General features: G+C 39.8%; 10 protein-coding genes, 1 long non-coding RNA gene and 1 other non-coding gene across 20 annotated transcripts in view; 9 read left to right on the top strand and 3 right to left on the bottom strand.

Annotated features, from left to right (window-relative positions):
* Positions 1-29,312, top strand: part of LOC133550306 (spermatid perinuclear RNA-binding protein-like) — a 56,547-nt gene extending 27,235 nt beyond the window's left edge. For both annotated transcript variants that reach the window (XM_061896411.1, XM_061896410.1), the window contains exons 8-18: positions 952-1,063; positions 7,015-7,112; positions 16,062-16,155; positions 16,221-16,295; positions 20,257-20,465; positions 20,528-20,650; positions 21,795-21,929; positions 21,990-22,130; positions 22,820-22,943; positions 23,003-23,053; positions 27,725-29,312. In XM_061896411.1, coding sequence (XP_061752395.1) covers positions 952-1,063; positions 7,015-7,112; positions 16,062-16,155; positions 16,221-16,295; positions 20,257-20,465; positions 20,528-20,650; positions 21,795-21,929; positions 21,990-22,130; positions 22,820-22,943; positions 23,003-23,053; positions 27,725-27,813 — 1,251 coding nt within the window. In that variant the 3' untranslated portion in view covers positions 27,814-29,312. The remainder of the gene's footprint in view (positions 1-951; positions 1,064-7,014; positions 7,113-16,061; positions 16,156-16,220; positions 16,296-20,256; positions 20,466-20,527; positions 20,651-21,794; positions 21,930-21,989; positions 22,131-22,819; positions 22,944-23,002; positions 23,054-27,724) is intronic.
* An 8,138-nt stretch (positions 29,313-37,450) lies between these two features.
* slc25a25a (solute carrier family 25 member 25a) lies at positions 37,451-49,967 on the top strand. The gene is made up of 10 exons (XM_061896409.1): positions 37,451-37,721; positions 40,742-40,868; positions 42,508-42,595; positions 42,664-42,775; positions 43,891-44,049; positions 45,639-45,791; positions 45,916-46,023; positions 46,096-46,263; positions 48,979-49,123; positions 49,193-49,967. The coding sequence occupies exons 1-10, from the start codon at positions 37,560-37,562 to the stop codon at positions 49,375-49,377; spliced, it is 1,407 nt and encodes a 468-aa protein (XP_061752393.1). The 5' UTR covers positions 37,451-37,559; the 3' UTR covers positions 49,378-49,967.
* Positions 49,968-52,986: 3,019 nt separating this feature from the next.
* LOC133550263 (palmitoyltransferase ZDHHC12-B-like) lies at positions 52,987-63,169 on the top strand. The gene is made up of 5 exons (XM_061896408.1): positions 52,987-53,432; positions 58,302-58,435; positions 59,509-59,589; positions 60,533-60,699; positions 60,760-63,169. The coding sequence occupies exons 1-5, from the start codon at positions 53,336-53,338 to the stop codon at positions 61,073-61,075; spliced, it is 795 nt and encodes a 264-aa protein (XP_061752392.1). The 5' UTR covers positions 52,987-53,335; the 3' UTR covers positions 61,076-63,169.
* On the bottom strand, positions 61,173-117,831 carry LOC133550232 (serine/threonine-protein kinase N2-like). Of its 2 annotated transcripts, XM_061896403.1 has the most exons (19): positions 117,438-117,791; positions 96,108-96,607; positions 90,639-90,781; positions 90,436-90,577; positions 90,275-90,376; positions 90,118-90,218; positions 82,411-82,557; positions 82,264-82,339; positions 82,049-82,196; positions 81,890-81,974; positions 78,646-78,689; positions 78,514-78,571; positions 78,143-78,411; positions 78,025-78,087; positions 77,882-77,958; positions 77,677-77,819; positions 77,508-77,615; positions 77,361-77,441; positions 61,173-66,844 (listed from the first exon to the last, which is right to left on the bottom strand). In XM_061896403.1, exons 2-19 carry the CDS (start codon positions 96,232-96,234, stop codon positions 66,641-66,643), a joined length of 2,118 nt encoding a protein of 705 aa, XP_061752387.1. In that variant the 5' UTR covers positions 96,235-96,607; positions 117,438-117,791; the 3' UTR covers positions 61,173-66,640. The 2 variants fall into 2 exon arrangements, with proteins under 2 accessions (XP_061752387.1, XP_061752378.1); XM_061896394.1 differs by having other exon boundaries at positions 77,508-77,819; positions 78,143-78,571; positions 81,890-81,965; positions 117,438-117,831.
* On the top strand, positions 76,639-79,098 carry LOC133550279 (uncharacterized). The gene is made up of 2 exons (XR_009806275.1): positions 76,639-78,594; positions 78,653-79,098. It is a non-coding gene; the product is annotated as an uncharacterized LOC133550279 (long non-coding RNA).
* Positions 83,944-84,016, top strand: trnaw-cca (transfer RNA tryptophan (anticodon CCA)). The gene has a single exon. It is a non-coding gene; the product is annotated as a tRNA-Trp (tRNA).
* LOC133550247 (protein SET) lies at positions 117,390-127,625 on the top strand. The gene is made up of 8 exons (XM_061896407.1): positions 117,390-117,703; positions 118,566-118,623; positions 120,357-120,499; positions 122,520-122,623; positions 122,692-122,805; positions 122,867-123,037; positions 123,119-123,250; positions 126,860-127,625. Exons 1-8 carry the CDS (start codon positions 117,631-117,633, stop codon positions 126,881-126,883), a joined length of 819 nt encoding a protein of 272 aa, XP_061752391.1. The 5' UTR covers positions 117,390-117,630; the 3' UTR covers positions 126,884-127,625.
* Positions 127,626-136,553: 8,928 nt separating this feature from the next.
* Positions 136,554-165,115, top strand: LOC133550225 (outer dense fiber protein 2-like). The gene is made up of 15 exons (XM_061896380.1): positions 136,554-136,830; positions 136,899-136,997; positions 137,065-137,183; positions 143,533-143,656; positions 143,719-143,850; positions 149,082-149,159; positions 149,227-149,415; positions 149,544-149,669; positions 151,643-151,752; positions 155,452-155,587; positions 156,833-156,943; positions 158,928-159,179; positions 159,236-159,336; positions 164,038-164,326; positions 164,394-165,115. Exons 1-15 carry the CDS (start codon positions 136,732-136,734, stop codon positions 164,541-164,543), a joined length of 2,115 nt encoding a protein of 704 aa, XP_061752364.1. The 5' UTR covers positions 136,554-136,731; the 3' UTR covers positions 164,544-165,115.
* A 6,781-nt stretch (positions 165,116-171,896) lies between these two features.
* On the bottom strand, positions 171,897-184,783 carry ptgesl (prostaglandin E synthase 2-like). Its single transcript, XM_061896369.1, has 7 exons — positions 184,504-184,783; positions 179,336-179,524; positions 179,203-179,258; positions 174,573-174,725; positions 174,204-174,404; positions 174,006-174,123; positions 171,897-172,371 (listed from the first exon to the last, which is right to left on the bottom strand). The coding sequence occupies exons 1-7, from the start codon at positions 184,738-184,740 to the stop codon at positions 172,243-172,245; spliced, it is 1,083 nt and encodes a 360-aa protein (XP_061752353.1). The 5' UTR covers positions 184,741-184,783; the 3' UTR covers positions 171,897-172,242.
* A 6,588-nt stretch (positions 184,784-191,371) lies between these two features.
* Positions 191,372-262,871, top strand: LOC133550197 (ral guanine nucleotide dissociation stimulator-like). 4 transcript variants are annotated; one of them, XM_061896348.1, is made up of 19 exons: positions 214,776-215,004; positions 215,080-215,265; positions 240,944-241,248; positions 244,008-244,082; positions 244,291-244,484; positions 246,657-246,781; positions 246,855-247,070; positions 247,154-247,257; positions 248,311-248,395; positions 249,724-249,801; positions 253,667-253,753; positions 256,802-256,834; positions 256,905-257,026; positions 257,094-257,189; positions 259,648-259,852; positions 261,442-261,516; positions 261,601-261,861; positions 261,925-262,039; positions 262,100-262,871. In XM_061896348.1, the coding sequence occupies exons 2-19, from the start codon at positions 215,188-215,190 to the stop codon at positions 262,273-262,275; spliced, it is 2,430 nt and encodes an 809-aa protein (XP_061752332.1). In that variant the 5' UTR covers positions 214,776-215,004; positions 215,080-215,187; the 3' UTR covers positions 262,276-262,871. The 4 variants fall into 4 exon arrangements, with proteins under 4 accessions (XP_061752341.1, XP_061752323.1, XP_061752332.1 ...); XM_061896357.1 differs by lacking the exons at positions 214,776-215,004; positions 215,080-215,265 and adding an exon at positions 191,372-191,963; XM_061896339.1 differs by lacking the exons at positions 214,776-215,004; positions 215,080-215,265 and adding an exon at positions 207,532-207,657.
* A 7,478-nt stretch (positions 262,872-270,349) lies between these two features.
* On the top strand, positions 270,350-279,484 carry smarcb1a (SWI/SNF related, matrix associated, actin dependent regulator of chromatin, subfamily b, member 1a). Its single transcript, XM_061896317.1, has 9 exons — positions 270,350-270,503; positions 270,990-271,101; positions 273,691-273,820; positions 273,907-274,044; positions 274,115-274,242; positions 277,092-277,258; positions 277,320-277,510; positions 277,570-277,701; positions 279,274-279,484. The coding sequence occupies exons 1-9, from the start codon at positions 270,420-270,422 to the stop codon at positions 279,311-279,313; spliced, it is 1,122 nt and encodes a 373-aa protein (XP_061752301.1). The 5' UTR covers positions 270,350-270,419; the 3' UTR covers positions 279,314-279,484.
* Positions 279,485-281,536: 2,052 nt separating this feature from the next.
* Positions 281,537-288,358, bottom strand: part of mmp11a (matrix metallopeptidase 11a) — a 36,601-nt gene continuing 29,779 nt past the window's right edge. For 3 of the 4 annotated variants that reach the window (XM_061896282.1, XM_061896294.1, XM_061896304.1), the window contains exon 8: positions 281,537-284,031. In XM_061896282.1, the coding sequence (XP_061752266.1) occupies positions 283,913-284,031 (119 nt within the window). In that variant the 3' untranslated portion in view covers positions 281,537-283,912. The remainder of the gene's footprint in view (positions 284,032-288,358) is intronic. The other variant, XR_009806254.1, reaches the window with a different exon arrangement.

Here is a 288,358-nt window from a genome sequence, read left to right as displayed (position 1 = left end):
ATGTCGTGTTTTTGCCATAAAAAAGTTTTCTGTGACAAAATAATAATAATAAAAACGTGTAATTAATGCATAGATTTGAAATTGATCTCAAGCTTTAAGCGTTAAAAGCAAAATTATATATATAAAAAAAAATGCATGAGTTATTTTTACATTTTTATGAGTGGGACCCTTTTGGGTCCCTGATCATTTTAGTGTGATTTAATTTTTACTGTCTTTGCTTAAAAAAAATATTGAATCAAAATCAAAGTTCATACAAATTATTGACATAATTAAGTCTACAATTACTTCACATTAAAATATTTTTGAGGGAACATTGCAGTTTGGGATTTTTCCAAAAATAAATGGATTTTTTTTTTTAAATTATAAAATAAATGATTAAAAAAATATTTTGACTTTTTTAAGTTGATTTAAAGATTTAAGTGTTAAAAGTAAAAAATAAATACAAAATTGTGTCACTTATTTTCAGCACCTTTATGAGTGGGACCCTTTTGGGTCCCTGAGAGTTTTAGTGTTTTTGGGTTTTTTTTAAACTGTCTTTAACTTGTCTCAACATAAAATAATGAATTAAAATACATGTTATGAATTATTGACATATTTAAGGCTCCAATTACTCCACATTAAATGTTTCCCATTGCAAATTTTACGGAGGGAAAATATTGCATAGTTTGTGTTTTTGCATTAAAAGCAGGCTTCTCTTTAATTAAAAAAATATATTTTTACTTTACATCGATAAATTTCAAGTTGATCTAGATTTATGCGTTGACAGTAAAAAAAAATAAAAAAATATGACTGAGATCCTTTCTGGTCCCCAGGACCAAAAATGAGGGTTTAAAAAAAATCTATAAATTGTATTGGTTTTAAAAAATGGCCTCCATGTTTTGACACAAAACCCAGGTTCAAATGTTGCTAACAACAAATATAAAATAAGATCATCATTTCTGCGTCCTGCAGCCTCTGGAGCTCATCTGTGAGATGGCCGTGGCCACCTGCAGTGACCCCGCGGGGCCAGCGGAGGCGCTGCGACGCGTTTTGGAGTACATCGCCTCGGGGATTCTCCTCCCAGGTAGCAGCTCCTCCTTTTCCTTTTTTAAAGCATATCTGATGTCCTTGATTAAAGTACAGTGTTTTATTTTCCTACATTCAAACACAGTGTTACTGTTCAAACTGCGTGTCATGTTACAGCGGACAAAATAAACTTGGTTTTCATACTTAGGCCTACTACGCTACTGTATTGTCATGGTGGTACTTGATGAATACTTAAGCCTACTACGCTACTGTATTTTCATGGTGGTACTTGATGAATACTTTAGCCTACTACGCTAGTGTATTTTCATGGTGGCACTTGATGAATACTTAGGCCTACTACGCTACTGTATTTTCATGGTGATACTTGATGAATGCTTAGGCCTACTACGCTACTGTATTTTCATTGTGGTATTTGATGAATACTTATGCCGACTACGCTACTGTATTTTAATGGCGGTCATTATGGTGGTACTTGATAAATACTAAGGCCTGCTACGCTACTGTATTTTCGTGGTGGTACTTGATGAATACTTAGTCCTGCTACGCTACTGTATTATCATGGTGGTACTTGATGAATAATTAGGCCTAACACGCTACTGTGTTTTCATGGCGGTCATTATGGTGGTACTTGATGAATACATAGGCCCACTACGCTACTGTATTTTCATGGTGGTGCCTGATGAATACTTAGGCCTACTACGCTACTGTATTTTTAATTTCATTTCGGTCAGTATGGTGGTACTTGATGAATACTTAGGCCTACTACGCTACTGTATTTTTTTTTATTTTATTTTGGTCATAATGGTCGTACTTGATGAATACTTAGGCCTACTACGCTACTGTATTTTCATGGTGGTACTTGATGAATACGTAGGCCTGCTATGCTACTGTATTTTCATGGTGGTGCCTGATGAATACTTATTCCTACTATGCTACTGTATTTTCATGGTGGTACCTGATGAATACTTATTCCTACTACGCTACGTTTTTTTTATGGTTGTACCTGATGAATACATAGGCCTACTACGCTACTGTATTTTCATGGTGGTGCCTGATGAATACTTAGGCCACCTACGCTACTGTATTTTTTATTTTATTTTGGTCGTACTTGATGAATACTTAGGCCTACTACGCTACTGTATTTTCATGGTGGTACTTGATGAATACGTAGGCCTACTATGCTACTGTATTTTCATGGTGGTGCCAGATGAATACTTATTCCTACTACGCTACGTTTTTTTTATGGTGGTACCTGATGAATACTTAGGCCTACTACGCTACTGTATTTTTTATTTTATTTCGGTCATTATGGTGGTACTTGATGAATACTTAGGCCTACTACACTACTGTATTTTCATGGTGGTACTTGGAGAACCACGTTTTTTCTGAGTTGGTACTGACCTATTTATTATAAACCTCCTTGAATGGACTTATGCTGTCTTTAAGGTGAAGTGGAGTAGTTATTGTGGCCAAAATAATACATGACGCAGCAAGTTGAATGATGCGGACACATTTGTTACAGGATACTTTCTAATGCGCTTGTTCTTGGATACTTTGTATGTGTAAATGACATGCAACTGTAATTATTTGATACTTGTTGATTTTGACGTGTGCCGTTTCATTTTTTAATCGTCATTACGTATGGCGAGCTTGTGTGCTATTGTGTGCTTGGCTGTTGTGTAGCTGCTAGCTCCTAGTAGCCTATAGCCTAGCATGTTTAACTTTTGTAAATGACTTGACCATAATAGAAAAAAAAATGTGCTTATCGGTAAACACGCTGCAAAAATGCTCGTTTCGCACATGATATCACACACAAGTAAACACGTTGCAGGACTGCTTGTATCGTACATGGTATCACACACAAATAAACACGTTAGAGGACGCTTTATATCGCACATGATATCCCACACAAATAAACACACCGCAGGACTGCTTGTATCGCACATGATGTCACACACAAGTAAACACGCCATAGGACAGCTTGTATCACACATGATATCACACACAAGTGAAATCGCTGCGAAACTGCTTGTATCACACATGATATCACACACAAGTAACCACATTGCAGGACTGCTGGTATCGCACGTGATATCACACACAAGTAAACACACTGCAAGACTGCTTGTATCGTACATGGTATCACACACAAATAAACACATTGCAAGACTGCTTGTATCACTCATGATATCACACACAAGTAAACACATTGCAGGACTGCTTGTATCACATGATATCACACACAAGTAAACACACTGCAGGACTACCTGTATCACACATGATATCACAAACAAGTCAACAGGTTGCGAGACTGCTTGTATCGCTCATGATATAACACACAAATAAACATGTTTCAGGACTGTTTGTATCGCACATGATATCACACACAAGTAAACACATTGCAGGACTGCTTGTATCGCACATAATATCTCACACACAAGTAAACACACTGCAGGACTGCCTGTATCGCACATGATATCACACACAAGTCAACACATTGCGAGACTGCTATTATCGCACATGATATCACACACAAGTCAACACATTGCGAGACTGCTTGTATCACACATGATATCACACACAAGTCAACACAATTGCGAGACTGCTATTATCGCACATGATATCACACACAAGTCAACACATTGCGAGACTGCTTGTATCGCACATGATATCACATACAAGTAAACCTCGCTTGTATCGCTGCTTCCATTGTGACAAAGTGAAACTTTTAAAGTGTAAAAAGAAGTTGTATTAGAAGTCATTTGTTGTCAGTGCAAGGAAGTACAAAGTAATAAGATAACTGCAGTATCATAAAAACTTGCTGGTTTCAAAGCAAAGAAATACTTTCGTCTGGATGATTGTGTCAGGTGTGTTGGAGTGGGGAGAAGAGAACATCACAGATGGTGTTCACAGAGATTCTATTTTCACCAAGCAGATGGAGCAGCTGCCATCAAATTTGGCGGATTTTCAAAATAGAGCATCCTGGCCTTGCACTGATGAAAAGATATATCCTCCTTGACAGTGTTGGGTTAGTTACTGAAAACCAGGTACTATTTACGTTATTTCAAAAGTAACTCAGTTACTTACACCAACAGTAATGCGTTATTGCGAAACGTTACTGTTTAGTTACTTCTTTTTTTTAAATTTTTTTATTTAAGGCTTCCATTAATGCACTTTTAGCCTTCATTTCAGTACTGTTATTGCACTGGAGAATAATAGAATCTGTTGATCAACTTGACATGCATTTGCACCACAGCAATGTATTCTACTTACAACACTCAAAGACAAAAATATGTTTCAAAGTGCCAATTTATTTTGGGCCAGAACACACTGACAAAACTATTTTAAATAGCTGCAACATAACAAAAGTAGGTACCAAACCACATAATAAAAACATGTCACAACATAGCTGTAAACCTGGCTTCACCCAAGGAAGGCACACATGATCTGTGGTGATGTTGCGTTCTCTCGTGGGTGTTGCTGAGATGGAGCACAGCGTGAAGGTAAAGATAATGATTTATTTACACACTATAAAACAGACTAAGAACCAAAACACTTGCACGAAGGCACTAACAAAGAAAACAAACTGAACTAGCATGGGAGCTAGACACAACTAGGGACGCTAGCATGTGAGCTAGGACAATAAACATACAAAATAGCATGGAAGCTAATCGAATACAAAAGAGTTACCACAATGCGGGATAGCGACAAACTAGAGTCCGAGAAGGAATGGCAAGCAAAGGCAGGCTTACATAAAGAGCTAAATCAGGGGTGTCAAACTCAAATACAGAGTGGGCCAAAATTTAAAACTGAACAAAGCCGCGGGCCGAGGTTGAAGAAGTTAACCTTTTAATAGGGACCCAAACAAGTTTTGCAATAAATATTGAACAAGCAAGGCTTAAATAGGGCAGCATGGTGGTACAGGGGTTAGTGCATATGCCTCACAATACGAAGGTCCTGAGTAATCCTGGTTCAACCCCGGGCTCGGGATCTTTCTGTGTGGAGTTTGCATGTTCTCCCCGTGACTGCGTGGGTTCCCTCCGGGTACTCCGGCTTCCTCCCATGGAACAGGCAGAGAACAGGACGAAAACCACACCGCTCCTCCCGAATCCGAGGCCCGACCATCCGGCGCAGCCTCATCTCCAGTACACCTGAATAAACCTTACCGGGAAGGCTGAGGAGTGTGATCTCACGATAGTTGGAACACACCCTCCGGTCCCCCTTCTTAAAGAGAGGGACCACCACCCCGGTCTGCCAATCCAGAGGTACCGCCCCCGATGTCCACGCGATGCTGCAGAGTCTTGTCAACCAAGACAGCCCCACAGCATCCAGAGCCTTAAGGAACTCCGGGCGGATCTCATCCACCCCTGGGGCCTTGCCACCGAGGAGCTTTTTAACTACCTCAGCAACCTCAGCCCCAGAAATAGGAGAGTCCACCCCAGATTCCCCAGGCACTGCTTCCTCATAGGAAGACGTGTTGGTGGGATTGAGGAGGTCTTCAAAGTATTCCTTCCACCTATCCACAACATCCGCAGTTGAGGTCAGCAGAACACCATCCGCACCATACACGGTGTTGACAGTGCACTGCTTCCCCTTCCTGAGGCGGCGGATGGTTGTCCAGAATCGCTTCGAAGCCATCCGGAAGTCGTTTTCCATGGCTTCCCCAAACTCTTCCCATGACCGAGTTTTTGCCTCTGTGACCGCTGAAGCTGCACACCGCTTGGCCTGTCGGTACCTGTCCACTGCCTCTGGAGTCCTATGGCCGACTGCAAATTTCCTATCTTCACAATAAAAGCCCTGCTTCATGCTGCCTGCGCTAACAAAATAAGAGTCTTGGAAAGCTGGCGTGCACAAGTGATGTGCACGCCAGCTTTCTGAGGGATCGCTTGTGCACGCCAGTTTTCCGAACCTCTGTATTTAGTTAGCGCAGGCAGCATGAAGCAGGGCTTTTATTGTGAAGATAGGAAATGTGCAGTCGGCCTTTAGAGTTTAGACGGAAGGTACGGCGCGAGAGTCTGTTGAAATAAAAAGTGTTTCTCGCCTTCCTCTCGGTCATATTTTCATAATAATGATCTTGCAGCAGCCAGCGTCATCTCACAAGACCCTCCGGTACCGTGAATGTCATTTAAGTGACGTCTTGGTGAAGATTGATGATCATTAATTTTTAGGTCTATTTTTTTTAAAAGCCTGGCTGGAGATCGACTGACACACCCCCCGCGGTCGACTGGTTGCTCGCGATCGACGTAATGGGCACCCCTGCTCTAGAAGACTAGAATGAAATATATAAGAGTATATAAGAGAATTGACATAGTGTGTATCTTCAGTGCTGAATGATGAGCAGAGGCAGTTTTGAGTCTTTTCTTTAGCTTGCTTTCCATGTTTATGTACTCACTGTCCACTGTGTCCAGCTGCCTGAAATCGGGTGACTCCACTGTAGAAATAGCCTGCATGTCTTCTAGCACATATGCTGCAATGTTTCTATCAATGTTGTCCTGGCCAGCAGTCCCTCCGTTAAAATCCAGCCGGTGGTGAAGGTGAAGTGTGTCTCTTTTCACTAGATTCGTCGAAGCACGTTGCTCTTGAAGCTGTTTCCGCGGATTTGAATTTCTGTTTTGGGCAGTAGATTGGATCTTTGATCCGAGACACAACTTACATTGAACTGAAACGTTCTTTTCTTTGTGCTCGACAAAAGAAAAGTAGTGACAATATCTCCATGTTAAGAAACTCGGCTTTGGCTCCGGAATGATGTCTTGCTGGTAAACACAGACACGATCTTCTCAGTTTCTAGCCGATACTATTTAAAAAATAACGTAGTAACGCATCATGGAGTAACGGTAACTGAGTTACTAAATTTGAAAAAATAACGCGTTAGACTACTAGTTACCGCCGGAAATAACGGCGTTTGAACAGTAACACTATGTTGGAATATTGGCTGAGGTGATTTATTTTGGTGTAAAGAGAACACTGCTGTGACGTGTCCTGGTCTAGGAGGTCCAGGAGTCCAGGACCCCTGTGAGAAGGAGCCCACTGACACTGTAGGTCACCTCAGCGGCCAGCAGGCTGACGCCGTCACGCACAGTGCACAGGTGAGTGCGCCCCCCCCTGTAGAAGTAAGTCATACAGCAAGCATGGCGCTACGAGGGCCGCTTACGCGACGTAAACAATTGGAGGAAGTGGACGCCATTTTGATTCAGTTTGTGCCATCTTTGTCCTTCAATTACAAACTGCGGACTCGTCAGACTACAGAACACTTTTACACTTTGCATCAGTCCATCTTTGATGAGCTCGGGCCCATCGAAGCCAGCGGCGTTTCTGGGTGTTGTTGACAAATGGCGTTCTCTTTGCATATAAGAGTTTTAACTTGCAACCAACTGTAGTTACTGACAGCGGTTTTCTGAAGTGTTCTTGAGGCCATGTAGTGATATCCTTTACACACTGATGTCGCTCTTTGATGTAGTACCGCCTGAGGGATCCGAGGTCCGTAATATCATGGCTTATGTGCAGTGATTTCTCCAGATTCTCTTGACCTTTTGATGATATTACGGAGAGTAGATGGTGAAATCTCTAAATTCCTTGCAACAGCTGGTTGAGAACTGTTCTTAAACAGTCGGACAATTTTCTTACACATTAGAGGACAAAGTGCTGACCCTTTTTTGTGAATGGCTGAGCATTCCATGGAAGCTGCTTTTATACCAAATCATGGCACTCACCTGTTCCCAATCAAGTGTTCCATTTTGGTTTCATCTGACCACATGACATTCTCCCAATCCTCTGCTGTATCATCCATGTATCCGTTTTGGTATAAACTCAACTCGTCGTGTTCGGAGGAAGAAGAATACTGAGTTGCATCCCAAGAACACCATACCTACTGTGAAGCATGGGGGTGGAAACATCATGCTTTGGGGCGGTTTTTCTGCTAAGGGGACAGGACGATTGATCCGTGTTAAGGAAAGAATGAATGGGGCCATGTATCGTGAGATTTTGAGCCATCAGTGAGAGCTTTGAATGGTTGACCAAATACTTATTTTCCACCATCATTTACAAATAAATTCTTTAAAATTCCTACAATGTGAATTCCTGGCTTTTTTTTTTCACATTCTGTCTCTCACAGTTGAAGTGTACCTATGATGAAAATGACAGACCTCTGTCATCATTTTAAGTGGGAGAACTTGCACAATCGGTGGCCGACTTAATACTTTTTTGCTCCACTGTATATTTACTACACCTAAGCACTCTTCCAGTGTACACACCTAACTAGTACTGATTATTTACCAGTATTACTAGATGTACTACATCAGTACCTTAACAATATCAAAGGTTTTAACGATGGGGGCGCACTGATCCGGCCTCATTAGCACTTCCTCTGCATGGCCATGAACTTTCAATCAGGGGGCACTTGCTGGTCCAGAGTCAGCGTTTCTCGCCGGGAAGGTAGTCCCCCCGCCGACTGAGGGGGCGTGACGTAAACACTAACGCCGCACAGCCTAATTAAGCGCCTAATTAGCGTGGGAACGCCGCCGCCCCCGACGCTCGTAAAACAACAAAGTGCACCCCCGAGGCGTGAGAACGTCTTCGCCGCCTTTTGGGGGACATGCGAGCTCTGCTTCCTGTGTGCATGCTTCTCGTTAACGCCACACAGAGTGGAGGTCTCAAGAAGGTCATGAATACAAGAATGTGTGTTCTTGTATTTCTACCCTCCTTGAGACATCAAGAAGGAAAAGTATCTTCCATATGAGGAGGTGTGAATAAGTGATGGTCCCAATAACATTGCATCTAATAGAGAATGTCTCATTTGCACCCCTGCTGGTGAAATCTATCAAAATGAGAGTAGTCCCAAAAAGGAGGAGTTTGTCAAATTGACTGTGTGTCAGCTTTAAAAGTGCAACATATGAAATAACAAGTGTGTGTGAAAATGTGAAGTGCTCCCCATCTAGCCAACATATGTAATAACTGTGTGTAAGAGATTCAAATGCGCCCCCTTTGGCCAAAACTAATAAAAATAAATAAATAAATATGTACAGTGAGGCAAAAAAGTATTTAGTCAGCCACCGATTGTGCAAGTTCTCCCACTTAAAATGATGACAGAGGTCTGTAATTTTTATCATAGGTACACTTCAACTGTGAGAGACAGAATGTGGAAAAGAAATACAGGAATTCACATTGTAGGAATTTTAAATGATTTATTTGTAAAAAAAATTATGGTGGAAAAAAGGTATTTGGTCAACAATTCAAAGCTCTCACTGATGGAAGGAGGTTTTGGCTCAAAATCTCACGATACACGGCCCCATTTGTTCTTTCCTTAACACGGATCACGAAAAACAGCCCCAAAGCATGATGTTTCCACCCCCATGCTTCACAGTAGGTATGGTGTTCTTGGGATGCAACTCAGTATTCTTCTTCCTCCAAACACGGCGAGTTGAGTTGATACCAAAATGGATACACGGATGATACAACAGAGGATTGTGAGAATGTCATGTGGTCAGATGAAACAAAATAGAACTTTTTGGTATAAACTCAACTCGTCGTGTTTGGAGGAAGAAGAATACCTAAATGAGCTGATTTGGTTGGTGTTGGAATTGTTTAAATCGGTCCAGAAATGTTGAATTAGTAACAGTTATTAATTGAGAAATTTCTGATATTTCAGGAAAAACAGGATTTTTTTTCTAGTTCCTTAACCAACTTGTTTTTTGTCCTGAATATGGGGTGTGTTTTGACGGTGGAACAGTTGAAATGGGTTGAAAAATGCGAAAGGAGTAGTCGAACTTAAGAAGGGTGGAAATAGGTGACCAAAAAACGGGAATTCCTGGAAATGTCTTGAACTTTAGAAAAATGGTAGTTTGAATGTCCAGGATGAGTTGATTGTGTTAAAATGTGGAATGGTTTGAAGAATGTGGGAATTGTGGAAGTTTGAAAAATGGCCAATTCATTTTGAATGGAGGAAAAAAAAAGGAATTATGGGAAATCCGGAAACATTTTTTGAATTGTTGAAGTAGAGCACACAATTTCTGAACAGGCTGAATATTTTGATGTTGGAACAGTTTGAATTAGATGAAAAATGTGGGAATTGTGGAACTTTGAAGAATGTACTATTGATTTCATTGGGAATCTCCAAAAAATTTGGATTTTCGGGAAGAGAGGGAGTTCTTTTGAAAATGGCAAAAAAAAAAACTTGAATGTCTGAATGATTTGAAATGTTTTCAATCGGTCGAAAAATGTTGAAGTAGTGACACGTTGAATTGAGAAATGGTGTTACGGAATTCCTGGAATTTTGGGAAAACCGGGAATTTTTCCAGTTAAAAAAAAACAATCCTTTTTTGTCCTAATTAAGAGGAATGTTTGGACGTTGACTCGGTTGAAGTGGGTTGAAAAATGTGGGAGGAGTAGTCGCCAGAAAAATGGGTGGAAATAGGCCTTTTGGAAAACCAGAATTTCTGGAAAATCCTATATTTTTTTTAACTTGGAAAAAGAGTAGTTTAAATTTTCGTTATGGTGGAATGGTTTGAATAGGTTGAAAAAAGTGGAACTGGTAGAAGTTTTAAAAAATGGCAAATTCATTTTGAATGGGGAAAATTAACAAAAAAAAGGAATTATGGGAAATCCAGGATTTTTTTTTTTAGAATTGTTGAAGTACAGCACACAATTTCTGAACAGGCTGAATATTTTGAAGTTGGAACAGTTTGAATGAGATGAAAAATGTGGGAATTGTGGAACTTTGAAAAATGTCTCATTGATTTCAATTGGAATTTCCAACAAAAAATTTAGGAATTTACGGAAAAGCGGGAGTTTTTTTTGAAAATGGCAAAAAACGTGAATGTCTGAATGATTTGAAATGGTTGGTGTTGAAATGTTTCTAATCCGTCGAAAAATGTTGAAGTAGTGACATGTTGAATTGAGAAATGGTATTACGAATTCCTGGAATTTGGGGAAAAACTGGAATTTTTCCACTTCATAAAAGAAAACATTTTTTTTCTTAATAAGAGGAATGTTCGGATGTTGACTCGGTTGAAGTTGGTTGAAAAATGTGGGAGGAGTAGTCGCCAACAAAATGGGTGGAAATAGGGCTTTGGAAAACCAGGAATTCTGGAAAATCCTAGAATTTTTGGGAACTTGGAAAAAGAGTAATTTCAACTTCCAGGATGGTGGAATAGTTTGAATAGGTTGAAAAAAGTGAAACTGGTAGAAGTTTAAAAAATGGCCAATTCATTTTGAATGGGGAAAATGAAAAAAAAAAAAGGAATTATGGGAAATCCAGGATTTTTTTTTTTTTTTTTTAAATATTGAAGTAGAGCACACAATTTCTGAACAGGCTGAATATTTAGAAATTGGAACAGTTTGAATGAGATGAAAAATGTGGGAACTGTGGAACTTTGAAAAATGTCTTATTGATTTCAATTGGAATTTCCAAAAAATGTAGGAATTTCGGGAAAAGCGGGAGTTCTTTTGAAAATGGCAAAAAACTTGAATGTCTGAATGATTTGAAATGGTTGGTGTTGAAATGTTTCTAACCGGTCGAAAAATGTTGAAGTAGTTACACAATGAATTGAGAAATGATATTACGAATTCCTGGAATTTTGGGAAAAACTGGAATTTTTCCACTTCATAAAAGAAAACATTTTTTTCTTAATTAAGAGGAATGTTCGGATGTTGACTCGGTTGAAGTTGGTTGAAAAATGTGGGAGGAGTAGTCGCCAGCAAAATGGGTGGAAATAGGGCTTTGGAAAACCAGGAATCCTGGAAAATCCTAGAATTTTTTGGAACTTGGAAAAAGAGTAATTTCAACTTCCAGGATGGTGGAATAGTTTGAATAGGTTGAAAAAAGTGGAACTGGTAGAAGTTTAAAAAATGGCCAATTCGTTTTGAATGGGGAAAATGAAAAAAAAAAAAAGGAATTATGGGAAATCCAGTATTTTTTTTTTTTAAATATTGAAGTAGAGCACACAATTTCTGAACAGGCTGAATATTTAGAAATTGGAACAGTTTGAATGAGATGAAAAATGTGGGAACTGTGGAACTTTGAAAAATGTCTTATTGATTTCAATTGGAATTTCCAAAAAATTTAGGAATTTCCGGAAAAGCTGGAGCTCTTTTGAAAATGATAAAAAACGTGAATGTCTGAATGATTTGAAATGGTTAGTGTTGAAATTTTTCTAATCCGTCGAATAATATTAAAGTATTGACATGTTGAATTGAGAAATGATATTACGAATTCCTGGAGTTTTGGGGAAAAACTGGAATTTTTCCACTTCATAAAAGAAAACATTTTTTTTCTTAATTAAGAGGAATGTTCGGATGTTGACTCGGTTGAAGTTGGTTGAAAAATGTGGGAGGAGTAGTCGCCAGCAAAATGGGTGGAAATAGGGCTTTGGAAAACCAGGAATCCTGGAAAATCCTAGAATTTTTTGGAACTTGGAAAAAGAGTAATTTCAACTTCCAGGATGGTGGAATAGTTTGAATAGGTTGAAAAAAGTGGAACTGGTAGAAGTTTAAAAAATGGCCAATTCGTTTTGAATGGGGAAAATGGAAAAAAAAAAGGATTTATGGGAAATCCAGGATTTTTTTTTTTTTTTTTTTGAAATATTTTAGTAGAGCACACAATTTCTGAACAGGCTGAATATTTTGAAGTTGGAACAGTTTGAATCAGATGAAAAATGTGGGAATTGTGGAACTTTGAAAAATGTCTCATTGATTTCAACTGGAATTTCCAAAAAATTTAAGAATTTCCGGAAAAGCGGGAGTTTTTTTGAAAATGGCAAAAAACGTGAATGTCTGAATGATTTGAAATGGTTGGTGTTGAAATGTTTCTAACCGGTCGAAAAATGTTGAAGTAGTTACACGTTGAATTGAGAAATTATATTACGAATTCCTGGAATTTGGGGAAAAACTGGAATTTTTCCACTTCATAAAAGAAAACATTTTTTTTCTTAATTAAGAGGAATGTTCGGATGTTGACTCGGTTGAAAAATGTGGGAGGAGTAGTCGCCAGAATAATGGGTGAAAATATGGCCTTGGAAAATCAGGAATTCTGGAAAATCCTAGAATTTTTGGGAATTTGGAAAAAGAGTAGTTTCAACTTCCAGGATGGTGGAATTGTTTTGAATAGATTGAAAAAAGTGGAACTGGTAGAAGTTTAAAAAATGGCCAATTCATTTTGAATGGGGAAAATGAAAAAAAAAAAAAGGAATTATGGGAAATCCAGGATTTTTTTTTTTTTTAATATTGAAGTAGAGCACACAATTTCTGAACAGGCTGAAATTTTAAGTTGGAATAGTTTGAATAAGATGAAAAATGTGGGAATTGTGGAACTTTGAAAAATGTCTTATTGATTTCAATTGGAATTTCCCAAAAATGTAAGAATTTCCGGAAAAGCGGGAGCTCTTTTGAAAATGATTAAAAACTTGAATGTCTGAATGAGCTGAAATGGTTGGTGTTGAAATGTTTCTTATCGGTCGAAAAATGTTGAATTGAGAAATGGTATTACAAATTCCTGGAATTTTGGGGAAAACCGGTAATTTTTCCAGTTCATAAAACAAAAGCTTTTTTGTCCTAATTAGGAGGAATGTTTGGAAGCTGAAAGGGTTGAAAAATGTGGGAAGAGTAGTCGCCAGAAAAATGGGTGGAAATAGGGCTTTGGAAAACCAGGAATTCTGGAAAATCCAATAATTTTTTTTTTAACTTGGTAAAGAGTAGTTTAAATTTCCAGGATGGTGAAACGTGTTGAAGGTAGAATTGTTTTGAATAGGTTGAAAAAAGTGGAACTGGTAGAAGTTTAAAAAATGGCCAATTCATTTTGAATGGGGAAAATGAAAAAAAAAAAAAAAGGAATTATGGGAAATCCAGGATTTTTTTTTTTTGAAATATTGAAGTAGAGCACACAATTTCTGAACAGGTTGAATATTTTCAAGTTGGAATAGTTTGAATAAGATGAAAAATGTGGGAATTGTGGAACTTTGAAAAATGTCCTTTTGATTTCAATTGGAATTTCCAAAAAATTTTGGAATTTCCGGAAAAGCTGGAGCTCTTTTGAAAATGATAAAAAACGTGAATGTCTGAATGAGTTGAAAAGGTTGGTGTTGAAATGTTTCTAATCGGTCGAAAAATGTTGAAGTAGTTACACGTTGAATTGAGAAATGATATTACGAATTCCTGGAATTTTGGGAAAAACTGGAATTTTTCCACTTCATAAAAGAAAACATTTTTTTTCTTAATTAAGAGGAATGTTCGGATGTTGACTCGGTTGAAGTTGGTTGAAAAATGTGGGAGGAGTAGTCGCCAGCAAAATGGGTGGAAATAGGGCTTTGGAAAACCAGGAATCCTGGAAAATCCTAGAATTTTTGGGAACTTGGAAAAAGAGTAATTTCAACTTCCAGGATGGTGGAATAGTTTGAATAGGTTGAAAAAAGTGGAACTGGTAGAAGTTTAAAAAATGGCCAATTCATTTTGAATGGGGAAAATGAAAAAAAAAAAAAAGGAATAATGGGAAATCCAGGATTTTTTGGGGGGGGGGGGAAATATTGAAGTACAGCACACAATTTCTGAACAGGCTGAATATTTTCAAGTTGGAACAGTTTGAATAAGATGACAAATGTGGGAATTGTGGAACTTTGAAAAATGTCTCATTGATTTCAATTGGAATTTCCAAAAAATGTAGGAATTTCCGGAAAAGAGGGAGCTCTTTTGAAAATGATAAAACACCTGAATGTCTGAATGAGTTGAAATGGTTGGTGTTGAAATGTTTCTAATCCGTCGAATAATGTTAAAGTAGTGACATGTTGAATTGAGAAATGGTATTACGAATTCCTGGAGTTTTGGGGAAAAACTGGAATTTTTCCACTTCATAAAAGAAAACATTTTTTTTCTTAATTAAGAGGAATGTTCGGATGTTGACTCGGTTGAAGTTGGTTGAAAAATGTGGGAGGAGTAGTCGCCAGCAAAATGGGTGGAAATAGGGCTTTGGAAAACCAGGAATTCTGGAAAATTCTAGAATTTTTGGGAACTTGGAAAAAGAGTAATTTCAACTTCCAGGATGGTGGAATAGTTTGAATAGGTTGAAAAAAGTGGAACTGGTGAAAATGTGGAAATTGTGTAACTTTGAAAAATGTCTTCTTGATTTCAATTGGAATTTCCCCAAAATTTAGGAATTTCCGGAAAAACGGGAGCTCTTTTGAAAATGATTAAAAAAAACTTGAATGTCTGAATGAGATGAAATGGTTGGTGTTGAAATGTTTCTTATCGGTTGAAAAATGTTGTTACATGTTGAATTGAGAAATAGTATTACGAATTCCTGGAATTTTGGGAAAACCGGGAATTTTTACATTTCATAAAACAAAACCTTTTTTTTCCTAATTAGGAGGAATGTTTGGAAGTTGAAAAGGTTGAAAAATGTGGGAAGAGTAGTCGCCAGAAAAATGGGTGGAAATAGTGCTTTGGAAAACCAGGAATTCTGGAAAATCCAATAATTTTCTTTTAACTTGGTGAAGAGTAGTTTAAATTTCCAGGATGGTGAAATGTGTTGAAGCTGGAATTGTTTTGAATAGGTTGAAAAAAGTGGAAATGGTGGAAGTTTGGAAAATAACCAATTCCTTTTGAATGGGGAAGTGTCCCGTAGAACTTGGAATTCTGGGAAATCTGGGAATTTTAGGAATTTGTCAGGGGAAAGCCCGTGATTCCCGAATAGGCTGAACAGTTTGAAGTCGGAACGGTTTGAATCGTGTGAAAAATGTGGAAGGTGGAACGCGCCAAAATCTGGAAAAGAAGAAGGAGATTAACAAATATATTAATTTAAGTGTAGAAAAGCATATGTGTGAATGTTTTGGAGCATTCACACAATTACAAACAAACCAAAAAAATAACTAAAAGCTTACCTTTTTTATATTTGCATGGTATGTATGTAATATTAATGTTGTCAATACAAATCTTTTATATATCTACAAAGGGTGGTCCTAAAGAGGTAGGCATTTTTCAAAGGTCCCTAGAAGGTACGAACTGCAAAAGTGTGTGTGTGTGTGTGTGTGTGTGTGTGTGTGTGTGTGTTTCAGCACGCTTTAAGACTCCTGGCCTTCGGACAGCTTCACAAGGTCTTGAACATGGACCCCCTCCCCAGGGGCCGGCCGTCGTCAGGACTCGTGGAAGGTGTGTGTTTGTTTGTCTGTGTGTGTGTGTGTTTTCCTACACTCGTCTAACGTCCCCATTTACAGGCAGCCGTCAGAAGCGAGTCCGCGGCACCAAAGACGACAACCACGAAGACGGAGACCTGCTGAAGAGGATGAGAGGTACAGGTCGTCTACTTCCTGTGGCACACTCAACTTAACAAGGCTTGCTTCTTTTCCCCAACACACCACAGTACACACTCTGCTGCCATCTAGCGTCCTGGAAATGCAACTGCACTGCTATTTAATACTTGTAAGAGTACTATAATTAAATGAATCAAATGATTAAATTAATTAATGACATGTAATTATGTTAAGATTTATTTAATCCTTATGTACTTGATTATGGCGAGTCAAATGGGACAAATTAAACAAATATTTAAGTAAATCCTTATGGTAAATAAAGTTGACAAATGTAATCAATCAATCAATCAATGTTTACTTATATAGCCCTAAATCACTAGTGTCTCAAAGGGCTGCACAAACCACTACCACATCCTCGGTAGGCCCACATAAGGGAAAGGAAAACTCACACCCAGTGGGACGTCGGTGACAATGATGACTATGAGAACCTTTGAGAGGAGGAAAGCAATGGATGTCGAGCGGGTCTAACATGATACTGTGAAAGTTCAATCCACAATGGATCCAACACAGTCGCGAGAGTCCAGTCCAAAGCGGATCCAACACAGCAGCGAGAGTCCCGCTTACAGCGGAGCCAGCAGGAAACCATCCCAAGCGGAGGCGGATCAGCAGCACAGAGATGTCCCCAGCCAATACACAGGCAAGCAGTACATGGCCACCGGATCGGACCGGACCCCCTCCACAAGGGAGAGTGGGACATAGGAGAAAAAGAAAAGAAACGGCAGATCAACTGGTCTAAAAAGGGAGTCTATTTAAAGGCTAGAGTATACAAATGAGTTTTAAGGTGAGACTTAAATGCTTCTACTGAGGTAGCATCTCGAACTGTTACCGGGAGGGCATTCCAGAGTACTGGAGCCCGAAATGAAAACGCTCTATAGCCCGCAGACTTTTTTTGGGCTTTGGGAATCACTAATAAGCCGGAGTCCTTTGAACGCAGATTTCTTGCCGGGACATATGGTACAATACAATCGGCAAGATAGGGTGGAGCTAGACCGTGTAGTATTTTATACGTAAGTAGTAAAACCTTAAAGTCACATCTTAAGTGCACAGGAAGCCAGTGCAGGTGAGCCAGTACAGGCGTAATGTGATCAAACTTTCTTGTTCTTGTCAAAAGTCTAGCAGCCGCATTTTGTACCAACTGTAATCTTTTAATGCTAGACATGGGGAGACCCGAAAATAATACGTTACAGTAGTCGAGACGAGACGTAACAAACGCATGGATAATGATCTCAGCGTCTTTAGTGGACAGAATGGAGCGAATTTTAGCGATATTACGTGAATACATTAAATCAAATAAGGAGGGTCAGATGGGACAAATAGAATAAATACATCTTTACGTAATTACTTAAATCAATAATAATAATTACACGAATAAATTATTTTATTTAGAAAAAATATACAAACCCCGTTTCCATATGAGTTAGGAATTTGTGTTAGTTACAATGATTTGCAAATCTTTTGCAACTCATGTTCAATTGAATGCACTACAATGACAAAATATTTGATGTTCAAACTCATAAACTTTTTTTTTTTTTTTGCAAATAATAATTAACTTAGAATTTCATGGCTGCAACATGTGCCAAAGTAGTTGGGAAAGGGCATGTTCACCACTGTGTTACATCACCTTTTCTTTTAACAACACTCAATAAACATTTGGGAACTGAGGAAACTAATTGTTGAGGCTTTGAAAGTGGAATTCTTTCCCATTCTTGTTTTATGTAGAGCTTCAGTCGTTCAACAGTCTTGCTGTCGTATTTTACGCTTCATAATGCACCACATTTTCGATGGGGGACAGGTCTGGACTGCAGGCGGGCCAGGAAAGTACCCGCACTCTTTTTTTACGAAGCCATGCTGTTGTAACACGTGCTGAATAGGGCTTGGCATTGTCTTGCTGAAATAAGCAGGGGCGTCCATGAAAAAGACGTGCGCTTAGATGGCAGCGTATGTTGTTCCAAAACCTGTATGTACCTTTCAGCATTAACGGTGCCTTCACAGATGTGTAAGTTACCTATGCCTTGAGCACTAATGCACCCTCATACCATCACAGATGCTGGCTTTTGAACTTTGCGTCGATAACAGTCTGGATGGTTCGCTTCCCCTTTGGTCCGGATGACACAATGTCGAATATTTCCAAAAACAATTTGAAATGTGGACTCGTCAGACCACAGAACACTTTTCCACTTTGCATCAGTCCATCTCAGATGATCTCGGGCCAAGAGAAGCCGGTGTTTCTGGATGTTGTTGATAAATGGCTTTCGCTTTGCATAGTAGAGCTTTAACTTGCACTTACAGATGTATCGATTAACTGTATTTAGTGACAGTGGTTTTCTGAAGTGTTCCTGAGCCCATGTGGTGATATCCTTTAGAGATTGATGTCGTTTTTTTGATACAGTGCCGTATAAGGGATCGAAGGTCACGGTCATTCAATGTTGGTGTCCGGCCATGCCGCTTACGTGGAGTGATTTCTCCAGATTCTCTGAACCTTTTGATGATATTACGGACCGTAGGTGTTGAAATCCCTAAATTTCTTGCAATTGCACTTTGAGAAACGTTGTTCTTAAACTGTTTGACTATTTGCTCACGCAGTTGTGGACAAAGGGGTGTACCTCGCCCCATCCTTTCTTGTCTAAGACTGAGCATTTTTGGGGAAGCTGTTTTTATACCCAATCATGGCACCCACCTGTTCCCAATTAGCCTGCACACCTGTTGGATGTTCCAAATAAGTGTTTGATGAGCATTCCTCAACATTATCAGTATTTATTGCCACCTTTCCCAACTTCTTTGTCACGTGTTGCTGGTATCAAATTCTAAAGTTAATGATTATTAGCAACAACAAAAAAAATTGATCAGTTTGAACATCAAATATGTTGTCTTTGTAGCATATTCAACTGAATATGGGTTGAAAAGGATTTGCAAATCATTGTATTCTGTTTATATTTACATCTAACACAATTTCCAACATATATGGAAACGGGGTTTGTATATATATATATCTATATATATATATAGATATATATATATATATTTTTTAATGTGTTTTATTTGATTAAATATTGACATAATTGTGATTAAATAATTAAATGTACTTTTACATTATGACCCATTTAATAACATGTATTTAATTCATTAATAACACATATTTAATTAATTAATGACGCATGTATTTAATTCATCAAAGATGTATGTATTCATTTATTTATTGACTAGATCTTTTAATCGTTAAGTGTTAATTATTAGTGACGTTTTAGAGGCTTGTTGGAAGATGGAAGTGTAAACAAGTCACGTGACCTTCAGTCACATGACCAAACAGACGCTCTGCGAATTGTCACCTTAATAGGGACGGTCGCCCCCGGCAACGCTCGTCTGCTAAAGGGCAATTAGACACACACACACACACACACATACTGGTCATCATTTGGAATGGGGACCAAGTGTTTGATCAGGACTTGTGGGGACCACCTTTTCTACAGGTTGGGGAGGCGTACATTTTTTTTTGTAAAATGGCCACTGCCCAGTTAGCTCAGACAAGTCTTTAAATCTCTGAATTGAGGAAGTAATGTGCTGATCCTGGGGGAAAAGAGTTAATATGGTTCATGGGGACCGAATTTAAATCGTTTTGCATAATTCTCACAAATTTGTTCGTGACTACTGAGGACCTTTTATTAAAAAAACAAAGTTAAAATTAAATATGACATGATCAAGCTTAAAAATCACTTCGGCATCTTCAGAATGGATCTGACTATCATTTTAAAAGGTTGGCTTTTAGGGGACCTGTTTTTTGGTCCCCATACCGTCAGAGGTCCCCTAAAGGTGTGTAAACAGAGCCATGTCCCCATAAAGTACGAATTGTCAGAACACACACACACAAACATGTAAACACCAAACACATGTACACACACACGCTGGTCCGGGTGGTCCGAGGTGACGGTGTTGTGGTCCTCAGTGCTGGACTGGAGGATGGCGGACCCCAACCACCCCATGAACGCTCTCATGCGCCTGAACCAGGTCAGGCCGGGCCTCCAGTACCGCCTTCTGTCCCAGTCCGGCCCGGTCCACGCGCCCGTCTTCACCATGGCCGTGCAGGTCCAGGGACACGTCTACCGGGCCAGCGGGACCTCCAAGAGGAGCGCCAAGCTCCAGGTGGCCCTCAAGGTGAGTCAAGGGCTTTGATTTTGCGGCGTCCCGGACTGGTGACGTCTGGACCTTCTCTTCAGGCGTTGAAGGCTCTGGGCTGCGGGCCGAGCGGCGAGGCCGACTCGCTCAGTGCCGACGAGAAGTCTGACGGTGAAGGAAAGAACGACAGGATGTCCATCACGTCTTCCACCGACTCACAGGAAGTGAGGGACACACCAGAGAGCAGCTACATTCTGGCTAGGCGCATGCTAGCATACAGCTCATGCTAACATGCTAGAATGTCCATCCATTTTCTACCGCTTATTCCCTTTCGGGGTCACGGGTCTGTCTACCTGTGTTGGCCCTGCGATGAGGTGGCGACTTGTCCAGGGTGTACCCCGCCTTCCGCCCGATTGTAGCTGAGATAGGCGCCAGCGCCCCCCCGTGCTAGAATGTCAACTTACAAATACATGCTAAGATATGTATTATGCTAACATGCTAGCATACGCATTGTGCTAGCATGTTACAATGTCAACATATAAAATACATGTTAACATTTGTATTATGCTAACAAGCTAGCACACACCTCATGCTAGCATGCTACAATGTCAACACATAAAATACATGCTAAGATATGTATTATGCTAACATGCCAGCATACGTATCATGCAAGCATGCTAAAATGTCAACATAAAATACATGCTGAGATGTGTATTATGATAACATGCTAGCATGGTACAATGTCAAAATATAAAATACATGTTAACATTTGTATTATGCTAACAAGCTCCCATACGCAGCATGCTACAATGTCAACATATAAAATGCATGTTAACATTTGTATTATGCTAACAAGATAGCATACGCATCATACTAGCATGTTAAAATGTCAACATATAAAATGCATGTTAACATTTGTATTATGCTAACAAGATAGTATACGCATCATGCTAGCATGCTACAATGTCAACACATAAATACATGCTAAGATATGTAATATGCTAACATGCTAGCAGACGCATCGTGCTAGCATGCTAAAATGTCAACATATAAAATACATGCTGAGATGTGTGTTATGATAACATGCTAGCATGCTACAATGTCAACATATAAAATACATGTTAACATATGTATTATGCTAATAAGCTACTATACGCATCATGCTAGCATGCTACAATGTCAACATATAAAATACATGTTAACATTTGTATTATGCTAACAAGATAGTATACGCATCATGCTAGCATGCTACAATGGCAACACATAAATACATGCTAAGATATGTAATATGCTAGCATGCTAGTATACGCATCATGCTACTAGATTTTAGAGGTGCCTCCTTCCGTTTCTGGGATTTATCCGGTCCAGTCCAGAGCTCCAGGTCCCCTGCTGACGGCGAGAGGGAAAAATCCCGTGATGGAGCTGAACGAGAAACGCCGCGGCCTCAAGTACAAGCTGGTCTCCGAGAGCGGCGGCAGCTACGACAAGCGCTTCATCATGGAGGTAGCGACGCTTCACGCCTTGGTGGTCACGTGACACGGCCTTATGGTCATGTCTCGCCAGGTGGAGGTGGACCAGCAGGTGTTCCGCGGCACGGGTCCCAACAAGAAGGCGGCCAAAGCCGGCGCCGCCATGGCCGCCGTCAGCAGGTTGTTTGCCGGGTCCAAGTGTGCGGGCGCTAAGAAGAAGAGAGTCATCCCGCCGGTGAGTCCGCAGCCGCCATGACACCTTCGATATAAAGCTCATCCAAAAATGTATATTATTATTATTATTATTATGATGACATGGTCCAGAAAAGGCAGTTACAACCATTCAACAGTCATAGAACGCCCCCTGGTGGCCAGTGGAGAGACACAATGGCGCATACTTGTCAACCTAGAGACCTCCGATTTCGGGAGTTGGGGGGTTGGGGAGAGGGCGTTGTTGGGGGCGTGGTTAAGAGGGGACGAGTATAATTCAGCTGCTAAATTACATTAAAAAGGTCTAGCATACGAATGTTAGCATGTTAATATGCTAACTGTAACATGCGTCAAGTAACAAAATATATTACTCTGAGGCGTGTACCTGGAAAATGTGTTTAAAATGCTTGCATGCTAACCTTAGCATGTTAATATGTTAACTGTGACATGTGACAAGTAATAAAATATATTGCTCTGAGGGGTGTGCCTGGAAAATGTGTTTAAAACGTTAGCATGTTAACGCTTAGCGTGTCTAAAATACCAAGCTACGACTGTGGTGTAGACCTACAAAATTGGCTTTGAAAAAGCTAGCATGCTAACGTCAGCAGGCTAACAGGTTTCATTGGTCAGGTAACAAAACGATTTAGCATGCTAACATTAGCATGCTAACGATTGTGTCATTAAAAGTATGTTTTACTTTGATATTTGCTGCAGCCAAAGCGACCTATGACCTCGGGGCTGACGCTCCCGCCGCTGGCCGCGGGGCCCTTGCAGGTGTCCCTCGTCCCCAGAGCGCCCTTCGCCAGCATGCAGCCCCCCCACCCATACCTCCCCTCAGGTGGGCACCATCTTGGTAGCAGCGGGCGCTACGTGCTAACACACCTGTTCTTCTCCTAGGCTTTGGTTCTCCGTTTGGCTTCAGCCCCGCCGGACCCCTGCCAGGATACGGTGCTGCACTACTGCACACACACACGCACACGCACACACACACACATGTACACACACACAATCAGTCGTCATCCATCATTTCATTCTTTGCTCCTCCTCAGGTTTCTCCTCCCTCCTAGTTCCCATCATCCAATTTCCCCTTTTGTACCACCTATACCCCCACTACCAAATTTGACCCCCATTACCAACTTTGACCCCCACTACCACCTTTGACCTGTACCCCCACTAAGTCCTCTGTCCTGTACCCCCACTACCAACATTGACCCTCACTATCACCTTTGACCTCCACTACCATCTTTGACCTGTATCACCACCAGGACTTTTGACTTGTACCCACACTACCATCTGTGACATGTAACCCCACTACCAACTTTGACCCCCACTACCAACTTTGACCTGCACCCCCACTACTACTTTTGACCTGCACCCACACTACCATCTGTGACATGTAACCCCACTACCAACTTTGACCCCTATTACCAACTTTGACCTGCACCCCCACTACTACTTTTGACCTGCACCCACACTACCATCTGTGACATGTAACCCCACTACCAACTTTGACCCCCATTACCAACTTTGACCTGCACCCCCACTACTACTTTTGACCTGCACCCACACTACCATCTGTGACATGTAACCCCACTACCAACTTTGACCCCCACTACCAACTTTGACCTGCACCCCCACTACTACTTTTGACCTGCACCCACACTACCATCTGTGACATGTAACCCCACTACCAACTTTGACCCCTATTACCAACTTTGACCTGCACCCCCACTACTACTTTTGACCTGCACCCACACTACCATCTGTGACATGTAACCCCACTACCAACTTTGACCCCCATTACCAACTTTGACCTGCACCCCCACTACTACTTTTGACCTGCACCCACACTACCATCTGTGACATGTAACCCCACTACCACCTTTGACCCCCACTACCACCTTTGACCTGCACCCCCACTACTACTTTTGACTTGTAACCACACTACCACCTTTGACCTGTACCCCCACTGCCATCTTTGACCTGTACACCTACTAACACCTTGGACACCCACTATCACCTTTGACCTCCACTACCATCTTTGACCTGCATCCCCACCAGGACTTTTGACCTGCACCCACACTACCATTTGTGACATGTAACCCCACTACCAACTTTGACCCCCACTACCACCTTTAACCTGCACCCCCACTACTACTTTTGACCTGTACACCCACTACCACCTTTGACCCCCACTACCACCTTTAACCTGCACCCCCACTACTACTTTTGACCTGTACACCCACTACCACCTTTGACCCCCACTACCACCTTTAACCTGCACCCCCACTACTACTTTTGACCCGTACCCACACTACCACCTTTGACCTGTACCCCCACTGCCATCTTTGACCTGTACACCTTTGTCCCCCACTACCAACTTTGACCCCCACTATCACCTTTGACCTCCACTACCACCTTTGACTTGTACACCCACTACCACCTTTACCTGCACGACCACCTTTGATCTTTACCCCCACTACCTTTGACCTGTACCCCCACTACCACCTTTAAACTGTACACCTATTACCACCTTTGACCTACTATCACATTTGACCTGTATCCCCACCAGGACTTTTGACCTGCACCCCAACTACCAACTGTGACATGTAACCCAACTACCACCATTGACCTGCACCCCCACTACTACTTTTGACCTGCACCCACACTACCACCTTTGACCCCCACTATCACCTTTGACCTGTACACCCACTACCACCTTTGACCCCCACTACCACCTTTGACCCCCATTATCACCTTTGACCTGTACACCCACTACCACCTTTGACCCCCACTACCACCTTTGACCTGCACCCCTACTACTACTTTTGACCTGTACCCGCACGACCACCATTGACCTCTACCCCCACTACCACATTTGACCCCCACTACCTTTGACCTGTACATCTACTACCACCTTTGACCCCCACTACCTTTGACCTGTACCCCCACTACCACCTTTAAACTGTACACCTTTTGACCTGCACCCACACTACCACCTTTGACCTGTACCCCCATTACCCCTTTGACCTGTACACCCTATGCCACCTTTGACCTGTACCCCCACTACCACCTTTGACCCCCACTACCACCTTTGACCCCCACTATCACCTTTGACCTGTACCCCCACTACCACCTTTGACCCCCACTACCACCTTTGACCTGTACCCCCACTACCACCTTTGACCCCCACTACCACCTTTGACCCCCACTATCACCTTTGACGTGTACACCCACTACCACCTTTGACCCCCACTATCACCTTTGACCTGTACACCCACTACCACCTTAGACCCCCACTACCACCTTTGACCCCCACTATCACCTTTGACCTGTACACCCACTACCACCTTAGACCCCCACTACCACCTTTGACCCCCACTATCACCTTTGACCTGTACACCCACTACCACCTTTGACCCCCACTACCACCTTTGACCTGCACCCCTACTACTACTTTTGACCTGTACCCGCACGACCACCATTGACCTCTACCCCCACTACCACCTTTGACCCCCACTACCTTTGACCTGTACATCTACTACCACCTTTGACCCCCACTACCACCTTTGACCCCCACTATCACCTTTGACCTGTACACCCACTACCACCTTAGACCCCCACTACCACCTTTGACCCCCACTATCACCTTTGACCTGTACACCCACTACCACCTTAGACCCCCACTACCACCTTTGACCCCCACTATCACCTTTGACCTGTACACCCACTACCACCTTAGACCCCCACTACCACCTTTGACCCCCACTATCACCTTTGACCTGTACACCCACTACCACCTTTGACCCCCACTACCACCTTTGACCCCCACTATCACCTTTGACCTGTACACCCACTACCACCTTTGACCCCCACTACCACCTTTGACCCCCACTATCACCTTTGACCTGTACACCCACTACCACCTTTGACCCCCACTACCACCTTTGACCCCCACTATCACCTTTGACCTGTACACCCACTACCACCTTAGACCCCCACTACCACCTTTGACCCCCACTATCACCTTTGACCTGTACACCCACTACCACCTTAGACCCCCACTACCACCTTTGACCCCCACTATCACCTTTGACCTGTACACCCACTACCACCTTTGACCCCCACTACCACCTTTGACCTGCACCCCTACTACTACTTTTGACCTGTACCCGCACGACCACCATTGACCTCTACCCCCACTACCACCTTTGACCCCCACTACCTTTGACCTGTACATCTACTACCACCTTTGACCCCCACTACCTTTGACCTGTACATCTACTACCACCTTTGACCCCCACTACCTTTGACCTGTACATCTACTACCACCTTTGACCCCCACTACCACCTTTGACATGTACCCCCACTATCACTTTTGACCTGTACCGTCACTACCATCTTTGACCTTTACCCCCACTACAACTTTTGACCCCCATTAGGACCTCTGACCTTTACCTCACCTCACAGGAAGTGTTCACAGCCACACACAAACCAAGACGTGTGTGGGATGTTTTTATCCAAAAAGTCTTCTTTTCCATCTTGCAATGTAATATTTTATTATATTATACATATTTTTTTTATTTACATCTTTTATTATTACCTTACTTTATTTGTATGTACCTTTTTTTGCTCTTTGTATTTTTTGTTATTTTTAATGTATTTTGTTTGTTAACCATAAGCCTTCCTTTTGATCTTCCATTGTAATGTCTCGTTATATATTTTTAGTTTTTACTTTATTTCATTTCATTTAAAACATTTTGTGTTAGTGATTTTTTCGTGTGTTCAGTTTTTTTCTTAAGCCTTCTTTTCGACCCTCCATTATCATGTTTTTTTGTATTTCGTATTATTATATTTGTGTTTTTTATATTTATTTTAGTAATGTTTTATTTAATTAGTATTTTATTTTATATTTATTTTATTACTACTTTATCTAATGTTTATTTACTTTTTGTAGTATTTTTTTTTGTTGTGTTATGTTTTTTTTCCATAAGCCTTTTCGATCGACATATTTATTTTATTTACTTGTTTTTATTTGTACATTATTTCGTTTGATTTACTAATATTATGTTTTATTTATTTAATTTGTTTATTTTGTTTTAATATTTATTTTTTTATGTTGTGTCATGTTTTTTATCCTCTTTGATCCTCTATTGTAATGTATTTTATTAAATTTTTTTTTTTTTCATTTTATTTATTTATTTTTTTTATTGTGTGTGATGTTTTTTATCCATCAGCCTTCTCTTTGATTCTCTATTGTAACGTTTTATTTTTACTTTTTTTTTTTTTTTTTTTGTGTGTGATATTTTTTATGCATAAGCCTTCTTATCCATCCGTCATTGTAAAATATATTTAAATTTGGTTTCGTTTTAATTTTATTTTGTTGTATTTTATTTTGGGTTTTTTTTATTATTATCATTTTTTTAGTCATGTTTTCTTGGTGCATATTTTCAACGTAAACGTGCAGCAAGAAAACAAAGTGAGGACATCATAAAACGCACAGTCAGCATTTACAATAATAATGTCCAGCCCACTCTACTGTTACCATGGAAACTGTCATTATTTTTGTCAGCTTGAGTGGTCGCCATGGTAACATTGCCCCCCCGTGTGTGTGTGCAGGCCGTCTGTACCGGGACGGCGCCTTCTACCAGCCGCAGACTTTGGCCCCGCCCATCATCATCCACCTGGGCCCTCAGGACCTTTTCTGACAGACTCTGTCGCCACGGAGACGACGGGGTTGAAAAACCAAAAGCAATAAGGAGGACGACGCCCCCTTTCTGTCACATGACCGTGTGGTAACTTTTTCCAATCAAAGCAATACTTCCCAACATGTGAATAAATACTTTTACTGTTAGCGTGTTTAGAAAACTGTCATGTAGACTCGTCTAGTGCAGGGGGGCCCCAAACTTCTTCCACCGAGGGCCACAAACTCACCAATCAAAACATGCGAGGCCATTTTGCTAGTTTTCACCTCCAAACTCGGTACAAAATATAGTTTTTTTTTCTTACAAAGGGTTAGAAAAATGCAATTTTTGGTCATAAGTTTGTGAGTGCCGAAGAGCTAAAGCAGAACCGAAATGCTAACAGTTAGCAAGCTGGCCAGATATCGTCAAGTAGCAAAAAATATGAGCAAAATTATCTAAATAAAATACTAGCATGCTAACACTACTATGCTAATAATAGCATTTTTACAGTTAGCATTAGTGAAACACCAAAATATAAGATATTGTGGTATATACCTGTTAAATTAGCTTAAAAAGCTCGCATGCTAATAGTTAGCAAGCTGGCCAGATAGCGTCAAGTAGCAAAAAATACGAGCAAAATTATCTAAAAATACTAGCATGCTAACAGTACTATGTTAATAATAGCATGTTTACAGTAAGCATTAGTGAAACACCAAAATATAGGATATCGTGGTGTATACCTGTTAAATTAGCTTAAAAAGCTAACAGTTAGCATGAGTGAAACAGAAAAATATAGAACGTTGAGGTGTGTACCTGCGAAATTAACTTGAAAAGCTAGCATGCTAATATTGACATGCTTACAGTTAGCATCAGTGAAACGCCAAAATATATGACATTGAAGTGTGTACCAGTTAAATTGATTTTAAAAAAGGTAGCATGCTAATGACAACATGCTTACCGTTAGCATTAGTGAAACCAAAATTTAGGACATTGAGGTGCGGACCTGTTTAATTAGCTTGAAAAGGAGAGTTCCCTCGGGAAAATTTTAAAAAATTTGAATATGTCAAGTACCAAAATATATTACTCAAAGATGTGTAATTGAAAAATGTGTTTAAAATGCTAGGATGCTAACATTAGCATGCATCAAAAATCTAAATATAAAATTACCTGAAAAAAGTCTAGCCTGCTAATAGCTATCATTCGTCAAGAAACTAAATATTTGACGCTGATTTGTGCACTGGAAACATCTGTTTAATATGCTAAGATGCTAATATTAGCGTGCTAGCGATTGTGGAAATGGCCCCCCCCTGGCCGCACTTTGGACCCCCCTGTTCTACTGCAGTGAAATATTGACCGTTTATCGTGGATAAATTGTACATTTTATAAGTGTTGCTGTTTTTTTATAACCCTGGCGCGAGTGGAACATCCGCCACGTCATAGCGGATCTACATGCGGCCCACTTGTGCCCCCTAGTGGCCGTGGTTCATGCCTTCATGTTTGTGGAATAAAAACGGACTAAATATCATTTTTATTCTGGGCTTTTTTTTTTTGTGGGACGTCTGCAAATATCACGTTTATAATGAGAGAAAATTTCAAGTTCAGACTTCGCAAATAAGCAAAGACTATTTTAATAACATCACACCAAATGGGGCTTATAAGTAAATCCAGTGACATAATTGGCTTTCACTTTTGATAAATCTACTTATATTTATATATTTACTAATACTTAATATCGTACTCTTAGGTATGTACCTGATACATTTTTTTTTAAATGTTAGCATGCGTCAAGTACCAAAATATACCTGTTAAATTAGATAAACAAGCTAGCATGCTAAAATGCTAACAGCAACATGTGTCAAGTACCAAACTATGTTACTCCGAGGTGTATACCTGAAACAAACTGTTTAAAATGTTAGCATGCGTCAAGTACCAAAACATGACTGAGATGTATACCTACAAATTAGCATTAAAAAAAATCTAGCTTATTAATTTTAGCATGCTAACAGGTGTCATTCGTCAAGTTAAAAAATATTTGACTGAGATATATATACATGTTCAAATAGCTAAACAAGCTAGCAAGCTAAAATGCTAACATGTGTCGAATACCAAAATATGACTAATGTGTATACGTACAAATTAGCTTTAAAAGAAAAAACCTAGCATATAAATGTTATCATGCTAACAGGTGTCATTCGTCAAGTAACAAAATATTTGACTCGGCGGTATATACCTTTTAAAGTAGCTAAACAAGGTAGCATGCTAAACTGCTAACAGCAACATGTGTCAAGTACCAAAATATGTTATTTCGACATGTGTACCTGAACCAAAAGCTGTTAGCATATGTCAGTACAAAATATTAATATGTATACCTACAAATTAGCTTTAAAAAAAACTAGCATATTAACGTTAGCATGCTAACAGGTATCATTCGTAAAGTAAAAAAATATTTGACACTGAGATATATACCTGTTAAATTAGCTAAACAAGCTAGCATGCTAAAATGCTAACAACATGTGTCGAATACCAAAATATGACTAATGTGTATACCTACAAATTAACTTTAAAAAAAGCGAGCATATTAACGCTAGCATGCTAACAGGTGTCATTCATCAAGTTAAAAAATATTTGACACTTAGATATATACCTGTTAAATTAGCTAAATGAGCTAGCATGCTAAAATGTTAACGTGTCGAATACCAAATATGACTGTGTATACCTACAAATTAGCTTTAAAAGAAAAAAGCTAGCATATAAATGTTAGCATGCTAACAGGTGTCATTCGTCAAGTGACAAAATATTTGACTCTGCGGTAATTACCTGTTAAAGTAGCTAAACAAGGTAGCATGCTAAAATGCCTACACCAACATGTGTCAAGTACCAAAATATGTTATTTCGACATATGTACCTGTACCAAAAACTGTTTAAAATGTTAACATGTGTCAAGTACCAAAATATGACTAATATGTATACTTACAAATTAGCTTTAGAAAAAAAGCTAGCATATTAACGTTAGCATGCTAAGAGGTATCATTCGTAAAGTAACAAAATATTTGACACTGAGATATATACCTGATAAATTAGCTAAACAAGGTGCATGCTAAAATGCTAACAGCAACATGTGTCAAGTACCAAAATATGACTGTGTATACTTAAAAATTAGCTTTAAAAAAAAGCTAGCATATTAACATTAGCATGCTAACAGGTGTCATACGTCAAGTAACAAAGTATTTGACACTGAGATATATATATACCTGTTAAAGGTAGCATGCTAAAATGCTAAGAAAATGTGTCAAATACTAAAATATGACTAATGTGTATACCTTCAAAATAGCATTAAAAAAAGATAGCGTATTAATGTTAGCATGCTAACAAGTGTCATTAAGCAAGTAACAAAATATTGGACACTGGGATATATACCTGTTAAATTAACTAAACAAGCTAGCATGTTAAAATGCTAACAACAACATGCGTCAAGTAACAAAATACGACCGAGGTGTATACCTACAAATTAACTTTACCAAAAAAAAAGTTAGCATATTAACGTTAGCATGCTTACAGGTGTCATTTGTCGAATAACAAAATATTTGATACTGATATATATATATATATATATATATATATATATATATATATATATATATATATATATATATATATACCTGTGAAATTAGCTAAACAAGGTAGCATGCTAAAATGCTAACAGCAACATGTGTCAAGTACCAAAATATGACTGTGTATACTTAAAAATTAGCTTTAAATAAAAGCTAGCATATTAACATTAGCATGCTAACAGGTGTCATACGTCAAGTAACAAAGTATTTGACACTGAGATATATATATACCTGTTAAAGGTAGCATGCTAAAATGCTAAGAAAATGTGTCAAATACTAAAATATGACTAATGTGTATACCTTCAAATTAGCATTAAAAAAAGATAGCGTATTAATGTTAGCATGCTAACAAGTGTCATTAAGCAAGTAACAAAATATTGGACACTGGGATATATACCTGTTAAATTAACTAAACAAGCTAGCATGTTAAAATGCTAACAACAACATGCGTCAAGTAACAAAATACGACCGAGGTGTATACCTACAAATTAACTTTACCAAAAAAAAGTTAGCATATTAACGTTAGCATGCTTACAGGTGTCATTTATCGAATAACAAAATATTTGATACTGAGATATGTATATATATATACCTGTGAATTTAGCTAAACAAGGTAGCATGCTAACAAAATGTCAAATACCAAAATATGACTAATGTGTATACCTTCAAATTAGCATTAAAAAAAGCTAGCCTATTAACATTAGCATGCTAACAGGTATCATTCGTAAAGTAACAAAATATTTGACACTGAGATACACACCTGTTGAATTATCTAAACAAGTTAGCATGCTAAAATGCTAACAACAACATGTGTCAAGTACCAAAATACGACTGAGGTGTATACTTACAAATTAGCTTAAGAAAAAGCTACCTTATTAGTGTTAGCATGCTAACAGGTGTCATTTGTCAAGTAACAAAATTGTTGACATTAAGATATATACCTGTTAAATTATCTAAATAAGGTAGCATGCTAAAATGCTAACAGCAATATGTGTCAAGTACCAAAAATATGACTAATGTGTATACTTACAAATTAGCTTTAAAAAAAGCTAGCTTTTTAGTGTTAGCATGCTAAAAGGTGTCATTCAGCAAGTAACAAAATATTTGACATTGGGATATATACCTGTTAAATGAACTAAACAAGCTAGCATGCTAAAATGCTAACAACAACATGCGTCAAGTATCAAAATATGACTGAGGTGTATACCTACAAATTAGCTTTAAAAAAAAAGTTATCATATTAACGTTAGCATGCGAACAGGTGTCATTTATCGAATAACAAAATATTTGATACTGAGATATGTATATATATATACCTGTGAATTTAGCTAAACAAGGTAGCATGCTAACAAAATGTCAAATACCAAAATATGACTAATGTGTATACCTTCAAATTAGCATTAAAAAAAGCTAGCCTATTAACATTAGCATGCTAACAGGTATCATTCGTAAAGTAACAAAATATTTGACACTGAGATACACACCTGTTGAATTATCTAAACAAGTTAGCATGCTAAAATGCTAACAACAACATGTGTCAAGTACCAAAATACGACTGAGGTGTAGACTTACAAATTAGCTTTAAAAAAAATCTACCTTATTAGTGTTAGCATGCTAACAGGTATCATTTGTCAAGTAACAAAATATTTGACACTGAAGTATATACCTGTTAAATTAGCTAAACAAGCTAACATGCTAAAATGCTAACAAAATGTGTCGAATACCAAAATATGACTGAGGTGTATACTTACAAATTAGCTTTAGAAAAAAAAAAATAGCATATTAACTTTAGCATGCTTACAGGTGTCATTTGTCAAATAAAATTTTTGATACTCGGGTATGTATATGTATACCTGTGAAATTAGCGAAACAAGGTAGCATGCTAAAATGCTAACAGCAACATGTGTCAAGTACCAAAAATATGACTAATGTGTATACTTACAAATTAGCTTAAAAAAAAGCTACCTTATTAGTGTTAGCATGCAAACAGGTGTCATTTGTCAAGAAACAAAATATTTGACACTGAGATGTATACCTGTTGAATGAACTAAACAAGCTAACATGCTAAAATGCTAACAGCAACATGTGTCGAGTACCAAACAGGACCAGACGCTGTGCTCCCTGACCTTGTTGCGCAATAACGTGGTTAAAAAACAAACCGGCATCGTCCATTAACGAGCGAACTTCTGGTCCTGTGACGGACTCAACGTCAGCAAAACATGTTGTCGGTCCTTCCTGTCCGATTGCAGGGTCAAAGTGCAAAAGTAGACGTAGAAAACCCACTGTTGTGTTGGTAAAGGTGACATAAGAGTACACACATGACTGTGACAATGACCTGCTTTTCAGCAACCACACATGTTGTCACAGCTTCATTCAACAACTCTATTTATTTCATGCATGTTGTATGGAGGCTCAAATGGGACAAATTAAGTAAACACATAGTCAAATCTTGACTTAAATTCATATTTATTAAATAAGCTAGTATGCTAAAATGCTAACAGCAACATGTGTCAAGTACCAGAATATGACTGAGGTGTGTACTTAAAATACCGGTAGTTTTTTTTTAAGCTAATTTGTAAGTATACACTTTAGTCATATTTTGGTACTTGACACATGTTGCTGTTAGCATTTTAGCATGCTAGCTGGGGTAGCTAATTGAACAGGTATATGGTTCAGTGTCAAATATTTTGTTAGTTGACGAATGACACCTGTTGGCATGCTAACGTTAATATCCTAGCTTTTTTTTAAGTTAATTTGTAAGTATACACCAATCATATTTTGGTACTTGACGCATGTTGCTGTTAGCATTTAGCATACTAGCTTGTTTAGCTATTGAGCTAACTTGTATTAACGCTAGCATGCCAACAGGTGTCTTTCGTCACATAACAAAATATTTGACACTGAGATATATAACTGTTGAATTAGCTAAAGAAGCTCGCATGCTAAAATGCTAACAGCAACATGTGTCAAGGACCAAAATATGACAAATGTGTTTACTTACAAATTACTGTTAGAAAACAAAAAGCTAGCATATTAATGTTTGCATGCTAAGAGTTGTCATTTGTCAAATAACAAAATATTTGACACTGAACCATATACCTGTTCAATTAGCTACACCAGCTAGCATGCTAAAATGCTAACAGCAAAATGTGTCAAGTACCAAAATATGACTAATGTATACACTTACAAATTAGCTTAAAAAAGCTAGCATATTAACATTAGCATGCCAACAGGTGTCTTTCGTCACGTAACAAAATATTTGACACAGATACATACGTGTTGAAATAGCTAAACAAGCTAGTATGCTAAATGCTAACAGCAACATGTATCAAGCACCAAAATATGATTGAGGTGTATACTTACAAATTAGCTAAAAAAAAAAGCTAGGTTATTAATGTTAGCATGCTAACAGGTGTCATTTGTCGAATAACAAAATATTTGACACTGAGATATGTATATATATATATATATATATATATATATGTATATATATATATATATATATGTATATATATATACCTGTGAAATTAGCGAAACAAGGTAGCATGCTAAAATGCTAACAGCAACGTGTCAAGTACCAAAAATATGACTAATGTGTATACTTACAAATTAGGTTTGAAAAAAAGCTAGGTAGCATGCAAACAGGGGTCATTTGTCAAGTAACAAAATATTTGAAACTGAGAAATATATATATCTGTGGATTTAGCTAAACAAGCTAGCATGCTAAAATGCTAACAGCAAAATGTGCCAAGTACCAAAATATGACTAATTTTTATACTTGCAAATTAGCGTTAAAAAAGCTAGGATATTAACTTTAGCATGCCAACAGGTGTGTCTATTATCACGTGACAAAATATTTGACACTGAGATATATACCTGTTGAATTAGCTAAAAAAAAGCTAGCATGATAAAATGCTTAAAACATGTGTCAAGTACCAAAAATATGACAAATTTGTATACTTGCAAATTAGCGTTAAAAAAGCTAGCATATTTACATTAGCATGCCAACAGGTCTCTTTCGTCGCGTAACAAAATATTTGACTCTGAGATATATACGTGTTGAAATAGCTAAACAAGCTAGTATGCTAAATGCTAACAGCAACATGTGTCAAGCACCAAAATATGACTAATTTGTATACTTACAAATTAGCGTTAAAAAAGCTATAATATTAACGTTATCATGCCGACAGGTGTTATTTGTCACATAACAAAATATTTGACAGTGAGATATACACCTGTTGAATTAGCTAAAAAAGCTAGCATGATAAAATGCTAAAAACATGTGTCAAGTACCAAAAATATGACTAATTTGTATACTTGCAAATTAGCGTTAAAAAAGCTAACATATTAACCTTAGCATGCCAACAGGTGTTTTTCGTCATATAACAAAATATTTGACACTGAGATATATACGTGTTGAATTAGCTAAACAAGCTAACATGCTAAAATGCTAACAGCAAAATGTGTCAAGTACCAAAATATGATTGAGGTGTATACTTACAAATTAGCCAGGATATTAACTTTAGCATGCTAACAGGTGTCATCTGTCACGTAACAAAATATTTGACACTGAGGTATGTATGAGTTGAATTAGCTAAACATGCTAGTATGCTATATGCTAAAAGCAACATGTGTCAAGCACCAAAATATGACTAATTTGTATACCGTATTTCCTTGAATTGCCACAGGGCATATAGTATGCGCCTGCCTTGAATTACTGCCGGGTCAAACTCGCTTCCCAAAATAATTAGTGCATGCTCAGTATTAAAAAAAAATCTCAGCCCGGCTGCCTCGCCTCGTCAAGAAACGTGCCTTCCCTCGGAGACACTGGCGGTCACCACACCTGTGGCCGCACCCCTCCGACTTTCAGGTACGGCTATATAATCTCATTAAAACACTAGTAACACAATAAGCAGATAAGGGATTTTCCAGAATTATCCTAGTAAATGTGTCTAATTACATCTGAACAGCTCCCACTGCCCTGTCTTTTTTTCTTTCTAGTCCTTCACTCTTACTATCCTCATCCACGAATCTTTCATCCTCGCTCAAATTAATGGGGAAATCGTCGCTTTCTCGGTCCGAATCGCTCTCGCTGCTGGTGGCCATGATCGTAAACAATGTGAGGATGTGAGGAGCTACACAACCTGTGACGTTGCTACTTCCGCTACAAGCAAGGCTTTTTTATTAGCGACCAAAAGTTGCGAACTTTATCGTCGATGTTCTCTGCTAAATCTTTTCAGCAAAAAATATGGCAATATCGCGAAATAATCAAGTATGACACATAGAATGGACTTGCTATCCCCATTTGAATAAGAAAATCTCATTTCAGTAGGCCTTTAAGGTCCAAGCTTACGTCACACTCAAATTTTTACTGCATACCTTTGGTAAGTGCCGGAGTGAAAAGAGGTTTTAAAATAATTAGCGCATGCTTACTTTTACCGCATGCCTTTGGTAAGCGCAGGAGTGAGAAGAGGTTTTAAATTAATTCAAGGAAATGACAAACTAGCTTAAAAAATAGGTTATTATTTCGTCAAGTAACAAAATATTTGACACTGAGATATATAACCATGTTAAATTATCTAAACAAGCTGGCATGCTGAAATGCAAACAGCAACAGTGAAATAATCACATTAATAAATGATTAACTAATTCAGTATTGACATAATTCATGATTAAATAATTAAATGTACTTTTACATTAAATTAAATAGCAGTTTAATAACACATGTACTTGTTAACTGCTTAATAGCACATTTAAGTATTTAAATGTTTGAGGGATTCATTAGTATTCACTTTGGAGGCTTGTGCCGCCATGCAGCCCCACTTTGGAGGCGTTTGAATGAAAGGAGGCGTCTGATTGGTTCATCCCCGACACGTTAGACGGCAGCGATCATCTGATTGGTTCGCACCAAACGCGCGGGTGAGGCGGGACAAAGCGGAGCCGGTCAATGGGCGGGCTTTCCTATTGGCCAGTTGTAAAAATGTGACGAAACCAACCAATGACGTGACAGTATTCCTGGAAGGGGCGCGGCCTGGGACATTCTTTACAAGCCGGCTTCTGGTGAAGAGCCGGCATTTCATTCTTCCGGCACTAAGAGCTGCGGTCTCCCGTATTTATTTATTTATTCCACTTTTTTGAGACCCCCCTTCGGAACCGAACATGCTCGCCCTGTGCCTTTACGTGCCGGTGTCCAACTCCGACCCGGTGGAAGTGGAATACTTCGAGACGAACGGACTCCCCTCCGAGCTCAATTCGCTCTTTAACCAGCTGAGCGTCTTCCTGCCGTCCCAGGAGTTCTCCACCTACCAAAGATGGCGGAAGGTAAGATATAAAACCCTTATTTTATATAATCGTCACTGTGGTTTAATGTACACTTTGTTGTATTTTTGCTGTTTTATATTTACAATTCCGAGTAGTTTACCGTCGCCGGCACCGCTAGCTTAGCATGAAGCCTTACGACAAGGCCGCACTTGTTGCCACGAGAGCGTGAAATCGAAATTCTCACTTTTGGCGTGAAAATGCAACGAAAAGCCTAATAAAATAATTGCCCTCATTGCGACTTTTAATACATCTGGGCGTGCTTTTCACACACCCCGAGAAATAAGTCACCGAATTTCTCATTATGACTCAACGGTGACGTCACTGCTTGTTATAACGCCCCAAAGCTACTCCTTCAACATTTTTCAGCCGTTCTACCGTCAAGACATTCCTCTTAATTAGGACAAAAAAACAAACTTTTTTTCAACTTGTAAAAATTCCCGATTTTCCCAAATTTCCAGGAATTACGTAATACAGTTTCTCAATTCAACATGTGACTACCATGAATTGATTAACGTGGACCCCGACTTAAACAAGTTGAAAAACTTATTCGGGTGTTATCATTTAGTGGTCAATTGTACGGAATATGTACTGAACTGTGCAATCTACTAATAAAAGTATCAATCAATCAAACTACTTCAACATTTCTCGACCGTTTTTTGAAAGAAAATCCAACACCAACCATTTCAACCCATTCAGACCCATCCAACCATTTTCTACCGCTTATTCCCTTTGTGGTTGTTGTAGGCACAATATCAATGCGAGCAATTTGCAATATGCGCAACCGCATTTTGCAAATTTGTATAATGCGCACTCTTTTTGCGAATTGCTTCCAGATATATATTTGAATAATGTGTGGTGCACATTTTGCAAATCAATGGGCGCAAATACATGTTTTTGGTGTCAAAATAATTTATTAAATACTTATGTAAATCTATTCAGTAGCTGAGATTAGGCGCCAGCGACCCCAAAAAAGGGAATAAGCGGTAGAAAATGGTGGATGGATGTAGTCCGGACAATATAACTGAGTATTGCCCTCAAATCAGTCCAACCCTAACCACTATACAGTGTACATCTGCGACTAAACAACTGACTATACTACTACCACAACTTGGTTTACTATTTATAAAACATAATGTAGGGTTACTGACTAAACCATCCACAAAATCTCGTCTTGCGATATGCAAATTGCTTGCGCACAATGGAAATGACGTATACTTTGCAAAGTGCGCGAGATTGGTGAAATGCCTACAACATGGTCGCGGGGGGCGCTGGTGCCTATCTCAGCTACAATCTGGCGGAAGGCGGCGTACACCCTGGACAAGTCGCTACCTCATTGCAGGGCCAACACAGACAGATAGACAGACAGCATTCACACTCACATTCACACACTAGGGCCAATTTAGTGTTGCCAACCAACCTATCACTGTTGTAGGCACAATACCAATGTGAGCAATTTTGCAAATATGTATATTGCGGTATCTTTTTGCAAATTGCTTCCAGCTATATATTTGAATAATGTGTGGTGCACATTTTGCAAATCAATGGGCGCAATTTGTATAATGCACAATTAGTATAATGCACAATCTTTTTGGAAATTGCTTCCAGCTGTATATTGATTGTGTTGGAAGTTGTGGCTACTACCCTTAACCCTGTTTTGCTGTTCTGTTCAATGTAACTTTATGTGCAGAATTCCGCAAATTCTTCTACAGCCGTCCGCAAAAGATCCATTTGGACAGTCGCGCCATTTTCAAACAAAATCTCATCTTGCAATATGCAAATTGCTTGCGCACAATGGAAATGACGTATAATTTGCAAAGTGCGCGAGATTGGTGAGATGCTTACAACATCACCAGGTGCATGTTTTTGGAGGTGGGAGGAAGTCTGAGTACCCAGAGGGAACCCACGCATTCACGGGGAGGACATGCAAACTCCACTAGAAAGATCCCAAGCCCGGGATTGAACCCTGACTACTCAAGACCTTGTGAAGCAGACGCACGAACCCCTCTTCCACCGTGAAGCCCCTCATTCAGGGGATTTAAGTTTTTTACCATTTAAAAAAGAAAAAAAATCAGAAATTTGCAATTTTTGAATGAGACAATCTTCAAAGTTCCCCAATTCCCGCATTTTTCATCTCATTCAAATGGTTCCAACTTCAAAATATTCCAATAGTAGTAAATAATATAATGGACTTTATTGTCATTATATTTGCATATAACAAGATTAAGGACTCCAATTTAAGGTGCGGTAGTGGGAACAAATATGGGGTACAAATAAATTACACAAGAGGTGATAAAGATAAAAGTAAGAATTTAAATAAACATACTACTATCCAATAAAAAATGTATAAGCAATTCTGTACGATATACAAATACTGTACAATGTACACAAAATAAATTCAGCCTGTTCAGGAATTGTGTGCTCTACTTCAACAATGGTAAAAAAAAAAATTCCAGGATTTCAGTTCAACTTCAGCACTGGAGCATTCACACGCAGTTCCTTCAGGAATTGGCTCCTCTAGTTCAAGTTGACTCCTTTTTTAAAAATGGCATTTAATTGATGGAATAATGCAGAATGCTGCTATCTGCAGCACTGTTGTATTTTTTTTACATGCATTTAAATAATAAGCTATAGTTTTGGGAGGCTTCACTGTGCCCGTGTGTGCAAGGTAAGGTATCCGCTGACTAAAAATGCCAGTGACCTGGTCTTGATTTAGTCCGGGAGGCCTCCTTTCAGACGGGATTATAAGGGTTGGCAGGCCGCTGAGGCTTTGAGGTCAAAGATAGACCGGGTTGCCCTGGAGAACCGGACGTCATGGTGTCATTCAAGTAGATCAGGCGCTTGGCAATTAGGTCACGCTGGCCTGCGTTGACTTTAAAAGGACAAACACCGATATATATTTTTTTGGCTTGCGTGCAAAAAGTCTTGCCGCAAAAATGCCGTCTACACTCCCTTTACTCGACATTACATAACCATAAGACAATGCATTTTTTTTACCATCATGTGTCACCCATGTCTTGCAGAAAACCTTGAACAGGGAGCCGGACCAGTCTGACGGCCAGCTGGACTTTGAGGAGTTTGTGCACTACCTGCAAGATTATGAGAAGGACTTGAAGCTGGTGGTCAAGAGTCTGGACAAGAAGAATGCAGGTGAGTTTTTTTTTTTTTCCTGCATCCTCCCCGCTCGGAAATATACGAAAATATAATTAATATGAGATACAGTGGTACCTCAACTTGCAAGCTCATAACTCAAAACACTCGTCAATTTAAATGAGTTTGTAGCCCTTCCAAAAGAGCACAAATTTAGCAAGTAACAATGCTTTTTTTTTTTTTTTTTTACTTCAAAAGTCATTGAATGGATTTTGCGAAAATTAAGACCTTTTAATGGCTCTAAATAGGTTGTAAAAAGTCATATTTTCAATTGGCAACAAAAAAGACAAGTACTTCAAGATATTAAAGTGCATTTTTATTTGTTTACCTATTTCGGATAAATACATTATTACTCTTCCACCACAATAATGAAGAAAATATATATTATGATGTAAATAGCCCTGTCAAATGCTCACAATTTTGTCTTCACAGACAATTGTATGCTTTTGACTGTATTTAACAACTCTGCATTCGGACATTGGCCTTAAAATTGTTTGAGGTTGCATTCAAAATCATTGCATTAGTTTTGCTGACGCCTTAAAAAAACTAAACTATTAAAAAAAAATATTGTTTGAAAAGCATGTACTCCAAATTACAGAAGTTTTATGAAGTAATATTGTGCAGCATTTACATTTTAAAGAGCTTTTTCTGGGGGTTTCCAATGGGCTACTTCTGCCCCGCGTAATAATAGGAACCGCTGTGTTGCACGCAAACATATTTGGCTGACGGACCGCGGGTCAGTCGTCGACAAGTTGCCTGTGTATTAAAGATGACACTCGATTGTCCGGTTTGTGCAGTCAGAACGAGACCGGACGAAGAGAAACGAGTCTAACCCGGCGGCAGCTTTTTTTTTTTTTTTTTTCAAAACCTGGTGGCTTGCCAGAATTTGTATTCCTTATGTAAGAGCACTTGCATTCAAAGGAGAGGAGTTACACTTCCATGTTTAGATAGCAGTTTAACAAATTATTAACACATTTTGTTGTTTTTGTTCTGTCCAAAAACTCAGGCACTTATCTTGTTGCCTTATTTGAATTTATCAAATGTTTGGGCGGCTATTAAACAAAACCACTTTTCTTTTGACTAATTTAAACATTTATTGGGGATGTTTATGGAAGAATGAATTTACCGTGTTTCCTTGAACTGCCGCCGGGCATGTAATATGCACCTGTCTTGAATTACTGCCGGGTCAAACTCGCTTCCCAAAATTATTAGCGCATGCTTAGTATTACCGCCGGGTCAAATTCGTGACGTCACAAATGACGCTTCCCCTGTCGTCATTTTCTAAATGACGGAGGAGTTTTTTTTTGCTTGTACTATGTGTAAACCAGGGGTCTTGTTCAACAGCCATACAGATCACACTGAAGGTTGTGATATAAAACAACTTTACACTCTTACTAATATGCGCCACACTCTGTGAACCTATGACAAACACATTTCTGGAGAACATCGGCTCTGTAACACATTATAAACGCAACATAACAATTACCCAGAATGCCATGCATCCATGACTCTTACCGGCTATATTATACACCCCGCTAGCACCGACCCCGATTCGGAGTCGAGTCGCATGTTGCCCAAAGATTCACATCCCCGATGCGACCAGTCGTGCCAACTCTGATTTCTCTGCTCTTTCCCAAAGGCCGAGTGGACGCCAAGGAGTTCATCCAATCCCTGCAGGACATCGGCGTCCACATATCACCTCATCTGGCAGAAAAAGCCCTCAAGAGGTAACAAAATAGAATTACTGTGATTTTAGTTTGCAGTAGAAGGCTGAATGTGTCACTTTTTGCACCAGCATGGACAAGAACGGCATCATGACCATCAGCAGCAAAGAATGGAGCAAATACAGCCTGGTGGAGGAGACTGAGAGCATTCCTGAGATCATCTTGTACTGGAAACACTCCACGGTGAGTCTAACAGACTTTTGTCACATGGCCTGTTGGGAGCCAAAGTCCACCTTCCTGTCGCTGATAATCAGGCCAGTTAAGAGCTGGACTCCTTCCCTAAAAAGGATCCTGCGTGCGTCAGCGCATAAGCTGAGGTGTCAGGGCAGGATTATGTTTCCCGGTTATGTAAGTTTGTCAAAGTCTGACCATGGCAATATAGCCCCCTGACGGGTTACTGCCCAGGGGGCGCCAAAGAGCAGATGAGAGGTTTATTACAGGGGTGGCCACACTTACTGCAGACGACCTACTTTTCAATTGACCAATTGGTGGGGATCCACCTCATTCATTTTGTATTTTATATTTATTAATGAAAGAGTTTTTTTTTTTTTGTTAACAAGTTAAAGGCGTTTAATGATAATACAAGCATGTTGAACATTCCTTTCTTTTATTAAGACAATAATATAAGTAAGTGTACTACCTGATTGTGATGACTTGCATTGATTGGAATCAGACAGTAGTGATGATAACGTGCACATTTTCAAATGGAGGAGGAAAAAAAAGTTGTCCTTTCTGTCCAATACCACATGCAAGTGGTTGCTTTTGGCCATCTTATTTGTCCAGCTTTCATACTCCCTTTTTATACGCTTTACAAGAAATACACTGCCAGAAAACTCCGTAGCTTGCTTTCTGAGACTCTTATTTTGTTAGCGCAGGCAGGGTGAGGCTGCGCTGTAATTGTGAAGACAGGAACTGTGCAGTGGGTCTTTAGAGTTTTGCCGCCAGAGTCTGATGAAAAAGTGTTTCTCGCCTTCCTTTCGGTTATTTTTTCTTAATAATGATCTGGCAGCAGCCAGCGCAATCTCACAAGACCCCCGGGGACCGTGAATGTCAATCAAGTGGTGTCTTGGTGAAGATTGCTAATTTTTAGGTCTATTTTTTAATGCCTGACACACCCTCCACCATCGACTGCTAGCTCGCCATCGACTTAATGGGCACCATTGCTTTATTTCAATTAAAACTTTAACTGGCACTTAATGAGATTAAAACATAGATTCAAAAACAAATGTACGCAGCATCAAAGTCTACCGAAACCTCAAAATAACGGTACTAATGAGATTGTTGGGTTTTCTTTGCAGATCTTTGACGTGGGCGAAAACCTGATGGTTCCAGATGAGTTCACCAAGGAGGAGAAGCAGAGTGGGATGTGGTGGAGACACCTGGTGGCGGGGGGCGGAGCCGGAGCCGTGTCCAGGACGTGCACCGCCCCGCTGGACCGGATCAAAGTCATGATGCAGGTGAGGAGGTTGTTGACTGAATGGCCTCGTACCCAAAGTCCTGAGAAGTGGGCCGTCTTATCTGGGCCAACGCTATCATGTGCCCTCTCTCGGGTGATAAGAACGTTCTGGTCTGAACTCGGAGTCTTTCATAACGGCAACAATTAACGCAGAACACGTCAGACATTGCTCAAGTGGGCAGCGGGCAGGTTAATGTGTAAGAGCCCAGCGGTCAAAGTCAACGGCCACACACACACACACACACACACACACACACACCGTTTGTCGCGACCTGCGTCATTGTCCGTGTCAGTGGCCTCTATAGACTCACGCGTTCAACTTTGCCACCGTTATCTTGTCGTGAAATGAACTGAATGACATCAGCGGTCAATCGGCTAATTCGATTGATTTTATTTTATATTCTGTGGCCCCGATTTAATCTTTTTGAGTGCAACCACGGCATTTTTCGGTGTGTAGGCCACACCAACTAAGTTTTTAGAAGGAAATGTTTCCAAATATTAGGCGCACCCACTAAATTTTGGAAGGAAATTATGTTTCCAAATATAAGTTGCAGACATATACGTTGTGAAATTAGTTATTTACACAAATGTTTTACCTTAATTGTTTCCAAACAGTGTCTGTGAAACACAGGTCAAGGTCATGGACCTACTGGCTGCGCAAGCTAGCGCACTAAGCAGCTAAATAGACTCCATAACTCCATGGTGACGTTTTGGTGAATTTACTGAGGAGTTTGATAAACGGAAACCGTACAAAAAAAATGGTATTCTAAGTAAAAAATACTAACACTGACACGCATATTAGCTAATGCTAACGACGCTAGCTTGATTACATTACGACAGCGCGTGCAAAAATGCATGGAAACATTCCTACATACATCACACATGGTACACTTTAGAAAGTAAGAATTGTTTTAGTTATATTGTAAAACTTATGAACGAAGAATCTTTTCAAGTAGAAGCAAATTTGCTTTTGGTTCAAGGAAAAACGGGAAGTACATTTTCAACTAAGAATAAGTGAAAGAAAAACTTTGGAGTCGGGGCATGGCTCAGTAAATAGGTGACCAGTCTCGTAACCGCAGGGTTACTGGTTTGATCCCGGTCGAGCAAACTCGGGTTCTTGAGCAAGACCTTCAACCCCTAAGTGCAATGTTGTTCTAAGGTGCAGTGACAGCAAAAAGCCTATTCTATAAATTAATTGTAATAATGGCAAAAACCACAATGTTTTGGTTAAATTTTAAGGCTGTAATACAGCATAAACTCATTTGGCGAGTAACCTTTTTGACCAAAAGACAAATAGAAGATAAATGATTGATCTTTGGCATTGTAACAGTCTGTCCTATGCTCTAGGAAGATGGGGGTTGTGGTGTAAGAAGAACTGAGAATGTCATATATTTAGACAAAAAACAAGTCAATGCAGTGACAAGAAGCAATACAGCATAAACCACATGTGGACTGTTACCTGGACTAAAATTGTTGTTAGACAAGAGCTTACTAAAATATTGATTAGTCTATGAAGTTTTATTGGAACAAGCTAATGGATGAGAAAAAACTGAATGCAGCCATGGTCACATCCCACCTCTTCTGTCTCAGGTGTACGGCTCCAGAACCAACAACATGTGTATCATGAGCGGCATGATGCAGATGATCAAGGAGGGCGGCGTGCGGTCGCTGTGGCGAGGCAACGGCGTCAACGTCATCAAAATCGCTCCCGAGTCGGCCCTCAAGTTCATGGCCTACGAGCAGGTACGTAAAGCCCGCTTGGAGCATTTCACTGTGGTGTAATCTGCATGTGACAAATAAACATGAACCCCTTGAGCGCGTGCCACCAGAACGCCGCCCTGCTAACGTTCCTCCCTGCTTCGTGCAGATCAAGCGCCTGATCAGCGGCGACAAGGCCTCGCTCAGCATCTTGGATCGCTTCGTGGCTGGCTCTCTGGCCGGCGTCATCGCCCAGAGCTCCATCTACCCCATGGAGGTCAGCACCGTCTCCATCCCTCGCCCCATTCCCCTCGCGCCTTCGCCGCCTATAAACCCGCTCTCTTTTCAGGTGCTGAAGACCCGTCTGGCCCTGAGGACCACGGGTCAGTACTCCGGCATCTCCGACTGCGCAAAGCAGATCTTCAGAAGTGAGGGACTGGCGGCGTTCTACAAAGGCTACGTTCCCAACATGCTGGGCATCATCCCTTACGCCGGCATCGACCTGGCCGTCTACGAGGTGAGCGTCTGTTCTTCCTCTCTAACCTCCCACTTGTGGCTCACAGGTTACAAGTGAAGTCAGCCATGTTCCCCCTCGCTACGGAACGACCCGAGGGTCAAAACTGACTCAGTTGGCGCGTTATTGCGTTAACTTTGCCCTACTTTATATACATACATATTATATTGATATCATTGGATATGTGTTCCTAATATGGAGAGTTTTGCACGTAGCCCTTCATGCGTTGTAAATGATTGAAATAAGTGTAATCAGGGCTGGGTGATATTGACTTATTTTAATATCGTTATATTTTTAGGCCATATCGCGATATACAATATATATTATGATATTTTGCCTTGGCCTTGAATGAACACTTGATGCATATAATCACAGCAGTATGATGATTCTATGTGTACACATTAAAACATTCTTCTTCATACTGCATTAGTACATGCTACTTTTAAACTTTCATGCAGAGAAGGAAATCACAACTAAGTCAATTGACCAAAAGTGTATTTATCAAAGTTATTAAGCAATGGCACAAACATTCAAGTCATTTCCAAAACATAAATTGCAAGATTGTCAGACATTTTAAGTGTCAAATAAAAATGAGCTGCATAATAGGAAATCAAATAGTATTCATCCTTGACTATGTGTTATGTTACTAAGGTTATGAAATTCTCTTCATTCTCTAGCGAGTGACTTTTCAAATGATGCTACATATTAGCAGTAATGCTACGTTTTATAGCAACGCTTCCCTCCCCCCCACACTTGACAAATTACGGTTGTCTGTTTGACATATTCCCACTTGAAGCCGAACCACCGCCAGACGATGGAAACCATGCGGTTTTTATTGGGAATTATTTCTTCCTTCATTTGTTACCAGATCCGCAGCATCTTTCTCTCGTACGGCTACGTTAGCAGCTAACGTTAGCCACGCCGCTACGTCTCTGCTCTGCGAGGGCGTGTATGTGACGTATGATGTGACAGTTTGTGACGTAGCGGCCTGCTTGTCTGTGAGGAGACACAGGAAAGAGCGAGGAGAGCCTGAAGTGTACGCCCGCGGCTAAAAGTCCTGCGTGAGAACGTATACTCAAATATTACGATATAGTCATATCGACAAACCCGCTATATATCGATAATTCGCCCAGCCCTAAGTGTAATCTTGATTTATGTGTTGTGATTGGCCCTTTTTTTTTTGTAATATCTACAAATTTCAGTGAGCATGTTGTGTTGACGGGCTTCACGGTGGCAGGGGGGTTGGTGTGTCTGCCTCACAATACGAAGGTCTTGCAGTCCTGGGTTCAATCCCAGGCGAGGGATCTTTTTGTGTGGAGTTTGCATGTTCTCCCCGTGAATGCGTGGGTTCCCTACGGGTACTCCGGCTTCCTCCCACTTCCAAAGACATGCACCTGGGGATATGTGGATTGGCAACACTAAATTGGCCCTAGTGTGTGAATGTTGTCTGTCTATCTGTGTTGGCCCTGCCATGAGGTGGCGACTTGTCCAGGGTGCACCCCGCCTTCCGCTCGAGTGTAGCTGAGATAGGCACCAGCGCCCCCCCGAAACCCCAAAGGGACTAAGCGGTAGAAAATGGATGGATAGGCACACCAGTCATATTTTTTGCGCTTAAGAAACATCTCCATTACTTCAGCTCCAGTCTACTTCTGTTTGATATAGTCATAACTGTCACAAGTGGTGGAAAAGTGTATTACAACTGAGTACAGGTGCGGCTTACACCGACCACAGCTGAGAATCAGATATATTTTTGGGCGGCCAGACAAACAAGAAACACTGGTCTGTGTGTATTAAATATTTGCGTGAATCTTTCTCCACGGTCTTATCTATAATCAAATTTATAACATGACGGCAAGACAGCGTTCAGAGGCCTTTAAAACAAGCTAGCAAGCTCACACCTAAATGCATCAATCTTTGTAACAAAACTTACAAGTCAGACAGGCTGAATACCATCATAGGTCTTCTTTAAGATGCTCACATTTTATTTTGACGCTGATTAAAAACGATTAAAGTACAATTTTACTACTGCAAAAAAATCGCCAGATAGGCGCCAGCGACCCCAAAAAAAGGAATAAGCGGTAGAAAATGGACGGATGGATGTTGTGTTGACTATTTGTGACGGTCGCAGGTTTTATTTTTTAAGCCATGAGTGAGATAATGTGTGGAGTTTGCATGTTCTCCCCGTGAATGCGTGGGTTCCCTCCGGGTACTCCGGCTTCCTCCCACCTCCAAAGACATGCACCTGGGGATAGGTTGATTGGCAACACTAAATGGTCCCTAGTGTGTGAATGTGAGTGTGAATGTTGTCTGTCTATCTGTGTTGGCCCTGCGATGAGGTGTACCCCGCCTTCCGCCCGATTGTAGCTGAGATAGGCGCCAGCGACCCCAAAAAAGGGAATAAGCGGTTGAAAATGGATGGATGTTGTGTTGACTATTTGTGACGGTCGCAGGTTTTGTTTTGTACGCCATGAGTGAGATAGGTTGCTACAATTGGGTTATACAAATGAATGCTGTGTAGCGTTCACTTCCAAGTTCCGTTCATGGTCATTCGCCGGATTTATTTACACTGTATGATTGGGGAAATACTTTAACTGAAGTTTGAGGCACCCGACGGGCCCTAGTTTGGACACCCCTGCATGGGCCCAGTCAGAGTTATTTCATGTCGTTCATCAGATTAAAATCCTTTTATGATGGTTTGACCGTGTCTTCTCCCCTCAGACCTTGAAAAACCACTACCTGCAGCAGTACGGTGCCACCGACCCCGGCGTCCTGGTGCTGCTGGCCTGCGGCACCGTGTCCAGCACCTGCGGCCAGCTGGCCAGTTACCCGCTGGCCCTGGTCCGCACCCGCATGCAAGCGCACGGTGAGTTCTTCTTGTCTTTTGCGTGAGACGGAACAGAGTAAGACCAACTCCCTTTTTCCTCCCACGCAGCGGCCTATGGCAACGCCCAGCAGGTGACCATGACGGCTCTCTTCAAGCAAATCCTGCAGACCGAGGGTCCGTCAGGCCTCTATAGGGGCCTGGCCCCCAACTTCCTTAAAGTCATTCCGGCGGTCAGCATCAGCTACGTGGTCTACGAGCGCATCAAGACGCACCTGGGGGTCACCTCGCGCTGAAACCAGACCCTTCCTGCCAGGACTTGTTGTGCCAGAGAATCCCAGGGGGGCCTCGTGACCCCTGCAGGGGCTCGTAATGGATCTCATTCTGTGAATGTCAGCTGATGAAATGCGAGAAAGGACGCGGGGGGTCAGGAATGCCAAGGTGGAGGACGCCGGGAGCGCTGCTATTTCTTACGGTTCGAATGTGACGGCAACTCAGGGACCAAAAGTCGGCGCTCCTTGGAAGGACCAGAAAGTGTTTTTTTTGCACATGTGACTGCTCCCTCGCCACTATTTATTTCCTTCCTGTATTTATTGCTTTTATCGAGGAGGAGATAAATGCCAAATGTGGCCTTGACTCACGTGGTTCTCCAAAAGCGTTCACCTCAGGGTACATCCGGAATTAACCTTTTTTTTTTTTTTTTTTTTTTCCCCCCCCTCTACCCAGACGTTGAGAAACAAGGGCTTGGAAAAAAAGAACGAGCAACACGTTGCACTTTAATCTTTGCTGGGTGATGTCCCAGCAAACTAGGTGTTAAATAGTCTTCTTTTGTAAAGAAAAGTATTTTATGACTTATTTTCATGCAAATAAATGCAAATCCTCTGTCTGTTCGAGTCTTGCTGGGTGTGAATTTTTTCTTATCCTTTGCTCTTGCGCCCCCTCTAGGACTAAGCTATAAATCAGGTTGTCATACCTTCGGCCTGCGGGTTGTATTGCGCTCGCAAGTATGGGAGAATTGACCGTGAGGCTTTGTAACAGCAATTTTTAAATGTAATCAGAATGAACTTTTATGGAAAATATGCCAGAGCAGACTTATTTCACAGCATCTGCTGCTTTCTTGTCAGAACCTGTTATTGTAGCAATATTAATAAGGATTTTTGTGATTTCTGATAGTTTGTGAGGGCACCAATGGGACTTCTGTGTGCGTGTGGACAGAGCAGCGCATACGGCAGCTTGTTTAGGCTTGTTAATAAATAGAAGCTGCTGTTTTAAGTGTGTCCACTAGATGTCGCCATAGCAATTCTGTTAGGCGAGCAAACGGTTTATACCGGGGCCAATCAGGAGGTACGCAGTAAAGGGGGATTGTGGCTCCTCCTCCTAGACCCGCATGAAACTTAAAACCTGCCGTATTGTGTTGAGCTTCGAACACATTATTTTTCACCCTCGTTGCCCCAAAATGTCTGTCAAAAACGAGAAAAGTGAACTTAACCCTTTTTGATGAGTTTTTTACCTCAGTTTCTTACGGTTTGTTGAGTTAGCTCTAGATTGACACCAAGAAGAGTTTACACGTGTTTTTGTTCAATCCCAGATAGACTGTGGCTTCAAGTTTAATCCTGGCTTTGTATGTACACTGAGACAAGGTCTCTAAGCTCATTGTGTTTTTGAAACTGCACCAATTTCCTAAATTTTCAACAAAATTGAAGTGTTTTGTCTGGAGGATTATTTGTGATTTGTATGTTTTCATAATGTGCTTGTAATTTTTTTTTTTTTTCACCAAAGGAAAACAACCTGGAGTTGTCTTTATTTTTAATTTATCACGCCATGTTTTTACCATTTAGGAATAGATCTTCCTCCATGTGGCCCCCTACTAAAAATGACTTTGCTATAAATAGTATCATTAAAATGTTAGAAGTACTCTACTCCAAAACATTGTATTTTTATTAACATTAAAGAAAGATATAAGTATTTAAAAAAAATATTTAAAGTGCATCAATTTGCCTAAAGTTGAGAGAAAAATTAAATCCTTATATCGGAATTGAGCTATTAAATACTAACAAGAAAAAATATTTTAAGCATTCTTTAACTCGGTGTTTTTTAACCTTAAGGCCCATTGTTGGGCCACCAAAAATATATCACTTTCTGGTACTCAGTAGTAATACACTTTTCTACCACGGGTGGCAGTAATGACAATATCAAACAAAACTGGTGCTAACGTCGCAGAAGTTTATGAAGCGCAAAAATTACGACTACTGCGGGGAATCTGCATTTTCACTTGCACTTACATTTTATTGACCGTTCAGTTAAGAAATATCAATTTACTTAAAAAGTGAATGTATTTTCTTATCTTTTGCAGTGAATTTGATAATTTTCGTAATCAGCCTTCATCATTTTTGTGATCAATGCATGCTTTTGCATCCTTTAATGAGGTTTACGTTGTTAAACTGTAAGGCGGTTAGATGTAGATTTAGAGCACAATTAAAATCAAGACTAAGAGTACTTAGTAGCATTATGCTGATAAAGCAAATAAAATAACGTTTCAACACTGACCACGTTTTACAAACCACATATAGCAATGTACAAAAAGTCACACACACACACGAGGTGTGGCAAAATTATTCTCTGCATTTGACCCATCACCCTTGTCCTTGGTATGGCTCGGCCGGGGTTTGAACTCACAACCTACCGATCTCAGGGCGGACACTCTAACCACTTGGCCAACGTGCGCAACATGTAATTTTTATTGCTTATACACTTGTAGCTGTATGTAGAAATGGCGCCGCTGAAGTGACTAACGATGGCATCAGCTCTGTGCTCTTTTAATGTCTTTTTTTTTTTTTTTTTCATACGCTCTTTGATCCACTTCACTCTTGCGGTCTCCATTTTCTACCGCTTGTCCCTTTCGGAGTGCTGGAGCCCATCTGAGCTGCATTTGGGCGGAAGGCGGCGTACACCCTGGACAAGTCGCCACTTCATCACAGGGCCAACACAGATAGACAGACAACATTCACACACTCATTGCAACATCCATCCATTTCCTACCGCTTGTCCCTTTTGGTGTCGCGGGGGGTGCTGGAGCCTATCTCTGCTGCGTTTTGGATGGAAGGCAGAGTACACCCTGGACAAATCATCACCTCATCACAGGGCCAACACAGATAGACAACATTCACACTCACATTCACACACTAATTGCAACATCCATCCATTTCTACCGCTTGTCCCTTTAAGGGTCGCGAGGGGTGCTGGAGTCTATCTCAGCTGCATTGGGGCGGAAGGCGGCATACAACCTGGACAAGTTGCCCCCTCATAGGGCCAACACAGATAGACAACATCCACACTCACATTCACACACTCCATCCATCCATTTCCTACCGCTTGTCCCCTTTGGGGTCGCGGGGGGTGCTGGAGCCTATCTCAGCTGCATTTGGGCAGAAGGTGGCGTACACCCTGGACAAGTTGCCCCTCACAGGGCCAACACAGATAGACAACATCCACACTCACATTTACACACTCATTGCAACATCCATCCATTTCCTACCGCTTGTCCCTTTTGGTGTCGCGGGGGGTGCTGGAGCCTATCTCGGCTTCGTTTTGGATGGAAGGCAGCGTACACCCTGGACAAGTCGCCACCTCATCACAGGCCAACACAGATAGACAACATCCACACTCACATTCATACACTCATTGCAACATCCATCCTCTTTCTACCGCTTGTCCCTTTTGGGGTCGCGGGGGGTGCTGGAGCCTATCTCGGCTGCGTTTCGGGTGGAAGGCAGGGTACAACCTGGACAAGTCGCCACCTAATCACAGGGCCAACACAGATTGATAGACAACATTCACACTCACATTCACACACTCATTGCAACAATATTTCTCTATTGTGGGATACGCGCATGCGTGCTACGTCCATCGCGGGCACCCGTACAACAACACGGAAGTGAGGGCACTCGCGACCCCTCGAAATGATGCGTTAAAGCTCATAAATGCGCGGTAAAGCAAGTGCATGGGTTACATTTAATAGAAAAAAAGACAAAGTTCATTTTTTATCTAAACCTATTTTACTTTGACGTCGGGAGTTATGTCGTCGAAAAGCGGGAAGCCAGGCCCGGAGTTAGCTTGCTAGCTAAGCTTGCTAGCTAGCCGCGCGGGCAATGAATGAAAGTGCACGGATAATTATTTTAATTAGTAAGAAAATGTACACCTAGTTCATTAATGAACGATAAAGTCTGTGGATAGTTGATAATATTTAAGAATAAAATGGTTCAGAACGTGTTCCGGACCGGTTTCCTAGTTCGGGCCGCACACACTTTGCTGACCTGGGTTATAACTCTCATTCTCTTCGTGCACAACACTGGTAAGTAAGTGCGAACACATCATTCTTTTCAGACCAACATGAATGTAAAATGATGGAAATATAATCATATACAATGTTTGGTTGGCAGGTAGGTCTTTATTGTCGTTGCACAAGTACAACCAAACATTGTTTTCAGCACAAACCCGTTCAAGATTAGACAAACAAACAGTGTACAAGGTTACAAACAATCAGTGTACAGGGTTACAAACAAACAGTGTACAGGGTTACAAACAAACAGTGTACAGGGTTACAAAAAAACAGTGTACAGGGTTGCAAACAAACAGTGTACAAGGTTACAAACAATCAGTGTACAGGGTTACAAACAAACAGTGTACAGGGTTACAAACAAACAGTGTACAGGGTTACAAACAAACAGTGTACAGTGTTACAAACAGCGTACAGGGTTACAAACAGCGTACAGGGTTACAAACAGTGTACAGGGTTAGAAACAAACAGTTTACAGGGTTACTAACAGCGTACAGGGTTACAAACAAACAGTTTTACAAACAGTGTACATGGTTACAACAAACGGTGTACAGGGTTGCAAACAAACAATGTACAGTGTTACAAGCAATCAGGGTTACAAACAAACAGTGTTACTAACAAAGAGTGTACAGGGTTACAAACGACATACAGGGTTACAAACAAACAGTGTACAGGGTTACAAACAATCAGTGTACAGGGTTACAAACAAACTTTACAGGGTTACAAACAGGGTTACAAACAGTGTACAGGGTTAGAAACAAACAGTTTACAGGGTTACAAACAAACAGTTTTACAAACAGTGTACAGCGTTACAACAAACCGTGTACAGGGTTGCAAACAAACAATGTACAGTGTTACAAGCAATCAGTGTTACAAACAGTGTACAGGGTTACAAACAAACAGTGTTACTAACAAAGAGTGTACAGGGTTACAAACGACATACAGGGTTACAAACAAACAGTGTACAGGGTTACAAACAAACAGTGTACAGGGTTACAAACAATCAGTGTACAGGGTTACAAACAAACTTTACAGGGTTACAAACAGGGTTACAAACAGTGTACAGGGTTACAAACAGTGTACAGGGTTAGAAACAAACAGTTTACAGGGTTACAAACAGCGTACAGGGTTACAAACAAACAGTTTTACAAACAGTGTACAGGGTTACAACAAACAGTGTACAGGGTTGCAAACAAACAATGTACAGTGTTACAAGCAATCAGTGTTACAAACAGTGTACAGGGTTACAAACAAACAGTGTTACTAACAAAGAGTGTACAGGGTTACAAACGACATACAGGGTTACAAACAAACAGTGTACAGGGTTACAAACAAACAGTGTACAGGGTTACAAACAATCAGTGTACAGGGTTACAAACAATCAGTGTACAGGGTTACAAACAAACTTTACAGGGTTACAAACAGTGTACAGGGTTACAAACAGTGTACAGGGTTAGAAACAAACAGTTTACAGGGTTACAAACAGCGTACAGGGTTACAAACAAACAGTTTTACAAACAGTGTACAGGGTTACAACAAACCGTGTACAGGGTTGCAAACAAACAATGTACAGTGTTACAAGCAATCAGTGTTACAAACAGTGTACAGGGTTACAAACAAACAGTGTTACTAACAAAGAGTGTACAGGGTTACAAACAAACAGTGTACAGGGTTACAAACAAACAGTGTACAGTGTTACAAACAATCAGTGTACAGGGTTACAAACAAACTTTACATGGTTACAAACAGGGTTACAAACAGTGTACAGGGTTAGAAACAAACAGTTTACAGGGTTACAAACAGCGTACAGGGTTACAAACAAACAGTTTTACAAACAGTGTACAGGGTTACAACAAACAGTGTACAGGGTTGCAAACAAACAATGTACAGTGTTACAAGCAATCAGTGTTACAAACAGTGTACAGGGTTACAAACAAACAGTGTTACTAACAAAGAGTGTACAGGGTTACAAACGACATACAGGGTTACAAACAAACAGTGTACAGGGTTACAAACAAACAGTGTACAGGGTTACAAACAATCAGTGTACAGGGTTACAAACAATCAGTGTACAGGGTTACAAACAAACTTTACAGGGTTACAAACAGTGTACAGGGTTACAAACAGTGTACAGGGTTACAAACAGTGTACAGGGTTACAAACAAAGTTTACAGGGTTACAAACAGCGTACAGGGTTACAAACAGCGTACAGGGTTACAAACAAACAGTTTTACAAACAGTGTACAGGGTTACAACAAGCAGTGTACAGGGTTGCAAACAAACAATGTACAGTGTTACAAGCAATCAGTGTTACAAACAGTGTACAGGGTTACAAACAAACAGTGTTACTAACAAAGAGTGTACAGGGTTACAAACGACATACAGGGTTACAAACAAACAGTGTACAGGGTTACAAACAAACAGTGTACAGGGTTACAAACAATCAGTGTACAGGGTTACAAACAAACTTTACAGGGTTACAAACAGTGTACAGGGTTACAAACAAACAGTGTACTGGGTTACAAACAAACAGTGTACAGGGTTACAAACAAACAGTGTACAGGGTTACAAACAATCAGTGTACAGGGTTACAAACAAACAGTTTACAGGGTTACAAACAGCGTACAGGGTTACAAACAAACAGTTTTACAAACAGTGTACAGGGTTACAACAAACAGTGTACAGGGTTGCAAACAAACAGTGTACAGGTTTACAAACAATCAGTGTTACAAACAGTGTACAGGGTTACAAACAGTGTAGCACTGTACAAAGAGTGTACAGTGCTACAAAAAAGAAGGTACAGGGTTACAACAAACAGTGTACAGGTTTACAAACAATCAGTGTTACAAACAGTGTACAGGGTTACAAACAAACAGTGTTACTAACAAAGAGTGTACAGTGCTACAAAAAACAAGGTACAGGGTTACAAACGACATACAGGGTTACAAACAAACAGTGTACAGAGTTACAAACAGTGTACAGGGTTACAAACAAACAGTGTACAGCTTTACAAACAGTGTACATGGTTACACACAAACGGTGTACAGGGTTACAAACAGTGTACAGGGTTACAAACAAACAGTGTACAGGGATACAAACAAACAATGTACAGGGTTACAAAGAAACAGTGTACAGGGATACAAACAAACTGTTTGTTTGTACAGTAACCCTGTAGATGTAAACATTGAGTACAAACATTTGTTTCAAACATTGTACAGGGTTACAACCAATGTACAGGGTTAAAAACAAACAGTGTACAGGGTTTCAAAAGATCAGTGTACAGGGCTACAAACAAACAGTGTTACAAACAAACTGTGTACAGTGTTACAAACAAACTGTGTACAGTATTACAAACAAACAGTGCACATGGTTACAAACAAACAGTGTTACAAACCAACAGTGTACAGGGTTACAAACAAACAGTGTTACAAACAGTGTACAGGGTTACAAACAAACAGTGTTACTAACAAAGTGTGTACAGTGCTACAAAAAAGGGTACAGGGTTACAAACGACATACAGGGTTACAAACAGTGTACAGGGTTACAAACAGTGTACAGGGTTACAAACAAACAGTGTTACTAACAAAGTGTGTACAGTGCTACAAAAAAGGGTACAGGGTTACAAACGACATACAGGGTTACAAACAGTGTACAGGGTTACAAATGTTTGTAACCCTGTAGATGTAAACATTGAGTACAAACATTTGTTACGAACAAACATGTACAGGGTTACAGAACAGGAACGCTGTTCAATCTAGACCTAGGGGCCCGGTCTGGAGTGGGAACAAACCTCCATAGCAAAGCACACATACAGTATATATGTATTACAACATACATCTGGAGACTTGCAACAGAGGGCAGGGGGTGGTGGCCACGGTGGAGGGCTGCAGCTCTTCAGGCTCTGCCCATCAGTCCATCACCCCTAAGAGATTCGCGTCAAGGGCGTTGGATGGGGGGGTGGGATATGTGTGTGTGGCGTTTATTTTTGTGGATGCATGTGTGTGTGTAAGCCATGTGTGTGTCCTTGAGAGGCAATAATGGAGTTTGTCGTGTCTTTGCCGCACTGTCCTTCGGGGTAGTCTCGAAGCCAGGGAAACAATCCAAGTTAGAATGTTCTGTATCTATCCATCCATTTGCTACGGCTCTTCCTGTTCGAGGTCGCAGGGGTGCTGGAGCCTTTCTCAGCTACATTTGGGCGGTAGGCGGGGTACAAGTTGTGTGCGAGTGTAAGTTACATTTGCTTTTCACTCTAAATTATCTATGACTGGTGCTCATTTCATCCTGCGGGGCAGACAGTCTGATGTTATCCAAATCATAAGAGTGTCCACGGTTCTTACGGCATCCTCCAATCAGTTGTGGCAGCTTTGGGGTACTTTGAAGACTGCCAGCAACTTCCAATTTGTGGACCAACCAGAGCAACGCTTACTCCAATCAGCAGATGTCCTGTGGTCATAATTCCGAATAAGCGGACATTTTCACGCCCTCAACTGAAAGGGTCGCCAGGAACGCAGGCACTCCTTCTCCCAAGAGTTCGTCGTGTGTCGAGATTCAAAGATAGTCTGATTTTATCACACTGTTTTTCAATTCGTTAATTTCTTCTGTTATTTTTTGTATCATTTGTGTTCTCTCCCAAGCAAAACACTGTTTTGTCATCTGCAAATAATACTAACTTTAAGTCCTATGTAACTTTGCAAATGTTGTGGTCCCAGGATTGATCCCTGGGGTACGCCACATGATATATTGTAGATATATGTTCGTCTGTTGGTTAAGTAGCTTCTTACCCAGTTGATGCGACCCTGTTTTAATTTGTAATTTAGTATATTATGATTCATTGTGCTCTTATAAATCAGTACAACTTTTGCTATGGCGTCATTTTGTGTGCAGATTTGCGCCAATGTGAGGAACGCGGCGAGCTTCTACTTCCGGTGCTTTTCTTCCTGCTGGTGGTGCTTTCCGTGCTCTTGTATTTTGCTGTGTCTCTCATGGACCCGGGCTTTGTCCTCTCCGACACTGTCAAGGTGAGGGACATCCACCCAGAGACTCAAAGACATAAATTATTTCAGTGTTGTATGACATAGTCCAGACAACCTTCCCTAGTCATGGTGCAGGAAAAAAAATGAAATTAACATAAAAGTCAGCACACATGGTCACACATAGCATAACCTGCTTACTGGACTTTGTAGATATTTTGACAAACGCCAAAACACCGTTAAAACAAATCCAAGTTGGACCCATTTAAATCCATTTAAGTACATGATGGGAAAAATGCAAAACTCTCTGTCCACACTTGTCCATGTTTGGCGCTTTTAGCTGCTTGATATTTCTGATTGATTATGAAACTTTAAGAAGGTCGTCACAGAAGTAAACAACTTTCAGATACTCCTAATATCTAACTATATTAATTATATATCCATTATATATTGGTATGTATGTATATGTATATGTTTGTATATGTATGTGTGTATATATGTACATGAGTATATATGTATATGTATGTATGTATGTGTATGTATATATTTATATATAAGTATGTATATTTATATATATAAGTATGTATATATATAATATGAATGTATATATATATATATATATATGTATGTATATATATGTATGTGTGTGTGTGTGTGTGTATATATATATATATGTATGTGTGTGTGTGTGTGTGTATATATATATATATATATATATATATATATATATGTGTGTGTAAATGCATATAGTATTTATTGGGCCCCTAAGGGCTTCCAACAAATATCTATTTCTCAGCTGTTGTAATACACTTTTCCGCCACTTGTGGCAATAATGAAAATATCAAACAAACAGAAGAAGTCTGGTGCTAAAGTCATAGAGAAGTGTCTTAAGCGCAAACATGACTTAAATGGTGAAGCTGTGTTTTCATTTGCACTTTAATATTATTGACAGCTTATATAAGAAATATATATACTAAACATAGAAATTGCACTATATTACATTCTGAATTTTTTTTTATTTTTATGAAATTATTAAAATCCAGCCTGAGATGACTCATTCAAGGTAATATTTCCCTAATTGATTTTGATTGTATTGGACAACATCTCTGTGTCCTGTGCAGGCTTCAGATCTGGAGACCGAGTCTATGATGCCTCAGACTCCCACGGCTCGTCTACGACGTTGTGGCTTCTGCCTGCTGCAGGTATGAGTCCCAAAAACTGAACCGACCAGCGTGGAAAGAATGAGGGAATTGGTTTAAAAAAATAAAGAGTATTAGCGAGGATTATATTATTGCGCTCGCAAGTATGGGAGAATTGACGGAGCAGGCTTTGTACCACAGCAAGTTTGAAATGTAATTAGACCAAACTTTTCTGGAAAAATATGCCAGAGCAGACTTATTTCACAGCAGAGGAAAAGGCACTACCGCTCCTTCTCTCCCTCTGTCTGCTGCTTTCCTGTCAGGTCCTCTTTTGTCGACGTTAATGTAAGTGGGTTTTACTTTTTCATGAGTTCATTATTGTAGCAATAGGGTTGTGAAAGTTAAGGATTTTTGTGATTTCTGCTCGTTGTTCTTGGGATGCAACTCAGTATTCTTCTTCCTCCAAACACGACGAGTTGAGTTGATACCAAAATGGATACATGGATGATACAGCAGAGGATTGGGAGAATGTCATGTGGTCAGATGAAACCAAAATAGAACTTTTTGGTACAAACTCAACTCGTCGTGTTTGGAGGAAGAAGAATATTGAGTTGCATCCCAAGAACACCACACCTACTGTTAAGCATGGGGGTGGAAACATCATGCTTTGGGGCTGTTTTTCTTCTAAGGGGACAGGACGATTGATCCATGTTAAGGAAAGAATGAATGGGGCCATGTATTGTGAGATTTTGAGCCAAAACCTCCTTCCATCAGTGAGAGCTTTGAATGGTTGACCAAATACTTATTTTCCACCATAATTTACAAATAAATTCTTTAAAATTCCTGAGGGTTCCTGGTTCGATACCCACCTTCTACCAATCTCACCAAGAGTTTATACAAGTATAAAAGCCAAAACCAAGCACCAAATATTGAATAGTGAGGAGTGTCTTGTCTGCGTGTGCTCTGGTTGACGACTGTTATGTTGAATGTTTGTGTTTGTGAGCAGCAGCCAATGAGAGCCAAGCACTGCCAGACCTGCAAACGCTGCGTGCGGCGCTTCGACCACCACTGTCCATGGATGGAGAACTGCGTGGGCGAGAGGAACCATCGCTGGTTCCTGCTCTACCTGCTGGTGCAGCTGCTGGTGCTGCTGTGGGCGCTGCAGGTGGCCTTGTACGTGCGCCCCGTCCTCACCTCGCCAGTCTGCCTGCAGCTAACCAGGACTTCTTCCAGGTCGGGCATCTCTTCCGCCGCCACCTGGGAGTCCTGGTTGCGGGCCAACGGCTTCCTGCTGGCGGCGCTGTGCGTGGCGGGCGTCTTCTCGGCGGTGGTGGCGGTGCTGCTGTGCTGCCACGTCTACCTGGTGTCCATCAACTGCACCACCTGGGAGTTCATGTCCCGCCACAGGATCGCCTACCTGCGGGAGCGCCAGGACCAGGACAACCCCTTCGACCGCGGCGTCCTCTGCAACCTGAGGGACTTCTTCTGCGTGTGCGGCGCCGTGGCGTGGGAGCAGGTCTACCACGGGAACACCCAGAACCCCGTCTGAGGTAACCTTTTTAAAACTGACTTTCTCACCGCCTGGACGCCGCACATCAGCCAGACAGGAAGTAGATCACAAACAGGAAGTTTTTGCCGTCAAAATAAATGTTTTTAATCAGACAGGATGTAGATCACAAACAGGAAGGTCATGCCCTCAAAATAAATGTTTTTAATGTTTTTAATCAGACAGGATGTAGATCACAAACAGGAAGGTCATGCCCTCAAGATCACTTTTTTTCATGTTGTGAATCAGACAGGAAGTAGATTGGAAACAGGAAGTTCATGCCCTCAAGATCACTTTTTTCCATTTTGTGAATTTGACAGGAAGTAGATCAGAAACTGGAAGTTTTTGCCTTCAAAATGTTTTTCATGTTTTTAATCAGACAGGAAGTAGATAACAAACAGGAAGTTTATGCCCTGAAGATCACTTTTTTCCATTTTGTGAATCTGACAGTAAGTAGATTGGAAACAGGAAGTTCATGCCCTCAAGATCACTTGTTCATGTTGTGAATCAGACAGGAAGTAGAACAGAAACAGGAAGGTCATGCCCTCAAGATCACTTTTTTTCATGTTGTGAATCAGACAGGAAGTAGATTGGAAACAGGAAGTTCATGCCCTCAAGATCACTTTTTTCCATTTTGTGAATCTGTCAGGAAGTAGATCAGAAACTGGAAGTTTTTGCCTTCAAAATAAACGTTTTTCATGTTTTTAATCAGACAGGAAGTAGATAACAAACAGGAAGTTTATGCCCTGAAGATCACTTTTTTCCAGTTTGTGAATCTGACAGTAAGTAGATTTGGAAACAGGAAGTTCATGCCCTCAAGATCACTTGTTCATGTTGTGAATCTGACAGGAAGTAGATCAGAAACAGGAAGTTTAGGCCCACAAGATCACTTTTTTTTCAATTTGTGAATCAGACAGGAAGTAGATCTGAAACAGGAAGTTTATGCCTTAAAAAAAATAAACTTTCATTTTGTGAATCAGACAGGAAGTAGATTGGAAACAGGAAGTTCATGCCCTCAAGATCAATTTTTTCCATTTTGTGAATCTGACAGGAAGTAGATCAGAAACTGGAAGTTTTTGCCCTCAAAATAAATGTTTTTCATGTTTTTAATCAGACAGGAAGTAGATAACAAACAGGAAGTTTATGCCCTGAAGATCACTTTTTTCCAGTTTGTGAATCTGACAGTAAGTAGATTTGGAAACAGGAAGTTCATGCCCTCAAGATCACTTGTTCATGTTGTGAATCTGACAGGAAGTAGATCAGAAACAGGAAGTTCAGGCCCACAAGATCACTTTTTTTTTCAATTTGTGAATCAGACAGGAAGTAGATCAGAAACAGGAAGTTTATGCCTTAAAAAAAATAAATTTTCATTTTGTGAATCAGACAGGAATTAGATCAGAAACAGGAAGTTCATGCCCTCAAGATAACTTTTTTCATGTTGTAGATCAGAAACAGGAAGTTCATGCCCTCAAAATAAATGTTTTTCATGTTTTTAATATAACAGGAAGTAGATCAGAAACAGGAAGTTCATGCCCTCAAGATCTTTTTTTTCATGTTGTGAATCAGACAGGAAGTAAAAGAGAAACAGGAAGTTTATGCTTTCAAAGATCACTTTTTTCATGTTGTGAATCAGACAGGAAGTTTATGCCTTTAAAAAAACAACACTTTTTCATTTTGTGAATCAGACAGGAAGTAGATCAGAAACAGGAAGTTCATGCCCTCAAGATAACTTTTTTCCATGTTTTGAATCAGATAGGAAGTAGATGAGAAACAGGAAGTTCATATCCTCAAGATCACTTTTTTCATCTTTTGAATCAGACAGGAAGTAGATCAGAAACCCTCAAAATGTTTTCAAGTTGTGAATCCGACAGGAAGTAGAACAATCCAACAAGAAATCAGGAAGCCAATGAGCAGAGAAGATGTAGATGAATGCATTATTATGTTTATTAATGCTCTCATTCATTCATACGTTAGTAAGTCTTTTTCATGAGGACACGCCCCCTCCCCTGTACAGTATTTATTGGTGTGGACATATTTATATTTATTCATCGTTGCCGTGGACAACGACTGTGACAAATAAACAACTTGGGGACCATTTATTAGTATATTTATTATCAGGGGTGTCCAAAGTGCGGCCCGCAGCTCATTCCAAAAATATTACTTAAAAAAAAGAACACAAAAAGGGTAATAAAAGGGTGAAATTAACAATAAAAAGTTGCAATACAGGATGTTTTTTCTCTTGTTAAAAAAAAAATCACAATGAATGTTATGAATTATTGACATAATCAAGGCTCCAACTACTCCACATCAAATATTACACTCTGAAAATATTGCATATTTTGTGTTTTTTTCTATGACAAAAATTACATTAAAAAAACTAAAAAATAAAACTTGCAATAGACAGAAACATCTGAAGTTGATCGAGATTTAATTGTGAAGTGAAAGGTTAAAAATGATGTATTACTTGTTTAAAACCTTTATGAGTGGGACCCTTTTGGGTCCTCAAAAATCTTAGTGAGATTTTTTTTAAGTGTCATTGCTTAAAAAATAATGAATCAAAATCATTGTTGTCATGAGTTATTGACCTACTTAGTGTTCCAATTACTTCACATCTAATATTCCTCTTTGAACATTTTTCTGGGGAAATGCTTGCATATTGTGTTTTGCCATATATATTTTATTGACAAACTATTTACATTTTTATAAATAAAATATAAAAAAACAAAAAAACTTTATATAAACCGACCTGAAGTTGATCTAAAGATTTAAGCGTTGGAAAAAAAATTAATTACTTTTTTATATTTGTATGACTGATATTGCTAATTTTGTGTTTGCCATAAAAAACAACAACAAATGGCATAAAACAACCCCAAAAAACTTAAAAAAATAAAATAAATACTTGACAGTCCTGAAATTGATCTAAAGATTTAAGCATACAAATAAAAAAGTGTATTTTTAGCACTTCAATGAGTGGGACCCTTTTGGGTCCCCAAGAATATTAGTGGGATTATTTTCAAACATTGTCATTGCTTTAAAATAATAATTATTTAAAATCAATGTTGTTGTGAATTACTGACCTATTTAAAGCTTCTGTTGTTTTACATGAAATATTCCAGTTGTAAATATTTTGGGGGACATTATTGCTTTTTTTTTGTCTTTTTGCCGTAAAAAAACTAAGTTCTTATGATAAAAAAGGCATAAAATAAACAAAAAATAATAATACAAACTTGTGATCAACAGATCTTAAGTTGATCTTGAGATTTAAACATAAAAGTTACAAAAGTGTTAAAAATGAGTTGTTTCTTTTGATGTTGGATCCCCAAGAGTTTTAGCTCAAAAAATAAAAATGGCTCAAAATCAATGTTGTTATGAATTGTTGACATATTTAATGCTATAATTATTTCACTTCTAATATTACACTTTGAAAACATTTTTGGGGGAAAACCTATTATGTATTTTGTGTTTTTGCCATAATACAAATAATCTTCTTTAACAAAAGAGTCGGCAACAAAATAGTGAAGTGAGTTATATTTATATAGCGCTTTTCTCTAGTGACTCAAAGCGCTTTACATAGTGAAACCCAATATCTAAGTTACATGTAAACCAGTGTGGGTGGCACTGGGAGCAGGTGGGTAAAGTGTCTTGCCCAAGGACACAACGGCAGTGACTAGGATGGCGAAAGCGGGGATCAAACCTGGAACCGTCAAGTTGCTGGCATGGCCGCTCTATTATAAAATGAAATAAACAAACTGTATTTTGATATAGAGACCGTATTTCCTTGAATTGCCGCAGGGCAAATAGTATGCGCCTGCCTTGAATTACTGCCGGGTCAAACTTGCTTCGCAAAATAATTAGTGCATGCTTAGTATTACCACCTGGTCAAACTCGTGACACTTCCCCGTCATCACTTTCAAAATGGAGGAGGCTGATTTCAATACCGGTAATTTGAAATCATATAAAGAGAAGAAGATTAAGAGCTATTCAGTAGGATTTAAGGTCCAAGCTTACATCACACTCAAATTTTTTACTGCGTACCTTTGGTAAGTGCCGGAGTGAGAAGAGGTTTTAAATCAATTAGCTCATGCTTACTTTTACCGCATGCCTTTGGTAAGCGCAGGAGTGAGAAGAGGTTTTAAAATAAATAGCGCATGCTTACTTTTACCGCATGCCTTTGGTAAGTGCCGGAGTGAGAAGAGGTTTTAAAAAAATTAGCGCATGCTTGCTTCTACTGCATGCCTTAGGTAAGCGCAGGAGTGAGAAGAGGTTTTAAATTAATTAGCACATGCTTACTTTTACCGCATGCCTTTGGTAAGTGCCACAGTGAGAAGAGGTTTTAAAATAATTAGCGTTTGCTTACTTTTACTGCATGACTTTGGTAAGCGTAGGAGTGAGAAGAGGTTTTAAATTAATTAGCGCATGCTTACTTTTACCGCATGCCTTTAATAAGTGCAGGAGTGAGAAGATGTTTTAAAAAATTAGCGCATGCTTACTTTTACCGCATGCCTTTGGTAAGCGCCGGAGTGAGAAGAGGTTTTAAAATAATTAGCGCATGCTTACTTTTACTGCATACCTTTGGTAAGTGCCGGAGTGAGAAGGTTTTAAAAAAAATTAGCGCATGCTTACTTTTACCGCATGCCTTTGGTAAGTGCCGCAGTGAGAAGAGGTTTTAAAATAATTAGCGTTTGCTTACTTTTACTGCATGACTTGGGTAAGCGTAGGAGTGAGAAGAGGTTTTAAATTAATTAGCGCATGCTTACTTTTACTGCATACCTTTGGTAAGTGCAGGAGTAAGAAGAGGTTTTAAATTAATTAGCGCATGCTTACTTTTACCGCATGCCTTTGGTAAGTGCAGGAGTGAGAAGATGTTTTAAATTAATTAGCACATGCTTACTTTTACCGCATGCCTTTGGTAAGCGCAGGAGTGAGAAGAGGTTTTAAATTAATTAGCGCATGCTTACTTTTACTGCATACCTTTGGTAAGCGCCGGAGTGAGAAGAGGTTTTAAAAAAATTAGGGGATGCTTACTTTTACCGCATGCCTTTGGTAAGTGCCGGAGTGAGAAGAGGTTTTAAATTAATTAGCACATGCTTACTTTTACCGCATGCCTTTGGTAAGCGCAGGAGTGAGAAGAGGTTTTAAATTAATTAGCACATGCTTACTTTTACCGCATGCCTTTGGTAAGCGCAGAAGAGGTTTTATATTCATTAGCGCTCCGGCGGCAATTCAAGGAAATACGGTAGATCTGATGTTGATCTATAGATTTAAAAGTTGCAAAAATAAACAATATATGACTTATTTGTAGCATTTTTATGACTGAGACCCTTTTGGGTCCTGAAAAGGTTAAAAAAAAAGTAAATATTGTGTGGCTTTAGAAAATGACAAATAATCAAAATGGCCCCTAGGGGAGAAAGTTAGGACACCCATGTACTGTAGCTGGACGGTTTCTTCTTTATTTTGTTTGCGCTGCTACGTCGGGCGCCATGCAGGAGTCGTGGGCGGAGCTTCTCAAAGCAGGACGCACTTCCTGGATTAGGTGAGCACAAAGCAGGCGGGACAACCCATCCCAGGTCAGCCGTGCAGAGCGCAGAAGTCAAAGTCGGCGAAGGCTCCCTGCTGCTCGTCTGACAAGCTGCCTGGTCGGGGGGGCGGCGACAAGACGGGCTGCAAGCTGGTGAAGTCGCTGTCGAAGTTGCTGACGTCGGCCGAATCTTTGATGGACGGCAGGAAAGGAGGCTTCACCTTCTTGGCCAGCAGCGCCTCCCACTCCACTTCCTGTGGGCACAGCAGGACCAGCTGCTCAGGCCACTGCTTGGCCTTGATGACATCATAACTGCCCACGCATTGCTCACTTAAAGGCCGACTGAAATGAGATTTTCTTATTTAAACGGGGATAGCAGGTCCATTCTATGTGTCATACTTCATCATTCCGCCATATTGCCATATTTTTGCTGAAAGGATTTAGTAGAGAACATCGACGATAAAGTTTGCAGCTTTTGGTCGCTAATAAAAAAGCCTGGCCTGTACCGGAAGTAGCAGACGATGTGCGCGTGACGTCACGGGTTGTGGAGCTCCTCACATCCTCACATTGTTTATAATCATGGCCACCAGCAGCAAAGGCGATTCGGACCGAGAAAGCGACGATTTCCCCATTAATTTGAGCGAGGATGAAAGATTCGTGGATGAGGAAAGTGAGAGTGAAGGACTAGAGAGAGGAAAAAAAGACTATACAAGTGGGAGTGATTCCGATGTTATTAGACAAATTTACTAGGATAATTCTGGAAAATACCTTATCTGCTTATTAGTGAGATTATATGGTCACACCTGTAGAACCTGAAGGTCGACCCCGCACATTTCTTCAGCACCAGCCGACGGGTGGTGGCAATGCCCATCTCTGCCCTTCGCAAGGGACCCTCTTCGAAACACGATCTTTAGAAATGATTGCTGCATAATACACTGTACTTTGTGTGTGTGGTCCAATCCAACCGTGTTCGCTTGACATCTCTGTTCCATAGTAAAGCTTCACTGTCATCTTTCGGGAATGTAAAGAATGAAACACCGGCTGTGTTTGTGTTGCTAAAGCCGGCCGCAATCCACCGCTTCCCACCTACAGCTTTCTTCTTTGATGTCTCCATTATTCATTGAACAAATTGCAAAAGATTCAGCAACACAGATGTCCAGAATATTGTGGATTTATGCGATGAAAATGGACAAATTATAGCTGGGAATGATGCTGGAACAAAATGTCCTCTACAATGCGTGATGTCACGTGCACACGTCCTCATACCGAGACGTTTCAGCAGGATATTTCGGCGTGAAATTTAAAATTGCAATTTAGTGAACTAAAAAGGCCGTATTGGCATGTGTTGCAATGTTAATATTTCATCATTGATATATAAACTATCAGACTGCGTGGTGGGTAGTAGTGGCTTTCAGTAGGCCTTTAAAGTTAAGTTAAAGTACCAATAGTTGTCACACACACACTAAGTGTGGTGACATTTGTCTTCTGCATTTGACCCATCACCCTTGTTCACCCCCTGGGAGGTGAGGGGAGCAGTGAGCAGCAGCGGTGGCCCCGCCCAGGAATAATTTTTGGTGATTTACCCCCCCAATTCCAACCCTTAATGCTGAGTGCCAAGCAGGGAGGTAACGGGTCCCATTTTTATAGTCTTTGGTATGACTCGGCCGGGGTTTGAACTCACGACCTACCGATCTCAGGGCGGACACTCTAACCACTAGACCACTGAGTTTCATGACCAGGCCCTCAAAAATGCATCCAAATTGATGAAATATTCATCATAAATTCTCACGTACTTCCACAGGCCTTGACCCACTAACAAAACGTTCAGGAATGTTTGCATTCTAAAGTTAGCATTCTAAAGTTAGCATGTGCCCAGGTTCAAGTTATATGAGTCTGAGGTGTGCTGCTGTTAAATTGGCTAAAAAAAAAAAACAAGTTAGCATGTGTGTCACTAGGCAGGTTATATGGGTCTGAGGTGTACAACTGTAAATTTGGCTTGTTTAGAAATAACTTGTGTAGATCACGGGTCACCAACCTTTTTGAAAGCAAGAGCTACTTCTTGGGTACTGATTTATGCGAAGGGCTACCAGTTTGATACACACTTAAATAAATTGCCGGAAATAGCCAATTTGCTCAATTTACCTTTAATTAATAAAAGCTTTATATATTAAAAAAAAAAAGGTTATTTCTGTCTGTCATTCTGTCGTACATTTTTTTTCCTTTTACGAAGGTTTTTTGTAGGGAATAAATGATGAAAAAAAAACACTTAATTGGACGGTTTAAAAGAGGAGAAAACACAAAAAATGACAATTTTGAAACATAGTTTATCTTCGATTTCGCCTTTTTAAAATTTAAAATTCAACCAAAAAAATGAAGAGAAAACTAGTTAATTGGAATCTTTAAAAAAAAAAAAGAATTTTTGGACCATCATTACTAATTCTTCCCGATTAAGATTAATTTTAGAATTTTGATATGTTTTAAATAGGTTAAAATCCAATCTGCACTTTGTTAGAATATTTAACAAATTGGACCAAGCTATATTCCTAACAAAGACAAATCATTATTTCTTCTAGATTTTCCAGAACAAAAATTTTAAAAGACATTCAAAAGACTCTGAAATAAGATTTAAATTTGATTCTACAGATTTTTTAGATTTGCCAGAATATGTTTTTTTGAATTTTAATCATAAGTTTGAAGAAATATTTCACAAATATTCTTCGTCGAAAAAACAGAAGCTAAAATGAAGAATTAAATTTAAATGTATTTATTATTCTTTACAATAAAAAAAAAATACTTGAACACTGATTTAAATTGCCAGGAAAGAAGAAGAAAGAATTTAAAAGGTAAAAAGGTATATGTGTTTAAAAATCCTAAAATCATTTTAAAGGTTGTATTTTTTCTCTAAAATTGTCTTTCTGAAAGTTGTAAGAAGCAAAGTAAAAAAATTAATGAATTTATTTAAACAAGTTTAGACCAAGTCTTTAAAATATTTTTGGGGATTTTCAAATTCTATTTGAGTTTTGTCTCTTTTAGAATTAAAAATGTCGAGCAAAGCAAGACCAGCTTGCTAGTAAATAAATAAAATTAAAAAAATAGAGGCAGCTCACTGGTAAGTGCTGCTATTTGAGCTATTTTTAGAACAGGCCAGCGGGCGACTCATCTGGTCCTTACGGGCACCGCGTTGGTGACCCCTGCTCTAACATGTTACATGTTGGCAAATATTATGGGATGGAATAGGAGATGAGTTGTGAGTCGTTGACATCAATAGAGGTATATTTAAAAAAAAAAAAAAAAAAACTCATTTTCTGTCTTATTGTGTTACCAAGCGTGTGTAAAATGCATTGGAAAGTTGTGTGTCAAACAGCCGCTTTAAGCGCCAAAATTATGACCAAAGTGGCAAAGCGGTATTTACATTTGCACTTTAATTGTATTGACAGTTTACTTAGCAAACTTTCATTTTTCATTCACTTGATTTTAGCACATCATTGTGTCAATTTATCTCATCAGTTATTTTGATGTATTTTCTTCTGACCAGTCTGTGTTGTCCCATGTGTTTTTTTTTTAAGTTATTGTGTTGTCAAAAGTGTTTTTTAGAATTGAGTTTTAAAGATGTTTTTTTAAGTTGACCCACTAACAAATCGTTCAGGAATGTTTGCATTCTAAAGTTAGCATGTGTCCAGTTTCAAGTTATGAGTCAGAGGTGTGCTGCTGTTAAGTTGGCAAAAAAAAAAAAGTTAGCATGTGTGTCAAGTGTGGTTTTTTTTGTAGTTGTGTTGTCAAACGTTTTTTTTTAAAGTTGTGTTGTCAAAGACGTTTTAAGTTGTGTTATGTGTTTTTTAAAGTCGTTGTCGTAGTTTTTTTTTTTAATCAAATATGTTTTTTTAATCTTGTTGGGTTGTCAAATACATTTTTTAAAGTTGTTGTGTTGTCAAAAACGTTTTATTTTAAAGGTGTTGCATTGCCAAACGTGTTTTTTAAATTGTGTAGTCAAGTGTTTATTTTAAGTTGTGTTGTCAGGTTTTCTTTTGTCAAATATGTTTATTAAAATTGTTGTGTAGTCTAATATGTTTTTTAGTTGTTTTGTTGTCAAAAGTGTTTTTTAAAGTTGTTGTGTTGTCAAATGTGTGTTTTTTTACAGTATCTGATGTACAATATGTTTTTGAAGTTGTTGTGTTGTCAAATGTGTTTTTTTTACAGTATCTGATGTACAATATGTTTTTGAAGTTGTTGTGTTAAATGTTTTTTTTAAAATATGTGTTGTCAAAAGTGTTTTTTAAAGTTGTGTTGTCAAATGCATTTAAGTTGTTAAGTGTTTTTAAGTTGTTGTGTTGTCGTAGTTTTTTTTGTCAAATATGTTTTTTGAAGTTGTTATGCTGTCAATGACTGGGTTTTTTAAAAGTACTTGTGCTCTCAAAGACGTTTTTAATGTTGTGTTGTCAAAGATATTTTCTAAAGTTGTTGTGTTGTCAAATGTGTTTTACACACATTTGTGGTGTTAGTCTTTTGTCAAATATGTGTTGTAAACTCTAAAAAGTTATTGTTGTCAAATGTGATTGCTACAGGTGTGTTGTCAAAGGTGTTTCTTTTAAGTTATTGTGTTGTCAAAGGTTTTTGTGTCAGATGTGTTGTAAAATATGTTTTGTAAAGTTGTGTTAAGTGTTTTTTAAAGTTGTGTTGTCAAAGGTGTTTTCTAAAGTTGTTGTGTTGTCAAATGTGTTTAACACACATTTGTCGTGTTATTCTTTTGTCAAGTATGTGTTGTAAACTTTAAAAAGTTATTGTTGTCAAATGTGATTGCTACAGGTGTGTTGTCAAAGGTGTTTTTTTAAGTTATTGTGTTGTTAAAGGTTTTTGTGTCAGAGGTGTTGTAAAATATGATTTTTAAAGTTGTGTTGTCAAAGGTGTTTTCTAAAGTTGTTGTGTTGTCAAATGTGTATTTTTTATATGTTTTTTGCAGTTTTTGAGTTGAAGTGTTTGGTCAAATATCTGATGTACAATATGTTTTTGAAGTTGTGTTGTCAAAGGTGTTTTAAAGGTATTGTGTTGTCAAAAGTTGTTTTTATATTGAAGATGTGTGGTAAAATATGTTTAGTGAAGTTGTTAAAGTGTTTTTTTAAGTTGATGTGTTGTCAAAGGTGTTTATAAAAGTTGTGTTAAATGTTGCTGTCAAGTGATTGTTAAAATTATTGTGTTAAAGGTGTTTTTTGTCAAAGATGTGTTGTAACATTTGATTGTAAAGGTGTTGTGTTTTGTCAAAGATGTTTTAAGTTGTGTTGTCAAATCTGTTTTTAAAGATGTTATGTTGTCAAATGTTTTTTTAAGCTTGTTGTGTTGTCAAATATGTTTAGTGTTTGTGTTGGCAGTGTTTTGTCAAATATGTTTTTAAGTTGTGTTGTTAGTGTTTTGTCAATTTTTTTTTAATTGTTGTGTTGTCAAAGATATTATTAAGTTGTTGTGTTGTCAAACTGTTTTGTCAAAGATGTTTTCAAGTTGTTGTGGTGTCAAATATGTTTTTAGTCTTTGTGTTGTCAGTGTTTTGTCAAAGATGTTTTTAAGTTGTGTTGATAGTGTTTTGTCAAATGTTTTTAAATTGTGTTGTCAAAGATGTTTTTAAGTTGTTGTGTTGTCAAACTGTTTTTTTGTCAAATATGTTTTCAAGTTGTTGTTTTGTCAAAGATGTTTTTAAGTTGTGTTAGTGTTTTGTCAAATGTTTTTAAATTGTTGTGTTGTCAAAAGGTTTTGTCAAAGATGTTTTTAAGTTGTTGTGTTGTCTGTTTTTTGAAAGATGTTTTTAAGTTGTTGTGTTGTAAAACTGTTTTGTCAAATATGTTTTTAGTCTTTGTGTTGTCAGTATTTCGTCAAAGATGTTTTTAAGTTGTGTTGTTAGTGTTTTGTCAAATGGTTTTAAATTGTTGTGTTGTCAAAGATGTTTTTAAGTTGTTGTGCTGTCAAACTTTTTTGTCAAAGATGTTTCTAAGTTGTCATGTTGTCAAAAGGTTTCGTCAAATATGTTTTCAAGTTGTTGTGTTGTCAGTGTTTTGTCAAAGATGTTTTTAAATTGTGCTGTTAGTGTTTTGTTAAATGTTTTAAAATTGTTGTGTTGTCAAATATGTTTTTAAGTTGTTGTGTTGTCAAAGTGTTTTGTCAAAGATGTTTTAAGTTGTTGTGTTGTCAGTGTTTTGTCAAATATGTTTTCAAGTTGCTGTGTTGTCAAAGTGTTTTGTGAAAGACGTTTTTAAGTGGTCTAGTTGTCAAAAGGTTTCGTCAAATATGTTTTCAAGTTGTTGTGTTGTCACAGTGTTTTTTCAAAGATGTTTTTAAATTGTGTTGTTAGTGTTTTGTTAAATGTTTTTAAATTGTTGTGTTGTCAAATATGTTTTTAAGTTGTTGTGTTGTCAAAAAGTGTTGTCAAAGATGTTTTTAAGTTGTTGTGTTGTTAAAAGATTTTGTCAAATATGTTTTCAAGTTGTTGTGTTGTCAAATATGTTTTTATTGTTTGTGTTGTCAGTGTTTTGTCAAAGATGTTTTTAAGTTGTGTTAGTGTTTTGTCAAATGTTTTTAAATTGTTGTGTTGTCAAAAGGTTTTGTCAAAGATGTTTTTAAGTTGTTGTGTTGTCAAAGATATGTTTAAGTTGTTGTGTTGTCTGTTTTTAAAATATGTTTTTAAGTTGTTGTGTTGTCAAACTGTTTTGTCAAATATGTGTTTAAGTTGTTGTGTTGTCAAAAGGCTTTGTCAAATATGTTTTCAAGTTGTTGTGTTGTCAAATATGTTTTTAGTCTTTGTGCTGTCAGTATTTCGTCAAAGATGTTTTTAAGTTGTGTTGCTAGTGTTTTGTCAAATGTTTTTAAATTGTTGTGTTGTTAAAGATGTTTTTAAGTTGTCATGTTGTCAAAAGGTTTCGTCAAATATGTTTTCAAGTTGTTGTGTTGTCAGTGTTTTGTGAAAGATGTTTTTAAGTTGTGTTGTTAGTGTTTTGTTAAATGTTTTTAAATTGTTATGTTGTCAAATATGTTTTTAAGTTGTTGTGTTGTCAAACTGTTTTGTCAAAGATGTGTTCAAGCTGTGTTGTCAAAAGGTTTTGTCAAATATGTTTGCAAGTTGTTGTGTTGTCAAAGTGTTTGGTCAGAGATATGTTTAGGTTGTTGTGTTGTCAGTGTTTTGTGAAAGATGTTTTTAAGTTGTTGTGTTGTCAGTGTTTTGTCAAAGATGTTTTTAAGTTGTGTTGTCAAAAGGTTTTGTAAAATATGTTTTCAAGTTGTTGTGTTGTCAAAAGGTTTTGTCAAATATGTTTGCAAGTTGTTGTGTTGTCAAAGTGTTTGGTCAGAGATATGTTTAGGTTGTTGTGTTGTCAGTGTTTTGGGAAAGATGTTTTTAAGTTGTTGTGTTGTCAAACTGCTTTGTCAAATATGTTTTTAAATTGTTGTGTTGTCAAACTGTTTTGTCAAAGATGTTTTTAAGTTGTGTTGTCCAAAGGTTTTGTCAAATATGTTTGCAAGTTGTTGTGTTGTCAAAGTGTTTGGTCAGAGATATGTTTAGGTTGTTGTGTTGCCAGGGTTTTGTGAAAGATGTTTTTTAAGTTGTTGTGTTGTCAAACTGCTTTGTCAAATATGTTTTTAAATTGTTGTGTTGTCAAACTGTTTTGTCAAAGATGTTTTTAAGTTGTGTTGTCCAAAGGTTTTGTCAAATATGTTTTCAAGTTGTTTTGTCACAATGTTTTGTCAAAGATGTTTTTAAATTGTATTGTTAGTGTTTTGTTAAATGTTTTTAAATTGTTGTGTTGTCAAATATTTCTTTAAGTTGTTGTGTTGTCAAACTGCTTTGTCAAATGTTTTTAAATTGTTGTGTTGTCAAACTGTTTTGTCAAAGATGTTTTTAAGCTGTGTTGTCAAAAGGTTTTGTCAAATATGTTTTCAAGTTGTTGTGTTGTCAAAAGGTTTTGTCAAATATGTTTGCAAGTTGTTGTGTTGTCAAAGTGTTTGGTCAGAGATATGTTTAGGTTGTTGTGTTGTCAGTGTTTTGTGAAAGATGTTTTTAAGTTGTTGTGTTGTCAAACTGCTTTGTCAAATATGTTTTTAAATTGTTGTGTTGTCAAACTGTTTTGTCAAAGATGTTTTTAAGTTGTGTTGTCAAAAGGTTTTGTCAAATATGTTTTCAAGTTGTTGTGTTGTCAAAAGGTTTTGTCAAATATGTTTTCAAGTTGTTGTGTTGTCAAAGTGTTTGGTCAGAGATATGTTTAGGTTGTTGTGTTGTCAGGGTTTTGTGAAAGATGTTTTTTAAGTTGTTGTGTTGTCAAACTGCTTTGTCAAATATGTTTTTAAATTGTTGTGATGTCAAACTGTTTTGTCAAAGATGTTTTTAAGTTGTGTTGTCAAAAGGTTTTGTCAAATATGTTTTCAAGTTGTTGTGTTGTCAAAAGGTTTTGTCAAAGATATGTTTAGGTTGTTGTGTTGTCAGGGTTTTGTGAAAGATGTTTTTAAGTTGTTGTGTTGTCAAACTGCTTTGCCAAATATGTTTTTAAATTGTTGTGTTGTCAAACTGTTTTGTCAAAGATGTTTTTAAGTTGTGTTGTCAAAAGGTTTTGTCAAATATGTTTTCAAGTTGTTGTGTTGTCAAAAGGTTTTGTCAAATATGTTTTCAAGTTGTTGTGTTGTCAAAAGGTTTTGTCAAATATGTTTGCAAGTTGTTGTGTTGTCAAAGCGTTTGGTCAGAGATATGTTTAGGTTGTTGTGTTGTCAGGGTTTTGTGAAAGATGTGTTTAAGTTGTTGTGTTGTCGAACTGCTTTGTCAATTATGTTTTTAAATTGTTGTGTTGTCAAACTGTTTTGTCAAAGATGTTTTTAAGTTTTGTTGTCAAAAGGTTTTGTCAAATATGTTTTCAAGTTGTTGTGTTGTCACAATGTTTTGTCAAAGATGTTTTTAAATTGTGTTGTTAGTGTTTTGTTAAATGTTTTTAAATTGTTGTGTTGTCAAATATTTCTTTAAGTTGTTGTGTTGTCAAACTGCTTTGTCAAATATGTTTTTAAATTGTTGTGTTGTCAAACTGTTTTGTCAAAGATGTTTTTAAGTTGTGTTGTCAAAAGGTTTTGTCAAATATGTTTTCAAGTTGTTGTGTTGTCAAAAGGTTTTGTCAAATATGTTTGCAAGTTGTTGTGTTGTCAAAGTGTTTGGTCAGAGATATGTTTAGGTTGTTGTGTTGTCAGTGTTTTGTGAAAGATGTTTTTAAGTTGTTGTGTTGTCACAATGTTTTGTCAAATATGTTTTTAAATTGTGTTGTTAGTGTTTTGTTAAATGTTTTTAAATTGTTGTGTTGTCAAATATTTCTTTAAGTTGTTGTGTTGTCAAACTGCTTTGTCAAATATGTTTTTAAATTGTTGTGTTGTCAAACTGTTTTGTCAAAGATGTTTTTAAGCTGTGTTGTCAAAAGGTTTTGTCAAATATGTTTTCAAGTTGTTGTGTTGTCAAAAGGTTTTGTCGAATATGTTTGCAAGTTGTTGTGTTGTCAAAGTGTTTGGTCAGAGATATGTTTAGGTTGTTGTGTTGTCAGGGTTTTGTGAAAGATGTGTTTAAGTTGTTGTGTTGTCAAACTGCTTTGTCAATTATGTTTTTAAATTGTTGTGTTGTCAAACTGTTTTGTCAAAGATGTTTTTAAGTTTTGTTGTCAAAAGGTTTTGTCAAATATGTTTTCAAGTTGTTGTGTTGTCACAATGTTTTGTCAAAGATGTTTTTAAATTGTGTTGTTAGTGTTTTGTTAAATGTTTTTAAATTGTTGTGTTGTCAAATATTTCTTTAAGTTGTTGTGTTGTCAAACTGCTTTGTCAAATATGTTTTTAAATTGTTGTGTTGTCAAACTGTTTTGTCAAAGATGTTTTTAAGTTGTGTTGTCAAAAGGTTTTGTCAAATATGTTTGCAAGTTGTTGTGTTGTCAAAAGGTTTTGTCAAATATGTTTGCAAGTTGTTGTGTTGTCAACGTGTTTGGTCAGAGATATGTTTAGGTTGTTGTGTTGTCAGTGTTTTGTGAAAGATGTTTTTAAGTTGTTGTGTTGTCAAACTGCTTTGTCAAATATGTTTTTAAATTGTTGTGTTGTCAAACTGTTTTGTCAAAGATGTTTTTAAGTTGTGTTGTCAAAAGGTTTTGTCAAATATGTTTTCAAGTTGTTGTGTTGTCAAAAGGTTTTGTCAAATATGTTTGCAAGTTGTTGTGTTGTCAACGTGTTTGGTCAGAGATATGTTTAGGTTGTTGTGTTGTCAGTGTTTTGTGAAAGATGTTTTTAAGTTGTTGTGTTGTCAAACTGCTTTGTCAAATATGTTTTTAAATTGTTGTGTTGTCAAACTGTTTTGTCAAAGATGTTTTTAAGTTGTGTTGTCAAAAGGTTTTGTCAAATATGTTTTCAAGTTGTTGTGTTGTCAAAAGGTTTTGTCAAATATGTTTGCAAGTTGTTGTGTTGTCAAAGTGTTTGGTCAGAGATATGTTTAGGTTGTTGTGTTGTCAGTGTTCTGTGAAAGATGTTTTTAAGTTGTTGTGTTCTCAAAGATAGTTTTCAAGTTGTTGTGTTGTCAAAGATATTTTGAGGTTGTTGTGTTGTCCAAAGTGTGTTTATGTGTTACATAAATGATCACCTCTGCCAGGCAGTCCCATCATGTGAGAAGGTTGCAAAGTGGAAGTAGGTGAGAGGTCAAAGTCAGGAGTAAGATGCAGTGTTACTATTTGAGTGGGCCCCGGGCCCCGGTGTAGTGGTGAAGGTGATGTTATGTAGTAGTAAGATGTCTACCTGAAAGAAAGTCTCTCCCTTCAGCTCGTTGGCGTCTCTCTCTCCAGCACCGAGCCTCTTCAGCGGGTTCTTCTTCAGCAGCTGCGAGGGAACAAAGACAGTTTTGGCGAGTGCGTCCTCGGCCTGAGGCGGCGTGACGGCGTCCACCTTCTGCATGATGGCCACGGCGTCCGGAGGCAGCGAGGCGGGATAGTGGACGTCGTTGTTGACGATGCTGTCGAACACCTCCTCCTCGTCCTCGCCCAGGAAGGGAGACTGGAGCAGGACGGCGAGGGTCAGAGAGGAAGCCACGCCCCCTTAGTGGCAAACTACCCACCTCGCCCACCAGCATCTCGTAGATCAGCACGCCCATCCCCCACCAGTCCACGGCCCGCGTGTAGTCCTCGTCCGTCAGAACCTCCGGCGCCAGGAACTCCGGCGTCCCGCAGAAGGTGGAGGTCCGGTCCCCGTGAGACATCCCTGCAGAGAAGCAACGGGGTGAAGTCAGAGTCCGTCCAGGACCAGTTCTGTGCCGGGACCACCTTCTTTACAAAGGCCAAAGTCGGTCATTTTGACGAAGCCGTCGGCGTCCATCAGCAGGTTGTCCAGCTTCAGGTCTCTGCGTGGACAAGACCGAGGGTCAGTTGGGGCGCGAGAGAGCCCCCGGTCCTCGTGCCGGACTCACCTGTAGATGATCCTGTTGCCGTGCAGGAAGTCCAAGGCCAGCAGCACGCAGGCCGAGTAGAACCTGGGGAAGAATCGGCAATCAGAGGACAGACTCGGCTCGGAGACGCCGCGCCCACCTGGTCTGCTCCTGGCTGAAGGCCTGGTTGTGGATGTGGATCATGAGGTCCCCCCCGGGGAGGTAGTCCATGACGAAGCACACGTGCTCGCTGGTCTGGAAGCAGGCGTGGAGGTGGACCAGGAAGGGATGGTCGCAGGCGGTGATCATCTGGAAGATCCTCTTCTCGCTCATCAGGCTGTCCACCTCGTCCCGCGTCACCACCTCACTCTTCTTCAGGGCCTTGACGGCGTAGAGTCCGCCGCTCCTGCGGGACTCGGCCAGCAGCACCTGGACACAACATTTCCAGGGGAGACTGACAGGAGAAGACGAGAGAGAGGACGCGGTGACGCCGCGGGCTGAGACCACGTCCACGGACGGGAGGCCGCTAACCTTCCCAAAGTGGCCTCGGCCCAGCACCGACACGTAGCGCAGGTCCTCGGCTCGCATCCTGGACCACACGGAGACAAGAAGGTGAGAAGGAGGCCGGAGAACCTCACCTGGTCTTCTCATGCTGGTCTTTACTTGGCAGGTGACTCCTCGTCTTCTTCGCTCCTGCTGAAGGACGACTGCAGACACAAATACTTCCTGCTCATCTTCTTAGCATGCTAACCTGTATGCTAGCATTCATCTGTGTTGTAGCCCGGAAGAGTAAGGGCTGCATGGGATTCTGGGTATTTGGTCTGTTAAGTTTATGTTGTATTACGGTACGGATGTTCTCCTGAAAGGTGTTTGTCATTCTTGTTTGGTGTGGGTCCACAGTCTGGCACATATTGATTAACGTGGATCCCGACTTGAAAAACTTATTCGGGTGTTAACATTTAGTGGTCAATTGTACGGAATATGTACGGATCTGTGCAATCTACTGATAAAAGTATCAATCAATCTCATTAGTATAATTGTTGTAATTGGTGCCATCTTACCTGAATGCTAACTGTTTCCATGTTAGCATGCTTAAGTAAAATGTTGTTACTTGCAGCCGTCTTGCGTGAATGCTGACTGTTTCCATTTTCACGTGCTAAAGTAAAATGTTACTTGGCGCCATCTTGCGTCAATGCTAACTTTCCATGTTAGCATGCTAAAGTAAAATGTTGTTACTTGGCGCCATCTTGCGTGAATGCTAACTTTCCATGTTAGCATGCTGAAGTAAAATGTTGTTACTTGGCGCCATCTTGCGTGAATGCTAACTGTTTCCATGTTCACGTGCTAAAGTAAAATTTTGTTACTTGGCACCATCTTGCGTGAATGCCAACTGTTTCCATGTTCACGTGCTAAAGTAAAATTTTGTTACTTGGCGCCATCTTGCGTGAATGTTAACTGTTTCCATGTTCACATGCTAAAGTAAAATTTTGTTACTTGGCGCCATCTTGCGTGAATGCTAACTATTTTCATGTTCACGTGCTAAAGTAAAATGTTGTTACTTGGCACTATCTTGCGTGAATGCTAACTGTTTCCATGTTAGCATGCTAACATTTATACTAGCATTCGCCTCATTAGTTTTGTATAATTATCTTACTTAGTGCCATCTTGCGTGAATGCTAACTGTTTAAATGTTAACGTTAGCATGCTTTCGTATAATTGTCTTATTTGACGCCATCTTGTGTGAATGCTAATTGTTTCCATGTCCACATGCTAACGCTAGCATGCTTTCGTAAAATGTTGTTACTTGGCGCCATCTTGCGTGGATGCTAAATGTTTCCATGTTAGCATGCTAACATTTATACTAGCATTCGTCTCATTAGTTTAGTATAATTGTCCTTGGCGCCATCTTGCCTGAATGACAACTGTTTGCATGCTAACGTATGTCTTACTTGGTGCCATCTTGCGTGAATGCTAACTGTTTCCATGTTCACGTATGTTAGCATAATTTCGTATAATTTTCTTACTTGGCGCCATTATGCCCATCCATCCATCCATTTTCTACTGCTTGTCCCTAACAGGGTTGCAGGGGGTGCTGTAGCCTATCCTAACTGTTTCCATTTTAGCATGCTAACATTTATACTAGCTTTCGTCTCATTAGTTTAGTATAATTGTCGTACTTGGCGCCATCTTGCGTGAATGCAAACTGTATTATGTTAGCATGCTAACCTTTATACTAGCATTCATCTCATTAGTTTAGTATAATTGTCCTACTTGGCGCCATCTTGCGTGAGTGCTAACTGTTTCCGTGTTCACATGCTAACATTAGCATGCCTTTGTATAATTTTCTTACTTGGGGCCATCTTGTGTGAATGCTAATTGTTAGAAAGAAGGACAAAATACGGGGAAAGAAGGACAAAATGCGGAGATAGAAGGACAATAAACAGGGAAAGAAGTACACCAAACGGGGAAAGGACAAAATACGAGGAAAGAAAGACAAAATACGGAAAAAGAAGTATAAAAAATGGGGGGAAATGAAGAAAATACAGAGAAAGAAGAACAATAAACAGAAAGAAAGACAAAATACAGAGAAAAAAGTACAAACAATGGGGGGAAATGAAGAAAATAAAGAGAAAGAAGAACAATAAACAGAAAGAAAGACAAAATACAGAGAAAGAGAGAAAGACAATAAACACGGAAAGACGTACAACAAGCGGGAAAGGACAAACTACAGGGAAAGAAAGACAAAATTCAGAGAAAGAAGTACAAACAATAGGGGGAAATGAATAAAATACAAAGAAAGAACAATAAACAGAAAGAAAGACAAAATACGGAGAAAGAGAGAAAGACAAACGGAAAGAAGTACAACAAATGAGGAAAGGACAAAATACAGGGAAAGACAATAAACGGGGAAAGGACAAAATACGGGGAAAGAAAGACAAAATACGGAGAAAGAAGTACAAAAAATGGGGGGAAATGAAGAAAATACAGAGAAAGAAGAACAATAAACAGAAAGAAAGACAAAATATGGAGAAAGAGAGAGACAATAAACAGGGAAAGAAGTACAACAAACGGGGAAAGAAAGACATAATTCGGAGAAAGAAGTACAAACAATAGGGGGAAATGAAGAAAATACAAAGAAAGAACAATAAACAGAAAGAAAGACAAAATACGGAGAAAGAGAGAAAGACAAACGGAAAGAAGTACAACAAATGAGGAAAGGACAAAATACAGGGAAAGACAATAAACGGGGAAAGAAAGACAAAATACGGAGAAAGAAGTACAAAAAATGGGGGGAAATGAATAAAATACAGAGAAAGAAGAACAATAAACAGAAAGAAAGACAAAATATGGAGAAAGAGAGAGACAATAAACAGGGAAAGAAGTACAACAAACGGGGAAAGAAAGACATAATTCGGAGAAAGAAGTACAAACAATAGGGGGAAATGAAGAAAATACAAAGAAAGAACAATAAACAGAAACAAAGACAAAATACGGAGAAAGAGAGAAAGACAAACGGAAAGAAGTACAACAAACGAGGAAAGGACAAAATACAGGAAAGAAGTACAACAAATGAGGAAAGGACAAAATACAGGGAAAGACAAACGAGGAAAGAAGTAAAACAAACGGGGAAAGGACAAAATACAAGAAAAGAAGGACAAAATAAGGGGAAAGACGGAGACAAGATACAAGAAAAGAAAGACGAAGTACGGGGAAAGAAGGATAACATTTGGGGAAAGAAGGTCAAAATTCAGAAAAAGAAGGAGCCAAAATAAAGGGTAAAGAAGGACAAACGGGCAAAGAAGTACAAAATACGGGGAAGGAAAGGAAAATAACTGGAAAAGGAGGACAAAATAGGAGACAGAAGGACCAAAGAGGACAAACTCCTGGAGAGAAGACAAGTGCTCACCAGCTGCCCTTGAAGCAAGACTGTGGTTGAGGCCCTGTGGTCGCCCTGTGTCGCCTCCTGGTGGCAGGGAGGACTTCTGTCCGCACTGCACCAGGAGAAAAAAAAGATCACATGACGTGTTCTCCGTCAATCTAGTCGCCAGACAGGATGTTCCCTCACCTGGGCGGCGTGCGCTCGGCGGCGATGGCAGCGGCGAGGGTGGAGCTGAGCGTGCTGAAGGAGGCGTAGCGGGGGAGGACGTTCATCATCAGGTGACCCCAGGTGGTGAAGTTCATGTTCATCTGAGCCGCGCGCACAAACTTCTTACCTGACACACGTTTATGTTGACGTCAGCTGCACACTGACTCCTCTAAACTCCATCCCATAATGTGTACCTCTCTCTTTGGTGAAGATGCATCTCTGACGTCTGAGTTTGGGCGGATGTTCTACCAGCACGTCCACCAGGCGACACTTGACATCATCAACAATAGTTGTGATAAACAATAATAATAATAATAATTGACACCAGCAGAAGAAGTCACCTGGACGTGGAGGAGACCTCGTGGTTCCAGACGCCACGCATGCGAGGACCAGGTCTGGTGGTCCAGCAGCTCCTCCAGGCGCAGGAAGACCACGCCGCACATGGTCTCCTCGTCCCGCCAGAAGACATCCACCTCCAGCTCCCTAGACTGCAGCAAAGCGAGTTTTGACGCACATTACATGTGGACAATGTCTCCCTCTGCTGGTCACTACAGGAACTGCCACTATCATTTAACACACTTGTCACTGCTTATGAGACCCTGCCCCAAGTGGAGGAGTTCAAGTACCTAGGAGTCTTGTTCACGAGTGGGGGAAGAGTGGATCGTGAGATCGACAGGCGGATCGATGCGGCGTCTTCAGTAATGCGGACGTTGTATCGATCCGTTGTGGTGAAGAAGGAGCTGAGCCGGAAGGCAAAGCTCTCAATTTACCGGCCGATCTACGTTCCCATCCTCACTTATGGTCATGAGCTTTGGGTCATGACCGAAAGGATAAGATCACGGGTACAAGCGGCCGAAATGAGTTTCCTCCGCCGAGAAGCTCTGCCATCCGGGAGGAACTCAAAGTAAAGCCGCTGTTCCTCCACATCGAGTGGAACCAGATGAGGTGGCTCGGGCATCTGGTCAGGATGCCACCCGAACGCCTCCCTAGGGAGGTGTTTAGGACAAGTCCAACCCATAGGAGGCCACGGGGAAGACCCAGGACACGTTGGGAAGACTATGTCTCCCGGCTGGCCTGGGAACGCCTCGGGATCCCCCGGGAAGAGCTAGACGAAGTGGCTGGGGAGAGGGAAGTCTGGGCTTCCCTGCTTAGGCTGTTGCCCCCGCGACCCGACCTCGGATAAGCGGGAGATGATGGATAGATGGATGATTTCAATACCGGTCATTTGAAATCGCATAAAAGGAAGAAGATAAAGAGCTATTCAGTAGGATTTAAGGTCCAAGTTTACATCACACTCAAATTTTTACTGCATACCTTTGGTAAGTGCCGGAGTGAGAAGAGGTTTTAAAATAATTAGCGCATGCTTACTCTTACCGCATGCCTTTGGTAAGCGCAGGAGTGAAAAGAGGTTTTAAATTAATTAGCGCCCTGGCGGCAATTCAAGGAAATATGGTATGTTCTACACATTTTTTGACTTCATCTAATTTGTCATTAATAATTGTGTGAATTCCCAGAATTCCTGGTTTTCCGGGAAACTGTTCCCATTCAAAATGAATTGGCCATTTTTCAAACTTCCACCATTTGCAAATTTTGCAACCGATTCAAACCATTCCACCTTCAACATATTCCACTCATCCTGGACATTCCAACAAACATCTTTCCACGTTCCAAACCAAATTCCGTTTTTTTCTGGAAATTCACACCCTTCAACATTCAAACTATTCTTACATTCTGTCCGCATTTCAGTTCAACTTCAGCATTGGAGCATTCACACGCAATTCTCATCTAGTTAAATGTAATGACATTATCTTACAAGTAAATACATACAATTATATAAAGTGATGTAAATAAAATATATGAAAATATTACAAGTCTGCTCTGTGGCGCAACGGTAGCGCGTCTGACTCCAGATCAGAAGGTTGCGTGTTCAAATCACGTCAGGGTCAATATTCGGGCTTCACGGTGGCAGAGGGGTTAGTGCGTCTGCCTCACAATACGAAGTTCCTGCAGTCCTGGGTTCAAATCCAGGCTCGGGATCTTTCTGTGTGGAGTTTGCATGTTCTCCCCGTGAATGCGTGGGTTCCCTCCGGGTACTCCGGCTTCCTCCCACTTCCAAAGACATGCACCTGGGGATAGGTTGATTGGCAACACTAAATTGGCCCTAGTGTGTGAATGTGAGTGTGAATGTTGTCTGTCTATCTGTGTTGGCCCTGCGATGAGGTGGCGACTTGTCCAGGGTGTACCCTGCCTTCCGCCCGATTGTAGCTGAGATAGGCGCCAGCGCCCCCCGCGACCCCGAAAGGGAATAAGCGGTAGAAAATGGATGGATGGATGGATTACATTTCATAGAATGTTTGCATGCAACACCTCCCCCTGCTGGTCGCAAAAAGAACTGGCAATAAATGACTTAATAATTTCAATTATAAAAAAATACTGTCCTGTAAATGTATTATTTGTAAATTAATATTGACAGAATGTTTCTAAAATATAGACACATTTCTTTATATTTACTTAGACTACTAAGTAATGAATAATTACATTTAATAATATTTATTAAAAAAAATATAAATCAAAATACCTAAGATCAGACACATAGAATACAGGTGCTGGTCATATTATTAGAATATCATGAAAAAGTTGATTTATTTCATTAATTCCATTTAGAAAGTCAAACTTGTAGAATGTATACATTCATTCCAAACAGACTGATACATTTCAAGTGTTTTTTGCCAAAAAGGAGATGATTATAGCTGACAACCCTAAATTCAACATCTCAGAAAATTAGGATGTGGTGAAAAGGTCAGATATTGAAGACACCTGGTGCCACACTCTGATTAGTTAACTCACTCAAAACACCTGGAAAAGCCTTTAAATGGTCTCTCGTTTTGATTCTGTATGACACACAATCATGGGGAAGACTGCTGACTTGACAACTGTCCAAAAGATGACCATTGATACTTTAAAGAAGGAGGGCAAGACACAAAAGGTCATTGCCAAAGAGGTTGGATGTTCCCAGAGCTCTGTGTCCAAGCACATTAAAAGAGAGGCGAAGGGAAGACAAAGATGTGGTAGAAAAAAGTGTACAAGCAAGAGGGATAACCGCGCCCTGGTGAGGATTGTCAAACAAAACAATTCAAAAATGTGGGGGAGATCCACAAAGAGTGGACTGCATCTGGAGTCAGTGCTTCAAGAACCACCACACACCGATGTATGCAAGATATGGGCTTCAGCTGTCGCATTCCTTGTGTAGAGCCACTCTTGAATAAGAGACAACGTCAAAAGCGTCTCGCCTGGGCTCAAGACAAAAAGGACTGGACTGCTGCTGAGTGGTCCAAAGTTATGTTTTCAGATGAAAGTACATTTTGTATCTCCTTTGGAAATCAAGGTCCCAGAGTGTGGAGGAAGACAGGAGAGGCACAGAATCCACGTTGCCTGAAGTCCAGTGTCAAATTTCCACAATCGGTAATGGTCTGGGGTGCCATGTCATCTGCTGGTGTTGGTCCACTGTGTTTCCTGAGGTCTAGGGTCAATGCAGCAGTCTACCAGGAAGTCTTAGAACACTTTATGCTGCCTGCCGCGGACCAATTTTATGGAGGTGAAGATTTCATTTTCCAACATGACTTGGCACCTGCACACAGTGCCAAATCTACCAGTACCTGGTTTAAGGACCATGGTATCCCTGTTCTTGATTGGCCTGCAAACTCACCTGACCTTAACCCCATAGAAAAGCTATGGGGTATTGTGAAGCGGAAGATGCCAGATGCCAGACCCAACAATGCTGAAGAGCTGAAGGCCACTATTAAAGCAACCTGGGCTCTCATAACACCTGAGGAGTGCAACAGACTGGCCGACTTTATACCACGCCGTATTGCTGCAGCAATTCAGGCAAAAGGAGCTGCAACTAAGTATTGATTGCCGTATATGCTGAAACTCAGTTGGCCCACATTTCTAATAAATATTTTTTGGTACTAGTCGTAACTTTTCTGAGATACTGAATTTGGGATTTTCAGTAATTGTCAGTACTAATCATCAACATTTAAATAAATAAACATTTCAAATATATCACTATGTGTGTAATGAATTGACATAATATGTAAGTTTCACGTTCTGAATAGAATTACTGAAATAAATCAACTTTTTCATGATATTCTAATAATATGAACAGCACCTGTAATACATTTAATGTTACATATGGACAAGGTCTGCATTCAACACGTGTACAACAGCTTCCCCTGCTGGTCACAATAGGAACTGCCACGATCATTTAATATAGTTGTCAATGCTGTAACATTATTTAATATTAACATACGCACGCATATATTGGACACCTTTTATTGACTTAGCCTAATTTGTAATGAATAATTAAATTTGATGACAATATTTTTAAAAACAAGTTACATAAGATGATGTACATAAAATATATAACATAATACATTTAAAAGAATGTGAGAATGTTACATATGGAAAATGTCTGCATTCAACAGCTTTCCCTGCTGGTCACAAAAGGAACTGACAGTATATGACGTCATCTGGACTCAACGTGTAATACTGTACTTTAAATAATGTTTATGCAGTATTTTTTAAGGTATCCCTGGACATATTATGTATTAACTGTTTTTTAAGTGTTACCTTTTAGGTCATCAATTAAAAAGAAAAATGCAATACATTAATTTTCTTTTAAATGTATGATGAAAATAATAACACATTAGGGACATTCCTTAAATATGTTTTATACATTGGAACTAAATGTGTACATTTCAAATTACAGTATAAAAGTATTTATATTGGCAAATAAATGTTACACTTGTATTATAACAAGTTAAAAAGAAACAAAATAAAATTATAAAATATATTTTTTTAATGAAATAATGAATAAAAAGAATATTAAAACATGTTTTAATTCATAATAAAAAATAAGTATTTATGTATTGAAATACTTTTATGTATTATACAAGATACACTTTAATTATCCCACACAAGGGAAATTATTTTAATTATTAAGATTTTTTTAACTAACTAACTAGTAGAGGCAATTTAAAATTTTGGTAGAAATGCCACGTGAATGCTAAAGAGCCAAAGGCAAACTGAAATGCTAACAGTTAGCACAATAGTAAAGTAAGAAAATTATGAGAAAAATGAGCAGAAAAAAAACCCCCAAAAAGCTAGCATGCTAAGATTACTATGCTAACAGTTAGCATTAGTGAAATGCCAAAATGTGACACTAAGGGGTATACCTGCTAAAATAGCTTAATAGAAAGCTAACGTGCTAATTCAAATACTAAAATGCTAACTGTTACATGCGTCACAATATATTACACTGAATTTTTTTGGGGAAATGCTAACCAGCCAACATTAGCATGCGTCAAAGTATGACTCAGGTGCATACCTACAAAATTAGCTTAAAAAAGATAGCACACTAACGTTAGCATGCTAACAGGTATCATTTGTCAAGTACTAAAATATTTGATGCTAAGGCGTTTACCTGCAAAATTAGCAAAAAAAAGCTAGCATGCTAATAATAAAATGGTAACGGTTGTGCTGTTGGGTTGTCAAAAAATTTTCGACGAGCCGTAAATGTCCCCCGAGATGCACTTCGGACCCCCATGTTGCAGAGTATTGGTATTGAATGGACATATGTGAACTCATGCTGAGAATACTATGCTAACATCTATCCATCCATTCATTTTCTACCGCTTATTCCCTTTAGGGATAACATGCTAATGATAATATGCGTACAGTTAACAGTGAAATACCAAAATATAGGAAACTGAATTGTATACCTGCTAAAATAGCTAAAAAGCTAGCATGCTAAAATGCTAACTGTAACATGTATCAAGTACCAGACCTACAAATGTAGCTAAAATCAGCTAGCATACTAATATTAGCATGCTAAATGATAAAGGGTTGTACTTGTATAGCGCTTTTCTACCTTCAAAGTACTCTGACACTATTTCCACATTTACCCATTCACACACACATTCACACACTGATGGAGGGAGCTGCCATGCAAAGCGCTAACCAGCACCCATCAGGAGCAAGGGTGAAGTGTCTTGTCCAGGACACAACGGACGTGACCAGGTTGGTACTAGGTGGGGATTGAACCAGGGATCCTCGGGTTGCGCACGGCCACTCTCCCACTGCGCCAGTACTAAAATATTTGATGCTAAGGTGTTTACCAGCAAAATTAGCAAAAAAAATAGCTAACATGCTAATATTAAAATGGTAACGGTTGTGCCGTTGGGTTGTTAAAAATTTTTCGACGAGCCGTAAATGTCCCCCGAGATGCACTTCGGACCCCCTGTTGCAGAGTTGGTATTGAATGGATATATGTGAACTCATGTTGAGAATACTATGCTAACATCCATCCATCCATCCATTTCCTACCGCTTATTCCCTTTAGGGCTAACATGCTAATGATAATATGTGTACAGTTAACAGTGAAATACCAAAATATATGAAACTGAAATGTATACCTGCTAAAATAGCTAAAAAGCTAGCATACTAAAAGGCTAACTGTAACATGCATCAAGTACCAGACCTACGAATGTAGCTAAAATCAGCTAGCATACTAATATTAGCAGGCTAAATGATAAAGGGTTGTACTTGTATAGCGCTTTTCTACCTTCAAGGTACTCAAAGCGCTTTGACACTACTTCCACATTTACCCATTCACACACACATTCACACACTGATGGAGGGAGCTGCCATGCAAGGCGCTAACCAGCACCCATCAGGAGCAAGGGTGAAGTGTATTGCTCAGGACACAACGGACGTGACGAGGTTGGTAGAAGGTGGGGATTGAACCAGGGACCCTCGGGTTTGCACGGCCACTCTTCCACTGCGCCAGTGGAAGAGTGGCATTTAAGCATTTAAGTCTCATCTTAAAACTCATCTGTATACTCTAGCCTTTAAATAGACCTCCTTTTTAGACCAGTTGATCTGCCGCTTCTTTTCTTTCTCCTATGTCCCCCCCTCCCTTGTGGAGGGGGTCCGGTCCGATGACCATGGATGAAGTACTGACTGTCCAGAGTCGAGACCCAGGATGGACCGCTCGTCGGGACCCAGGATGGACCGCTCGCCTGTATCGGTTGGGGACATCTCTACGCTGCTGATCCGCTTGAGATGGTTTCCTGTGGACGGGACTCTCACTGCTGTCTTGGAGCCACTATGGATTGAACTTTCACAGTATCATGTTAGACCCGCTCGACATCCATTGCTTTCGGTCCCCTAGAGGGGGGGGGGTTGCCCACATCTGAGGTCCTCTCCAAGGTTTCTCATAGTCAGCATTGTCACTGGCGTCCCACTGAATGTGAATTCTCCCTGCCCACTGGGTGTGAGTTTTCCTTGCCCTTTTGTGGGTTCTTCCGAGGATGTTGTAGTCGTAATGATTTGTGCAGTCCTTTGAGACATTTGTGATTTGGGGCTATATAAATAAACATTGATTGATTGATTGAGTACTAAAATATTTGATGCTAAGGTGTTTACCTGCAAAATTAGCAAAAAAAGCTAGCATGCTAATATTAAAATGGTAACGGTTGTGCTGTTGGGTTGTTAAATTTTTTTCGACGAGCCGTAAATGTCCCCCGAGATGCACTTCGGACCCCCTGTTGCAGAGTTGGTATTGAATGGACATATGTGAACTCATGCTGAGAATACTATGCTAACATCTATCCATCCATTCATTTTCTACCACTTATTCCCTTTAGGGCTAAGCGGTACAGTTAACAGTGAAATACCAAAATATAGGAAACTGAATTGTATACCTGCTAAAATAGCTAAAAAGCTAGCATGCTCAAATGCTAACTGTAACATGCATCAAGTACCAGACCTACAAATGTAGCTAAAATAAGCTAGCATTAGCATGCTAACAGATATCCTTTATGAAGTCACAAAATTTTTTACGCTAAGGTGTCAAATTGCCAAATGAGCAAAAAAGCTAGCATGCTAATATTAGAATGCTAACGGTTGTGTTAAAAAATTAGCGACGGGCCGCACTTTGGACCCCCATGTGGTAGAGTATTGGTATTACCAGACAGATGTGGACTCACTCTCTCCAGTCGGAGACAGAAGGTCTGATCCCAGGTCAGCTTGGTCCATGGCGTCCTGTCCACCGGTCTGCCGTCCAGCTTCAGCACGGCGCGGGTCTGGGCTGCACAAATGTGGGTGTGGCACGTCAGAGCGTCTCCTTGGGAAGGAGGACCTTACCTGATGGTGTGGCAGCAGCCGGAGACTCCTCGGGGACCTGGTCCAGGTGAATGGGAGGACACAAGAGGTCCTCACATCCGAGGAGTCGAACTTCCAGCTTCCCTGAAGGAACAAACGTGTTCATAAAAGTCTTTAAATCAACATTTTTAATCATTTCTTACCCGTTAGTGACGGCGGTCTGCCGGACAAGCTGGCCGCCGGGCGCTTGTGGGCCGACTCCACCCTCCCGTCGTGCAGGCCCGTCTCCACGGCGACGCGCAGCAACCTCAACTTCTGTGAGGACTCGCGCTCGCGGGTCTCCGCCTGCATGGCGTGGAGAGGACGGACTTGGTACGCGCTGCTGTTTTGGGCGGCAAAACCGTACCTCTGCGCGGTCAGGCGAGGACGTCTCCTCGGTCCGGCTGAGGAGGTCCTTGGCCCGCTCCCAGGCCTCGTGCTCTCTCTGCATGTAGTACTGCAGCTCGGCCAGGCGGGCGTCCTCCGGGCTGACGGCCGGCTGAGACGTCCCTAAAGACAGAGAGACACTTGAACGCATCGTTCGTCTGTAGCACTGTAGCATCTTACGTTAGCATGCAAACACCATCCATCCATCCATTTTCTACCGCTTGTGCTGGAGCCTATGTCAGCTTCATTCGTGTGGAAGGCGGCGTACACCCTGGACAAGTCGCCACCTCCATGCTAGTCAAAAATTAAATATGTATGCTAATACACTGCTTAGGATTTACTAACTGCTAGTCTACAGTCAGAGATACGGTATGTTGATTACTAGATACCTGTAGACAGAGGTGGGTAGAGTAGCCAGAAATTGTACTCAAGTAAGAGCACTGTTACTTTAGGGATGTATTACTCAAGTAAAAGTAAGGAGTAGTCACTCAAATATTTACGTGAGTAAAAGTAAAAAGTATGTTGTGAAAAAACTCAAGAACTGAGTAACTGATGAGTAAGCTGTTTGTTTGATGATGACGGCAACAAGTAATGCACAAAAACATAAAAATAGCAAAGAACAAATTCAGAGCCAGGAATATCTCTTAAGCAACTAAAACAATATATATGAAATAATATATATTTGGTTTTACACTGCATTGAAAAAAAATTGAATTAATTTTACCTTTGCAACCTCATTATACTATCGGCTAAGTTTCATATTTATAAAAGTATGTTTCTCAATACCCGACCTGTTTTTTGTGTGATTTAAAAAAAGATTTAGAACTCTACATTAAAACACTCTACCTCTAACAACCAAAAAGCTGTGAAAACGATGATGCTGTGTTCCAAATTTAAGTTATTTACTGAGATTGAGTGAGCCTATGGCTTTGCACTTTGTTTATTTTATATATATATATATATATATATATATATATATATATATATATATATATATATATTATTTTTTGCATTCTATTTTAGTTTCTTTGAATTTACAATTCAGCGCCTCTCCCGAAAACCTCCCGGGACAAATTTTCTCCTGAAAATCTCCCGAAATTCAGGCGGAGCTGGAGGCCACGCCCCCTCTAGCTCCTAGCGGACCTGAGTGAGGCCAGCCTGTTTTCACGTCCGCTTTCCCACAATATAAACAGCGTGTCTACCCAATGGCGTTGTAACTGTAGAATAATCGAGGTTTGGTTTCTTATGTGGGTTTATTGTTAGGCAGTTTCATTAACGTCCTCCCAGCGCGGTAACAACACACAACAACAGCAGTCACGTCTACCGTAAAGCAGTTCGTCTGCCGGAAACAGCAATGTTGTGACACTCTTAAACAGGACAATACTGCCATCTACTGTACATGCATATGTGACAAAAACATCAATGATTTTTGAAAGAGCCCAGTGAAGCTCTTCCTCAGGAAGCAAAGATTGACCGGTTTTGGGCCATGCTAGGGAGAAATGTAAGATTCCAGTGAATTTGATGAAACACAGCAATGCATCATCCCAGAGGGTGTTCAGCATGGTTAGAAAAATAGTGACAGAGAATAGATCATGGATGGCCAATTCAACCCTTAACTCAACAATGAGTAAATCAGTGTTGTGTGTGTATATGTGTAAGTAAACAAACACTGAAATTCAAGTATTTCTTTTATATATATATATATATATATATATATATATATAGCTAGATTTCACTATATTCACTATTCAATATATTTCATATATATATATATATGAATACTTGACTTGGTGAATTCTAGCTCCTCCCCTCTTAACCACGCCCACCGCCTCGACCACGCCCCCCACCTCCCGAAATCGGAGGTCTCTAAGTTGTCAAGTATGAAGTTGTGTGTTGCTGAGCTCGACTTGGACATTTATCTGGACTGGACCTGGTTTTAAAAAACATTCAAACAAATCTACGGTAATTTCACTAACAACCTGGTCTGGTGTAGATAAGGTCCTTTTTTAAAAAAATAGAATAAAATAAGATAAATAAATAAAAAACATTTTCTGTGATAAAAAAGAAAGTAAAACAATATAAAAACAAATACATAAAAAATAGTAATTAATGAAAATGTTAGTGGACCAGCGGCGCACACAATCATGTGTGCTTCAGGAACTGTGTACCTTACAGACTGTGTTGTCTATGTTGTGGGAACCAGAATATTGGTAGCAGAAAGAAACAACACCTTTTGTGTGAGTGGGTGTGGATGAGTGTCAATGGGGGAGGGAGGTTTTTTTTCTTGGGTTGATGCACTAATTGAAAGTGTATCTTGTGTGTTTTTGCTATGTTGATTTTATACAAAACAACAAAAAAGTGCAAACTAGATAAGAACCAACATGCTAACACGCTAGGCTAGATTAATACTGTTAGCATCTTAGCTAAGTAGCCTACAGATAGATACAGGCTGAAGAGCATGTACTAAATAAACGCTGCTTTGCATGCTAGAACGCTAGGTTAGAAGGATACTGTTAGCATCTTGAGCTAAATAGGTCACAGATAGAAACACAGCTAAGTAGGTAAACAATGTATCAAGTCAGGACCTTTTAGTTGTACTAATTATATGCTGTTTTGCATGCTAATATGCTAGGCTAAAATGGTACTGTTAGCATCTTGAGCTACATAGGTCACAGATAGAAACAAAACTAAGTACTGTAAGTAGATATTACAAGTCATACCAGTTCAAATGTACTAATTAAATGCTGCTTTGCATGCTAACACGCTAGGCTAAAAGAATACTGTTAGCATCTTGAGCTAAGTAGGTCACAGATAGAAACAAAACTAAGTACTGTAAGTAGAAGTTATACCATTTCAAATGTACTAAATAAACGCTGCTTTGCATGCTAACACGCAAGGTTAAAAGGATACTGTTAGCATCTTGAGCTAAATAGGTCACAGATAGAATCACAGCTAAGTAGGTAAACAATGTAAACAAGGTAGGACCTTTTAATTGTACTAATTATATGCTGTTTTGCATGCTAAAATGGTACTGTTAGCATCTTGAGCTAAATAGGTCACAGACAGAAACAAATCTAAGTACTGTAAGTAGATATTACAAGTCATACCAGTTCAAATGTACTAATTAAATACTGCTTTGCATGCTAACACACTAGGTTAGAAGGATACTGTTAGCATCTTGAGCTAAATAGGTCACAGATAGAAACACAGCTAAGTAGGTAAACAATGTAAACAAGTCAGGACCTTTTAGTTGTACTAATTATATGCTGTTTTGCATGCTAATATGCTAGGCTAAAATGGTACTGTTAGCATATTGAGCTAAATAGGTCACAGATAGAAACAAAACTAAGTACTGTAAGTAGATATTACAAGTCATACCAGTTCAAATGTACTAATTAAACGCTGCTTTGCATGCTAACACTCTAGGTTAGAAGGATACTGTTAGCATCTTGAGCTAAATAGGTCACAGATAGAAACACAGCTAAGTAGGTAAACAATAAAGTACTATCTATCTATCTATCTATCTATCTATCTATCTATCTATCTATCTATCTATCTATCTATCTAATGTAAACAAGTCAGGACCTTTTAGTTGTACTAATTATATGCTGTTTTGCATGCTAATATGCTAGGCTAAAATGGTACTGTTAGCATCTTGAGCTAAATAGGTCACAGATAGAAACAAAACTAAGTACTGTAAGTAGATTTTACAAGTCATACCAGTTCAAATGTACTAATTAAATGCTGCTTTGCATGCTAACACACTAGGCTAAAAGAATACTGTTAGCATCTTGAGCTAAGTAGGTCACAGATAGAAACAAAACTAAGTACTTTAAGTAGAAGTTATACCATTTCAAATGTACAAAATAAACGCTGCTTTGCATGCTAACACGCTAGGTTAGAAGGATACTGTTAGCATCTTGAGCCAAATAGGTCACAGATAGAAACACAGCTAAGTAGGTAAACAATGTAAACAAGTCAGGACCTTTTAGTTGTACTAATTATATGCTGTTTTGCATGCTAATATGCTAGGCTAAAATGGTACTATTAGCATCTTGAGCTAAATAGGTCACAGGTAGATACACAGCTAAGTAGGTAAACAATATAAACAAGTCAGGACCTTTTAGGTGTACTAATTATATGCATGCTAACACGTTTGGCTAAAATGGTATTGTTAGCATCTTGAGCTAAGTAGGTCACAGATAGAACCAAAACTAAGTACTTTAAGTAGATATTACAAGTCATACCAGTTCAAATGTACTAATTAAATGCTGCTTTGCATGCTAACACGCTAGGCCAAAAGAATACTGTTAGCATCTTGAGCTAAATAGGTCACAGATAGAAACACAGCTAAGTAGGTAAACAATGTAAACAAGTCAAGACCTTTTAGTTGTACTAATTATATGCATGCTAACACGTTTGGCTAAAATGGTATTGTTAGCATCTTGAGCTAAATAGGTCACAGATAGAAACAAAACTAAGTACTGTAAGTAGATACTACAAGTCATACCAGTTCAAATGTACTAATTAAATGCTGCTTTGCATGCTAACACGCTAGGCTAGTGAAATACTGCTAGCACCTTAAGCTAGGTAGCCGACAGATACACAGCTAAGTAGGTAAACAATACTAACAAGTCAGGACCTTTTAGTTGTACTAACTATATGCATGCTAACACATTAGGCTAAAATGTTACTGTTAGCATCTTGAGTTAAATAGGTCAGTGTCCTTCAACCTTTTTTGAGCCAAAGCACATTTTTTGCGGTGAAAAAACGCGGAAGCACACCACCAGCAGAAATTATTAAAAAACTTGTCTCAAAGTAGGTGTACTGTCACCACCTGTCACATCACACCCTGACTTTTTTGCTGTTTTCCTTTGTGTAGTCTTTTTACTTCTTGTCCAGCGCTCATATTTTGGTGGCTTTTTCTCTATTTTTGGTATTTTCCTGTAGCGATATTTCCCGCAACTACTTTGTTTTAGCAATCAAGAATATTTCAGTTGTTTTTATTTTTCTTCGTGGGGACGTTGTTGATTGTCATGTCATGTTCGGATTTACTTTGTGGACGCTGTTTTTGCCCCACAGTAAGTCTTTGCTGTCGTCCAGCATTCTGTTTATGTTTACTTAGTAGCCAGTTCAGTTTTAGTTTCTTTCTTAACCTTCCCTAAGCTTCAATGCCTTTTCTTAGGGGCACTCACCTTTTTTAAAATTTTTGATTCAAGCATTACATACCTTTTTTACCTGCACTTTGCCTCCCGCTGTTTACCAGTTCAAATGTACTAATTCAAATCTGCCTTGCATGCCAACATGCGAGGATGCAAGGATACTGTTAGCGCTTAAAGTTAGGTAGATATTGTACATTTTAAAAGTACCGACTTCAGTTGTAATATTTCTTATCGTCACATGGCGTTACGGTGAAGACACTGTTGGACGTGTGTGTGTGGTCACTGACCTCCACCGTGGTCGCGGTGGGCGTGGTCCTGGCCGCCCCCCGCCTGGGCCACTTTGATGATCTGCAGTCGGATGTTCTCCATCTTGGAGCGACTGTCCTGCAGCATCTGCTGAGCCGTGGACAACATCCTGCCCGCGGAGACACCTTCGTCATCCTCCTCTTCATCACCTCTTCCACTCCCAAGTGGACAAAAGTGAGAAGGAGGCGTCCTACCTTCTTCTTCTTCTTCTTCCTCCACGTGTGTCCTTGAAGATGTCGCTCTCCTCCTACATCCTGGACAGCGTCACGCAGCGTGTCCTCCCGCCTGCTGCGTCCCGGTCCCACACCACAACACTCCCAGCCAATCTCCTTCACCGCGGAGGGAGGGGTGGGGGGGGGGTGATGATGATGATGAAGATGCGAGTCCCAGCCATTGGACGCTGCAGGAGCACATGTTCACACACCCTCCCTCATCCTCTTCACTGGCCACTTCATTAGGGACACCAGACATTGCAACACACCTGTAAAAACATGTTTTTCATTACTGCTGATGGTGTACATCATTTTACGTGTACACCTTCACATAGTGCATTTATGTACTTCTTATGTTAGCTTGCTGATGTTGTTCATCATTTTACATGTACACCTTCACATAGTGCATTTATGTACTTCTTAGGTTAGCATGCTGATGTTGTACATCATTATACATGTACTTCTTATATTAGCATGCTGATGTTGTACATCATTTTACGTGTACACCTTCACATAGTGCATTTGTGTACTTCTTATGTTAGCATGGTAATGTTGTACATCATTTTACATGTACTTCTTATATTAGCATGCTGATGTTGTACATCATTTTACATGTACACCTTCACATAGTGCATTTATGTACTTCTTAGGTTAGCATGCTGATGTTGTACATCATTATACATGTACTTCTTATATTAGCATGCTGATGTTGTACATCATTTTACGTGTACACCTTCACATAGTGCATTTATGTACTTCTTATGTTAGCATGCTAATGTTGTACATCATTTTACGTGTACTTATGTTAGCATGCTAATGTTGCACATCGTTTTACGTGTACTTCTTATGTTAGCATGCTAATGTTGTACTTCATTTTGCGTGTATACCTTCACATAGTGCATTTATGTACTTCTTAGGTTAGCATGCGGATGTTGTACATCATTTTACATGTACACCTTCACATAGTGCATTTATGTACTTCTTAGGTTAGCTTGCTGATGTTGTACTTCATTTTGCATGTACAACTTCACATAGTGCATTTATGTACTTCTTATGTTAGCATGCTGATATTGTACATCATTATACATGAACACCTTCACATAGTGCATTTATAGACTTCTTATGTTAGCATGCTAATGTTGTACATCATTTTAAGTGTACACCTTCACATAGTGCATTTATGTACTTCTTATGTTAGCATGCTAATGTTGTTCATCATTTTACGTGTACTTCTTGTGTTAGCATGCTAATGTTGTTCATCATTTTACGTGTACTTCTTATATTAGCATGCTAATGTAAATTATTTTGCATGTACTTCTTATGTTAGCTTGCTGATGTTGTACATCATTAAACATGAACACCTTCACATAGTGCATTTATGTACTTCTTATGTTAGCTTGCTGATGTTGTACATCATTAAACATGAACACCTTCACATAGTGCATTTATGTACTTCTTATGTTAGCATGCTAATGTTGTTCATCATTTTACATGTACTTCTTATGTTAGCATGCTAATGTTGTACATCATTTTACATGTACATCTTATGTTAGCTTGCTGATGTTGTACTTCATTTTGTGTGAACACCTTCACATAGTGCATTTATGTCCTTGTTAGATTAGCATGCTGATGTTGTACTTCATTGTGTGTACACCTTCACATAGTGCATTTATGTACTTCTTGTGTTAGCATGCTGATGCTGTACATCATTTTACGTGTACAGCTTCACATAGTGCATTTATGTACTTCTTAGGTTAGCATGCTAATGTTCATCATTTTACGTGCACACCTTCACATAGTGCATTTATGTACTTCTTATGTTAGCATGCTAATGTTGTACATCATTTTACGTGTACAGCTTCACATAGTGCATTTATGTACTTCTTATATTAGCATGCTGATGTTGTACTTCATTGTGTGTACACCTTCACATAGTGTATTTATGTACTTCTTATGTTAGCATGCTGATGTTGTACTTCATTTTGCGTGTACACCTTCACATAGTGCATTTATGTACTTCTCATGTTTGCTTGCTGATGTTGCACTTCATTTTACGTGTACACCTTCACATAGTGCATTTATGTACTTTTTAGGTTAACATGCTAATGTTGTTCATCATTTTACATGTGCATCTTCACATAGTGCATTTATGTACTTATTATGTAAGCATGCTAATGTTGTACATCATTTTATGTGTACACCTTCACATAGTGCATTTATGTACTTCTTATGTTAGCTTGCTGATGTTGTACTTCATTTTGCGTGTACACCTTCACATAGTGCATTTATGTACCTCTTAGGTTAGCATGCTGTGTTTTACATCATTATACATGAACACCTTCACATAGTGCATTTATGTACTTCTTATGTTAGCATGCTAATGTTGTTCATCATTTTACGTGTACTTCTTATGTTAGCATGCTAATGTTGTACATCATTTTACATGTGCTTCTTATGTTAGCATGCTGATGTTGTACATCATTTTACGTGTACACCTTCAGATAGTGCATTTATGTACTTCTTATGTTAGTATGCTAATGTTGTTCATCATTTTACATGTACACCTTCACATAGTGAATTTATGTACTTCTTATGTTAGCATGCTAATGTTGTTCATCATTTTACATGTACTTCTTATGTTAGCATAATGAGGTTGCACATCATTTTACATGTACACCTTCACATAGTGCATTTATGTACTTCTTATGTTAGCATGCTAACGTTGTACATCATTTTACGTGTACACCTTCACATAGTGCATTTACGTACTTATTATGTAAGCATGCTGATGTTGTACATAATTATCCATGAACACCTTCACATAGTGCATTTATGTACTTCTTAAGTCAGCATGCTGATGTTGTTCATCATTTTACGTGTACACCTTCACATAGTACATTTATGTACTTCTTATGTAAGCATGCTAATGTTGTACATCATTTTACATGTACACCTTCACATAGTGCATTTATTGTATATGTACTTCTTGATGTCTTATGTTAGCATGCTAATGTTTAATATATATAGCTAGTGCATTTTAATACTGTTTGATGTTTTTTCTATTAGCATGCTGATGTTTTTGCTAGCTTTTGAGAAAATGTTGTATGTTTGAACCTAAAAATCATAAATTTTGATACTTGGCACGATCTTGGAAGTATGCTAACGTCTTTTATATTAGCATGCTAAAGTTTTGTCGAGCTTTTCAGCTAATTTTGTATCTTTACACCTACAAATAGTGCATTTTCATACTTGGCTCCATCTCGACTTTTCTTATGTCAGCATGCTAACATTAGCATGCTAACGTTTTATGGTATTTTTTTTAGCTAATTTTGTATGTGTAAACCTAAAAGTCATGATATGTGATACTTGGCGCCATATTGGAAGTATGCTAACGTCTCAAATATTGATTAGCATGCTGACATTTTATGCTAACTGTTAGGCAAATGCTGTATCTTTACACCTACAAATAGTGCATATAGGTATTTCCTCTTATCCGGTCATGTGCTAGCATGCTTAACATACCAATGTTTTATGCTAGCTGTACCGCTAATTTTTTTTAGCCAATTTTGTATGTTTGAACCTAAAAGTCATGATTTTTGATACTTGGCGCCATCTTGGAAGTATACTCACGTCTTTTATATTAGCGTTTCAAGTTTTATGCTAGCCTTATAGCTAATGTTTTATATTTACACCCACAAATAGAGCATTTTGGTATTTCCTCTTATCCGGTCACGTGCTAGCACGCTAACATTATATTTCTAATTTTCTATGTTTAACCCGAAGCGTGTTTTTTTTGTACTCGGTGCTGTCGAGGACCACAATGTCACACGCCCTCCCTCACCAGCAACAGTTCTCAGGGAATGGAATTTGTCCCTGAACGTATCAAAATGTATGTTTGTTTTTTGTGAAGACAAAGCAGGTATAACAATACTACAACTATAACATAATGCGCTTTAAAAAATAGTCACGTTTTTGTCGCTATTTTTAGAATAAGCCCGCACAATCTTTAATATTTTATTGGTTTTTAGAGATAATATAAAAAAAACTGGCCCCTGCGTGCTTGATTTTTTCAGTATGGCCCTCCCCTGTTATATTTTAGTACCTAATGAAGTGTCTTTTTGAGCAGACTTCATGTCTGCCACGGCCAAATGAAAATGAATTAAAAAACTTAAAGGGGAACATTATCACCAGACCTATGTAAGCGTCAATATATACCTTGATGTTGCAGAAAAAAAAACATATGTTTTTTTAACCCATTGCCGAACTCTAAAAGGGTGAATTTGGCGATTGAAACGCCTTTCAATTGTTCGCTGTTGGAGCAATGACCTTTCACCCGTGACGTCACAACAGGAAGCAATCCGCCATTTTCTCAAACACATTACACACACCAAGTCAAATTAGCTCTTAGTTTCCGTTTTTTCGACTGTTTTCCGTACCTTGGAGACATCATGCCTCGTCGGTGTGTTGTCGGAGGATGTAACAACACGAACAAGTACGGATTCAAGTTGACTTACGTGGAGCGTGCTAATCAGACATATCAATGGTCACGGCATGCTAATTGATGCTAACTTGCTATTTAGGCTAGCTGTATGTACATGTTGCATCATTATGCCTCATTTGTAGTTATATTTGCATCCAGCCTTTCCCTCCACCCACATTTAATGCCAAACAAACGCATACCAATCGACGGATTCAAGTTGCACCAGTGGTCAAAAGATGCGAAAGTCCCACGATTGTTCTGCACACTTTACCGACGATAGCTATGCTACGACAGAGATGTCACAGCAGATGCATTTCCAACGATAAAGTCAACAAAATCACAAAGGTGAGTTTAGTTGATGTTATTGACTTATGTGTTAATCAGACATATTTTCTCATGGCATGACTGCAAGCTAATCGATGCTAACATGCTATTTAGGCTAGCTGCATGTACATAATGCATCATTATGCCTCATTTGTAGCTATATTTGCATCCAGCCTTTCCCTCCACCCACATTTAATGCCAAACAAACACATACCAATCGACGGATTCAAGTTGCACCAGTGGTCAAAAGATGCGAAAGTCCCTCGATTGTTCTGCACACTTTACCGACGATAGCGATGCTACGACAGAGATGGCACAGCAGATGCATTTCCAACGATAAAGTCAACAAAATCACAAAGGTGAGTTTAGTTGATGTTACTGACTTAAGTGCTAATCAGACATATTTGCTCATGGCATGACTGCAAGCTAATCGATGCTAACATGCTATTTAGGCTAGCTCTATGTACATATTTGTAGCTATATTTGCATCCAGCCTTTCCCTCCAACCACATTTAATGCCAAACAAACACTTACCAATCGACGGATTCAAGTTGGACCAGTGGTCAAAAGATGCAATCGTTGGTTAGAAGGCGATCGCCGAATTCGTCCTCGTTGCCGCTGTGTGTCGTGATATGGCTCAATAGTAGGGGTGTAACGGTACGTGTATTTGTATTGAACCGTTTCGGTACGGGGGTTTCGGTTCGGTACGAGGGTGTATCGAACGAGCTTCTAGAAACTTAAACTGCAGTTCTGGGTTGAGGTGAACGCTAATTAGCTTTTAGCGTTACGTTAACTGATTTTGCTGTGTGTGTGTCCACTCGTGCGTGCGTGTGTGTGTGTGTGTGTGTGTGTGTGTGTGTGTGTGTGTGTGTGTGTATATAATAAAAGTCAACTAGAGACTTCCCAAATGCTGTAATAAATTAAGCATGATGAGTTGACTTAAAACTGTTTAATGTTGCACTTTTTATATGTAGAAGAAAGGTTTTGTCATTTTATTTAATCAAAGCAACAACTTGAGGCAGTTTAATGTGGATTAACTTGGGTAGAATCATTATGGTGTTCCCAATGTTAAAAGGATAAAGCCATTGTTTACAAATTTGGTAAATAAATAACCAAAAAATGTATATTTTGTTGTTTTCTTATTGTACCGAAAATGAACCGAACCGTGACCTCTAAACCGAGGTACGTACCGAACCGAAATGTTTGTGTACCGTTACACCCCTACTCAATAGCTTCAGTTTCTTCTTCAATTTCGTTTTACATGCGTAATCTGCTGAATCGCTTACACCGCCGAAATCTGAGTCTGAATCCGAGCTAATGTTGCTATATCTTTCTGTTCTATCCGCCATGTTTGTTTGTATTGGCATCACGCATTGACGTCACAGGAAAATGGAATCGTGGATAAAGCGATGGTGAAAATCAGGCACTTTGAAGCAGTTTTTCGGGATATTGCGTGATAACGTTCCCCTTTAAAAATGTCATTATAATGTGGTTATTTGTGGTCAAACGGACGCCAACAATGGCGTCTTGTAAAACGCACTCTTGTCATGAAAGTTCGACGCGGGGAGACGATGGCAACGTCATAAAGGGCAAAAATGTGGAACATGATGATATAATGATACGTATCTATAGTATGCTAACGTTTTATGCCAGCTTTTTTTAGCTAATTTTGTATGTTTAAACCTAAAAATCATGATTTTTTAAACTTGCCGCCATCTTGAAAGTATGCTAACGTCTTTCATATTAGCATGCTAAATGTTTTATCTTTACACCCGCAAATTGAGCATGTTGGTATTTCCTCTTATCGGGTCACGGGACCCAAATTGAAGGGAGCCTTAAAGGAGAATATAATATTTTTATTTTATTGGTTTTAGAGATGATATGAAAAAACGGACCGCATGCTTGATTTTTTTCAGCGTGGCCCTCCCATGTTGTATTGTAGTGTGCCTAATGAAGTGTCTCTTCGAAGAGACGTCATGCCTGCCGCTGCCACCATCAAATGAAAAAGAATTTTTAAAAAACTAAAAATGTCATTATAATGTGGTTATGGCCACTATTTGTGTCAAATGGACGCCAACAATGGCGTCTTTTAAACTGCACTCTTGTCATGAAAGCTCGGCGCGTGTTTCCCGCCATAAGCGTATCAAAGCGGAGAGACGGCGGCGACGTCATAAAGGACAAAAAAGTTGAACGTGATGATATAATGATACATATCTGTGGCATGCTAACGTTTTTTGATAGCTTTTTTGGGCTAATTTTGTATGTTTAAACCTAAACATTATGATTTTGGATACTTGGCACCATTTTGGAAATACGCTAAAATGTTATGCTAGCTTTACAGCTAACGTTTTATGTTTACATCCACAAATAGAGCATGTTGGTAATTCCTCTTATAGAAGGGAGCTGTCACGCCAAATTTCTACAAACCCCCGGGGTCGCGTTTCCTCTTCTGTCATCCCATAGCTTGTGTTAGTAAATTGTTTTATTTTTATTTTTATAATATAGCATTAACAAAACGTCTGTATTTTTATAATATAGCGTTATATTTTTATAATATAGCGTTATATTTTTATAATATAGCGTTAACAAAACATCTGTATTTTTATAATATAGCGTTATATTTTTATAATATAGCGTTAACAAAACGTCTGTATTTTTATAATATAGCGTTATATTTTTATAATATAGCATTAACAAAACGTCTGTATTTTTATAATATAGCGTTATATTTTTATAATATAGTGTTATATTTGTATAATATAGCGTTAACAAAACGTCTGTATTTTTATAATATAGCGTTATATTTTTATAATATAGCATTAACAAAACGTCTGTATTTTTATACTATAGCGTTATATTTTTATAATATAGCTTTATATTTTTATAATATAGCGTTATATTTTTATAATATAGCGTTAACAAAACGTCTGTATTTTTATAATATAGCGTTATATTTTTATAATATAGCGTTAACAAAACGTCTGTATTTTTATAATATAGCGTTATATTTTTATAATATAGCGTTATATTTTTATAATATAGCGTTAACAAAACGTCTGTATTTTTATAATATAGCGTTATATTTTTATAATATAGCGTTAACAAAACATCTGTATTTTTATAATATAGCGTTATATTTTTATAATATAGCGTTAACAAAAGGACTGTATTTTTATAATATAGCGTTATATTTTTATAATATAGCGTTAACAAAACGTCTGTATTTTTATAATATAGCGTTATATTTTTATAATATAGCGTTAACAAAACGTCTGTATTTTTATAATATAGCGTTATATTTTTATAATATAGCATTAACAAAACATCTGTATTTTTATAATATAGCATTATATTTTTATAATATAGCGTTATATTTTTATAATATAGCGTTAACAAAACGTCTGTATTTTTATAATATAGCGTTATATTTTTATAATATAGCGTTAACAAAACGTCTGTATTTTTATAATATAGCGTTATATTTTTATAATATAGCGTTAACAAAACGTCTGTATTTTTATAATATAGCGTTATATTTTTATAATATAGCGTTAACAAAACGTCTGTATTTTTATAATATAGCGTTATATTTTTATAATATAGCATTAACAAAACATCTGTATTTTTATAATATAGCATTATATTTTTATAATATAGCGTTATATTTTTATAATATAGCGTTAACAAAACGTCTGTATTTTTATAATATAGCGTTATATTTTTATAATATAGCGTTAACAAAACGTCTGTATTTTTATAATATAGCGTTATATTTTTATAATATATCGTTATATTTTTATAATATAGCGTTAACAAAACGTCTGTATTTTTATAATATAGCATTATATTTTTATAATATAGCGTTAACAAAACGTCTGTATATTTATAATATAGCGTTAACAAAACGTCTGTATTTTTATAATATAGAATTATATTTTTATAATATAGCATTATATTTTTATAATATAGCATTAACAAAAGTCTGTATTTTTATAATATAGCGTTATATTTTTATAATATAGCGTTAACAAAACGTCTGTATTTTTATAATACAGCGTTATATTTTTATAATATAGCGTTATATTTTATAATATAGCGTTAACAAAACGTCTGTATTTTTATAATATAGCGTTATATTTTTATAATATAGCGTTAACAAAACGTCTGTATTTTTATAATATAGCATTATATTTTAATAATATAGCGTTATATTTTTATAATATAGCGTTAACAAAACGTCTGTATTTTTATAATATAGCGTTATATTTTTATAATATAGCGTTATATTTTTATAATATAGCGTTAACAAAACGTCTGTATTAATCATGACCCCGGAAGTAAATGGGGGGGAAGGATTTTGTAGGGAGAAGAAATTTGGCGTGACACAGCCCTAAAGGGGAATATAATCCTTATATTTTATTGGTTTTAGAGATAATATTAAAAATGGCCCCCGCATGCTTCATTTTTTTCAGTGTGGCCCTCCCCTGTTGTATTGTAGTGTGCTGGTGTACCTAATAAAGTGTCTCTTCGAGCAGACGTCATGTCTGCCGCTGACACCGCCAAATGAAAATTATTGAAAATACTTAAAAATGTCCTTATTATGTGGTTATGATCACTATTTGTGTCAAAAGGACGCCAACAATGGCGTCTTTTTAACCGTGTTTACCGCCATAAACGTATCAAAGTGGGGAGACGACGGCGACGCCATAAAGCAGTGGTTCTAAAATGGGGGTACCCGTACCTCTGGGGGTACTTGACGGTATGCCAAGGGGTACGTGAGGTTTTTAAAAAATATTCTAAAAATAGCAACAATTCAAAAATCCTTTATAAATATATTTATTGAATAATACTTCAACAAAATATGAATGTAAGTTCATAAACTGTGAAAAGAAATGCAACAATGCAATATTCATTTTTGTGGACATGTTCCATAAATATTGATGTTAAATACTTCTGTTTTTGTGAAGAAATGTTTAGAATGAAGTTGATGAATCCAGATGGATCTCTAGTACAATCCCCAAAGAGGACACTTTATGTTGATGATTACTTCTATGTGTAGAAATCTTTATTTATAATTGAACCACTTATTTTTCAACAAGTTTTTAGTTATTTGTATATGTATTTTCCAAATAGTTCAAGAAAGACCACTATAAATGAGCAATATTTTGCACTGTTATACAATTTAATAAATCAGAAACTGATGACATAGTGCTGTATTTTACTTCTTTATCTCTTTTTTTTTTAACCAAAAATGCTTTGCTCTGATTAGGGGGTACTTGAATTAAAAAAATGTTCACAGGGGGTACATCACTGAAAAAAGGTTGAGAACCACTGCCATAAAGGACATCCATCCATCCATTTTATACCGCTTATTCCCTTTTGGGGTCGCTGGCGCCTATCTCAGCTACAATCGGGCGTAAGGCGGGGTACACCCTGGACAAGTCGCCACCTCATCGCAGGGCCAACACAGATAGACAGACAACATTCACACACTAGGGCCAATTTAGTGTTGCCAATCAACCTATCCCCAGGTGCATGTCTTTGGAACTGGGAGGAAGCCGGAGTACCCGGAGGGAACCCACGCATTCACGGGGAGAACATGCAAACTCCACACAGAAAGATCCCGAGCCTGGGATTGAATCCAGGACTGCAGGACCTTTTTAGACCAGTTGATCTGCCGTTTCTTTTCTTTTTCTTCTATGTCCCACTCTCCCTTGTGGAGGGGGTCCGGTCCGATCCGGTGGCCATGTACTGCTTGCCTGTGTATCGGCTGGGGACATCTCTGCGCTGCTGATCCGCCTCCGCTTGGGATGGTTTCCTGCTGGCTCCGCTGTGAACGGGACTCTCGCTGCTGTGTTGGATCCGCTTTGGACTGGACTCTCGCGACTGTGTTGGATCCATTGTGGATTGAACTTTCACAGTATCATGTTAGACCCGCTCGACATCCATTGCTTTCCTCCTCTCTAAGGTTCTCATAGTCATCATTGTCACCGACGTCCCACTGGGTGTGAGTTTTCCTTGCCCTTATGTGGGCCTACCGAGGATGTCGTGGTGGTTTGTGCAGCCCTTTGAGACACTAGTGATTTAGGGCTATATAAGTAAACATTGATTGATTGATTGATTGAGACGCACTAACCCCTCTCCCACCGTGAAGCCCCCATAAAGGACAAAAATGTTGAAAAATGTTCAACATGGTGTATATTTTATCGGTTTTAGAGATGATATGAATTAATGGCCCCGCATGCTAGATTTTTTTTTTCAGCGTGGCCCTCCCCTGTTGTATTGTATTGTGCCGGTGTACTTAATAAAGAGTCTCTTTGAGGAGACGTCATTTTTCCAAGATGGCACTGCTGTAGTTGGCAGCAGCTCTCTGCTCCCGTGTCATCCTTTTGTGTTTCCCTCTTGTTTTCATGTGTTACTATATAAAAAAAAAAATATTTTTGCCTTTTGGTCCGGGACCCTTTGGGACTGTGTGACAAGGGGTGGCACTTTCGTGACCTCTGCTGTGCTTTTTTGTGGACTTCTGGATCTGCCTCCCGGGAGCCTTTTGGCCATGGAGACCAGCTGCTGGGTGTCTGCCGCACCGGAGTCTTTTTGGAGGGACTGGAGGAGATGCGGATGAGGGGAGAGGGCTGAGGAACTAGCACTGAGCGCCGGGACGGAGAGGCTTTGTGGTGTCTTGGCTGGGTGAGCAGGTGTCGGACACCTCAGTCTCCTTGGACGTATCCTCGCTCATCCATGCGGACCGGACACTGGTCGTGAGTTGGTTGGCGGCCGTTGCTTTGTTGGGTCTGCTCCTGTTTCTGGCCATGCTCCCTCCACCCCAGCGAACGATGGCATGGAACACCGCAGAGGCCACCACAGTGGATATGTTTCTTTTACTTTTTATTCATAGCTGTATGTAGAAGTGGCTGGTTGTATCCGCTGCTTTAATGTCTTTCATGTCCTTTGATGTTTCCCTCTTACACACATGTGAGAGGGATGTGTGCTGTGGCTACGAGTTGTTGTTTTTTTCCCTTGGCCTCAGTCTGGACCCCCTCTCTAGGGGCCCAGGCTTAGACCATTTTTTTAAATTTTAATCTTCTATTTTTTTCTCCCATTCCCCCCTACTTGTTAACCTGTATCTCACCTTTTTTGTAAGGGGCGCTGGAAGCCGGCAGACCCGTCAGCGATCCTGTTCTGTCTCCCTGTAACGTTTGTCTGATCTTGAATAGGATTGTGCTGAAAACTTTATTTTTCCTGAAGGATCTCTCCTGAAGGAATAAATAAAGTACTATCTAATCTAATCTAATGTCTCCCCCGGCCACCGCCAAATGAAAATGAATAAAAAAACTTAACAATGTCATGGGTGTGAGTTTTCCTTGCCCTTACGTGGGCCTACCGAGGATGTCGTAGTGGTTTGTGTTGTGGTTTGTGCAGCCCTTTGAGACACTAGTGATTTAGGGCTATATAAGTAAACATTGATTGATTGATTGAATAAAATGTGGTTATATGTGGTCATTATTTGTGTCAAATGGAGGCCAACAATGGCATCTTTAAAACCGCACTCTTGTCATGAAAACTCGGCACGTGTTTCCCGCCGTAAGCGTATCAAAACGGGGAGACGATGGCGACGCTATTAAGGACAAAAATGTTGAACATTTTATTGGTTTTAGAGATAATATGGGGGCTTCACGGTGGGAGAGGGGTTAGTGCGTCTGCCTCACAATACGAAGGTCCTGAGTAGTCCTGGGTTTAATCCCGGGCCGGGGATCTTTCTGTGTGGAGTTTGCATGTCCACCCCGTGAATGCGTGGGTTCCTCCCGGCTTCCTCCCACTTCCAAAGACATGCACCTGGAGATAGGTTGATTGGCAACACTAAATTGGCCCTAGTGTGTGAATGTGAGTGTGAATGTTGTCTGTCTATCTGTGTTGGCCCTGCGATGAGGTGGCGACTTGTCCACGGTATACCCCGCCATCCGCCTGATTGTAGCTGAGATAGGCACCAGCACCCCCCACTGCCCCAAAGGGAATAAGCGGTATATAATGGATGGATGGATGGACGCTGACAATGGCATCTTTTAAACCGCACTCTTGTAATGAAAATTCGGCGCGTTTCCCGTATCAAAATGGGGAGACGATGGCGACGCCATAAAGGACAAAAATGTTGAAAAATGTTTAACATTTTATTGGTTTTAGAGATAATTTGAAAAAATGGCCCCCCGCATGCTTGTTTTTGTCGTGTGGCCCTAGTGTGCCGGTGTACCTAATGAAGTGTCTCTTTGAGGAGACGTCATGTCTGCCGCTGCCACCACCAAATGAAAATGAATTTTAAAACTTAATAATGTCAATAAATTGTGGTTATGTGTGGTCATTATTTGTGTCAAATGGACACCAAAAATGGCGTCTTTAAAACCGCACTCTTGCCATGAAAGTTCGACGCGTGTTTCCCGCCATAAGCGTGTCAAAACGGGGAGACGATGGCGACGCCATAAAGGACAAAAATGTTGAAAAATGTTTAACATTTTATTGGTTTTAGAGATAATATGAAAAAAATGCCCCCCGCATGCTTGATTTTGTCGTGTGGCCCTCCCCTGTTGTATTGTAGTGTACCGGTGTACCTAATGAAGTGTCTCTTTGAGGAGACGTCATGTCTGCCGCTGCCACCATCAAATGAAAATGAATTTAAAAACTTAACAATGTCAATAAAATGTGGTTATGTGTGGTCATTATTTGTCAAATGGACGCCACAAATGGCGTCTTTAAAACCGCACTCTTGTCATGAAAGTTCGACACGTGTTTCCCGCCATAAGCGTATCAAAACGGGGAGACGATGGCGACGCCATAAAGGACAAAAATGTTGAAAAATGTTTAACATTTTATTGGTTTTAGAGATAATATGAAAAAAATGCCCCCCGCATGCTTGATTTTGTCGTGTGGCCCTCCCCTGTTGTATTGTAGTGTACCGGTGTACCTAATGAAGTGTCTCTTTGAGGAGACGTCATGTCTGCCGCTGCCACCATCAAATGAAAATGAATTTAAAAACTTAACAATGTCAATAAAATGTGGTTATGTGTGGTCATTATTTGTCAAATGGACGCCACAAATGGCGTCTTTAAAACCGCACTCTTGTCATGAAAGTTCGACACGTGTTTCCCGCCATAAGCGTATCAAAACGGGGAGACGATGGCGACGCCATAAAGGACAAAAATGTTGAAAAATGTTGAACATTTTATTGGTTTTAGAGATAATTTGAAAAAATGGCCCCCCGCATGCTTGTTTTTGTCGTGTGGCCCTAGTGTGCCGGTGTACCTAATGAAGTGTCTCTTTGAGGAGACGTCATGTCTGCCGCTGCCACCATCAAATGAAAATGAATTTTAAAACTTAATAATGTCAATAAATTGTGGTTATGTGTGGTCATTATTTGTGTCAAATGGACACCAAAAATGGCGTCTTTAAAACCGCACTCTTGCCATGAAAGTTCGACGCGTGTTTCCCGCCATAAGCGTGTCAAAACGGGGAGACGATGGCGATGCCATAAAGGACAAAAATGTTGAAAAATGTTGATCATTTTATTGGTTTTAGAGATAATATGAAAAAAAATGGCCTCGCATGCTTGATTTTGTGTGGCCCTCCCATGTTGTATTGTAGTGTGCCGGTGTACCTAATGAAGTGTCTCTTTGAAGAGAAGTCATGTCTGCCGCTGCCACCATCAAATGAAAATAAATTAAAAAACTTAATGTCAATTAAATGTGGTTGTATGTGGTCATTATTTGTGTCAAATGGACGCCAAAAATGGCGTCTTTTAAACCGCACTCTTGTCATTAAAGTTCGGCGCGTTTCCCGCCATTAACGTATCAAAACGGGGAGAGGATGGCGACGCCATAAAGGACAAAAATGTTGAAAAATGTTGAGCATTTTATTGGTTTTAGAGATAATTTGAAAAAATGGCCCCACATGCTTGATTTTGTCGTGTGGCCCTAGTGTGCCGGTGTACCTAATGAAGTGTCTCTTTGAGGAGCGGTCATGTCTGCCGCTGCCACCATCAAATGAAAATGAATTTAAAAACTTAACAATGTCAATAAAATGTGGTTATGTGTGGTCATTTTTTTTCAAATGGACGCCAAAAATGGCGTCTTTAAAACCGCACTCTTGTCATGAAAGTTCGACGAGTGTTTCCCGCCATTAACGTATCAAAACGGGGAGACGATGGCGACGCCATAAAGGACAAAAATGTTGAAAAATGTTTAACATTTTATTGGTTTTAGAGATAATATGAAAAAAATGCCCCCCGCATGCTTGATTTTGTCGTGTGGCCCTCCCCTGTTGTATTGTAGTGTGCCGGTGTACCTAATGAAGTGTCTCTTTGAGGAGACGTCATGTCTGCCGCTGCCACCACCAAATGAAAATGAATTTAAAAACTTAACAATGTCAATAAAATGTGGTTATGTGTGGTCATTATTTGTCAAATGGACGCCACAAATGGCGTCTTTAAAACCGCACTCTTGTCATGAAAGTTCGACACGTGTTTCCCGCCATAAGCGTATCAAAACGGGGAGACGATGGCGACGCCATAAAGGACAAAAATGTTGACAAAAGTTGACATTTTATAGGTTTTAGAGATATGAAAAAATGGCCCCTGCATGCTTGATTTTGTTGTGTGGCCCTCCCCTGTTGTATTGAAGTGTCTCTTTGAAGAGAAGTCACATCTGCCGCTGCCACCGCCAAATGAAAATGAATTAAAAAACCTAATGTCAATAAAATGTGTTTATATGTGGTCATTATTTGTGACAAATGGACGCCAAAAATGGCGTCTTTAAAACCGCACTCTTGTCATTAAAGTTCGGCGCGTTTCCCGCCATTAACGTATCAAAACGGGGAGACGATGGCGACGCCATAAAGGACAAAAATGTTGAAAATTTTATTGGTTTTAGAGATAATTTGAAAAATGGCCCCCGCATGCTTGATTTTGTCATATGGCCCTCCCCCTGTTGTATTGTAGTGTGCCGGTGTACCTAGTGAAGTGTCTCTTTAAGGAGACGACATGTCTGCCGCTGCCACCACCAAATGAAGATGAATTAAAAAACTTAATGTCAATAAAATGTGGTTATGTGTGGTCATTATCTGTGTCGAATGGACGTCAAAAATGGCCTCTTTTAAACCGCACTCTTGTCATGAAAGTTCGGCGCGTGTTTCCCGCCATAAGCGTATCAAAACGGGGAGAGGATGGCGACACCATAAAGGACAAAAATGTTGAAAAATGTTGAATATTTTATTGGTTTTAGAGATCATTTGAAAAAATGGCCCCCACATGCTTGATTTTGTCGTGTGGCCCTTGTGTGCCGGTGTACCTAATGAAGTGTCTCTTTGAGGAGACGTCATGTCTGCCGCTGCCACCACCAAATGAAAATGAATTAAAAAACCCGAGCCCGTGTTTAAAAGTGTTATTATAATGTGGTTATGATCATTATTTGTGTCAAATGGACGACAACAATGGCGTCTTTAAAACCGCACTTTTGTCATGAAAGTTCGACGCGTGTTTCCCGCCATTAACATATCAAAACGGGGAGAGGATGGCGACGTCATAAAGGACAAAAATGTTGAACATTTTATTGGTTTTAGAGATAATTTGAAAAAATGGCCCCCGCATGCTTGATTTTGTAGCGTGGCCCTAGTGTGCCGGTGTACCTAATGAAGTGTCTCTTTGAGGAGACGTCATGTCTGCCGCTGCCACCGCCAAATGAAAATGAATTTAAAAAAATTGAACCTGTCTTTAAAAGTGTCATTATTATGTGGTTATGATCATTATTTGTGTGAAATGGACGACAACAATGGCGTCTTTAAAACCGCACTCTTGTCATTAAAGTTCGACACGTGTTTCCCGCCAGAAGCGTGTCAAAACGGGGAGACGATGGCGACGCCATAAAGGACAAAAATGTTGACAAAAGTTGAACATTTTATTGGTTTTAGAGATAATATGAAAAAATGGCCCCTACATGCTTGATTTTGTCGTGTGGCCCTCCCCTGTTGTATTGTAGTGTGCCAAGTGTCTCTTTGAAGAGAAGTCACATCTGCCGCTGTCACCACCAAATGAAGATGAATAAAAAAACTTAATGTCAATAAAATGTGGTTATGTGTGGTCATTTTTTGTGTCAAATGGACGCCAAAAATGGCGTCTTTAAAACCGCACTCTTGTCATGAAAGTTCGGCGCGTGTTTCCCGCCATAAGCGTATCAAAACGGGGAGACGATGGCGACGCCATAAAGGACAAAAATGTTGACAAAAGTTGAACATTTTATTGGTTTTAGAGATAATATGAAAAAAATGGCCCCCGCATGGTTGTTTTTGTCGTGTGGCCCTCCCCTGTTGTATTGTAGTGTACCTAATGAAGTGTCTCTTTGAAGAGAAGTCATGTCTGCCGCTGCCACCGCCAAATGAAAATAAATTAAAAAACTTAATGTCAATAAAATGTGGTTGTATGTGGTCATTATTTGTGTCAAATGGACGGCAAAAATGGCGTCTTTAAAACCGCACTCTTGTCATGAAAGTTCGATGAGTGTTTCCCGCCATTAAGGTATCAAAACGGGGAGACGATGGCGACGCCATAAAGGACAAAAATTTTGAACATTTTATTGGTTTTAGAGATAATTTGAAAAAATGGCCCCCGCATGCTTGATTTTGTCGTGTGGCCCTAGTGTGCCGGTGTACCTAATGAAGTGTCTCTTTGAGGAGCGGTCATGTCTGCTGATGCCACCCCCAGATGAAAATGAATTTAAAAACTTAACAATGTCAATAAAATGTGGTTATGTGTGGTCATTATTTGTGTCAAATGGACACCAAAAATGGCGTCTTTAAAACCGCACTCTTGTCATGAAAGTTCGACGAGTGTTTCCCGCCATTAAGGTATCAAAACGGGGAGACGATGGCGACGCCATAAAGGACAAAAATGTTGAAAAATGTTGAAAATTTTATTGGTTTTAGAGATAATTTGAAAAAATGGCCCCCGCATGCTTGATTTTGTCGTGTGGCCCTTGTGTGCCGGTGTACCTAATGAAGTGTCTCTTTGAGGAGACGTCATGTCTGCCGCTGCCACCGCCAAATGAAAATGAATTAAAAAATCCGAGCCCGTGTTTAAAAGTGTTTTTATAATGTGGTTATGATCATTATTTGTGTCAAATGGACAACAACAATGGCGTCTTTTAAACCGCACTCTTGTCATGAAAGTTTGGCGTGTGTTTCCCGCTATAAGCGTGTCAAAACGGGGAGACAATGGCGACGCCATAAAGGACAAAAATGTTGATCATTTTATTGGTTTTAGAGATAATATGAGAAAAAATGGCCCCGCATGCTTGATTTTGTGTGGCCCTCCCCTGTTGTATTGTAGTGTGCCGGTGTACCTAATGAAGTGTCTCTTTGAAGAGAAGTCATGTCTGCCGCTGCCACCACCAAATGAAAATGAATTTAAAAACTTAACAATGTCGATAAAATGTGGTTATGTGTGGTCATTTTTTGTGTCAAATGGACGCCAAAAATGGCGTCTTTAAAACCGCACTCTTGTCATTAAAGTTCGGCGCGTTTCCCGCCATTAACGTATCAAAACGGGGGGGACGATGGCGACGCCATAAAGGACAAAAATGTTGAAAATGTTATTGGTTTTAGAGATAATTTGAAAAATGGCCCCCGCATGCTTGATTTTGTCGTGTGGCCCTAGTGTGCCGGTGTACCTAATGAAGTGTCTCTTTGAGGAGACGACATGTCTGCCGCTGCCACCGCCAAATGAAGATGAATTAAAAAACTTAATGTCAATAAAATGTGGTTATGTGTGGTCATTATTTGTGTCGAATGGACGTCAAAAATGGCCTCTTTTAAACCGCACTCTTGTCATGAAAGTTCGGCGCGTGTTTCCCGCCATAAGCGTATCAAAACGGGGAGAGGATGGCGACACCATAAAGGACAAAAATGTTGAATATTTTATTGGTTTTAGAGATAATTTGAAAAAAATGGCCCCCGCATGCTTGATTTTGTCGTGTGGCCCTAGTGTGCCGGTGTACCTAATGAAGTGTCTCTTAGAGGAGACGTCATGTCTGCCGCTGCCACCACCAAATGAAAATGAATTAAAAACCCGAGCCCGTGTTTAAAAGTGATATTATAATGTGGTTATGATCATTATTTGTGTCAAATGGACGACAACAATGGCGTCTTTAAAACCGCACTTTTGTCATGAAAGTTCGACGCGTGTTTCCCGCCATTAACATATCAAAACGGGGAGAGGATGGCGACGTCATAAAGGACAAAAATGTTGAACATTTTATTGGTTTTAGAGATAATTTGAAAAAATGGCCCCCGCATGCTTGATTTTGTAGCGTGGCCCTAGTGTGCCGGTGTACCTAATGAAGTGTCTCTTTGAGGAGACGTCATGTCTGCCGCTGCCACCGCCAAAAGAAAATTAATTTAAAAAATTTAACCTGTCTTTAAAAGTGTCATTATTATGTGGTTATGATCATTATTTGTGTCAAATGGACGACAACAATGGCGTCTTTTAAACCGAACTCTTGTCATGAAAGTTCGACACGTGTTTCCCGCCATAAGCGTATCAAAACGGGGAGACGATGGCGACGCCATAAAGGACAAAAATGTTGAAAAATGTTTAACATTTTATTGGTTTTAGAGATAAGATGAAAAAAATGCCCCCCGCATGCTTGTTTTTGTCGTGTGGCCCTCCCCTGTTGTATTGTAGTGTACCGGCGTACCTAATGAAGTGTCTCTTTGAGGAGACGTCATGTCTGCCGCTGCCACCACCAAATGAAAATGAATTAAAAAACCCGAGCCCGTGTTTAAAAGTGTTACTATAATGTAGTTATGATCATTATTTGTGTCAAATGGACGTCAAAAATGGCGTCTTTAAAACCGCACTCTTGTCATGAAAGTTCGGCGCGTGTTTCCCACCAGAAGCGTATCAAAACGGGGAGAGGATGGCGACGCCATAAAGGACAAAAATGTTGAAAAATGTTGAACATTTTATTGGTTTTAGAGATAATTTGAAAAAATGGCCCCCGCATGCTTGATTTTGTCGTGTGGCCCTAGTGTGCCGGTGTACCTAATGAAGTGTCTCTTTGAGGAGCGGTCATGTCTGCTGATGCCACCCCCAGATGAAAATGAATTTAAAAACTTAACAATGTCAATAAAATGTGGTTATATGTGGTCATTATTTGTCAAATGGACGCCATTTTGGCGTCTTTAAAACCGCACTTTTGTCATGAAAGTTCGACGCGTGTTTCCCGCCATTAACATATCAAAACAGGGAGAGGATGGCGACGCCATAAAGGACAAAAATGTTGAACATTTTATTTGTTTTAGAGATAATTTGAAAAAATGGCCCCCGCATGCTTGATTTTGTAGTGTGGCCCTCCCCTATTGTATTGTAGTGTGCCGGTGTACCTAATGAAGTGTCTCTTTGAGGAGACGTCATGTCTGCCGCTGCCACCATCAAATGAAAATGAATTTTAAAACTTAACAATGTCAATAAAATGTGGTTATGTGTGGTCATTATTTGTCAAATGGACGCCAAAAATGGCGTCTTTTAAACCGCACTCTTGTCATTAAAGTTCGGCGCGTTTCCCGCCATTAAGGTATCAAAACGGGGTGACGATGGCGACGCCATAAAGGACAAAAATGTTGAAAAATGTTGAGCATTTTATTGGTTTTAGAGATAATTTGAAAAAAATGGCCCCCGCATGCTTGATTTTGTCGTGTGGCCCTAGTGTGCCGGTGTACCTAATGAAGTGTCTCTTTGAGGAGACGTCATGTCTGCCGCTGCCACCGCCAAATGAAAATGAATTAAAAAAAATTTAACCTGTCTTTAAAAGTGTTATTATAATGTGGATATGATCATTATTTGTGTCAAATGGAAGCCAACAATGGCGTCTTTAAAACCGCACTCTTGTCATGAAAGCCCGGAGCGTTTTTCCCGCCATAAGCACATCAAAGATGGCGACGCCATAAAGGACCAAAATGTCGAACATGATGATATAATGCTACATATTTGTAGTTTGTGGCGTCGTCCCGCATTAGAATGTCTGACGTTCCGCATCTTTTTTTGTAAGTGCGCAAGTGCTCGTCGGCGCCGCTCCGCGACCCAAAAAAAAAAAAAAAAAAAAAAAAGCTAAGAAAAGGCGTTTTTTGCCGTTAAAAAGCCTCGCAGCCTCCGCCCGGTGACGCCGGTGTGTGCCAAGTGTGCTCGGGCGTCGACGCGGGTGACATTGGGGCGAAGAGACGCGCTGAAAGCGGCGACTTTGGCGTCGGGCGAGGAGACCTACTTCTAGAGGCGGAGCTCTCCATCGCCGCCTTCGCTTCCTCCTCCGGCGGCGGAAGCAGCAGCAGCAGCAGTAGCAAGCAAGCTAGCCAGCCTCCAGCAGCACGTTGCTACTTGACGTCGCTCCTGCAACCCGGGAGAACCAAGACACGCTCCTTCGCGAACGCCTCCGAACGTCCACCCAGCTTCGAGACAACATGTCGGCCTCGGCGGCGAAAGTCAGTAAAAAGGAGCTCAACTCGAACCACGACGGCGCGGACGAGACCTCCGGTAAGGCGAATGGCGGCCCTCTCCGTCTCCTGTCCAGCGCCATTTTCGCCTTCTTCTCCGACACAAAAGTGGCGGGAACGGCGCGTGCTCTTTTCGCCACGAACTTCGCAGTTCGTTTTTGTTCCGCTTTTAGCGACGCTTTCTTTGCTTTGTGTTCGACCTTCGAGCGTTTTACGCCGAGCTAGCTTTGTTAGCTGCCTGTTAGCCGGGCGGCCATGTTCGCTCGGCGTTATTAGCATCATTTATCCCGCACGCCGTTAGCTTGGCGTTATTAGCATCGTTAATTGTGCGCGGCTCGGCTCGCAAAAGTCCCGCAAACTCAACAAAAACATCACCGCGGCCCTTTGTGACGTTTAAGAGACACCAAAAGGCTTTCGCGCGTAGCCCGGCCGTGTTGTTGTTGTAACGTCCCCCCCGACGCCATTGACGACGTTTTTTTTTTATTTGTTGTGTTTTAAAGCAAAAATACTTTTTCATCCCCCCCTCACTGGCAGGGCAGTAATAGTCGCTTTATGTGCCTTTTTAAAGCGAGCCTAGCGAGCACTTGGAGTCCATTCAGGTTTCTCACGCTGCTTTGCCCCACATTTGAACCACGCGGCCTCGGCAGGAAACAAGGAGCCTGAGCCGCCACAAGTGCTGCCATTGGTCGCTCGGAGCACCGCAGCATCCATCCCCGCCACACAAATGTTGCTTGCTGCCGCTTTTCACCGTAAATGTCCCCTCGTTTTGTTCACTATAGATCTGTTGGAGAGGCGACGGTGGCTAAAACAAACGCTCCTCCATTCATTCTGGATCGTTCTATTGTCATCAAGAAGATGAAATAATGGGAATTAAATCCAACTGTTTTCTTCTCCCTTCACAGAGAAAGAGCAACAAGAAGCAATCGAACACATTGATGAGGTTCAAAATGAAATTGACAGGTAATTTTGTTTTGTGGAGAAACGCATGTGACTATATTTGATGTGATAGGATGCATATAAGGGTGCTCATTTTGTATAGTAGAAGTGGGTGGTAATACACATATTAGTACCAATTATTGTTTTGACATATTCTTTTAAACCTAAACAAAACATGGGAAATATATTTTGAGCAAAGAAAATTAATCTGAATCGACATTTTAACAATTATGTTTTTTAATTTAAATGGTTTGGCCCTGCGATGAGGCGGCGACTTGTCCAGGGTGTACCCTGCCTTCCGCCCGATTGTAGCTGAGATAGGCGCCAGCGCTCCCCGCGACCCCGAAAGGGGAATAAGCGGTAGAAAATGGATGGATGGGTTTCACAAAATAAGAAAATATGTCCTTAAATGGGACCCCTTTTTATAAAATAAAATACATTGAATATCACTTGTATGCGTATGTGAATATATATGTATATATACATGTGTTTATATATATATACACACATGTATATATGTGTGTATATGTATATATATGTACACATGCACATGTGTGTATGATTGTGTATATATATGTGCGTGTGTTTATAAATGTGTGTATGTGTGTATATATATATTTACACACACGTACATACTTACGCACATATATGTGTTTGTATGTAGATAGATAGTACTTTATTTATTCCTTCAGGAAAAATAAAATTTTCAGCACAATCTGTATATTTATACGTGTGTGTGTGTGCGTATGTATGTGTATACATTTATATATGTATGTGTGTATGTATATATATGTATATATACATATATATATGTGTGTATATATATGTATATATTTTTTTTAAACTATTTTATTCACAAAAAACAATACTGCAGGATCCATCCATTTTATACCGCTTGTCCCTCTCGGGGTCGCAGGGAACAATTCCAAACCAGTCCCAGCAACACTGTAAACAGCAAAGTAATCGACAGTGTGTGTGTATATGTATGTATATATATATGTATGTGTATATATATAATATGCAGAAATAAAAATATACATATAATTATATTAGAGCTGGGTTGTTCAAAGCCAAATTTTATTTCATATTGGAACAGTGCAAATGTTAGAAAATGGCACAAACCGGAGTCATGAGAAACAGCCTACATCTTCAAATTGATAACTTGTAAAATATGTCAATATTTGACAAAGTTTTTGTCTTTAGATGTCCATCTTTTTCTGGCTTCATTTGTTCCCAAAATGGTGACTTTTCAGTATTTGCCGCTTTACGGATAAAGTTTAAGAGTACAGGGGTGTAAGTGTTTTTTTTGTACTACCATTGTTTAATATTTAATAGTTCAAGTTTTCCCCCTCCCCTTCTTTGCATATAATTGGCAAAAATAAACTCAAGAGTGTAAAATATGTCAACAAAAGTTACTTTTGGCTCCCACTTAAACCCTCTGTCAATAGTTTATGTAAATGTTCAAATATTTTTGAAAAACATATACAAATAAAAATACACAGTGGAAAGATCTGTCTGACCACCTCATGGGATCAACAGTGCCTCTGCTGGTCAAAACCAAGTAGTGCACTCTATTTGTACAGTTAAAAAGTGTCATTATTAGTGCCATTTCTCTAATGGAATTTCCGTGTTAATTTTACACAAATCATGTAATTTCAACCAGGATTAATGCAAGATCATTTTGTTTTGAGATCATTTTGAGTTTTTCAGACTGAAGATCAGCAAGCAAGACTCATGGTGTGCGATCTTGTGTTCAGGTTGAACGAGCAGGCCAGCGAGGAGATCCTGAAAGTAGAACAGAAATACAACAAACTTCGTCAGCCGTTCTTTCAGAAGCGATCAGAACTGATCGCCAAAATCCCCAACTTTTGGGTCACCACATTTGTCAACCATCCGCAAGGTAAAGACCGGGTCGGGTGGCCGTGTGACGTTTTGAAGTGGTATCTGCTAACAAGTTAGCATTCTGAAGAGACAGCATCATATAAGAAAATATATGAATTTGCTGTTAGGCTACAATAATTGGCTAAATATTGTTGCATGCTAATGTTAGAATGTTAACATGCTAACAAATTAGCATTCTAAGAAGATGTGTAAGAAAATATGACTTTTATTTCAGTTACAAAATTGGCTAACATGTTAGCATGCTAAAAATAGCATCACACGGCATGTAACTTATGACTCTGTTGTAAGTTGGCTAAGATTGTAGCAATCTAACTTTAGCATGTTGACATGCTAACAAGTTAACATTCTAAAAAGATAGCGTCATGTAAAAAAATTTGACTTTTAGATGTATAGTTACGAAATTGGCTAAAAAAGTTAGCATTCTAAAGAGACAGCATCATGTAAGAAAATATGACTGCTGTTTAGTTACAAAATTGGCTAAAATGATGCTAACATGTTAGCGTGTTAAAATGGTATAGCACGACATGTAACAATATGACTCAGTTGTATGGCTACCAAATTGGCTAAAATGGTAGCAAGGTAACGTTAGCAAGGTAACATGATCACTTGTTAACGTTCTAAAAACATAGCTTCATGGAAGAAAAAGTGATTTTCAGATGTGTAGCTTCGAAATTGGCTAAAATGTTAGCACGCTTATGTTAGTATTGCTATCGTTAAAATGTTTACATGCATACAAGTTGGCATTTTAAAGGGACAGCGTCATGTAAGAAAATGACTTTGCTGTTTAGCTACAAAAATTGGTTAAAATGGTAGCTTGCTAAAAATATTCTCATGCAACTTAATGACTTGGTTGTATTGCTACAAAATTGGCTGTTAGAATGTGAAGTTGGCATTCTGAAAAGGTAGCGTCATGTAAAAAAAAAGGACAGTTTAGTTATAAAATTGGCTAAAATGATAGTATGATATCATGGAAGTGTGTTAAAAATAGTATCACACAACATGTAACAATGTATGACTCTGTTGTATAGTTACACAATTGTAGCAAGCTAATTTTAGCATGGTAACATGTTAGCATGGTGTAAGAAAATGTGACTTTTAGGTGCATAGCTAGGAAATTGGCTAAAATGTTTGCATTTTAAAGAGACAGCGTCATGTAAGCAAATATGACTTTACTGTTTAGCTATAAAATTAGCATTCTAAAAAAGTTAGCGTGCTAAAAAATAGTATCATGTAACATGATTTGACTTTGAGTTGTATTGCTACAAAATTGTCTAACATGGTCGCATGCTAATGTTGGAATGTTAACATGCTAACAAATTAACGTTCTGAAAAAATGACTTATGTTGTTACAAAATTGGTTGTAACGATAGCATGCTAACATGTTAGCGTGCTAAAAATATATCATATGACATCTAACAATATGACTAATAGCTACAAAATTGACAAATTTTAGCATGGTAACAAGTTAATATTCTAAAAATATAGTGTCAAGTAAGAAAGTGTAACTTTTTTGTTGAGCTACAAAATTGGTTAAAATGGGAGCATGCCAGAAAGTTAGCATGCAACATATTTTTATAGCTTAGTTGTGTTGCTACACAATTGGCTTATATGGTACAAATTAGCATTCTAAAAAAATTACAAAATTGGTTAAAATTGTAGCATGCTAACATGTTAGCATGCTGAAAAAAATAGTATCACATGACATGTATGTAACAATATGACTTGACAATATGTAAGAAAATGTGACTTTTAGATGTATAGCTATGAAATTGGTGAAAATGTTAGCATTCTAAAGAGACAGTCATGTAAGAAAATATGACTGCCGTTGAGCTACAAAATAGTAGAATGCTAGAAAATAGAATGTAACATTTTTATGACTTCTTTTTATTGCTACAAAATTGGCTAATATGGTAGCATGCCAACATTAGCATGTTAACATGCTTTGAAGTTAGCATTCAAAATGTTGTCATGTAAGAAAATATGACTGTTAGAAAAGTGACGGTGTGTTCCTGGTGCAGTATCTGCCCTACTGGGGGAGGAAGATGAAGAAGCGCTTCACTACCTGAGCCGAGTGGAGGTGACAGAGTTCGAAGACATAAAGTCGGGTTACAGAATAGATTTTGTAAGTATTCCTCCTCCGTTCTGTCTGCACGCCAAACCAAGTCTTCACGGCCCTTTCTGTCCTTGCAGTATTTTGATGAAAACCCGTACTTTGAAAACAAAGTACTTTCCAAAGAGTTCCACCTGAATGAGAGCGGAGACCCGTCTTCAAAGTCGACAGAAATCAAATGGAAGTCAGGAAAGGTAAGTCAGGCCTTGTTGCCGCCTCAAGACTGGCTCTGACGTCGGTGTTCTCGCCACCCAGGACCTGACCAAGCGCTCCAGCCAGACACAGAACAAAGCGGGGAGGAAGCGGCAACACGAAGAGCCCGACAGCTTCTTCACCTGGTTCACCGACCATGCTGACGCCGGCGCAGACGAGCTGGGCGAGGTCATCAAGGACGACATCTGGCCCAACCCCCTGCAGTACTACCTGGTACATGTTACCTCCCTCCCTCACGTACACCACACCCTTTATGTGGGGAGATTGTACTAACGAGCCGAACGGCGTCCGCAGGTTCCCGACATGGACGACGAAGAGGGCGAAGGCGAGGAGGACGAAGAGGATGAGGAGGGTCTGGAGGACATTGACGAAGAAGGCGATGAGGATGGAGAGGACGATGAAGAGGATGACGGGGAAGATGGAGAGGTAGTGAATGATTGAAATGCAGTACTCATCTCCAAGCACGGGTGGTGCCTGTTGGTGCAGTCTTAGTACTACTGTTCAACATGTATCACCTTTTAGTACCACTGCCCAACATGTATCACCTCTCTACTACAGTCTTAGTACCACTGCCCAACATGTATCAAATTTCTACTACAGTCTTAGTACTACTGCCCAACATGTATCACCTTTTAGTACTACTGCCCAACATGTATCACCTTTCTACTACATTCTTAGTACTACTTCCCAACATGTATCACCTTTCTACTACAGTCTTAGTACCACTGCCCAACATGTATCACCTTTCTACTACAGTCTTAGTACTACTGCCCAACATGTATCACCTTTTAGTACTACTGCCCAACATGTATCACCTTTCTACTACATTCTTAGTACTACTTCCCAACATGTATCACCTTTCTACTACAGTCTTAGTACTACTGCCCAACATGTATCACCTTTTAGTACTACTGCCAGACATGTATCACCTTTCTACTACAGTCTTAGTACTACTGCCCAACATGTATCACCTTTTAGTACTACTGCCCAACATGTATCACCTTTCTACTACAGTCTTAGTACTACTGCCCAACATGTATCACCTTTCTACTACAGTCTTAGTACCACTGCCCAACATGTATCACCTTTCTACTACAGTCTTAGTACTACTGCCCAACATGTATCACCTCTACTACAGTCTTAGTACTACTGCCCAACATGTATCACCTTTTAGTACTACTGCCCAACATGTATCACCTTTCTACTACATTCTTAGTACTACTGCCCAACATGTATCACTTTTCTACTACAGTCTTAGTACTACTGCCCGACATGTATCACCTTTCTACTACAGTCTTAGTACTACTGCCCAACATGTATCACCTTTCTACTACATTCTTAGTACTACTGCCGAACATGTATCATCCTTCTCCAACATGCATCACCTTTATACTAGTCTTAGTACTACTGTCCAACCTGTATCACCTTTCTACTACAGTCTAGTACTACTGCCTAACATGTATCACCTCTCTACTACAGTTTTAGTACTACTGCCCAACATGTATCACCTCCACTACAGTCTTGGTACTACTGCCCAACATGTATCATCCTTCTCCAACATGTATCACCTTTATACTAGTCTTAGTACCACTGTCCAACCTGTATCACCTCTTAGTACTACTGTTCATGTATCACCTCTCTACTACAGTCTTAGTACTACTGCCCAACATGTATCCCCTTTTAGTACCACTGCCTAACATGTATCACCTTTTAGTACCACTGCCTAACATGTATCACCTTTTTACTCCAGTCTCAGTACTACTGCCCAACATGTATCCACCTCTCTACTACAGTTCTAGTACAACTGTCCAACATGTATCATCATCAAAGGATTTTATAAAAAATGGTGGCTGTTAAAAGAATTAAAAAGCATAAGTTTGATGTCCAGAGGCCTTAGAAAAGAATATGATGAAATGTCACGTGCTGTCCCTGCCATTGAAAGCAGCCCAACAAGCAACTTCTGCTAACGTCACCTAAACTGGCAGCTGCTGCTACCAGTACAGAAATATACCTTCTAAGACTTAACGGTCCTGTGAGCCAAATTCTAACTCAGTAGAATAAATATCAACTATTGGAGGCGATCTACAATGTTTTTTATGCAGACAATTGTAATTGGAAATGCAGTTACATTACATAAACCCTTTATTAGATACTTGTCAATATTTACTACTTACGGCCACCTTTTTACCAAATAACTTGCATATTTACCTACAGTATATCCACGTTTTTGTAAATACCCCAAACTACTTTTTAAGATTTCATGCCTATATGTTATATTTTTAGTAAAGCCCAAATTACTTTTAAATATTAAAGAAATACATCCACCTTTTTTAGTAAATGACCCAATACTTTTAAATATTATATATCTATATCCACTTTTTACTAAATGCCCCGAAATACTTAAAAATACTTAATACATAAACACAATTTTTTTAAGTAAATGCTTTTAAATAGTTCATACCTCTATCCAACTTAGTAAATACTTTTAAATATTTCATTTATATACGCACATTTTTGTAAATACTTTTAAATATTTCATATATACATCTATCTTTTTAGTAGATACCCCAAATTACTTTAAATATATTTAAATATATCCACCTTTTTTAGTAAATACCCAAAAATATTTTTTAATATTTCATATACATACACACATTTTTAGTACCTTTTAAATATTTCATACCTCTTTCCAACTTAGTAAATATTTTTACAAAAATTCATACATATATCCAACTTTTTTAATAAATGTTTTAAAATTTTATATATACACTTTTAGTGAATATTTTTAAATATTTCATACATAGACACATTTTTTTGTAAATGCTTTTAAATATTACATAATATATACAACTTTTTTAAGTAAATACTTTTAATATTTCATACATATACACACAGTAAATAATTTAAAATATTTCATACCTTTAGTAAATATTTGATACATGTAAACCTTGTTCTGCAAATTATTTAAATTTCATACCTCTATCAAACTTTTGTAGTAAATACTTTTGAATATTACCTATGTACACATTTTGTAAGTGTTTAAATATTTCATACACACATTTTTTTGTGAATATTTTTGAATATTTAATACCATACACATTTTTTAGTAAGTACTTTAAAATATTTCATACGCACTTTTAGAAAACATTTTTTAATATTTCATTCATACTCACATTTTTTAATGTTTTTAAATATTCATATGTATATCCATTTTTTGCAGTAAATATTTATCAATACTTCATACATATACACACTTTTTTTGTAAATATTTAATACATATACACTTAGTAAATATTTTTAAAGGTTTCATAAATGTACGCACATTTTTTGTAAATATTTTTAAATATTTCACACCTCTATCCAACTTTCTTCAGTAAATACTTTTAAATATTTAATACATATACACTTTTTAATAAATATTTTTTATTTCATACCTCACTTTTTTAGCAATTTAAAAAAATATATTTCATAACTATCCAACTTTCTTTAGTAAATACTTTTAAATAATTGATACATATGCACACATTTTTTAATAAATATTTGTAATTTCATACCTCCAACTTTTTTAGGAATTAAAAAAAAAAAAATTCATACCTCCAACTTTTTTAATAATTAAAAAAAAAATCATATGCACATTTTTTAGTAAATATTTCATACCTCCATCCAACTTTTTTTTAGTAAATATTAATTGATACATACAGATTTCTTAGTAAATATTTCATACCTCTATCCAACTTTAAATATTTGTGAACATTTCATACATATGCACACATTTCTTAAATATTTCATATCTCCAACTTTAGTAGTAAATAATTTTAAATATATATACACATTTTGGTAATTTTTTTTAGATATTTCATACAGGCACACATTTTTTTTAGTAAATATTTTCAAATATTTCATACCTATACATTTTTTAGTAAATACTTTTATATATTACATATATACACACATTTTTCAGTAAATAATTTTAAATATTTCATACATATGTCCATCTTTTTAGTAAGTACTTAAAAAAAATCATTTGTGTTCCAGGACGATGAGGGAGAAGACGACTGAAAGCGATAAAGAAGCCCCGCCCTCCTCACCTTTCTATTCCCTATTTGGTTAACTCATGTTCGGGAGCAAAGGTTTATTTTTTATTTTTGGTTTAGTTTTTTGTTTTTGTTTTTTTAAGTCCATGCGTGCTTCATCCGACACTCTGAAGCCCCTTCTTCACCCACGGGTGCCACATCTGTTTTTGCTTTGACTGGTCTAAAGGCCCACGGCACTCGGCCCTCAATTGTGAGTCCATCCCAGGGTCACCTGATGAGTAATAATAAAAACTAGAATTTGAAGACGCGCGACACCCAAATAAATCCTCCTGGTTGACTAAAGCCATGTTGTAGTGACCTAGCACTAGCAGACCTCACCAGTTTTCTTTCACTTGGGGCGTGGATGCCGTGAAAAGAAGAGAACTTTTCCCCCCACGTGGTTAACAAGTGTCGGCTCATTCCTTTGTCATGTAGGGCTCCTCCTGGGGGTATTTTGACGCCATTTCTGTGGGACTTTTTTGTTTGTTTTCATTGTATTGTTTTACAGATATCCATTGAATTTGAAATGACATTTTTAATAAAGAACAAAATGGGTAAAAAAAAAAAAAAATACTAAAACCACAACCAAGCTTGTAAATTTTGGCCCACACTTGCTTCATGAAAAGTTTGTCATTTAAATCACCTTCCTTTTTCTCCTGGGGGGAAAGAAAGTGTTTAAAGTTTGAGGTGTAAACTTGCTTTGTTTCAATAATAAAAGGTAACGTGTACACACGTGTGGACGTGGAATGTTGCACGTTTAGGCTGGGTAAGGTCCCAAAGAGACCCGACAGTGGTTGTTTTAAATAACAAAAAAAATCTGTTTATGTCGACACCTGGTCCCTTATGTTGTACTTGTTACTAAAAAAAAAACTATTTTAGTTGACATTCAGGAACCCAAAGTGGTCCTAAAGACCCAAAAGTGGTTTTGAATAACCCACAAAAATCCGCTTATGTCGATTTTTGAGAACCAACTCAACACTTGGCCCACCATGTTCTGTGCCAGTTTTAGTTTTGACATTCAGGGTCCCAAAGAGACCCGACAGTGGTTGTTTTGAATAACTAAAAAGAAAATCTGTTTATGTCGACACCTGGTCCCTTATGTTGTACTTGTTACTAAAAAAAAAACTATTTTAGTTGACATTCAGGAACCCAAAGTGGTTTTGAATAACCCACAAAAATCCGCTTATGTCGATTTTTGTGAACCAACTCAACTCCTGGCCCACCATGTTCTGTGCCAGTTTTAGTTTTGACATTCAGGGTCCCAAAGAGACCCAGAAGTGGTTGTTTTGAATAACCAAAGACATATTCTTATGTCAACTTTGGTCTGAGAGGACTGACTCATCAACTCCTGGTCCACCATGTTCTGTGCCAGTTTTAGTTTTGACATTCAGGGTCCCAAAGAGACCCAAAAGTGGTTGTTTTGAATAACTAAAAAGAAAATCTGTTTGTCGACACCTGGTCCCTTATGTTGTACTTGTTACTTAAAAAAAACAATTTTAGTTGACATTCAGGAACCCGAAGTGGTCCTAAAGACCCAAAAGTGGTTTTGAATAACCCACAAAAATCCGCTTATGTCGATTTTTGAGAACCAACTCAACTCCTGGCCCACCATGTTCTGTGCCAGTTTTAGTTTTGACATTCAGGGTCCCAAAGAGACCCAGAAGTGGTTGTTTTGAATAACTAAAGACATATTCTTATGTCAACTTTGGTCTGAGAGGACTGACTCATCAACTCCTGGTCCACCATGTTTGTGTTACTAAAAAAGCGCCAGTTTTAGTTGACATTTTGGGTCCCAAAGTACCAAAAAGTGGTTTTGAATAGCCCCCAAAAAATCCTGTTTATCTCGCCATCTGGTCCACCTTGTTTTTATTGCTAGAAAAGTGCCAGTTTTAGTTGACATTCAGGGTCCCAAATAGACCCAAAGGTGGATGAGATCTGTAGGTCGTGAGTTCAAAGCCTGTCCAAGTCATACCAAAGACTATAAAAATGGGATCCATTACCTCCCTGCTTGGCACTCCGCATCAAGGGTTGGAATTGAGGGTTGAATCACAAAAAATGATTCACGGGCGTGGCACCACTGCTGCCCACTACTCCCCCTCACCTCCCATGGGGTAAACAAGGGGTTGGGTCAAATGCAGAGGACAAATTTTACCCCACTTACTGTGCGTGTGACAATCATTGGTACTTGAAGACATTTTCTTATGTCGACTTTGGTCTGAGAGGACTGGTCCACCATGTTCTTGTTACTAGAAAAGTGCCAATTTTTAAGTCCCAAAGTGGTCCTAAAGAGACCTAAATTGGTCGTTTTGATGTAAATCATTGGTACTTGAAGACATTTTCTTATGTCGACTTTGGTCTGAGAGGACTGGTCCACCATGTTCTTGTTACTAGAGAAGCGCCAATTTTTAAGTCCCAAAGTGGTCCTAAAGAGACCCAAATTGGTAGTTTTGATGTAAATCATTGGTACTTGAAGACATTTTCTTATGTCGACTTTGGTCTGAGAGGACTGGTCCACCATGTTCTTGTTACTAGAGAAGCGCCAATTTTTAAGTCCCAAAGTGGTCCTAAAGAGACCCAAATTGGTAGTTTTGATGTAAATCATTGGTACTTGAAGACATTTTCTTATGTCGACTTTGGTCTGAGAGGACTGGTCCACCATGTTCTTGTTACTAGAAAAACGCCAATTTTTAAGTCCCAAAGTGGTCCTAAAGAGACCCAAATTGGTCGTTTTGATGTTTTTGATCCAAGTCCTGGTCCCTTAAGTTAGTTGACATTCAGGGTCCCAAAGACCCAAAAGTGTTTTTTAATAACCCTCCCCAAAAAATCTGCTTTGCCGACATTTGTGAGAACTGACTCGACTTGTGGTCCACCATGTTGTTACTAAAAAAAGTGCCAGATTTATTTGACATTCAGGGTCCCAAAGTGGTCCTAAAGACACCCAAATTGGTCGTTTTTATTAAAGAAAAAATCTGTTCATGTCAAAATTTGTCTATAAAGACCGACTGATCCAAGTCCTAGTCCATCATGTTCTTGTTACTAAAAAAAAAAGTGCCAGTTTTAGTAAACATTCTTGGTCCCAAAAGTGGTCCTAAAGAGACCCAAAAGTGGTAGTTTTTAATAACTAAAAGATGCTTATGTCGACTTTTGGTCCACCGTGTTCTTACTAGAAAAGTGCCAGTTGTAGTTTACATTCTGGGTCCCAAGGTGGTCCTAAAGGGACGCAAAGTGATTGTTTTGAAACACTAAAAAAATCTGTTGACATTTGTAAGGACAGACTCAACTCCTGGTCTGCCTTGTTCTTGTTACTTAAAGGCCTACTGAAATGAGATTTTCTTATTTAAACGGGGATAGCAGGTCCATTCTATGTGTCATACTCGATCATTTCGCGATATTGCCATATTTTTGCTGAAAGGATTTAGTAGAGAAAATGGACGATAAAGTTCGCCACTTTTGTTACTTCCTGAAAAAGTCTCGCCTTTACCGGAAGTCGCAGACGATGACGTCGCAAGTGTGGGGGCTCCTCACATCCTCGCATTGATTTTAATGGGAGCCTCCAACAAAAACAGTGATTCGGACCGAGAAAGCGACAATTTCCCAATTTGAGCGAGGATGAAAGATTCGTGTTTGAGGATATTGATAGCGACGGACTAGAAAAAAAAAACCTGCGACAGCATTGGGACATATTCCGATGTTTTTAAACACATTTACTAGGATAATTATGGGAAATCCCTTATCTTTCTATTATGTTGCTAGTGTTTTAGTGAGTTTAATAGTACCTGATAGTCGGAGGTGTACGTCCACGGGTGTTTTGACGCCATGTCTCACGGGTGTCGACGGCAGCTGTACATACGACACAAGCTCAGCGACTTTTTAACCACAATTTTCTCACCGAAACCTGCTGGTTGAAATTCGGTCGGGATCCATGTTGGCTTGCCCGCGCTGTGATCCATAGTAAAGTTTCAGCTCCGGGAATTTTAAACAAGGAATCACCATGTGTTTGTGTGGCTAAAGGCTAAAACTTCCCAACTCCATCTTTGTACTGTGACTTCTTTAATATTAATTGAACAAATTGCAAAAGACTCAGCAACACAGCTCTCCAAAATACTGTGTAATTATGCCGTCAAAGCAGACTTTTACCTGTGTGTGTGTGGCGTTCATACTTCCTAAAAACGTGACGTCCTGCTTACACGTCATTACACGATGTTTCCAAGACGAAACTCCGGGGAAATTTAAAATTGTAATTTAGTAAACTAAAAAGGCCGTATTGGCATGTGTTGCAATGTTAATATTTCATCATTGATATATAAACTCAGACTGCGTGGTCGGTAGTAGTGGGTTTCAGTAGGCCTTTAAGTGCTAGTTTTAGTTGACATTCAGAATCTCAAAGCTTAGTTTCAATAACAAAGGTATCATGTACACGTGTGTGGACGTGAATTTATGTAGCCCTTTTACATAGTGAAACCCAATATCTGAGTTACATTTAAACCAGTGTGGGTGGCACTGGGAGCAGGTGGGTAAAGTGTCTTGCCCAAGGACACAATGGCAGTGACTAGGATGGCCGAAGACCTGGAACCCTCAAGTTGCTGGCATGGCCACTCTACCAACCGAGCTATACCGAACCATGTGAGTTGGTGAAGGACCTGGGGGTGACCAGCAGACTGAAGGCAATGGACTATCAGAGCCAGGAAGGTCTGCTCTGACTCCGGGGTCGTTTCGGGCCAGGAAATGGGCGGGAAGGCCTAACCTTCAAGGAGAAACGATAAAACCTGACCGGAGTTGTTTTAACGGTGACGAACCACTTAGGTGTGTGGGGCACCGGGGACACGTGACCACCGTCCACGAGAAGCCCGGGAACCAAGAGCAGCGTTTGTCCGCTGGCCCACGCGTGACCACGTCCGCCTTCTTGAAGACGACCACGTGGAAAATGCGGCCATGGGGGTTCTGGAACACCTGTGCGTGGATGCGGGTGGACAGCGCCGAGCGGCCGGGAGCAGGTGGGTAAAATCCTTTCTGGCACTCTTCAAGGGTGGATGCCCCCCTTTCCTCTCCCTTATCTCTCTGCTTGCTTCTTTGTTTTGTCTTGTGTTAACTTTCTTGTTGCCTCTTTTTGCACTGCTCTCCAAATCTAAATAATGGAACTATTTAACTGACAAAATTGACAAGATCTTGGGTTCGGGGGAACCTGCTGTCGTGACGAAGCGGTTGTTGCTGGACACACGACCGACTCTTGGGAGAAGGAGGGCCGCGTGCCTGGCGACTCTTTTCTGTCGACAACGTGAAGATATATCCACCTATTCGGAATTATGACAACAGGACATCTGATTGGAGTAAGCGTTGCTCTGGTTTGTCGACAAATTGGAAGTTGCTGGCAGTCTTCAAAGTACCCCAAAGCTGCCACAAATGATTGGAGGATGCGGGAAGAACTGTGGATTACATCGGACTGTCCACCCCGCAGTTTTGAGGACTAGTCATAGACAATTTAGAGTGAATAGATAGTCTTAAGACCCACTTTTATTCTTTGGCTTTTAACACTACGTGAGTTGTGTGGTCCTCTGTTGTCCTCTTGTGTTTTTTAGACACTTTGATTTCTATTTTAGTGTTTTAATTGATTTTACCCTTTAAAATAGTTTTTAATCATATTTGTTTTTATATTGTTTTTATTGGTTTTATATTTATTTTTTGTTTTTATTCAGTCATTGGTGGAGCATAATATATATATATATATTTTTTTATTTTTATTATTTTATTTTTACAATTGTTTTTAACATGGCTGTGCAGCACTTTGGAAACGTTATTGTTGTTTAAATGTGCTTTATAAATAAAGTGGATTGGATTGGATTGAAAAGCAAATTTTATTTTCACCCGCATAAAAAATCATTCTAACTTGGGTTGTTTCCCTGGCTTCGAGACTCTCCCGAAGGACAGCGCAGCGAAGACACAACAAACTCCCTTCTTGTCTCTCATGGGCACACACCTGTTGTTGACTTTGGACTAGCGACTGCAATACATCAAGGCCGCGGAACAGGCACACTACGGGCTTACACACACATCCACAAAAATATACCAACCCAACCCAACGCCCTCGACGCAAATCCCATAGGGGTGATGAATGGATGAGCTGCAGCCAACTACCATGACCTTGAACTACCTTCCCTCTGTTGCTCGATATCTCGAGATGCATGTTGTAATATATATATGTGCTTTGCTATGGAGGTTTTTTCCCACTCCAGACTGGGCCCCCTTAGGATCCCAATTTGGATTGTATTTTTTTTACTCTATCCTTCCCCAGCGTTTACCTTTTTCCCATCTTTTACAGGGCACATTATGGCGACCTATCAGCGATCTTGTTCTGTAACCCTGCACACTGTTTGTTTGTCTAATCTTGAACAGGTTTGTGCTGAAAACAAAGTTTCGTTGTACTTGTGCAATAACAATAAAGACCTGTCCTCACGCCCAGCACAGGACCAGCGTGTCCGCCCAGGCCGCCCGGTAGAGTGCATGGAGGAGCAGGAGCGAACATGAGACTTTCATTCCTGCTTTAGCGTGTTGGCGAGTGCGGAGGCTGCAGTGACGTCACACACATGGTGGTTAGCATCTTTGTATTTAGCCAAAAGCGACCATCGAGTTATTTCAAATATTCATCAACTAATTGCTTAATTGAAAGCTTGAGCCAACGTGTTTGAGAACGGATTTTTTTCCCCGCATAAACATTTCCACGTGGATTTATGTGGGCTAATTTTTGCAGCTAATGTATAATAGCTCAAGACCGGAAGTGACGTTTTCGTGACGTCACTTACAAAAAAAACTATGCACACAACAAAGGAATATTCACCAAATAATCACATATTTGAACGCGTGAGTCAACGTGTTTGACAATGAGGAGTTTCATTGTCGTCTGGGAGTCCCCATGTGTCGTTATTAGTAGACTTACGTGGGCTTTTTCTGGCGGCTAACTAGGCTAAGTATGCTAACTCAAGACCAGAAGTGACGTCAGAGTGACGTTCCTTTTTAAACTGCGCACACAACATAATAAATAAACAAATACTCACCAAATAACATATTTAAACGCTTGAGCCAACGTGTTTGACGATGAGGAGTTTCATTGTCGTCTGGACGTCCCCATGTGTCGTTATTAGTGGACTTTTGTGGCGGCTAACTAGGCTTGTAATGCTAACTCGAGACCGGAAGTGACGTCACCTTGAAGTTCCTTTTTTTTTACTGCGCACACAACATAATAAATAAACAAATATTCACCAAATAATCACATATTTGAACGCTTGAGCCAACGTTTTTGACAATGAGGAGTTTCACTGTCGTATGGACAACCCCATGTGTCGTGAACTTAAGCGGGCTTTTTCTGGAGGCTAAGTATGTTAACTCAAGACCGGAGGTGACGTCACAGTAACGTTCCTTTTTTTAACTGCGCACACAACATAATAAATAAACAATTCGTAATGTTTTGTAATGTTTTATACTGTTGTTGGACTTATTTGATTACTGTTTCTCAACTGCTTGTAAATGTTGAAATTTATAAATAAATATTAAAAAAAAAAATTTAAATAAATATTCACCAACTAATCACATATCTGAACGCTTGAGCCAACGTGTTTGACAATGAGGAGTTTTACTGACGTATGGACGTCCCCATGTATCGTTATTAGTGGACTTACGTGGGCTTTTTCTGGCGGCTAAGTATGCTAACTCAAGACCGGAAGTGACGTCACAATGACGTTCCTTTTTTTTAACTGCGCACACAACATAATAAATAAACAATACCTCTAACAACAAAAAAGCTGTGAAAACGCTGATGCTGTGTTCCAAATTTAAGTTATTTAATAAATCTGAATAAGCCTACGGTTTTGCACCTGGTTTATTATATATACATATATATACATATTTTTGTATTCTATTTTGTTACATTGAATTTACACCCCCCTGGCGCTGTCTTGTACTGTTTATATAATGTTTTTTTAATGTTTATATTGTTGTTGAACTATTTTGTTTATTGTTTCTCATTTGTTTGTTATTGTTGAAATGTATAAATAAACATAAAAAATAAATAAATAAATAAATATTCACCAAATAATCACATATTTGAACGCTTGAGTCAACGTGTTTGAAAAAGCCCAGAAGTGCCGTAGTTAAAACCGGAAAAAAAAATAACAGAAAAATCCGCAGCTTATTCCAAAATGATTGTGTGTCTGTCTCCTATGTAATTTCCTTATGGAATAAATGTTGTAAATGACATCTGTTGGATCAAAACGTGGTCCCTTCCTAACAGGTATTTACTTACCAACAAAGTCAAAGAGATATCATTTAAAATCATCCATCGCTATTACCCTGTAAAGACTGTGATGGTTAGATACCTTTTGTAACATGCACCCAGAGACTGTTAACCACTTGTTTTGGACTTGTGAAAACACTCGATCACTATGGCAGGGCATCTGTCGCTTCTTTCTGGACAATATTTATGACAAATTTGTGCTTTACTTTAAAGATGTGATTTTTTGGTTTTACACTGTATGAACAAAAATTTGAAAAGGAATTCTACCTTTGCAACCTCATTATTTTATTGGCTAAGTTTTATATTCATAAATGTAAGTTTCTTAATACCCGTCCTATCTTTTGTGCCTTTAAAAAAGATCTGGAACTTTACATTAAAACGCTCTCTACCTCTAACAACAACAAAGCTGTGAAAACGATGATGCTGTGTTCCAAATTTAAGTTGTTTGATGAATCTGAATAAGCCTACGGCTTTGCATTTTGTTTATTATATATATATACATATATTTTTTTGTATTCTATTTTTATTATTTTGAACTTACAACCCCCTGTTTTATATTTTTTTATATTGTTGTTTGACTTACCGTTTGTAATTGTTGAAATTTATAAAAAAAACCTTTAAAAAAAAATTAATAAATAAAAATAAGTTAAAACCGGAAGTACACCACCGCCTTCTTTTACTAGGCATTCAACTATTTTTTGTTATAGCAAATATTCTCCAACTAATCACACATTTGACCGCTCGAACCAACGTGTTTTGGAGTTTAATTGTCGTACGAACACCGACACGTGTCATTATTAGTGGACTTATGTGGTCTCCATTATTATTTTATTTCTTCAATTTATAAACCTTTTTTATAAACTGCAACATTTACAAACAATCGAGGACGGATAATAATGAAAATAAGTACAAAAACAGTACAAATCAGTGCCAGGTAGTTTTAAACTTTATGTGGTCTTATTGTGGCGGCTAACTCCCCGGAAGTGCGATGTTTGAAAACCGGAAGTTGCGTCATCGCGACTATTTCCCCTTGTTTGTAATCGCGCACAAAACATGACACAATTGTTGTGTTTACATTATTACTCACGCTTTATTTTACAATATTAAAAACAACAAATACAACTGGTTGAGTATTTTTTTAATATCCTGGCATAGGAATAGAAAACGAATATCAGCGAATTAATTGCGTTTTTTTTTTTTTTGCTCTCATTAAATGAGTCGATTGTCTCCTTAAACCTCATCCCTTCCCAACTGTTGTAACTACTGGCAACGCGGAGCTCAAACGTACTTCCACCAATCACAGAGCTCCAGTCTTGAAATGAACCAATCGCAGCACGCGTGTCTCATAGCACTCAACCAATCAGAAGGCGCCATTGTCATTTCCAAACGCCCGCCCCGTCAATGGAAGAGTTTCTTTTTTAGTTGCTCCACTTCTTGCTTAAAACCAGGATTTAACGCGCAGAAAACTTAAAAAAAAAAAAAAAAGCGCCGGTGAGGTTTTTGATTGATGTTGAACACGTGATGAGGTGCAGTTTGACGTCGGGGAAAGAATGATAACGAGACACTCGCCTCCTCCTGTTCACGTCCACGTACCTGAGACAAGTCCAGTCCATGTCCACGTGAGGAGGAGTCCGTCCAGGACCCCTCAGGTACGTCTCATCTTTGCCTTCATGTGGACTCAATATGCATGATGAATAGTTTGCACTCGCCATTGCAGGACAGGACAAGGGACCCTCAGGTGAAAGGTGAGCGCGGAAGGTCAAGAGGTCGCGCTCCTTGGATCCCGCCTGGAATATCGTCATGGCGACCAGACCAGGTGTCCCGACGACAACGCCTTCGTGTCCCCTTGTCCTCCGAAGCTGACTTGTGTTTGTCGCGTGCAGAGGAGCAGCCGAGGGACGTCTGACGGCGTCCGCCATGGCGGCGAGCATCAGGAGGAGCGGACCGACGCCGTCAACCTCAGCGACCTTCTCAAGGAGCAGGAAGGTCAGCGTTTTGCGAGGTCAGAAACATTACTTTTAGTAACAGCTTCGCTTCCTTTTGCACTTTTACGACAACTATCGTGTTCATGTTGTTGTTACTAAAAAGTGTCAGGTTAAGTTGGCATTCAGGGTCCCAAAGAGACCCAAAGTGGTCCCAAAGAGACCCAAAGTGGTCCCAAAGAGACCCAAAGTGGTCCCAAAGAGATCCAAAGTGGTCCAAAAGAGATCCAAAGTGGTCCAAAAGAGACCCAAAGTGGTCCTGAAGAGATCCAAAGTGGTCCGAAAGAGACCCAAAGTGGTCGTTTTGATTTAAAAAATTCTGTTGTGTCAATATTTGTCTGTAAGGACCAACTCATCAATTCCTGGTCCTCCATATCCTTCTTGTTACTAAAAAAGTGCCAGTTTTAGTTGACATTCAGGGTCCCAAAGTGGTCTCAAAAAGACCCAAAGTGGTCCTAAAAAAGACCCAAAGTGGTGGTGTTGATAAAAAAAATTCTATTCATGTCAACATTTTTCTATGAAGACAGACTCCTGGTCACCATATCCTTCTTGTTACTAAAAAAGTGCCAGTTTTAGTTGACATTCAGGGTCCCAAAGTGGTGCCAAAGAGACCCAAAAGTGGTTGTTTTGAATACCTAAAGCAAATCTCTATATGTCAACATTTGTCCGTAAGGACCAACTCAACTCTTAGTCCACCATGTTCTTCTTGTTACTAGAAAACTGTCAGTTTTAGTTGACATTCAGGGTCCCAAAGTGGTCCCAAAGAGACCCAAAGTGGTCCCAAAGAGACCCAAAGTGGTCCTAAAGAGACCCAAAATGGTCGTTTTGATTAAAAAAATCTGTTTGTTTCAATATTTGTCTGTAATTACCGACTCATCAACTCCTGGTCCACCATGTTCATCTTGTTACTAAAAAAGTGCCAGGTTTAGTTGACATTTAGGGTCCCAAAGGGATCCCAAAGAGACCCAAAGTGGTCGTTATGATTTAAAAAAATCGGTTTGTGTCAATATTTGTCTGTAAGGACCAACTCATAAATTCCTGGTCCACCATATCCTTCTTGTTACTAAAAAAGTGCCAGTTTTAGTAGACATTAAGGGTCCCAAAGTGGTCTCAAAAAGACCCAAAGTGGTCCTAAAAAGACCCAAAGTGGTCGTTTTGATTTAAAAAAATCGGTTCGTGTCAATATTTGTCTGTAAGGACCAACTCATCAATTCCTAGTCCACCATAACCTTTTTGTTACTAAAAAAGTGCCAGTTTTAGTTGGCATTCAGGGTCCAAAAGAGACCCAAAGTGGTCCCAAAGAGACCCAAAGTAGTCCCAAAGAGACCCAAAGTGGTCCCAACGAGAGCCAAAGTGGTCCCAAAGAGATCCAAAGTGGTCCCAAAGAGATCCAAAGTGGTCCCAAAGAGACCCATAGTGGTCCCAAAGAGACCCATAGTGGTCCCAAAGAGACCCATAGTGGTCCCAAAGAGACCCATAGTGGTCCCAAAGAGATCCAAAGTAGTCCCAAAGAGACCCAAAGTGGTCGTTTTGATTTTAAAAAATCGGTTTGTGTCAATATTTGTCTGTAAGGACCAACTCATCAATTCCTGGTCCACCATATCCTTCTTGTTACTAAAAAAGTGCCAGTTTTAGTAGACATTCAGGGTCCCAAAGTGGTCTCAAAAAGACCCAAAGCTGTCCTAAAAAGACCCAAAGTGGTCGTTTTGATTTAAAAAAATCGGTTCGTGTCAATATTTGTCTGTAAGGACCAACTCATCAATTCCTAGTCCACCATAACCTTTTTGTTACTAAAAAAGTGCCAGTTTTAGTTGGCATTCAGGGTCCAAAAGAGACCCAAAGTGGTCCCAAAGAGAGCCAAAGTAGTCCCAAAGAGACCCAAAGTGGTCCAAAAGAGATCCAAAGTGGTCCAAAAGAGACCCAAAGTGGTCCCAAAGAGATCCAAAGTGGTCCGAAAGAGACCCAAAGTGGTCGTTTTGATTTAAAAAATTCTGTTGCGTCAATATTTGTCTGTAAGGACCAACTCATCAATTCCTGGTCCACCATATCCTTCTTGTTACTAAAAAAGTGCCAGTTTTAGTTGACATTCAGGGTCCCAAAGTGGTCTCAAAGAGACCCAAAGTGGTCCTAAAAAGACCCAAAGTGGTGGTGTTGATAAAAAAATTCTATTCATGTCAACAATTTTCTGTGAAGACCGACTCCTGGTCCACCATATCCTTCTTGTTACTAAAAAAGTGCCAGTGTTAGTTGACATTCAGGGTCCCAAAGTGGTGCGAAAGAGACCCAAAAGTGGTTGTTTTGAATACCTAAGACAAATCTCTATATGTCAACATTTGTCTGTAAGGACCAACTCAACCCATGGTCCACCATGTTTTTCTTGTTACTAGAAAAGTGTCAGTTTTAGTTGACATTCAGGGTCCCAAAGTGGTCCCAAAGAGACCCAAAGTGGTCATAAAGAGACTCAAAGTGGTCTTTTTGATTTAAAAAAATCTGTTTGTTTCAATATTTGTCTGTAAGTACCGACTCATCAACTCCTGGTTCACCATGTTGATCTTGTTACCAAAAAAGCACCAGGTTTAGTTGACATTTAGGGTCCCAAAGTGATCCCAAAGAGACCCAAAGTGGTCATTTTGATTTAAAAAATTCTGTTTGTGTCAATATTTGTCTGTAAGGACCAACTAACTCATCAATTGCTGGTCCACCATGTTCTTTTTGATACTGAAAAATGGTCAGCTTTAGTTGACATTCAGGGTCCCAAAGTGGTCTCAAAGAGACCCAAAGTAGTCCTAAAAAGACCCAAAGTGGTGGTGTTGATAAAAAAATTCTATTCATGTCAACATTTTTTTTTGTGAAGACCGACTCCTGGTCCACCATATCCTTCTTGATACTAAAAAAGTGCCAGTGTTAGTTGACATTCAGGGTCCCAAAGTGGTGCCAAAAAGACCCAAAAGTGGTTGTTTTGAATACCTAAAACAAATCTGCATGTAAACATTTGTCTGTAAGGACCAACTCAAATCTTTGTACACCATGTTCTTCTTGTTACTAGAAAAATGTCAGTTTTAGTGGACAGTCAGGGTCCCAAAGGTGTCCTAAAGAGACCCAAAGTGTTCGTTTTGATTTAAAAAATCATTTTTTTTTCAATATTTGTCTGTAAGTACAGACTCATCAACTCCTGGTTCACCATGTTCATCTTGTTACTAAAAAAGTCCCAGGTTTAGTTGACATTCAGGGTCCCAAAGTGATCCCAAAGAGACCCAAAGTGGTCCCAAAGAGACCCAAAAGTGGTTGTTTTGAATACCTAAAACAAATCTCTATATGTCAACATTTGTCTGTAAGGACCAACTCAACTCTTGGTCCACCATGTTCTTCTTGTTACTAGAAAAGTGTCAGTTTTAGTTGACATTCAGGGTCCCAAAGAGACCCAAAGTGGTCCTAATGAGACCCAAAGTGGTCGTTTTGATTTAAAAAATCAGTTCGTTTCAATATTTGTCTGTAAGTACCGACTCATTAACTCCTGGTCCACCATGTTCATCTTGTTACTAAAAAAGCGCCAGGTTTAGTTGACATTTAGGGTCCCAAAGTGATCCAAAGTGGTCGTTTTGATTTAAAAAAATCTGTTTGTGTCAATATTTGTCTGTAAGGACTATCTCATCAATTCCTGGTCCACCATGTTCTTTTTGATACAGAAAAATGGTCAGCTTTAGTTGACATTCAGGGTCCCAAAGTGGTCTCAAAGAGACCCAAAGTAGTCCTAAAAAGACCCAAAGTGGTGGTGTTGATAAAAAATTCTATTCATGTCAACATTTTTCTGTGAAGACCGACTCCTGGTCCACCATATCCTTCTTGATACTAAAAAAGTGCCAGTGTTAGTTGACATTCAGGGTCCCAAAGTGGTGCCAAAAAGACCCAAAAGTGGTTGTTTTGAATACCTAAAACAAATCTGCATGTCAACATTTGTCTGTAAGGACCAACTCAACTCTTTGTACACCATGTTCTTCTTGTTACTAGAAAAGTGTCAGTTTTAGTTGACATTCAGGGTCCCAAAGTGGTCCCAAAGAGCCCCAAAGTGGTCCCAAAGAGACCCAAAGTGGTCCTAAAGAGACCCAAAGTGGTCGTTTGTATTTAAAACATCTGTTTGTTTCAATATTTGTCTGTACGGACCGACTCATCAACTCCTGGTCCACCATGTTCATCTTGTTACTAAAAAAGCGCCAGGTTTAGTTGACATTCAGGGTCCCAAAGTGATCCCAAAGAGACCCAAAGTGGTCCCAAAGAGACCCAAAAGTGGTTGTCTTGAATAACTAAAACAAATCTGCATACGTCAACATTTGTCTGTAAGGACCAACTCAACTCTTGGTCCACCATGTTTTTCTTGTTACTAGAAAAGTGTCAGTTTTAGTTGACATTCAGGGTCCCAAAGAGAACCAAAGTGGTCCTAAAGAAACCCAAAGTGGTCGTTTTTATTTAAAAAATCTGTTTGTTTCAATATTTGTCTGTAAGTACCGACTCATTAACTCCTGGTCCACCATGTTCATCTTGTTACTAAAAAAGCACCAGGTTTAGTTGACATTTAGGGTCCCAAAGTGATCCCAAAGAGACCCAAAGTGGTCATTTTGATTTAAAAAATTCTGTTTGTGTCAATATTTGTCTGTAAGGACCAACTAACTCATCAATTGCTGGTCCATTATGTTCTTTTTGATACTGAAAAATGGTCAGCTTTAGTTGACATTCAGGGTCCCAAAGTGGTCTCAAAGAGACCCAAAGTAGTCCTAAAAAGACCCAAAAGTGGTTGTCTTGAATAACTAAAACAAATCTGCATACGTCAACATTTGTCTGTAAGGACCAACTCAACTCTTGGTCCACCATGTTTTTCTTGTTACTAGAAAAGTGTCAGTTTTAGTTGACATTCAGGGTCCCAAAGAGAACCAAAGTGGTCCTAAAGAAACCCAAAGTGGTCGTTTTTATTTAAAAAATCTGTTTGTTTCAATATTTGTCTGTAAGTACCGACTCATTAACTCCTGGTCCACCATGTTCATCTTGTTACTAAAAAAGCACCAGGTTTAGTTGACATTTAGGGTCCCAAAGTGATCCCAAAGAGACCCAAAGTGGTCATTTTGATTTAAAAAATTCTGTTTGTGTCAATATTTGTCTGTAAGGACCAACTAACTCATCAATTGCTGGTCCACCATGTTCTTTTTGATACTGAAAAATGGTCAGCTTTAGTTGACATTCAGGGTCCCAAAGTGGTCTCAAAGAGACCCAAAGTAGTCCTAAAAAGACCCAAAGTGGTGCTGTTGATAAAAAAATTCTATTCATGTCAACATTCATGTCCAACATATCCTTCTTGTTACTAAAAAAGCTCCAGTTTTAGTTGACATTCAGGGTCCCAAAGAGACCCAAAAGTGGTTGTTTTGAATACCTAAAACAAATCTGCATGTCAACATTTGTCTGTAAGGACCAACTCAACTCCTGGTCGTCCATGTTCTTCTTGTTACTAGAAAAGTGTCAGTTTTAGCTGACATTCAGGGTCCCAAAGTGGTCCCAAAGAGACCCAAAGTGGTCTCAAAGAGACCCAAAGTGGTCCTAAACAGACCCAAAGTGGTCGTTTTGATTTAAAAAATCTGTTTGTTTCAATATTTGTCTGTAAGGACCAACTCATCAACTGCTGGTCCACCATGTTCATCTTGTTACTAAAAAAGCGCCAGGTTTAGTTGACATTCAGGGTCCCAAAGTGATCCCAAAGAGACCCAAAGTGGTCGTTATGATTTTAAAAAATCTGTTTGTGTCAATATTTGTCTGTAAGGACCAACTCATCAATTCCTGGTCCATTATGTTCTTTTTGATACTGAAAAATGGTCAGCTTTAGTTGACATTCAGGGTCCCAAAGTGGTCTCAAAGAGACCCAAAGTAGTCCTAAAAAGACCCAAAGTGGTGGTGTTGATAAAAAAATTCTATTCATGTCAACATTTTTCTGTGAAGACCGACTCCTGGTCCACCATATCCTTCTTGTTACTAAAAAAGTGCCAGTTTTAGTTGACATTCAGGGTCCCAAAGTGGTGCCAAAAAGACCCAAAAGTGGTTGTTTTGAATACCTAAAACAAATCTGCATGTCAACATTTGTCTGTAAGGACCAACTCAAATCTTGGTACACCATGTTCTTCTTGTTACTAGAAAAGTGTCAGTTTTAGTGGACATTCAGGGTCCCAAAGTGGTCCCAAAGAGACCCAAAGTGGTCCCAAAGAGACCCAAAGTGGTCATTTAAATTAACTAAAAAAATCTGCTTGTGTGGACATTAAATGTGAGTTCCAAAGTGGTCCTGGAATAGATCGTTTCTGTCTTTTTGGGACTGACGGTGTCCTGGTCTTTCAGAGGGGACACGGCGGGTCATTCCACGGACGTCCTGTTGAGGGCGCTGGTGGAGGCGGAGGTGGACGGCGTGGCGGTGGCCAACCAGCTGCGCGCCCTGCAAGAGACGCTGGAGCGCCTGGGTCAGGTGAGGTTCTTGCCGTGCCGGGACCACGTGGACCCGGACTCATTGAGCGCTCGGCCTTGCAGGACAAGCGTCCGTCGAGACTGCAGACGACCTCGCTAGGACGCCAGCGTCGCCTCCTGCTGGAGAAGATGGAGATCTTCGACAACACCAACCACAGCCTGAGAGAACTGATCCGGGATTGGACGGAAACTGAGGTGTGGCGCCATTTTTTTCTTTTGTTGTATGGTAGCATGCTAACAAGTTAGCGTGTTAAAAAGATAGCGTCATGTAACAAAATTTATGACTTTCGCTTGTATGTTGGCTAAAATGTTTGCATGCTAACATTAGTATAGTAACATATTAGCAAGTTAGCGTGCTAAAAAGATAGCGTCATGAAATAAAATACTTGACTTTTAGTTCTATAGCTACAAAATTGGCTAAAATAGTCGCATGCTAAACATTTAACGTCATGTAAGAATAATATACGAATATGAGTTGTATAGCTGCAGATTGGCTAAATTGGTAGCATCCTTATGTTAGCATGGTATCATGGTAAGTTAGCTTGCTAAAAAGATAGCGTCATGTAACAAAATATATGACTTTCGGTTGTATAGCTACAAGTTGGCTAAAATGGTAGCATGCTAACATTGGTGTAGTAACATGTTAGCAAGTTAGCGTGCTAAAAAGAGAGCGTCATGTAACAAAATTAATGACTTTCAGTTGTATAGCTATAACACCGGCTAAAATGCTGGCATGCTAATGTTAGAAAGTTAGCGTGCTAAAAAGATGGCGCCATGTAACAAAATACTTGACTTTTAGTTCTATAGCCACAACACCGGCTAAAATGATAGCATGTTAATGTTAGCAAGTTAGCGTGCTAAAAAGATAGCGCCATGTAACAAAATACTTGACTTTTAGTTCTATAGCTACAAAATTGGCTAAAATACTTGCATGCTAAACAGATAGCATCATGTAAGAATAGTATATGAATATGAGTTGTATAGCTACAAGTTGGCTAAAATGGTAGCATGCTAACAGTATAGTAACATATTTGCAAGTTAGCGTGCTAAAAAGATAGCGTCATGAAATAAAATACTTGACTTTTAGTTCTATAGCTACAAAATTGTCTAAATTAGTCGCATGCTAAACATTTAACATCATGTAAGAATAATATATGAATATGAGTTGTATAGCTGCAGATTGGCTAAATTGGTAGCGTGCTTATGTTAGCATGGTAACATGTTAAGTAAGCTTGCTAAAAAGATAGCGTCATGTAACAAAATACATGACTTTGAATTGTATAGTTACAAGTTGGCTAAAATGGTAGCATGCTAACAATAGTATAGTAACATGTTAGCAAGTTAGCGTGCTAAAAAGATAGCGTCATGTAACAAAATACATGACTTTGAGTTGTATAGCTACAGGTTGGCTAAAATGGTAGTATGCTAATGTTAGCAAGTTAGCGTGGTAAAAAGATAGCATCATGTAACAAAATACTTGACTTTTAGTTCTATAGCTACAAAATTGGCTAAAATAGTCACATGCTAAACAGACAGCGTCATGTAAGAATAATATATGAATATGAGTTGTATAGCTGCAGATCGGCTAAATTGTTAGCATGCTTATGTTAGTATAGTAACGTGTTAGCAAGTTAGCATGCTAAAAAGATAGCGCCATGTAACAAAATACTTGACTTTTAGTTCAATAGCTGGTAACATGTTGTTAGCTTGCTAAAAAGATAGCGACATGTATCAAAAATGACTTTGAGTTGTATAGTTACAAGTTGGCTAAAATGGTAGCATGCTAACAGTATAGTAACATATTAGCAAGTTAGCATGCTAAAAAGATAGCGTCATGAAATAAAATACTTGACTTTTAGTTCTATAGCTACAAAATTGGCTAAAATAGTCGCATGCTAAACAGATAGCGTCATGTAAGAATAATATATGAATATGAGTTGTATAGCTGCAGATTGGCTAAATTGGTAGCATCCTTATGTTAGCATGGTAACATGTTAAGTAAGCTTGCTAAAAAGATAGCGTCATGTAACAAAATACATGACTTTGAGTTGTATAGGTATAGGTTGGCTAAAATGGTAGCATGCTAACAATATAGTAACATGTTAGCAAGTTAGCATGCTAAAAAGATAACGCCATGTAACAAAATACTTGACTTCTATTTCTGTAGCTACAAAATTGGCTAAAATAGTCGTATGCTAAAGAGTTAGCATCATGTAAGAATAATAAATGAATATGAGTTGTATAGCTACACATTGGCTAAAATGGTAGCATCCTTATGTTAGCATAGTAATATGTTGAGTTAGCATGCTTAAAAGATAGCGTCATAAAACCAAATGTGACTTTTAGTTGTTTAGTTACAAAATTGGCTAAAATGATGATGCTAAAATGTTAGCGTGCCAAAAAATAGTATCGTGTAGCGTAATATATGACTTTGTTGTACAGCTACAAAATCGACTAAAATGGTAGCATGCTAACGTTAGAATGAAGTTAGTACTCTGAAGAGACAGCGTCATTTAGGAAAATATGACTGCTGTTTAGCTACAAAATTGGTTAAAATGGTAGCATCCTAGAAAGTTAGCGTGCTAAAAAATAGTATTGTGTAACATAATATGACTTTTAGTTGTATTGCTACGAAATTGGGTAATATGTTAGCATGTTAACATGCTAACAAGTTAGCATTCTAAAAAGATAGCGCCATGTATGACAATATGACTTAGATGTTCAGTTACAAAATTGGCTAAAATAGTAGCAAGCTAATGTCAGCATGGTAACATGCTAACAAGTCAGCATTTTAAAAAGATAGCGTCATGTAAGAAAATATGACTTTTAGTTGTTTAGCTACAAAATTGGCTAAAATGATTGCATACTAACATGTTAGCATGCTAAAAAATAATATCACACAACATGTAACAATATATGACTGTCCCATAGCTACAAAATTAGCTAAAATGTTAGCAAGCTAACATTGGCACAGGAACATGCTAATAAGTTAGCATTCTAAAAATATAGCGCCATGTAAGAACATTTTAATTTTTGGTTTATTGCCACAAAATTGGCTAAAATGTTAGCAAGTTAACAATAGCAGAATAACATGCTAATAAGGTAGCATTCTAAAGAGATAGCGCCATGTAAGAAAATATGAATTTTGGGTTTATAGCTACAAATTTGGCTAAAATGTTGGCAAGCTAACATTAGCATAGTAACATGCTGATAAGTTAGCATTCTAAAAAGATCGCGCCATGTAAGAGAATATGAGTTGTGGGTTTAAAGTGACAAAATTGGCTAAAATGTTAGCAAGCCAACATTAGTACAGTCAACTGCTAATTAGTTAGCATTCTAAAAAGATAGCGCCATGTAAGAAAATATGACTTTTAGATTTATAGCTACGAAATTGACTAAAATGTTAGCAAGCTAACATTACCATAGTAACATGCCAATAAGTTAGCATTCTAAACAGATAGTGCCATGTAAGAAAATATGACTTTTAGATTTTTAGCGACGAAATTGCCTAAAATGTTAGCAACCCAACATTAGTACAGTCCCATGCTAATAAGTTAGCATTCTAAAAAGATAGCGCCATGTAAGAAAATATGACTTTTAGATTTATAGCTACGAAATTTACTAAAATGTTAGCAAGCTAACATTATCATAGTAACATGCCAATAAGTTAGCATTCTAAAAAGATACCGCCATGTAAGAAGATATGAATTTTGGGTTTAAAGCTATGAAATTGGCTCAAATGTTAGCAAGCTAACATTAGCACAGTAACATGTCAATAAGTTAGCATTCTAAAAAGATAGCGTCATGTAAGAAAATACGACTTTTAGTTGTTTACCTACAAAATTGGCTAAAACGATCAAATGCTAACATGTTAGCGTGCTAAAAATAGTTTCACACATAATTTAACAATATATGACTGTCGTATAGCTACAAAATTAGCTAAAATGTTAGCAAGCTAACTCTGGCACAGGAACATGCTAATAAGTTAGCATTCTAAAAAGATAGCGCCATGTAAGAAAATGTTAATTTTGGGTTTATTGCTACAAAATTGGCTAAAATGTTAGCAAGTTCACATCAGCATATTAACATGCTAATAAGGGAGCATTTTAAAGAGATAGCGCCATATAAGAAAATATGAATTTTGGGTTTATAGCTACAAAATTGGCTAAATTGTTGGCAAGCTAACATTGGCACAGTAACATGCTAATAAGTTAGCATTCTAAAAAGATAGCGCCATGTAAGAAAATGTTAATTTTGGGTTTATTGCTACAAAATTGGCTAAAATGTTAGCAAGTTCACATCAGCATATTAACATGCTAATAAGGGAGCATTTTAAAGAGATAGCGCCATATAAGAAAATATGAATTTTGGGTTTATAGCTACAATATTGGCTAAATTGTTGGCAAGCTAACATTTGTACAGTAACATGCTAATAAGTTAGCATTCTAAAAAGATAGCGCCATGTAAGAAAATGTTAATTTTGGGTTTATTGCTACAAAATTGGCTAAAATGTTAGCAAGTTCACATCAGCATATTAACATGCTAATAAGGGAGCATTTTAAAGAGATAGCGCCATATAAGAAAATATGAATTTTGGGTTTATAGCTACAAAATTGGCTAAATTGTTGGCAAGCTAACATTGGCACAAGAACATGCTGATAAGTTAGCATTCTAAAAAGATAGCGCCATGTAAGAAAATGTTAATTTTGGGTTTATTGCTACAAAATTGGCTAAAATGTTAGCAAGTTCACATCAGCATATTAACATGCTAATAAGGGAGCATTTTAAAGAGATAGCGCCATATAAGAAAATATGAATTTTGGGTTTATAGCTACAAAATTGGCTAAATTGTTGGCAAGCTAACATTTGTACAGTAACATGCTAATAAGTTAGCATTCTAAAAAGGTCGCGCTAAGTAAGAAAATATGAGTTATGGGTTTATATATTTGAAATTGGCTAAAATGTTAGCAAGCTAACATAAGCACAGCAACATGCTAATAAGTTGGCATTCTAAAAAGATACCGCCATGTAAGAAGATATGAATTTTGGGTCTAAAGCTATGAAATTGGCTACATTAGCACAGTAACATGCTAATAAGTTAGCATTCTAAAAAGATAGCGCCATATAAGAAAATAAGACTTTTAGTTGTTTAGCTACAAAATTGGCTAAAATGATCGAATGCTAACATGTGAGCGTGCTAAAAATAGTATCACACAACATGTAAAAACATATAGCTACGAAATTGGCTAAAATGTTGGCAAGCTAACATTAGCACAGTAACAGGCTAATACGTTAGCATTCTAAAAAGATAGCGCCATGAAAATAAAAAGACTTTTAGATTTATAGCTACTAAATTGGTTAAAATGTTAGCATGTTAATGTTAGCATGGTAGCAAGCTAACAAAATAGTGTTTTGGGTTTTTTCAGCAGCGAGAATCGACAAGACTTTTTGAGGAGAACCGCGCCTTGAAGACGAGACTCGCCGACTGCGAGGCCGACAACATGGTGAGTCTTTGGAGACCCGGTCCACGGTCTGACGGGCGCCGTCACGCGGCGTCTTTGTCCCCGCCAGAGACTGGTGTCCAAGATGGCCGGCAGAGACCAAGAAGCCTCGCAGCTGGCCGACTCCCTGGCCTTCGAGAAGGAGCACGCCAGGACCTCGGAGGAGCTGGCCAGGATCCTGGGCTCCACCCGGGACCACTTGGAGTCGCAGCTGAGTCGCTGTGAGGCGGACAAGGCCCACCTGGCCGCTCAGCTTCAGGTGACAGAGGTTGAACAGTAACACTGTGTTTAAGTCTTTGGCGCACCACTGGAGGGAGTCCATGTGGGTTTGAGAGTCTCTGGTCTGGGCAATGTTTGCAAAGAATGACTCCTCCTCTCCTGGGGCAGCGCATGCAGCACAACTTCCAGCAGCTGCGGGGAAACGAGGAGCAGGCGGCGCTAACTCTGCTGACTCAGCGGGCCGAGCGGGCCGAGGACGCGTCCCGGCAGCTGAGTGACAGACTGCAGGACAAGGTCAGACTCCAAATGAATTATGATGTTATGCTAATTAGCTTTGGCAGCCATACTTGCCAACCCTCCCGGATTTTCCGAGAGACTCCCGGAATTCAGCGGGAGCTGGAGGCCACGCCCCCCCCAGCTCAAACATGCACAGTTCGAAGTTTGAAAAGGAGGATTGCAGGCGGATCTGACGGCATTTAAAGTCATTTTTAGAAAGGACTGCTTATCCTCCTCCTTTTCGGCCGGACGACCGCGGAGAATTGAAGTAGGGACACTCCGGAGGCGACCGGAATGAGAATCAGCACCTCCAAGTCCGAGTCCATGGTTCTCGCCCGGAAAAAGGTGGAGTGCCATCTCCGGGTTGGGGAGGAGACCCTGCCCCAAGTGGAGGAGTTCAAGTACCTAGGAGTCTTGTTCACGAGTGGGGGAAGAGTGGATCGTGAGATCGACAGGCGGATCGGTGCGGCGTCTTCAGTAATGCGGACGTTGTATCGATCCGTTGTGGTGAAGAAGGAGCTGAGCCGGAAGGCAAAGCTCTCAATTTACCGGTCGATCTACGTTCCCATCCTCACCTATGGTCATGAGCTTTGGGTCATGACCGAAAGGATAAGATCACGGGTACAAGCGGCCGAAATGAGTTTCCTCCGCCGTGTGGCGGGGCTCTCCCTTAGAGATAGGGTGAGAAGCTCTGCCATCCGGGAGGAACTCAAAGTAAAGCCGCTGCTCCTCCACATCAAGAGGAGCCAGATGAGGTGGTTCGGGCATCTGGTCAGGATGCCACCCGAACACCTCCCTAGGGAGGTGTTTAGGGCACGTCCAACCGGTAGGAGGCCACGGGGAAGACCCAGGACACGTTGGGAAGACTATGTCTCCCGGCTGGCCTGGGAACGCCTCGGGATCCCCCGGGAAGAGCTAGACGAAGTGGCTGGGGAAAGGGAAGTCTGGGTTTCCCTGCTTAGGCTGTTGCCCCCGCGACCCGACCTCGGATAAGCGGAAGAAGATGGATAGATGGATGGACACTCCGGAGGCAGAAGTTCATTAAGACGGGCGGACTCACCGGCTCTCAGCCATGTTTCCGTCACACAGAGGAAGTCAAGTCCGCGGGAAGTGAAGAAATCCTTCAGGATAAACGTTTTGTTTGTCAAAGATCTTGCGTCCACAAGACCGAACCTGGCGGGGGCCACCACGTCCAAGGGCGCAGCTAATCCAGGTGGGGCCCGACACACAGCCCGCAGGTGGCGGGGGAGAGGAGCCACGTGGCGGGAAAGGAAGGCAGGAATCCGGCCAGGTGAAAAAGCACACTGGGACGTCGAAAAACCAACGTCGAAGTTGATCATATCAGTGGGAAAGGGGCAAAGATCCAACAGTGTTTGGCGGTCATACACAAGCAGTAAGCTGACAGAAACGAAAATAGACGCAAACAACACAAAAACGAACAGAACTGACAGCGAGAGAGGGCAGGGCAGAGCACATACTGGCGCCATCTTCTGGAAACTCGGAAGTGACGTTACTCAAATAGTGAAAGGTAAGTGTTGTTGTTGGTTTTTTTTAGTAACCAGCAAACACAGTACAGTTAGTAGAACAACTTGTGTTTTTATTACTGTGTATTTGATAGGTGCCGTCTGAAATTCAACTATTTATTTTATTTCTATATATAATAAAATAAATATATATAGCTAGAATTCACTGAAAGTTAAGTATTTCATACATATATAACCGTATATATATATATATATATATATATATATATATATGAAATACTCGAGTTGGTGAATTGGGTGTAAATATACACCCCTCCCCTCTTAACCACGCCCCCAAACCACGCCTCCGCCCCACCTCCCGAAATCGGAGGTCTCAGGGTTGGCAAGTATGTTGGCAGCCGCAACGCCAAGATGTTAGCTTAGCATATATTCAGCCGCTTCTAGCATCTTTTCAGTATAAAGTAGCGAGCCAGCACACGCACAAACACGCTGTCTTTTATTTTGAAGGAATCCCAGCTGGCCCAGGCTCTGTCCACGTGCAGCGAGCTGCGTTTGCGAAACGCCAAGGAGGCGTCGGCGAGGAGCCAACTCGATGACGAGGTCGCCGGTTTGAAGACGTGAGTCGACATTCGGGAGAAGTTGGTAGGATGAATGTTGGGATTGAAATATGCGAACCTGGTGATGTTAGCATGGTGAAATGCTAACAGATAGCATGTCACGTGTGACTTTCGCTTGTATGCCTACAAAATGGGCTAAAATGGTAGCACGCTAATTTGTTAGCATGCTAAAAAGATAGCGTCATGTAACAGAACATATGGCTTTTATGTATGTAGCTAAAAAAACGGCTAAAGTGATGTAATGCTAAAAAGTTAGCGTGCTAGAGAGATAGCATCATGTGACAAAATATATGACTTTTAATTGTATAGCTATAAAATAGGCTGAAATGGTAGCATGCCAACAGGTTAGCTGTTAAAATATGGCATCATGTGACCAAATATATGACTTTTAGTATTATATCTATAAAATTGGCTGAAATGGTAGCATGCTAACAAATTAGCATGGTAAAAAGATAGCATCATGTAACAAAATATAGGACTTTTAGTTGTATATCTAGAAAAAATGGCAGAAATGGTAGCATGCTAAAAAGTTAGCTGGTAAAAAGATAGCATCATGTGACAAATTATATGACTTTTAGTTATATAGCTATAAAATTGGCTGAAATGGTAGCATGCTAACATGTTTGAAGATAGCACCATGTGACAAAATATATGACTTTTGGTTGTATAGCTATAAAATCGGCTGAAATGGCAGCATGCTGACCAGTTAGCATGGTAAAAAGATAGCATCATGTAACAAAATATATGACTTTTAGTTGTATATTTAAAAAATTGGCGGAAATGGTAGCATGCTAAAAAGATAGCACGGTAAAAAGATAACATGTAGGAAATTATGTGACTTTTAGTTGTATAACTACAAAATCGGCTGAAATGGTAACATGCTAACAAGTTTGCAGGGTAAAAAGATAGCATCGTGTGACAAAATATATGACTTTTGGTTGTATAGCTAAAAAATTGGCCAAAAAGGTAGCATGCTAATTTATTAGCGTGCTAAAAAGATAGCGTCATGTAACAGAAAATATGTCTTTTAGGTATGTAGCTAAAAAATTGGCTAAAATGATAGGATGCTCAAAAGTTAGCGTGCTAAAGAGATAGCATCATGTAACAAAATATATGACTTTTAATAGTATAGCTATAAAATAGGCTTAAATGGTAGCATGCCAACAAGTTAGCTGGTAAAAAGATAGCATCATGTGACAAAATATATGACTTTTAGTAGTATAGCTATAAAATCGGCTGAAATGGTAGCATGCTAACAAATAAGCATGGTAAAACGATAGCATCATGTAACAAAATATATGAATTTTAGTTTTATATCTAAAAAAAATGGCAGAAATGGCAGCATGCTAAAGAGTAAAAAGATAGCATCATGTGACAACTTATATGACTTTTAGTTATATAGCTATAAAATTGGCTGAAATGGTAGCATTCTAACAAGTTAGAAGATAGCATCATGTGACAAAATATATGACTTTTGGTTGTATAGCTACAACATTGGCAGAAATGGTAGAATGCTAAAAAGTTAGCAAGGTAAAAAGATAGCATCATGTGAGAAATTATGACTTTTAGTTGTATGATTACAAAATCGGCTGAAATGGTAGCATGCTAACAAATAAGCATGGTAAAACGATAGCATCATGTAACAAAATATATGACTTTTAGTTGTATATCTAAAAAAAAGAATGGCAGAAATGGTAGCATGCTAAAGAGTAAAAAGATAGTTATATAGCTATTAAATTGGCTGAAATGGTAGCATGCTAACAAGTTTGAAGATAGCATCATGTGACAAAATATATGACTTTTGGTTGTATAGCTAAAACATTGGCTGAAATGGTTGCATGCTAACAAGTTAGCATTGTAAAAAATTGGCATCATGTAATAAAATATATGACTTTTACTTGTATATCTAAAAAAATGGCAGAAATGGTAGCATTCTAAAAAGTTTGCTGGTAAAAAGATAGCATCATGTGACAAATTATATGACTTTTAGTTGCATAGCTATAAAATTGGCTGAAATGGTAGCATGCCAGCAAGTTTGAAGATAGCATCATGTGACAAAATATATGACTTTTGGTTGTATAGCTATAAAATCGGCTAAAATGGCAGCATGCTGACAAGTTAGCATGGTAAAAAGATAGCATCATGTAACAAAATATATGACTTTTAGTTGTATATCTAAAAAATTGGCGGAAATGGTAGCATGCTAAAAAGATAGCACGGTAAAAAGATAGCATCATGTCAGAAATGATGTGACTTTTAGTTGTATAACTACAAAATCGGCTGAAATGGTAACATGCTAACAAGTTTGCAGGGTAAAAAGATAGCATCGTGTGACAAAAAATATGACTTTTGGTTGTATAGCTAAAAAATTGGATAAAAAGGTAGCATGCTAATTTGTTAGCGTGCTAAAAAGATGGCGTCATGTAACAGAAAATATGTCTTTTAGGTATGTAGCTAAAAAATTGGCTAAAATGGTAGGATGCTAAAAAGTTAGCGGGCTAAAGAGATAGCATCATGTAACAAAATATGACTTTTAATAGTGTAACTATAAAATAGGCTGAAATGGTAGCATGGTAAAAAGATAGCATTATATGACAAAATATGACTTTTTTTTTGTATGTCTATAAAATCGGCTGAAATGGTAGCATGCTAGCAAGTTATCGTGCTAAAAAGATAGCGTTGTGTAACAAAATATTACTTTTCGTTGTAAAGCTATAAAATCAGCTAAAATGGTAGCATGCTAACAACATGTTGTTAGCATGTTGTTGGCATGTTAACAACATAGCATGCTAAAAAGATAGCATTATTTGACAAAATATGACTTTTATTTGTATGGCTATAAAATCGGCTGAAATGGTAGCATCCTAACAAGATAGCATGGTAAAAAGATAGCATCATCTAACAAAATATATTACTTTTGGTTGTATAGCTATAAAATCGGCTGAAATGGTAGCATGCCAAAAATTTAGCTGGTAAAAAAGCTAGAATCATGTTAAAAATAAATGACTTTTAGTAGTATAGCTATAAAAATGGCTGAAATGGTAGCATGCTAGCAAGTTATCGTGCTAAAAAGATAGCGTCGTGTAACAAAATATTACTTTTTGTTGTAAAGCTATAAAATCAGCTAAAATGGTAGCATGCTAATAACATGTTGTTAGCATGTTGTTGGCATGCTAACAACATAGCATGCTAAAAAGTTAGCATTATGTGACAAAATATGACTTTTATTTGTATGGCTATAAAATCGGCTGAAATGGTAGCATGCTAAAAAGTTAGCATGGTAAAGAGATAGCATCATGTAACAAAATATATTACTTTTGGTTGTATAGCTATAAAATCAGCTGAAATGGTAGCATGCCAAAAATTTAGCTGGTAAAAAGCTAGCATCATGTTAAAAATAAATGACTTTTAGTAGTATAGCTATAAAAATGGCTGAAATGGTAGCATGCTAGCAAGTTATCGTGCTAAAAAGATAGCGTCGTGTAACAAAATATTACTTTTTGTTGTAAAGCTATAAAATCAGCTAAAATGGTAGCATGCTAACAACATGTTGTTAGCATGTTGTTGGCATGTTAACAACATAGCATGCCAAAAAGACAGCGCCATGTAAAAAAATATGACTCTTAGACTTTCAGCCAGGTGGGTGAGTGTCTGTGTCACCTGTCAGCCAGGTGAGTGAGTGTCTGTGTCACCTGTCAGCCAGGTGAATGAGTGTCGCAGTCAGCTGCACGTCGCTGACCAGAGAAGTCGAGCAGAGAGGGAGGAGCTACGGGATCAACTTCATGCTCTGAGCGCCGAGAAGACGTCCATCCTGCTGGACAAGCAGACTCTGCAGGTACTTGTGCTGGTATTTGTAGTTGTAGTTGTACTTGTACACGTCACATACTGACACAAAGTCTTAGAAGACCATAGAATAATATAATTATTCAGTAATATATTATTCATTCCATATCATATTTATGATAGTATGATAATTATACATATTTCAATAATATTTGTAATTATTTTTTACAATATTATTTGTGATAATTTTCTAATTCTGTATAATATTTATAATATATTCGTTACATATAATAGTAATAATATATTAATTGTAAGTAATATTTATTATCCTTTATTCATTCTGTATAATTATATTGTATTAATTATATATATTATTTTTTGATGATTTAGTAATTCTGTATATTATTTATGATAATATATTATTTTTCATATAATATTTACAATATTATAATTATTCTACCCTGCGACCCCAAAGGGAATAAGTGGTAGAAAATGGATGAATTTTGATTCTATATATTATTTTTAATAATAAAAAATTCTGTATTATAATTATGATGTATTAGTTCTCAATACCATTTTGAATAATTAATTCTGTATATTTATGATAATATATTATTCTATATATATTAATTATATATATTTTCTTATAATATATTAATTATACATAATATTAAATATATTTACCATCCATCCATCCATTTCCTACCACTTTTTCTCTTTGGGGTCTATCTATGATCATATATTAAATATATATAATATTTATATTATATTCTGTATAACATTAATTTTGAATATTATTTCTGACTATATATTAATTATATGTATGTATAACATTAACTCTATATATTCATAATAATCTTTAATTTTGTATAATATTTATTATAATGTATTAATTTAGTACAATATATATTAGTTTTGTGTAATATGTTATATTGTGTGTAATATTTATAATATATAAATGTTGTATAATATATATGATATTAATTTTGTATATTTATAATATATAAATTTTGTGTATTTATAATATATTAAATTTGTATAATATTTGTGATAGTGTATTAATTTTGTGTAGTATTTATTATCTTACATTAAATTTGTATAAGATTTCTGAAAATCAATCAGTTTTGGATAATATCATTTATTAATTGTGTGTAATAAGTATACAAATCTATTAATTTTGTTTAATATTTATGATATGTTAATTATACATACTATTTGTTGATTATATATTAATTTAGTATAATATTTTTGCTCGTGTATTAATTCCAGAATGATTGCAATGAATGTTCTCCTTCAGGCTGAAATTATTTCTTGTGAGGAAAAAGTCAAAAAGTTTCAAGATGAAAACTTCCAAGTGAAAACGTTGCTACGGAAACAAGAATCCATGTTGGACAAATACAAGAAGAAGGTACATACTACTACCTGTGTGTGTACTACATGTGTATACTACCTGTGTATACTATGTGTGTATACTAAATATTTATACTACATGAGTATTACATGTTTATACTACATGTATACTGTGTTTTTTTCAAGTGTACTATGTGTGTATACTATGTGTGAATCCTACATATATACTCAAATCAAAATCATATCAACTTTATTTATAGAGCACATTTAAAATGTAGCACAGGGGTAGCCAAAGTGCTGTACATTGTATTCCGTTTATATTTACATCAAACACAAGTTCCCAACTCATATGGAAACGGGGTTCATACTTGTATACTAAGTGTGTGTACCACTTCTATGTTATGTGTGTACTACATGTATACTAAGTGTGTGTACCACTTCTATATTATGTGTATTACATGTATACCAACAATGTGTGGTACCCCTTCTATATTATGTGTGTGTACTACATGTACAATAAGTGTGTGTTTACCACTTTTTAATTGTGTATGTACTACATGTATACTAAGTGTGTGTACCATTTCTATATGTATGTGTACTACATGTATACTAACAATGTGTGGTACCCCTTCTATATTATGTATGTACTACATGTATACTAAGTGTGTGTGCACCACTTCTATGTGTGTGTACTACATGCATATTGTGTGTGTGTACCACTTCTACATTGTGTGTGTACTACATGCATATTAAGTGTGTGTGTGTGTGTGTGTACCACTTGTATATTAAGTGTGTGTACCACTTCTATATTATGTGTATGTACTACGTTTATACTAAGTGTGTGCGCACCACTTCTATATTATGTGTGTAGTGTACTACATGCATATTAAGTGTGTGTGTACCACTTATATATTATGTGTAGTGTACTACATGCATATTGTGTGTGTACCACTTCTATATTATGTGTATGTACTACATTTATACTAAGTGTGTGCGCACCACTTCTATATTATGTGTGTAGTGTACTACATGCATATTAAGTGTGTGTGTACCACTTATATATTATGTGTGTAGTGTACTACATGCATATTAAGTGTGTGTGTACCACTTCTATATTATGTGTATGTACTACGTTTATATTAAGTGTGTGTGTACCACTTACATATTATGTGTGTAGTGTACTACATGCATATTAAGTGTGTGTGTACCACTTCTATATATTATGTGTGTAGTGTACTACATGCATATTAAGTGTGTGTGTGTACCACTTCTATATTATGTGTCTGTACTAAATGTATACTAAGTGTGTGTGGACCACTTCTATATTGTGTGTGTATTACATGTATACTAAGTGTGTGTGGACCACTTCTATATTATGTGTGTACTACATGTATACTAACAATGTGTGTACCCCTTCTACATTATGTGTATGTACTACATGCATACTAAGTGTGTGCACCACTTCTATATTATGTGTGTGTACTACATGCATATTAAGTGTGTGTGTGTACCACTTCTACATTATGTGTCTGTACTACTTGTATACTAAGTGTGTGTACCACTCATATATTTTCTGTGTGTACTACATGTATACTAATTGTGTGTACCACTTTTATATTATCTGTATGTAGTATGTGCATACTGTGTCTGCACCACTTCTATATTTTAATGTGTGTGTAGTGTACTACATGCATATTAAGTGTGTGTGTACCACTTCTATATTATGTGTGTGTACTACATGTACTGTATACTAAGAGTGTGTGTGTACCACTTCTATATTGTGTGTCTGTACTATATGTATACTAAAAGTGTGTGTAATTAGTTCACACACACATGTATACTCTATAGTGTACTTTGTACACTCAAATTGGTTAAATCACCAAAAATGATTCCCGGGCGCGGCCACAGCTGCTGCCCACTGCTCCCCTCACCACCCAGGGGGTGATCAAGGGTGATGGGTCGACCTGAAAAGTAGCAGATGTTACACACATGGTTGTGTGTGTGTGTGTGTGTGTGTGTGTGTGTGTGTGTGTGTGTTTTAGGCGCAGCATGCAGAGAGGGAGAGAGAGGAGATGTGTGTGAAGGTCCATGAAGTGCAGCAGGAGGTGTGTGAGAACATCAAGTGTCATGAGGAGGACAAGCAGCAGATGATGCTTCGTCTCAGAGAACTGGAGAAGTTTCCAGAAAGGTTGAAGAGGAGCGAGCAGCTGCTGAGAGAAGCTCGGGAGGAGGCCGACGCCCACCAGAGGAGGAGCCAGGAGCATAACTCCGCCCTCGCAGAAGTGCGAAGCAAGGTACGTCTGACCTATTTGGAGATGTCTTTTTTTGCTGACTGGATGTTTTTGAGCAGGTGGAACATCAAGGATGTCAGCTGGAGAACTTCCAGCGTAGGAACCTTCTTCTGCAGCAGGACAACAACCTTCTTAACAACAAGATACACACCTTGGACAGGTAACACCGCACCTGACTTCCGGTCACCTGATCTCGTACCTTCCTTCCTCACCTGTCGGTCATGTGACTGTCTCCTTCCTTCCTTCCTCACCTGTAGGTCATGTGACTGTCTCCTTCCTTCCTTCCTCACCTGTAGATCATGTGACTGTCTCATTCCTTCCTCACCTGTAGGTCATGTGCCTGTGTCCTTCCTTCCTTCCTCACCTGTAGGTCATGTGCCTGTGTCCTTCCTTCCTTCCTTCCTCACCTGTAGGTCATGTGACTGTCTCCTTCCTTCCTCACCTGTAGGTCATGTGACTGTCTCCTTCCTTCCTCACCTGTAGGTCATGTGACTGTCTCCTTCCTTCCTTTGTCACCTGTAGGTCATGTGACTGTCTCCTTCTTCACCTTCCTCACCTGTAGGTCATGTGACTGTCTCCTTCCTTCCTTCCTCACCTGTAGGTCATGTGCCTGTCCTTCCTTCCTTCCTTCCTCACCTGTAGGTCATGTGACCGTCTCCTTCCTTCTTCACCTGTAGGTCATGTGACTGTCTCCTTCCTTCCTTCCTTTGTCACCTGTAGGTCATGTGACTGTCTCCTTCCTTCCTCACCTGTAGGTCATGTGACTGTCTCCTTCCTTCCTCATCTGTAGGTCATGTGACTGTCTCCTTCCTTCCTCACCTGTAGGTCATGTGACTGTCCTTCCTTCCTTCCTTCCTCACCTGTAGGTCATGTGACTGTCTCCTTCCTTCCTCACCTGTAGGTCATGTGACTGTCTCCTTCCTTCCTTCACCTGTGGGTCATGTGACTGTCTCCTTCCTTCCTTCCTCACCTGTAGGTCATGTGACTTGTCTGTTTCCTTCCTCACCTGTAGGTCATGTGACTGTCTCCTTCCTTCCATCCTCACCTGTAGGTCATGTGACTGTCTCCTTCCTTCCTCACCTGTGGGTCATGTGACTGTCTCCTTTGTTCCTTCCTCACCTGTAGGTCATGTGACTGTCTCCTTCCTTCCTCACCTGGAGGTCATGTGACTGTCTCCTTCCTTCCTTCCTCACCTGTAGGTCATGAGACTGTCTCCTTCCTTCCTCACCTGTAGGTCATATGACTGTCTCCTTTGTTCCTTCCTCACCTGTAGGTCATGTGACTGTCTCCTTCCTTCCTCACCTGTAGGTCATGTGACTGTCTCCTTTGTTCCTTCCTCACCTGTAGGTCATGTGACTGTCTCCTTTGTTCCTTCCTCACCTGTAGGTCATGTGACTGTCTTCTTCCTTCCTCACCTGTAGGTCATGTGACTGTCTCCTTCCTTCCTCACCTGGAGGTCATGTGACTGTCTCCTTCCTTCCTTCCTCACCTGTAGGTCATGTGACTGTGTCCTTCCTTCCTTCCTTCCTCACCTGTAGGTCATATGACTGTCTCCTTTGTTCTTTCCTCACCTGTAGGTCATGTGACTGTCTCCTTCCTTCCTCACCTGTAGATCATGTGACTGTCTCCTTCCTTCCTTCCTCACCTGTAGATCATGTGACTGTCTCCTTCCTTCTTTCCTCACCTGTAGGTCATGTGACTGTCTCCTTCCTTCTTTCCTCCCCTGTAGGTCATGTGACTGTCTCCTTCCTTCCTTCCTCACCTGTAGGTCATGTGACTGTCTCCTTTCTTCCTTCCTTCTTCACCTGTAGGTCATGTGACTGTCTCCTTCCTTCCTTCCTCCCCTGTAGGTCATGTGACTGTCTCCTTCCTTCCTTCCTCACCTGTAGGTCATGTGACTGTCCTTCCTTCCTTCTTCACCTGTAGGTCATGTGACTGTCTCCTTCCTTCCTTCCTCACCTGTAGGTCATGTGACTGTCTCCTTCCTTCCTCACCTGTAGGTCATGTGACTGTCTCCTTCCTTCCTCACCTGGAGGTCATGTGACTGTCTCCTTCCTTCCTTCCTCACCTGGAGGTCATGTGACTGTCTCCTTCCTTCCTTCCTCCCCTGTAGGTCATGTGACTGTCTCCTTCCTTCCTCACCTGGAGGTCATGTGACTGTCTCCTTACTTCCTTCCTCACCTGTAGGTCATGTGACTGTCTCCTTCCTTCCTCACCTGTAGGTCATGTGACTGTCTCCTTCCTTCCTCACCTGTAGGTCATGTGACTGTCCTTCCTTCCTTCTTCACCTGTAGGTCATGTGACTGTCTCCTTCCTTCCTTCCTCACCTGTAGGTCATGTGACTGTCTCCTTCGTTCCTCACCTGGAGGTCATGTGACTGTCTCCTTCCTTCCTCACCTGGAGGTCATGTGACTGTCTCCTTCCTTCCTTCCTCACCTGTAGGTCATGTGACTGTCTCCTTCCTTCCTCACCTGTAGGTCATGTGACTGTCTCCTTCCTTCCTCACCTGTAGATCATGTGACTGTCTCCTTCCTTCCTTCCTTCCTCACCTGTAGGTCATGTGACTTGTCTCCTTCCATCTTTCCTCACCTGTAGGTCATGTGACTGTCTCCTTCCTTCCTTCCTCACCTGTAGGTCATGTGTCTGTTTCCTTCCTGCCTTCCTCACCTGTAGGTTATGTGACTGTCTCCTTCCTTCCTCACCTGGAGGTCATGTGACTGTCTCCTTCCTTCCTCACCTGTAGGTCATATGACTGTCTCCTTCCTTCCTTCCTCACCTGTAGGTCATATGACTGTCTCCTTCCTTCCTCACCTGTAGGTCATGTGACTGTCTCCTTCCTTCCTTCCTTCCTCACCTGTAGGTCGTGTGACTGTCTCCTTTCTTTCCTTCCTTCCTCACCTGTAGGTCATGTGACTGTCTCCTTCCTTCCTCACCTGTAGATCATGTGACTGTCTCCTTCCTTCCTTCCTCACCTGTAGGTCATGTGACTGTCCTTCCTTCCTTCTTCACCTGTAGGTCATGTGACTGTCTCCTTCCTTCCTTCCTCACCTGTAGGTCATGTGACTGTCTCCTTCCTTCCTCACCTGTAGGTCATGTGACTGTCTCCTTCCTTCCTCACCTGGAGGTCATGTGACTGTCTCCTTCCTTCCTCACCTGGAGGTCATGTGACTGTCTCCTTCCTTCCTTCCTCCCCTGTAGGTCATGTGACTGTCTCCTTCCTTCCTCACCTGGAGGTCATGTGACTGTCTCCTTACTTCCTTCCTCACCTGTAGGTCATGTGACTGTCTCCTTCCTTCCTCACCTGTAGGTCATGTGACTGTCTCCTTCCTTCCTCACCTGTAGGTCATGTGACTGTCCTTCCTTCCTTCTTCACCTGTAGGTCATGTGACTGTCTCCTTCCTTCCTTCCTCACCTGTAGGTCATGTGACTGTCTCCTTCGTTCCTCACCTGGAGGTCATGTGACTGTCTCCTTCCTTCCTCACCTGGAGGTCATGTGACTGTCTCCTTCCTTCCTCACCTGTAGGTCATGTGACTGTCTCCTTCCTTCCTCACCTGTAGGTCATGTGACTGTCTCCTTCCTTCCTCACCTGTAGATCATGTGACTGTCTCCTTCCTTCCTTCCTTCCTCACCTGTAGGTCATGTGACTTGTCTCCTTCCATCTTTCCTCACCTGTAGGTCATGTGACTGTCTCCTTCCTTCCTTCCTCACCTGTAGGTCATGTGTCTGTTTCCTTCCTGCCTTCCTCACCTGTAGGTTATGTGACTGTCTCCTTCCTTCCTCACCTGGAGGTCATATGACTGTCTCCTTCCTTCCTCACCTGTAGGTCATATGACTGTCTCCTTCCTTCCTTCCTCACCTGTAGGTCATATGACTGTCTCCTTCCTTCCTCACCTGTAGGTCATGTGACTGTCTCCTTCCTTCCTTCCTTCCTCACCTGTAGGTCGTGTGACTGTCTCCCTCCTTCCTTCCTTCCTCACCTGTAGGTCATGTGACTGTCTCCTTTGTTCCTTCCTCACCTGTAGGTCATGTGACTGTCTCCTTCCTTCCTCACCTGGAGGTCATGTGACTGTCTCCTTCCTCACCTGTAGGTCATGTGACTGTCTCCTTCTTTCCTTCCTCACCTGTAGGTCATGTGACTGTCTCCTTCCTTCCTCACCTGTAGGTCATGTGACTGTCTCCTTCCTTCCTCACCTGTAGGTCATGTGACTGTCTCCTTTGTTCCTTCCTCACCTGTAGGTCATGTGACTGTGTCCTTCCTTCCTTCCTCACCTGTAGGTCATGTGACTGTCTCCTTCCTTCCTCACCTGTAGGTCATGTGACTGTCTCCTTCCTTCCTCACCTGGAGGTCATGTGACTGTCTCCTTCCTTCCTTCCTCACCTGGAGGTCATGTGACTGTCTCCTTCCTTCCTCACCTGGAGGTCATGTGACTGTCTCCTTCCTTCCTTCCTCACCTGTAGGTCATGTGACTGTCTCCTTCCTTCCTCACCTGTAGGTCATGTGACTGTCTCCTTCCTTCCTCACCTGTAGGTCATGTGACTGTCTCCTTCCTTCCTCACCTGTAGGTCATGTGACTGTGTCCTTCCTTCCTTCCTCACCTGTAGGTCATGTGACTGTCTCCTTCCTTCCTCACCTGTAGGTCATGTGACTGTGTCCTTCCTTCCTTCCTTCCTCACCTGTAGGTCATCTGACTGTCTCCTTTGTTCCTTCCTCACTTGTAGGTCATGTGACTGTCCTTCCTTCCTTTCTTCCTTCCTTCCTCACCTGTAGGTCATGTGACTAGCTACTACCTCCCCTCTTGAGGTCACATGACGGCTAATGGTGTCACCTGCCTGTACTTCCTGGTGTCATGTGACATGCAGGAAGCTGGAGGAGGTGCAGCAGGAGAGCCAGCAGGTGCGTCAGGCCCTCAGCCTGAAGGAGGCCAGCCTGCTGGGCGTGGAGCAGCAGCTGGAGGTCAAGGTGCGCGAGTGCGGCGTCCTGAGCCGGCAGCTCCAGCAGGCCCTGGACGACGCCCGGCAGCAGGTGGACGACAGCGTGCACCGAGTCCTGGTCAAGGAGAGGCTTTCCCAATCCAAGGCTCTGGACCTGCAGGGCCAGCTGGGCCGAGCCGAGGCGGAGCTGAGTCAGCTTCATCGCAGCAAGGAGGAGGTAGTGTCTTATCCGGGGGAGGACGGAAGGATCACGTGACCGCCTGACTTCCTGCTTTGCGCTTCAGATGGAACGACGCTTCCAGAACCAGCTGAAGAACCTGAAGGAGCGCCTGGAACAGTCCGACTCCACCAACCGCAGTCTGCAGAACTACGTGCAGTTCCTCAAAACCTCTTACGGGAACGTCTTTGGAGAGTCCTTGCTGTCGTCCAGCTGACAGGCACCGTCCTACAAAGTAAAACACAAATATTATTTGTCATGATCACGGATCTCATCAAGATGTTCAAAGTCACTCAAACTATTTCAACCTGACGCTTTAAGTTGCATGAATGTTAGTGATGGTGATCATTCGGCGGAGTAACGAGGCCTTTCAAATAGTGGGGGGGGGGGGGGACATGCCGCTATAAAATAAGATGAAGAAAAACTGCTGTGTTCTTGTCTTTAACCTTAAATCAGATACTATGCAGAGGCATACTTGCCAACCTTCCCGGATTTTCCGGGAGACTCCCGAAATTCAGCGCCTCTCCCGAAAACCTCCCGGGACAAATTTTCTCCCGAAATTCAGGCGGAGCTGGATGCCACGCCCCCTCCAGCTCCATGAGGACCTGAGTGACGTGTCTGAGAGTGTGTCCGCCCAATGACGTTATAACCGTAGAATGATCGAGGGCGAGTTCTTGGTTTCTTATGTGGATTTATTGTTAGGCAGTATGCAGTTTCGGAGGTCTCAAGGTTGGCACGTATGTGCAGAAGTGTACGTAGAGCAATTTTATTGACAAATTGTACCATTTGTAGGTGCAACTTTTTTTTTTTTTCCTGGCCTAAGAGTAAATAATTAGGAACACAACATACTTTTAGTACTTTTACTTAATTACATTGAGTTTTATTCCCATCTCGACATTTATTCATAGCATGAATAAATGTTGAGATATTTGTCATTATTTAAAACCAATACATTATATAGATTGTTTTTTTTTACCTTTAGGGTCCCGGGGACCCGCAGGCATCTCGGTTATAAAAATATTACAGGCCTATACGGGCATTATAGCTCGGTTGGTTGAGCGGCCGTGCCAGCAACTTGAGGGTTGCAGGTTCGATCCCCGCTTCTGCCATGCTAGTCCCTGCCGTTGTGTCCTTGGGCAAGACACTTTACCCACCTGCTCCCAGTGCCACCCACACTAGTTTAAATGTAAAAATTAGATATTGGGTTTCACTATGTAAAGCGCTTTGAGTTACTAGAGAAAAAGCGCTATATAAATATAATTCACTTCACTTCACTATGATGACGCGTGTTTGTGACGTTATTGGTTGGAGGGGACATATTAGCCCAGCACCACTTACGGCTAAAAGTCGTCTCTTTTCATCGCATAATTACACAGTAATTTGGACATCCGTGTTGCTGAATCTTTTGCAATTTGTTCAATTAATAATGGAGACTATAATTAAGAATGCTGTTGGTGGATTGCAGCTGCCTTTAGCACCGAAACACAGCCGGTGTTTCTTTGTTTGTTGTGAAGCTTTAACACAGAGCGGTCAAGCGAACGTGTTTCTCTACGTCAACCAGCAAGTTTTTGGATGGGAAAATTGTGATATTAAGTCGGCTCTTACGTGGATTATGCGACCTCATCCTGCAGCTCAAAAAGGCAGCTGTGATCTTGGCTCCTCGGCTTCTCTCAGCGACACTGGCATTTACCTCAGCAATCCCACTTTCACGTATGACTTTATAATCTCACTAAAATAATATTAAAACAATAAGCAGATAAGGTATTTTCCAGAATTATCCTAGTAAATGTGTCTAATTACATCTGAAACGCTCCCACTGCCCCCTTCTTTTTTTTTTTAGTGCTTCACTCTAACTTTCCTCATCCACGAATCTTTCATTCTCTCTAAATTTAATGGGGAACACGTCGCTTTCTCGGTCCGAATTGCACTTGCTCCTGGGGGCTATGATTGTAAACAATGTGAGGATGTGAGGAGCCCTACAACCGGTGATGTCACGCGCACATCGTCTTCTACTTCCGGTACAGGCAAGGCTTTTTTATTAGCGACCAAAAGTAGCAAACTTTATCGTCGATGTTCTCTACTAAATCCTTTCAGCAAAAATATGGCAATGTCGCGAAATGATCAAGTATGACACATAGAATGGACCTGCTATCCCTGTTTAAACAAGGAAATCTCATTTCAGTAGGCCTTTAAAAATATAGATATTAATACAGTATTATTCACTTTCAACGCTTAAATCTCTAGATCAACCTTAGAGCTATCTGTCGATTATACAGGTTTTTATGCTCTTTTCGTTATCATTTTAAGCAATAACAGTTTTTAAAAAAAAACACTGAAATTGTCAGGGACCCAAAAGGGTCCCACTTAATAAAGTGTTAAAAATAGTTAATTCAGATTTTTTTGTTTTTACTTTCAACACTAAAATGTGTAGATACACTTCAGATCTATCCATCAATGATAATTTTTGATTGTTTTTTTGTTAATGAAAACCCTGTTTTTTGTTTTGTTTTTAACGACGAACACACACAAATATGCAAAATTTCCACCCCAAAAAATGTTCAAAGTGGAATATTAGATGTGAAGTAATTGGAGCTTTAATTATGTCAATAATTCATAGCAATGTTGATTTTAATTAATTATTAATTTTCTGAACAATGACAGTTGAACACTTTTTTTTTTTTTTAAATCACACTAAAATTCTCAGGGACCCAAGAGAATTTTTTTTCCTGGGGAGGCGTAAGAGTAAATAGTTAAGAACACAACATACTTTTAGTACTTTTACTTAATTAGATTTAGTTTTATTCCCATCTCGACATTTATTCATAGCATGCGGCGGCCATTTTGATATTTGTTATTATTTAAAACCAATACATTATACTGTTGTTTTAGGGTCTCGGTCATAAAAATGTCACCAATATATTTTAATATTATTTACTTTCAACGCTTAAATCTCTAGATCAACGTTAGAGCTATCTGTCTATTATAAGTTTTTTTTTTTTTGCCCATTTCGTTATCATTTTAAGCAATGACAGTTTAAAAAAAACAAAACTTATTAAATTGTTAAAAATAGTAATTTTTTTTTTACTTTAAACACTGAAATGTGTAGATCAACTTCGGATCTATCCGTCAATGATCATTTTAGATTTTTGATTGTTTTTTTGTTGTTGTTAAAGAAAACAATCATGGCAAAAATATAAAATATGCAATATTCCCCCACCCCCAAAAAATATTTTAAAGTGTAATATTTTATTAGAACGTATCAAAACACGAATTGGTATGTCAGACTTAGCCCTGTCTTGGTTTAACTCTTATCTTACTGATAGGATGCAGTGTGTCTCCCATAACAATGTGACCTCGGACTACGTTAAGGTAACGTGTGGAGTTCCCCAGGGTTCGGTCCTTGGCCCTGCACTCTTCAGCATCTACATGCTGCCGCTAGGTGACATCATACGCAAATACGGTATTAGCTTTCACTGTTATGCTGATGACACCCAACTCTACATGCCCCTAAAGCTGACCAACACGCCGGATTGTAGTCAGTTGGAGGCGTGTCTTAATGAAATTAAACAATGGATGTCCGCTAACTTTTTGCAACTCAACGCCAAAAAAACGGAAATGCTGATTATCGGTCCTGCTAGACACCGAACTCTATTTAATAATACAACTCTAACATTTGACAACCAAACAATTAAACAAGGCGACACGGTAAAGAATCTGGGTATTATCTTCGACCCAACTCTCTCCTTTGAGGCACACATTAAAAGCGTTACTAAAACGGCCTTCTTTCATCTCCGTAATATCGCTAAAATTCGCTCCATTCTGTCCACTAAAGACGCTGAGATCATTATCCATGAGTTTGTTACGTCTCGCCTCGACTACTGTAACGTATTATTTTCGGGTCTCCCCATGTCTAGCATTAAAAGATTACAGTTGGTACAAAATGCGGCTGCTAGACTTTTGACAAGAACAAGAAAGTTTGATCACATTACGCCTGTACTGGCTCACCTGCACTGGCTTCCTGTGCACTTAAGATGTGACTTTAAGGTTTTACTACTTACGTATAAAATACTACACGGTCTAGCTCCATCCTATCTTGCCGATTGTATTGTACCATATGTCCCGGCAAGAAATCTGCGTTCAAAGGACTCCGGCTTGTTAGTGATTCCCAAAGCCCAAAAAAAGTCTGCGGGCTATAGAGCTTTTTCATTTCGGGCTCCAGTACTCTGGAATGCCCTCCCGGTAACAGTTTGAGATGCCACCTCAGTAGAAGCATTTAAGTCTCACCTTAAAACTCATTTGTATACTCTAGCCTTTAAATAGACTCCCTTTTTAGACCAGTTGATCTGCCGTTTCTTTTCTTTTTCTTCTATGTCCCACTCTCCCTTGTGGAGGGGGTCCGGTCCGATCCGGTGGCCATGTACTGCTTGCCTGTGTATCCGCTGGGGACATCTCTGCGATGCTGATCCGCCTCCGCTTGGGACGGTTTCCTGCTGGCTCCGCTGTGAACGGGACTCTCGCTGCTGTGTTGGATCCGCTTTGGACTGGACTCTCGCGACTGTGTTGGATCCATTATGGATTGATCTTTCACAGTATCATGTTCTCATATGTTCTCATAGTCATCAGTATCATCAGTATCACAGTATCATGTTCTCATAGTCATTATTGTCACCGACGTCCCACTGGGTGTGAGTTTTCCTTGCCCTTATGTGGGCCTACCGAGGATGTCGTAGTGGTTTGTGCAGCCCTTTGAGACACTACTGATTTAGGGCTATATAAGTAAACATTGATTGATTGATTGATTGAATATTTGATGTGCAATGATTGGAGCCTTAAATATGTCAAAAATGTATTATTATCTTTTTCAAGCAATGACAGTTTAAAAAAATTAATACATAAAATATCCAAAAAGGTCCCACTCATTAAAGTGTTAAAAAAAAAAAAGGCATGCAGATTTTTTTTGCGTATATTTTCTTTCAATACTGAAATCTGTACATCAACTTCAGATCTCTTGGTCACATTTTAGATTTTGTTTTACGCCCTTTTTTATTAAAGAAACACGTTTTTAATGGCAAAACTACAAAATATGCAATATTGTCCCCGAAAAATATTTCAAAGTGGCCTTGAATATGTCAAAAATTCATAACATTGATTTTGATTCATTATTATTTTTTGAGCAATGATGTTGATTAGATTGCAGGGCTTGCCGCTCATAAACATTTCACACCCTGTATTGTTGGATTCTAAAACTCCTCAAGTTGAAAGTACCCTCCTCAAAAAGAAGGTTTTAATTTGTCTCGTTTGACTCAGGTTTCCACGGCAACGGCTCCCTTGACGTTTAGATTGTGGGGGTTGCCGCTCATCAACATTTTGCACCCTAGTGTCCTAGGCTGTATTTTGGGACTCTAAAACTCCTCGAGAGTTAAAAAAATAAGGTCCTGCGGAAGAGGGTTTGCCATTTGTCCCATTTGACTCAGGTTTCCATGGCAACAGCTCCTCTGATGTTGGTTAGATTGTACGGGTTGCCGCTCATAAACATCTCGCACCAAAGTGTCCTAGGCTGTATTGTTGGATTCTAAACTTCTCAAGAGTTAAAAGTATCCTCAAAAAGAGGAGGAGTTTTCATTTTTCTCATTTGACTCAGATTTCCATGGCAACGGCTTCTCGTTTATTAGCTTGTGAGGGTTGCCACTCATAAACATTTTGCACCCTAGTGTCCTACGCTGTATTGTGGGAGTCTAAAACGCCTCGAGAGTTAAAAAAGTAATCTCCTCGGGAAAAGGGTTTTTCATTTGTCCAGTTGACTCAGGTATTCTACGGCAACCACTCCTCTGATGTTGATCAGATTGCGCCGGTTTCCGCTCATAAACACCACGCACCCTAGTGTCCAAGCCTGTTTTGTGGGATTCTAAAACTTCTCAAGAGTTAAAAGTATCGTCCTCAAAAGACGGTTTTCATTTTTCCCGTTGGTCTGAGATTTCCATGGCAACGGCTCCTCTGATGTTTAGATTGTGGGGGTTGCCGCTCAATATTTTCCGTCCCAGGCTGTACTGTGGGAGTCTAAAACGCCTCGAGAGTTAAACAATCTCCTGAGAAGAGGGTTTGTCATTTTGTCCCATTTGACTCAAGTTTCCATGGCAACCCTGATGTTTGTTAGATTTTGGGGGTTGCCGCTCATAAACATCTCACACCCAAGTGTCCTCGGCTGTATTGTGGAACTGCAAAACTCAAGGGTTAAAAATATACTCAAGAAAATTCAGGTTGACTTTAAGTTTCCACAGCAACGACTCTTCCGTTGATTAGATCGAAGTGGTTTCCGCTCATAAATAAGACTATTTATATGCAAAATGCGATGGAAAGACTATTGTATGCTAGCAATGTTAGCATTAAAAATAAATTATTTCCCTGTAAAGCTTGTTAAATACCTGCCTTAAATACTTGATCAAATAAATTTAAAGGCCTACTGAAAGCCACTACTACCGACCACGCAGTCTGATAGTTTATATATCAATGATGAAATATTAACATTGCAACACATGCCAACACGGCCTTTTTAGTTTACTTAATTGCAATTTTAAATTTCCCGCGAAGTGTCGTGTTGAAAACGTTGCGGTTTGACGTCTCGGGTTGTAGCAGACATTTTCCAGCCCGATCCAAGCTATAAGTAGTCTGCTTTAATCGCATAATTACACAGTATTCTGGACATCTGTGTTGCTGAATCTTTTGCCATTTTTTTCAATTAATAATGAAGTCAAAGTAGAAAGATGGAGGTGGGAAGCTTTTAGCTTTTAGCCACAGAAACACAGCCGGTGTTTCCTTGTTTAAAATTCCCAAAGCTGAAAATTTACTAAGGGTCAGAGCAGTCAAGCGAACATGGATCTCGACCACATGTCAACCGACAGTTCCCGGTGTGAAAATTGTGGTAATAAGTCGGCTCTTACCGGAGACATCAGCGGATCTTCCGTCCTGCTGCAGCTGCGTGACTTCCCTCAGAGTCACTGGGTCAACAGACCCGTGGCCACACCCCTTCGACTTTCAGGTACTATTTAATCTCACTAAAACACTAGCAACACAATAGGCAGATAAGAGATTTTCCAGAATTATCCTAGTAAATGTGTCTAATAGCATGTGAATCGCTCCCACTGCAATCGCCTTTTTTTTCCTAGTCCTTCACTCTAAATTTCCTCATCCACAAATCATTCATCCTCGCTCCAATTAATGGGGAAATTGTCGCTTTCTCGGTCCGAATAGCTCTCGCTGCTGGTGGCTATGATTGTAAACGATGTGAGGATGTGACGAGCCTTACAACCCGTGACCTCACGCGCATCTCGTCTGCTACTTCCGGTAAAGGCAGGGCTTTTTTTTTTATTAGCGACCAAAAGTTGCAAACTTTATCGTCGATGTTCTCTACTAAATCCTATCAGCAAAATAATGCCAATATCGTGAAATGATCAAGTATGACACATAGAATGGACCTGCTATCCCCGTTTAAATAAGAAAATCTCATTTCAGTAGGCCTTTAAGAGGACTTAAAAGGCTGTTTTATTTTCACAATACAGAAAAAAAAAAAAACTCAAAACAGGATGCTGTCTTTATTTTTATTTACAACGGTGCACAAGAGTCACCTTGCATTCCGAGTCCATTTGTACCGGTGATGGCGGTGCGATGTAAAATGGAAGTAATCACCCGTATCGTCTTTACCAGCTCAGCACGGACAAGTCAACACGTTTCCTGGACTCGTTCTCGGGGTGGAAACGGAAGTTGTTTTTTTTACAGTATTGAAACGTCAAAGCTAAATATTGCAGTAGAATCGCATCACTGATGAGTCACAATATTCTTTCATGCCACTGCAATTCCTCCTGAGGCCAGTAGGTCAGTATTGAGTCCTAAAGTCTCCAAAGCGCAGATTGCTTCCTTCCTCATTGAGGTCCTTGGTGGTCCCGTGTGGCCGTCTCCACGCGCCGGTACCAGTTCTTCACCTTGGTGTTGGACATCATGTCGTCAAAGGCCTGGAGGCCCTCCATCACCCGGAGAACGCCAAACACCGCCTACCAGGGGGGGGGGCAGACGGAGAAGACGTGTTCGGTTTTCAGTGGGGCAAAAAAGTATTTAGTCAGCCACCGGTTGTGCAAGTTCTCCCACTTAAAATGATGACAGAGGTCTGTAATTTTCATCATAGGTACACTTCAACTGTGAGAGACAGAATGTGGAAAAAAAATCCAGAAATTCACATTGTAGGAATTTTAAACAATTTATTTGTAAATTATGGTGGAAAATAAGTATTAGGTCAACCATTCAAAGCTCTCACTGATGGAAGGTTTTGGCTCAAAATCTCACGATACATCCTTTTCCTTAACACGGATCAATCGTCCTGTCCCCTTAGCAGAAAAACAGCCCCAAAGCATGATGTTTCCACCCCCATGATTCACAGTAGGTGTGGTGTTCTTGGGATGCAACTCAGTATTCTTAGATAGATAGATGGATAGTACTTTATTGATTCCTTCAGGAAAATTAAAATTCCAGCAGCAGTGTACAGAGTTGAGATCAATCTAAATAAAAGTAAAAAGTAAATAATGGGGGTTTAAATGGAAACAAAATAGAGAAATATTACAATAATAAAAACTAAAAAGCAACAATGGGAATAAAAATATAACAGTAAAATAAGAATATAACAAGACAAAGTAGGCAGTAGTGACCATGTTATGAAAACATATTGCACTGTTATTGTTTTGCATCCCCTGTCATCCCATTGTAGAACCGGCCCACCTGATCAGTTTCTCAAGTCTGGAGCTGTCCTTCTTAGATGTACTGCCCCCCCCAGCACACTACCATGTAGAACAGAACACTGGCAACCACAGACTGGTAATACAACCACAGGAGTTTTTTTTACAAATGTTAAAGGAGTGCAGTCTCCTGAGGAAGTACAGCCTGCTCTGTCCTTTCTTGTACTGATGGTCCGTGATAACAGTCCAGTCCAGCTTATTGTCCACCCAAACCCCGAGGTACTTGAATGAGTCCACGGTCTGTACCTCACAATAGGTTGTGACCGTGGACTCGACCTCCCAAAGTCAATGACCAGCTCCTTGGTCTTTGATGGATTGAGCTTATTTCTCCAAACACGACGAGTTGAGTTTATACCAAAATGGATACATGGATGATACAGCAGAGGATTGGGAGAGTGTCATGTGGTCAGATGAAACCAAAATAGAACTTTTTGGTATAAACTCAACTCGTTGTGTTTGGAGGAAGAATACTGAGTTGCATCCCAAGAACACCATACCTACTGTGAAGCATGAGGGTGGAAACATCATGCTTTGGGGCTGTTTTTCTGCTAAGGGGACAGGACGATTGATCCGTGTTAAGGAAAGAATGAATGGGGCCATGTATTGTGAGATTTTGAGCCAAAACCTCCTTCCATCAGTGAGAGCTATGAATGGGTGAACAAATACTTATTTTCCAGCATAACTTGCAAATAAATTATTTAAAATTCCTACAATGTGAATTCCTGTATTTTTTTTCACAATCTGTCTCTCACAGTTGAAGTGTACCTATGATGAAAATTACAGACCTCTGTCATCATTTTAAGTGGGAGAACTTGCACAATCGGTGGCTGACTAAATACTTTTTTGCCCCACTGTATATCCGCCTATAGCGCTAACAATAAGGGGTCGTGTTTCCGCACCAGGTCGGCCAGGTTGGGACGATCGCCGCCCATGAACTTCCTCTTCTTGCCGACGGCCGCCACCCAGTCGTTGACGGCCTTGTAGAGGTCCTGCCGCACGTCGTCCTGCAGGTTGTGCCTGCGAGTCGGGGCCGAGCAAGGCGTGAGACCAAACACCCTCCAGAACCCGAGACGTTTCAACCGTTCACGCGCACTCACCGACTTTTCAGCCTCTTGGCGATGACGAACATGGCCGCCGCGCCCACGTACTTTGCGAAGAAGCCTTCCAAGGAGCCGAACTTGCCCTCGCGCACGATGTAGTCGAAGGACGCCAGCGCCTCGCCGGTGGTCCGGTACACGTTGGGGGAGATGAGGTGCACCAGCCAGTCGTCGGCCCACTGACGCCACTTCATCTCCTCCCTGACCACACCCAACCAGGACCGGCGGTCACAACGCTAGCCAGCTAACACGGTCAGCTTTATTCCATTTGCTGCTGTGTGTTGACCAGGCTGAATGTGGTGCAGTTACACGGGCGTCCACTAGGTGGGAGTGCTACTCTGCAACTTGACTGCAATGATGCAAACTTACTTCTGCATGCCTTTCTCAGGGTAGAGCAGCGCGGTGTCGGCCTCGCTCAGCATGAGCCAGTACTTGTTGTTGTACTCCGTCACCGCCTTGCCGCGCTCGTTCACCGACTTCATCTCGGGGTAACAGCTGAGGATGTCGGACATCTTCTTCTCCCTGCAAGTTAGCATTGTTTTTTTTTAAAGACAACCTTTTTTAGACTGATTTTTTAAGTATACAACTCAGTCATGTTTTTGTACTTAATGCATTGTTACGTTAGCCTGCTAGCTTTTTTAGGCTAACTTTCTAAGTATACATCGTCATAGTACTGTACTTGATGCATGCTAATGTTAGCGTGTTACCTTTTTTAGGTTAACTTTGTAAGTAAACACATCAGTCATTTTTGTACTTCATGCATGCTAACCTTAGCATGTTAGCTTTTTCAGGCTAACTTTGTAAGTAAACACCTCAGTCATATTTTTGTACTTGACGCATGCTAATGTTAGCATGCTAGCTTTTTAGGCAAATTTTGTAAGTAAACAACTCAGTCATATTTTGGTACTTGATGCATGCTAACGTTAGCATGCTAGCTTTTTTAGGCAAATTTTGTAAGTATACACCTCAGTCATATTTTTGTACTTCATGCATGCTAACATTAGCATTTTAGCTTTTTCAGGCTAAGTTTGTAAGTATACACCTCAGTCATATTTTTGTACTTGATGCATGCTAACGTTAGCATGTTAGCTTTTTCAGGCTAACTTTGTAAGTATACACCTGTCATATTTTTGTACTTGATGCATGCTAACATTAGCATGTTAGCTTTTTCAAGCTAACTTTGTAAGTATACACCTCAGTCATATTTTTGTACTTGATGCATGCTAGCTTTTTTAGGCTATCTTTCTAAGTATACATCGTCATAGTACTGTACTTGATGCATGCTAATGTTAGCGTGTTACCTTTTTTAGGTTAACTTTGTAAGTAAACACATCAGTCATTTTTGTACTTCATGCATGCTAACCTTAGCATGTTAGCTTTTTCAGGCTAACTTTGTAAGTAAACACCTCAGTCATATTTTTGTACTTGATGCATGCTAATGTTAGCATGCTAGCTTTTTAGGCAAATTTTGTAAGTAAACAACTCAGTCATATTTTGGTACTTGATGCATGCTAACGTTAGCATGCTAGCTTTTTTAGGCAAATTTTGTAAGTATACACCTCAGTCATATTTTGGTACTTGATGCATGCTAACATTAGCGTGTTAGCTTTATTAGGCTAACTTTGTAAGTAAACAGTCATATTTTTGTACTTCATGCATGCTAACATTAGCATTTTAGCTTTTTCAGGCTAAGTTTGTAAGTATACACCTCAGTCATATTTTTGTACTTGATGCATGCTAACGTTAGCATGTTAGCTTTTTCAGGCTAACTTTGTAAGTATACACCTGTCATATTTTTGTACTTGATGCATGCTAACATTAGCATGTTAGCTTTTTCAAGCTAACTTTGTAAGTATACACCTCAGTCATATTTTTGTACTTGATGCATGCTAGCTTTTTTAGGCTATCTTTCTAAGTATACATCGTCATAGTACTGTACTTGATGCATGCTAATGTTAGCGTGTTACCTTTTTTAGGCTAACTTTGTAAGTAAACACATCAGTCATTTTTGTACTTCATGCATGCTAACCTTAGCATGTTAGCTTTTTCAGGCTAACTTTGTAAGTATACACCTCAGTCATATTTTGGTACTTGATGCATGCTAATGTTAGCATGCTAGCTTTTTAGGCAAATTTTGTAAGTAAACAACTCAGTCATATTTTGGTACTTGATGCATGCTAATGTTAGCATGCTAGCTTTTTAGGCAAATTTTGTAAGTAAACAACTCAGTCATATTTTGGTACTTGATGCATGCTAACGTTAGTATGCTAGCTTTTTTAGGCAAATTTTGTAAGTATACACCTCAGTCATATTTTGGTACTTGATGCATGCTAACATTAGCGTGTTAGCTTTTTTAGGCTAACTTTGTAAGTAAACAGTCATATTTTTGTACTTCATGCATGCTAACATTAGCATTTTAGCTTTTTCAGGCTAAGTTTGTAAGTATACACCTCAGTCATTTTTGTACTTGATGCATGCTAATGTTAGCATGTTAGCTTTTTCAGGCTAACTTTGTAAGTATACACCTGTCATATTTTTGTACTTGATGCATGCTAATATTAGCATGTTAGATTTTTCAGGCTAACTTTGTAAGTATACACCTCAGTCAAATTTTTGTACTTGATGCATGCTAACGTTAGCATGCTAGCTTTTTAGGCTAATTTTGTAAGTGAACACCTCAGTCATATTTTTGTACTTGATGCATGCTAACGTTAGTATACTAGCTTTTTTAGGCTAATTTTGTAGGTATACACCTCAGTCATATTTTGGTACTTGATGCATGCTAACGTTAGCATGTTAGCTTTTTCAGGCTAACTTTGTAAGTATACACCTCCGTCATATTTTTGTACTTGATGCATGTTATCTTTTTAAGGCTAACTTTGTAAGTATACACCTCAGTCATAGTACTGTACTTGATGCATACTAACGTTAGCATGCTAGCTTTTTTAGGAAAACTTTGTAAGTATACACTCAGTCATATTTTGGTACTTGATGCATGCTAACATTAGCATGCTAGCTTTTTAGGCTAACTTTGTAAGTATACACCTCAGTCATAGTTTGGTACTTGATGCATGCTAACATTAGCATGCTAGCTTTTTAGGCTAATTTTATAAGTGAACACCTCAGTCATATTTTTGTACTTGATGCATGCTAACGATAGTATACTAGCTTTTTTAGGCTAATTTTGTAGGTATACACCTCAGTCATATTTTGGTACTTGATGCATGCTAACATTAGCATGCTAGCTTTTTAGGCTAACTTTGTAAGTATACACAGTCATATTTTGGTACTTGATGCATGCTAATGTTAGCGTGTTACCTTTTTTAGGCTAACTTTGTAAGTAAACACATCAGTCATATTTTTGTACTTCATGCATGCTAACATTAGCATGTTAGCTTTTTCAGGCTAACTTTGCAAGTATACACCTCAGTCATATTTTTGTACTTGATGCATGCTAACGTAGCATGTTAGCTTTTTAGGCTAATTTTGTAAGTGAACGCCTCAATCATATTTTGGTACTTGATGCATGCTAACGTTAGTATACGAGCTTTTTTAGGCTAATTTTGTAGGTATACACCTCAGTCATATTTTGGTACTTGATGCATCCTAATGTTAGCATGTTAGCTTTTATAGGCTAATTTTGTAAGTATACACCTCAGTCATATTTTGGTACTTGATGCATGCTAACGTTAGCATATTAGCTTTTTTAGGCTAACTTTGAAAGTATACACCTCAGTCATATTTTTGTACCTGATGCATGCTAATGTTAGCATGTTAGCTCTTATAGGCTAATTTTGTAAGTATACACCTCAGTCATATTTTTGTACTTGATGCATGCTAATGTTAGCATTTTAGCTTTTTAAGGCTAATTTTGTAAGTGTACACCTCAGTCATATTTTGGTGCTTAATGGATGCTAATGTTTGCATGTTACCTTTTTACGTATACAACTCTGTCCTATTTTAGTACATGATGCATATTAGTATTGGCATGCTAGCTTTGTTTAAAGCTAATTAATAAAGTATATGCCTCACTCATATTTTAGTATTTGAAGCGTGCTAGCTATTTTTAGGCACATTTTTTAAGATACACCTTAGTCATATTTTGGTACTTTACGCATGTTAGTGTTAGCATGCTAGCTTTTTAAAATCTAATTTTATAAGTATATACCTCAGTTATATTTTGTTACTTGTAACATTGCTATGGTGACTTTTTTTAAAGACAAATTTAAAGGTATACACTTCAGTCATATATTGGTACTTAATGCATGCTAATGGTAGCATGCCTGTTTTTTAAAGATGGACCTTAGTCATATTTTGGTACTTGATGAATGCTTATGTTAGTATGCTAGTTTTTTTTTTAAGTATACACCTCAGTCATATTTTAGTACTTGAGATATGTTAGCGTTAGCATGCTAGCTTTTTTTAAAGCTAATTTTGTAAGTATATACCTTGGTCATATTTTGGTACTTGTAACATTAGTAGGCTAGCTTTTTATTAAAAACAAATTTAAAAAGGTATACACCTCAGCCAATATATTGGTACTAAATGCATGTTAATTTTAGCATGCTAGCTTTTTAAAGCTATTTAAGTATACACCTCAGTCCCATTTTAGTACTTGATACATGTTAGCATGCTAGATTTTTTTAAGCTAATTTTTTGAGTATATACCTCAGTCATATTTAGGTACTTGCAACATTGGTATACCAGATTTTTTTTTTTACAGGCAAATTTAAAAAGGTAAACATATTCTTACTTAATGTATGCTAAAATTTTAAACCAAATCTTCAAGTAGACACCTCAGAGTAATATATGTTGGTACTCGACACATGTTACCATCAACAGGCTGACATTAGAATGTCAGTTTTTTAAGCTAATTTAACAGCTATAAACCCCAGTTGCATATATTTTGATATTTCACTGATGCTAACTGTAAGCCTGCTATTGTTAGCTTGGTACGGTTAGCATGCTAGTTTTTCTTGAGCTAATTCTGCTGACTTACTTGCTGACTAAGTAGGACTTGAGGGAGCTGATGATGACGGTCGAGTCGTTCAGTTGCTGCAGATTAAAAAGAAAGGAAAGAAAACACGAAGTCAAGTACTCAGAACTGCAAGAAAGACTTTAGGGCGTCCTACCTGGTCCTTGTCCACCATCAGGATGGGCACTTTTCTGTAGGCGGACCACTTGATCTCTTGGCGCATGACGGGGTTGACCTCCACGATGTCGTAGGCCAGACCATGGTAGTCCAGGAAGGCTCGCACTTTGCTGCAGAAGGGGCAGGTCTTGTACTGGTACAGAGTCAGCCTCAAGCCTCGGTCTGACACCTGGAACAGGAATCAGGTTTGTATTAGAATAACAGTACTTCCACCAGTAACAATCCTACCAGGAAATGTTGAATTTTTAAAGTACCATATTTCCTTGAATAGCCGCCTGCCTTGAATTACTGTCGGGTAAAACTCGCTCCCCAAACAAATAAGCGCATGCTTGCTTTAACCGCCGGGTCAAATTCGTAACGTCACGGGTGACGCTTCCCCTGCCGTCATTTTCAAAATGGCAGAGGAGTTTTTTTTTTGCTCTTACTGTGTGTAAACCAGGGGTCTTGTTCCACAGCCATACAGATCACACTAATGGTTGTGATATAAAACAACTTTAACACTCTTAATAATATGCGCCACACTCTGTGAACCCACACCAAATAAATTTCTAGAGAACATTGGCTCTGTAACACATTATAAACGCAACATAACACTTACCCAGAATGCAATGTATCCATGACTCTTGGCTATATTATACACGCGCTAGCAACAACCCCCCCCCCCGTCCCCCATATTTTGATTCTTGATGCATGCTAACATTAGCATGTTAGCTTTTTTAGGCTAACTTTGTAAGTATACACCTTAGTCATTTTGGTACTTGATGCATGCTAATGTTAGCATGCTAACTTTTTAAAGCTATTTTCTTTAAAGGCCTACTGAAATGAGATTTTCTTATTTAAACAGGGATAGCAGGTCCATTCTATGTGTCATACTTGATCATTTCGCGATATTGCCATATTTCTGCTGGAAGAATTTAGTAGAGAACATTGACGATATAGTTCGCAACTTTTGGTCGCTAATAAAAAAGCCTTGCCTTTACCGGAAGTAGCAGACGATGACGTCACCGGTGTGAGGGCTCCTCACATTGTTTATAATGGGAGCCTCCAACAAAAAGAGCTATATGGACCGAGAAAACGACAATTTCCCCATTAATTGGAGCGAGGATGAAAGATTTGTGGCTGAGAATATTGATAGCGAAGGACTAGAAAAAAAAAAAGTAAAAAAAAAAAAAGGTGATGGCATTGTGAGCGATTCAGATGTTTTTAGACATATTTACTAGGATAATTCTGGAAGATCCCTTATCTGCTTCTTGTTTTAATAGTGTTTAAGTGAGATTTTAAAGATTGTAAAGACATACCTTGAGGTCGGGTGGCTGCAGTGAACACGCAGTGTCTCAGAGAGAAGCCGAGGAGCCAAGCTCACAGCTGCCTTTTTGGACATGACAGCTGCTGCTGGACGACGAATATTCCATTGATGTCTCCGGTAAGATATGTATCACAATTTCCCCATCCAAAAACATGCTGGTTGACGTAGAGAAAAAATGTTCGCTTGACCGCTCTGTGTTAAAAACAAAGAAACACCGGCTGTGTCTCGGTGCTAAAGACAGCTGCAATCCACCAACAGTATTGTTCTTTATAGTCTCCATTATTATATGAACAAATTGCAAAAAATTCAGCAACACAGATGCCCAAAATATTGTGTAATTACGCCATGAACAGAGACGACTTTTAGCCGTAACTGGTGCTGAGCTAATATTTCCTTACAGTCCTTGACGTCATGCGTACGCGTCATCATTTCGCGCTGTTTTCAACAAAAAACTCGCAGGAAATTTAAAATTGCAATTTAGTAAACTAAAAAGATCGTATTGGCATGTGTGACAATGTTAATATTTCATCATTGATATATAAACTATCAGACTGCGTGGTCGGTAGTAGTGGGTGTCAGTAGGCCTTTAACATGGATGATTACATATCTAAAATAAAACAGTTTTCTAAACAGGACTTTCAATTGAAGCAGGAGGTAATAATCAAAGGAAGACCAACGCCAGAGACTTCTACAAAGTTATTGATACTTTTGTTCAGAAGGAACGGCGCATGGACTTCATTTATAAGTAAAGGTAAGACCATAATAACGTTTTTTTTTTAATTAAAGGCCTACTGAAAACCACTACTACCGACCACGCAGTCTGATAGTTTATATATCAATGATGAAATATTAACATTGCAACACATGCCAATACGGCCGGTTTAGTTTACTAAATTGCAATCTTAAATTTCCCTCAAGTTTCTTGTTGAAAACGTCGCAGAATTATGACGTTTGCGCATGACGTCACGGACTGTCAGGAAATATTAACTCAGCACCAGTTACGGCTAAAAGTCGCCTCTTTTCATCGCATAATTACACAGTAATTTGGACATCTGTGTTGCTGAATCTTTTGCAATTTGTTCAATTAATAACGGAGACTAAAAAGAACAATGCTGTTGGAGGAAAGCGGTGTATTGCAGCTGTCTTTAGCACCGAGACACAGTCGGTGTTTCTTTGTTTTTAACACAGAGCGGTCAAGCGAACATGTTTCTCTACGTCAACCAGCATGTTTTTGGATGGGAAAATTGTGATATATATCTTGCCGGAGACATCATTGGATTTTTCGTCCTCCTGCAGTAGCTGTTTAAAAGGCAGCTGTGAGCTTGGCTCCTCGGCTTCTCTCTAAGACACTGGTGTGTTCACCGCAGCCATCCGACCGCGAGGTATGCATTTACAATCTCACTAAAACACTATTAAAACAATAAGCAGATAAGGGATCTTCCAGAATTATCCTAGTTAATGTGTCTAATTACATCTGAAACGCTCACACTGCCGCCGCCCGGAGTCGTCGCTTTTTATTTTATTTTTTTTTGCAGTCCTTCGCTATCAATATCATCATCCATGACTCTTTCATCCTCGCTCAAAATAACGGGGAAATTGTCGTTTTCTCTGTCCGGATAGCTCTTGCTGCTGGAGGCTCCCATTAAAAACAATGTGAGGACCCCTCACCCTTGTGACGTCATTGTCTGCGACTTCCGGTAAAGGAGAGGCTTTTTTATCAGCACCAAAAGTGGCGAACTTTACCGTCGATGTTCTCTACTAAATCTTTTCAGCTAAAATATGGCAATATCGTGAAATGATCACGTATGACACATAGAATTATCGCGGAATGGTCAAGTATGACACATAGAATGGACTAGCTATCCCCGTTTAAATAAGTAAAAATCTCATTTAAGTAGGCCTTTAAATGTCCTTTTTTGTGTGCTACAATTTGTATTAGAGATGCGTGGTTTGCGGTCTCAATCCGCGGGTCGGGCTGGTGACATGACGAAAAAATAGATTTTAATTAGATTCGGGCGGGTAGCGGTTGAACCATCCGGAAATATTTGATATACATGGTCCTGGGATCGGTATCCTTTACCATTCAAAGAGCCATTTAGGACCCGTGTCACAAAGCAAAGAAGACAATAGGAGACGCTAATATTCTCTAGAAAGACTGCCGGCAGTCACCCAGTTAATAAGTATTAGGGCGTGCTATGAAGCCATTGGCTTTGTCGCCTTCTACAACATGTACGATCTGCTTGTCAGTCCAGCAACATATTGTGTGTGGCTTCTGCAGCAACACGCAAACGACAGCAAGGCATACTGGGTGACACAGAGTACACTGATGGTTGTGATATAAACAATTTTAACACTCTTAGTAATGTGCGCCACGCTGTGAAGCCACACCAAACAAGATTGACAAACACATTTCGGGAAAACATTCTCACGGTAACACAACATAAACGCAATACAATATACCCAGAATCCTTTGTATTCATGAAACTTCCTGACTATTTTATACACCCCCCCTCAGGATTTGTCAGGGATACAAAGGATTCTGGGTATTTTTTGTGTTGCGTTTATGTTGTGTTACTGAGCGGATGTTCTCCCGAAATGTGTTTGTCAATCTTGTTTGGTGTGGCTTCACAGAGTGGCTTCATCCCAAGTGCAGGACTAATAGACTCAAGAACTCCTTTGTCCCACACGCCATTAGACTGTACAACTCCTCTCTGGGACGGGGGACGGGGGGTATTAGGATGACAGGGGATGCAAAACATTAACAGTGCAATACGTTTTCATAACATGGTCACTACTGCCTACTTTGTCTTGTTATATTCTTATTTTACTGTTATATTGTTATTCCCATTGTTTTTATTCTTTTTGTAATATTTCTCTATTTTGTTTCCATTTAAACCCCCATTATTTACTTTTTACTTTTTTCTTTAAATTGACCTCAACTCTGTACACTGCTGCTGGAATTTAAATTTTCCTGAAGGAAATCTCCTGAAGGAATCAATAAAGTACTATCTATCTATCTATCTATCTATATTAGTAAGTGTTAAAGTTGTTAATATCGCAACCATCAGTGTACTCTGTATCACCCAGTATGCCTTTCAATCTTGTACGTGTGATTGCGGGAGCTGCACACAACATGTTGCCGGACTAACAATCGCTTTGTACATGCTGTTAAAGGTGTCAAAGGCAATGGCTTCACAGCACGGCATTGGATATTCGCAAGACCGTTAGCGGCTCCCATTGTCTTCATTACTCTGTGAAACGGGTTTAAATAACTCTGTGAAAGGTAAAGGTGGCCGACCACTGATGTATTTCAGCGGGCGGTTGCGATTCAGATAAAATGTTGGTTCGGGTGAACGGCGGGTGGATGACGACTTTGATGATGCGGTTGCGGATGATATAATTGCCTATCCGCGCATCTCTAGTTTGTATGTGTAAAGAATGCTGATATGAGCTTTTAAACATAACCCGTTAACAATCAAATGGTGAATAAGATACTTTTTAGGGTTCATGTTTATACATCTGACTGGGATGAAGTCAGTGCCTCACCAGCCATGAACCTCACCGCACGTCACTGGTATGAGTATACACCTCAAGTCATAATTTGGTGCTTGATGCATGCTGATGTTAGCTCATATTTTAGTACTTGAAGAATGCAAGCTTTTAAAATACACAATAGTCATTTTTTAATTTCAGTTTTCGGGCTAAACTCCTGTTAGCATGGATGTTAATTAGCTTACCTAGTTAGCATAGGTGAAGTGTGTGAGTATGGAAGCGTGCAGGTTGAGACAGTCTCTGGCAAAAACGTGATAAATGTCGACATGAATATTTCCTTTCATGCTCACTTTGCAGTGGTCCTGGGCCAGGTGCTGTTGGACCCAGTAGAACTTGGCGGTGTGGTAGAGACCCAGGCCGCCGCCGAGCAGGAAGGCGCAGCCCAGAGCCCTGCTGCCGCCTACGCGCAGTCCGAACCGGGCCCCGGTACCATAGGCTCTCCGGTAGAGGGAGGTGACGGTGCCGGGCTGACTGTCCAGCACTGTCCGGCCGACCTTAAGGAGAGACCTGCCGCGGACCGCCGCCATCTTGGGTTTACGTAAATTCCCACAATGCTTTGCGCGAGAGGCTGCGCGCGGCACACTTTACCCTGTCTGTGGTCGGCCAGGATAAGCACCGCCTACTCGTGACGTCACGGGCTATGCATTTATGTTTAATGGTTGTGTTTAAGGCAGGGGTGTCAAAGTCAAATACAGAGTGGGCCAAAATTTAAAACTGAACAAAGCCGCGGGCCAAAGTTGAACAAATTAACCTTTTAATAGGGACCCAAACAAGTTTTGCAATAAATATTGAACAAGCAAGGCTTATATAACTTCATAGTGACATGCAAAATTGAGTTTCAAATAATAATAACAGTGATAATTAAAAAATATCAATGGCATATCAAATCAAATTTAAATAAAAAATGAATGCCTCTTTTGTATTTGCAGCCTTCTGAGGCAAATATCAACATTAACTTTTTCCACAGGCTAATATATTTGAAAATAAAAGGACAATGAATAAATCAACTATTCAGGCCTTTTTACTGCTCAGTTAATGTCGGGGCTAAGGTGGGCGGGCGGGGTTTGTTGGTAGGGTGTATATTGTAGCGGTCCGGAAGAGTTAGTGCTGCAAGGGATTTTGGGGTATTTGTTCAGTTGTGTTTATGTTGTGTTTATGTTGTGTTGCGGTGCGGATGTCGTCCCAAAATGTGTTTGTTATTCTTGTTTGGTGTGGGTTCACAATGTGGCGCATATTTGTAGCAGTGTTAAAGTTGTTTATATGGCCACCCTCAGTGTGACCTGTATGCTGTTGATCAAGTATGACTTGAATTTACTTACATGTGTGTAGAAGCCACATATATATTACATGACCGGGTCGTCACGCTGTTTTGTGAGGAGGGAAAACAGACTTGACGACAGGTTGTAGAGGACGTTAAAGGCAGTGCATTTAAGGCACTCCCCCAATATTGTTGTCCGGGTGGAATTCGGGAGAATGGTTGCACCGGGAGATTTTCGGGAGGGGCACTGAAATTCGAGAGTCTCCCGGGAAATCGGTGAATGCGGTTTTAAAGCGGCACCGCTGTATAACACTGGCGGGCCAGTTCTAATGTTAATTTGATAATGCCTCAAGGGCCAAATGAAATTACACGGCGGGCCATATTTGGCCCGCGGGCCAGAGTTTGACACCTATGGTTTAAGGTGAATATAAAAACTGTAGTTAGAAATAATATAGCATACACTTTATTGATTTAGCATTTAATCAGAAGTGAAACAAAATATTTTAAGTTAGGCAGCTGAAAATCTTATTTATTTGAATTATATTCTAATAACATTGTCAAGTCAATGCAAAAGCAAAGAACTTTCCATTACCCCAATTTGCTTGTAATAAAAATTATAGGATCGGATAGGATAGGATAGGTCTTTATTGTCATTGCACAAGTACAACGAAACTTTGTTTTCAGCACAAACCTGTTCAAGATCAGACAAACAAACAGTGTACAGGGTTACAGAACAACATGGGTGTCAAACTCTGGCCCGCGGGCCAAATTTGGCCCGCCGTGTAATTTCACTTGGCCCTTGAGCCAATATCAAATTAACATTAGAGTTGGCCCGCCGCTGTAACACCGCATTCACCGCTAACACTCTTACTTGCCAACCCTCTCGATTTTCATCCCGTACAACATTATTTGGGGTGGACTTTAAAGACACTGCCTATGGCGTTTTCCACAACCTGTCCCCACGTCCGCTTTTCCTCTATACAAACAGCGTGCCGGCCCAGTCACATAATATATGCGGCTTATACACACACACAAGTGAATGCAAGGCATACTTGGTCAACAGCCATACAGGCCACACTGAGGGTGGCCACACTGTTATAAATATGCGCCACACTGTGAACCCACACCAAACAAGAATGACACATTTCAGGAGAACATCTGCACCGTAACACAACATAAACACAACAGAACAAATACCCAGAACGCCTTGCAGCACTAACTCTTCCGGGACGCTACAATATACACCCCCCGCTATCACCAAACCCCGTCCACCTCAACCCCACGGCCGAAAAGAGGCATTCAATTTTAATTTTAATTTTATTTGATATGGCATTGAGATTTTTTTATTATTATTATTTGACACTGGATTTTGCATGTCACTATAAAGTTATATAAGCCTTGCTTGTTCAATATTCAATGCAAAACTTGTTTGGGTCCCTATTAAAAGGTTAATTTGTTCAACCTCGGCCCGCGGCTTTGTTCGGTTTTAAATTTTGGCCCACTCTGTATTTAAGTTTGACACCCCTGCAGAACAAGATCGCTGATGGGTCGCCATAAGGCGCCCTGTAAAAGATGGGAAAAAGGTCAACGCTGGGGAAGGATGAGTAAAAAAATACAATCCAGACTGGTCTCCTAATCCCACCCCATTTCCTTTGCATAGCAGTTGCTAAAACCTTTGTTCATTTCCTGTTCATACCTATTGAAATAAGAATAAACTTAAATGTCTTCTCTTTTTGGCAGGTTATTTTCCTTACTGTAATTCATTCAGCTCACATATTAATTATAATTATAAAAATACACACAAAACTCTACATTTTCATAGAAAAATACAAATAATTCAATTATGACAGATTACATAAAGACAGTATATATATATATATATATATATATATATATATATATATATATATATATATATATACAGTAATATTTTTTAATACATTTGTTCTAACCATGCACTAACCATTTGTTTGCCTGCCATAAATATGATGTCCTAAAATCCAGGTTATACATCTTGAAATAAGTATTAGTTACATGTATAAAGAAATCTACTTTTTATTTAATGAAAATGTAAGCATTACAGAATAAATATCCAAAACAAAGCTAAAGAAAATAGTGTGCATGATCAAATATTACTATTCCTAAATATTATTTTTTATTGAATATTATATATTAAAATAATGTAGTTTTCATTTCTATGTTTGGTATTTCAAAATGAAATTCAAATAAACCAGTATTTTTTTCTTGTTCAATACTCTTTTTTCCCCCCACTCAAACAGCTTTAAAGGGGAACATTATCACAATTTCAAAAGGGTTAAAAGCAATAAAAATCAGTTCCCAGTGGCTTGTTGTATTTTTTGAAGTTTTTTTCAAAATTTTACCGGTCCCGGAATATCCCTAAATAAAGCTTTAAAGTGCCTTATTTTCGCTATCTTCGCAACCACTATCCATTTCCCTGTGACGTCATACAGTGCTGCCAATACAAACAACGTGGCGGTTACCACAGCAAGATATAGCGACATTAGCTCGGATTCAGACTCGGATTTCAGCGGCTTAAGCGATTCAACAGATTACGCATGTATTGAAACAGATGGTCGGAGTATGGAGGCAGATAGCGAAAACGAAATTGAAGAAGAAATTGAAGCTGTTGAGCGAATAGCTATTGACGCTATTCGGCCATAGTGTGGGTGTACCTAATGAAGTGGCCCATAGCATGGCTGCCTTATTAGCATCGCCGGTAAAATGTGCAGACCAAACGATCAGGACTTTCGCATTTTGTGACACTGGAGCAACTTAAATCCGTCGATTGGTAAGTGTTTGTTTCGCATTAAATGTGGCTATCTAGTTTCAAATGTACATACAGCTAGCGTAAATAGCATGTTAGCATCGATTAGCGTAGCATGTTAGCATTGATTAGCTGGCAGTCATGCCGTGACCAAATATGTCTGATTAGCACATAAGTCAATAACATCAACAAAACTCACCTTTGTGATTTTGTTGACTTAATCGTTGCAAATGCATCTGCAGGTTAGCCATACATCTCTGTGCCATGTCCGTCTTAGCATCGCCGGTCAAATGTGAAGACACTCTGGTACATTCAATGGGGGTCTGGCGGCAGATTTCTTGCCAGTGGTGCAACTTGAATCCCTCCCTTTTAGTGTTGTTACACCCTCCGACAACACACTGACGAGGCATGATGTCTCCAAGGTTCCAAAAAATTGTCGAAAAAACGGAAAATAACAGAGCTGAGACCAGGTGTTTGTAATGTGAAAATGAAAATGGCGGGTGTGTTACCTCGGTGACGTCACGTTCTGACGTCACTACTAAAAGACCGATAAACAGAAAGGCGTTTAATTTGCCAAAATTCACCCGTTTAGAGTTCGGAAATCGGTTGAAAAAATACATGGTCTTTTTTCTGCACCATCAAGGTATATATTGACGCTTGCATAGGTTTGGTGATAATGTTCCCCTTTAAGGCCTACTGAAACCCACTACTACCGACCATGCAGTCTGATAGTTTGTATATCAATGATAAAATATTATCATTGCAACACATACCAATACGGCCTTTTTAGTTTACTAAATTGCAATTTTAAATTTTCCGCGAGGTGTCGTGTTGACAACGTCACGGTATGATGACGCTTGTGATGACGCGTGCTTTTGACGTCTCGGGTTGTAGCGGAGATTATTTTCCAGCCCGATCCAAGCTATAAGTAGTGTGCTTTAATCGCATAATTACACAATATTCTGGACATCTGTGTTGCTGAATCTTTTGCAATTTGTTCAATTAATAATGGAGAAGTCAAAGTACAAAGATGGAGGTAAGAAGCTTTAGCCTTTAGCCACACAAACACGGCCGGTGTTTCCTTGTTTAAAATTCCCGGAGGTGAAGCTTTACTATGGATCAGAGTGGTCAAGCGAACATGCATCCCCACTACATGTTTACCGGCAGTTTTCGGTGAAAAAATTGTGGTATAAAGTCGCCTCTTACCGGAGATCAGCGGAGCTTGCGCCGTCCATGCAGCTGCGTGACTTCCCTCAGAGACTCTGGCGTCAAGACACCCGTGGCCACACCCCTCCGACTTCAGGTACTATTTAATCCCACTAAAACACTAACAACATAATAGCAGATAAATGATTTTCCAGAATTATCCTAGTAAATGTGTCTAAAAACATCTGAATCGCTCTCACTTGCCCTTGTCTGTTTTTTTTTTTAAACTTTTTTTTTCTTTCTAGTCCTTCACTATCAATATCCTCATCCACGAATCTTTCATCCTCGCTCAAATTAATGGGGAAATTGTCGCATTCTCGGGCAGAATTGCTCTTACTGCTGGCGGCTCACAGCATACAGTACTTGCCCATCTTGAGACCTCCGATTTCGGGAGGTGGGGGGCGTGGTCGGGTGGGGCGGAGGCGTGGTTTGGGGTTGGTCAGGGGGCGTGGTTAAGAGGAGAGTATATTCACAGCCAATATTTTTATATTGGCTGTAATTTATATATATATGTATATATATATATATATATATATATATATACATATATATATATATATATATAAATATATATATATATACACATATACACACATATATATATATATATATATATATATATATATATATATATATATATATATATATATATATATATATATAGATGTATGAAATACTTAACTTTCAGTGAATTCAAGCTATATATATTTATTTTATTATATATATATATATAAAAGAAATAGTTGAATTTCAGACGGCACCTATCAAATACACAGTAATAAAAACACGGTTGTTCTACTAACTGTACTGTGCTTGCTGGTTACTAAAAAAACAACAACACTTACCTTTCACTATTTGAGTAATGTCACTTCCGAGTTTCCAGAAGATGGCGCCAGTATGTGCTTTGCGCTGCCGTTTCTCACTGTCAGCTCTGTTCGTTTTTGTGTTGTTTGCGTCTATTTTCGTCTCTGTCAGCTCACTGCTCGTGGTTCCTCTCCCCCGCCACCTGCGGGCTGTGTGTCGGGCCCGACCTGGATTTGCTGCGCCCTTGTGAACGCCAGATCTTTGACAAACAAAACGTTTATCCTGAAGGATTTCTTCACTTCCCGCGGGCGGCGGACTTGACTTCCTCTGTGTGACGGAAACATGGCTGAGAGCCGGTGAGTCCGCCCCTCCTAATGAACTTCTGCCTCCGGAGTATTCCTACTTTAATTTTCCGCGGTCGTCCGGTCGAAAAGGAGGAGGATTAGCAGTTGTTTTTAAAAATGAGTTAAATGCCGTCAGATCCGCCTGCAATCCTCCTTTTCAAGCTTCGAACTGTGCATGTTTGAGCTGGAGGGGGCGTGGCCTCCAGCTCCAGCTGAATTTCGGGAGAAAATCTCTTCCGGGAGGTTTTCGGGAGAGGCGCTGTATTTCGGGAGTCTCCCGGAAAATCCGGGAGGGTTGGCAAGTATGGCTCACAGTGAGGAGCCCGACAAGCAGTGACGTCACGCGCACATAGTCTGCGACTTCCGGGAAAGGCAAGGCTTTTTTATTAGCGACCAAAAGTTTTGAATTTTATCGTCGATGTTCTCTACTAAATCCTTTCAGCAAATATATGGCAATATCGCGAAATGATCAAGTATGACACATAGAATGGACCTGCTATTCCCGTTTAAATAAGAAAATCTCATTCCAGTAGGCCTTTAAAATAATGTATTTTTCATTTCTATGATTGGTATTTCAAAATGAAAGTCAAATAAACCAGTGTTTTTTCTTGTTCAATACCTTTTTCTCCCCCCCACTCAAACAGCTTTAGTGTTCTTTCTAACTTATCATGTTCTGTTATTTCGACTATATGATGCGTTCAAGGAACCTGCCGTTTCCACTGAGCCTGCTTCGTGCTACGTGTGATGCGTTCACGGCCATGGTACACGGGAGCGGCGAAGAAGAGGACTCTCGCAGCATCCATTAAAAGCATCCCGTGGTCGCGGTCACACATCGCCGCCGCGTCCGAGCCAGAGCGACTGCACGTCAGAGGGGATGCCGGACGGTGGGTCGGTGGTTCGGTTTGGAGATGAGCGGTCGGAGCCCACCTTCCCCCTGCTTGCTTGCGGCGGAGCGCGGATGGACGACGGCGGGAGGAGACAAATAAACACTCCACGTTAGCCTGCTAGCATGCTAACCAGCTAGCTGTTAGCTTCCTGCTGTTTTTTTTTTTTTCCACCGAGGAGCCCCCCCACTTAGCCGATAAACCCCCACGCCATTCCCCGCTGATGAGAGACATGCTGGAGGCGAGGATGACATTTGTTTTCGGAAAAAAAGGTTCCCTAGTTGTCGTTTGAAGCGCCAGTTAGCTCTTTTTTCCCGTCATTTTGCTTTTTGTGTCTTGTCTCCCACTGATGGGGATGCTAGCCGAGGATGCTAACAGAGGATGCTAACAGAGGATGCTAGTAGAGGAGAGCACCTGAACACACCATCAAGGACATGACACCGAGAGAATGATCATGCTGGAAAAACAGGTAAGCATCTTTAATGACGTGCACTGCTTTTCTTTCTTTTTTTTTTAAAATAATAATTACACTAAATAAATAATTAAAGTACATTTAGAGGAGATTATTTGTGAAACAAAGTAACATCGGGACAGCGGCTACAGTACAGGTGTTGGATTCAAGACCGCTGGGAAGTGTAGGAAATTTCCCAATTAGGTCAAGGAGTGTCCAGTCAGGGATGTAACAATATGCACATTTCATGTCACGGTTGTCATTATTATCAAGGTATTGTGGAATGTGCTCAAAAAGTACTTTTGACCAAGTCTCATTTGAAACAATATATATATATATATATATATATATATATATATATATCCATCCATTTTCTACCGCTTATTCCCTTTTGGGGTCACGGGGGGCGCTGGCGCCTATCTCAGCTACAATCGGGCGGAAGGCGGGGTACACCCTGGACAAGTCACCATCTCATCGCAGGGCTAACAAAGATAGACAGACAACATTCACACTCACATTCACACACTAGGGCCAATTTTGTGTTGCCAGTCAACTTATCCACAGGTGCATGTAATATATATATCGTATTTCCTTGAATTGCCTCTTCTCACTCCTGCGCTTACCAAAGGGATGCGATTAAAGTAAGCATGCGCTAATTATATTAAAACCTCTTCTCAATCCGGCACTTACCAAAGGCATGCAGTAAAAAAATTGAGTGTGATGTAAGCTTGGACCTTAAATCTTACTAAATAGCTCTTAATGTTCTTCCCTTTATGTGATTACAAATTACCGGTATTGAAATCAGCCTCCTCCATTTTGAAAATTGATGACAAGGGAGGTGTCATTCGTGACGTCACGAGTTTGACCTGGCGGTAATACTAAGCATGCGCTAATTATTTTGCGAAGCGAGTTTGACCCGGCAGTAATTCAAGGCAGGCGCATACTATAAGCCCTGCGGCAATTTAAGGAAATACGGTGTGTATGTATATATATATATATATATATATATATATATATGTGTGTGTATAAGGGCAGCATGGTGGTACAGGAGTTAGTGTGTGTGCCTCACAATACAAAGGTCCTGAGTGGTCCCGGGCTTGGGACCTTTCTGTGTGGAGTTTGCATGTTCTCCCCGTGACTGCGTGGGTTCCCTCCGGGTACTCCGGCTTCCTCCCACCTCCAAAAACATGCACCTGGGGATAGGTTGACTGGCATCACTAAATTGGCCCTAGTGGGTGAATGTGAGTGTAATTGTTGTGTTGGCCCTGCGATGAAGAAGCGACTTGTCCAGGGTGTACAACTGCCTTCCGCCCAAATGCAGCTGAGATAGGCTCCAGCACCCACTGCGACCCTAAAAGGGACAAGCGGTAGAAAATGGATGGATGTGTGTGTGTGTATGTGTATGTGTGTATATATATATATATATATATATATATATATATATATATATATATATATATATATATATATATATATATATATATATATATATATATACACACATACACATACACACATATATATATATATATATATATATATATATATATATATATATATATATATATATATATATATATATATATATATATATATATATATACACACATACACATACACATGGGGCGGCATAGCTCAGTTGGTAGAGTGGCCGTGTCAGCAACTTGAGGGTTGCAGGTTCGATTCCCGCTTGTGCCATCCTAGTCACTGCCGTTGTGTCCTTGGGCAAGACACTTTACCCACCTGCTCCCAGTGCCACCCACACTGGTTTAAATGTAACTTAGATATTGGGTGTCACTATGTAAAGCGCTTTGAGTCACTTGAGAAAAAGCGCTATATAAATATAATTCACATATATATGTATATATATATACATATATATTGTTTCAAATAAATCTTGGTCAAAAGTGGTTTTTGAGCACATTCATATATATATATATACATATATATATATATATATATATATATATATATATATATATATATATATATATATATATACACACAAACCCCGTTTACATATGAGTTGGGAAATTGTGTTAGATGTAAATACGAACGGAATACAATGATTTGCAAATCCTTTTCAACCCATATTCAGTTGAATATGCTACAAAGACAACATAAAGTACTATCTATCTATCTATCTATCTATATTTGATGTTCAAACTAATAAACATTTTTTTTTTCAAATAATCATTAACCTTAGAATTTTATGTCAGCAACACGTGACAAAGAAGTTGGGAAAGGTGGCAATGGATACTGATAAAGTTGAGGCATGCTCATCAAACACTTAATTGGAACATCCCACAGGTTTGCAGGCTAATTGGGAACAGGTGGGTGCCATGATTAGGTATAAAACAGCTTCCCCAAAAATGCTCAGTTTTTGACAAGAAAGGATGGGGGCGAGGTACACCCCTTTGTCCACAACTGCGTGAGCAAATAGTCAAACAGTTTAAGAACAATGTTTCTCAAATGCAATTGCGAGAAATTTAGGGATTTCAACGTCTACGGTCCATGGCTGGAAACCAAAACTGAATGACTCTGACCTTCGATTCCTCAGACAGCACTGTATCAAAAACAAACATCAATCTCTAAAGGTTATCCCCACATGGGCTCAGTAACACTTCAGAAAACCACTGTCACTAACTACAGTTTGTCGCTACATCTGTAAGTGCAAGTTAAAGCTCTACTATGCAAAGCCAAAGCCATTTATCAACAACATCCAGAAACGCCGCCGGCTTCTCTGGGCCCGAGATCATCTAAGATGGACTGACGCAAAGTGGAAAAGTGTTCTGTGGTCTGACGAGTCCACATTTCAAATTGTTTTTGGAAATATTCAACAGTGTGTCATCTGGACCAAAGGGGAAGCAAACCATCCAGACTGTTATCGACGCAAAGTTCAAAAGCCAGCATCTGTGATGGTACGGGGGTGCATTAGTGGCCGAGGCATGGGTAACTTACACATCTGTGAAGGCACCATTAATGCTGAAAGGTACATACAGGTTTCGGAACAACATATGCTCCCATCTCATCTAAGCGCCGTCTTTTTCATGTACGCCCCTGCTTATTTCAGCAAGACAATGCCAAGTCCCATTCAGCACGTGTTACAACAGCGTGGCTTTGTAAAAAAATAGTGCTGGTACTTTCCTGGCCCGCCTGCAATCCAGACCTGTCTCCCATCGAAAATGTGTGGCGCATTATGAAGCGTAAAATACGCATCGAAGACCCCGGATTGTTGAACGACTGACGCTCTACATGAAACAAGAATGGGAAATAATTCCACTTTCAAAGCTTTAACAATTAGTTTCCTCAGTTCCCAAACGTTTATTAAGTGTTGTTAAAAGAAAAAGTAATGTAACACAGGGGTGAACATGCCCTTTCCCAACTACTTTGGCACATGTTGCAGCCATGAAATTCTAAGTTAATTATTATTTGCAAAAAAAAAAAGTTGATGAGTTTGAACATCAAATATCTGGTCTTTGTAGTGCATTCAACTGAATATGGGTTGAAAATGATTTGCAAATCTTTGTATTCCGTTTATATTTACGTCTAACACAATTTCCCAACTCATATGGAAACAGGGTTTGTATATATATATATATATATATATATATATATATATATATATATATATATATATATATATATATATATATATATGTATGTATATAGTCATTTTGATAGTAGGCTAATATAGACACTTACATTATGTGTTGTCTTCATTATAACACTTAAATGAGACTTTTAAAGTCATTTTGATAAGAGGCTAACATAGCTAATGTAGACACTTACATCATATGTTGCCTTCATTAAAACACTTATATTAGACTTTTAAAGTAATTTTAATAGTAGGCTAACATGGCTTATACAGACCATGTGTTGTCTTCATTATAACACTTTTATAAGACTTTTAAAGTCGTTTTGATAGTAGGCTACTCTTAATGTTTTCTGAAGTGGTACTTGGTGACACAACTTTGAGAACCACTGACATAGGAGATTGTCGTGCGTGTGTATATGTAGAAGCACACACACACACACACACACACACACACACACACACACACAGATTGTCGTTTGCTACGTGTTTGCGTGCAAGTTTCAGTTTTTGTCATGAAACCCACGCCTTGAATCAAGCCACCGACAGGAAAGAAGAAGCGAGTGCTTGTGCGTCCTGGGATTGATGTCAGCTGACCTGGGACCAGTTCAGTTTTGCCACGGTGCAAGGAAAAAAACAGTGGGCTTGGAACGAGGTCACTCCGTGTGAATTGTGTGTCATGGTCGTTCCCCCCGAGCGCCCACAGCCAGCAAACACAAAACACTCGCAGGCTGAAAATTGTGCTGAGTCGGGGTCCACTTTCCCGCTAATTCCAGGGCCGTGTCCGTTTGTGCATGTTTTTTGTGCCGTTTTTTTTTGCTCCGTTGTGTTGCTGTTCTCCGTCTTCCCGAAGCAGGGACGTCAAACTCAACTGCACACAATTCAAAGCAGACTTTGGGTGGCCAGCCAAACCATTCATTGGCTCCGCCCCACCATTGAAAACAAACATTCAATCAGTATCAGCTGTTTTTTGTGCAAAAGTACTTGCCTCTTAATGCCTTTCAAAATTAGTGTGACGTGTGTAGCTGTTGATCAAATATATCTTGCAACAACACGCGTGCGTCTCACATGGTCAAATGCAGCATACAGCTGGGCTTGCACGCTGTCAGTTCAGGATGAAGGGGGGCGCTAAAGGCAGTGCCATTATGGCACTGCCTGAATATTGTTTATCTGGCAAAAATTCGAGACAATTGGTGCCCTGGAATTCAGGGGTCTCCCGGGAAAATTGGGGACGTTGGCAAGCATAACGGGCTTCACGGTGGCAGAGGGGTTAGTGCGTCTGCCTCACAATACGAAGGTCCTGCAGTCCTGGGTTCAAATCCAGGCTCTGGATCTTTCTGTGTGGAGTTTGCATGTTCTCCCCGTGAATGCGTGGGTTCCCTCCGGGTACTCCGGCTTCCTCCCACTTCCAAAGACATGCACCTGGGGATAGGTTGATTGGCAACACTAAATTGGCCCTAGTGTGTGAATGTGAGTGTGAATGTTGTCTGTCTATCTGTGTTGGCCCTGCGATGAGGTGGCGACTTGTCCAGGGTGTACCCCGCCTTCCGCCCGATTGTAGCTGAGATAGGCGCCAGCGCCCCCCGCAACCCTGAAAGGTAATAAGCGGTAGAAAATGGATGGATGGATGGATGGATGGGCAAGCATGACCTATCAAGCAGCGTTCATATTAAACTCCCGGCCCGCACCAACATTAAATTGTCATATCAAAGTGCGGGCCGCATAATAACGTCTCGCGGGCCGCATGTTTGAGACCCCTGCTTTAGAGAGAGATGTCGGTTTTTGATACAGTGCAATGGTTCTCAAATGGGGGTACGCATCCCCCTGGGGGTACTTGACAGTATGCCAAGGGGAAGGTGAGATTATTAAAAAATATTCTAAAAATAGCAACAATTCAACATTTATAAATATATTTATTGAATAATACTTCATCAAAGTATGAATATAAGTTCATAAACTGTGAAAATAAATGCAACATTGCAAAATTCAGTGTTGACAGCTAGATTTTTTGTGGACATGTTTCATAAATATTGATGTTAAAAATTAATTTTTTTGTGAAGAAATGTTTCAAATTAAGTTCATGAATCCAGTTGAATCTCTATTACAATCCTCAAAGATGGCACTTAGAGTTGATGATTACTTCTATGTGTAGACAATAGACATCTTTATTTATAATTGAATCACTTCTTTATTTTTCTAGTTTTTAGTTAATTTTATATCTTTTTTCCAAATAGTTAAAAAAAGACCACTACAAATGAGCAATATTTTACACTGTTATACAATTTAATAAATCAGAAACTGATGACATAGTGCTGTATTTTACTTCTTTATTTCAACCAAAAATGCTTTGCTCTGATTAGGGGGTACTTGAATTAAAAAATTTTTCACAGGGGGTACATCACTGAAAAAAGGTTGAGAACCACTGGTCTAAGGGATCGAAGGTCACGGTCATTCAATGTTGGTTTCCGGCCATGCCGCTTACGTGGAGTGATTTCTCCAGATTCTCTGAACCTTTTGATGATATTATGGACCGTAGATGTTGATTTACCTACATTTCTTGCAATTGCACTTTGAGAAACGTTGTTCTTAAACTGTTTGACTATTTGCTCAAGCAGTTGTGGACAAAGGGGTGTACCTCGCCCCATCCTTTCTTGTGAGAGACTGAGCATTTCTGGGAAAGCTGCTTTTATACCCAATCATGGCACCCACCTGTTCCCAATTAGCCTGCACACCTGTGGGATGTACCAAATAAGTGTTTGATAAGCATTCCTCAACTTTATCAGTATTTATTTCCACCTTTTCTAACTTTTTTGTCACGTGTTGCTGGCATCAAATTCTAAAGTTAATGATTATTTGCAAAAAAAAAAATGTTTATCAGTTTGAACATCAAATATGTTGTCTTTGTAGCATATTCAACTGAATATGGATTGAAAAGGATTTGCAAATCAATGTATTCCGATTATATTTACATCTAACACAATTTCCCAACTCATATGGAAACGGGCTTTGTATGTTAATATGTATATATGTGTGTATATATAAATATTTTTTTCTTCATCGTAATAAGAAAGTGGAAGTATGAAAGCAAGGTTGGTTGCATGAACAAAGGCTCTCGCTCTCTGGTAACTGGAAGTGATCACAGGTCAGTGGGCGTGACATGCCAACAGCCCATTAGGTGACACTATCACGTTTGCCTGATTCTTTACATGGAGTGAGAAGAGAAAGTAAAAATGAATAAATTGTGGATAAAAGAGGAAAATTGTACTTTTTTTTTTTTTTTTTTTTTTTTTTTTTTATAAAGGGGAACATTATCACAATTTCAAAAGGGTTAAAAACAATAAAAACCAGTTCCCAGCGGCTTTTTGTATTTTTTGAATTTTTTTTCAAAATTTTACCGGTCCCGAAATATCCCTAAATAAAGCTTTAAAGTGCCTTATTTTCGCTATCTTCGAAACCACTGTCCATTTCCCTGTGACATCATACAGTGCTGCCAATACAAACAACATGGCGGTTACCACAGCAAGATATAGCGACATTAGCTCGGATTCAGACTCGGATTTCAGCGGCTTAAGCGATTACACAGATTACGCATGTATTGAAACAGATGGTCGGAGTATGGAGGCAGATAGCGAAAACGAAATTGAAAAAGAAATTGAAGCTATTGAGCGAATAGCTATTGACGCTATTCGACCATAGCGTGGGTGTACCTAATGAAGTGGCCTATAGCATGGCTGCCTTATTAGCATCGCCGGTAAAATGTGCAGACCAAACGATCAGGACTTTCGCATCTTGTGACACTGGAGCAACTTAAATCCGTCGATTGGTAAGTGTTTGTTTCGCATTAAATGTGGCTATCTAGTTTCAAATGTACATACAGCTAGCATAAATAGCATGTTAGCATTGATTAGCTGGCAGTCATGCCGTGACCAAATATGTCTGATTAACACATAAGTCAACAACATCAACAAAACTCACCTTTGTGATTTAGTTGACTTAATCGTTGCAAATGCATCTGCAGGTTATCCATACATCTCTGTGCCATGTCTGTCTTAGCATCGCCGGTCAAATGTGAAGACACTCTGGTACATTCAATGGGGGTCTGGCGGCAGATTTCTTGCCAGTGGTGCAACTTGAATCCCTCCCTGTTAGTGTTGTTACACCCTCCGACAACACACCGACGAGGCATGATATCTCCAAGGTTACAAAAAAATAGTCGAAAAAACGGAAAATAACAGAGCTGAGACCAGGTGTTTGTAATGTGAAAATTAATATGGCGGGTGTGTTACCTCGGTGACGTCACGTTCTGACGTCATCGCTAAAAGACCGATAAACAGAAAGGCGTTTAATTTGCCAAAATTCACCCATTTAGAGTTCGGAAATCGGTTAAAAAAATACATGATCTTTTTTCTGCAACATCAAGGTATACATTGACGCTCACATAGGTTTGGTGATAATGTTCCCCTTTAAGGGACCGTAGTCCGTCCGATGTGGCGTGTAAAACGATGCAAGGCAATACCGCCTATACCACACCACCTTAGCCCCGTTCACCCTTTTGAGCACAGCTGCCACTTCTTGGCACTGGACCTGCAGAAAATATTTCTACTCAGGTTTCTCCATGTTGACATTTTCACACTTTGCACTTCTTACACTTTTATCAAGCATTTCTTAAATATTCCTTATTTTTGCACCAAGTGTTCAGTTCTGTTTACATTGATTGTTTTCCATGCTTGTGTTGACATTTCCTTTCCTTTGTGCCTTGATAGCTGAGGGCATTACAATCATTGGAAAGTGTCAAAAAGGGTTTCTCCGGCTCTTTACTTTACACAGCTCATAAAAAAGATCAACATTTATTCTTATTGACCCCTATAAAACACTCATATGGTGATACAGTTCTTTAAGGCCAATCACCAAGACAATCCCCTTTGGCTGACTGGCTAATTATGCGTGTCCATACACAGTGTGCAGCTGCTCCTCCAAGCTAATAATCAGCACCTCTATTATGGGAAATTGAACTGCAAATGTGTGTTATTGTCCATTTAATTTTCCTGAGGGAACTCTTTTGAAGGAATCAATAAAGTACTATCTATATGTCTATCTATTAGTATTTGCATGTATTTCTTCTCATAATCAATTTTTTTACTCTATTTTTCAAATGTTGCCGCATCTTGTACGATGTACTTTGTTGGAAATGTTTCAGTTTTCTCGAGAAGTGACCTTTTCTTTAATAAAAACGGATGAGCGAGAAATCTAGCATCTTTTTCCAGTGTTATTATAGACTGCACTCGTGTTTGTAAATGTTTATTCATATCCCTTAAATGTTTCCACACGTCGTCTGTAACAGGGCAGAAAAACGGATGATCAAACAAAACAGAAGTCATCGTCATGGACCCACTAGCTGCGAAAGCTAGCTCTCCAATCAGCTAAACAGACTCAATCACTCCAAAGGAATGTTTTTTGGTGAATTTGTGAAACTGAAACAATACAAATAGAATGCCGTTGTAAGTTATTAATACTAACACCGACACTCTTAATAAGGTAATGCTAACGACGCAAGCTTACGATAGCACGTAGAAATATGCATGAAAACGCTCCTACGGACATCAAACATGGAACGGTTTAGAAAAGTAAGAATTGCGATTTGGTTTAGTTATATTGTAAAACTTACAAACGTCGCTTGGAGTGACGAATGAGGAATCCATACATGTAGAAAACGCCACAGTTCCACGACCAGGACGAAAACCACACTGTTCCTCCTGAATCCGAGGTTCGACTATCCGGCGAAGCCTCCTCTCCAGTACACCTGAATAAACCTTACCGGGAAGGCTGAGGAGTGTGATCCCACGATAGTTGGAACACATCCTCCGGTCCTCCTTCTTAAAGAGAGGGACCACCACCCCGGTCTGCCAATCCAGAGGTACCGCCCCCGATGTCCACGCGATGCTGCAGAGTCTTGTCAACCAAGACAGCCCCACAGCATCCAGAGCCTTAAGGAACTCCGGGCGGATCTCATCCACCCCCGAGGCCTTGCCGCCGAGGAGCTTTTTAACTACCTCAGCGACCTCAGCCCCAGAAATAGGAGAGCCCACTACAGATTCCCCAGGCACCGCTTCCTCAAAGGAAGACGTGTTGGTGGGATTGAGGAGGTCTTCGAAGTATTCCCTCCACCGATCCACAACATCCGCAGTCGAAGTCAGCAGAACACCATCCGCACCACACACGGTGTTGATAGTGCACTGCTTCCCCTTCCTGAGGCGGCGTATGGTGGTCCAGAATCGCTTCGAAGCCGTCCGGAGGTCGTTTTCCATGGCTTCCCCGAACTCTTCCCATGTCCGAGTTTTTGCAATGGACGGCCTATTTCCCAGTTAACGGCACCAAAGCAGGAAGTACATTTTCAATCCGCGACACCTGCAGCGAGCGAACTCACCCAAAAGAGAGCGCCGTAGCACAAACAATAACACGCCTTTTTTGTCCTTCTGTTTGGGTTTAATGCAAACTATTGAACAACAAGCATTATGGGCATTAGCGGGGGGGAAAAATCATAAATTAGTCGCTCCGTCTTGTAAGCCGCTGGGTTCAAAATCTCGGAAAAAAGTAGCGGCTTATTGTCCGGAATTCAATATAGGTAATAGTGCGCAAATAATAGGCTGTATGGGATATTTACATATGGTTAGAATCCGAAGAAATAGCGATTGTTGAAGGAAGGGTACATTCAATTTTATTTCACGTAAAAACACAACTTATTTTTTAGGTGTCGAGGCTTTTATTTTGTTGTGGCAATTCGCCATGTCTTTCATGTTTCTGATTTACTGTTCCAACCCTTTTACTGTGTCGAAATGTCTGAATACCCGCTGACTCCTGATCCCTCCTGCTGTGTCTTCTTATTCTCCGGCAGATCCGGTGTGTTGACAAAGGCATATGCAACAAACATTGTTTGTGGTCTAACAGGAAGTGGCAGGTTGTGTTGGCTTCCGGGGGGGGGTAGGGGTTCACTTTGTTCCATCACGCCGCTCATACCTCAAAAATGTTTATCCATTGATTAATTAATTGCTGCCTTGCTCCACTGTAAAAAAATTGTCAACTCATTTTTTTCTGCACTCATTTTTTTTACACTCAATATTTATGCTATAATTATTTTGGACCGGAATTTTTTTTTACGTTGAATTTTTTTTTGCACCGAATGTGTGAATGTGAGTGTGAATGTTGTCTGTGTGTATCTGTGTTGGCCCTGCGATGAGGTGGCGACTTGTCTAGGGTGTACCCCGCCTTCTGCCCGACTGTAGCTGAGATAGGCGCCAGCGCCGCCCGCGACCCCAAAAGGGAATAAGCGGTAGAAAATGGATGGATGGATGGATATCTGAACTGAAATTTTTTGTACACTAAATTGTATTTGCACTGAAATTTTCTGCACTGAGCCCGATTGTAGCTGATATAGGCGCCAGCGCCCCCCGCGACCCCGAAAGGATGGATGGATGGAATTTTTTGTTATTTTTTTATTAATTTTTTTTACACTGAATTTCAAAACATTTTATTTCAACAAATTGAATTTTGAAACACACATTTTGGTCCTAAATTTTTATTCTACAAAATTGTCAGCTTAATTAGATTTTTCACCCCCTCAAAAAAATCAGTTAAGTGTCAAAAAAGCTTTTGGTAATAAAAACACAAATGAACCGTGCCTCCTTGTTGCCATGGCGACCGCTCTCCAACAGCATTCAGCTATAGGACATCCTCTGCATGTGAAAGCTCTCCCCATGCCTTCATTAGCACATGAATGGCTGCTCAATCGTCGCTTTATTCCCGCGTTCCCCCGGACGACCGGCCCGTACGTGTTGGCACGCGCGCCTCATCCATGGCAGCGTGAAAATCCGCCGCGTCAATATAGACGCTCTCGTCGATACCCTGGCCAGGTGTTGCCGTGACGACGGGAGCAATACATTTATGTAACTGATTTATTCTGTGTTTGAATCTTGTGAACTGATTTTTGGGAACATCAAATTAAATATATATATATATATAAATATATCACAGACATCACAGAAGCTCATGACTTTGTTGCAGCTATATATTTATATATATACATATATATATTTATATATATGTGTGTATATATATATATATATATATATACGTATACGGAGATGCTCGTTAAAGCACATTGTCATGGTTTGAGTGCTCAGCAGAGATGTTACAGTTTTAAGGGGTTTAAGCACCTGGAGGACCTCCTCTGCCACTCTCACATCATCATCAGACAGGATGATGATGTCTTTGACATTTTTCTCCAGGGTCTTGTGTGTCAATGCAGAATATATAGCTGCCTGGTGCTCCAACATATCCTAAGTGGAGTTCCACCTTGTTGGGACATCATGTATGAGCTTATGAGTTGGCAGCTTTAGCATTTCTTACTTTGTCTTAAGCACACGAGCGGTTGTTGTGCTTGGGTGGAAGTATGAAACCCTCCTGATCCTCCCAAGGAGGCGCTCCATCCTATTGAATGAGATGTGATGCCAAATTCACTACATGTGAAAAAGCACCCTACCTGTGGTCCCAGTCCTGCCTCATTCACTGCATTTATTTGATTTTTGGGATATATTTCTCTTCCATTCCTCCACTGCTTGTGTCAGTACCTGCGCAAGGTGACTCTGGTAGAGGGGGCGTGTCTTCTCATCTCCCACTCTGCTGTGATGAAATGAGCGCTTATCGTCACAGAGTTCCCCTGGACCTCCACCCATCTGTCGTGAGGGCAACAGATGACGCTCGGGATAGTTCGACCACAACTTTTTTTCTTCTCTTGCTCATAAAAGACTGGCACAATCTTATCACTGAAGTCGGTGCACGACGGGATGTCGTAATGTGGCTGAAGCACTTTCAGAATGTGTTTGAAACCCTCGTTTTGCACAATGGAGTCTGTACCTAAAAAAACACTGATTTAATGGCACGGGGCGTTCAAGTGCCTCTGTTACTCCGCTCGCCATTACCACGCTGTGCGAACAACTTTTTTTTTTTTTTTTTTTCATAAATCAGACCGCGGATCACGTGTGTGCCCAACCGAAGATTATATATATATATATATATATATATATATATATATATATATATATATATATATATATATATATATATATATATATATATATGGGCTTCACGGTGGCAGAGGGGTTAGTGCGTCTGCCTCACAATACAAAGGTCCTGCAGTCCTGGGTTCAAATCCAGGCTCGGGATCTTTCTGTGTGGAGTTTGCATGTTCTCCCCGTGAATCCGTGGGTTCCCTCCGGGTACTCCGGCTTCCTCCCACCTCCAAAGACATACACCTGGGGATAGGTTGATTGGCAGCACTAAAATTGGCCCTAGTGTGTGAATGTGAGTGTGAATGTTGTCTGTCTATCTGTGTTGGCCCTGTGATGAGGTGGCGACTTGTCCAGGGTGTACCCCGCCTTCCGCCCGATTGTAGCTGAGATAGGCGCCAGCGCCCCCCGCGACCCCGAAAGGGAATAAGCGGTAGAAAATGGATGGATGGATGGATATATATATATATATATATATATATATATATATATATATATATATATATATATATATATATATATATATATATATATATATATATATATAATGTATATGTATGTGTATATATATACATACATTTATTATATTACTATTTTTGTATATATGTAGTATGTATGTTTGTATAAATACATGTGTATATATATATACACACACACACATGTGTATATATACATATATATTAGGGATGCACCGAAATGAAAATTTGTGGCCGAAGCCGAAGCCGAATAAAACTTAAACGCTTGACCGAAGGCCGAATACCGAATAATGAATGCAGTTTTTCACAATTTTTTATATATTGCAAAAATAGCCTAGAATAAATATTTAGACATGTTTTTCAAATAAAGAAATTTTTTATTGAATATTGACATTTTTTTAATATTCCAGTAGTTTTTCATTTATATTAGGCCTTCAAACAAAAAATGCATTCCAAAAAAAAATAAAGTGCATTAAATGAATTATTGTCCTATTAGCAAAAGTCTGCTTAGCCACAGTAGATATGCTAATAATGTAAACAGAAGGCTCAAGTAAATCTCAATGAAGTGTGTGCTTGTAACCTCTTACACTTATACAGGTAGCCTACACAACAGGCTAATAATGTAAACAGAGGACCCACTAAATCTCAATAAGTGTGTGCTTGTAACCTCATACACTTATTCAGGTACACAACATATCCCAACGTCACCGTGTCACTGCACGTCTGTTGATTGTGTCATCGCGTCAAAAAATTGCGTCACACGCCACTATTCGGCCTTGTTCTTAACTCATTCCACCGAAGGCCGAATGTGGCTTTTTTTGCCATATTCGGCCGAATATATTCGGTTACCGATTAATCGGTGCATCCCTAATACATAGACATATGTGTATATATATATGTATACATATGCATATGTATATGTGTATATATATATATTTGTATATATATGTATATATATATATATATATATATATATATATGGAGATCTTCGGATCTTCGTTAAAGCACATTCTAATCAAAGTTGTTAAAAACAAAACAAAAAAAATATATGTATTAAAAGTGTGTGTGTTTGTGTGTGTGTGTGGAAATGCTCGTTGAAGCACACTCTTTTTTGTATATATATGTACATGTATTACAAAAATTTAAAATCTAAAAAAGTTTGTTAAAAGAAAACAAACAAACAAACAAAACAAAAAATATATATATATATATATATATGGGGAGGCTCTTTAAATCAGTGGTCCCCAACCTTTTTTGTATCCGCGGACCGGTCAACGCTTAATAATTTGTCCCGCGGCCCGGGGGAGGTGTCCTTTTTTTTCTTTTTTCTTTTTTTCCTTCTTTATCATGAAAAAGGGACGTTTTTGTCATGAAAAAGGGAGTTTTTTGTGGTTGGTGCACTATTTGTAAGTGTATATTGTGTTTTTTATGTTGATTTAATAAAAAAAAAATTTTAAATAAAAAATTATTCTGCGGCCCGGTACCAATCGGTGGTTGGGGACCACTGCTTTAAATCACAATCCCATTTTTTTACCTTAAATTAGTACCTTTAAACAATTCCAAATACATTTCTAAAATATAAAAGCAATTACTAAAAAAAGTATTAAATGATAAATGGGTTGTACTTGTATAGCGCTATTCTACCTTCAAAGTACTCAAAGCGCTTTGACACTACTTCCACATTTACCCATTCACACACACATTCACACACTGATGGAGGGAGCTGCCATGCAAGGCGCCAACCAGCACCCATCAGGAGCAAGGGTGAAGTGTCTTGCTCAGGACACAACGGACGTGACGAGGTTAGTTCTAGGTGGGATTTGAACCAGTGACCCTCGGGTTGCACACGGCCACTCTCCCACTGCGCCACGCCGTCCCAATTATTTACACATATGACTACAGATCTGATAAAATATATATATATATATTTTTTTTATCCAATTTTTTTGTTGTTGATTTTTTTGTTGTGATTTCTACAACATACTTTTTTGAGTTAAAGAAAAAAAAAAAGAAGGTTCCTTGAGATTGTATGGCTTAGTGAGGAGAACACCATGTGTTAAACACAACCTGCTGTCTGCTGCGACGTGGAATGTGACTTGTATAAACAGGAAGTAGACGCCACGTTTGATGGACAAGCGCCATGGCAACAGAGGAGGGAGCATCAAGCACTTCATGTACAGACAGCCAGGCAGCGCTCGCCATTCCAGCAGGTGTCTGCCAGAGAGAGAGAGAAGAGAGAGAGAGAGAGAGAGAGAGGGGCGTCGTCAGGGCTGCAGAGGCGAGGCCGCCGCCACAACTCATCAGTAATGTAGTCTGACGGTCAGGATGCAGCAGCACGGCCTCAAGTGTGCACCGTCCTGGTGAGCGTTGATGAGCGCCGGCGGAGGATGCACTCGCAGACGGGCTGAGGGAGAGACGAACGGGCTGGGCGTGGGGGGGAGGAGGGCGGACGGCGTCTATCTGTGGAGGCGTGCACGTGATGCAACAACATGGAGGACAGGTTCAATGTGCACAGAGCGCTGGCTCACCCTGCCAGGATGTGCATGTTTGATCTGCCCGTCTACATCATGGACCACCTGGTGAGGGCCGCCTGGTGTGTGTGTGTGTGTGTGTGTGTTCTTGTATTTCTACCCTTCCTGAGACATGAAGGAAAAGTGTCTTCCATATGAGGAGGTGTGAACAGGTTATGACATAAATCATGGTCCCAATAACACTGCATCTAATAGAGAATGTCTTATTAGCACCCCTGGTGGTGAAATCTATCTAAATGAGTGTGGTCCCAAAAATTAGTTGTTTTTTTTCCAATTGACTCTGTGTCGAGTCAATTGGGGGCAAAAACAAATTGGGGGCGGTACATCTGGATTGGCAGACCGGGGTGGTGGTTCCTCTCTTTTAAAGGTGGAACATTATCACAATTTCAGTAGGGTTAAAACCAACAAAAATCAGTTCCCAGTGGCTTAGTTTATTTTTCGAAGTTTTTTTCAAAATTGTATCCGTCCCGGACTATCCCTAAAAAAAGCTTTAAAGTGCTTGATTTTCGCTATTTGCTTAAGCCACTGTCCATTTCCCTGTGACGTCACATAGCGATTCCAATACAAACAATGGCGAATAGCACAGCAAGATATAGCGACATTAGCTCGGATTCAGACTCGGATTTCAACGGCTCAAGCGATTCAACAGATTACGCATGTGTTGATGAAACAGATGGTTGGAGTATGGAGGCAGATAGCGAAAACGAAATTGAAGGAGAAACTGAAGCTTTTCAGCGAATGGCTATTGACGCTATCCGGCCATCTTTGCGTTAGCATCGCCGGTAAAATGTGCAGACCAACCGATCAGGACTTTCGCATTGACACTGGAGCAACTTATATCCGTCGATTGGTAAGTGTTTGTTTCGCATAAAATGTGGGTAGAAGGAAACGCTGGATGTAAATATAGTTTCAAATGTACTTACAGGTAGCCTAAATAGCAGGTTAGCATCGATTACCTGCCAGTCATGCCGCGACCAAATATGTCTAATTAGCACATAAGTAACATCAACAACACTCACCTTTGTGATTTCGTTGACTTTATCGTCGGGAATGCATCTGCTTTGAGTGTCGGAAGATATCCAGATATTTTTGCCATCTCTGTCGTAGCATCGCCGGTAAAAACCAAACGAGGGACTTTCACATCTCTTGACACTGGAGCAACTTAAATCCGTCGATTGGTAAGTGTTTGTTTCGCATAAAATGTGGGTGAAAGGAAATGCTGGATGTAAATATAGTTTCAAATGTACTTACAGGTAGCCTAAATAGCAGGTTAGCATCGATTACCTGCCAGTCATGCCGCGACCAAATATGTCTGATTAGCACATAAGTAACATCAACAACACTCACCTTTGTGATTATGTTGATTTTATCGTCGGGAATGCATCTGCTTTGAGTGTCGGAAGATATCCAGATATTTTTGCCATCTCTGTCGTAGCATCGCCGGTAAAAACCAAACGAGGGACTTTCACATCTCTTGCCACTGGAGCAACTTAAATCCGTCGATTGGTAAGTGTTTGTTTCGCATAAAATGTGGGTGGAAGGAAACGCTGGATGTAAATATAGTTTCAAATGTACTTACAGGTAGCCTAAATAGCAGGTTAGCATCGATTACCTGCCAGTCATGCCGCGACCAAATATGTCTAATTAGCACATAAGTAACATCAACAACACTCACCTTTGTGATTTCGTTGACTTTATCGTTGGGAATGCATCTGCTTTGAGTGTCGGAAGATATCCAGATATTTTTGCCATCTCTGTCGTAGCATCGCCGGTAAAAACCAAACGAGGGACTTTCACATCTCTTGACACTGGAGCAACTTAAATCTGTCGATTGGTAAGTGTTTGTTTCGCATAAAATGTGGGTGAAAGGAAATGCTGGATGTAAATATAGTTTCAAATGTACTTACAGGTAGCCTAAATAACAGGTTAGCATCGATTACCTGCCAGTCATGCCGCGACCAAATATGTCTGATTAGCACATAAGTAACATCAACAACACTCACCTTTGTGATTTTGTTGATTTTATCGTCGGGAATGCATCTGCTTTGAGTGTCGGAAGATATCCAAATATTTTTGCCATCTCTGTCGTAGCATCGCCGGTAAAAACCAAACGAGGGACTTTCACATCTCTTGACACTGGAGCAACTTAAATCCGTCGATTGATAAGTGTTTGTTTCGCATAAAATGTGGGTAGAAGGAAACGCTGGATGTAAATATAGTTTCAAATGTACTTACAGGGAGCCTAAATAGCAGGTTAGCATCGATTACCTGCCAGTCATGCCGCGACCAAATATGTCTAATTAGCACATAAGTAACATCAACAACACTCACCTTTGTGATTTCGTTGACTTTATCGTTGGGAATGCATCTGCTTTGAGTGTCGCAGGATATCCAGATATTTTTGCCATCTTTGTCGTAGCATCGCCGGTAAAAACCAAACGAGGGACTTTCGCATCTCTTGACACTGGAGCAACTTAAACCTGTCGATTGGTAAGTGTTTGTTTCGCATAAAATGTGGGTGGGTGGAAACGCTGGATGTAAATATAGTTTCAAATGTACTTACAGGTAGCCTAAATAACAGGTTAGCATCGATTGCCTGCCAGTCATGCCGTGACCAAATATGTCTGATTAGCACATAAGTAACATCAACAACACTCACCTTTGTGATTTCTTTGACTTTATCGTCGGGAATGCATCTGCTTTGAGTGTCGGAAGATATCCAGATATTTTTGCCATCTCTGTCGTAGCATCGCCGGTAAAAACCAAACGAGGGACTTTCACATCTCTTGACACTGGAGCAACTTAAATCCGTCGATTGGTAAGTGTTTGTTTCGCATAAAATGTGGGTGAAAGGAAATGCTGGATGTAAATATAGTTTCAAATGTACTTACAGGTAGCCTAAATAGCAGGTTAGCATCGATTACCTGCCAGTCATGCCGCGACCAAATATGTCTGATTAGCACATAAGTAACATCAACAACACTCACCTTTGTGATTATGTTGATTTTATCGTCGGGAATGCATCTGCTTTGAGTGTCGGAAGATATCCAGATATTTTTGCCATCTCTGTCGTAGCATCGCCGGTAAAAACCAAACGAGGGACTTTCACATCTCTTGCCACTGGAGCAACTTAAATCCGTCGATTGGTAAGTGTTTGTTTTGCATAAAATGTGGGTGGAAGGAAACGCTGGATGTAAATATAGTTTCAAATGTACTTACAGGTAGCCTAAATAGCAGGTTAGCATCGATTACCTGCCAGTCATGCCGCGACCAAATATGTCTAATTAGCACATAAGTAACATCAACAACACTCACCTTTGTGATTTCGTTGACTTTATCGTTGGGAATGCATCTGCTTTGAGTGTCGGAAGATATCCAGATATTTTTGCCATCTCTGTCGTAGCATCGCCGGTAAAAACCAAACGAGGGACTTTCACATCTCTTGACACTGGAGCAACTTAAATCTGTCGATTGGTAAGTGTTTGTTTCGCATAAAATGTGGGTGAAAGGAAATGCTGGATGTAAATATAGTTTCAAATGTACTTACAGGTAGCCTAAATAACAGGTTAGCATCGATTACCTGCCAGTCATGCCGCGACCAAATATGTCTGATTAGCACATAAGTAACATCAACAACACTCACCTTTGTGATTTTGTTGATTTTATCGTCGGGAATGCATCTGCTTTGAGTGTCGGAAGATATCCAGATATTTTTGCCATCTCTGTCGTAGCATCGCCGGTAAAAACCAAACGAGGGACTTTCACATCTCTTGACACTGGAGCAACTTAAATCCGTCGATTGATAAGTGTTTGTTTCGCATAAAATGTGGGTAGAAGGAAACGCTGGATGTAAATATAGTTTCAAATGTACTTACAGGGAGCCTAAATAGCAGGTTAGCATCGATTACCTGCCAGTCATGCCGCGACCAAATATGTCTAATTAGCACATAAGTAACATCAACAACACTCACCTTTGTGATTTCGTTGACTTTATCGTTGGGAATGCATCTGCTTTGAGTGTCGCAGGATATCCAGATATTTTTGCCATCTTTGTCGTAGCATCGCCGGTAAAAACCAAACGAGGGACTTTCGCATCTCTTGACACTGGAGCAACTTAAACCTGTCGATTGGTAAGTGTTTGTTTCGCATAAAATGTGGGTGGGTGGAAACGCTGGATGTAAATATAGTTTCAAATGTACTTACAGGTAGCCTAAATAACAGGTTAGCATCGATTACCTGCCAGTCATGCCGTGACCAAATATGTCTGATTAGCACATAAGTAACATCAACAACACTCACCTTTGTGATTTCTTTGACTTTATCGTTGGGAATGCATCTGCTTTGAGTGTCGCAGGATATCCAGATATTTTTGCCATCTCTGTCGTAGCATCGCCGGTAAAAACCAAACGAGGGACTTTCACATCTCTTGACACTGGAGCAACTTAAATCCGTCGATTGGTAAGTGTTTGTTTCGCATAAAATGTGGATGGAGGGAAAGGCTATATGTAAATATGGCTACAAATGAGGCATATTGCTGCAATATGTACACACAGCTAGCCTAAATAGCACGTTAGCATCGATTAGCATGCCGTGCTAATCGATGCACATTCTACGTAAATCAACTTGAATCCGTCCCTGATCGTGTTGTTACACCCTCCGACAACACACCGATGAGGCACGATGTCTCGAAGGTATCGGAAAATAGTCGAAAAAACGGAAAATAACAGAGCTGATTTGACTCGATGCGTCTGTGGTAGGGAAAAATGGAGTTGAGTACCGATGTGACGTCACGTTCTGACGTCGTCGCTCAGAGAGGGATAAACAGACAGGCGTTTAATTCACCAAAATTCACCCATTTAGAGTTTGGAAATCGGTTAAAAAAATATATGGCCTTTTTTTCTGCAACATCAAGGTATATATTGACGCTCACATAGGTCTGGTGATAATGTTCCCCTTTAAGTAGGGGAACTGGACGGTGTGTTCAAACTGGGATCACACTCCTCAGCCTTCCCGGTAAGGTTTATTCAGGTGTACTGGAGAGGAGGCTACGCCGGATAGTCGGACCTCGGATGCAGGAGGAACAGTATGGTTTTCGTCCTGGTCGTGGAACTGTGGACCAGCTCTATACTCTCGGCAGGGTCCTTGAGGGTTTATGGGAGTTTGCCCAACCAGTCTACATGTGCTTTGTAGACTTGAACAAGGCAGTCGACCATGTCCCTCGGGAAGTCCTGTGGGGAGTGCTCAGAGAGTATGGGGTATTGGACTGTCTGATTGTGGCGGTCTAATCCCTTTATGATCAGTGCCAGAGCTTGGTCCGCATTGCCGGCAGTAAGTCGGACCCGTTTACAGTGAGGGTTGGACTCCGCCAAGGCTGCCCTTTGTCACCGATTCTGTTCATAACTTTTATGGACAGAATTTCTAGGCGCAGTCAGGGTGTTGAGGGGATCCGGTTGGGTGGCTGCAAGATTAGGTCCCTGCTTTTTGCAGATGATGTGGTCCTGATGGCTTCAACTGGCTAGGATCTTCAGCTCTCACTGGATCGGTTCGCAGCCGAGTCTGAAGCGACCGGGATGAGAATCAGCACCTCCAAGTCCGAGTCCATGGTTTCAAATGGGGGAGTGCCATCTTCAAGTTGGAAAGGAGTTATTGCCCCAAGTGAAGGAGTTCGAGTACCTCGGAGTCTTGTTCACGATCGGGGGAAGAGTGGATCGTGAGATCGACAGGCGGATCGGTGCGGCGTCTTCAGTAATGCGGACGTTGTATCGATCCGTTGTGGTGAAGAAGGAGCTGAACCGGAAGGCAAAGCTCTCAATTTATCGGTCGCTCCATGTTCCCATTCTCACCTATGGTCATGAGCTCTGGGTTATGACGGAAAGGACAAGAACACGGGTACAAGCGGCCGAAATGAGTTTCCTCCGCCGGGTGGCGGGGCTCTCCCTTAGAGATAGGCTGAGAAGCTCTGCCATCCAGGAGGAGCTCAAAGTAAAGCCGCCACTCCTCGATATCGAGAGGAGCCCGATGAGGTGGTTCAGGCATCTGGTCAGGATGCCACCCGAACGCCTCCCTAGGGAGGTGTTTCGGGCACGTCCGACCGGTAGGAGGCCACGGGGAAGACCCAGGACACGTTGGGAAGACTATGTCTCCCGGCTGGCCTGGGAACGCCTCGGGATCCTCTGGGAGGAGCTGGACAAAGTGGCTGGGGGGAGGGAAGTCTGGGATTCCCTGCTTAGGCTGCTTCCCCCGGGAACCAACTTTGGATGAGCGGAAGAAGATGGATGGATGGATGGATGAATGATTTTTTTTAAACATGGTTTTGGGTTTTGTCCTACAGGCGGCCATTGTTGCCTTTGCTGGAGTTTGTTCACTCGTGTGTGTGTGTGTTCTTGTATTTCTACCCTTCTTGAGACACCAACAAGGAAAAGTGTCTTCCCTATGAGGAGGTGTGATGACATAAATCATGGTCCCAGTAACATTGCATCTAATAGAGAATGTCTCATTTGCACCCCTGCTGGGGAAATCTATCGAAATGAGGGTGGTCCCAAAAAGGAGGGATTTTTCAAATTGATTGTGTATCGCTTTTAAAAGTGCTCCCCCGTTGGTAAACATATGAAATAACAAGTGTGTGGAAAAATTGGAAGCGCGCCCCCTCTGACCAACATATGAAATAACAAGTGTGTGTTTTAAAAATTGGAAGTGCTCCTCCTCTGGCCAAAATATGCGATAACAAGTGTGTGTAAGCGATTGAAATGCGCCTTCTTTGGACACAATTAATAAAACAAATAAAATAAATATGTATATACAGTATAGACGTACTGTCATAACTTGAAGTAAGTAATGAAGATTAAAAAACAATTACAAACAAAAAAAAATTTTTTTTTTGTATTAGAAACTTAACTTTTTTTATATTTACATAGTATGTATATGTTATTAATGTGAATACAAATTTGGATATATTTAGAAAGGGTGGTCCGAAAGAGGTAGGCATTTTTCGGAGGTCTCAAGAAGGTAACATATACAAGAATGTGTGGGTTTGTGTTTGTGCGTGTGTGTGTTTTTGTGTGTGTGTGTGTGTGTGTGTGTGTGTGCATGTGTGCGTGCAGCGAGGGCCCGGCCCCCTGATATTTGGACATGTCGTGTCGTGTCTGGGTGATACCTGCCTAGTCGCTCCTGTGTCAGCTTGTTGAGAAAGTAGTGGAAGGTGACGATTGCTCCAAGTGTTAACTAACATTGATCATTAGGAGGAATAAGGAGTCCAAATGCTTGTGGAAGGTGGGACGAGAAGGTGTGGTACCGCGTGTGGCCACCAGGGGAGGTGTACATGCAGCCCAATTTGAAGATGATCAGGGACTTCTCACACTTTCTATTGCCTCACTTTTGCTGTGGTGCCTCAGCCCGGTGAGACTCAAACTCTTGTTGTTGTTGTTGTTGTTGTTCTTTGGACCCGTGTGCTACAAGTTAATCTTTCCCCAGTCTTGTTCCCGCCGCTGTTGACACAGCTGGGAAAGCAAACATGCGCAGGAAGAGCGTCCGCGGGGGTTCTGAGGGGCGCCGGCAGATGTGTGAGTGACACGAGTGGGGATGTGGCGCGGGACCTGCGGACTGCTGGGCCGGACGCGGGACTGCTGGGACCTGGAGGACTGTTACAGGACAGGACAGGTGGGAGTCTCGTTCTTACCTCCTGGTGGGTCATTGAAGGTCACACGGACCAGTCCGGGACAGGAAACAATATGGATATGGTTTTTGCCACAGCACCACAATCTATGCGTTTACATGGCATTTTAATTTACATCACTGGGCAATAGTCCCGTCATAATGTGTTTGATAACTGGTACTTTGCTGACACGTATGGTGTCCCATTCCATTATTGATATCAATGAAAACAAATATCTGATCAAATGTGTGATATCATGTGCGATACAAGCAGTCCTGCGGCGTGTTTAGTTGTGTGTGAAATCATGTGCGATGCAAGCAGTCCTGTAGCGTGTTTACTTTTGTGCGATATCATGTGCGATGCAAGCAGTCCTGTAGCGTGTTTACTTGTGTGTGATGTCATGTGCGATACAAGCAGTCCTGTAGCGTGTTTACTTGTGTGTGATGTCATGTGCGATACAAGCAGTCCTGTAGCGTGTTTACTTGTGTGTGATGTCATGTGCGATACAAGCAGTCCTGTAGCGTGTTTACTTGCGTGCAATATCATGTGGGATACAAGCAGTCCTGCGGCGCGTTTACTTGTGTGTGATCATGTGCGATACAAGCAGTACTTTAGCGTGTTTACGTGTGTGATATCGTGCGATATAAGCAGTCCTACGGCGTGTTTAATTGTGTGTGATATCATGTGCTATACAAGCAGTCCTGTAGCGTGTTTACTTGTTTGTGTTGTTTTGTGCTATACAAGCAGTCTTTTAGCGTGTTTACTTGTGTGTGATATCATGTGCGATACAAGCAGTCCTGCGGCGTGTTTAGTTGTGTGATATCATGTGCGATACAAGCAGTCCTGCGGCGTGTTTAGTTGTGTGTGAAATCATGTGCTATACAAGCAGTCTTGTAGCGTGTTTACTTTTGTGCAATATCACGTGCGATGCAAGCAGTCCTGTAGCATGTTTACTTGCGTGCGATATCATGTGGGATACAAGCAGTCCTGTAGCGTGTTTACTTGCGTGCGATATCATGTGGGATACAAGCAGTCCTGTAGCGTGTTTACTTGCGTGAAATATCATGTGGGATACAAGCAGTCATGCAGCGTGTTTACTTGTGTGTGGTTTCATGTGCGATACAAGCAGTACTGTAGTATGTTTACTTGAATGTGATATCATGTGCGATACAAACAGTCCTGTAGCGTGTTTACTTGTGTGTGGTTTCATGTGCGATACAAGCAGTACTGTAGCATGTATACTTGTGTGTGATGTCATGTGCGATACAAGCAGTCCTGTAGCGTGTTTACTTGCGTGAAATATGTGGGATACAAGCAGTCATGCAGCGCGTTTACTTGTGTGTGATATCATGTGCGATTCAAGCAGTACTGTAGTGTGTTTACTTGTGTGTGGTGTCATGTGCGATACAAGCAGTACTGTAGTATGTTTACTTGAATGTGATATCACGTGCGATACAAACAGTCCTGTAGCGTGTTTACTTGCGTGCAATATCATGTGGGATACAAGCAGTCCTGCGGCGCGTTTACTTGTGTGTGATATCATGTGCGATTCAAACAGTCCTGTAGCGTGTTTACTTGCGTGCAATATCATGTGGGATACAAGCAGTCCTGCGGCGCGTTTACTTGTGTGTGATATCATGTGCGATACAAGCAGTACTGTAGTATGTTTACTTGAATGTGATATCACGTGCGATACAAACAGTCCTGTAGCGTGTTTACTTGCGTGCAATATCATGTGGGATACAAGCAGTCCTGCGGCGCGTTTACTTGTGTGTGGTATCATGTGCGATACAAGCAGTCCTGCGGCGTGTTTAGTTGTGTGTGAAATCATGTGCTATACAAGCAGTCTTGTAGCGTGTTTACTTTTGTCCAATATCATGTGCGATGCAAGCAGTCCTGTAGCGTGTTTACTTGTGTGTGATGTCATGTGCGATACAAGCAGCCCTGTAGCGTGTTTACTTGCATGCGATATCATGTGGGATACAAGCAGTCATGCAGCGTGTTTACTTGTGTGTAGTGTCATGTCCGATACAAGCAGTCCTGTAGTGTGTTTACTTGAATGTGATATCACGTGCGATACAAACAGTCCTGTAGCGTGTTTACTTGCGTGCAATATCATGTGGGATACAAGCAGTCCTGCGGCGCGTTTACTTGTGTGTGATATCATGTGCGATTCAAGCAGTACTGTAGTGTGTTTACTTGTGTGTGGTGTCATGTGCGATACAAGCAGTCCCACGGCGTGATTAATTGTGTGTGATGTCATGTGTGATTCAAGCAGTCCTTTAGCGTGTTTACTTGTGTGTGCTATCGTGTGCGATACAAGCAGTCCTGTAGCATATTTACTTTTTTGTGATGTTTTGTGCTATATAAGCAGTCTTTTAGCGTGTTTGCTTGTGTGTGATATCATGTGCGATACAAGCAGTCCTGCGGCGTGTTTAGTTGTGTGAGATCATATGCGATACAAGCAGTCCTGTAGCCTGTTTACTTGTGTGTGATGTGTTATACAAGCAGTCAAGTAAAGTGTTTACTTGTGTTTGATCTTCTGCGATACAAGCAGTCCTGTAATGCGTTTACTTGTGTGTGATCATGTGCGATACAAGCAGTCCTGTAGCCTGTTTACTTGTCTGCGATATCATGTGCGATGTAATCGGTCCTGTAGCCTGTTTACTTGTCTGCGATATCATGTGCGATGCAGGCAGTCCTGTTGTGTGTTTATTTGAATGTGATATCATGTGCGATACAAACAGTCCTGTAGCGTGTTTACTGTGGGATACAGACTGTCCTGCGACGCGTTCACTTGTGTGTGATATCATGTGCGATTCAAGCAGTCCTGTGGCGTGTTTACGTGTGTAATATCATGTGCGATATAAGCAGTCCTACGGCGTGTTTAATTGTGTGTGATGCCATGTGCGATTCAAGCAGTCCTGTAGCGTGTTTACTTGTGTGTGATATCATGTGCTATACAAGCAGTCCTGTAGCATGTTTACTTGTGTGTGATCATGTGCGATACAAGCAGTCCTGTAGCGTGTTTACTTGTGTGTGATATCATGTGCGATATAAGCAGTCCTGCGGCGTGTTTACTTGTGTGTGTGATATAATGTGCGAACCAAGCAGTCCTGCGGCGTGTTTAGTTGTGTGTGACCATGTGTGATACAAGCAGTCCTGTAGCGTATTTACTTGTGTGTGATATCGTGTGTGATACAAGCAGTCCTGTAGCGTATTTACTTGTGTGTGATATCATGTGCGATACAAGCAGTCCTGTAGCATGTTTACTTGTGTGTGATATCATCTGCGATACAAGCAGTCCTGTAGCATGTTTACTTGTGTGTGATGCCATGTGCGATTCAAGCAGTCCTGTAGCGTGTTTAATTGTGTGTGATATCATGTGCGATACAAGCAGTCCTGTAGCATGTTTACTTGTGTGTGATCATGTGTGATACAAGCAGTCCTGTAGCGTGTTTACTTGTGTGTGATATCATGTGCGATATAAGCAGTCCTGCGGCGTGTTTACTTGTGTGTGATATAATGTGCGAACCAAGCAGTCCTGCGGCGTGTTTAGTTGTGTGTGACCATGTGTGATACAAGCAGTCCTGTAGCGTATTTACTTGTGTGTGATATCGTGTGTGATACAAGCAGTCCTGTAGCGTATTTACTTGTGTGTGATATCATGTGCGATACAAGCAGTCCTGTAGCGTGTTTACTTGTGTGTGATATCATGTGCGATATAAGCAGTCCTGCGGCGTGTTTACTTGTGTGTGTGATATAATGTGCGAACCAAGCAGTCCTGCGGCGTGTTTAGTTGTGTGTGACCATGTGTGATACAAGCAGTCCTGTAGCGTATTTACTTGTGTGTGATATCGTGTGTGATACAAGCAGTCCTGTAGCGTATTAACTTGTGTGTGATATCAAGTGCGATACAAGCAGTCCTGTAGCGTGTTTTACTTGTGTTTGATATCATGTGCGATACAAGCAGTCCTGTAGCATGTTTACTTGTGTGTGATATCATCTGCGATACAAGCAGTCCTGTAACATGTTTACTTGTGTGTGATCATGTGCGATACAAGCAGTCCTGTAGCGTGTTTACTTGTGTGTGTGATATAATGTGCGATCCAAGCAGTCCTGCGGCGTGTTTAGTTGTGAGTGACCATGTGTGATACAAGCAGTCCTGTAGCGTATTTACTTGTGTGTGATACAAGCAGTCCTGTAGCGTATTTACTTGTGTGTGATATCATGTGCGATACAAGCAGTCCTGTAGCGTGTTTTATTGTGTTTGATATCATGTGCGATACAAGCAGTCCTGTAAAATGTTTACTTGTGTGTGATATCATCTGCGATACAAGCAGTCCTGTAGCGCGTTTACTTTTGTGTGATATGGGACGGCGTGGCGCAGTGGGAGAGTGGCCGTGCGCAACCCGAGGGTCCCTGGTTCAAATCCCACCTAGTACCAACCTTGTCACGTCCGTTGTGTCCTGGCAAGACACTTCACCCTTGCTCCTGATGGGTGCTGGTTGGCGCCTTGCATGGCAGCTCCCTCCGTGAATGTGTGTGTGAATGGGTGAATGTGGAAGTAGTGTCAAAGCGCTTTGAGTACTTTTAAGGTAGAAAAGCGCTATACAAGTACAACCCATTTATTTATTATTTATTATATCATGTGCTATACAAGCAGTCCTGCGGCGTGTTTTATTGTGTTTGATATCATATGCGATACAAGCAGTCCTGTAGCATGTTTACTTGTGTGTGATATCATCTGCGATACAAGCAGTCCTGTAGCGTGTTTACTTTTGTGTGATATCATGTGCGACACAAGCATTCCTCCAGCATATTTACTTGTGCTGGACAGCAAGTGAACATGCTGCAAAAAAGAAAAGAAAAACAACCACCTCTCCACTTCGACTTAAAGACAGCATAATTACTAATCTGTGCTTGTATCGGACCAATATCAGTATCAGCCAATACTCACGGCCACAATGTCACTTGGCTGGTGTTGCATCAACAATCATCTTTTTGCCTACCTAATGTTGATGTGTAACGTCTCTGAACCTTGTCCATCACAGTGGACGAGGTTCAGAATGCCCTCCATGTTTTTTGAACCTCGCCACTGCCGGGGACACAGACATTTTTCTCAGACTTCCTGCGAACATGCTGACATCTGCTGGTCCAGCTGCTGTCCAAAGTCCAGATGTGATGATGTCAAAGGGGGTGATGCTCTGTGCACACATCTGCTGCTTGTTTGTTTACACGCCTGGCCAGCAGGGGGCGGTGTTACACGTCCAACCAATAATAGAAGTGCATTGGTCTGGCCTTGAACATGCCTCATTGCATGATGGAGATACCATTGATTTTCTCTCCAATCCGATACCAAGTCGAATTAAGGCTGCAATCAGTGATACCGATCTGATACTTTGGTCAAACAAACCTACTGTAATGTGTCTACTAAAATTTGAAAAGTTGTGTATTTTCAAACAATAACCTTTTATATCTAAAAAAACCCAACAAAAATTGGAATGTTATGAGAAAAATCTGATTTTTTAAACTAACAATTAATAATAGTGTAATATTATTTATATATATATATATATATATATATATATATATATATATATATATATATATATATATATATATATATATAAAAAATATATATATACACATGTAGTGTGTATATATACACATAAATGTAATATATATGTATACATGTAGTGTGTGTGTATATATATATATATATATATATAAATATATATATGTGTATATATATGTATATATATATATGTATACGTGTGTGTATATACGTTAGGTTAGAAAAAACTCAAAGGCTATATCATCCCTACAAGCCTGTTTCGCAGGTTTCCCTCATTTTATAAAAGGTGTCATTCATCAAGTAACAAAATATATATTTTTATATTCTGAAGACAGATATAAAATTACTTATATATATGTATATATATACATATATATACATACATTATATATATGTATGTATATAATTATACATATATATATTCTTCAAGTAACAAAATATATTTTTTTAATTCTAAAGACAGATATAACATTATCTATCTATATATATATATATATATATATATATATATATATATACATATATATATATATTTGTATCCGTCTTTAAAATTAAATAAATATTTTTTCAGGAGTATATATATATATATATATATATATATATATATATAAGTATGTATATATAATATAAAAAGAAAAATTGTATAACTGTCTTTAGAATTAAAAAAATATATATTTTGTTACATGATGAATGATGCCTTTTAGTATGCTAGCTTTTGTTCTTAGCTCATCTCGCAGGCATACACCTCACTCCTATTTTGGTACTAGATGCGTGCTAACATTAGCATGCTGGCCTTTTCACAAAATTTGGTTTGAAGGTTGAAGTTTACTTCCAACATGTACACAATTTCAACATGATGCATCACATATTTTTCATTTTTCTGTACAACATGCTCGAAAAGGAGTCGGAAGAAGCAGAGCTTATTATTAGCACATTGTTTGACTTCTGAATTTAGCAGGTAGAAACCTCTGTCTCATATATGTTGGTGTTTTACTAATGATAACTGTAAGCATGCTATTGTTAGCATCGTACTGTCAGCATGCCAACTTTTTTTTTGTTCATTTTGCTCATATTTTTTGTTAATCGACACTATCTAGCCACTGTTAGTATTTTCAGTTCCACTATTTCGTCAAAACCTTCTAGTTGAACCAGGAAAAACCACAAAATGTCCGATGTAAAGTAACTTTAGCCTTAAATGGGTCAATAATTCATAACAACATTCATTTTTATTTTTAATTCATTATTCTTTTTTGAGCAATGATTGTTTAAAAATAAATACATGAATACAGATCAGACCAAAGATCACAGACGACCCAGGAGGATCTCAGTCAATAAAGTGTTAAAAAAAAAAAAAAAAAAAAAAAATATATATATATATATATATGTATTATTATTTTTACTTCCAACCTGTGATACCCATAAGTCAACTTTCTCATTTTTCTTTGACAATTTTTTTTAGTTTTATGCCCTTTTTGATGTGAAGGCATGTGAGTGTGAATTTTTTCTGTCTATCTGTTTTGACCCTGTGATGAGGTGGTGACTTGTCCAGGATGTACCCTGCCTTCTACCCGATGGTAGCTGAGATAGGCTCCAGCGACCCCGGGGGAATAAGCGGTAGAAAATGGATGTTGCTAATTTTGCTCATATTTTTTGTTAATTGACGCTATCTAGCCACTGTTAGCAATTCAGTTACGTGTGAGCTCTTTAGTATTTCAACAACATTTTTACCAAAATTACATTTTTTAGGTCTCTGAAAAAATATATACCGTATTTCCTTGAATTGCCGCAGGGTATATAGTATGCGCCTGCCTTGAATTACTGCCGGGTCAAACTCGCTTCCCAAAATAATTAGCGCATGCTTAGTATTACCGCCTGGTCAAACTTGTGATGTCACGAGTGACACTTCCCCTGTCATCATTTTCAAAATGGAGGAGGCGGATTTCAATACCGGTAATTTGAAATCGCATAAAGGGAAGAAGATTAAGAGCTATTCAGTACGATTTAAGGTTCAAGCTTACATCACACTCAAATTTTTACTGCATACCTTTGGTAAGTGCCGGAGTGAGAAGAGGTTTTCAAATAATTAGCGCATGCTCACTTTTACCGCATGCCTTTGGTAAGCGCAGGAGTGAGAAGAGGTTTTAAATTAATTAGCGCCCCTGCGGCAATTCAAGGAAATACGGTATAAATAGTGGACAAAATTTGAAGGTGAAAACTACCAAAATGGCCATCGCGGTCTGTGGCCCTCAGTGAGGAAAGTTTGGGCACCCCTCGTGTGTGTGTTTGTGTGAGTGTGTGTGCGTGCGTGTGTGTGTGTGTGTGTTTTCATTTCCCACCCCGGCTGTTGCCGTAGTGAATACAAACAACACTAGCATCATTTCCCACAGACAATGCCGCCTCCAGGAACACACTGGACCATTGTACTTTTGTTATTTTTTGTTAGAAAAGGCACAGTGTAAATATATTCTATTAAGATAATACTGATAAGTTATTAGATTTGATATGTAGTCACAAAATTGTATTTTTTTATTCCATTTTATCCGCCAAAATTCAGTAAGAGTTGTTACTATGCAACGTAAGCTTCAAAATATCCGATAGTCACGAAGGCATCAGTCCGCTGTGGGCGTGGCTTGGTAAACCCCCAGCCTGAGTCACTCTTCCCATAAACACTCGGCTAGCCGGGTTAGCGAGCGGATGCTAGCAGACGGGCGGACCGGGAGGCGCCTCCGAGCTCGAACGACGCCGGCCGACATGTCACGACCGCCGCGGTGACGGACGTTTCTCCTCCGCGGCCTCTCATGGTCCATTTCCCGGCGCTCCGAGCCGTGGCGCGCAGCGTCACGCCGGGCCCGGCCAAGATGTTCGACTCGTCGCGGAGCGTTCGGGACGGCGTGAGGATGGAGGTGTCCGGGCACAGCAGCCCGGTGGTCCTGCACAGCTTCACGCAGCTGGACCCGGACCTGCCCCTGCTGGAGGTACTTTGTCCACGATTTGAGACGGGCTTCGGGGTTGGTTGGCTACATTATTATTAAACTACAAACCCCGTTTCCATATGAGTTGGGAAATTGTGTTAGATGTAAATATAAACGGAAAACATCCATCCATCCATCCATTTCCTACCGCTTATTCCCTTTCGGGGTTGCGGGGGGCGCTGGCGCCTATCTCAGCTACAATCGTGCGGAAGGCGGGGTACACCCTGGACAAGTCGCCACCTCATCGCAGGGCCAACACAGATAGACAGACAACATTCACACTCACATTCACACACTAGGGCCAACTAGGGCACTAACCCCTCTGCCACCGTGAAGCCGAAAACAATGATTTGCAAATCCTTTTCAACCCATATTCAATTGAATTCAATACAAAGACAAGATATTTGATGTTCAAACTCATAAACTTTGTTTTTATTTTTGCAAATAATAATTAACTTAGAATTTCATGGCTGCAACACGTGCCAAAGTAGTTTGGTAAAGACATGTTCACCACTGTGTTACATTAACTTTTCTTTTAACAACACTCAATAAACGTTTGGGAACTGAGGAAACTAATTATTGAAGCTTTGAAAGTGGAATTATTTCCCATTCTTGTTTTATGTAGAACAGGGGTAGGGAACCTATGGCTCTAGAGCCAGATGTGGCTCTTTTGATGACTACATATGGCTCTCAGATAATTATATTTATATAGCGCTTTTTTCTAGTGACTTTACAAAGTGACACCCAATATCTAAGTTACATTTAAACCACTGTGGGTGGCACTGGGGTCAGGTGGGTCAAGTGTCTTGCCCAAGGACTCAACGGCAGTGACTAGGATGGCGGAAGCAGGAATCAAACCTGGAACCCTCAGGTTACTAGCACGGCCACTCTACCAACCGAGCTATGCCGAGTAACCGTGTAATACTCTTCCATATCAGTAGGTGGCAGTCGGTAGCTAATTGCTGTGTAGATGTGGGAAACAGCGGGAGGCAGGGTGCAGGTAAAAAGTTGTCTAATGCTTAAACCAGGGGTAGGAAACCTATGGCTCTAGAGCCAGATGACTGCATATGGTTCTCAGATAAATCTTAGCTGACATTGCTTAACACGATAAGTAATGAATAATTCCGCTGGTAATCACAGTTTCAAAAATAACGTTCAAATTATAAAACATTCTCATGCATTTTAATCCAACCATCCGTTTTCTACCGCACCTGTTCAAGATGTCACATTAATTGTAAGACGTATTATATGTATTATTGGTTAACTTTTATAATAACAATGTTGTTAAAAAGAATAAGAGACTTATTATACTCTACAAATGTTGGTCATACTTAAAAATGCACAAAGTTAGTTGTATTCAGTGTTGAAAAATGTTATATGGCTCTTACGGAAATACATTGTGAAATATTTGGCTTTCATGGCTCTCTCAGCCAAAAAGGTTCCCGACCCCTGATGTAGAGCTTCAGTCGTTCAACAGTCCCGGGTCTCCGCTGTCGTATTTTACGCTTCATGATGCGCCACACATTTTCGATGGCAGACAGGTCTGGACTGCAGGCGGGCCAGGAAAGTACCCGCACTCTTTTTTTTTTTTACGAAGGCACGCTGTTGTAACACTTGTCTTGCTGAAATAAGCAGTGGCGTCCAAGATAACGTTGCTTGGATGACAACATATGTTGCTCCAAAACCTGTATGGACCTTTCACCATTAATGGTGCCTTCACAGATGTGTAAGTTACCCATGCCTTGGGCAGTGATACACCCCCATACCATCACAGATGCTGGCTTTTGAACTTTGCGCCTATAACATACCGAATGGTTAGTTTGCTCTTTGTTCTGGAGGACACCACGTCCTCCGTTTCCAAATACAATTCGAAATGTAGACTCGTCAGACCACAGAAAACCTTTCCACTTTGCATCAGTCCATCTTAGGTGAGTTCGGGCCCAGCCAAGCTGGCGGCGTTTCAGGATATTGTTGATAAATGGGTTTGGCTTTGCATAGTAGAGTTTTAACTTGCACTTACAGATGTAGCGACCAACTGTAGTTACTGAAAGTGGTTTTATGAAGTGTTCCTGAGCCCATGTGGTGATATCCTTTACACACCGATGTCGGTTTTTGATGCAGTACTGCCTGAGGGATCAAAAGTCCGTAATATCATCGCTTACGTGCAATGATTTCTCCAGATTCTCTGAACTTTTTGATGATTTTACGGACCGTAGATGGTAAAATTCCTAAATTCCTTGCAATAGCTCATTGAGAAATGTTTTAAAACTGTTCAACAATTTGCTTACAAAATGGTAACCCTCACACCATCCTTGTTTGGGAATTACTTAGCATTTCATGGAAGCTGCTTTTATACCCAATCATGGCACCCAACTGCACACCTGTGGGATGTTTCATATAAGTGTTTAATGAGCATTCCTCAACTTGATCAGTATTTATTGCCACCTTTCCCAACTTCTTTGTCACCAGTTGCTGACATCAAATTCTAAAGTTAATGCTTATTTGCAAAAAAAAAAATGTTTATCAGTTTAAACATCAAATATGTTGTCTTTGTAGCATATTCAACAGAATTTGGGTTGAAAATTATTTATATTTACATATAATACAATTTCCCAACTCATATGGATACGGGGTTTGTAACAATACGAAGATGAATAATATTATTAATTATCCATCCGTCTATCCATTTTTCTACCGCTTGTCCATTTTGGGGTCGCGGGGTGTGCTGGAGCCTATCTCAGCTGCATTTGGGCAGAAGGCGGTGTACACCCTGGACAAGTCGCCACATCGTCGTTATTTAAATTTTTAAAAAAGCAATAGTGTTTGTGGTATAGAGCAGGGGGCCCCCAAACTTTTTTCCAATGAGGGCCACAAGGTGACACATCAAGAGATGAGGGGGCCAGTTTGGTAGTCTTCACTTTCAAAATCAAAAACAATATATTTTTAAAGAACTGGAAAATGCAATTTTGGTAGAAATTGTGTGTAAATGCTGAAGAGTCCAAGCTGAACTGAAATGCTAACAGTAAGCATGATAGAAGGGTGGCGCCAAGTAGCAGAAAAAAAATCTGTTGAAAAAGCTCGCATGCTAACAGTACTATGGTAGCAATAGCATGTTTACTAGAGGTGTGGGAAAAAATCGATTCAAATACGAATCGCGATCCTCACGTGCGATTCAGAATCGATTCTCTTTTTTTTTTAAATCGATTTTTATTTTTATTTCATTTTTTTTCTCCATCCAACAAAACAATACACAGCAATACCATAATAATGCAATCCAATTCCAAAACCAAACCTGACCCAGCAACACTCAGAACTGCAATAAACAGAGCAATTGAAAGGAGACACAAACACGACACAGAAACAAACCAAAAGTAGTGAAACAAAAATGAATATTATCAACAACAGTATCAATATTAGTTATAATTTCAGCATAGCAGTGATTGAAAATCCCTCATTGACATTATCATTAGACATTTATAAAAATAAAAATAAAAAAATAGTGTCACAGTGGCTTACACTTGCATCGCATCTCATAAGCTTGACAACACACTGCTTGTAATGTTTTCACAAAGATAAAATCAGTTGTATTTTTGGTTCGTTTAATAGTTAAAACAAATTTACATTATTGCAATCAGTTGATGAAACATTGTCCTTTACAATTTTATAAAAGCTTTTAAAAAAAATCTACTACTCCGCTAGCATGTCAGCAGACTGGGGTAGATCGTGCTGAAATCCTATGTATTGAATGAATACAGAATCGTTTTGAATCGGAAAAATATCGTTTTTGAATAGAGAATCACGTTGAATCGAAAAAATCGATATATAAACAAATTGCGGCCCCAAGAATCGATATTGAATCGAATGGTGGGACACCCAAAGATTCGCAGGCCTAATGTTTACAGTTAGCATTATTGAAATATATGACACAAAAGTTTGTGCCCTCTAAATTAGCTAAAAAAAAGCTAGCATGTTAATATGATAACTGTAACGTGTCAAGTACCAAACTATATTACTCTGAAATTTTTTTGCATGCATCAAGTACCAAAATATGACTGAGGTGTATGCCTGCTAAATTAGCTTAAAAAAAAGATAGCATGCTATCGTTAGCACACATCAAGTACCAACATGTGACTGAGGTTTATACCTACAAAATCAGTTAAAAGAAAAGCTAACATATTTACAACAGCATACTATTAACAGTTACATTCGTCAAGTAATGAAATGTTTGACCCTGAGGTTTATACCTGCAACATTCGCAAAAACAAACTAGCATGCTAACAGTGCTTTGCTAACAGTAGCCTGTTTACAGTTACCAATATTGAAGTACCAAAATAAATTACCAAAGTGTATGTCTGCTAAATTAGCTAAAAAGGTAGCATGCTAATGTTAGCACATTAATATGCTAACTGTAGAATGTGTCAATTACAAAAATATTTTACTCTGAAGGGTGTGCCTGAAATTTTTTTGCATGCATGAAGTACCTAAATATGACTTAGGTGTATACATACAAAATTAGCAAAAAACAAAAACATAGCATGCTAACGTTAGAATGCATCAAGTACCAAAATGTGACTGAGGTTTATACCTACAAAATCAGGTAAAAGAAATAAAAAAGCTAGCATATTTAGGACAGCATACTAAAAGTTACATTTGTCAAGTAACAAAATATATGACCCTGATGTTTATACCTGCAAAATTTAAAAGAACAAGCTATCATGCTAACAGTAACCTGTTGACTTTTAGCATTAGTGAAACACCAAAATTTGACATTAAGGTGTAAAAAAAATAAAAATAAAATACATCCATCATGTAAACTTGTCGGTCCATTCACAGGAATGGAAGTGGTCTTGTGGTTGGAGTGTCCGCCCTGTGATCGGTAGGTCGTGAGTTCAAACCGAGTCATATCAAAGACTATAAAAATGTGACCCGTTACCTCCCTGCATCAAGGGTTGTAATTGTGGGTTAACTTATCAAAATGATTGTCCGATCCCAGCAAACAACATCCATACTTTGCAACACAAGCTACAAAATGTAAGTTTTTGCAAGGAAAGAAGGACAAAAACTGAATTTCCGGGCAAAAATGTGACATTTTTTGCCATGAAAGAAGGACAAAATCTGGATTTCCGGGCACAAATGTGAATTTTTGCCAGGAAAGGAGGACAAAAACTGGATTTCTGGCCCAAAATGTGATTTATTTATTTTTTGCCATAAAAGAAGGACAAAAACTGGATTTCTGGCCCAAAAATGAGAAGTTTTTGCCAGGAAAGCAGGAACTCGTCCGATCCCAGCAAACAACGCCCATACTTTGCAACACAAGTTAGCTAGCACTCTTCTTTATTTGATAGTTTGTTTACTTAGCAGACGTTGTGGAGAAGCTTCTAGAAGGCTCCAGTCTGCACGTCCGGATTATCTGGCGTGCTCTAACGAGGCTTTTAGTCAGCATCTTAGAAAGTCGATGCTTTCACTTTGTTTTGGACACAGCGGGAACTGGATGTCCTGTTCTTTGGAGCTGCTACAATGTGGACTCGGGTTGTCCGCATTACAGCAAATTATTGAAGCGGAATATTTGTCATCTACTTTAGTTCCCGAAAAGAACGTGACGGTTCTTCTGCAGCATTACCCTCAGGCCTGCAGGCTTTGAAGACGCTGTTGGCTGTGACCTTGTGATTGATCTTCATTTCTGTCCCTCTGGGAGGACTACGAGCGTTTGAAAGGTCTCTCTGGGGGTTTTTCTCTCCATTTTGTGAGTTCAAAGGTCACTGGTGTTACAACTCCCCCATCCTAACCCTCACAGAGCCTACTGTGTGCACCAGGAACAAGAAAGTGTTTCCACAAAATTAACGCGTGGAATGTGTTAAAGGGGAACATTATCACAATTTCAAAGGGGTTAAAAACAATAAAAATTAGTTCCCAGTGGCTTGTTGTATTTTTTCAATTTTTTTTCAAAATTTTACCGGTCTCGGAATATCCCTAAATAAAGCTTTAAAGTGCCTTATTTTCGTTCTCTGCGAAGACACTGGCCATTTCCCTGTGACGTCATACAGTGCTGCCAATGTAAACAAACAATGGGAATACCACAGCAAGATATAGCGACATTAGCTCGGATTCAAACTCGGATTTCAGCGACTTAAGCGATTCAACAGATTACGCATGTATTGAAACAGATGGTTGGAGTATGAAAGTATTGAAGAAGAAACTGAAGCTATTGAGCGAATTCATAGTCATAGCATGGCCGAATAGCTGCGTTAGCATCGCCGGTAAAATGTGCGGACCAAACGATGAGGACTTTCGCATCTATTGACGCGGGAGCAACTTAAATCCGTCGATTGGTAAGTGTTTTTTCGCATTAAATGTGGGTGGAAGGAAACGTAATGTAGTTGCAAATGCATCTACAGGTTATCCATACATCTCTGTACCATGTCTGCTTTAGTACCGCCGGTAAATAGCAAGTTAGCATCGATTAGCGTAGCATGTTAGCATCGATTAGCTGGCAGTCAACATCAACAAAACTCACCTTTGTGATTTCGTTGACTATCGTTGCAAATGCATTTGCAGGTTATCCATACATCTCTGTACCATGTCTGCTTTAGCACCGCCGTTAAATAGCATGTTAGCATCGATTAGCGTAGCATCTTAGCATCGATTAGCTGGCAGTCAACATCAACAAAACTCACCTTTGTGATTTCGTTGACTATCGTTGCAAATGCATCTGCAGGTTATCCATACATCTCTGTGCCATGTCTGCTTTAGCACCGCCGGTAAATAGCATGTTAGCATCGATTAGCGTAGCATGTTAGCATCGATTAGCTGGCAGTCAACATCAACAAAACTCACCTTTGTGATTTCGTTGACTATCGTTGCAAATGCATCTGCAGGTTATCCATACATCTCTGTGCCATGTCTGCTTTAGCACCGCCAGTAAATAGCATGTTAGCATCGATTAGCGTAGCATGTTAGCATCGATTAGCTGGCAGTCAACATCAACAAAACTCACCTTTGTGATTTCGTTGACTATCGTTGCAAATGCATCTGCAGGTTATCCATACATCTCTGTGCCATGTCTGCTTTAGCACCGCCAGTAAATAGCATGTTAGCATCGATTAGCGTAGCATGTTATCATCGATTAGCTGGCAGTCAACATCAACAAAACTCACCTTTGTGATTTCGTTGACTATCGTTGAAAATGCATCTGCAGGTTATCCATACATCTCTGTGCCATGTCTGTCTTAGCATCGCCGGTCAAATGTGGAGACACTCCGGCACATTCAACGGGGGTCTGGTGGCAGATTTCTTGCCACTTTCGCATCTTCGGGCCAGTGGTGCAACTTGAATCCCTCCCTGTTAGTGTTGTTACACCCTCCGACAACACACCGACGAGGCATGATGTCTCCAGGGTTCCAAAAAATAGTCAAAAAAACGGAAAATAACAGAGCTGAAACCCGGTGTTTATAATGTGTGTTACCTCGGCAACGTCACATTCTGACGTCATCGCCTCCAGCGCGATAAACCGAAAGGCGTTTAATTCGCCAAACGTCACCCATTTAGAGTTCGGAAATCGGTTAAAAAAATAAATGGTCTTTTTTCTGCACCATCAAGGTATATATTGACGCTTACATAGGTCTGGTGATAATGTTCCCCTTTAAAGAGGTCATAGTATGATGCGACATTTAAATTACTTCTTCATAGAGATGGACCGATATGTTGTTTTCAGGACCGATAGAATTTACTAGTTGTAGGCGTGGGCTGATAACACATTTAGCTCTCCAAGTTATTCCCGATTAATTGTGATTACATCACTGGTGTAATCATATTATTTAACAAAATGTGCATTTCTACCAATAGAACTGAAATGCTTGAATGTCCAGGGTGAGATGAGATGGCGGAACGGTTCAAATCGGGTGACAAATCGTGGGATATGGAGAGTTTTTGTATATTGCCCATTCATTGTCAATAAATGATAAATGATAAATGGGTTGTACTTGTATAGCGCTTTTCTACCTTCAAGGTACTCAAAGCGCTTTGACACTACTTCCACATTTACACACACATTCACACACTAATGGAGGGAGCTGCCATGCAAGGCGCTAACCAGCACCCATCAGGAGCAAAGGTGAAGTGTCTTGCTCAGGACACAACGGACGTGACGAGGTTGGTACTAGGTGGGATTGAACCAGCGTCCCTCGGGTTGCGCACGCCCACTCTTCCACTGCGCCACGCCACTGGATTTCCCCCAATGGGGGAATTCCTAGTAATTACTGGTAATCTGGGAATTTTCAGGACCGGGAAATATGCTGACTTGAATCTCCAGGGTGAGCGGAATGTGTGGATGTTGGAACGGTTCAAATCGGATGAGAAATGTGGGATTTGCAGTAGATTGTGTAATGCCTGCACATTGTCAATGGGGAGAATATTCCGGGAATTTGGAGAAAGGGAAAAACATTTTTTTGCGTTCGATATATCGGAAGAGTATTGTGAATGTTGTCCGTCTATCTGTGTTGGCCCTGCGATGAGGTGGCGACTTGTCCAGGGTGTACCCCGCCTTCCGCCCGATTGTAGCTGAGATAGGCGCCAGCGCCCCCCGCGACCCCGAAAGGGAATAAGCGGTAGAAAATGGATATCGGAAGAGTAGCATGTGTGGAAGGGTCGGAATCAAGTTTAAAAATGCTGCGACATTTTGAGAATTCGGGGCATTGTAGAACTTTGAATACGTCTATTCATTTGAATGGAAATTTCCTGGAATTTGGGGAAAACCGTGCATTTTTGAAAATACAGTTACTCGCACAATTGTCCTACAAGATATGATTGGGTTGATGTTGGAATTTTTCAAATCGGTTGAAGGATAGTAGTGACTATTTGAATTGAGAATTGGTATTTAGAGGGAGACTCGGATACTTGAAAATGGCAAATATCGGCGCCGATAGTCGGTCGATGGCCACTAAGGACTGCAGTCTGACCTTAATTGTGCAAAGATAAAAAATGTTACTGCTGGCAGTAAATAGACGGATGTCCTCTCCAAAATGTCCTTAAAGTCGCTGTGTGGATTTAATGTCACAAAGAAGTCTTTCTTGTCCGGCAGGCGCCTGAAGGAGATTTTGTCACAGTGGGAGAGTCAGCTGATCTGCAAGTGACTTGAATGTTGGTCCGAAAGCTAAAGACACAACATACTTGTTGACCCACTTTGTCATCGTCACCACCGGCGTGACATCAGCTAACCTCGCCGTCATGTTAGCACGCACACGCTAACCTTCTCTGGTTTGTGCTCGTCACGGTTCTTCTTTGTTGCTGTTGCTGGCTTTGTTTCTGGGAGTTTCCCTGCTGAACACGGCCTTGTGTTGCATTAAAAGACCAAAAGAAAGCGGGACAAAAACACTGTCATAAGTGTTTTATATCGGTCCTTATTGATAATTAATGATGGTTTGGAAAATAAGGAGCAGGACAAAGATATATAAAATGTAAACATATTTATTTGAAATGTATCTTCCTGTGATTATAATGCCCTCAGCTAAGTTTACCCAGTTATTTCGTTTAATGTCAATTAATCAACTTATCGAATATTGCCCCAGGTCTAATTGGTACTCTAGGAGGCAAAGCATGACAAAAATGCGAGTATTTTTGCCATGAAAGAAAGACAAAAACTGGATTTCCTGACAAAAAAATGGGAAATTTTTGCCCAGAAAGGACAAAAACTGGAATTACAGGCTAAAATGGGAAGTTTTTGCCAGAAAAGAAGGACAAAAAATGGATTTCCAAGCTAAAATGTGAAGTTGTTGTCAGGAAAGGCCAAAAACTGGATTTCCAGACAAAAATTTAAAGTTTTTGCCAGGAAAGTAGGAAAAAAACTGGACTACCAGGAAAAAATGTGAACTTTTTGCAAGGAAAGAAGGATAAAAACTGGATTTCCAGGCAATAATTTGAAGTTTTTGCCAGAAAAGGACGACAAAAACTGGATTTCAATGCAAAAATGGGAGGATTTTGCCAGGAAAGAAGGACAAAACCTGGATTTCCTGACAAAAATGTGAAGTTTTTGCCCGGAAAGGACAAAAACTGGAATTACAGGCAAAAATGTTAAATTTTTGCCAGGAAAGAATGACAAAACAAAAATGGATTTCCAGGGCAAAATGTGAACTTGTTATTAGGAAAGGCCAAAAACTGGATTTACAGGGAAAAATGTGAAGTTTTTGCCAGGAAAGAAGGACAAAAACTGGATTGGCAGGGAAGAATGTGAATTTTTTGCCAGGAAAGAAGGACAAACACTGGATTTGCAGGGAAGAATGTGAAGTTTTTGACAGGAAAAAGGAAATACGTTTTGACAGGTAAGCAGAGGAGACACACTTTAGGGGATCAGCACTGCAAGGACAGAAAGGAGGCCTGGCCATGTGAGCGCTGGAGTAAAAGCAGGCACAAATGTGAAGTTTTTGCCATTAAAGAAGGACAGAAACTGGATTTGTAGGCAAAAATGTAAAGTTTTTGCCAGGAAAGGACAAAAACTGGTTTTCCTGACAAAAAATGTGAAGTTTTTTTCCGTGAAGGACAAAAACTGGAATTACAAGCAAAAATGTAAAGTTTTTTGCCAGGAAAGAAGGACAAAAAAAAGGATTTCCGAGACAAAATGTCAAGTTGTTATCAGGAAAGGCCAAAAACTGGATTTGCAGGGAAGGACGTGAAGTTTTTGCCAGGAAAGAAGGACAAAAACTGGATTTCCAGGCATTAATTTGAAGTTTTTGCCAGAAAAGGAGGACAAAAACTGAATTTACAGGGAAAAATGGGAGGTTTTTGCCAGGAAAGAAGGACAAAACCTGGATTTCCTGACAAAAAATGTGCCTTGCTCCTGATGGGTGCTGGTTGGCGCCTTGCATGGCAGCTCCCTCCATCAGTGTGTGAATGTGTGTGTGAATGGGTAAATGTGGAAGTAATGTCAAAGCGCTTTGAGTACCTTGAAGGTAGAAAAGCGCTATACAAGTACAACCCATTTATCATTTATTTATTAAGTTTTGCCTGGAAAGGACAAAAACTGGAATTACAGGGAAAAATGTTAAGTTTTTGCCAGGAAAGAATGACAAAACAAAAATGGATTTCCAGGGCAAAATGTGAAGTTATTAGGAAAGGCCAAAAACTAGATTTACAGGGAAGAATGTGACGTTTTTGCCAGGAAAGAAGGACAAAAACTAGATTTACAGGGAAGAATGTGAATTTTATGCCAGGAAAGAAGGACAAACACTGGATTTGCAGGGAAGAATGTGAATTTTTTGCCAGGAAAGAAGGACAAAACCTGGATTTCCTGACAAAAATGTGAAGTTTTTGCCCGGAAAGGACAAAAACTGGAATTACAGGCAAAAATGTTAAATTTTTGCCAGGAAAGAATGACAAAACAAAAATGGATTTCCAGGGCAAAATGTGAACTTGTTATTAGGAAAGGCCAAAAACTGGATTTACAGGGGAAAATGTGAAGTTTTTGCCAGGAAAGAAGGACAAAAACTGGATTGGCAGGGAAGAATGTGAATTTTTTGCCAGGAAAGAAGGACAAACACTGGATTTGCAGGGAAGAATGTGAAGTTTTTGACAGGAAAAAGGAAATACGTTTTGACAGGTAAGCAGAGGAGACACACTTTAGGGGATCAGCACTGCAAGGACAGAAAGGAGGCCTGGCCATGTGAGCGCTGGAGTAAAAGCAGGCACAAATGTGACGTTTTTGCCATTAAAGAAGGACAGAAACTGGATTTGTAGGCAAAAATGTAAAGTTTTTGCCAGGAAAGGACAAAAACTGGTTTTCCTGACAAAAAATGTGAAGTTTTTTTTCCGTGAAGGACAAAAACTGGAATTACAAGCAAAAATGTAAAGTTTTTTGCCAGGAAAGAAGGACAAAAAAAAGGATTTCCGAGACAAAATGTCAAGTTGTTATCAGGAAAGGCCAAAAACTGGATTTGCAGGGAAGGACGTGAAGTTTTTGCCAGGAAAGAAGGACAAAAACTGGATTTCCAGGCATTAATTTGAAGTTTTTGCCAGAAAAGGAGGACAAAAACTGGATTTACAGGGAAAAATGGGAGGTTTTTGCCAGGAAAGAAGGACAAAACCTGGATTTCCTGACAAAAAATGTGAAGTTTTGCCTGGAAAGGACAAAAACTGGAATTACAGGGAAAAATGTTAAGTTTTTGCCAGGAAAGAATGACAAAACAAAAATGGATTTCCAGGGCAAAATGTGAAGTTATTAGGAAAGGCCAAAAACTAGATTTACAGGGAAGAATGTGACGTTTTTGCCAGGAAAGAAGGACAAAAACTAGATTTACAGGGAAGAATGTGAATTTTTTGCCAGGAAAGAAGGACAAACACTGGATTTGCAGGGAAGAATGTGAATTTTTTGCCAGGAAAGAAGGACAAACACTGGATTTGCAGGAAAGAATGTGACGTTTTTGACAGGAAAAGGGAACAAAAAAAGGAAATACGTTTTGACAGGTAAGCAGAGGAGACACACTTTAGGGGATCAGCACTGCAAGGACATAAACGAGGCCTGGCCATGTGAGCGCCGGAGTAAAAGCAGGCACAAATGTGAAGTTTTTGCCATTAAAGAAGGACAGAAACTGGATTTCTAGGCAAAAATGTAAAGTTTTTGCCAGGAAAGGACAAAAACTAGTTTTCCTGCCAAAAAATGTGAAGTTTTTGTCCGTGAAGGACAAAAACTGGAATCACAAGCAAAAATGTAAAGTTTTTTGCCAGGAAAGAAGGACAAAAAAAAAAGGATTTCCGAGACAAAATGTCAAGTTGTTATCAGGAAAGGCCAAAAACTGGATTTGCAGGGAAGAACGTGAAGTTTTTGCCAGGAAAGAAGGACAAAAACTGGATTTGCAGGGAAGAATGTGAAGTTTTTGCCAGGAAAGAAGGACAAAAACTGGATTTCCAGGCAATAATTTGAAGGTTTTGCCAGAAAAGGAGGACAAAAACTGTATTTCAAAGCAAAAAACGGGAGGATTTTGCCAGGAAAGAAGGACAAAACCTGGATTTCCTGACAAAATATTTGAAGTTTTTTCCCGGAAAGGACAAAAACTGGAATTACAGGCAAAAATGTTAAATTTTTGCCAGGAAAGAATGACAAAACAAAAATGGATTTCCAGGGCAAAATGTGAAGTTGTTATTAGGAAATGCCAAAAACTGGATTTACAGGGAAACATTTGAAGTTTTTGCCAGGAAAGAAGGACAAAAACTGGATTGGCAGGGAAGAATGTGAATTTTTTGCCAGGAAAGAAGGACAAACACTGGATTTGCAGGGAAGAATGTGAAGTTTTTGCCAGAAAAGGAGGACAAAAACTGGATTTTAAGGCAAAAATGGGAGGTTTTTGCCAGTAAAGAAGGACAAAACCTGGATTTCCTGACAAAAAATGTGAAGTTTATTCACGGAAAGGACAAAAATTGGAATTACAGGCAAAAATGTGAAGTTTTTGCCAGGAAAGAAGGACACAAACTAGATTTACAGTGAAGAATGTCAAGTTTTTGCCAGGAAAAAAATAATAAAAATTTAATTTCCAGGCAAAAACTTAACATTTTTTCCTGGAAATTCAAGGAAGGAACAAAAAAAGGAAATAAGTTTTAACAGGTAAATAGAAAAGACACACTTTAGGGGATCAACACTGCAAGGAGAGAAAAGAGGTGTGGCCATGTGAGCGCCTGAGTAAAAGCAGGCACAAATGTAAAGTTTTTGGCATGAAAGAAGGACAAAAACTGGATTTCTAGGCAAAAATGTAAAGTTTTTGCCAGGAAAGGACAAAAATTGGAATTCCAGGTAAAAATGTGAAGTTTTTGCCAGGAAAGGACAAAAACTGGTTTTCCAGGCAAACATGTGAGGTTTTCGCCATGAAAGAAGGACAAAAACTGGATTTACAGGGAAAAATGTGAAGTATTTGCCAGGAAAGAAGGATCACAATTGAATTTCCAGGCAAAACTAAAATTTTTGCCTGGAAAAAAGAAATACGTTTTGACAGGTAAGCAGAGGAGACACACTTTAGGGGATCAGCACTGCAAGGAGAGAAAGGAGGCGTGGCCATGTGACCGCCGGAGTAAAAGCAGACACAAATGTGAAGTTTTTGCCAGGAAAGAAGGACAAAAACTGGATTTCTTAGCAAAAATGTTACGGTTTTGCCAAGAAAGAAGACCGGACTTTGTTGGTGTTGCTGGCTTTGTTTCCCGCGTGTGTTTCCGGTGACAGTTTCTTTGCTGAACACGGCCTCATGTTGCCTTCAGGGACCAAAAGAAGGCGGGACAAAAACATCGTCATACGTGTTTTATATCTTTGCATATTGATAATTAATGATAGTTTCAGAAAATAAGGAGCAGGAGAAAGATATACCAAATGTAAACATTTTTATTTGAGATGTAACTTCCTTCTGGTGGAGGCGGGGCCAAGCGTCTGCACAGTATTGAGGCGTTCAGCGGGAAGGCAGTGGTCGCCGTGGCAACAGGTGGCAAATAGCCGCGCCGTGACGGGGAATGGACTTGAAGCTCCGGCCTTGAGCCGGCGGGATTTGTAGCAGCTGATAAGCCCCTCTGCAGGGCGGGATTTACGAGAGTTCCCTTAATTTATCCTCCGCAGGCGGCCCTTCCCCAGGGTCACCAGGGGGGCGACGGCAGACAAAAAGCAGCAAAAGAAAAGTCCGGTTGAAAAGTTCCCTGCAGGAAGTTTCCCGGGGCTTCTTTCATCCCATCCTTATTTACAGCTTGTTGCCATGGCATCACGGGGAGGACTCCTGCTCCTGGATACACGACGTCGCGTAACCCGTACGATTGGAGGATTGCTACCGGATGTTTCCATCCATTTTCTACCTCTTATTCCCTTTCGGGGTAGCGGGGGACGCTGGCGCCTATCTCAGCTACAATCGGGCGTTTATCCACGCCAAATCAAACGGCGCCATATTTCTTTGCGGCTTGTGACGTCACGTCCGGTTGTGTCCACAATCGGTCAAGAAGCACTCATTGGCGGACTCGACCAAACTCCTTCTCAGTAGCGTTGCCCATTTTAACACCAACAATGGTAGACAACGCTCGCACTTTAAAGTAACGCTCCATTCGTCCAAAATGTGTTAGCTTAATGCTAATTTACTATGGATCTCCCATAGACAGGCTACTGTTAGCGAGGTGACATCGCTAATGAATTCAGCAATGGAATATAGGATGATTGTTACAGTCAAACAGCCGGTGTGCAATAGGTGCAATATTTACAGTATGGACACTTTGTGGGGCGCAACATCACACACACTCTGCGTCCATTAAAAAGCGACTTTCTAGTTTGACTGCATACCATATATAGCCTATAGAGCAGGAGCAGGGAACCTTTGGCTCGAGAGCCAGATGTGGCTCTTTTGATGACTGCATCTGGATCTCGGGTAAATCTGAGCTGACATTGCTTGACACGAAAAGTAATGAGTAATTCCACTTGTAATCACAGTGTGGCCCTGCGATGAGGTGGCGACTTGTCCAGGGTGTACAACGCCTTCCGCCCGATTGTAGCTGAGATAGGCGCCAGCGCCCCCAAAAGGGAATAAGCGGTAGAAATGGATGGATGGATCACAGTGTTGAAAATAATGTTCAAAATATAAAACATTCTCATGCAGTTTTAATCCATCCATCCGTTTTTTTACCGCACCTGTTCAAGAAATGGCGTTAATGGTAAGACGTTATTTATTTATTAATGGTTAGTGTGGGGCTTGCCCCCCTGGAGGTTCTTCAGACCACCAAGCACCGACATGAGAGCCTGTTTCAGGGTTACAATATTGTTTTATTTTTCAATAAGTCTCTCAGTTGCTTTCCAGCAATTGTCTTTTTCTCTTTCGTTCTCGCTCGCGCTCTGTTTTCTCCTCCTGGCTGCTGCTTATAACATAGCGACAGGTGCTCAAATAAAAAGGCCCAGGTGGGCCGTTTACGCACCTGTCGCTGATTTCGAAGCCGGTACTGGCAACACCCCGCTTCGCTGCAGGCCCGCAGGCCACGCCCCCTCCGCAGTTAGCTTCAGAATAACAATGTTATTACAAAGAATAAGAGACGTCTCTAGAAATGTTGGTCTTTCTTAAAAATGCACGCGTTTTGTTGTGTTCAGTATTAAAAAAATATATTATATGGCTCTTACGGAAATACATTTTAAAATATTTGGCTTCTTGGCTCTCTCAGCCAAAAAGGTTCCCGACCCCTGCTATAGAGTATTGACATATACAAATAAAATGTTATCTTCTTTTTATTTTTTACTTATTTTTGGGGGCTTCACGGTGGCAGAGGGGTTAGTGCGTCTGCCTCACAATACGAAGTTCCTGCAGTCCTGGGTTCAAATCCAGGCTCGGGATCTTTCTGTGTGGAGTTTGCATGTTCTCCCCGTGAATGCGTGGGTTCCCTCCGGGTACTCCGGCTTCCTCCCACTTCCAAAGACATGCACCTGGGGATAGGTTGATTGGCAACACTAAATTGGCCCTAGTGTGTGAATGTGAGTGTGAACGTTGTCTGTCTATCTGTGTTGGCCCTGCGATGAGGTGGCGACTTGTCCAGGGTGTACCCTGCCTTCCGCCGGATTGTAGCTGAGATAGGCGCCAGCGCCCCCCGCAAACTCCAAAGGGAATAAGCGGTAGATAGTGGATGGATGGATGGACTTATTTTTGGTTTATTTATAAAAAAATATTTATTTTTTGTTACTTGTCTAGGGATAACTTGATGTATTTTTAACTCACTGTCAATTTCAAGTGTCTAAAAACCCAATAAACAAATGTTTTATTATTTTTTTAAATACAATTTCATTATCAAACAATTACAATTTATTAACTCGCACAGTCGTACTAAGAGTGTGTGCGAGTACCATGAATTGTTATGTACCGGGAATTCATGGTACTGTATCAGTTGAAATGGGAACAATGCCCATCTTCTTATTCTCTGGCAGACGAGTTGTGTACGAAGCAGTTACGATGCCAGAGCAACAAGTTTCACCCAGACAGTCCCATTATAATTTGTTTATTTTATTATTTATTGTAATAATAATAATACAAAATAAAAGTTATACAATAAAAATACATTCATTTCTTTTTTAATAAATAAATAAAAAATGTAATGTTTTTTTTGAGCGAGGGGCAAACAGGTGGCGTTAAATTTTCTTTTGCTCGTCCGCCGCAGAGCTCGACGCAGGAGATCGGCGAGGAGGTGGAGGACGACGCCGTCTTCACCATCACGTTGAGGAAGGTGCAGCTCCACCACTCGTCCAGCAAGGGGCAGCGGTGGCTGGGCGTGGAGACCGACGCGGCTCTGAGCCTCTACGAGACCTGCAAGGTCCGGACCATCAAGGCGGGCACGCTGGAGCGGCTGGTGGAGTACATGGTGACGGCGTTCCGGGGCAAAGACTCCACCTACGTCACCATCTTCCTCTGCACCTACCGCTCCTTCGCCACCACCAAGCAGGTGCTGGACCTCCTGCTCAACAGGTACGTGCCCGGACTTTTCCCACGGACTGACCATTTTGGTAGTTTTCTTCTTCACGAACCAAAGATTTCAAGTTTTTCAGTTGAAATTTTGGTGCGAAAAGAGCCAAAAAGGAACTGAAATGCGTATTATGCTAACAATAGCATGCTTACAGTTAGCATAAGTGAAATGTCGAAATATATGACAGAGGTGTATACCTGCTAAATTAGCTAAAACTGTGGTTCTCAAACGTTTTTCATCAACTACCACCTCAGAAAACACTTGGCTCTCCAAGTATCACCATAACGACCAACATTAAAATGCAGTAACGTAGTAGGCATAAGTATTAATTAAAAACATGGCAGAGTTTTTATTTAATGCGCATATTTTACTTTGTTTGAATATTCCATTAAGTGGTTCTCTGGCATACCACTAGATGGATTCTGCATACCGCTGCCACAGTTGGAGAGTTACTGAGCTGAAAGGTCTACCCTGCTCACGTTAGCATGCTAAAATGCTAACCGCAACATGCGTCGAGTACCAAAATATATTACTCTGAAGGTGTGTGTACCTGAAATTTTTGGTTTAAAATGCTAGCCTGCTAACGTTAGCGTGGATCAAGTGGCAATTTATGCCTGAGATGGTTAGTTACAAAATTAGCTAAAATAAAAAACTAGCATGTTAACAGAATCATGCTAACAGTAGCATGCTTACAGTTAGCAGAAGTGAAATAGCGAAATCTGACACAGAGGTGTATACCTGCTAAATTAGCTAAAACAGTGGGTCTCAAACGTTTTTCACCAACTACCACCTCGGAAAACACTTGGCTCTCCAAGTACCACCATAACGACCAACATTAAATAAAGTGACGTAGTTGGCCTATTCATTAAAGGGGAACATTATCACAATTTCTGAATGGTTAAAACGAATAAAAATCAGTTTCCAGTGGCTGATTTTATTTTTCGAAGTTTTTCTCGAAATTTTACCCATCACGCAATATCCCGAAAAACAGCTTCAAAGTGCCTGATTTACACCATCGCTATATCCAACCGTCTATTGTCCCGTGACGTCACTGCGTGAAGCCACCAAAAACAAACATGGCGGATAGCACAGAAAGGTATAGCACAGTAGCTCGGATTTAGACTCGGATATCGGCGCTGTAAGCGATTCAACAGATTACGCATGTATTGAATTGGATGGTTGGAGTGTGGAGGCAGATACCGAAAACGAAATTAAAGAAGAAACAGAAGCTTTTGAGGCATATCACGACAGACAGCGGCACGGGAGGAAGCGTGGACGAATTTGGCAATCACCTTCTAACCAACGATTGGTAAGTGTTTGTTTGGCATTAAATGTGGGTGGAGGGAAAGGCTGGATGCAAATATAGCTACAAATGAGGCATAATGATGCAATATGTACATACAGCTAGCATCGATAAGCTCCAGTCATGCCGTGACCAAATATGTCTGATTAGCACACTCCACATAAGTCAATAACATTAACAAAACTCACCTTTGTGATTTTGTTGACTTTATAGTTGGAAATGCATCTGCTCTGAGTGTCGCTGGATATCCTTACATTCTTGCCATCTCTGTCGTAGCATAGCTGTCGTCGGTAAAGTGTGCAGAACAAACGAGGGACTTTCGCATCTTTTGACCACTGTTGCAACTTTAATCCGTCCCTGGTCGTGTTGTTACACCCTCCGACAACACACCGACGAGGCATGATGTCTCCAAGGTACCGGAGAACAGTAAAAAAACGGAAAATAACAGCTGATTTGACTTGGTGTGTGTAATGTGTTTGAGAAAATGGCGGGTCGTTTCACGATGTGACGTCACGGGTGAAAGGTCATTGCTCCGACAGGCGAACAATCGAAAGGCGTTTAAATCGCCAAATTCACCCTTTTAGAGTTCGGAAATCGGTTAAAAAAACATATGGTCTTTTTTCTGCAACATCATTGACGCTTACATAGGTCTGGTGATAATGTTCCCCTTTAAAAACAAGGCAGAGATTTTTTTTTTTAACACTCATTGGAGACTTGTCCAGGGTGTACCCCGCCTTCCGTCCGATTGTAGCTGAGATAGGCGCCAGCGCCCCCCCGCGACCCCGAAAGGGAATAAGCGGTAGAAAATGGATGGGATGGATGGATTTTACTTTGTTTGAATTTTTCATTAAGTGGTTCCCTGGCGTACCACTAGATGGAGCCCGTTTGAGACTCCCCGAGCTAAAAGGTCTAGCATGCTGATGTTAGCATGCTAAAATGCAAACCGCAACACGGGTCGAGTACCAAAATATATTACTCCGATGTGTGTACATGAAATTTATTGTTTAAAAATGCTAGCCTGCTAACGTTAGCATGGATCAAGTTCCACAATAGGACTGAGGTGATTAGTTACAAAATTATCTAAAATAAAAAGTTAGCATGCTAACATGTAACATTGGTCTATGAAAAAATATTTTACGCTGAGGTGTGTACCTGTAAAATTAGCAAAAAAGCTAGCCTGCTAATATTATACTGCGAACGATTGTGCCGTGGGTTGTTGAAAAAAAAAAAATTTAATTAGCTGCAATTTGAGGTGTTTGCTTGTTATTATGTCAAGAAAGTGTGAGGTTTAAAAGTGGGTAAAGGCTAACTGTTACTCACTGTTGCCCCCTAAGGATATAAGTGGTACTGCAAGAAAAACCCCGGCTTCCTCCGCACATTTTCATGCAATTGTTTAGTCAGATTTGTTGTTTTTTTGGGGTTTTTTTGTAGATATAATTTCTGAATAATCTCTCGCAGGTATGCAAGGCTCCAGAACATTCCGGTGGCGGCGGCGCATCGCGTGTCCCAGGACGAGCGCACCGAGCTGAGAAAGTGAGACACTGGTTGACCTTGGTGTCATTCTTTTCAGCGAGATATAGTTGTCCCTGCACACTACTGATAACAGAACTGCTGACACAGTTTGTTTATGAATGACTTTTAAACATAAATGAATGAAAGTGATGCTAATGCTAGTTGCTGGTTGCTATGATGACAACTTCCTGTGGCCCCCCCCTGACCCGCCTGGTGTGTCCCGTCACAGCACGGTGTCGTCCATCTTGGGTGCGTGGCTGGACCAGTACTCTGAGGACTTCTGGAATCCGCCCAACTACGACTGCTTGCACCAGCTCCTGTCCTACCTGCACCTGCACTTCCCCGGCTCCGACCTGGAGCGCCGCGCCCGCAACCTGCTGGCTCACTTCCACCGTCGGCAGCAGTGCGAGCCTGATTCTGACGGTGATTACCACATTCTTTGTGTGTGCGCGCGTGTCAAGTCTGCAATCTGTTGGGTCTCCAGATCATGTAATCAAATTTGCATAATTGGTCGTGACGCATGTGCATGTAATTTTTGTTAAAGACCCCAAAAAAATGTATTAATCTCATACATTAGGGGTGTCAAAAAAATCAGTTTTCAAATTAATCCCGATTCTTGTAACGATTCTTAATGATTTTAACAAAAAAACATGGATGAACATTTACGCCTTCCGACCGAATGCAGCTGAGATAGACTCCAGCAACTCAGAAAGAGACTAGCGGTAGAAAATGGATGGATGGATATGTGTGTATGTGTGTGTGTGTGTATGTATATGTATATATATATATATATATATGTATATATGGGCTTCACGGTGGCAGAGGGCTTAGTGCGTCTGCCTCACAATACGAAGTTCCTGCAGTCCTGGGTTCAAATCCAGGCTCGGGATCTTTCTGTGTGGAGTTTGCATGTTCTCCCCGTGAATGCGTGGGTTCCCTCTGGGTACTCCGGCTTCCTCCCACTTCCAAAGACATGCACCTGGGGATAGGTTGATTGGCAACACTAAATTGGCCCTAGTGTGTGAATGTGAGTGTGAAAGTTGTCTGTCTATCTGTGTTGGCCCTGCGATGAGGTGGCGACTTGTCCAGGGTGTACCCCGCCTTCCGCCCGATTGTAGCTGAGATAGGCGCCAGCGCCCCCCGCGACCCCAAAAGGGAATAAGCGGTAGGAAATGGATGGATGGATATATATATATATATATATATATATATATATGTGTGTGTGTATATACATATATATATATATATGTGTATGTATATATATATGTATGTATGTGTATATGTATATACATATGTGTATATGTATATACATATGTGTATGTATATATGTAAATATATTTACAGTACATATGTATGCATGTGTGTGTATATATATATATATATATATATACTAGGTATGTCTATTTTTTATGGATATATATAGCATGTATGTGTGTATATATATAACATGGTTATGCATATGTATATATATATATATATATATATATATACAAACATATACATATGTGTATGTATGTATATATGTAAATATATTTACAGTATATATGTATGCATGTGTGTGTGTGTGTATATATATATATGTCTATTATATATATATATATGTATATTATATATATATATATATATATATATATATATATATATACACACACACACATTTGTGTATGTATGTATATGTATATACAGTATGTACATACGTATGTGTATCTATGTAAATATATATATATATATATATATGTATTTACAGCCTATACGTATGTGTATATGTATGTACAAATATAATTTTTTTTATATACATACATACATATGTGTATATACTGTATGTAAATATATTTACAGTATATATGTATGCTTGTGTGTGTATATATATATGTATGTATATGTTATATATATATATATATATATATATATATATATACTGTGTATATATGTATGTATATATCAATGTAAATATTTATGTTGGTATAATATACATATACTGTATGTGTGTGTGTGTGTGTGTGTATATATGAATGAATATATTTATACACACACATACATATAAACATACATGTATGAATATATGTATTTCTAAAAGACATTTTTAGGCCTTTTCTCACCTGTAGCCTGTTTTGAAAAAGTTACATTTAATTACACAGTGCTAGAATTGGTTTTAATCGGTTCTGAACTGAATCGTCACTCCAGGAATTAGAATCAAATCTGATCGCTTGGTGCCCAAAGATTCGCCCCCCTCATGTCCACACACAAAAGATGCCTGGCTCGGATTGGAAAAAAAATCGTAATTTCACTGTTCACATTGACATGAAAATGACGATTCAGGTCAAACATATCGGAATCGGCCTTAATGCGTACCGCGCAGGAAAGGCAAAAAAGGATCCAAACACTTTTATTGTTGTACCCCTAGTATCGGGAGGGGTCTGAATACTCGCTAAATATAGCCACAAAGTTGCTACGTTGGCAACACAGGTCGCTGCTGCTACATCTTCTTATTCTCTGGCAGACCAGGTTCTTATGAGCTCCGTTAAGAAGGAGAGTTCCAACTAATACTTGTATTTGTGGCGGTCCAAGAGCTATGTGATGTGTTTTTGTCCTCAGGGGAACACATCGGTTGCCCCTTCGCCACGCAGGAAGAGAGCGGCTTCGAGGACGAGCTCCCCGCCTTCAGCTTCCTGTCCTTCGACCCCATCATGGTGGCCGAGCAGTTCACGCTCATGGACGCGGTGAGCGCCGCCATTCCCTTCGTCCGACGCGCGCCCGTCCCTTCGCCTCACGTTTGATTGCCTTTCCCCTCAGGACCTGTTTAAGAAGGTGGTCCCGTACCACTGCCTGGGCGGCATCTGGTCCCAGAGGGACAAGAAGGGCAAGGAGCACCTGGCGCCCACCATCAGAGCCACGGTGGCCCAGTTCAACTCGGTCACCAACTGTGTCATCGCCACCTGCCTGAGCAACCCGGTGCTGAAGGCCAGCCAGAGAGCTCGGCTGCTGGAGAGGTGGATCGACGTGGCCCGGGTCAGCGCACGCTCCCCGCTCGCGGAGGTACTTTTAAAAACCACTTGGTCCCTAACCACGTCATCCTTTTGTGCCGCTTTTAGGAGTGTCGGATCCTGAAGAACTTCTCGTCATTACGGGCCATCCTCTCCGCCCTTCAGTGCAACGCCGTCCATCGCCTGAAGAGAACTTGGGAGGAAGTGTCGAGGTGGGTTAAAGGTGCCAGCCTGCAAACATACTCAAAAGCAAGGGTGTCCAAACTACGGCCCGCCAGTGTCAGACGTCATGAGTTTATTTATAAGGAATCATACTGTTAATGTAAAGCAGCGCAGCATGTACTTCTATGACCCAACGCAAACAACCTTCCCAAGTCATTGTGCAAAAAAAAAAATCTAATCAACACAAAATTCCTACAGACACTGTCACACATAACACAATATAACACCATTTGTGGATATTACAAAAAATGTCGATGCACCATCAAAGAAATGCAGAATAGGGCCCTTTAAATCCATTACAAAGCATGATGGGAAAAATACAAAACACTATCCCCACACGTTTGGCGCATTCTAGCTGCTTGATATTTGTGATATCTAATTATTTATATAAACATTATATTAATATAATATATCCGCCTATTAAGGACTCTGAAATAACAGCACATCAATTACTTGTATGACCCAAAGCAAACAACCTTCCCTAGTCATGGTGCAAAAAAAATAAACATGCTACTAACATAAATGTTAACACATAACGCAACATGGTCACTGGACTTTGTGGATATTGTGAAAAATGTCCAAACACCATGGCACATTTCAACACTACACCAATTTAAATCCATTACAGTGCATTATGGGAAAAACTCTCTCTCCAGGCGCATCCTTGTTCGACACATTTTAGCTGCTTGATACTTTGGATTAATTACAAAATTTTAAGGAGGTCGTCACGGAAGTAAACAACTTTCTCTTAATATCCAATTATATTCATTATATATATTCATCATATTAATATAATATGTACACACACACATATACATATATGTATGTGTGTGTGTATATATATATATATATATATATATATATATATATATATATATATATATATATATATGTATATATATATATAATATATATATATGTATGTGTATGTATGTATGTATGTATGTATGTGTGTGTGTGTGTGTGTGTGTGTGTATATATATATATATATATGTATATGTATGTTACTTTCCATTCTAAAGTAATCCGCTTTTACCCCCCAGAGAGAGCTTCCGCACATTCCGCGAGCTTTCCGAGATCTTCTCAGACGACAACAACTACTCGCTGAGCCGAGAGCTGCTGGTCAAGGTGAGATGCCACTTTGATTTGTTTACCTGACACCTTTCAACTCCTGGAACAGACTTGGGAACCGGGAAAAAGTTCATGTATATACTTTCTTGTATTTTTTAAACCGGTCTATAAGCCACACCCACTAAATTTGAGAAGGAAATAGCCTTTCCATATATTAGCCGCACTATAAGTCGCAGATAATAATAATAGTAATAATCACTTATTCTTCTGTTGTTTGATACTCTACATTATTTTTGGATGACACCAAACATTTAAGTATCGATCCAATACCAAGTAGTTGCAGGATCATACATTGGTCATATTCAAAGTCCTCATGTGTCCAGGGACATATTTCCGGGGTTTAAAAACATAGTATGAATTTAAAAAAAAGGAAAAAAAGATTTTGTGATGCTAAAAAATATTGATGGAATCATAGTAGAATCTACAAGATACGCTCTTGTACGTGGTATCATTACAGTGGATGCCAGGTGTAGATGCACCAGTGGCGTTTGTTTACATTATGACGCCGGTGAACTATTGTATCCTCCTATGGTGTGTAGTGAAGCATGTTCAGCTAACTTGTAAGAAACTTACTTTATTTGTCGCCATGGAGATTCTCCCTTTTCTGTCTACACACTGTGTCTGCTTGTAAGTACTCTGTGTGTGCGCGCTGCCGAACATGCTCATCTGCTCGTAAAACCAGTAATGTCACCACTGACGCGCCGTCATGCCCGATTAAAAAAGAGGGGCGGGGACCGGTACTTTTTTTACAGGCCTTATGGTACCGAATATTATTCATTAGTACCGCAGTACTATACTAGTACCGGTATACCGTACATTCATAGTTGCTAGTGTGATCAAATGTTTCAAGCACTTTATATCCGAAGGAATGATGCAATACAGGAGGCGGTATTAAGGACGTAGGTGACCCGCCTCCATCTTGGAGGGAAACCCCTCTGGCCACAGTAGATAACAGCAGGGTGTCACAGGAGACCCCGGGCGCCGCCCACTTGACTCATCACTATGCAGTGTTTGCCTACTTGTGGCAGCGGGGCGTCTTAAATATCTTTGAAAATACCAATCTTTTTTAGTTTCTCTCGCTTCTTTTTGCGTTTGCTATTAATGTATTTTTTTTATGTCACAAGCAAATCAACACCTTTTTTCCTGGCAGACCAGGCGTGCATGAGTGCGTCTAAGGGCGGAGTTAGCACACAAGCTACATTCACAGGCAGTCCCATCGTAATGTGTTAATGAGCGAGGCGCACAGCGTTTTGTTGTAAATGTGTCTTCGTATTCTGCTCGCTTAGCAGCAACCATGAAACCTTTTGTGTGTCTTGTTCTCCCAGGAGGGCACGTCCAAGTTCGCCACTCTGGAGATCAACCCCAAGCGGGCTCAGAGGAGACACCAGCAGCAGAGAGACCTGGTGAGTTCCAATAGTCGCCATCATGGCTGGCGAGGGGCGGGGCTAACTGGAGTGCTTGCAAAGCAGCATTGCAGCAGATTTATTGAGAACACACGTACTGTGTGAATCCTTCAAAGCGTTCTTCTCCATTTTGGCGCGCTCTACCGTCCACATTTTTCATCCCATTCATACTGTTCAGCCGATTCGGGAATCACGGGCTTCCCCTTGACAAAGTCCAAAAATTCTCAGTTTTCCCAGGCTTCCTGGTAATCCGGGACATTTTTCCTATTCAAAATGAATTGGCCATTTTTTAAACTTCCACCATTTCCACATTTGTCAACCTAATCAAACCATTCCACCTTCAACACATTCCACTCATCATGGACATTCAAACTATCATTTATTCCAATTGAAAAACATTTCCAGGAGATCCCAGTTTCCCAAACCCTATTTTCCCACTTTTTTCTGTCGACTACTCTTCCCACAGTTTTCAACCCACTTCAACCGTTCCGCCATCAAAACATTCCTCTTAATCAGGACAAAAAACCCAAACTTTTGCCGGTTTTCCAGGAATTCCGCAATACCATTTCTCAATTAAAAGTGTTACCACTTCAACATTTCTCGACCGTTTTGGAAAATTCCAACACCAACCATTCAACTCACTCAGAACATTCATGTTTTTTTTTTTACCTTTTTTTAAACAAAAATCCCTATTTTCTCAGAAATCCCAATTTTTTATGAAATTCCCTTTGAAATGAGTGGGCCATTTTTCAAAATTCCACTAAACCTACATTTTTCATCTATTTTAAACCGTTTCAACTCCAAAATATTCAGCCTGTTCAGCAATTGTGTGAGCACTACTTCAACAATTCTTTTTTTTTTTTTTTTTTTCTTTTTTAAAATTAGTGGGATATTCTATAAATTCAAATGTTTCTTTAAAAAAAATAAAAAAACAATCCCAGATTTCCTGGAATTCCCTGTTTTTAGGGACAATTTCCCAATTTCAAAATGAATGGGCCATTTTTAAACTTCCACAATTTCCACATTTGTCAACCTATTCAAACCATTCCACCTTCAACACATTCCACTCATCCTGGACATTCAAACTATCATTTTTCCAATTGAAAAACATTTACAGGAGATCCCAGTTTCCCAAACCCTATTTTCCCCCTTTTTTCTGTCGACTACTCTTCCCACAGTTTTCAACCCACTTCAACCGTTCCGCCATCAAAACATTCCTCTTAATCAGGACAAAAAAACAAACTTTTGCCGGTTTTCCAGGAATTCCGCAATACCATTTCTCAATCAAAAATGTTACCACTTCAACATTTCTCGACCGTTATGAAAAATTCCAACACCAACCATTCAACTCACTCAGAACGTTCATGTTTTTTTTACCTTTTTTAAAAAAAAAAAATCCCTATTTTCTCAGAAATCCCAATTTTTTATGAAATTCCCGTTGAAATGAGTGGGCCATTTTTCAAAATTCCACTAATGCTACATTTTTCATCTATTTTAAACCATTTCATCTCCAAAATATTCAGCCTCTTCAGCAATTGTGTGAGCACTACTTCAGCAATTCTAAAAAAAACAATCCCAGATTTCCTGAAATTCCCTGTTTTTATTGACAATTTCCCAATTTCAAAATGAATTGGCCATTTTTCAAACTTCCACTATTCCTACATGTGTCAACCTAATCAAACCATTCAACCTTCAACACATTCCACTAATCCTGGACATTCAAACTATCATTTTTCCAATTTCAAAAAAATTCCAGGATATCCCAGTTTCCCAAACCCTATTTTCACCCTTTTTTCTGTCGACTACTTCTTCCACATTTTTCAACCGTTCCACTTTCAAAACATTCCTCTTAATCAGGACAAAAAAACAAAGTTGTTTTGTGAGCTGGACAAATTCCTAGTTTTCCAGGAATTCCGCAATACCATTTCTCAATTAACAATGTTACCACTTTAAAATTTCTCGACCGTTTTGAAAAATTCCAACGTCAACCATTCAACTCATTCAGAACATTCATGTTTTTTACCATTTAAAAAAAAAAAAATTGCTTATTTTTCCGGAAATCCCAAATGTTTATGAAATTCCCATTGAAATGAATGGGCCATTTTTTTTAATTTCACAAAGCCTACAGTACATTTTTCATTTAATTTAAACCGTTTCAACTTCAAAATATTCAGCCTGTTCAGGAATTGTGTGCACTACTTTAACAATTCTAAAAAAAAAAATCCCGGATTTCCTGAAATTCCCCGTTTTTAGGGACAACCAATGCAGGTCATTAAGGACATACATGGTCCTAATCCAGGGGTCGGCAACCCGCGGCTTCGGAGCCGCATGCGGCTCTTTGGCCACTCTGATGTGGCTCAGCTGCATAATCGCCAACCCCCCGATTGTTACGGGGGGATTCCGGATTTCGGTGCCACTCCCGAACATCACCCGGGGTCAACATTCTCCGATTTTCACTCGGACTACAATATTGAGGGCGTGCCGTGATGGATTTACTTCTAATGGATTTACTTTTAACGTCCTCTACAACATGTCATCGTGCCCGCCTTTACGCCATGTTATGCTATGCTATCTGCGTGCCGGTCGGAAGCATGCATTTCGCTGCTTCTATCGTCACACGTACGAGATTGCAAGGCATACTGGGTGATACAGGTTACACTGAAGGTTGTGATATAAACAACTTTAACAATTGTACTAATATGCGCCACACTGTGAACCCACACCAAACAAGAATGACAAACACATTTCGGGAGAACATCCTCACAGTAACACATTATAAACACATCATAACAAAATGTCCCAGAATCCCGTGCATCCATGACTCTTCCAGGCTATATTATACACCTCCGCGCCCTCAACCCCGCCCACCTCAACCGACGCATGGAGGAGGGGGGGGGTGGGGGCGGGGTTTGGTGCTAGCGGGGGTGTATAATATAGTCTGGATGAGTCATGGATGCATGGGATTCTGGGTAATTGTTATGTTGCGTTTATAATGTGTTACTGTGAGGATGTTCTCCCGAAATGTGTTTGTCATTCTTGTTTGGTGTGGGTTCACAGTGTGGCGCATATTAGTAAGAGTGTTACAGTTGTTTATATCACAACCGTCAGTGTAACCTGTATCACCCAGTATGCCTTGCAATCTCGTATGTGTATATGCGGAAGCCACATACAACATGATACTGGACTGGCAAGCTGTTTGTACATGTTGTGGAAGGCGTCAAAGGCAATGGCTTAATAGCACGCCCTTATTATTATCTGGGTCACCCCTGGCAGTTATTCGCGAGAATGGTTGCGGCTCCCATTGTCTTCTTTATTTTGTGAAATGGGTCAAAATGGCTCTTTGAGTGGTAAAGGTTGCCGACCCCTGTCCTAATCATTTTTTTCCCCCCCAAAATTCCCAAACTTTCCAGAAGTTCCTATTGAAACGAATAAGACATTTTTCCAAGTTGCACGATTCCCACATTTTTTAACCAATTCAAACCATTCCAACATCAACACGTTCCACTCATCCTGGACATTCAAAGTAACACTTTCCCAAGTTCCAAAGCAAATTACGGTTTTCCTGGAAATTCACACCCTTCGACATTCAAACGATTCCAACTTTCAAACTATTCATGCGTTCATACTACATTCTGTCAGCATTTCACTCCAACTTCAGCATTAGAGCATTCACTCATCTAGTTAGCAAGTACAGTCCTTGTATGACCTTGTTCCCGTGGTGCGTTGCCAGGTTACCACCAACTAACTTTAGCTGCCCTATGTATAGTTCTGGAGGGAGAAAAAGCACTAAATCAAGGGTTACCATGGTGATAGAAGAGTGTCATTTGACCAATGTGAATGCGCACTAATGCTGGTCTGCGATCAGGGCGTGATGCAGGGCACCATTCCCTACCTGGGCACCTTCCTGACAGACCTGGTGATGATGGACACGGCCATGAAGGACTACATGGAGGTCAGTGCGGGGGTCCGGGGGACACCACGGGAAAAAATGTCTGATATTTGCTGAAATTTTTCAATGTTAATCCCAAGAAGGCAAATATTCTAGTAACACTCTGCTGCAAAATACTTATTATAGTTTTTGTGTTGTTGTTTGACAGTTTGTGTATGTTATTTACGTGTTGTTATTCCCACCTCCTTTGTGCTGCAAATTATTTATTTTCTAACTATTAATATAAGTATGTTAATAACATAATAACTGTAATAAATGGCCAAAAACAATGTGGCAGCACAAATCTTTGGGACAAGTTTAGAAGATGGGGGGGGGGTTATGAATAATAACATGTTTATAATACAAAAAGTATAACTATTTTACATAAAAACTATAATAAACAAAACATTTTGCAGCACAAACCTTTAAGAAAAGTTTGGGGATATTTTCACAAGATGGGGTGGTCATGAATAATAACACATGAATAACACACTAAAGATGTTAATATAAGTATAAAACATAAAGAACTTTGATAGACATAAAAAGTTTGCAGCACAAACACATGGGAAAAGTTTTGGAAGATTTTCACTAACAACACAATAATTACATGTTAATAACATAAAAATAGAACAATTTCATAATATAAACAACCAATAGTTAATAACATAAAAAAACTATAACAGATAAATAACTGTTGTAGTACAAAGGAATGGGACAAGTTTGGGGAGATTTTGACATGGTGGGGTACTGTTATGAATAAAAACACCATAATTACACTTTAATAACATAAAAACCATAATTTAATAACATAAAAACTATAATAAACAGCAAATTGTTGCAGCACAAATGAATGGGACAAGTTTTAGGGAGTTTTTGACATGGGGGGGGAGGCTGTTTATAAATAATAACACAATAACTACATGTTAATAACATACAGATTATAACAATTTCATATTACAAACAACTAATAGTTAATAACATGAAAACTATAATTAATAAAAAACTGTTGTAGTACAAAGGAATGGGACACTGGGGAGATTTTGACAAGATGGGGGACTGTTATGAATAATAACACAATAATTACATGTTAATACATTAAAATGATAAAAATTTCGTATTATAAACAACTAATAGTTAATAACATAAAAAACTATAACAAATAAATAACTGTTGTAGTACAAAGTAATGGGACAGGTTTGGGGAGATTTTGACACGATTGGGCACTGTTATGAATAATAACACCATAATTACACTTTAGTAACATAAAAACCATAACAATTTAATAACATAAAAATGTTTATAGACAACTAATTGTTGTAGCACAAACAACTGCGACAAGTTTGGGGAGATTTTGACATGGTGGGGGGGCTGTTATGAATAATAACACAATAATTACATATTAATAACATAAACAAATATAACAATTTCATAATACAAACAACTAATAGTTAACATAAAAACTATAATAAATAAATAACTGGTGTAGTACAAAGGAATGGGACAAGTTTTGGGAGATTTTGACATGATGGGGGACTGTTAAGAATAATAACACCATAATACCACTTTTTTAACATAAAAACCATAACAATTTAATACCATAATAATAACCATAATAGACAACAAATTGTTGCAGCACAAATGAATGGGACAAGTTGGGGGAGATTTTGAAAAGGTGGGTGCCTGTTTACGAATAATAACACAATAACTACATGTTAATAACATAACAATTATAATAATTTCATAATATAAACAACTCATAGTTAATAACATAAACTATAATAGATAAATAGCTGTTATAGTACAAAGGAATGGGACAAGTTTGGGTAGATTTTGACAAGCTGGGGGACTGTTATGAATAATAATAACACCATAATTACACTTTAATAAACAAAAACCATAACATTTAAATAAAAAGTAGTTACCCATACATTTGGCACTAATACACCCCCATAACATCACAGAGGCTGCCTTTTACACTTTGCAATAGCTAGTTGAGAAATGTTGTTCTTAAACATTTGCTCAGGCATTTGTTGACAAAGTGGTGACCTTCGCCCCGTCCTTGTTTGTGAATGACTGAGCATTTCATGGAAGCTGCTTTTATACCCAATCATGGCACCCACCTGTTCCCAATTAGCCTGTTCACCTGTGGTATGTTCCAAATAAGTGTTTGATGAGCATTCCTCAACTTCCTCAGTCTTTTTTGCCACTGGTGCCAGCTTTTTTGAAACATGTTGCAGGCATCACATTCGAAATGAGCTTATATTTGCAAAAAATAACGTTATTGAAGAAGGAGCTGAACCGGAAGGCAATGCTCTCAATTTACCGGTCGATCCACGTTCCCATCCTCACCTATGGTCATGAGCTTTGGGTCATGACTGAAAGGATAAGATCACGGGTACAAGCGGCCAAAATTAGTTTCCTCCGCCGGGTGACGGGGCTCTCCCTTAGAGATAGGGTGAGAAGCTCTGCCATCCGAGAGGAGCTCAAAGTAAAGCCGCTGCTCCTCCACATCGAGAGGAGCCAGATGAGGTGGCTTGGGCATCTGGTCAGGATGCCACCCGAACGCCTCCCTAGGGAGGTGTTTAGGGCACGTCCAACCGGTAGGAGGCCACGGGGAAGACCCAGGACACGTTGGGAAGACTATGTCTCCCGGCTGGCCTGGGAACGCCTCGGGATCCCCCGGGAAGAGCTAGACGAATTGGCTGTGGGGAGGGAAGTCTGGGCTTCCCTGCTTAGGCTGCTGCCCCCGCGACCCGACCTCGGATAAGCGGAAGAAGATGGATGGATGGATGGAATAAAGTTTCTCCTTTTTGAACATTAAACATGTTGTCTTTGCAGTCTATTTAATTGAATATAGGTTAAAGGATTTGCAAATTCTCTTTTTATTTACATTTACACAACGTGACAACGTCACTGCTTTTGGGTTTGTAATTTACAAACGTATGACAGTGTTATTTGAACATTTTCAAGGAGAAGGGGGCGGGGCCAGAAAGAATCACATTTATATATTGTGTAAACGCCTGACCTCTTAATAAAGCTGCAGTCAAACAAACGGTCCTGTGTGTCTTTCAGGGCGGTCTGATCAACTTTGAGAAGAGAAGGAAGGTGCGTGTCAGCCCTCACCAAACGCTCGCGCGCGCGACAGGGCACAGTAGTTAACATGTTGGTGTTGCAGGAGTTCGAGGTGATCGCGCAGATCAAACTGCTGCAGCTGGCCTCCAACAACTACAGCTTCACTCAGGACGGGCACTTCCGCGAGTGGTTCGCCAGCGTGGAGAAGCTCAGCGAGGCCGACAGGTGAGACCCCCCCCTGCTCGCAGTGGCCCCCGCCCGGCGTCACCACGCTCTCCCCTCTGTGCCCCAGCTACCAGCTGTCGTGTGACATCGAGCCGCTATCCGAGTCGGCCAGCAACACCCTCCGCGCCAAGAAGAACGGAGGAATCATGAAGCGCTGGAGCGAGTAAGTTAGCACTGCTAGCTTAGCGACCTCGTTGTGCAACCATGTCATTTATACTTTTTCAACCAAGGTGTCAGGTACAAACACTGATTACGTCTATTAAACAAGACAAGAAGCAAAGAATTAAACAGAGACAGAATTCGATTTGGCTCAGTAAGGAGAGACGCCTGGACACTGAACAGTGTCTATGCAAGCTCTGCCATAAGATTGCACACCTCCTTCTTTTATTTGGACATTCCCTGACCACATGGCAACAGCTGCTTCAAAAGGGACGGGGTCGTAAACAGCCACCGCCTTTGATTACAAAAACAGTTCAAAAGAAAAGGTTAGTTAAAAAAAGACGTATGAAAAAGAGTTTAAAAAACAGGTTTCTAAAGTAGTTCAAAAAGAGGTTCGTAAAAGAGTTTAAAAAAAGTGTTGCCTGGATGGGAGTCAGGCCCTGCTTCCTCTCCGCTTTGTAGTTCTTGGGTCACGACAATATATTTCTTTTGATTACAATACATGAAACAAACAGAACATCTTCATGTTGCTTTCCATCCTACACAGTGGAGTTTTACAAGCCTTCTTCGTGGTAGGTTCAAAGACATGTTTTTGCTTCTCGCTGGGCACTCAATGTAACTCAAAAGTTGTTGTGATAACTTAGAAACAAATTTTCTAACACAAGGAATAAACTGACAATGAGCAATGGAACCGCGCAAAATAAAGGTGGGCTGTTATGCCGCTAGCTTAACGCTAACATGTAATGGACAATCCCTTTGACAAGCTAACAAAAATTAGCATAGCTTCCTTACGTCTCCCAGGCGACTTTTCTGACAGCAGTGTGCCACAAAAAGCTTACTTCACTAGTCCAGTGAGTCTTCATTATTTTCTGTCACGCCCCCCCAGCGAAACATTTTTTCTCACCCCCTGAAGTTAATGTTTACTTTTTATCACGCTTGTTCCTTACTAACACTAAAGATGCTAAAATGCTATTGCCTCTCATGCCCCCCCTTACTCCACTAGTACAGTGGTTCTCCATTATTTTCTGTCACGCCTCCCCAGGGAAAAAATGTTTTCACGCCCCCCCCCGAAATTAATGTTTGCTTTTTCTCAAGCTGGTTCTTTACCAACACTAAATATGCTAAAATGCTATTGCCTCTCATGCCCCCCTTACTCCACTAGTACAGTGGTTCTCCATTATTTTCTGTCACGCCTCCCCAGGGAAAAAATGTTTTCACGCCCCCCTGAAGTTAATGTTTACTTTTTCTCAAGCTAGTTCTTTACCAACACTAAAGATGCTAATATGCTATTGCCTCTCACGCTCCCCCTTACTCCACCAGTATAGTGGTTCTCCATTATTTCCTGTCACAACCCCCCCAGGGGAAAAAAAATGTCACGCCCCCCCTGAAGTTATTGTTTACTTTTTCTCAAGCTAGTTCTTTACTAACACTACAGATGCTAATATGCTATTGCCTCTCATACCCACCCTTACATCGCTAGTACAGTGATTCTCCATTATTTTCTGTCACACCCCCTCACAGGGAAAACGTGTTTTCACGCCCCCCCTGAAAGTAATGTTTACTTTTTCTCAAGCTGGTTCTTTACTAACACTAAAGATGCTAATATGCTATTGCCTCTCACGCCCTCTTTACTCTACTAGTACAGTGAGTCTCCATTATTTTCTGTCACACCCCCCCAGCGAAAAAAAATGTTCAACCCCTCTTCTGAAGTTGTTTACTTTTTATCAAACTCGGTATTCATTAACTCTAAAGATGCTAATACGTTATTGCCTCTCACGCCCCCCCTTACTCCATTAGTACAGTGGTTCTCCATTATTTTCTGTCACGGGGAAAAAAAATGTCACGCCCCCCCTAAAGTTAATGTTTACTTTTTCTCGAGCAAGTTCTTTACTAACACTAAAGATGCTAATATGCTATTGCCTCTCACGCCCCTCCTTACTCCACTAGTACAGTGATTCTCCGTTATTTCCTGTCACAATCCCCCCACCCCCCAAAAAATGTCACTCCCCTCCTGAAGTTAATCTTTAGTTTTTCTCAAGCTGTTTCTTTACTAACACTAAAGATGCTAATATGCTATTGCCTCTCATGCCCCCCCTTACTCCACTAGTACAGTGATTCTCCATTATTTTCTGTCATGCCTCCCCAGTAAAAAAAAAATTAACGCGCTCCCTCTGAAGTTAATGTTTACTTTTTCTCAAGCTAGTTCTTTACCAACATTAAAGATGCTAATATGCTATTGCCTCTCATGCCCCCCCATACTCCACTAGTACAGTGATTCTCCAGGGAAATGAAGGATGGCTATCGAACATATGTCATTATAAGCTTGTCCACAACGCCCCCTAAACGTGTAGAAAAAAATGTCCCTTTTTTTTTTATCGTCTCTGTAGACAGAGAACTTCCTGTACTTTTGTTTACGCTAATGAAGGTTTTGGTTGTAGTGTCTAAACATTCCTTCTGCGCAGTCGACAGCTGGCGGAGGGCGCTTCCGGCGCCGTGGGTTCTCATTCCAAGTCCTTCGACCATGCCCACTTCAGGCCGTACCAGGGCGGCGGCGGCGGGGACAGCGGCGACGCCCTCAGCGTCACCTCCGTCAGCTCCAGCGGCTCTGACCTGGAGGACGTCAACGCCAGCTTCCTGTCGGACTCCCCGGAGGGACACGAGAGGAAGGTGAGCTTGTTAGCGCTAGCTAGCTTGACGCCTCAAGATGCTAATATGTTATTGCCTCTCACGCCCCCCCATGCCCCACTAGTACTGTGGTTCTCCATTATTTTTTGTCACGCCCCCCCCTGAATTTGTTTACTTTTTATCAAGCAAGTTCATTACTAATACTAAAAAGATGCTAATATGCTATTGCCTCTCACGCCCCCCCTTACTCCACTAGTACAGTGGTTCTCAATTATTTTTCTGTCATGCCCCCCGCAGGGAAAAGTTTTTTTCACACCCCTTTGAAATTATTTTTGACTTTTTATCAAGCTTGTTCCTTACTAACGCTAAAGATGCTAATATGCTATTGCCTCTCACGTCCCCCTTACTCCACTAGTACAGTGGTTCTCAATTATTTTCTATCACGCCCCCCTCTGGGGAAAAGTTTTTTTCTCACCCCCCCGAAATTATTGTTGACTTTTTATCAAGCTTGTTCCTTACTAATACTAAAAAGATGCTAATATGCTATTGCCTTTCACACCCCACCTTACTCCACTAGTACAGTGGTTCTCAATTATTTTTCTATCACGCCCCCCCCCCGGGGAAAAGTTTTTTTCTCGCCCCCCTGAAATTATTTTTGACTTTTTATCAAGCTTCTTCCTTACTAACGCTAAAGATGCTAATATGCTATATCCTTCTCACGCCCCACCTTACTCCACTAGTACAGTGGTTCTCAATTATTTTTGTATCACGCCCCCCCCTGGGGAAAAGTTTTTTTCTCGCCCCCCTGAAATTATTGTTGACTTTTTATCAAGCTTGTTCCTTACTAATACTAAAAGATGCTAATATGCTATTGCCTTTCACGCCCCCCCTTATTCCACTAGTACAGCTGTTCTCAATTATTTTTCTGTCACGCCCCCCGCAGGGAAACGTTTTTTTCACACCCCTTTGAAATTATTTTTGACTTTTTATCAAGCTTGTTCCTTACTAACGCTAAAGATGCTAATATGCTATTGCCTTTCACGCCCCACCTTACTCCACTAGTACAGTGTTTCTCAATTATTTTCTGTCACGCCCCCCTATGGGAGGAAAATGTTCACACCCCTCTTGAAGTTCTTTACTAACATTAAAGATGCTAATATGCTATTGCCTCTCACGCCCTCCCTTACTCTACTAGTACAGTGATTCTCCATTATTTTCTGTCACGCTCCCCCAGGGAAAAAATGTTTTCACGCCCCCTGATGTTAAAGTTGACTTTTTATCAAGATTGTTCCTTACTAAAGATGCTAATATTGCTTCTCATGCCCCCCATACTCCACTAGTACAGGGATTTTCTATTATTTTCTGTCACGCCCCCTCCCCCAGGGAAAACATTTTTCATAAGCCACCTGAAGTTAATGTTTACTTTTTCTTTAAGCTAGTTCTTTACTAACACTAAAGATGCTAATATGCTATTGCCTCTCACGCCCCTTTTTACTCCACTAGTACAGTGATTCTTCGTTATTTTCTGTCACGCCCTTGCAGGAAAATCTGTTTTTTTTTCACGCCCCCCCATAAAGTGAATGTTTACTTTTTATCAAGCTCGTTCTTTACAGTCTTGTGTTTGGGTTCAGACGTCGACGCCGTCAGTCAAACTTTCCGTTTCTGCGTTGGGAAGAGAAGCGCCCTCCGCAGACACCACTTCCACGGTGAGTTCCAATGCTTCCTTCTTAAAAGATGGCGGGGGGCGGAGCTAGCACTGGATGACCCGCCCACTTGTTTATGACAAACAGTTCTGGGAGTGCACCTCGCTGTCCTCGCTGGACACGTCCGGGATGGGCTCCAGCTCAGGCTCCGCCTCCGGCTCCAGCACGGCCTCGTCCTCCTCCGTGTCCTCGTCCACGCCGCTGTCGCGCTCGCACAAGCGCTCGGCGTCGGCCGTGTCCAACTACTCCACGCTGTCGCTGCCGCTGTACAACCAGCAGGTGGACGACTGCTGCATCATCCGCGTCAGCCTGGACGTGGAGAACGGCAACATGTACAAGAGCATCCTGGTGAGGGCGTCCTACCAGCACGCCGTGAAACGTGACTGACCTTCTCCCCTCCCCCTCGCGCAGGTGACGAGTCAAGACAAGACGCCCGCCGTCATCAGGAAGGCGATGATCAAACACAACCTGGAGCGGGAGAAGACGGAGGACTACGAGCTGGTGCAGAAGATCTCGGAGGACAAAGGTAACGCTCGCGCCGACACCTCCGGCGTCCGCCCCCTTGACGCCTCCCCTCTGCCCGCAGAGCTGCGGATCCCCGACAACGCCAACGTCTTCTACGCCATGAACTCCAGCGCCAACTACGACTTCGTCCTGAAGAAGCGCGGCCCGGCGCGGCCCCCGCGCGCCAAGACCGTGGCCAGCTCCACGCTGCCTCGCATGAAGCAGAAGGGACTGAAAATCGCCAAAGGGATCTTCTGAAGGAGGGGCGCTTCCTGTTGTGGGCGGAGCTCCACGCCAACAAAATTGGACGTGGGCGGAGTCAAGTGGCCTCGCTTTGTTTACATCAGCCAGCCGGGGAGACATTTTGATGTGACGCTGCTGGAGTGTTGCGCTTTTTTTTTAATGTACTCCCGCAGCCTCGCCAGCTCGCCCCCTGCTGGCGCCCCCTGCTGGAGCCGAGTGCGCGCAAACGCCACAACTCCCAGGAGTTTGAATATTCCCGCACTTCAGCGTGCCGCCACATCGTCCTGAACACGATGATTTCCATCTCTCGAACGCTGGCACGGTCGGCGAACGTCCAGCAGGCGCAGCCGTGAGTCACATGGCGCCGTGTCGTCTGCGGGCAGGAAGTAAGAGAGGATGGGCGGAGCCAAAAAGAAGTGTGTGTATATAAAAACCTCCACTGTCCAGTGTTTCCTCTGAAGACTTTCACTTCCTGTACAGTTTTTGGATTTTCTTTGGCCTCTCTGCTCATGACGGTGCTGCTAAGTCTCTCCCTCAAGACGTCCACCTGCCGCCATGTTGGAACTACTCTCATACTGTCACCTTAAAAAGTACCACTTTATTTCAAACAACCACAAGTACAATGGCTGTCATTTTCTCTCACGCCCCCCCCCCTACTGAAGTTAATATTTACTTTTTATCAAGCTAGTTCTTTTCTAACACTAAAGATGCGGTATAGCTCGGTTGGTAGAGTGGCCGTGCCAGCAACTTGGGGGTTGCAGGTTCGATTCCCACTTCCGCCATCCTAGTCACTGCCGTTGTGTCCTTGGGCAAGACACTTTACCCACCTGCTCCCAGTGCCACCCACAGTGGTTTAAATGTAACTTAGATATTGGGTTTCACTAGTTAAAGCGCTTTGAGTCACTAGAGAAAAGCGCTATATAAATATAATTCACTTCACTAATATGCTATTGTCTCTCACGCCCCCCCCCCTTTTACATTACTCGTACAGTATTTCCTGTCACGCCCCGCCAGGGAAAACACATTTTTCACACACTCCCAAAGTTAATGTTTCTTTTTTATCAAGATAAATAGTGTCAAGTTAGTTCAGTGCTAACACTAAAAAAAATGCAATTACGCTATTGCCTCTCACGCTCCCTCTTTCCCCGACACCTCACGGCACCCCCCAGAGTGAGCCTGTCCCACTACTTAAGAAGCTCTTCATTAAATCAGATTTACATTTTCCAAGGGGACAGATTTTTTTTCACGCTCCCCTCTGAAGTTAATGTTTATTTATCTGTTTAGTTAGTGCCCCTCACACCCCCCCTGAAGTTAATGTTCTTGTTTCAAGATAGTTAGTGTTAAATTAGTTCAGTGCTAACACTGAAACATGCTATTACGTTATGGCCTCTCATGCCCCCCTTCCCCCGACACCTCACAGCACCCACCAGGGGGGAGCCTGCCCCACTATTTAAGAAGCTCTTCATTAAAGGGGCTATTTGGAACTCGCTCAGATTTACATTTTCCAAGGGGATATATTTTTTTTCACGCCCCCCCCCCCCCCACAAAATGAATGTTTATTTATCTGTTTAGTTAGTGCTCCCCCCCCCCCTCCCCCTGAAGTTAATGTTCTTGTTTCAACATAGTGTTAAAATAGTTCAGTGCTAACACTAAAAAATGCTATTACATTATGGCCTCTCACGCCCCCTCTTCCCCCGACACCTCACAGCACCTGAAGTTAATGTTCTTGTTTCAAGATAGTTAGTGTTAAAATAGTTCAGTGCTAACACTAAAAAATGCTATTACATTATGGCCTCTCACGCCCCCTCTTCCCCCGACACCTCACAGCATCCACCACGGGAACTGCCCAACTATTTAAGAAGCTCTTCATTAAAGGGCCTGTTTGGAACTCACTCAGATTGACATTTTCCGAGGGAACAGATTTTTTTCACGCCCCCCCATGAAGTGAATGTTTATTTATCTGTTGAGTTATGGCCCCTCACACCCCCCCTAATGTTAATGATTTTGTTTCAAGATAGTGTCAAGATAGTTCAGTGCCAACACTAAAAAAAATGCAATTACGCTATTGCCTCTCACGCCCCCTCTTCCCCCGACACCTCACAACACCCACCAGGGGGGGCCTGCCCCACTATTTAAGAAGCTCTTCATTAAAGGGGCTATTTGGAACTCGCTCTGATTTACATTTTCCAAGGGGATAGATTTTTTTTCACGCCCCCCCAAAGTGAATGTTTATTTATCTGTTTAGTTAGTGCCCCTCACACCCCCCCTGAAGTTAATGTTCTTGTTTCAAGATAGTTAGTGTTAAAATAGTTCAGTGCTAACACTAAAAAATGCTATTACATTATAGCCTCTCACACCCCGTCTTCCCCCGACACCTTACTGCAACCACCAGGGGGGGGGGTTGCCCAACTATTTAAGAAGCTCTTCATTAAAGGGGCTGTTTGGAACTCGCTCATATTTACATTTTCTGAGGGCGCAGATTTTTTTCACGCCCCCCACTGAAGTGAATGTTTATTCATCTGTTCAGTTATTGCCCCTCACCCCCCGAAGTGAATGTTTATTTATCTGTTTAGTTAATATTTTTGTTTCAAGATAGTTAGTCTCAGAATAGTTCAGTGCTAACACTAAAAATTGCAATTACGCTATTGCCTCTCACGCCCCCTCTTCCCCGACACCTCACGGCACCCACCAGGGGGGTCCTGCCCCACTATTTAAGAAGCACTGACATAATTTTCTCATGCCCCCCGCACACAGCCCACTTTGTGAAGCACCACACTAGGAGGATTCCAGGTCCAGTAACTAAAGCCCAAATCAAGTTAATTTTTTGTGTTATTGTCCCACGTTTTTCTATGTCTTTGAACGCAACATTTGGGTTCCAGGGAAGTACATTTGTACTAAGACTTTTATTGGCGCCTAAAAACCTTGAAATGGATTTTCCAACATGGCGGCTACGAAACAGTCCGTACCCTCAGCACTTCCGTGTGGGGGAAAAAAAAAAAAAAAAAAAAATCAATAATATTGGTAAGTGTGAGGTTCTGACCCGAGCAATGCATTATGGGTAATGTAGGAAACCACTCGCTTGTCGTCTGCCACTGCCACAGGACGCCACTGCCGCCGTCTTTTGCCTTTTTTCTTTTCTTTTGTTGACGGTCACTCTGGTCGAATGAACCGCGGTCGGAGACAGGAAGTCGAGGCGGTGACGAGCAGGTCACATGACCATGATGTCCAGCACTGTGAACGCCCGTTTCCACGCCCGCCTTGTCGTTTGACGCCTTGTTGTTTTTTTCTTCTTTTTTTAACCACTTTGTCCAGAAAAAAAGAAGTTGCAGAAGATTGAAAAGCTAAAAGTTGTTTGTTGATTGCGTAGAAAACATTTAAGCGGCTCCTTTTAGCGAGTGTGTGTGTTTGAGAGGAAATAAAGCTAATTGTGAATTTCTGTGCAGCTGGCGTTTCCATGGTAACGAGGCTGTTAATGGACCGCTGGGTGTTGTCATGACGTTTCCGTGTGTGTATGTGCGTGTGTGTGTGTGTTGCCCCCCCCCCCCCCACTGTGCTCGGGTGCCATTTTCCCATCGGAACTAAAAGATAGACGCGCTTTTTTCTAACTCTTGACGACTATTTCTGCCCAAGAACACAAGTTTTTATTTATTGATGTGTACATATGGTTCTCTTGTACATTCCCTCCTCTCTTGGTTATAAATTAATATATTCATGTAAATATGAATAAACATCACCTTTATTAAAGAACAGCATGTTTTTTCATTGAATGGAAAACATGGCGCTTACTTTTTGGGAAAATGGTGGGAAAAGTAACGTTTTTGAGTTGATATTGTGTATTTTTGTAATTTATATTTGATAATATTGATGTGAATGACAGGTAATGGTGACACTAGGATCTCAACAGATTTCTAAACAATAGCTAACTACTGACAGTAGGGGGTAGGGTGGGTCTGTTTAACCGCCCAAACTGCACAATCCTGTGGATTTTGTGAAAGCGACAACACATTTTAATCTGTGATCCTTGTGTCCATATTGCAGGATAACTATAAGCAGCAACCAGGTACTCAAGCCGGGACCTGTAACATTTGCAGTAAGATTTTAAATTCAAATCATTGTTTAGATCAGGGGTGTCCAAAGTCTTGAAATTAAAAAAAAATATTTTTAACAATTTCATGAGTGGGATCTTTTTGGGTCCCCAAGATTTTTAGTGGGATTTTTTTCTCGGTCATTGCTCAAAAAATAAAAGTAAATGTTTTTTTTAATGAATTATTGGCATATATAAGGCTCCTATTACTTTACATCCATTTACTGTTTGTGGGGAAATATATCATGTTTTGTGTTTTTGCTATGTATAAAAAACTAAGTTTTCTTTGACAAAAGGCCATAAATCACCCCAAAAATTAAAGAGATTGAAGTGTTGAAAGTTAAAAAATTTTTTTTTAGCACTTTCATGAGTGGGACCCTTAGGGGTCCCCAAGATTTTTAGTATGATTTTTTTTGCGGTCATTGCTTAAAAAAAAAAAAAAAAAGCAAATGAAAATACATGTTTTTATGAATTATTGGCATATTTAAGGCTCCAATTACTTCACATCAAATATTCCACTTTGAAATATTTTCGGGGGGCAAATATCATTTTTTGTGTTTTTGCCATAAATAAAAACTAAGTTTTCTTCAACGAAAGGCCATAAAACACACCAAAAAATTAAAGTGATGGAAGTGTTCAAAGTTAAAAAAAATAAAATAAAAATTGATTTATTTTTAACACTTTTATGAGTGGGACCCTTTTGGGTCCCCAAGATTTTTAGTGGGATTTTTTTCACGGTCATTGCTCAAAAAATAAAAGTAAATGTTTTTTTTTATGAATTATTGGCATATTTAAGGCTCCTATTGCTTTACATCAATTCGAAATATTATTGTTTGGGGGGAAATATGTCATATTTTGTGTTTTTGCTATGTATAAGAAACTAAGTTTTCTTCGACAAAAGGCCATAAAACACACCCAAAAAATTTAAGAGATTGAAGTGGTGAAAGTAAAAAAAAAAATTTTTTAATTATGACTTATTTTTAACACTTTTATGAGTGGGACCCTTTTGGGTCCCCAAGATTTTTAGTGGGATTTTTTTCGCGGTCATTGCTAAAAGAAAAAAGCTAATGAAAATAAATGTTTTTATGAATTATTGGCATATGTAAGGCTCCAATTACTTCACATCAAATATTCCACTTTGAAATATTTTCGGGGGGAAATATATAATTTTGTGTGTTTTTGCCATATATAAAAACTAAGTTTTCTTTGACGAAAGGCCATAATACACACCAAAAAATTAAAGTGATGGAAGTGTTGAAAGTTTTTAAAAAATACAATAAAAATTGACTTTTTTTTAAACACTTTTATGAGTGGGACCCTTTTGGGTCCCAATGATTTTTAGTGGGATTTTTTTCGCGGTCATTGCTTAAAAAAAAAAAAAAAAAAGCTAATGAAAATAAATGTTTTTATGAATTATTGGCATATTTAAGGCTCAAATTATTCACATCAAAAAATCCACTTTGAAATATTATTTTGGGGTTGGGGGAATATATCATATTTTGTGTTTTTGCTATTTATAAAAAACTAAGTTTTCTTTGACAAAAGGCCATAAAACACACCAAAAAAATTAAGAGATTGAAGTGTTGAAAGTAAAAAAAAAAATTAAAGTATGACTTATTTTTAACACTTATGAGTGGGACCCTTTTCAATCAATGTCAATCAATGTTTATTTATATAGCCCTAAATCACAAGTGTCTCAAAGGGCTGCACAAACCACGACATCCTGGGTACAGAGCCCACATAAGGGCAAGGAAAAACTCACACCCAGTGGGATGTCGGTGACAGTGACAATGATTACTATGAGAAACCTTGGAGAGGACTGCATGTGTGGGCAACCACCCCACTTCCACCCCCCCAAAGTCCAATCCATAGTGGATCCAACATAAGGGTGAGTCCAGTCCCAAGTTCTTTTGGTTCCCCTAAGATTTTTAGTGGGATTTGTTGATGGTCATTGCTCAAAAAATAAATGTAAATTAATATAAATGTTTTAATGAATAATTGGCATATTTAAGGCTCCAATTACTTATCAAATATTGCACTTTGAAATATTATTTGTGTTATTTGTGTATCATATTTTGTGTTTTTGCTACATGTAAAAAAAAACAAGTTTTCTTTGACAAAAGGCCATAAAACACACCCCAAAAAATTGAGATTGAAGTGTTGAAAGTAAAAAAATATTTTTTAAAAGTATGAGTTATTTTTACCACTTTTATGAGATTTTTGGGGGATTGTTTTGACTGTCATTGTTCAAAAAATAAAAGTAAATGAATATAAATGTTTTTATGAAGTATTGGCATATTTAAGTTTCCAATTATTTCACGTCAAATATTCCACTTTGAAATATTATTTTTGGGGGAAATATATCATGTTTTGTTGTTTTTGCCATGTATAAAAAAAACAAATTTTCTTTGACAAAAGGCCATAAAACACACCCAAAAAATTTGAGATTGAAGTGTTGAAAATAAAAATATATATATTTTATAATAATGACTTATTTTTATGACTTTTATGAGATTTTTAGTGGGATTTTTTGACGGTCATTGTAACAAAAACAAAAGTAAATGAATATAAATGTTTTTTATTAATTACTGACGTATTTAAGTTTCCAATTATTTCATGTCAAATATTCCACTTTGAAATATTATTTTTGGGGGAAATGTATCATGTTTTGTGTTTTTGCCATGTATGAAAAAAACAAGTTTTCTTTGACAAAAGGCCATAAAACACACCCCAAAAATTTGAGATTGAAGTGTTGAAAATAATTTTTTTAATTTTTTTTTTTTTTTAAGTATGACTTATTTTTAAGTATTTTATGAGATTTTTAGTTGGATTTTTTTGACTGTCATTGTTCCAAAATCAAAAGTAAATGAATATAATTTTTTTTTTTTATTAATTACTGGCTTATTTAAGTTTCCAATTATTTCATGTCAAATATTCCACTTAGAAATATTATTTTTGGGGTAAACATATCATGTTTTGTGTTTTTGCCATGTATAAAAAAACAAGTTTTCTTTGACAAAAGGCCATAAAACACACCCCAAAAAATTGAAATTGAAGTGTTGAAAAAAAAAAAAAAAAATATATATATATATATATATATATATATATTTTTTTTTTATTTATTTATTTATTTTTTTTTTTTTTGAAGTATGACTTATTTTTTAACACTTTTATGAGACTTTTAGTGGATATTTTTTTTACTGTCATCGTTCAAAAAATAAAAGTAAATGAATATAAATGTTTTTTTATTAATTACTGGCGTATTTAAGTTTCCAATTATTTCATGTCAAATATTCCACTTTGAAATATTATTTTTGGGGGAAATATATCATGTTTTGTGGTTTTGCTATGTATAAAAAAACAAGTTTTCTTTGACAAAAGGCCATAAAACACACCCCAAAAATTTGAGATTGAAGTGTTGAAAAAAAAAAAATATATATATATTTTTTTAAAGTATGACTTATTTTTAAGACTTTTATGAGATTTTTAGTGGGACTTTTTTGACAGTCATTGTTCAAAATCAAAAGTAAGTGAATATGAATGTTTTTTTTTATTAATTACTAGCTTATTTAAGTTTCTAATTATTTCATGTCAAATATTCCACTTTGAAATATTATTTTTGGGGGAAATATATCATATTTTGTGGTTTTGTTATATATAAATAACTAAGTTTTCTTTGACAAAAGGCCATAAAACGCACCAAAAAAAGTGTTGAAAGTAAAAAAAAATGTTTTTAAGTATGACTTAATTTGAACACTTTTATGAGTGGGACCCTTCTGGGTCCCCAAGATTTTTAGTGGGATTTTTTTGACGGTCATTGCTCCAAAAAATAAAAGTAAATGAATTGACTAACGTGGACTTAAACAAGTTGAAAAACTTATTCGGGTGTTACCATTTAGTGTTCAATTGTACGGAATATGTACTGAACTGTGCAATCTACTAATAAAAGTTTCAATCAATCAATGCTGTGACCAAATTGTGGGCCCTGACGTCATCTTCGAGCGACTTGACGCTGCCGCCGGCGAGCGCATGCGCATGCGCAGTCACACTGCTTTTGTTGTTTGGCGAGTCCAGTATGGCGCTGAGCAAGACTTTTGGCCAAAAACCTGTCAAATTCCAGCTTGCGGAGGATGGAGATTTTTATATGATTGGATCAGAGGTCGAGTATCTTTGTTGTAATATTTTACCACTCCCAGTCGCTCTTCGTAAATACATATTTCTTCTTGTTGCATTCATTGTCGCCTTTTTACCGGCGGCTAGCTAGCATGCTAACGTTGAAAAGCAAAAGTGAGAGCAGAAAAAGTCGCCCCTTTACTTTTTGAGGCTATCAAACATATTTTGACACTTAAAACTCATTTTCACAGCAACGACATTTGCTATTTGTTTATTTGAGCCAGGTGTGAACCTTTTAGCATGCTACATTGTCCATCCATCCATTTCCTACCGCTTGTCCCTTATTGTATTTCCCTAAAATGCCAAACATATTGAATTATGCCCATGACTTCAATAACCTTCGTTTACATGCGTTGATGGGACTTTAGTTTGGTGAAACTGCATGATGAACTGGGACCTATGTTGCATGCTTGATGTAAAATACAAAAATAACTGTAAGAAAGTAACATAAATGTAATATTTGTGTCTTTAGGTGGGCAACTACCTGCGCATGTTCAGAGGCTCGCTGTATAAAAGGTACCCATCGTTATGGAGGAAGCTGGCATCAGTAGAAGAGCGGAAGAAGATCGTGGAGTCGTCACACGGTTAGTCCAGGACTGATTATTTTATTAGTTCATGTCCACACGAAACTCATATTTGGGGTTAAAACAATCTCCATCCACGGAAGTGTAGATTTGTATTTATTTATTTTATTTTATACATTTTTATTTATAAATTGCAACATTTACAAACAATTGAGAAATAATAATCAAAATAAGTACAAAACAGACCCAGGGGGCTGTAAACTCCATAAAGTAACTACAATAGAATGCAAAATATATACAGTGGGGCAAAAAAGTATTTAGTCAGGCACCGATTGTGCAAGTTCTCCCACTTAAAATGATGACAGAGGTTTGTAATTTTCATCATAGGTACACTTTAACTGTGAGAGACAGAATGTGAAAAAATAATCCTGGAATTCACATTGTAGGAATTTTAAATAATTTATTTGTAAATTATGGTGGAAAAAAAGTATTTGGTCAACCATTCATAGCTCTCATTGATGGAAGGAGGTTTTGGCTCAAAATCTCACGATACATGGCCCCATTCATTCTTTCCTTAACACGGATCAATCGTCCTGTCCCATTAGCAGAAAAACAGCCCCAAAGCATGATATTTCCACCTCCATGCTTCACAGTAGGTATGGTGTTCTTGGGATGCAACTCAGGAATTCCTCTTCCTCCAAACACGACGAGTTGAGTTTATACCAAAAAGTTCTTTTTTGGTTTCATCTGACCACATGACATTCTCCCAATCCTCTGCTGTATCATCCATGTATCCATTTTGGTATAAACTCAACTCGTGAACCTGTTTGTATGTTTTATTTATTTATTTTTTTATCATGTTCTGTTTGTGCTACACCTGTGCTAAATTTTGAATGTGCTTTATAAATAAAGTTGATTTTGTTTTATTTTATTTTAATAAATAACGATGGATTCTGATGCGTCATCTATGTTGCTGCTCCTCGATCTTAGCGCTGCTTTCGACACCGTCGATCATAATATTTTTTTAGAACGTATCAAAACACGAATTGGTATGTCAGACTTAGCCCTGCCTTGGTTTAACTCTTACCTTACTGATAGGATGCAGTGCGTCTCCCATAACAATGTGATCTCGGACTAAGTTAAGGTAATGTGTGGAGTTCCCCAGGGTTCGATCCTTGGCCCTGCACTCTTCAGCATTTACATGCTGCCGCTAGGTGACATCATACGCAAATACGGTATTAGCTTTCACTGTTATGCTGATGACACCCAACTTTACATGCCCCTAAAGCTGACCAACACGCCGGACTGTAGTCAGCTGCAGGCGTGTCTTAATGAAATTAAACAATGGATGTCCGCTAACTTTTTGCAACTCAACGCCAAAAAAACGGAAATGCTGATTATCGGTCCTGCTAGACACCGACCTCTATTTAATAATACAACTTTAACATTTGACAACCAAACAATTAAACAAGGCGACACGGTAAAGAATCTGGGTATTATCTTCGACCCAACTCTCTCCTTTGAGTCACACATTAAAAGCGTTACTAAAACGGCCTTCTTTCATCTCCGTAATATCGCTAAAATTCGCTCCATTCTGTCCACTAAAGACGCTGAGATCATTATCCATGCGTTTGTTACGTCTCGCCTCGATTACTGTAACGTATTATTTTCGGGTCTCCCCATGTCTAGCATTAAAAGATTACAGTTGGTACAAAATGCGGCTGCTAGACTTTTGACAAGAACAAGAAAGTTTGATCACATTACGCCTGTACTGGCTCACCTGCACTGGCTTCCTGTGCACTTAAGATGTGACTTTAAGGTTTTACTACTTACGTATAAAATACTACACGGTCTAGCTCCATCCTATCTTGCCGATTGTATTGTACCATATGTCCCGGCAAGAAATTTGCGTTCAAAGGACTCCGGCTTATTAGTGATTCCCAAAGCCCAAAAAAAGTCTGCGGGCTATAGAGCGTTTTCATTTCGGGCTCCAGTACTCTGGAATGCCCTCCAGGTAACAGTTCGAGATGCCACCTCAGTAGAAACATTTAAATCTCACCTTAAAACTCATTTGTATACTCTAGCCTTTAAATAGACTCCCTTTTGAGACCAGTTCATCAGCCGTTTCTTTTCTTTTTCTCCTATGTCCCACTCTCCCTTGTGGAGGGGGTCAGGTCCGATCGGGTCATCATTGTCACCGACGTCCCACTGGGTGTTAGTTTTCCTTGCCCTTTTGTGGGCCTACCGAGGATGTCGTAGTGGTTTGTGTTGTGGTTTGTGCAGCCCTTTGAGACACTAGTGATTTAGGGCTATATAAGTAAACATTGATTGATTGATTGATATTTGAAAACGAGTTGATTAGAAGGTAAATAAAAGGTAATAATGGGAAATAGAAGGTAAGCAGGGGAGGCGTACTGAAGTCGGGAGAGAAAAGGGTGCGTGGCCATGTGACAGGAGAAGGATTCTCACAAGAACTCAAATGAAAACATAGTTTAGGAAAATTATTACCAATGAGAGTCATTTCGATACTTAATTTCATTAAAAAAAAGTTAACATTTCTGGGCAAAAGGCCGATATAGGTCAAAATGCCAAATATGGACGTGCATCCCTGCATCCCTAATCTTGTGGACTGTTGTGGGTCCTCTCCAGACCACGGCTACACCCAGCTGGCCACCAGCGTCACGCTGCTCAAAGCCTCGGAGGTGGAGGAGATCCTGGAAGGCAACGACGAGAAGTACAAAGCTGTGTCCATCAGCACCGAGCCCCCCGCTTACCTGCGGTAAGAGATATCCTCCTTCCTGTTACCTCCTTTTATGGAACCTCTCCCACCTTTGAAAAGAGATGTGTGTGTGTGTGTGCACGCAGGGAACAGAAGGCCAAGAGGAGCAGCCAGTGGGTCCCCACGCTGCCCAACAGTTCTCACCACTTGGACGCCGTGCCGTGCTCCACCACCATCAACCGCAGCCGCCTGGGCCGAGACAAGAAGAGGACCTTCCCCCTCTGGTCCGTGTTCAAAGAAACTCCATGTTGACACTTAGCTTTTTTTTTGGTCTTATTTTTGCTCTTTCTTCAGCTTTGACGATCACGACCCGGCGGTCATCCACGAAAACGCCACGCAGTCCGAAGTCCTGGTGCCTATCCGCCTGGACATGGAGATCGAAGGACAGAAGCTGAGAGACGCCTTTACCTGGAACATGAACGGTAGAATCCTAAAACTTTGGTCTCCTGCCGATCAAAAGGATCGATTCCATGTCGATACCAACACCTATCCATGCACTAAATGAGTCTGATATCATCAGAAGAAGAAGGTGGGTTGTGGGATGCTTCTTTACAGTTAAACTATATGAGACTAATTTAAAAAAGGTAAATAGAAGGTAAAAATAGTAAACAGAAGGTAAAATAATTTTAATCTAAAAAAGTAGAAAGTGAAACAAAATATAAATGCAAAGTACGTTAAATAGTAGCTAAACAAAAGTTAAAATAAGTTACATAACAGGTAAAATTAGGAATATAGAAAGCAAAATAAGTGAAATAATGATTATAGAAAGTACAAATAAGATAAAATAAGTTAAAAGGTAAATAAAGTACTATAGAAGGACTAGTAAGGTCAAAGACAGTCCACAAGTGTGCATGCAATATAAAGAAGTGGTAGAAAAGTTAGGAAGGTAAATAAGAGGTTAAATAGAAGGTAAAACAAGGTACGAGAAGGAATATAGAAGGTAAATAAAAAGTCAAATAAGTTAAATCAAAGGTAAAACAGGAATATAGAACGTGAACCCAAATAAAACAAGTTAATAGAAGGTAAAAAAAAGGGTAAACATGGAATATAGAAGGTATAATATGGTCAAGAAAGGTCAATAAAAGGTAAAAAAAACATTTAGTTGGTAAAACAATGTAAAAGTTGTTGAAAGAAGGTAAAAAAAAGGAATATAGACGGTAAAATAAGTGAAAGAATGATTATAAAAAAGTAGAGATAAGATAAAGATAAAATAAGTTAAATAAAAGGTAAAGAAAGGAATATAGAAGGACTAATAAGGTAAATAGAAGGTAAAATAAAGTTAAAACAATGATAGTCAAACAGTGTATGTACATGGAATATAAAGAAGTGGTAGAAAAGTTAAGAAGTTAAATAGAAGGTAAAACACGGTTAAAAGAAGGTAGAACAACAATATAGAAGGTGAAACCAAATAAGTTAAATAGAAGGTACTGTAAATAAAGGGTAAACATGGAATATATAAGGTAAAATATGGTCAATGAAGGTCAATAAAAGGTAAACAAAATAAATTGTAGTCAGTAAACAATGTAAAAGTTGGTCAAAGAAGGTAAAATAAGTTAAAAAGGAATAGAGAAGGTAATATAAGTGAAATAATGATTATAGAAAGTATAAATAAGATACAATGAGTTCAATAAAAAGTAAAGAAAGGAATATAGAAAGACTAATAAGGTAAATAAAAGGTAGAAGATAAAGAGTGTACATGGAATATAAACAAGTAGTAGAAAAGTTAAGAAGGTAAATGAGAGGTTAAGTAGAAGGTAAAACAAGGTTAACAAAAAAGAAAAGAAGGAATATAGAACGTAAATTAAAAGTAAAATAAGTACAATTGAAGGTAAAACAGGAATATAGAAGGTGAAACCAAATAAAATAGGTTAAATAGAAGGTAAATAAAGGGTCAACTTGGAATATAGAAGGTTAATATGGTGAAGGAAGATCAATTACAGCTAAGCCTCACTTGGTAAAATAATGTACAAGTTGGTCGAAGAGGTTAAACAAGTTAAAAAGAAGGTAAAAGAATATAGAAAGTACAATTAGTGAAAGAATGACAAATAAGTTAAATAAAAGGTAAAGAAGGGGATATAGAAGGACTAATGAGGTAAATAGAAGGTAAAATAAGGTTAAAACAAAGATAGTCAAATAGTTTACATGGAATCTAAACAAGTGGTAAGAAAGCTAAGAAGTTTAATAGAAGGTAAAACAAGGTAAAAAAAAATAAGTTAAAAGAAGGTACAAGAAAGAATATAAAAGGTAAATAAAAAGTGCATACAATTTGCATTAAGTGTGTTTTATTTGATGAATCCAACAGTCATGCTGGTGTGAGTGTGGCCTAACAAGAGAAGATGACTTTGTATCTTAGCCATGTATTCAATCATTAATGTCTTAGGGAGATCCACCACCACAAGCCCAGTGTGCAAGTAGCTGTACATCTTTGTATTTAGGCTATGTATTAAATCATCAAAGTCTTAGTGAGATCCGCCACCACAAGCAGAGTGTGCAAATCGCTACACATCTTTTTATCTTGGCCATGAATTCAATCATCAAAGTCTTAGTGAGATCCGCCACCACAAGCCCAGTGTGCAAGTCGCTACACATCTTTGGAATTTGGTCATGTATCCAATCATCAGAGATTTTGTGAGATCCGCCACGACAAGCCTAGTGTACAGGTAGCTACACATCTTTGTATCTTGGTCATGTATCCAATCATCAAAGTCTTGGTGAGATCCGCCACGACAAGCCCAGTGTGCAAGTAGCTACACATCTTTGTATCTTGGCCATGTATTCAATCGTCAAAGTCTTAGTGAGATCCGCCACCACATGCCCAGTGTGCAAGTAGCTACACATCTTTGTATTTTGTCCATGTATTCAATCGTCAAAGTCTTAGTAATATCAGCCACCACAAGCCCAGTGTGCAAGTAGCTACACATCTTTGTATCTTGGCCATGTATTCAATCGTCAAAGTCTTAGTGAGATCCGCCACCACATGCCCAGTGTGCAAGTAGCTACACATCTTTGTATCTTGGCCATGTATTCAATCGTCAAAGTCTTAGTGAGATCCGCCACCACATGCCCAGTGTGCAAGTAGCTACACATCTTTGTATTTTGTCCATGTATTCAATCGTCAAAGTCTTAGTAATATCAGCCACCACAAGCCCAGTGTGCAAGTAGCTACACATCTTTGTATCTTGGCCATGTATTCAATCGTCAAATTGTTAGTGAGATCCGCCACCACAAGCCCAGTGTGAAAGTAGGCGCCAACACCTGCTGATGATTGCAGAGAAGCTGATGACGCCGGAGATGTTTGCGGAGATCTTGTGCGACGACCTGGACCTCAGCCCGTCGGCCTTCGTGCCCGCCATCGCCTCCGCCATCCGCCAGCAGATGGAGTCGTACCCCACTGACAGCATCCTTGAGGAGCAGACGGACCAGAGAGTCATCATCAAGGTAACGCTCCTCGCCCTGGAGGTGGTGCCACCCTTCTAACCCTCCCTGTGTCTCCTTGCAGCTCAACATCCACGTGGGCAACATATCCCTGGTGGACCAGTTTGAGTGGGACATGTCTGAGAGGGAGAACTCCCCCGAGAAGTTTGCCTTGAAGCTGTGCTCCGAGCTGGGCCTGGGGGGGGAGTTCGTCACCACCATCGCCTACAGCATCCGAGGTCAGCTCAGCTGGCACCAGAGGACCTACGCCTTCAGGTAGGTCACACCTGCTCCCCCTGCTGGTACCCCTGCTCAACCTGGACCCTGTCGCGCAGCGAGAACCCCCTCCCCACCGTGGAGATCGCCATCAGAAACACGGGCGACGCCGACCAGTGGTGCCCCCTCCTGGAGACCCTGACCGACGCCGAGATGGAGAAGAAGATCCGGGACCAGGACAGGAACACCAGGTGGGTGTCGTCACTGCAACACGTGCACGCCTCAAAGACTCCTGTTTGTTTTTTTGTTGTTGTTGTGTCTGTTTGTGTTGAGACGTTTGTGTTGTGACTGTTTTGTTTTGTGTTGTGACTGTTGGTGTGGTGTTGTGTCTGTGTTGTGACGTTTGTGTTGTGTTGTGTCTGTTTGTGTCGTGACAGTTGTGTTGTGTCTGTTTGTGTTGTGACTAGGGCTGGGCGAAATTGGCATTTAATAATATCGCAATATTTTTATGCCATATCGCGATATACGATATATATCTCGATATTTTTCCTTAGCCTTGAATGAACGCTTGATGCATATAATCACAGCAGTATGATGATTCCATGTGTCTACATTAAAAGATTGTTCTTCGTACTGCATTAATGTATGCTCATTTTATAGTTTCATGCAGAGGGAAATCACAACTAAGTCAATTGACCAAAACTGTGTTTATTAAATACTCTTCATTCTCTCGCGAGTTACTTTTTAAATGAAGGAAAAAATAAGTAGTGCTGCTACCTTTTTGTAGTAACACTTCTGCTGCATACTTTGCATATTGCTGTTGTCTGCTGAATATCTTCCCGCTTGAAGCCAAACCACCGCCAGATGATGGACCCCCTGCTGTTTTTTGGGCATTATTTGTTCTTCCTCCATTTGTGATCAGTTTCGCACCTTCTCTCTCCTGTAATGTCACTCTCGGCGAGAGCGTATGACGCTGCACGCGCGACAGTATGTGACGTATGTAAGAAGGCGGGCTCGTTTTACGTCTCTGTGAGAAGGAGAGATGAGAAGGAATGAGAAACGCCTGTAGTGTAATGCCCGCAGCTAAAAGCAACCGCGTGAGAACGTATACTCGAATATTACGATATAGTCATTTTCTATATCGCGCAGAGGCAAACCCGCGATATATCGTTTGTATCGATATATCGCCCAGCCCTAGTTGTGACGTTTGTGTTGTCTGTTTGTGTTGTGTTCTTTATGTTGTGTGTGTTGTGTTGTGTCTGTTGGTGTTGACTGTTTGTGTGGTGTTGTGTCTGTTGCTGTTGACTGTTTATGTTGTGTTGTGGCATTTGTGTTGTGTCTTTTGATGCTGGCTGTGACATTTTTTGTGTTTGTTTGTGTTTTATTGTTTCTGTTGGTTTTGACTGTTTCTGTTGTGATTGTTTGTGTTGTGTTGCGACTGTTTGTGTTGTTTGTGTTGTGATGCTTTGTGTTGTGATTATTTGTGTTATTTGTGTTGTGTTCTGTCTGTTTGTGTTGTGTTGTTGGTGTTGTGACTGTTTGTGGTGTGTTGTCTGTTATGTGACTGCGTTATGTGTATTTGTGGTTTAACTGTTTGTGTTGTCACTTTTTGTGTTGTGCTGTGACTGTGTTGCATTTTTTGTGTTGTGACTTTTGTTTGTATTGTGTCTGTTTATGTTGTGTTGTGTTATGACTTGTTTTGTAACTGTTTGTCTTGTGACTTTTGTTTGTGTTGTGTGATTGTTTGTGTTGTAACTGTTTGTGTTGTGTTGTTTACGTTGTGACTTTTATTTGTGTTGTGACTATGTTGTGTTGTTGCACAGGCGAATGAGGAGACTGGCCAACACAGCACCAGCCTGGTAGACTCACTTGCGCCCCCTGCTGGAACACGGCCGGTACTCTTTTTTTATTTCTCATCACGTTGTCATGGCGACGCCTCACTGACCACTGACTCCCAACCCAAAGGTCTCAGATAATATATTTGTTGTCTTTTGTACATTTTATTGATTCTTAATAAATAAAATCCAAAATCAATCAAGTACTTTGACTTCCTGCTTTTGGGTGAAATCCATCTGATGGAAGTGGTCAGGGAGGTGGTGGTTCTGTCATGTCTTAACTGGAATGAAGAAAATTCAAGTCAGTGTTTCCTCCTCTGAGATATTAGTGGAGGAGCGAATAGAAGGTACCGAGGTTACATAGGGTAAATACTGTAGAAGTCAATTAAAGGTAAATAAAAGGTTAAAAATGGACTATAGCAGTTAAAAGTAGTAAATACAATTTAAAAGAAGGAGTATAAAAAGTTGAATAGAAGGTAAAATAAGTACATTTAAAGGTACAGTAATGTCAATAGAAGGTAAATGAAAGGTAAAACATATAAAAGATAAAAAGCTAAATAGAAGGTAAAAAAAAGGAGTCTAAAAGGTAAAACATGGTCAAAGAAGGTAAAGAAAAGATAAAATATATATAAAAGATAAAAATTTAAATTGAAGGTAAATAAGAGGTAAAAAAAGGAATATAGAAGATAAAACACTGTAAAGGATGGTCAAAGAAGGTAAATAAGAGGTAACAAAAGGCAAATAGAAGATAAAACACAGTCAAAGAATGTAAATAAAAGATAAAAAAGGAATTTTAGAAGGTAAAAGATGGTCAAAGAAGGTAAAAAAAAGGAATTTAGAGGGTAAAACACTGTAAAGGATAAGCAAAGTAGATAAATAAAAGGTAAAAGGAATATAGAACATTTAAGAAGGTCAAAGTAGGTAAATGAAAGGTAAAAGATTAATATAGAAGGAATAAGGTTAAAAAGTTAAATAGAAGGTAAATAAGTAAAAAAAAATGAATATAGGAGGTAAAACACAGTAAAAGATGGTCAACAAAGGTAAATAAAAGGTCAAAAAGGAATATAGAAGGTAAAACACGGTAAAAGAAGGTAAATAAAAGGTAAAAAAGCAATATAGAAAGTAAAAGAGGGTCAAATAACATAAATAGAAGGTAAAAAAAGGAATAAAGAAGGTAAACCTTGGTCAAAGAAGGTAAGTAAAAACTAAAAAAGCATATAGAAGATAAAACACGGTCAAAGGTGGTAAATAAAAGGTAAAAAAGGAATATAGTAGGTAAAATACGGTCATATAAGGTAAATAAAAGGAATAATAAAAAGTAAAACACGGTAAAAGAAGGTAAACAAGAGGTACAAAAGGAATTTAGAAGGTAAAACCCGAACAAAGAGGTATATAAGAGGAAAAAAAGGAATATTTAAATGTAAAACACGGTCAAAGAAGGTAAATAAAAGGGAAAAAAAGGAATACATAAGGTATATAAAAGATAGAAAGTAAATCCATCCATCCATCTATCTTCAACCGCTTATCCGTAGAAAGTAAATAAGAGGTAAAAAAAGGAATATAAAAGTAAAACACGGTATAAAAGATGCTCAAAGAAGATAAATAAATGTAAAAAAGGAATACAAAAGGTAAAACACGGTCAAAGAAGGTAAATAAAAGGGAATGGAAGTTATCGCAAGCAGAAAAACCTTTGTTTTATTTTACCCAAAAATAGGGCATTAAATCATAAAGAGTGTTTGATCCCTTTTACTCTTTGAATGGAACAAAGTCATCCACAGATTACTAAAAGAATCCACAGTCTTTTTTCTATGACTGTGTCCTCTATGTTGGGTAAAGGACTTATTTCATGTCTCGGGGGCTACAATAACAATAAGTTATTGACAATATTTTTTTTGCAGACAAACTTGCTACAGTTTCAGACAGTCCCATGATAAAGTGTTGATGAGTGAGTAAGATATATACGTGGCCAAACAAAGGCAGTGCTCCGCCATGAAAATGATGCCAATCACATCTAAAGTCACGGCTGATGCTGCTGCTCCTTCACGATTAAGAGCCTGGTCAGCTTGCCACACCGCGTCGTTACGTTGGAATGTTAGCTAGGGAGCAGCTCCTCTTCTTACTGTGTGTGGAAAACAACACCTTTAGTCTGTTCCAGGGTCAAACTGTGGTTTAAGTCACACTTAGTGTCCTAAAAGTGTAAAAAGAAGTGAGGCAGTGTTACCACTACAGGATGCATAAAAAAAAAAAAGAATTCAATAAGATCAAACTTTATTGTGAACAAAGAGTTGATACACGATGAATGGTTACATTGGAGTAAAAAAAAAAAAAAAGCATGTATGTACAAGTGTATAAATATGTTAATAATTCATATTATTGAAGTGGTTAAGGCTGCTTTGTCACGGCTAGCATATGTTAGCAATAGTGCTTCACTTGTTTGGGAGTTTTGCCCACAATCTTCATGCGAGGCAGGAACACATGTCTTTCACTTTTTATATGCTTTTGAGTAGTAAAAAAACAGCTAGTAAGAGGTGGCTAACAATTGAAGTAAGTAGTTTCACCCTGAAAACATCCAAAAATGCCCCATTTCCATGTAGCATCATTGTTAGGGTAGGAGCTAACTGAGGAACTACTTTTTTTTATTGGTATAGGCTACTAGCGAGAGGTGAACTTCCGTATTGCCTTTGAGTTTTGAAACGTTTTTAAATCATGTATCTCACGTGTGCAGTCCTAGCTTGCGGCAATAAGTGGAGAAGTTAAATTCCTTTTAAAACAAAGCATAAATAAAATAAAAAAGCTTAATTTCATTTCAATTACATTTTTTAAGTGAAAAATGTGTAATTGAATTCAATTTATTCAATTTAAAATTTTTCAAAAGTAATTGTAAGTACAAAAAATATAGCAGTTTATGGCATTACAGTTACAGATGTGTAATTTAATTTATTTTAATTACAATTTTTAACATAATCATAGTTAAAAAACAACAACAGTTTTTTACAGTTTAGAATGCACAGTCAAAAAAATTTGTAATTTGATTTAAAAAAAATTAAGTGATTTTAAGTCAAACATTGTTGCAGTTTTTAACTATTCAGCATGCAGAATAAAGTGAGAAAGGTGTAATTTAATTTATTTTAATTTGATTTAAATTTAAAATTTTAAAGTAATTTTATGTTTTAAAAATAGCAGTATTTACTATTCAAAATGCACGATATAGTAAAAGATGTGTAATTAAATTTTTTTAGGTTAAAAAAAACTAATAGTTTTTTTACTATTTAGAGTACACAAGTAATTTTAAGTTAAAAAAAAAGCAGTTTTTTACTGTTTAGAATGCACATTAAGTGAAAGACATGTAATTTAATTTTATTTTACATTTTTAGATAGTTTGAAGTAAAAAAAACGCAATTTTCAAAGTATTTGAAAACATTTGCAGTTTTTTAATATTTAAAATGCACAATAAAGTAAAAGATAAGCAATTTAATTTAATTAACATTTTAAAAATAATTTTAGGTTAAATTTTTTTTATAGTTTTTTACTATTCAGAATGCACAATAAAGTGAAAGATGTGTAATTTAATTTCAATTTTTTAATGTAATTTCAAGTAAAAAAAACATGTAAGTTAATGTAGTTGTACATTTTTGAAGTAATTTTAAGTTAAAAAAAACAGTTTTTTTACTATTTAGAATGTACATTAAAGTGAAAAACATTTAGTTTAATTTAAATTTAAATTTTTAAATGTAGTTTTAAGTTAAAAAAATTAAAAATTTTTACTATTTAGAATGCACAATAAAGTGAAAGGCGTGTAATTTAAATAAAAATTTTTTAAAGTAGTTTTAAGTTAAAAAAAATGCAGTTTTTTACTATTCACAATGCACAATAAGTGAAAGACGTGTAATTTAATCTAATTTAAATTTTAAAAATGTAAGTAGTTTTAAATAAAAAAAATAGCAGTTTTTTACTATTTAGAATGCACAATAAAGTGAAAGACGTGTAATTTAATCTAAATTAAAACAATTTAAGTAGTTTTAAGTAAAGAAAAATAGCAGTTTTCTTTTTACTATTTAGAATTCACAATAAAGTGAAAGACGTTTTCTTGCCTCATCGGGATTGTAGACGATGGTTTAAAATGTAAAAAAAGTGCAGTTTTCTTTTAATAGAGCCACATAACATTATTATTATACTGCTCGTGTATAAGTGGGCGGAGCTTAAGTGATCAAACCAGGAAGGGGGCGGGGCATTCAAACGGGCCAGCTAGCCGTGAAGCGCCGCAGCTTTAGCGACTTCAAAGAGTATCGTGATGGCAAAAGGAGAGTCGTCAGTGACCCGCACTAACGAGTCGGAGTGGCAGCACCTGGTCTTGATGAAGGAAATCCCTGAAGGCATCACGCTGATCCACCTTGACCTGTAGGTGGCGCCAGGAAGCGTCTTCACAGCATTGACGCGCCGAGTGACGTCGACCGACTGGACAGAATTAAACTCATGAAGCACCTGAGGATGGACGGGCTTGTCCTGCCAGTCCTGGACTAAATCCGTGCCGGTTTTCCCGACAAACAACAAAATTTGAGTACCAAGGTTTTCCAACACACGGAGGAGGTCAAGTTCACGCGTCCTGGTCCGCTTCCGTTCTGCACCGTCACATGTTTCGACATCCGAAAAAGTCCACGCCCACGTAGCGAGGGTAGCCTTCCAGGGAGTTCATGGCCACCGGGTCGAACTTCCAGTATTGGCGTCCTCGGATGAAGTGGGCGTAGCCTGGGGAACACAACAGGAAGCTTCGTGAAAGAGTGCCCCGACCCGCCTGAGGAACTTCACTCTCCCTGACCCGAACCTGATTTTCTACCTACTCGACCCAAAAAGAACCCGTTAAAGTTGGGGAAAGGTCCCAGAAAAAGCCAAATGCTCCGACCCTGGTTAAGTCCATTTTGGGGTACCGTATTTTCCGCACTTTAAGGCGCACCAGATTATAAGGCGCACCTTCAGTGAATGGCCTATTTTAGTATTTTGTTCATATATAAGGCGCACCGCATTATAAGGCGCATAGAATAGATGCTGCAGTAGAGGCTGGGGTTACGTTATGCATCCTTTAGATCAGGGGTGTCAAACTCAAATACAGAGTGGGCCAAAATTTTAAACGGAACAAAGCCGCGGGCCAAGGTTGAACAAATTAACCTTTTAATAGGGACTCAAACAAGTTTTGCATTAAATATTGAAAAAGCAAGGCTTATAAAACTTTAGTGACATGCAAAATCCAGTTGAATAATAATAATAATAATAATTAAAAGAATATCAATGGCATATCAAATAAAATTTAAATAAAAATTGTATGTCTTTTTTTGTATTTGCAATCTTCTGAGGTAAATATCAATTTTTTTCCACAGGCTAATAATACATTTGAAAATAAAATAACAATAATGAATGAACCAAACTCTGCAAGAGAAAATGCATGGATAAAACGTTAATTATTGGTCAGTTTGCTGGAAGTTTCCCGGAAGAGTTAGTGCTGCAAAGGTTTCTGGGTATTTGTTCTGTTGTGTTACGGCGCGGATGGTCACCCGAAATGTGTTTGTCATTCTTGTTTGGTGTGGGTTCACAGTGTGGCGCATATTTGTAACAGTGCTAAAGTTGTTTATACGGCCACCCTCAGTGTGACCTGCATGGCTGTTGACCAAGTATGCGTTGTATTCACTTGTGTGTGTGTGTGTGTGTGTGTGTGTGTGTGTTATGGTATTTCTACCCTCCTTGAGACATGAAGAAGGAAAAGTGTCTTCCATATGAGGAGGTGTAAACAAGTGATGACATAAATCATGGTCCCAATAACACTGCATCTAATAGAGAATGTCTTATTTGCAACCCTGCTGGTCAAAATGAGCGTGGTCCCAAAAAGGAGAGAATTTTCAAATTGACTGTGTGTCGCTTTTAAAAGTGCTCCCCCTCTGGTTAACATATGAAATAACAAGTATTCACGCGTGTGTGTGTGTGTGTGTAAAAGCCACAAATATTAATTGACACGCTGTTAGTATGGAGGAAAAGCGGACGTGACGACAGGTTGGAGAGAACGCTAAAAGCAGTGCCTTAAATGCACGCCCCCAATGTAGTTGTCCAGGTGGAAATCGGTAGGAAATTCGGGAGAATGGTTGCCCCGGGAGATTTTCAGGAGGGGCACTGAACTTTGGGAGTCTACCGGGAAAATTAGGAGGGTTGGCAAGTATGAGTATTAGTGATGAATGTGGTGTTACAGCGGCACCGACGCTGTATAACACCGGCTGGCCAGCTCTAATGCTAAGTTGATATTGCCTCAAGGGCCAAATTAAATTACACGGCGGGCCAGAGTTTGACACCCATGCTTTAGATCAGGGGTAGGGAACCTATGGCTCTAGAGCCAGATGCGGCTCTTTTGATGACTGCATCTGGCTCTCAGATAAATCTTAGCTGACATTGCTTAACATGATAAGTAATTAATATTTCTGCTGGTAATCACAGTGTTAAAAATAACGTTAAAACTACAAAACATTCTCATGCATTTTAATCCAACCCTCTGTTTTCTAACGCACCTGTTCAAGATGTCGCATTAATGGAAAGAAGTATTATATTTATTATTGGTCAACGTTTAGAATAACAATGTTATTAAAAAGAATGAGATACTTATTATAGTCTTAAAATGTTGGTCTTACTTAAAAATGCACGCATTTCTTGTATTCAGTGTTAAAAAATATTATATGGCTCTCATGGAAATACATTTTGAAATATTTGGCTTTCATGGCTCTCTCAGCCAAAAAGGTTCCCGACCCTTGCTTTAGATCGAGCTGCGCTAAAGGGAATGTCAACAAACAGATAGGTCCGTCAAACTTTATTAATAGATTACAAACCAGCGTTCTGACAACTCCGTTCACTCCCAAAATGAATAAACAGCTGTTTTATTATTTTCCCCGATTCTATAAGTCTGATACTGTTACGGTAAATCCAACGTTAGTGCAATGCCAATATAGTAACACTCGAAATAGTGCCAAGCAATAATATATCAATAACTCAACGTTGCTCAAAGGATAATGTCACACAACACAACACACAAAATAAACATATAAAGCTCACTTTATTAAAGGGGAACATTATCACCAAACCTATGTAAGTGTCAATATATACCTTGATGTTGCAGAAAAAAGACCATGTATTTTTTTAACCGATTTCCGAACTCTAAATGGGTGAATTTTGGCAAATTAAACACCTTTCTGTTTATCGGTCTTTTAGCAATGACGTCAGAACGTGACGTCACCGAGGTAACACACCCGCCATATTCATTTTCACATTACAAACACCTGGTCTCAGCTCTGTTATTTTCTGTTTTTTCGACAATTTTTTGGAACCTTGGAGACATCATGCCTCGTCGGTGTGTTGTCGGAGGGTGTAACAACACTAACAGGGAGGGATTCAAGTTGCACCACTGGCAAGAAATCTGCAGCCAGACCCCCATTGAATGTACCAAAGTGTCTGCACATTTGACCGGCGATGCTAAGACAGACATGGCACAGAGAATTATGGATAACCTGCAGATGCATTTGCAACGATTAAGTCAACAAAATCACAAAGGTGAGTTTTGTTGATGTTGTTGACTTATGTGCTAATCAGACATATTTGGTCAAGGCATGACTGCCAGCTAATCGATGCTAACATGCTACGCTAATCGATGCTAACATGCTATTTACGCCAGCTGTATGTACATTTGAAACTAGATACCCACATTTAATGCGAAACAAACACTACCCAATCGACGGATTTAAGTTGCTCCAGTGTAACAAGATGCGAAAGTCCTCATTGTTTGGTCCGCACATTTTACCGGCGATGCTAATAAGGCAGCCATGCTATGGGCCACTTCATTAGGTACACCCACGCTATGGCCAAATAGCGTCAATAGATATTCGCTCAATAGCTTCGATTTCTTCTTCAATTTCGTTTTCGCTATCTGCCTCCATACTCCGACCATCTGTTTCAATACATGCGTGATCTGTTGAATCGCTTAAGCCGCTGAAATCCGAGTCTGAATCCGAGCTAATGTCGCTATATCTTGCTGTGGTAACCGCCATGTTGTTTGTATTGGCAGCCCTGTATGACGTCACAGGGAAATGGACGGTGGTTTCGAAGATAGCGAAAATAAGGCACTTTAAAGCTTTATTTAAGGATATTCCGGCACCGGTAAAATTTTGAAAAAAACTTCAAAAAATACAACAAGCCACTGGGAACTGATTTTTATTGTTTTTAACCCTTTTGAAATTGTGATACCCCTTTAAGTTATTCCTCATCCATGAATCCCTCAAATTCTTTTTTTTCAGTGTTCGAATCAAACAGTTGGGCCAATACGGCATCCAAAATGTCCGGCTCCGTCTCGTCGAAGTCGTCGTTAAACTAGTCAGTGTCGCTGCTGTTAATGATAAATTCTCTCGCTGCTGCTCTATTCCCGTCTTCTACTCTGTGACTGATCGCCTTGAGTTTAAACTCCGCATGCCTCCCGCAATCATACAGTATATCCCAGCATGCACCGTGCACTTCTTCTACGAGGGAAAATAATAATAATAATGGATTAGATTTATATCGCGCTTTTCTATTGTTAGATATTCAAAGCGCTCACAGAGAAATGGGAACCCATCATTCATTCACACCTGGTGGTGGTAAGCTACATCAGTAGCTACAGCTGCCCTGGGGTAGAGTGACGGAAGCGTGGCTGCCAGTTTGCGCCTACGGCCCCGCCGACCACCACCGATCATTCATTCATCATTCATTCACCAGTGTGAGCGGCACCGGGGGCAAAGGGTGAAGTGTCCTGCCCAAGGACACAACGGCAGCGTTTTTTTGGATGTCTATAGATGGGAAACGAACCTTCAACCCTCAGGTTTCTGGCACGGCCGCTCTACCCACTACACCATGCCGCCCCAAAATAAGGTAGGCGGCTGCTTACCGTAGTTGCGAGACCTCTTGTGGTATGTTTCATCGGACACTGAAGAAGAAGTGCAGTGAAGTGAATTATATTTATATAGCGCTTTTCTCTAGTGACTCAAAGCGCTTTACATAGTGAAACCCATTATCTAAG

This window comes from Nerophis ophidion, linkage group LG01 (assembly GCF_033978795.1).
Source record: "Nerophis ophidion isolate RoL-2023_Sa linkage group LG01, RoL_Noph_v1.0, whole genome shotgun sequence".
NCBI lineage: Eukaryota > Metazoa > Chordata > Actinopteri > Syngnathiformes > Syngnathidae > Nerophis > Nerophis ophidion.
This window is presented reverse-complemented; position numbering and strand designations above follow the sequence as displayed.

Bases quoted from the DNA above. Each gene is read 5' to 3' on its own strand.
- slc25a25a (XM_061896409.1), top strand. From the start codon at position 37,560: ATGCTCGCCCTGTGCCTTTACGTGCCGGTGTCCAACTCCGACCCGGTG. The intron at 45,792-45,915 runs GTACGTAAAGCC...TGCTTCGTGCAG, and splicing joins AGTTCATGGCCTACGAGCAG to ATCAAGCGCCTGATCAGCGG. The intron at 46,024-46,095 runs GTCAGCACCGTC...CTCTCTTTTCAG, and splicing joins GCTCCATCTACCCCATGGAG to GTGCTGAAGACCCGTCTGGC.
- LOC133550263 (XM_061896408.1), top strand. From the start codon at position 53,336: ATGGTTCAGAACGTGTTCCGGACCGGTTTCCTAGTTCGGGCCGCACAC. The intron at 53,433-58,301 runs GTAAGTAAGTGC...TTTTGTGTGCAG, and splicing joins TCTCTTCGTGCACAACACTG to ATTTGCGCCAATGTGAGGAA. The intron at 59,590-60,532 runs GTATGAGTCCCA...GTTTGTGAGCAG, and splicing joins GTGGCTTCTGCCTGCTGCAG to CAGCCAATGAGAGCCAAGCA.
- LOC133550232 (XM_061896394.1), bottom strand. From the start codon at position 96,234: ATGTTGTCCACGGCTCAGCAGATGCTGCAGGACAGTCGCTCCAAGATG. The intron at 78,572-78,645 runs GTAAAGACCAGC...CGTGTGGTCCAG, and splicing joins GACGAGGAGTCACCTGCCAA to GATGCGAGCCGAGGACCTGC. The intron at 77,959-78,024 runs GTGAGTCCGGCA...TTGTCCACGCAG, and splicing joins GGCAACAGGATCATCTACAG to AGACCTGAAGCTGGACAACC.
- LOC133550247 (XM_061896407.1), top strand. From the start codon at position 117,631: ATGTCGGCCTCGGCGGCGAAAGTCAGTAAAAAGGAGCTCAACTCGAAC. The intron at 123,038-123,118 runs GTACATGTTACC...CGGCGTCCGCAG, and splicing joins ACCCCCTGCAGTACTACCTG to GTTCCCGACATGGACGACGA. The intron at 123,251-126,859 runs GTAGTGAATGAT...TTTGTGTTCCAG, and splicing joins ATGACGGGGAAGATGGAGAG to GACGATGAGGGAGAAGACGA.
- LOC133550225 (XM_061896380.1), top strand. From the start codon at position 136,732: ATGATAACGAGACACTCGCCTCCTCCTGTTCACGTCCACGTACCTGAG. The intron at 143,851-149,081 runs GTGTGGCGCCAT...GGGTTTTTTCAG, and splicing joins GGGATTGGACGGAAACTGAG to CAGCGAGAATCGACAAGACT. The intron at 151,753-155,451 runs GTGAGTCGACAT...GTCACCTGTCAG, and splicing joins GAGGTCGCCGGTTTGAAGAC to CCAGGTGAATGAGTGTCGCA.
- ptgesl (XM_061896369.1), bottom strand. From the start codon at position 184,740: ATGGCGGCGGTCCGCGGCAGGTCTCTCCTTAAGGTCGGCCGGACAGTG. The intron at 179,525-184,503 runs GTGAGCATGAAA...TTCCTGTTCCAG, and splicing joins TGGCCCAGGACCACTGCAAA to GTGTCAGACCGAGGCTTGAG. The intron at 172,372-174,005 runs GTGCGGAAACAC...CCCCCCTGGTAG, and splicing joins GTCCCAACCTGGCCGACCTG to GCGGTGTTTGGCGTTCTCCG.
- LOC133550197 (XM_061896330.1), top strand. From the start codon at position 223,637: ATGGTCCATTTCCCGGCGCTCCGAGCCGTGGCGCGCAGCGTCACGCCG. The intron at 244,485-246,656 runs GTGATTACCACA...TTTTGTCCTCAG, and splicing joins GTGCGAGCCTGATTCTGACG to GGGAACACATCGGTTGCCCC. The intron at 261,517-261,600 runs GTGAGTTCCAAT...TATGACAAACAG, and splicing joins CCGCAGACACCACTTCCACG to TTCTGGGAGTGCACCTCGCT.
- smarcb1a (XM_061896317.1), top strand. From the start codon at position 270,420: ATGGCGCTGAGCAAGACTTTTGGCCAAAAACCTGTCAAATTCCAGCTT. The intron at 273,821-273,906 runs GTAAGAGATATC...GTGTGCACGCAG, and splicing joins GAGCCCCCCGCTTACCTGCG to GGAACAGAAGGCCAAGAGGA. The intron at 277,511-277,569 runs GTAGGTCACACC...CCTGTCGCGCAG, and splicing joins CAGAGGACCTACGCCTTCAG to CGAGAACCCCCTCCCCACCG.